This window comes from Odocoileus virginianus, chromosome 5, assembly GCF_023699985.2.
Source record: "Odocoileus virginianus isolate 20LAN1187 ecotype Illinois chromosome 5, Ovbor_1.2, whole genome shotgun sequence".
In the NCBI taxonomy this organism is placed as follows: domain Eukaryota; kingdom Metazoa; phylum Chordata; class Mammalia; order Artiodactyla; family Cervidae; genus Odocoileus; species Odocoileus virginianus.
The window spans coordinates 72,613,987-72,860,595 of NC_069678.1; the positions used below are offsets into that span (position 1 = coordinate 72,613,987).

Genomic DNA, 246,609 nt, shown 5'->3' on the forward strand with positions numbered 1-246,609 from the left:
CACCTAGAGGAACAGTTTTACCACTGAGCAGGTCACAAATCTGGCACAGGCTCTGGGGAACTGCAACTTTGAAGAGACAGACGGGAACTTGACTTTTTAAAGCCAAATACCAAGCACTGTAGGCTTCCCAGGTGGCACTAGTGGTAAAGAACCCACCTGTCGATGCAGGAGACACTGGAGACACAGGTTTGATCCCTGGGTCGAGAAGATCCCCTGGAGAGGAGAATAGCTACCCACTCCAGTATTCTTGCCTGGAGAATTCCATGGACAGCGGAGACTGGCAGGCTACAGTCCACGGGGTCGCAAAGAGTCGGACATGACTGAGCAACTAACACACACCCAAACCAAGCATTGCCTGCCCCGAGTGAGGAAAGCAAAGTCTCTGACCTGCCAGGGTCGTCAGCCAGCATTTACTGCCTGTGAGGGCCCGTCTCAGGAGACTGGCGTCTGCTGTGCACGTAGCATGCCGGGTCTGGGTTACGTGGCTTAACAGGTCTGCCCCAGCGTCAGCGGGCCAGGTGGTCGAGGCAGGGTGTGCCGGCTGGTACCCAGCTCTTCCTCCATTACCACTGCTCCAGGTGACCCCACAAAATACAGCTCCTTATCCCTGTTTTAAAATGAGAAACTGAGGCCCAGAGAGGTTAGGGATTTCCCCTGCCAAGGTCATTCAAGCCCAGCTGAGATTGGAACCTAGATCTGTCTGGTTGCAAAGGATGTAACTGTCACATCAAACCATGGAAATGCCAGCTGGGGCACAACAAGCAGACTGTAGTCAGACTAAGCTCAGAATCCTCAGAACTTGGAGGAAGAGGGGCAGGCCAGGGGAACAAGGCCAGAATGCTGGAGCCGGGGTTCCCTCCCAGGTCCCTGGGGTTACAGAGAAGCTGCGCCAGGGTGGTCCAGGGAGAAGTGTGGGATTGCTCCCAGGCTGCACCAGCCTCCTGCCTCCCCTCAGCACCTCCCCCACCAGGGGGTGATTTTTCAAACCAGACTTTCCAACATCACCCTTCCCTGGGCTGCTAGACACCCGGCCCCCCACAGCCCACCGCCAGCCAGCCCTGCCTCCCTCCTGGAGCGGCAGGAAGCCCGCAGACGTTCTGCATACACCCCCTGGTGGAAACAGCTCATTACGAGATGGGGGAAATGTGCTAGAACATTAGCTTAATAAATCAAGCGCTCCCGGAGCCCTGCAGCCGCCGAGGCTCTGCAAGGCGGGGCCACGGCACCCACCCCCGAGCTGGGTCTGGGGGTAGGGGGCGGGGCCATCGTGAGGCCGTCACCCGGCTGCAGCCTCCCCTGCAGAGCCGAGAAGCCAGTGTGTGCAGCGGGCTTCGGAGCCCAGGCCGCCTGAGGTTTGAATCCCGGGGCTGCCACTTGCTAACCTGCAACCCAGAACCAGGGAGGGCCTCCTGGAGACTCTGTCTTCATCTAAACAATGAGGCAGTGACGAGCCCTATCGATGCAGGGCCTCTCAGAGCAGTGCCCTCCACAACTCACTGCAGCTGCGTGAGATCCAAGAGGCCATTTCATTTTTCAGAATGGTGAGATTCAGAGCCTGTGGCTGGTTTATGTCCAGTCCTGCCAACCCTCTGCCCAAGGTCACTCCCAATCCCCTGACGCCCACCTCTGCGCAGAGCGGGTACTCTGCAGTGAGGAGACTTGCAAGGTAACAGATCCTACAGGGTGGCTGGGCTGAGTGCCCAGCAGGCCAGCCACCTCCCAGCTCCTCCAATCCCAGACAAGGAGACTCCAACCAGTGGTCTAGGGACCACCACGGACCGGAAGCCCCAGGTTTTTCCCTGCAGCCTGTCACCCCTGTGTCCCTGATACATGCCAACGCCTTCTCTGCTGACCCCCACCATCCTGGCTGGCTCCAGCTAACTTCCCTCCCAGTCCTAGCCCAGATGTTAACCCACTTAGGGCCTGCAGAGAATCCCTCCCCTCCCTGGGCCTCAGTTTCCCTCTCTGTGTAAGACTTAGCCTAGAGGATCCTAAGAAGGCTCGTGCTTGCCACCCCGCCTCTCCTCCCCGCTGGTCTAGGCAGGAAAGGGGCTGCAACACCAGAGCTCCTTAGCAGAGAAAACCACTGTCTAGAGAGCTAATCCCTCCTGCTCTCTGGGGGGTGGAGAGAAGGCTAGAGAAAAAAAAAAAAAATTCAATTACTAGATCATCTATTTGTCAACTCCTCCCTCCCCATTGACTTAATTTTCTCCAGCCAGACGTAGAGTCAGAGGAGGGAGAAGTGAGTCTGCAGCCCAACCAGAGAGGGAGAAAGGGGAACTGCAACAGGGAGTGGGAAGAAGCAGCCCCAAATGGACACAGGGATGGACCTGTGCACATCAAGCCAGGAAGCCTCATCTGGGCCAAGAGCAAACAAACACCAAAAATGAGGAATAGATATTCCTCTGTGCCCAGCCCTGCCCAGGGACTCGGAGCAGCATCACTTCCTCCAGGAAACCTTCCCAGATCTCCCAGTATAGGTTAGGAGCCTTCTCTGGGTTCCCACAACCTCTTTGGTTCCCCTATAACACCTTAACTTTCATTCATTTATACAATGAATATCTCTGGAGCATAGTATGTTCCAAGCTAACTGCTGAGGATAGAGCTAAAAACAAAAACTGTAGTCTACCAGGAAAGACTGATAAGAAGTATAAGCCCATTTGGATTATCTACTGCTGTGTAACAAATCATATCAAACCTTCCTGGCTTAAACTAACAGCAATCAATATCTTCCCTCTCGTAATTTCTGTGGACAAGGAATTTGGAAAGGGTACAGCTGGGCCATTCTGGCTCAGGGTCCCCAGTGTGCTATATTTAGACAGCAGCTGGAGATGGAAAAGCAGAGGGCTGAACAGCTGGGGGTGGCCAAGCAACCTCTCATTCAGTCTCAGGACTTCACATGATCTCTCCACATCGAGAGTTTGGGCTTCCTCACAGCATGGCAGCTTTAGGGCAGTCATGGCAGCTGGCTTACACCACAATGAATTCTCCAAGAGAACCAAGCAGAGCTGTTTTGCATTTTTTTAACCTAGGCTTAGTCATAAAAATAGTGTCACTTCTGTCACACTCTTGGTCAAGGCAGTCATCAAGGTCCACCAAGTTTCAAAAAAAGGACACAGAAACCCTTTCTCTTGATTTGGTAGAAGGAGAGTCGAAGTCATATTAAAAGAGGAGCATATGGGAAGGGGTTATGCTAGTGGGGCCACTTTTGAAAAACACAATCTGCTACAAAGCCCAATTTGATTTAAATAAGATCACCTCACACCCTCCATTGGGCTTCCCAGATGGTGCAGTAGTAAAAAATCTGCCTGCCAATGCAGAAGACATGGGTTCGATCCCCAGGTTGGGAAGATCCCCTGGAGTAGGAAATGGCAACCCACTCCTGTATTCTTGCCTGGAGAATTCCATGAACAAGGGAGCCTGGCAGGCTATGGTCCGTGAGGTCACAAAGAGTCAGACACGACTGAGCGACTGAGCTGAGGTGACAACCTCCAACCCCCTGGGAAGTTAACCCCTCCACATCTCACATTTTTGCATGTTCCCCAGAGGCTGACTTACATTTCCATGATCACCTCTGACTCCAAACTCCTGCTTCCGCTGTATTTGCTCAATGTTCAGACTATCTCACTGATCTGTGGGTGCAGACTTTGCTCATAAGCATGAGATTTGGACAGAATCTCAATCCCCTGCCTCCAATCCCACAAAACACTCAGCTAATGGCAAATGAGGATGTGGTGGGCTCTGCTAAGGATTTAAGGAGACAGAGGAACAGTTCCAGTGACTTGAAATTGAATATTAGACATCCCTGCTCATAACGGAGATTTATGCTTGGGCCTCTTCACTCTACAGACCTCACCCTATCTCTTATCTCCTCTCCCCTCTTCACTCCCCCCGACCCCACACGAACCACTGCACTGAGCTGCTTCTGGGATCTTAGTTCCCCAAGCAGGGATTGAACCCAGGTCACAGCAGTGAAAGCCCTGAACCCTAACTAGGCCACCAGGGAACTCCCATCTCCTCTCCCCTCTTTCACTCTTCTCTCTCTTTCCCAACCCTTTCTCACAACTCTACCCTCTTCCCAAAATTTCCCCAGGTAAGCCAAGCAGTTTTCCAAGACTCCTTGCCCTAAACTTGGCCCCCGGCATCCTTTTGGAGGCTCAAAGGGCCTTCCAATTTCAGAGACATCTTCCCTAGAAGGTAGGTGTGGATTCCATGATGTAATGATGAATTTTTCCTCCATTACCCAAGCCAGGACCATTAAGTGGGACAGGGTCTCTAGTAGGGAGGGACTTTGTATGGAGCATCACATGTAATCTTTGGAATAACTCTATTCTGCCTAGTCTGCCTCCCTCACTGCACCATGAGCCTTAGAAATCAGAGCAACACGAGTCGCCTGGGTCCTTGGAGCCCACACAGGATGAGCGCTCAGGAAAGACTTGTGAACTGACAGCAGTTCAAAGGCGATGCCATCAGGGACCAAGGGCAATGGTGTGCCAGAGCTGCCAACCTGCCTTCCCCATCCCCAGAGGTCAGACCTGCTCTGAGGCAGCTGCTGTAGGTTTTCCTCAGTGCTGATGGTGGAGCACTCAACAGGCAGGCAGACCAGGAAACCCAGCAGAAAAATGTGCGAAGGACACAAGCAATTCCCAGAAGGAGAACCCCAGATGGCCAACAAGCGCAAGTGTGTGCAGAGCTGCTTATATTCACTAACAATCCAAGAAACACAAATTAAAGAGTTGGCACCTTACATTCATCATAGTGGCAAAAATTAGAACAATGGGTAATACCAAGTGCTGGCAGGCACGCAGGAGGTAAATGCTCTCACATGCTGCTGGTAGGCGCAAAGCATTTCAGTAATCCTAGAAAGCAGGCTGACGAGAGTTAGTAAAATTAAGTAGGTGTGTGTCCCATAAGGTAGCAGGAGTATCCTGGTGCACCCCTGGATATGACAGGGAAATTCTCACACAAGCACACAAGGGGACCCGTCCATGATGTGTACAAGGGTGCATGTCAAGAAATTATTTGTAAGAGGAAGAAATTCAAGGCAGGAAACTTCCCCGGTGGTCCAGTGGGTAAGAACCTCCCTTCCAAGTCAGGGGACACAGGCTTGATCCCTGGTCGGGAAACTAAGACCTCACATGCTGTGAGGCAACTAAATCTGCGCTTCACAATGAACACTTGTGCATGTGTGCCGTATTGCTTCAGTCGTGTCCGACTCTGTGCAACCCTATGGACCATAGCCTGCCAGGCTCCTACTTCCATGGGGACTCTTCAGGCAAGAATACTGGAGTGAGTTGCCATGCCCCCCTCCAAGGGATCTTCCTGACTCAGGGATTAAACCTGCGTCTCTTATGTCTCCTGCATTAGCCGGTGAGTCCTTTACCACGAGCGCCATCTGGGAAGCCCAGTGAAGACCCAGCATAGCCAAAAAAATAATAATAATAATAAAAAATTTTTTAAACTAACAACTCACTACAAAAAAACAATTCAAGGCAGTGTAGGTGTCCATCACTGGGGGAATAAATGAGCAAAATGGGGTGGATTGCGCTCAGAAATCTATAGCGTAAGAAGAGGAAACAAAGAGGCCTTCAAACGTGTAGTGCTGAGTTTGTGTGGTGGCGCGGGAGCAGGCAGAAATGAAAGATACAGAGTGAGATCTCTAGCACCCAAGACACCTCTACAAACTTTACAAAGATACATGCATATTTAGGGTCATATATGGAATTCACTGGAGTGGGTCCTCATGGAAAGAAGAGACTAGGAAAGGGAACTAAAAATAGGTGGGTGGTAAGAAGGGAAAAGCCTGACACATGTGAGCCAGGCCTGGTATTCAGAGCTGTGTATGTATCATCTCATTTCATCTTTGGAATATTCTATGAGGTAGATACTATAAATAGCACTATTTTTTTCAGATAAGAAAACCAAAGTTTAGATCACCCTGTCCATGGGATTCTCCAGGCAAGAATACTGGAGTGGGTTGCCATGCCCTCCTCCAGAGGATCTTTCTAACCCAGGAATTGAACCCATATCTCTTATGTCCTCCAGCTCTGGCCCCTCCAAATGCAGCCTCACATGAACCAGCAACAAACACCACTCACCCTCTTCCCCCAAGAATGGATTCATTCCTCCAAGAGAAGCTCATCTAGCATTCTCTAGAAGTCAGTGGCTCCCAATGCCTGTACACTGAGTCCAGCTCTATCCAGGTATTTGAAGCTCTCCACAATTGGACTCTGCTCACCTAGGAGTCTCATCCACCATTATTTCCCTACGTGCTTCTGATGCTGGCTCCACATCAGACCAAGCTTCTAGCATTGGGCGTACCGTGGCCTTCCACGCCTACCTTGAGTACCTTCCCTCAGCTCTTTTCAGTCTATTCAGACATAAGGAATATATGCTCTAGTAACTTTCCAGTCTTTTTTATTTTTAAAAATTGATGTATAACTTACATGTACAGAGCTTAACTTCAAAAAATTCACTGAGTTTTGACAAATGCCTTCATCAGTTTGATAGTCATTTCCCCTCCCTGAGTCACAGTTTCCCATCCACAAAATGAGTTAATGTCAACCTTATAGTGCTGTTGTAAGAGGTAAAATAATATAACAAGTGGCCAGCACACTGCCTGGCACACAGCAGGCAAGCAGTTAACTATTCTTCACAAGTAGCCTGTATCCAGTTTTCAAACACAAAAACTTAAATGAGCATCTACTCTGTACCCTGTGTATGTATGGCCTGGAGACTCAGGGGAAACCAAAAACAGAGGCTGCTTGCTTCCTACTGGGGCTTTCCAGGCAGCTCAGTGGTAAAGAATCCAATCCTGCCAATGCAGGAGATGCAGGTTCCATCCCTGGGCTGGGAAGATCCCCTGGAAGAGGAAATGGCAACACACTCCAGTATTCTTGCCTGGAGAATCCCCATGAACAGAGTAGCCTGGCATGCGCAGTCCAGGGGTTGCAAAGAGTTGGACATAACTGAGGACCCACACACACAGCCTCCTGTGGATATATATATATATATATACATATATATATATATATGTATATATATATTTTTTTTTGGCTGCATGCATATAGGATCTTAGTTCCTCAACCAGAGATTGAACCTGCATTGGGAGTATGGAGTTTTAACCACTGGACCACCGCGGAAGTCCCTCTCCTAAGAATTACTAAACTATACTGAAACAGGTGCTGTGACAAAAGAAAGCACAAGGAACAATGGAGTTTGAAAAGGGGAACCCAGGTCAGCTTTGGGGATATAAGGGGGCTTCCCAGAGGGAGTAATGCCTGACAGGCATCTTGAAAAAGTTGGCAGTTAGACTTCCCTGGTGGTAGTGGTTAAGACTCCACATTTCCACTGCATGGACACAGGTTCAATACCTGATCAGGGAACTAGTATCCCAAATGCAGCGCAGTCAAAACAAAACAAAACAAAAAAATATAACAGGTGAATGACAATAGGATTCCAGGCAGAGCAAATGGTATGTGTACTGCTCTGACGGTTGGTGGGAACACAGTGTATCGGGTGAACTGCAGATAACAGTTGGCTGGAGTAATGGGACTATGAGGGTCCTGCTAAGGTGAGTTGGAGAGGCCAGCAAGGGCCTTGAATGGCATGCCAAGGAGAGGGCTTGCCCTCTTATACCACTATGCTTTCTGCAGGGAAGGCTGGTCCTGCTCACCTCAGTATTTCCAAGCCCTGGCAGGACCTGACAGTGACAGCCTGTGCAGGTCTAAGGAGCCAATGAAGATGTTGAGAGCAGGAATTAACAGATGTGTATTTTAGAACGTCCTCACTGGGACTTCTTCATTCTGCTTTGACCCGGTTTATTTATCTACCTTAGTCTGCAAGCTCCTTGCAGTCCAGCCCAGGGCTCAGAAACCTCCCCAGGCTACCTAGAGACTGTATGTGACACTCAGCTCCTTTAGGCCAGCACACAAGGAACACCTGGATCTGACTCACTCTCCAGCCACATCTCTTCCCACTGTCCTCTCCCTTTACATTTCAGCTACACCATCTTCAGTTTCATTAAAGGTCATGCTCTCTCGTGTCTTGTGCTTGCCCATGCTGTTGCCTATTCCTGTCATTTCCTCTCCCTGAACGAACTGTTCTCCCTTTACCTCTGTTTATCTGGCTAATTCCTCCTTCTCCCATGGGACTCAGCACAAGCATCACCTCCTTCAGGGAGCCTTCCCTGATTTTTCCCCAGGCTGGGTGACAGTTCTCTTAAGACTCCATTCTGCCAACCATCATTATACCACTATGCTTTATGCAGGGAAGGCTGGTCCTGCTCACCTCAGTATCTCCAAGCCCTGGCAGGACCTGACAGTGACAGCCTGTGCAAGTCTAAGGAGCAGGACAGGCTCCGGAGGTCATATGTAGTATCGTCTGACTCTTTGTGACCCCAAGGACTCCCCTGTCCACGGGGATTCTCCAGGCAAGAATACTGGAGTAGGTTGCCATGCCCTTCTCCAGGGGATCTTCCCAACCCTGGGATCAAACCCAGGTCTCCCGCATTGCAGGTGGATTCTTTACCATCTGAGCCAGCGGGGAAGCCCACATGCATGTATCACTAGAACACAAAAGATGCATCGGAGAGGAATAAAATGAGACTGTCACGGCTGGAAGGCCTAGACCACGGAGGGTCTCACCAGCCTGCAGTTGATCCACAGGGCAGGGAAAGGAAGGGTGCGGACAGGAGAAGCGGGGAGTATGTGCTTTGTGGTTCAGAAGGCTTGGTCGGGGGGACAATGTGGAGGAAGACTGAGAGGGGCCAGTTTCGAGCCCCCTGGATACCAGCAGGCTGGCAGATTAAGATGGTGGCTGAGAGATGTGGAGAAGGGAGCGACTGGAGAGAGATTTAAGGGGAGAAAGGACCAGACTTGCTGCCTGATTGTTCGTGGGCGGCAAGGGAGAGGGAGGAGTGGAAACGACTCCCTGTGCAGCTCCTCAGATCTCTAGGGAGAGAGGAAGGAGGCCAGCAGCCAGCTCGGACACCAGTCACCTTGGGCACCAATAACCTCCAGGGACTCTGCCCCTGCTGAGCCGAGCTGCTACCTCCGACAGTGCCTCCCCAACCCACACACACACACACACACACACACACACACACACCCTCTGTTTCCCAAGGGGTTGACTGGACGCTCTGCTGGCTCCTTGCCCACCGCTCCCTCCCGCAGTCTGCTCTGCGCCAGCCCGGAGGAGAGGGAAGGGGAGGGGCAGCCGCAGAAGCCCTTCGGGAAGGGAGGAAGGGCAGGCTCAAGAAGCCAGCCCAGCCGACCCCCACCTGAGGAGCAAGGGAGAGCCGGGGAGAGAGGGGTGAGTCAGACAGAAGACAAGGAGTACAGCAGCACTGAACACTGGAGATACAAGATGCCTTCCTGTTCCTCTTGGTTTGCCCACTCCCCATTTTAGAGATGGGAAAACTGAGGCCCAGACATAGCAACAGTTTGGGAGCCTACAACTCAGGTTTCAGCAGACCCACACTCATCTGTTGAGCCCCTCGGCCTGGAGCAGCCACTTCCACGCTGGTCTGGTAGGAATGGGTGTTGAGCACCACAGCCATCCCCCTAAAGAAGGGCTGGCCAGCTAGTTGAGTCTATGGTTCAAATTCCTCTAAGTCCCCATAGTACAGAGGGCTGGACTGAAAGACAGGGAACTTGAGTTCTCACCCCGCTGTAGGACTGATTTTTCCATCTGTAAAATGTCCTATCCTGCCTCTGATAAACCTCTCTACAAGGTTTACAAGAGCGACTAGGGGATGAAGGAAGACTTTGTGAATTCAAAAACGCCACAGGACCCCAGAAGGATTGGGTGCAAAGCCATGTTCCTGAGCCAATCGCTCCCCTCTCTGGGACTCAGTTTTCTCAACTGCACAAAGAGTACCAGATTCATTGATCTTAAAAGGCCCATTCCACCACTGGAAGCCGGTAGGATGCACCCAGTCTGCCAAAGTTTTAGATTCTAGAGCAAACACAAAACCTCACCATCGCATCCTCCCCGCCCCCAGAACGGACCCTTGGAAGCCCTCTTCAGGCCTGTCACCGGTCACCCGAGGAGTTATTGCCACCCCTGCCCAGGTACCACTGGCTCCGTCCTTAAGGCCCCTCGCCGCCCCGGCTGCAAACTTACTGCGGTGGCCCCTAGGGGGCAGTGTTGCCCCGAACTTGGGCCGCCGCAGCTGCTGCCCCCGCCCCAACGGGCGCCGGGAGAATTCTTGAGTTCTGGGAATGTTTGACACCCCCCGGCACACACACCGCCCCCCGCGGCCAGCCCCAGTCCCGGGGGCTCCCGCGCTGCTCACAGCCCGGGTGCGGACTTACTGCTAGCGCCCCCCCCCCCAACCTCTCCCAGCAATATGTATTTCGCAAGGACAAGGCTTTTATTTTTGTTTTTTCGCAGGAGTGGGGAACAGGTATTGGTCTCAGGCTGCTCGCGCGGACTAGGATGTCTCTGTGAGAGATCCGAGGGAGAAATCTGAGGGGAGAGGAGGCTTGTTTTCCCAAGAACCTGTCAGCTGCTTACCCCGTCACTCCCGCATCCCTTTGATAAGGGGTTGGCGGGCATGCACCCCCGCACCTCCTCCTCCACGGGTCCCCCAACCCCGCCAGGAATCGCCCCGGGGTAGAGGGTGTGGGCTGCAGGGTCCGACCTCGCCTTCTCCAGCTCAAGCCCAGGCCCAGGGACCGGGACACAGCCCGAGTTTGAGGGGCTGGGTTTGGGGGGTGACTTCTGCTGATGTCTCCCCACCCTTAGATGTGAGCAGCAAAGTCAGGGTGAAGACGGTAAAGGGGAAACGGAGGGAAAATCCCATTCAAGTTTGGTCCAACGGTTTAATGGAAGTGGGGGGAGTAGGAAGAATTTAAAAGCCCCGAACCCACAAAGCAGACTTTTTTTAAAAAATTATAATTGAAAACATCTCGGAGTAAGGGCCGCCAGGAGCGGGCCAGCTCCCCCCGCCCCATCCCCCTCTCCTGCTCCCCGGAGTCCGATGAAGTCATGATAAGTAGGCTGCAAAAAAAAAAAAAAAGTGGGGGGTGGTTTGGAGGGGCTGGGGGCACAGGGGTCCCAGGCTGGGGCCCCGTGCGGACACAGTTTGGATACTATGGTTACGCGATCCGACCCAAACAGCGAAGGCGGACAACAATAGCGGCCGCCAGAGGAGGAAATTCCTTCCGGGGTGGACGGCGCGGGGGGAGGGGCGCCTGGCTGGAACGCCGAGGCGGCGGCTCGGCCAATCAGCGCGCGGCCGCCGGCGGTTTCAAGGTGCCCCGCGCCGCGCGCCCCCGCCCCCCCGCGCGCTCCGCTTGGGCGCTGGAATTGCTGAGACGTTTCCCTGCACGCGCCCGGGTAACCCTGCGGGGGCTGCTGCTCAAGCCGACCCCCTCCCTAGCCCTTCTCCCCGCCCCCCGCCGGAGCCCACCGCCTCGGGAAGGCTGAGTGTTCTGCTGCCTGAGTTGCTGGCACTTGAAGGAGATGGGGGGGAAAAAAATCCCTTCAAACTACCCCTTTCTGTGGGGTTGGTTACTGCACAAGCCTGTTTTCTATTTTAAAGCATGTCTCAAGAAAAATGAGAGAGGGAGAGAGAGAGAGAGAACAGGGAGAGCGAAGATCCACCCCAACTCAAGAAGCCTGGGAGGCTCTGACCCCTGCCTGCCTGGCCGCAGGGGCTGTTACATAATAAGTTGGGTTATTGATATTGGCGGCCCTGGCTGGGCATCTGGCATGCAGAGATCCAAGGGCAGAGCTGGCATTTAGAAAGCACCCCCCCCCCCCGCGCCCCCGGGGCGCCCCTTTCAGTGACCGTTACCTGCTTTATAAAGGACCAGCGGAACCAGAGGCTCCCTCAGCCGGTGTCTGGGCAATCTACGTGGTGCCCACAGTGTGACCGTGCCCACTGCTACCCCCACCTACCAGGGATTCTGTGCCTAAGTCCCTCTCCTTCAGAATCCCCGGACCGGCTCTTTCCCCGTCGCCAGGCCCTCCACGGTGCCTCCTGCTCTCCTGCCAACTACCCAAAGGCGGCATCCTGGGCACTCGGAGCACCGAGCTGGTCCCGTTCCTTTTTTAAGCGGAACCAGGTTTCTGCTCTCTGGTGTCTCCTGAGCTCGGAGCACCACTCGGACGAGGAGTAGATACCTTCTCTTACTCGTTGCCTACTGAGAGATTTGCTTCTCTGGAAGGCTCTAACATTCAAAAAGTATTAGCCTCTCTCTCCCACTCTTTCTCTCCCTCTCTTCATATATAATGGGGATAGCCCTAATTCTCCAGTTCCTCGTGTGTCTCTATAAATAAATAATGAGATTTTATTAATTATGCACGTATAGTATCTGCAAGCAGATTGCTCTGTCTCTTGATGCTTAATAATATTTTTTTAAAAAAAGGAAAAAACTTCCACACTGAAGCTGGGTATTTGGGTTCCCCCCCCCCCCTTCAAGCAAACAAAAACTTCAAGGGGCCATATGTCCTCCAAGGAGAGGCAAGGAAGGCAGAAATTTGGGGAGTGCAAGAAAGGGAGGGATTAAAGGAGGTCTCTCTGCAGATTTTCAAGGCAGCTGAAGGCAAATTTCCAGTAGCCTTCTTCATGTTTGTGATTGAGCTGCTGGTCTGAAAACATACCAAGGTTCACTTTGGCGTTTGTGTGTTAGGCGGGATGGGCAGCTGTTAATAGTAAACAGGAAACCAGCAAGAAGAGAGCTGGCCGCAGCCCAGTCCCTCTCTCAATTCCTCGCCCCTTCTCAGAGCCCCCAAACCCTTGAGCTCTCGAAACACACTTGGTTTCTGGGACTTGTGCATCAGTTAATTTCTGGGTGCCCAACACAACTCCTGGCACATAGTAAGGGTTCAAAAAACATTTGCACGTTGAACAAATGGAGCATGGAGAACATATCCAGGGTTGGGGAGTGGTTGCACAGTGGCCAGGGGCTAGGTCTTGGAGCACTATGCCTTGAAGGCATAACAGTTGGGGCTTCAGTCCTCAGACAATGGGGGAGGGACTCACCCCTCCAATTTTGTAGTCCAGGAAGTGACAGAGCAGAGCTGAGCATTGAAAAACTAATCTGAGTGAGGGAGACCAGAGAGAGGTGCAGATACAGGAACCATCAGGCAGAGTCGGTAAGGCCAGAAAGAAAAGGATACGGAGATAGCCTCCTACCTTTAGCATGCGGAAATGAGGGAGTGGGAGGGGTCAGAGGTGAGCTTTGATTCAAAACGTTCTGGTTCCTGATCTGAATAGCAAGTCTATGGAAATAGAGATTTAAAGGGTGCAGACATGAAATGTAAGGATTCCTATAGAACAGGCTTCCCTTGTAGCTCAGTTGGTAAGGAATCTGCCTGCAGTGCAGGACACCGGGGTTCAATTCCTGGGTTGGGAAGATCCCCTGGAGAAGGAAATGGCAACCCACTCCAGTATTCTTGCCTGGAGAATCCCATGGACAGAGAAATCTGGAGGGTTATAGTCCATGAGGTCACAAGAGTCGGCTACAACTTAGCGTCTAAACCACCACCACCAGAACAGGCACCTTAGACTGAAATTTTAAAAGCAGACAAAAAGATCCCAGAGGAGGCACATATCATTAATTTTTTGTCCATCAGATTATCCAGGGAATTATCATTTGGGACCCAGAGATCCCAAGAGGATCAGGGGCTAATCGTGGGCGGCGGCAGGGGTGGGGGGGTCCGGTTTCCACAGCAGGACTGGTTGCTAGTACACCACCCCACATCTTTTGCCTCCTTCTCAAGTTATTTGCACAACACCCGCCTCGCAGGAGAGAAAGAAACAATTTTCTCACCCAGCCCAAAGCAGACCAGGCCTTCCAACAAAAGGGTTAATTAAACTGGGTATGTGTTGCGCAAGTCGAAAAATATTTTTTTTTCAAGGGAGAAGTTCTGGATGCCATTTCTTCTGCCTGTGAGAGGTCTATATATCACCAAGGAGTTAAAACATAAAAATAAAATTGTGCTGGCTGAGGTTACCACAAAACTATCAAGCTGGGTCTTGTTGCCGGAGTCCTGGCATCTGCTGTGTAATTTGGGGAGCACTTACTCTCCCAACCATGGGTGGGGGCGGCTGTCTGACTTCTCTCTTTGTATCCTCCTAATTAAAAGGGACCAGGATCCCTTACCACATGTGTTAAAGGACATCTCTTGTGCCAAGGAAAGGCAAGGAGATGAAGATGCTATGGGTACTTGGGATGCAGGGAGAGGGTACCAGGATCCAATAGGAACCCTCCCTGCCGCCCTCACCCCCACCCATACCTGATGTGTCATGACCTGCTCTGTGACCTTGGGCAAAGTCCTCAGTTTTCCCGAAAATCAAAATGAGGGGAGAGGAGGATGGTTGAAGATCAAGGATCCTTCTCACTCTCTGGTTCTAAGAAATGGGTCCAACTGGACCCCGGGCTATCTTCCCTTGTGGTCTGTTGGGATGGAACCTCTGTCCCCCCTCCAGCAGCCAACATGCCTGTTGCCTGCTCCCCAGTTCCAGTTGTGGGGCCAAGGTCCCAAAACACAAACCACCTTTAGACCACAAATGTCCCCAGTTGTAGATATGCCCAAGCTCTGACAGTGCCTCCTACACACAAATGCAGCAAAACCCTAGGCTCAGACACCATCTAGGCTGACAGGCCACCAGGCCCAGCTCACCTGGGATGCATGTAAGCCCTCTACGATATCCCAGGCTAGTGTCTGTCAGCCCCTGCTTGAATGCCTCATGTGACCAGGAACTCACTACCACTTATATACCCTGGCACAGGGTACCCTCACCACTTAACTGCTCCTGTCCACCAAAGTGTCCTGCTAATATTTCAAAGCCAGCACATACCAGGATGGAACTCATAATGTCCTTGACAAACCTGGTCCTCCTCCACTTCCTCCCATGCATCCTGGCTCAGACAACTGGCACCACAAGTGAAAAACTTAGGACTTCTTCCTGCTTTCTCACTCCCTCTCCAGTTAGTCCCCAAGTCCTGACATTCCATCTTCTTACTTCCTCTCCAGCTGGGCCCACCTCCTCATCCCCCTGCCTCATCACTTGCCTGTGCAGTATCATCTGCTTCTAGCTGGTCTCCCTGTCTCCAGTTTAGTCCCATCCAAATGACCCTCCTTGCTGCCTACCAGAGGGCTCTTTTTAAACCCTTAACCTGAATATGACACTCTTCTGCTTATAAATAAACTATGACGCAAGTGTCCCACTGGACCACACTCCAAAATTCCTTACCACAGTATTCAAGGCTTTTCTCAATCTGGTACAGACACAAAGCAGTCCCATCGCCCACCTTCCTGGTAGATTTACTTCACCTTGAAGCCGCACAGAATAGCGTGCTAGTCCCTGAACGTACTTGGTTCTTTCATGCCTGTATCTTTGTCCTTGCAGTCCCTCCACTTAGGATACCCCTCTCAGCACTGAAGAAAGAGGTGAAGAGTACAGGGTCTCTGCCCTAGAGGAACCCACATTCTAGAGCTGTGCTATCCCCTATGGGAACCACTCATCACTCAGGCTGATCAAGCCCATGAAATGTAGCTAATTCAGACTGAGGTGTACAGTAAATGCAAAATACACACCAGATTTCAAAAACCTAGTACAAAAATAATAACGTAAATTAGCTTGTTAATAATTTGTTTCTGTTGATTCCATGTTTATCATAATTTTGGTATCTTGGGTTTAATAAAATATATTAGTAAAAGTAATTCCATCTGTTTCTTTTTACTTCTTACAACCTGGCTACTAAAGAATGTAAAAGTACAGGTGTGCTCTCATTCGTGACTCGCTGGGTATGTCTGTGAGACAACGCAGCCAGGAGCACAGATGCGGAAACCAGTGGTTAGAACGCTGATGCGGGGGAACAGACGATGGGGGGAAACATGGTGCTGGAGGCCAAGGCGAAGGCGGCGCCCCCTCGCCCCCATCTGCAGGTGGTACGTGTAGACTCGCCAGCGTGCCCAGGTCCTCAGACAGCACCTGGGCCAGCTGGCACACAAGGGGAAGTGCTGGCAGAAGGAAGTGCAAACGAGGGTAAGGCGTGCGTGCAGAGTGCTCTCAGCTCCCCCCAGACTCTCTTCTCTGGAAGCCATCCCTGACCACCCATTCCTGGGTCCCAGCGGGGCAAGTCCTCCTGGGGGCTCCTAGAGCCCCTCGTCTTCCTGGTCACAGTACAGAGCAGTTGGCGTGGTCATCACCTTTGATGGTTGTGACCACCAACCCATCCCTTACCCCACCATCCCATCCCACCTCACCCCACCCCACCCCCACCCCTCCTCTGGGCCTGAGGGCTGGGGGCGGTCCCTCACTTCCTCACAGTAGTGTTCCGGGGCTTAGCGGCTTGGCGCAGGGGGGACCTCAGGGAATGTTTGTTGAAAGTTGAATGAATTCCTTCGCTGGACAAACATCCAGTGACCCTGACTGACCTTTCCAACTGCACCCTTCGACAACCCCACACACCCTCAGAGGCGCCTTCCACCAGCCGCCCAACTGTAGCAGCCTGTATTGCCGCCCAGAACAGCTATGGTGCTGCATCTTACTGAGCGCCGGCCACAGTTCGTGCTTATGTAGGTTATCCCATTTCATTTTCTCCATAATCCTGTGAGATGGGTTCCACAGATCCCCATTTCAGTACAGGCGAGGAACTTGAATCTTGGAGACATGAAGTGACTTGTCCAAGGTCAAGGTCACAAGGTAGGTCTGGATGGAGCTGACTTTCACAAATCCGTCCTCTAGTTGCCAGGCCTTTGGCCTAAGACAGGGCTCCTGCAGGGTTTTCCCAGGGACCATCCCGATTGATTGCTGTTCAGGCTCTCCCTTCTCTTGCTTCCTCCTTCTTCTCCCTCTGTATCTCCAGCTGTGAGAGAGTTGAGTTTAATTCAGAGGCTAGCAGTGCCGAGGGCCCCTGCGGCATACCCTGTGCAGGGGAAGTGCCTCTCCCCAAAGGCTGCCCAGGGCTGAACACCCCGCCCGCAGCTGAGGAAGGGAGGGGGGAGGGAAAGAGAAACCCACCGGGGCCTCTGGGGCACAGCCCTGAGGAGCCCCGGTGTTTGGTTTCAATTAGGAGGACAAATTCCAGGAAGCCAGGCCAGTGCTAGGGGGGTGGAGGGTGCGCAGAGCAGGGCTCAGAATGAGGAGGCTTCTGGAATCTGGCCTTGGGAAGAGGCTCCCGTAGGGTGAGGGGCCCGCTGGGGAAGAAGCCTGGCCCCCAGGGCCCAGTTTGGGTCCCAGTTCACCTTTACCAGCTTACTACAGTGTGCTGTCAGGGGGACGGAGAACATGGGTCAGGTGCCCAGCACCCAGTAGGCTCTCATGGCCCCAGGAAGTGGGAACAACAGTGCTTCTATTCCTGCTTAAACTGCTCTACAAATCCCAGCTCTGGGGGTAGGGAAGGGTGCCCGGTGGTTGAGGACACAATCTGTGTGTGGCAAGCTGAGGGCTGGGCCCTGGGGCTCCAAGATCACTGAAGCTGAGAGCTTGTGCACCGTCCGGGAGCGACAGGTACAAATAGCTGCTGTGCCACGTGGCCAATGTCAGAACAGCACCAAGAGCCAGGCTCTGGAGGCTCAGAGGAAAAGGAAAGATCCAAGAGGGAAGGAGCTTCATGTGTCTTGTTGGTGCTGAATTCACGGGTGAAGAACTCTTCTGGGAAATGTCAGGGAAAGGGTCTTAAAAGAGGAGAGTGTTTAAGCAGGGTTTTTAGGAAATGAATCAAAGCTTGGAGACCAAGCAAGGAAAAAAAGGGCATTCCCAGCAGAGGAAACAGCTGATGCAGAGATGAGGCAGCACGGAGCGTGTGGCAGTGTTCGTTGATTCACTCATTCAACAAATATTGATGGCGTGTCTGACGGTCCGGGCACTGTGCTCCACAGATGTGGCTGGACTGGAAGGGGATGAGTGGGAGGAGGAGGCAGGGGCCAGGTTTCTGGGTGGGAGGAGGGGTGGGCTTGTGCATTTTGCAAGAGTCAGGACTCTGCACTGTCAGGTATGGGTAGCGGGTACTGAAGGAGTTGTCTGGAAGAAATCATGGTAACAGAGGACTAAGGTGTGCATGTGGGGGGTCCTATCATGTAAATGAGGAGCCTGAGGCTCCGAGTGATGGTGGCACTTGCTTAGGCACAGCCAGGTACACAGCAGCAGAGCTGGGCCTCTGGGCTCCCCCAGCCCAGCGCTCAGCTCCGGTACCCGGTCTCAGCTCTCCCCGAGTCCAGACCCACCCTGGGTCAAAATCCTGGGTCTTGGGCTCCAGTTGGCTACTTCACTTTCTGAATGACCTTGGATACTTCTCCTCCTCTCTCTGGACCAAAGGGCTTGGATTAAGGCAGAATTTTCCAAGGTGTGGGTCAAGTCCACCCCATGGGATCAGGGAATGAGGCCAGAGAGGGCGCAGACACGGCCACAGACCGTGGAACCTCAGCTCCTCAGCTCGGGAAATTGACTCCTTTTTTATTCTTGCTCCTGGCTAAGTCAAGGAGAAGGAGAAAGTCCCATTTTGAGGTTGAAATGTCTTTAAGGCCTTTCTGATGCTTGCTAATCTCCCTTCATAGCAAAGAGAGAGACCACTTAGCAAGCAAAAATTATCTAAGCAGAATCGCTTTGTTTTCACTGAATTAACTCTTATATCTACCTCTTGTTTTTGGAAAGCCAAAACAGAGTACAAATACAGTTTCTTTTGTTAAAGTTTTGTAAAAGTGAGTTAACTTAAAGAAAAACACTAAACAGATAACGTTAGAGCAAAAATCATGGAGGAAGTACAGATGACCAGGCTTTAAGGACTTCCTGGCTGGAAACCTCTTACTTCACTTCTAATATCAGCCATTTTTCTAGGAAACTAACTTGGAATTTAGGTGCTGCAGCACGCGGGATCCCCAACCAGGAATCAAACCAGAGCGCCCTACAGTGGAAACACAGAATCTTAACCACTGGACCACCAGGGAAGGCCCCTATTTTTAAAAAATGGGGAAAATGAAACTTCCCTGGTAGTCCAATGGTCAAGACTCAGAGCTCTCAATGCAGGGGCCACTGGTTCGCTCCCTGGTCTGGGAACAAAGATCCCACATGTCACATGTGCAGCCAAAAAAAAAAACCAGAAAATAGAAAAATAAGAGAGAAATGCTAGAAATTTCCCTCAGCATTTCACAATGCCCTTAACTCTGTTTACCAAGGAATTTCCCTCAGCACACTTCAATGCCAGCTGCAACACTCTGGCCATGCCCTCCATGAAAGTGGGGATGAGGAAGGAACCCAGGCTGGGGTAGCCAATCCTGAGTCATTGTCAGTTTTCTTCTCCTGATTCTGGGGATGCTCTAAGGAGGAGCCTGTTGTTCTGTGTGCACCATCCACCTGTCTGATTCCTACTCCCCTGCTGGGGAGCCCTTTCTCAGTTCCTGTAGTATCCCCCAATCTGAACCAGGGCCTCTTATGGAATTCCAGTTTTCTTAGCCTCTCAGGCACCTTAAGGCATCATTGCCTGTATGTGTGCCTACTATCCCCATAGATGGGGAGGCAGTGCCTATGTTATCTCCATCTAGTCAAAGCTATGGCTTTTCCAGTAGTCATGTATAGATGTGAGAGTTGGACCATGAAGGCTGAGCGCTGAAGAACTGATGCTTTCAAACTGTGGTGCTGGAGAGGACTCTTGAGAGTCCCTTGGACAGCAAGGAGATCAAACCAGTCAATTCTTAAGGAAATCAACCCTGAATATTCATTGGGCGGACTGATGCTGAAGCTGAAACTCCAATACTTTGGCCACCTGATGCAAAGAGCTAACTCACTGGAAAAGACCCTGATGTTGGGAAAGACCGAGGGCAGGAGGAGAAGGGGACAACAGAGGATGAGATGGTTGGATGGCATCACTGACTCAATGGACATGAATTTGAGCAAACTCTGGGATACAGTGAAGGACAGGGAAGCCTGGTGTGCTGGGGTAACAAAGAGTCAGACATGACTTAGCAACTGAACGACAGCCTAGCATCCAGCACAAGGTCTGTACAGATAGATGCTCAATAAACCTTTGTTGAATTGAAGAGGGTACTTTTCAGTGTGCATGATGCTGACATTAGTTCCAATCTCTCTGGGACTTTTTATGAGATTACTTTTCCTCTGTTGAGTCTCCTGAAGGGAGTTACCTGTGAAGAGTAGTGAGAAACAGGGGGAAGGCCGAGATGTAACATCAGATAGATGTGGGTTCAAATTCTGCTTTGCTGTTCAACTGATTGAGCTGAACCAGAGTACTGTTAAAGGGGACCCTATCCCCACAACAGAGGAAGACAGGGCGAGATGAATAAAGGAGACAATGTGAGAAGAGCTACATCCACACTTGTTGGGGTCAGGGACACACCTGCTTATTAAAACATGGAAGCATTGGAACTGTAGAAAGTACAGAAAGCCCACATGCCTAGAGGAAAGAGGAACTCATACTCCTCAAGGGACTGAAGCAGGGAAACTTCTCTACTTGAGGGTCCTTTTGAGTCGGGCTTTGAAGGATGAACAGGAGCTACCCATAAACACTCAGAGGAAATTGAGATGAAAAGGCGGAAACTCATATAGGGAGAGAACTCTCAGTCTCTACATGGAACTACAGCAAGAAGAATTTTAGTTAAGAAGGAAGGACTTCTCCCCTCCAGAGCGTGGGCACAGTTCTAGTCTAGATTTGACTAAAGGCGTAACACGGCCGAAGAAGGGTCAAGAGCCTTTTTATCATAAGTCAAAGGCCAACTTGTCCATTGGCTTGTGGCAAAACCACCTAATAACTTTGTCACTAAACCTGCTTCCTCTGTGCTAGAAGGCAGTCCCTCCTTGAGTGAGGAGGGGAAGGAACAGGAGGTTCCCCTATGATTACTGGGTCTGTAGCCAAAAGGCTGGGCCTGGGGCCAAGCAGCCCCCTCCCCTCCCTCTCCTGGAGCCTGATCCCCACCCCGCCTGGCTCCTTCATTTCTCCCTGCAGCCTTGACCCAGGGCAGTGATACCAGATTGGAATATCAGCCCCCTCTCCTGGGCTGGGGAGGGACAAATGAAGGCAGGGCCCATTTTCTAGGTCAGAACTCCTTGCCCTTGCCCTTCCTCCCCTAGCCCATGTTTTTCAAAACGAGACCTTGGGGAGAGAGGGGGACTGGAGAGTGTGGATGCTTTTGTGTGTGTGATTGTGTGTGTACGTCTGTGTGGAGAGAGGGAGAGAGGAGGAAAGAGAACAGAGCCTGGGAGCGTGTGAGTGTGTGTGTGAGTGTGTGTGTGGAGAGTGACACAGAGGAAAGGGGGGAGAGAGAACAGAGCCTGAGAGTGTATGAGAGAGAGAGAGAGAGAGAGAGAGAGAGAGTGTGTGTGTGTGTGTGTGTGTGTGCGCGTGCGTGCGCGCAGCCACAGAATGACAGAGAGGGGAAGAGAGAACAGATCCTGGGAGTGTGTGTGCGGCTGTATGACTGCGTGACTGTGTGCAAGAGACTGGGGTGTGTGCGCGCGTGTGTGACTCCAGCAGTAAGCTGTACCTTAAAGGCACAGACCCTGCCTCTGCCCAGCTCCGCTCCACCTCCATCCCTAGCCAGACCCACCCCCCACCACCATCAGCTGAGAACCAGAGCCAGTCAGTCCCCAGAGACTCCTGCCTGGGGGAAGAGAAGCAAGCCAGCCCTCTCAACCTCAGAAGGGGGTGCAAGGAAGGAGAGAGGGGCTTTATCCCTAAGGAAAGGAGGACCCCTCAGAGGACTAGGGGCTGGTGTGGGCAGGAGGCCCTGCTCTGGGCCAAGACTGCCTGGTCCAGGGTCCCAGCTCTTCCCCTACTTAGGGCGGGGTGGGTGGAAGGAGGCCACAACCTCCACACCTCCTTCGCAGGGCGGGGACTCCGAACAGAGCTTCGCAGCAGTCCCAGCTGGAGGCCATGGGGGTATGGGTCGTGGCAGGACACCGTGAGGTCTCTGGTGCAGATACGAAGGCTGGCTCTCGGGTCAGGCTGTCTTCCCGCCAGCTCAGCAGCCGGAGCCTGCCGAAGGGAGAGCAGGGGTGTTCGTTTTCTTCCCGCAGCAACCCGCCCCTCCCCCCACTCGTACACCCGATTTGAGCTCCCAGGCTGGAGGTGATGGGTGGAGCACTGAGAAGCTAAGGCCAGGTTTCTCCTTCTGCCTTGGCCTTCAACTGTGTGACTCTGGACAGGTCGCCTACCCTCTCTGGGCAGCTGCTGCCCGTTCTGTATAATGCAGACACTGGGCTCAGAGACTACCAGCTCTTCTCGCTCTGACATTCCCACATGATGGGCGTCATGAGATGAGAACATGCCTCCAGTGGAAGAGGATGAGAAATTACCCAGCCCTGAATCCTCCCGGCCCTATCCCCAGAGTCACAAAAATGTAGTGTACGCTGACGAATCCAGGAAAAAGTCTTCCTGGTCCATCTCTGCTGTGTCACAGGCGAGGAAACTGAGACTGGGAGATGGAGGATGAACATAATGATTTGCTGGAGCGAGATACAGAGGGACTGAGAGCCGAAGCCAGAACGGGAGCCTGGTCCTCTAGTCAAATGGTTCTTCTAGCTCTTCGTAGTTCTTCTAGCTCTTCGTAGAGCCCGAGTCGCCAAAGGAGCAGCAGGAGCTGAGAGGCCGAGAGGAGGAGGAGATGCTGGGGGCGCGCCCAGCGGCCCCGGCTCCCGCGGGCCCCTTCCGGCCCCTCCCCCAGCCCGCGCACCGTCCCGCCACCTGCTCCCCCGCCCGCCGGGGCGGGGCCGCCGCCCCCCGTCGCCCTGGCAACGCGCGCCCCGGCCGGTCGCCCTGGCCTCCTTGCCTCGGCGCAGCCCATCTGGCCCCAGGCCTTCCCCAGCTGTACCGCCCGCGGCCCGGGCCGCCAGGGGCCCCTCACAGTTCCCCAGGGACGGGAGACCCGGGTTGGAGCACCAGGCTTCGGGCACCTACCCGTCCCAGCACATGGGTTTGCTGCTGGGTTCATCTTCCTGGGTCAGAAGCCACCCTGCCCTCTGGGATCTCACATTCTAGAGAGAACCCGCCCCCAAATGTGCACCCAGTGCGTCAGGAGACAGCCATAGGATTAGAGGACAGCTTTCTGCAGCCAGCCACCCTGGGCTCAAATCCCCAAGTGGTGTGACCTTAGTCAGTTTACTTAGCCTTCACCCCATCTGAAAAATGGAAGTGCTCATAGAACCTGCCTCATAGGGTGGTGCTGAGGGTTAAATGCGTCAATACAGAAAAATACATGGAGTCAGCACTCAATAACGATAAGCTATTATTATTACCGCAGGTAGCAAGCACAGCAAGAAAGAGCCAGAGCCCAGAGTAAGGGCCTAACCCAGGCTGGAGGGCAGCAGGGGCAGCTTCCCAGAGGAGGCCATGCTGGTTGAAATCTTAGGAAGTAGCAGTTAGCCAAAAAGCGAAAGGGAAGAGGGAAGAGCAGCATCTAAGAGAGAGAGGTGAAAAACATAGCAAAGAGTTTGGGGGAGGGGAACATCATGAAGCCCCTCAGTATTGCTGGAGAGTATAGAAGAGCTTGGCGGACTTCCCTGCTGGTCCAGTGGTAAAGAATCCACTGGCCAGTGCAGGGGACGTGGGTTTAACCCTTGGTCTGGGAAGATCCAACATGCCTCAGGGCAACTAAGCCCATGAGTGAAACTAGTGAGCCCAACTGCCCTAGAGCCTATACTCTGCCACAAGAGAAGCCACGGCAATAAGTAACCCCAACTCCGGGCAACTGGAGAGAGTCTGAGCACAGAAGCAAAGACCCAGCACAGCCAAAAATAAATACACAAATTTTAAAACATAAAAGTAAAATTGTTTAAAAAAAAAAGAATTTGGCTTTTAGTCTAAGGGCACTGAGACAGGAACCACTGAAGAGTAAACAGAGGCAGGACATGTCCCTTGTTTTCCTTGACATCATTTTGGCGGCCATACATCCAATGGCTTGGAGGGGTTAGTGGTCTTTTTGAGAAATGGTGAGGTCTGAACAAGGGGAGATGTAAGGTCAATGGAAGGCGGGGACTGATTCATGGCTATTAAGAAGTAGATGTGACAGGGTGGTGACCTGTGCATCAGAAGTGGCTAAAGAGGGCAGAGTTAAGGATGGCAATGGATACTCAGGTGGTTGCTTTGGGTACTGGGAGGGCAGCAGAGTCAGAAGAGGGACAGGTGTGGGGTTGCGGGGGAAAAGGATGGGCTGTGAGTGTGGAGCAAGGGCGAGGGAGGTGCTGTCCAGCTTGGGAACACTTGACTTTGGAGCCTAGAGAGAGGGCTACAGAGATCAGCATGGGAGACATCGGTGCCTGGATGATAACCAATCCTACTGGGGCCTGAGAGAAGCCCCCAAATCTTCTGGGCTAGGGACCCTCACCAGGCCACATCCTCTCACACAGAGAAGAGGACTTTTGTTCCATGATTGAATTCTAAGCTTCGTTTCCCAAGGCCAAGCAGAATCTGTCCAAAAGAAATTCAAGAATTTTGACCGAAATGCTAGAGTGCCATTATCTCTTTCTGAGGTTGTGGGGTTTGGGAGGGACTGAAGAGTCCAAGGAGATAGTACCAGCTCTGTCATATAGCAGCTGTGAGGTCATAGCAAGTCTCATTGCCAGCCTCAGTTTCCTCCTGGCCATCTCCTTTGAAGGGTGACTGTGAGAATTAAACAGGTTTCTGGACACAAAGCTCCCAGCATGGCCATCTTTGTTAAATATGCAAACTCTAGGATCTTTGCCAAGACCCAGGAATATGAGTGTTCACGGTGGGGTGTCTGGGGTTGGTCTGGGAATCTGCAGGTGAAACTGACCCATCATTGAATCAAAGTTACTACCACCAGGGACTTCCCTGACAGTCCACCTCTAATATTTGTGGCCTGGGGCAAGAGCTCAAATGGCAGGCCACCTGCCAGGTTCCTCCTCTCCCCACTTTCTTCCTCCCTACAGCAAGAGTCCCTGTTTGCAGACGTGGGGACTCAGCCCTATGTCCCAAATTCCCAGGTGCACCTCCCCTCCACCCCCCACCAAACAGTTCCCTTGCCCACCCATCGGGTCTAGGATTGCACACACCTGCAGCACAGTCCACTGGGAGGACAGACCTGGGTCCTGGGAGTGGGCTCAGGACCCTTTGGGCAGGGAATTCCAGATTCCATTGCCTGGAGTATGATCTAGAATAAGCTTGGGCTCCAGGTGGGCATGTCCCCTTGGCCTCATGTACACCCTACCTTGTAGGGGGGACTGGGGCTGAAGGTGGGCAGAGGGGACCCATACATAACAGAATTCAGATCAGAGACCCAGGTGCCCAGGTCTGTGGTTCCCCTGCCTCAATTTCTACCAGCCTTTCCCTCCCAAGGGCCTCTGGCCATGCCAGTGGATCCTAATAGCCATATCATGGAGGCTGCAGTCATTTGTCCATCTGCCTGCTCCCTGCCCAGCTGAGGTCATCTCAGACTTTACCTCCAGCCTCTGCTGGCTCTAAGAAGTACGGGGTTCTGAAACCTCCCACAAAGCTACCCCGTGGGTCACCACAGCTCATGCATGATCAGTCCTGAGCTTGTCTTGGGAGGTTCTATTATTGTTCTTTAAAAATGAGGAAACAGAGGCTCAGAGAAGGCAAAGGAGGAACTGATATTACAGAGCATCTACTGAATGCCAAGCATGAGATAGGTGTTTTAAAGACATGACCACCTAATACCTCTGTCAGGATTATCCCCAATTTACAGGTGAGGACACTGTAACTCAGGAAAAGAGAGGTAACCGGCCCCTGGGTCATCCATTTGGTAGGAGGCAGAGTCAGAATTCAGACTCAGCTGGCCAGACCCCCAAGCCCAGACCTCCTTGATGCATAGTAGATGGTGGTGGTTTAGTCACTAAGTCATGTCTGACTCTTGTGACCCCGTGGACTATAGCCCGCCAGGCTCCTCTGTCCATGGGATTTCCCAGGCAAGACTACTGGAGTGGGTTGCCATTTCCTTCTCCAGGCGATCTTCCTGAACCAGGGATCAAACCTGGGTCTCCTGCATTGCAGGCCAGTTCTTTATGGACTGAGCCACCAGGGAAGCCGTGATGCATAGTAGGCCTTCAGTAAATCTTGCCAAAAGGCGCTAAGGTTGAAACCTGGGGCCTGCAGTCTCCTGTGAGGACCACGGAATGTGAGGAATGTCCACCCCCAGGGCTGGGCCCTGGGCAAGGTGACCTTTGGGGAGATAAAGTCGGATTCCAATACTCAGAAGGAGACTAGCAGGGGCAGAGCTGGGGTGGTACTGCCAGGGACTGGGGCCAGCTGCAGCCAGGCACCAGTTCCCGTAGCCAGTCCTTACAACTAGGCCGTATGATGGGGACAGTACCCTGCCCCACCCCACCCCTGTTGTTTCCTCAGTTGGAATCTCCTTTTCCCCACTTTGCAAATGACACCTCAGCCACTGCTCCGCTACATCTCTAACCCTGTCCCCAGCTGTCACCTGAGCACTTCTCCTTGGAGGGCCCTGGAGAATCTCAGCCATAACTGTCCAGAACTAAACTCACCATGCTCCCTGACTGTGTCCTCCCATCCTCCCTGGGAATGCCAGCTCCATGCCCCAACATGGTTGCCGGGGCAAAACTGCCAGATATAGCAAATAAAAATACAGGACTCAGGTATATATACACAATGGAATATTACTCAGCCATAAAAGGAAGGTATTTGAGTCTGTTCTAATGAGGTTGATGAACCTAGAACCTATTATACAAAGTGAAGTGAGTCAGAAAGAGAAAGATAAATACCATATTCTAACACATATATACAGAATCTAGAAAAATGGTACTGAAGAACTTATTTACAGGGCAACAATGGAGAAACAGACATAGAGAATAGACTTATGGACATGAGGAGAGGGGAGGAGAGGGTGAGATGTATGGAAAGAGTAACATGGAAACTTACATTACCATGTGTAAAATAGATAGCTAACAGGAATTTGCTGTGTGGCCCAGGAAACTCAAACAGGGGCTCTGTATCAACCTAGAGGGGTGGGATGGTGAGGGAGATGGGAGGGAGTTTCAAGAGGGAGGGGATATATGTATACCTATGGCTGAATTATGTTGAGGTTTGACAGAAAACAGCAAAATTCTGTAAAGCAATTATCCTTCAATAAAAAATAAATGAAAAACACAGAACTCAGTTAAATTAGCATTTCAGATAAACAATGTATAATCTTTTTTGTGTATGTCCCAAATATTGCATGGGACACACCTATACTAGAAACAAATTACTTGTTTTTTATCTGAAGTTTAAGATTACCAGGCATCTTGTATTTTACCTGGCAACCCTAAGTCCGCGTGTAGTTCACCACTTAAAACTCTTCAGTAGTATCCTGGGGGCAGAGAATGGAGAAAACTCCCATGTTTGAAGCATTTTTCCCTTACTGGTCCTTGAAATCACCTCCTCCAGGAAGCCTTCCAAAGAGCCATAGTCTGTGTTAGGGACTGCTCTGTTCAATCAAAGGCCATCATATTTCCCTTATCAGAACTTTAAGTGCCCTGCTGTCTCCCATCAGTTAAAGATCCATGAGACCAGCATCTGTCCTTATGTTCACTCTGTTTCCAGCCCTTAGCACCACGCACAGGACCTAGAATAACTGCTCTGGAACCCTGGCTAAGCCCCTTGCCTTCTCTGTCTCTCTGTTCAGAAGAGACAGGTTCATCTAAAATGGCCTGTGAGGCTCCTTCCAGCTCTGATGTCGGCCTATTTCAGCCAGATCCTGCACTTTGACCCTGGAGCTCACTGGCAGGGGTGGTGTAGGGGAGAACTCTGAACTCAGCTTGGAAGACCTGAAGACCAGCCCCAGCTCTGCCAGTTTGTGACCTCAGGCAAGTTCCCCACCCTCTCTCAGCCCAACTTTTCTCCTCTGCCAGGCTCTGTACAGGGGAGGGGAGGGATCACGCGGCTTGCTCAAAAGGTGTTGGGAGGTTGAAGTCAGAGAGGTAAGGCCTGCATCAGGGAGCCGAGCTGGCACTTTGGAGGCCCTCAAAGAACACTGGATTCCTCCCTGCTCTTCCCATTCAACTGGAAGACCTAAATGCCCAGGAGGGACTCAGGCAGTGGGGGCTGCAGGAGCTCCAGGGGGAGGAGGGAGGGAGAAGCTGGGCTGGGAGCATTCAGGCAAGACTTTAAATCTGGTCTTCAATTTATTTATTTATTTATTTTTAAAGGGCCTGAGCATCTTCCCTGAAAAACTTAAGAATCAATCCAGCCTTAGCAGAGGGGGACAACCTGAAGTCAATCATCTCCCACTCCTTTGTAGCAGGGTAATTTTTCAGCCTAAGTGGAGGGCAGGGAACATGTGGATGTGGGGCGAACACATTCGAGAGACCTGGGCCCAAGGAGACAGACACCGAGATGGGGAACTTGTGCAGCCTTAGAGCTCCCATAATCTCCTCCAGATTCCCCAGCCCACCCCAAATAAATATGCAGCTTCAGTGACAACAGAATACTCACTGGCTTCAAGACAAGCTCATCCCCCACCCTCATTCCAGTCCCCTTTCCAGAGGCAGCGGGCCCATGAGGTGGGGAATTCCTGGCAGGCCCCGGGGCCACCCAACTCTGTGATCCGTTCTTCCAATGCTTAGACAGGGCCTTCCCAAGGACAGTGGGACGGGGAGGGGGATGCTCCTTTCCCGGACAGTCTGGGGTTCCTGGGGGAGGGGGGTGGTGAGACAGCAGTGAGTAACTCAAGAGCTATGAGCCCCCAGGAAATGAATTCTTGCCTGTGAAAAGGAATCTTAAGACAAGGCTCTCTCAAGCCTCCTTCTCAACCTCCTTCTCCTCCCCCTGCTCCTCCAGGTCCCCTCTCCTGCCTCCTTCCTCCTCTAGCTCCCCTGCCTAGCTCTCCCAGCCTCTGCTGAACTAGCTTCCTGTGGTCCATCAATCAGGTCCGATCTGATCTCAAGACCAAAGAGGCAAGAGGAGGCAGGGAGAGAGGAAGAAAGGGAGGGACGGAGGGAGTTCACCTTCAGTGAGCCCCCGGGTCAGCACAGCTCACCGTTGCTTCCACGGTCTCTAGGGCCCCAGCCACCCCACAGGGCAGAATCTATATTTCAGGGGAGCAAATTCAGCCTTAAAGAGTGTAGACACTGTGACAGACACACAGGCGATACAGAGTCAGCTCTCACCCTAGGGCTCCAAGGTACAATCTGGGGGCTTCATCTGGCCCCAAGGAAGCGATGCTTCCACATTCTGAGGTTACGAGCCTTAGTTCTTCGGGGTCTGAAGCCTGTCAGAGCAGGCAGGAGGGTGAGGCTGCCAGTCCCTGTCCCAGGCCGTCTCAGTGACCTGAGGCAAGTCCCTTCACCTTTCAGATGATCCCTTTGTCCAGTTAAAATCTGTCCTGGAGTGACCTTTGCCCTCAAGGGAAAGGGGACAGGTTCCAGGGCTTGATTTCAAATCCTGGTGCTGCTCTTCCCTAGAGTGACCTGGGACAGTCACTGCCCTCCTTGACTGTCACTTCCCACCCCTGTGAGATGGGGCGATGAGGCCCTCGCAGAGGGGTTGGGGAAGACTGGGAGTGCACCGTGCTCTGCACCTTTGCAGCTGGGGGGTGAGGTTAGAACCCACTGAGAAAGCCTCGTGACCGTGATCCCTGGGACCCAGATCTACCAGGTTCCTGCCTCCCTGCTGTGGGACCAGGCAAGTGGCTTTCCCATAACAGGAGGCCAAGGCACTCTCAGACCCGGCAGGGCAGACTAGACTCATTTGTCTGACCTTTCACCCTCTGGGATCCTAGAGAAGAGACCCCAGTCTACCCAGTGCTGACCTAGACAGGTCCATCCTGCTCTGTTTTTCTCCATGCCGGCCAGGCTCTAGCCCCACCCCTCCCCAGAACAAAAGGGACATTTGACATTCTTTGTCCTGAGCAGACTCATTCTCTGAGTGTTGGACCTACCAGGCCTGGCAGCTAGGACCTGCCACCAACACCCACTGCAGGTTTCCCACCTCCACACCACCCCACCCCCGCGCCCACCCCCACCCCGTCCTGGCCCAGCTCTCCCGAGAGCCTGGAAGAGAGGGAGGGAGGCGTCTTAAAGGAGCAGTCGACTCTCAGAAAATATTCCCCACCCCCACCATCGGAACTGGCAGGAAGGAAACCAGGTGGGGGGAGGGGGACAGGAGAGGTGTCCTCGGAGATTATGGGCATGTGACTTGTTTGGGACTGGAGGGGCGTTAAAGTGGGGCTAAAACTTACTCTTCTCCTGGCCCCCACCTAAGGGCTCTTTTCAGTTTTTTAGTGTCTTTTAAAGGAACTGGCCCCAACCCTGCCTTGATTTGCTGTGTGACCTTGGGTGAGTTCCTTTCCTTCTCTGTGCCTTGGTCTCCCTTGTATATACAAGAGCCTCCTTATATACAACAGGAGGATTTCTCATATGAGAGATTTACTGAGCCAAACCCTGGTGCGGTGCTGGGATACCAGAGATGTCCTGCCCCCAGAATTTAGTCCTAGGTTTCCATCAAGATTCCACAAGGAAAAAGCCACGAAATGTCTCTTAAGGTAAAAGGAATATGTTTCTATGAAAGTAGGACCCCGAAGTGGTGGAGGAAAACTAGCCTCTCTTCCCTCCAATTGATACGCAATGTCCAAAGCTTCCCCCTCTTCACCCATTGATAGGCTTGTGAGACAAACAAACTGAATAGTGGTCTCCTTGTACAGAAAATAAGGCTCCCGGCGCACCGAGGACAGGCCCCGATCCACCCTGGGAGCTGGTGTCTGGAAAGTGACGCCTAAGCACTGAGCCAAATGGGGAAAGATGGGCGATGGGGTCATCCGGTCGAGGGACCCAACAAGCAAGGGGAAAGCACTGACACGTCCTCGTGCTCCGGTTCCTCTGGCTGGAGCTTCGGGTGTGCCGGATGGGAGCAGAGAGGGGAGGGCGAAGGGTCTTGGTTGCCTGGCTGAGGAGTTTGTCCTCCGGCTGCTAAGTAGCTAAGAGGAGATTTTACACCAGGCAGTATTCCTTCGCGACTGCTGTGCTGAAGGGAATGAACGCTGGGGGCCCAGACAGAGACCAAGGGCCAGCTGTACACATAGGTGCGTTCTGACAAAGGGGCCCTCGGAGCCGTGGGGGAGGGGCAACAGAGCAATTCCTCCCGGGAGAGAGGGGAAGTGAGCGGGGAGATGGAGCAGGGGAGAGGAAATGAAAGATTAAGTGCATAAAGGCCATAAAGCTCAGAACCGTCCAGGCTGGATGGATTCCCAGTTTATAGATACATTTATGTTCAAGGATGCCCAGCCAGGCCTGATACGCCTGCAAGAGCAGCCACCCAGGGAGGCCAGGGGACCCTGGGTTAGAGGAGACCCTTCCTGCCACTGCGCTCCTCTCTTGCCCCCTCCCCTTCACCTACCCCCAACTCCTCAGGGCTGGCTGACAGCCCAGCTGGAAGCAATTGTGGGAGTCTCCAGCCTGGAGAGCTGCATCCCACAAAGGGCCCTGGTAAATAGCAGCCCGCACCCCAGACGGCCTGCAGCCCCCTCCCTCTCTGCAGCCCCCTGCCCGGAAATTTAAAACAACTGCTCTACACAGTCTTAAATCCTCCAGGAAGGAGCAGGAAGGGGTTGGCAGGCGGGAAACATGAGGCTAGCCAGGGTCCTGCCTGGAACTCCCTCTTTCCCTTCTCCCACCCTGAATTCCCCTGAAAGACTTCCTCCCACCTGCTCCCCCCACAGTCTTGCCATGGGCTCCCCAGCTCCCCGACTTCCTCTGCTGGTGTTCACTGCAGGGCATCACAGCTGCAGTCTGTTGGAAACATCAAGCGGGCAGTGAGCACCCAGAGCGCAGAACAGTCCTATGCTCGCTTGGCCCAGGGAACTGGGTCTGACACAGAGCAAATGCACAATGTATACATGAGACATGAACAGATGGAGCCACATGTGACCCTGAGCCACTGCTTGGCTCTTTGGGACTCAGTTTCCTCATCTATTAAATGGGCACAATAACTTTTTCACCTAGTCTACTTTGTGCAAGTATTTTATGAGCTGTGAAGCTGATAAGTCACAGTGATACAATTCCTGCCTTCCTGGTCTCAACTTGCTCATCTGTAAAATGAGGGCCTGAGTTAAGGCCTAGCTAAGGTCTGTTCTAGCTTTGATATAATATTCCCAGACTTTAGCCAGTGACAAGGATGTTCCTTAAATATCACCTGGGTGGTAGGGGGACGGCAGAAGGTGAGGTGACAGGGAAAGAACCCTGACTAGGGTTTGCTGCTGCTGTGCTTTCTCAGTCATGTCCAACTCTTTGCGACCCCATGGACTGTAGCCTACCAGGCTCCTCCGTCCATGGGATTCTCCAGGCAAGAATACTGGAGTGGGTTGCCATTTCCTCCTCCAGGGGATCTTCCCATCCCAGGGATCGAACCCACATCTCCTGCATCTCTTCTGCCTAGAGTTTGAAGTGAAGTGAAGTCGCTCAGTTGTGTCCGACTCTTTGCGACCCCATGGACAGTAGCCTAACAGGATCCTCCATCCATGGGATTCTCCAGGCAAGAGCACTGGAGTGGGTTGCCATTTCCTCCTCCAGGGAATCTTCCCAACCCGGGATCGAACCCCGGTCTCCCACATTGTAGGCAGACGCTTTACCACCTGAGCCACCAGGGAAGCCTCGAGTTTAGAAGGCTACTATTTTAGTTCCAGCTTGGCCCCTGACTTGCTGTGTGATCTTCTCTGGGCCTTAGTTTACTTCTCTGTAAAATGGGAGTGGGTGGACCCAGGATGCCTGAAGGGACCTCTTGCATTCAAGTTCTATGATGACAGGATGTTATCCAGATGGCAGGATGTTATCCAGAGGACAAGGAGGAGCCACTGATGGGCTTTCAGTAGGAAAGTGGCATATGCTAAGAGTTGCATTTCAGGACACTGGCAGTGGTATGGCTCGTGGGTAGAAGGGTGAGGAGTCTGTCCAGCTGGAGAGCTGGAAGGGGGCTGCTATCTTGGCAGAGACAGCTGAAGATAGCAGCCTCCACATCTTTCTTCACGCCATGCCTAATCCTGGGCTGCCCTGCCTCTTCCCAATATCTCCTGCTTTTTAAAACTCACCCGTCTTTAAGGCACAGTTCAAAGACCACCCTGTCTATGAGGGCTTCTCAGGTTATTGCTGATGCAGATAATGAGCTCTTCCCCTGTCATCCAATTTCCTAGCTCTGTGTACCTTCATCACTGTACCAGTTTGAATTACGGGTGTGTGTGTGTGTGTGTGTGTGTGCATGCATGTGTGTGTGTACTCTTACCTGGGCTATGAAATCCTGAGGTCAGGGCGGGTGCCCGGCTCCTCCCCATATCATTTCCTATACCCATCACATGGCCTGGCCCAGAGGAGGTGCTCAATACGCGCATGCAGAAGAATGGATGCTGGAGCATCCTACTCCTTGAGTCCACCTACAGTGTAGGAGACTGGGCTCCAGCCTCAGTTTAACTACTAAGAGCCCTGTGACCATGGGGCAGTCACTTCTCCTCTCTGAATAAAAGTCCCTTTTGGCTTCATGGGAAGTCTCTCCATTATTCATTCTCAAGTCAGCACCTCCCTTCACTCAGCATTTTTTCCCTTCCTGTGGCCTGGATCACAGTGAGCTGCTACAAGTATGACACCCGTTGGAACGTGAGCTCACGGAGAACCTCACTCCTGGGTCTTGCACAGTGCTGCCAGCTCAAGGGGCGCTTGACAGATCTGTATAGACGTCCACTCCTTGGTCCTTACAGAGGGCGCATATAGGATCTCCATAAACAGTGACGTAAGATCAAATGTGTACCTTTGCAAGGGGCCAGGAGCCTTCACTGCCTAAGCCCTGCCACAGTCCTGCCTCTGTCCACCTGCCTACCCTCCTGCCCAGCCTCCTGCCCTTCCAGGGCTAGTCTGGCCTCCCCTGAGACGTGTGGGGAAGAGGTGCTGTCAGCAGATGGGTCTTTAGCCAGCACTACTCTGCCCCAGGCAAGCCTTGCTCGAATCTCAGCCAGAGTCCCCCTCCCACTCCCCCGCCCCCATGGGCTGGGACAGACCTCAGCCAGCAGGCCTCCCAGCTTTGATCAATACAGGGCAAGCAGCCAAGGCGGCTGCAGGCTCCATCCTCCCAGGAGGCCCCAGCTCAGCCCGGGTCACGTGGGGGAGGGGGCTGCAGCCTGGCTCAGGGACTCTGGGGGGTGGGGTGGGGCAGGGGAGAGTAGGAAAGTCAGGCATCACTCACAGAGTCATTCATTCCTTCACCCACTCACTTCTCTGCCCACAGATGTTCAATCCACAAATATTTAGTGAGTATCAACTATGCACCAGGCACTGTCATCAGCTCTGGGGACAATGTGAGGACAAGACAGCAGCTTTGGTGGAAATGAGTGGTCTAATGGGGAAGAGGATGAACAAAAATAAGAAGTTTCAAAATGTGATAAAAAAATACCATAGGGTGACAGAGAGATTGGGGCAGCATTCCTCAGGGTGACCAGTGTGTGTGTGTTCAGTCACTAAGTCGTATCTGACTCTGCAACCCTGTGGACTGCAGCAGGCCAGGATGCTCTGTCCTTCACTATTTCCAGAGTTTGCTCAAATTCATGTCCATTGTATCAGTGATGCCATCCAATCATCTCATCCTCTGCTGCCCCCTTCTTCTTTTGCCCCCAATCTTTCCCAGCTATCAGGGTCTTTTCTAATGAGTCGGCTCTTCGCATCAGGTGGCCAAAATATTGGAGCTTCAGCTTCAGCATCAGTCCTTCCAGTGAATATTCAGGGTTGATTTCCTTTAGGATTGACTGGTTTGATCTCCTTGCAGTCCAAGGGACTCTCAAGAGTTTTCTCCAGCACCAGAACTCAAAAGCATCAATTCTTCACTGCTCAGCCTTTATTATGATCCAGCTCTCACATCCAGGGAGGGTGCTTATCTGAGACTGGAATGATGACGAGATCCCACCAGGTGGCTCAGATCGGGAAGCAGATGCTGAGATGGAAATTTGTATGCAGGCAGTTTGTTGGGTTGCTCACAGGCTCACGGGACACCTATGGGCCAGGGAGAGAGGCAGCCTAGATTAGAGGGAGAAGTGGGATTATGCTACAGTCACAGCAGCGGCCTCAGCTCACCCACACTGGTCAAGGAGCAAAGATAGCCTTTAAGAGTTATCCCAGGGCCTCCCTGGTGGTCCAGTGGTTAAGAATTCAACTTGCACAACCCACTCCAGTATTCTTGCCTGGAAGAGTCCGTGGACAGAAGAGCCTGGCGGGCTGCAGTCCATGGGGTTACATAACTGAGCATGCGTGCATGAGGGTGGAGGGAGATGGGTAGGTAGCAATAAACTGGTAGAACTAAAAAAAAAAAGAGTTCAACTTGCAAAGCAAGGGATACCTTGTCCAGGAATATCCCATATACCACAGAGCGACTGAGTCCATGCACCACCACTACTGAGCCCACACTCCCTACAGCCCGTGCTCCACAACAAGAGAAGCCACTGCAATAAGAAGCCCTTGCTTCACAGCACAGAGTAATCCTCACTGGCCACAACTATAGAAAGCCCACGCACAGCAACGAAGACTCAGCACTGCCAAAAATAAAGACATCTTTTTTTCAAAAAAGAGTTGTCCCAGCACCAGGCAGACCTTTGTACCCATACACTGACCAATCATTGGGTAGGTGCCCCCAGGAAGGAGCAAGCCAGCTGCCTTCGGTTAGAGGCATTCCCACGGAGTCTCAACTGCTAGCTACTGCCAGCAACATAGCAGCTGGGAGAATGAGGACCTCAGCCCAGAAGGGGGGCCATGGGGGAACACCTCAGTATCCACAGGCAGGCCAAGATCTGGAGGAAGAACGTTCCAGACAGAGGAAACAGCAGTGCAAATTCCCTGAGGCAGAAGCGAGCTTAGCCTGACTGAGCCACAGAGAGAAGTCCAGCATGGTCAGAGTGTGCCGGGTGAAAAGGGAGTCCCAGGACGGCCGTCAGAGGCAGGCAAAGACCAGTCCAGAAGGGCCTTGTGAACCCTGGGACTTTTTTCTAAGTGTAAAGGATCTCCCCGGGAGGGCTTTAAAAAGAGAGGGATCTGATAATTACCTATCCAGGCTTCTGGGTGGAGAAGGGGAGGGGAGGGAGGTGGGCGGGGAGAGCATTTGGGAGGCTGTGGGAGGGTCCAGGTGAGAGCCCCTGGTGGTTTAACTAGGATGGGCAGGAGCAAGCTGCTCTCCAGTACTGGACAGTGCTGAGAAACGTCCAGAAACCTCGGGGGGTTGGCTGAGGGGTGGAACCCAGAAGTGTCGCTACTGGAACAAGATAAAGCCACTACTCATCCATTAATTTACTTAAAATATGTATTGATTGGGCATCTGCTCTTTGCCAGGGACTGTGCTAGAAGTTGGGATTACAGCAGTGAAAGGTATAGCCATGGTCCTGACCTCATGGAGATTATAGTCTGGTGGGTATTGAGTAGGAGCCAAAAAATGAACTAATTGCCATTGAGATCAGTGTTTTGAAAAAAAAAAAATCTGGATTTCCTCCTATAAGCAATGGGTAGGCATTTTTCTTTAAATTGAGGTATATCTTATGAACAGAAGATTGTCCAATCTAAAATACCCCTCTTAATGAATTATAAGCACCACTCAATCAAAATTCAGAACATTTCCTGTGCCCAGAAGGCTATTTCATGTACCCTCCCAACCAAGTCACTTACAGAGCAACCACTGTTTTGATCTCTATCATCACATGTTCATTTTGTCTGTTTTTGAATTCCATATAAATGTATGTATGTACTTGATTGTGCCTGGTTTCTTTTGCCCAATATTATGTTCAAGGGAGTCATATGTATTGCCACATGTAACAATTGCCTGTTCTTTCTCATGGCTATATAACATTTCACCATGAAGGTGAAAGTGTTAGTCACTCATTCATGTCCAGCTCTTTGCAACTCCATGGACTGTAGCTTGCCAGGCTCCTCTGTCCATGGAATTCTCCAGGCAAGAATATTGGAGTGGGTAGACATTCCCTGGGCTTCCCAGGTGGCTCAGTGGGAAAGAGTCAGCCTGCAATGCAGACACATGTGAGTTTGATTCCCAGATTGGGATGATCCTCTGAAGGAGGGCATGGCAACCCACTCCAGTATTCTTGTCTGGAGAATCCCATGAACAGAGGAGCCTGGTGGGCTACAGTCCATAGGGTCGCAAAGAGTCAGACACGACTGAAGTGACTGAGCATGCATACAGCCGTTTCCTTCTCCAGGGGATCTTCTCAACCCAGGGATCAAATCCAGGTCTTTTGCATTTCAGGCAGATTTTTTACCATCTGAGCCACTAGGGAAGCACAATATTTCACTATATATATATATACACAATATTTTACTTATCTAGTCTACTGTTTTTTTAATTAATCATTTTATTTTACTTTTTTGTCCGTGCCACATGGCTTGTAGGATCTCAGATCCCTGACTAGGGAAGGAATGCATTGCTTCCTGCAATGGAAACATGGAGTCCTAACCACTGGACTGCCAGGGAATTTCCTAGCAGTTCCTAATGTTAATGGACATTTGGGTCATTTCCAATTCTTGGCTATTATAAATAATGCTATGAATGTTTTGGTATATTTTCTTTGGTGGATATACATGTGCTCATTTCTGTTGAATATATATCCAGGAGTGGAATTCCTGAGACAGAATATATATATATCTTTAGCTTTGGAAATATTACCAGTTTTCTTAAGTATTGCATCAGTATATATTCCTATTAACAATGTATGAGAGTTCCAGTTACTCCATATTTTTGCAAACACTTGAAAATGTTGGTCCTTTTCATTTTAGCCATACTAGAAGGTATATAACATCAACAATATCTCATTGTGGTTCATATTTGCATTTCACTGATGACTAATGATGTGGAGCACCTTTTCATATGCTTGTTGATTTGCGAAGAGTCCGTTCAAGTCTCTTGCCTGTTTTTTGCTTTTAATGCATTGTCTAGTTTTGTTTTCTCAATATAAGAGTTCTTTAAATTTTCCAGCTATGAGTCTCTTGTTTGACGTATGTATTGTAATTATCTCTTCCCAGTTTATATTTTCACTCTCTTAGTGATTTCTTTTGATGAATAGAAGTTTTTAATTTAATTTTATTTTTTAAAAGTAGGATTTATTCATCAATAAATGTATAAAAGCAAATAAGCAAAAAGAAATACTTGTTCTTCACATTAATGTAGAACTTTTCCATTTCATTAACATTTATTTTCTACTTTCCAACAATAAAATAACTTAATGGTGTTACTGTTGCACTTTCATTTTGGCTTTGACCTTTATTTAACATTTAATATTTTTTTTAAAAATTGTAGGTTAACTATATCATGTTCTGTTGGACCTGCTTTATTTTTTCATAGTCACATTTTGAGCTTAGTGCTGCTGCTGCTGCTGCTAAGTCACTTCAGTCGTGTCCGACTCTGTCCGACCCCATAGACGGCAGCCCACCAGGCTCCCCCGTCCCTGGGATTCTCCAGGCAAGAACACTGGAGTGGGTTGCCATTTCCTTCTCCAAAAAGTTTTTAATTTTAATGATGTTCATTTCCTTTATCTTTTCAACCTTTTCGTTTATGGTTGATTTTTTTCAGCATATATGTAATATGCTTAAACAATCTTTGCCTACCTCAAGGTCATAAGAGATTCTCTTTTATTTTCTTCTAGAAGTTTTTTTTGGCTGCACTGCACAGCATGTGGGATCTTAGTTCCCCAACCAAGGATTGAACCCATGCCTGCTGCAGTGGAAGCATGGAATCTTAACCACTGGACCACCGGGGAAGTAGCAAGGACCCTGATCCACGTGCATCAACATTTCTGTATGGTGTGAGGTAAGAGTCAAGGTTCATTCAACACCCATTTCCAACCGAGCTCCATTTAAATTTCTAGCACCAGTTTTTTGAAAATACTTCTTTTCTTCTAGTGAATTGCAGTGGCCATTTTCTCATAAATCAAGTGCTCATAAATGTATAAGCCTACTTCTGAGTTCTCTGTTCTGTATAATTGATCTACTTGACTACTCTGTGCCAGTACTATATTGTGTTAATTATTAAAGTTTTATAATGAGTTTTCACATATGATAGTCTAAGTCCTCAAGCTTTATTTTCCAAAATCACACTGTCTTTTTAGGTTCTCTGCATTTTCATATAAACTTTAGAATCAGAGTGTTAACTTTTAAAAAGCTATTAGATTTTTTATTGGAATTGCACTGAGTCTAGAGGTCAATTTTAAAAGAATTAGCACCTTAACAAATAGTGGCCTAACAACTCTCTATTCCTTAAAACTCCATCTGACCATCAGGCCAACTTAGATGCTGCTCCTTCTGAATTTTCATTGTACTTTCTATGGACTTAGGTATGTTGATATTGTGTACAGACTGAGCAGACTGCATAGAAACTGATTAGATGTCTGTATCTTCCTTAAGAGGTGATCTCTTGGGCTACCAAGTCATCCCTATATCCTGATACTTAGTAAAATGCATAGTATATAGTAGGTGTTTAATATAAGTTTGATGAATGAATGAATAAACACCAAGGCACTTTGTACTCAGAATTTGTCACTTTGATATCTGGCAATGCCTTCACTCCTAATTCTGCAACCTGACCAGTTTGTTAAAGTAAGGAATGAAGATGGAGACAGAGCAGGTAGACAGCTCAACCATTCAATGCCACAACTAAAGATAGAACTCAAACTGTATACCCTATTGTCATTGAGTTAGTGAGAGTATCTCCATATAAGAACCTCATATGAAAGTGGGGCACTCCGCTGGCACTTTCCATGGCAGTTCTTAGCAATAAAGCTGCTATCGTAGATATGAGAATTATGCTTATTTGAATGCCTTATAGGAATAGGAACCAAATATTCACTGTCCCCTTGCTTAGTCCTGTCATCATACACACACAAAAAAGTACTAAATCTTCCAATCCATGAACATGGTATATCCCTCCATTTATTTAGGTCTTCTTTTACTTTCTGAAGCACTAATTTAAAGTTTCAGAGTGAAGGTTTTGCACATATTTTATTACATTTATTCATAGGTATTTGATGTTTTTGATGCCGTTATAAATAGTATTATTTTCAAATTTCATTTTCTAATTGTCTGTTGCTTCTATAGAAAAAAATAATTATTTTTGTATATTGCCCTGTATCTCGAAACTTTGCTAAATTAATTCTAATACTTTATAGATTTTTTGTAATTCTTACATCCACAGTGATGTCATCAGAAAATAATGGCAGTTTTACTTCTTTTTCAATTTTTATACTTTTTATTACTTTTTCTTCCCTTATTGTCCCAGCTAGACCATTAGTATAATGATTGAACAGAAACAGTATGATGGTATATTCTCACTTTGTTCTTGGGATAAAGTGTTCAATGTTTCACATTAAATATGATAGTTTTCCTGGTGGCTCAGAGGTAAAGGATCCACCTGCAATGCAGGAGCCACACAGGTTAGATCCCTGAGTCAGGAAGATCCCCTGAAGTAAAAAATGGCAACTCACTCCAGTATTTTTGCCTGGGAAATCCCATGGACAGAGGAGCCTGGTGGGCTACAGTCCACGAGGTCCCAAAGAGTCAGACGTGATTGAACACACACACACATAGGATTTTTGTGGATATCCTTTCTCAGATTAAAGAAATTTCCTTCTATTTTTAATTTACTGAGAACTTTATTATGAACTGATATTAAATTTTATCAATTTATTTGTTTCTCTACTGAAATGATCATGTTTCTCTTTTATTCTCTATGATAAAATTATATTGATCTAATATGGACATGAGTTTGAGTTAACTCTGGGAGTTGGTAATGGACAGGGAGGCCTGGCGTGCTACAATTCATGGGGTAGCAAAGAGTTGGACATGACTGAGTGACTGAACTGAACTGAATATAGGACATTAAACTAAACTTGCAATTCTGGAATAAGTCCCACCTGATCATAACATATACCATCATATAGCATGGATCAGGGTGAGCAAGGCTGGATGTAGTGAAACCATTGAGAAGGGTGGTGCAAAAGTCCTCATGAGAGAGGAAGAGGGCCTGGACTAGTGTGTAGACTGTGATGAATGAAGAAGCTACTCTGAAAGGGTGGAGAGGGCAGGACTTGATGGCAAATGAGATTTGAGGCCTATTGAGAACAAGGGCTTCTGGTCTGGGCATCTAAGTTGGATGGTAGTGGTGCCATCCTCCAGGAAGGTGGCTGTAAGTCTGGGCTGGCAGAGAACAATGAGTTCTCTTTTAGAAGTATTACAAATATCCAGTGGAGTTGTGCAGGAGACAGGTGGCCATGCAGCACTGGAGCTCAAGGGAGGGATCTGGGTGAAGATGTGACATGAATGTTTTCTACTTAGAGGAAGTGGAGGAAGCCTTGAGAACTGAAGACATGGACTGGGGACAAAGTACAGAATGAAGAGAGAGGAGAGGCCTAGGACACACCCCTGAGAAAAGCCAATATTTAAGAGGGTGGTTGAGGATGAGAAACTGGGAAGAAGATGGAGACAAGAGCAGCCAGAAAGGATGAAGGAAATCCAGGAGTTCAGGATATCAAGGGATCATGAAAGACCATGTTCCAAGGATGGAGTAATCAGCTGTTTCAAACAGGAAGTCAAGTGATGAAAGGTTCCTGATTGGACTTAACTCTAGGTGCCTCTGGGGGCCAAGGCAGAAGCAGGGCTGAGATGTCAGAGAGAAGAGCTGGCTTCTCACATGGGAGCAGGATCAGAGGTCCGGTACTCACATTTCATACATCAGAGATGGAGGCACATCACAGCTGTGGCAAAACAAGGACCCGAAACCTGTCACCCTAAATCCCTGACCCAAGAACTTTCAGTATTGCTCCCAACAATAATAGCTAATTACTAAATGCCAGGCACTGTTCTGAGCATTTTACAATTTAACTAATTTAATCTTTAAGATATGAGATAGGTAAATTTATTCCCCATTCTGAAGATGAGGAAACTGGGGCGCAGAGTATGCCCATGCTTTCATGCCAAGCAGAGTACTCTCATGCTTTCAAACCTTAAAAACTACACTTTCCGTCGATCTGAAAATAAGGATCCGATCCTCCAACCTCATGATATTTGAGTCTGTATCTGTGTTCCCCTTGGCCTCCAGAGAGTGATGCCCAGTCATTGCCACTACTCTGCTTTGATCCTTCTATAGATCCCTACTGCCTTCATCCCAACCTCTAGCCTGGTGCTGGTCCTCCGTGGACTGGCCCAGGTATACCTCATCAGCCACCACAGCAACTGACCTCCCTGTGTATATCAGTGAGGCCTGTTTGTTGCTAATAACAGAATCCATTTGAGCATGTGAAAGCAGAAATTGGGTTTGTTGCAGGTGTTAGGAGTTCAGAGAATCATCAGGAGGATGAGAGGAGCAGACTCAATAATAAAATCACTTCTAGGAACAAATTGCAGAACTGGCCATCTCAGAACCTTCTGTCTCTGTCATCACTCTGGCAAATACCAGGTGCTAGGACCTCAGCTTCAAGGAAAACTGCTACTGCTACTGCCACAATACCAATGCCACATCTGTGTCAGGGACTCAACCTAGCACCCTGCGCTACTTTCCAAACCACCTGCACCACTAAAGTGCCATCTCATTGGGGTTCTCTTTCTTCATGCTCTCTTTCTTGAAGCAAAGTCCTGAATGATCAGCAGAGCTAAGTAACATGACTGTTTCCTAGCTGCAAGGGAAGCTGGGAATTGATGCTCTATCTTCTATTTTGGGAAGGTGGAATCCATTAGGGAGAATCACAGAAATATAGAAAGACTGTTCAGAAGAAGATGGACAACGATGAATATGACAAATGTTGTAGATATGTCCTTTAGCCTGGAATGCCCTTTTCTGTACCTGATGAGCTGCGTCTCACTTTTTTTTTTTTTTTGGTTTTTGTCATACATTGAAATGAATTAGCCATGGATTTACATGTATTCCCCATCCCGGTCCCCCCTCCCACCTCCCTCTTCACCCCATCCCTCTGGGTCTTCCCAGTGCACCAGGCCCGAGCACTTGTCTCATGCATCCAACCTGGGCTGGTGATCTGTTTCACCCTAGATATACATGTTTCGATGCTGTTCTCTTGAAACATCCCACCCTCGCCTTCTCCCACAGAGTCCACAAGTCTGTTCTATACATCTGAGTCTCTTTTTCTGTTTTGCATATAGGGTTATCGTTACCATCTTTCTAAAGTCCATATATATGTGTTAGTATACTGTAATGGTCTTTAGCTTTCTGGCTTACTTCGCTCTGTATAATGGGCTCCAGTTTCATCCATCTCATTAGAACTGATTCAAATGAATTCTTTTTAATGGCTGAGTAATATTCCATGGTGTATATGTACCACAGCTTCCTCATCCATTCGTCTGCTGATGGGCATCTAGGTTGCTTCCATGTCCTGGCTATTATAAATAGTGCTGCGATGAACATTGGGGTGCACGTGTCTCTTTCAGATCTGGTTTCCTTGGTGTGTATGCCCAGAAGTGGTATTGCTGGGTCATATGGCAGTTCTATTTCCAGCTTTTTAAGGAATCTCCACACTGTTTTCCATAGTGGCTGTACTAATTTGCATTCCCACCAACAGTGTAAGAGGGTTCCCTTTTCTCCACACCCTCTCCAGCATTTATTGCTTGTAGACTTTTGGATAGCAGCCATCCTGACTGCCGTATAATGGTACCTCATTGTGGTTTTGATTTGCATTTCTCTGATAATGAGTGATGTTGAGCATCTTTTCATGTGTTTTTTTGCCATCCGTATGTCTTCCTTGGAGAAATGTCTGTTTAGCTCTTTGGCCATTTTTTGATTGGGTCATTTATTTTTCTGGAGTTGAGCTGGAGGAGTTGCTTGTATATTTTTGAGATTAATCCTTTGTCTGTTGCTTCGTTTGCTATTATTTTCTCCCAATCTGAGGGCTGTCTTTTCACCTTGCTTATAGTTTCCTTTGTTGTGCAAAAGCTTTTAAGTTTCATTAGGTCCCATTTGTTTATTTTTGCTTTTGTTTCTAAAATTCTGGGATGTGGGTCATAGAGGATCCTGCTGTGATTTATGTCGGAGAGTGTTTTGCCTATGTTCTCCTCTAGGAGTTTTATAGTTTCTGGTCTTACATTTAGATCTTTAATCCATTTTGAGTTTATTTTTGTGTATGGTGTTAGAAAGTGTTCTAGTTTCATTCTTTTACAGGTGGTTGACCAGTTTTCCCAGCACCACTTGTTAAAGAGGTTGTCTTTTTTCCATTGTATATCCTTGCCTCCTTTGTCGAAGGTAAGGTGACCATAGGTTCGTGGATTTATCTCTGGGCTTTCTATTCTGTTCCATTGATCTATATTTCTGTCTTTGTGCCAGTACCATACTGTCTTGATGACTGTGGCTTTGTAGTAGAGTCTGAAGTCAGGCAGGTCGATTCCTCCAGTTCCATTCTTCTTTCTCAAGGTTACTTTGGCTATTCGAGGTTTTTTGTATTTCCATACAAATTGTGAAGTTATTTGTCCTAGTTCTGTGAAAAATATTGTTGGTAGTTTGATAGGGATTGCATTGAATCTATAGATTGCTTTGGGTAGTATAGCCATTTTGACAATATTGATTCTTCCAATCCATGAACACGGTATATTTCTCCATCTGTTTGTGTCCTCTTTGATTTCTTTCATCAGTGTTTTATAGTTTTCTATGTATAGGTCTTTTGTTTCTTTAGATAGATATACTCCTAAGTATTTTATTCTTTTTGTTTCAATGGTGAATGGTATCGTTTCCTTAATTTCTCTTTCTGTTTTCTCATTGTTAGTGTATAGGAATGCAAGAGATTTCTGTGTGTTAATTTTATATCCTGCAACTTTACTATATTCATTGATTAGCTCTAGTAATTTTCTGGTAGTCTTTAGGGTTTTCTATATAGAGGATCATGTCATCTGCAAACAGAGAGAGTTTCACTTCTTTTCCTATCTGGATTCCTTTTACTTCTTTTTCTGCCCTGATTGCTGTGGCCAACACTTCCAAAACTATGTTGAATAGTAGTGGTGAGAGTGGGCACCCTTGTCTTGTTCCTGATTTCAGGGGAAATGCTTTCAATTTTTCACCACTGAGGGTGATGCTTGCTGTGGGTTTGTCATATATAGCTTTTATTATGTTGAGGTATGTTCCTTCTATTCCTGCTTTCTGGAGAGTTTTAATCATAAATGGATGTTGAATTTTGTCAAAGGCTTTTTCTGCATCTATTGAGATAATCATATGGTTTTTATCTTTCAATTTGTTAACGTGGTGTATTACATTGATTGATTTGCGGATATTAAAGAATCCTTGCATTCCTGGGATAAAGCCCACTTGGTCATGGTGTATGATTTTTTTAATATGTTGTTGGATTCTGTTTGCTAGAATTTTGTTAAGGATTTTTGCATCTATGTTCATCGGTGATATTGGCCCATAGTTTTCTTTTTTTGTGGCATCTTTGTCTGGTTTTGGAATTAGGGTGATGGTGGCCTCATAGAATGAGTTTGGAAATTTACCTTCTTCTGCAATTTTCTGGAAGAGTTTGAGTAAGATAGGTGTTAGCTCTTCTCTAAATTTTTGGTAGAATTCAGCTGTGAAGCCATTTGGTCCTGGGCTTTTGTTTGCTGGAAGATTTCTGATTACATGCGTCTCACTTTTAAAATGTTTATTTCACTGTGTCAGGTCTTAGCTGTAGCACATGGGACCTTTGTTGCGTCATACAGACTCTCTAGTTGTAGCACACTGGCTCAGCAGTTACGGTTTGTGGGCTTAGTTCTGTGGCATGCAGGCTCCTGTTCCATGACCAGGGATCAAACCTAAGTTCCCTGCCTTGCAAGGCAGATTCTCAACCACTGGACCACCAGGGACGCCCCAACATCTCATTTTTTAAGGCTTCCTTAAGTGTCACCTCTTTCAGGAAGCCTATTTTGACTGCCCACCCTCATCCCACTGCTGCCTGGGTGTAGTTAGGTGCCACCCTAGTACCCTATAGACCTCATAGCACTGATCACAATAGACCAAGTGCTGTGATTAGCCTCCCCTGCCCCCACTAGATTATGAGCTTCCTGAAAGGCAGGGGCTCCCTCATCAAGCTCTTGCCATAAGCCTGACATCAATGGAAACTTAGTGAGGGTTTTCTGAATAAATAAATAGATAAATGAATGAAGAGAGTGAGTTCTCCTCTACGTAGACTTTAGCAGAAACAGGAGTCTCTCCAGGGAAACTGAGGCCCAGAAGAAGGGATATAGGCAGGCATGGGGTGGTAGATGCAAACAGAAATGAGCAAAGGAGAGAAGAGACTGCTAATCTATTAGGCTAGTTACAACAAATCGTTTACACGGTTGGGTTCCCTGTTGGCGCCATCTTTTGTGAAAGAAATGTTCAGGGAGACACCTGGGACTAGGGATAGAGTTTGGGGATCCATATGGAACCAGCTAGGGTAACTGTGAGTTCCTAAGCCAGGAAGATGGAGCAGAAGGGAAAGAAGGACAAGAGATCTGGCTTTGAATCCCTTTTCTGCTACTGGTTCCCTGAGAGGCTTTGGCAAGTGTTTTTATCTTCCCTGTGCCTCAGTTCCCTCATTTATAAAATGGGGATACGAATGCCTCACTCCTCCCAGGTGTGTGAGGAATACATGAAGTATGTTTGAAGAAGTGGCTGGCACATGGTTGGCACTTAGAAAATGGGTCCTCCTGCTCTGGGCTGGGGCTTCTCCGGTGGTGCTAGTGATAAAGAACACGCCTGCCAATGCATAAGAGATTTGAGTTTGACCCCTGGTCAGGAAGATTCCCTGGAGGAGGGCACGGCAACCCACTCCAGTATTCTTGCCTGGAGAACCCCATGGATGGAGAAGCCTGGCGAGTTGCAGTCCATAGGGTCACAAAGAGCCAGACAGAAGTGAAGAGACTTAGCACGCGTGCAAGTGCTCTGAGCTAGGACCTAGTCTTTCCTTCTCTCCCTCTAATCTTCCCCCAAAGCCCTCTACCCTGCCCAGCCCAGTCCTCCTTCCCCTTGATGTCACACAAATCTTTTTGGTGCTTTATATTTATTTTATAATTCAATTAAATTAATTAATTTACTTTTGGCGGCTTGCAGGGATCTCAGCTCCCCTCCCGGGCCTTGGCAGTGAGAGCGTCGAATCCTAACCACTAGATCACCAGGAACTCCCTTTTGGTGCTTTTTAAAAATGTTTACTGAGGGACTTCTCTGGCGGTCCAGTGGTTAAGACTCCGTACTTTCAATGTAGCAGTCATGCTTTCAATCCTTGGTCAAGAAACTAATCCCACATGCTGCCCAAAATAAATAAAATAAAAATGAAAGGTTTTAATTTAACAGACAGGTTGTTATTCATGATAACACTAATAAATACTTTAATTAAAAAAATAAAACGCTTATTGAATTCACTGAAATACAAAAAGTACCTTAAGAAGCTAACTCCCTAGGGTGAAGGGAAGTCAGTGTGAGTCGCTGGGCAGAAGGTTAGTAACACCCAGGCCTCCCTGGGACAGTCAGGCCAGGCACACGTGAAGCCATGGGCAGGAACGCAGACACCTCACTTTTTACATGGATCTCTGAAAAGGAGAGGGTAACTCACTTCGCAAGCGGACTACCCTTCTAGAAGTGCTAGGATAGAACAGTGGCCACCTAGCTTCCTCTGCCTGTTCAGCTTTCATTCCCCTTCTTTGGCGGCAAAGCCCACTCTTCTTTTAGGAACTCTCGGTTCTGTGAGGCTGACCGCAGGCTGTCTGGCTGGTCAGAGCACTCTTTGGCCTTGAGCACAGGGATGGGGCTTGAGGTGGTCACGTGATCCTTGTCAGGTCAATAAGAGGAAAAACCTGGGGTTCTCGGCAGAGCTACCAGGAGGAAAACACTGCTCATTCACAGGACTAACTGTGCGGGTAGAACGTACGCCTGGACCCAGCAATGACCATCTCTGAGGCTTTTTAGGGAAAGCCTGTCTAACAATGAGGAGAAGGCAATGGCACCCCACTCCAGTACACTTGCCTGGAAAATCCCATGGATGGAGGATCCTGGTAGGCTGAAGTCCATGGGGTCGCTAAGAGTTGGACACAACTGAGCGACTTCACTTTCACTTTTCACTTTCATGCATTGGAGAAGGAAATGGCACCCCACTCCAGTGTTCTTGCCTGGAGAATCCCAGGGACAGGGGAGCCTGGTGGGCTGCCATCTATGGGGTCACAAGGAGTCGGACATGAATGAAGCAACTTGGTAGCAGCCGCAGCAGTCTTAACAATGAAGTTGACACCAAAGAAAGCAAAGCCAAGAGTTAGAAACACATGCTAATAGTGGTGTTTGTGTGCCTGAACCCAGCCAACCTGCTGCCAGAGCCACCCCTGTGCTTTCCAACTACATGAGCAAAGAATTCCGTTTTGCTTAAGCTGCTTTGAGTTAGGTTGCTGTCAGATCTAGATTAAGTCACTAGGTGTGGGAATCTTTTTGTCTCTCAAAAGTCACAGGAAAAAGCAATTAAACTGGTGATAGTGGGGGTCACCACAGAGAGGCCCTTGGTGCCTTTGGGACAGGGCTGAAGAAGATTCGCTTTCCCTGTATCTGCCTTTAATTGTTTTTTTCCCCTGCCACACGTGGGTTCTTATTTCCCTGACCAGGGATTGAACCTGGGCCCCTGGTAGTGGAAGCACAGAATCCTAACCACTGGATCACTAGGGAATCCCCTGTATTTTCTGTTTAAAAAATTCAATTGTTTACACTCAAGCCATAGAGCTTGCTGTTGAAAGAACAACAGGAACAGTTTTCTCACTTACCTAAACACATTTCCTTCCAAGTTATATTATGCCATTTTAGAAATTTGAAAATACCAAAATATTGTAAAGAAGAGTGCAAGCATCTGTAACTGTGCCATGGTTGACATATTAAGATATTTCTTTCTGGCCTTTAATTATTTTTCATATTTTGTTGTTATTCAGTCTTATTTAATCCCCACAGCAACCCCATGAGGTAAGACTCACCGGTGTCCCATTTTGCAGAGGATAAAACTGACCCTTAGAGAGGATAAGGGACTTGCTCACATTCAAAGGTACTAACTAGCAGATACAGAACACACAGACTCACACTTCATACACATATAATTTGGGGAAAAAAAGGTCTCATGCTCTATAAGTAGTTTATATTCTTACGTTTTCCACTTAAAATTATATCATAAACTTTCTCTATGATATTGACTGTTTCTTTAAAACACAATTGTTAATGGCTGTAAAATATTCTCTAATATGGCTGAAGCATCATTACTTTATCTCATCATAACCTCTATTACAACTGTTTGAATGTTTCTTTCTTATTCATTTTGTTGTGATAAACTCTCTAGTATGTGAAAGCTGGGCTTCTCTGGCTATCTGTTTGCATTAACCCCCAGAAGCAGACTTGCTGGGTCAAGAAGAGGAATAGTGCTTTACTCTGCCCTCCAGAAGGCTGCTCCCAGGGACAGTTCCTACAGCGTCTGTGAGTGTACCCCAGCCATCACACACTCAACAGCACCAGTCACTACTTTACACACTTGCCCACCCCATCCCCATTTCCATGACATAACAAGTGTCCACATTCACATTGATCCTTCTTGTGTAGAATGTGAAAGGTCTTGGATACCAACAGGACAGAGGCTTCGAAATTTCCTTCTTCCTTTTGTCTTTATCACCTGCAATGTGGGTACAGATTCTGACTCCAAGCCTCAATCCTAACTTGGAAACGGAAGACTCCCTCTTGGTTAAGAAAATCCAAACATGATTAAACAAATGGAAGTAGTTGGGAGTATACGCGACCATGAAGAGAGCAAGTTGCTAGCAAAGAAGAACACATCTAAATTAAATTCCAGATAGAATCAAGGCTTTAACAGACATGATGAAGTAAGAAATGTGCTAGAGGAAAACACAGATGAATTATTTCATAACCTAGGAATGGACAAAGACTATAAGGCATGACATTAACCTAGAAGAAAGAAAAAAATTAACAAATTTGAGGACATAAAAAACTTGAAATTTCCATATAGCAAAAACTCTGTAAAAAGAGTCAAAAGATAATTATTATGCATTATATATATACTATTATAACTTATTTATAAATAAGAGTCTAACTTTCATTAAAATATAATTTTTAATAAATTAATGACTAACAGATATAAAAGTAAATAAGTGATATGAACAAGATGTTTGCATAAAAACAAAACAGTTAATAAACAGAATAAAAAGATGAGCACCTTACTTATAATTCAATTAATGCAAATTAAAACAATGAGATACCAGATTGTCAAGATTGTCAGTGAGATCCCAATGAGATGTTAGATTGTCAAGATGAAAAAGATGGGTAGAATGCTAACTGGAACATTCATACATGCTTAGTGACTATATAAATGGGCATAATAATTTTGGAGGGTAATCTGTTCCCTTATGCTGTTAAGAATGAGGTGCTCCTCAGCCCAGGTTGGGTGCATGAGACAAGTGCTCGGGCCTGGTGCACTGGGAAGACCCAGAGGGATCGGGTGGAGAGGGAGGTGGGAGGGGGGACCGGGATAGGGAATACATGTAAATCCATGGCTAATTCATTTCAATGTATGACAAAAACCACTGCAATGATGTAAAGTAATTAGCCTCCAACTAATAAAAAAAAAAAAAAAAAAAAAGAATGAGGTGCTCCTATACGTAACATGAAAAGATGTCTAGGATATATTGCTAAGAGAAAATAAGCATGCTACAGAATAGTATATATCACTATAACATGAATTCGTTTGTTAAAAATAGAAGGGATATACAAATAAACTGTGTTTCGGATTATAGAAATATTTGGAAGGATACACAAGAAACTGCTACCTGTTAGCTGTTATGGTTAACTGAGGGGGTTTAGGTGGGAGATAAAGACAATGAGGGCTTTTACTTTTCTCTTTTTCTGTACTATTTAAACTTTTTTCTACATCACACATATATTTTATTTAAAATATGTAAAACATGCATACAGGAATATTATTTCCCAAATTAAATCCTCCATGGCTTCTTTTCTCTTGTAGAGTCAAGTACGACCCTCCTAGCGACTTCCCACTATAGTAACCTTTGACGGCATGCCTTCTGAGCCACGCTGCTTCACACCTCTGGGACTGTGCTGTGCTGATTGCTTGTCTCGAATTCCTGTCCTGCCATCATCTGCCTGGAAACTCCTCCTCATCCTTTAAGGCCCACTCAAGCACTTCCTTCTCTGGGCAGTCTTTCTAGATTTCCCATAATAAAATTCTCATTCCCTGTGATACCTTACACATCCTTTTATTTTAGCTCTTACTATTTCCTATTAAGCTTTATATTTGTCAGTTTTATTAGACATAAAGCTCTTTATTAGACATAGAGCATGGGTAGCCAGTACCTAAGATTAGTTCATGTCTCTAGAATGAGGAAATGAACACACCACTCTATTCCAAGACTCCAAGTCTTTGCTTATATTTCTTTCCCTGCCTTTTCTTCATGATTCCCTAAAAACAATATCCTGTCAGCATCAGTACTATCTCTACTAAAGAAAGTTGGCTCAATGTGTATCGGAAGCACATACACACACAAAGAGAAATTAATATATTTTAATTACAGTGTGATTCCATCTTGTGTCCGTAAACTCATGAAGCCACCCCCCACCCTCCCGCCCATGCCCAGGCCGAACACCTTGGTCTAAACAGGCCCACTCTCAGTTGTAGTCCATTAAGGATCCTCTTTGAGCCTGGGAGCACACCCAGACAGGACTGTTGATGGGTTATAGGAATGTTCTTGCTGTTCTCAGACAGGAGCATGGGTGAGAAAGGCAAGAATAAGTGGCCCCTTCCCATTTCGAGTCCAAGTGCTCTCGTGGATTCAGGGAGGACAATGCCAGGGGCGGGGGTGGGGGGCAGGCACACCCTCAGAAGACACACCTCAGCCCTTCAGCTTTACCAAGGGACATTTCAAGAAACACCACAGGAAAATATTTTCTTATTTGCTCTACAGCGGTGTTTGAGTCTGCGCTCTGTGATGTCACATGCTGCAATAAAAAATTAACATTTTTTATCTTAAGTGACAGAAGCAGACGAATGGGAGGTGGAAAGGAGTCCACTGGAAGGCTCTGATGCGGCGTGCAGGTGGCCCAGCAGGCCTTGGAGGGGTCACCGTGGGTGTGGTGCTGGAGACTCTGGCAGCGGGAGCCAGCAGACTGTCTTCCGAGGTGTGTATCAGACACCTCTGGGCCTTGCTCACATTCTCTGACTCCCTTCTCTGCATGGGTTTTGACCCATTTTGCACTGACAATCCTTCATGTCAAAATGGGACACGCCTCAGCCTCTCTTGTCCTGCTCCAAGCTTCTCTCAGGCTGCCACCTGTGGTGCCTGTGGGAACTTGCTTGGCACGCATTCAGGGGTCACCCAGCAATGCAGTGGTGAACGTCTCTACCCAGTAAGGCCAGGTGCCAATGGATGTGGTCCTCTCCCTTTATTCCCTTGCAGACTGTTCTGAGACTCATGCTCCAATCCTCAGAAAGTCCTTGAGGACTTTAGCACACAATGGGATAACCTTTGGCTTAGATTTCTCTTCCCAGTTTCCCTCTCCTGCTCCCTGGAATCCCTTCCCAAATATACTTCTTGCACAAAAGCCCCGCTCAGGCTCTAAGTTAAAGGGAGCACAGATGATGACAAAAACCACATCTTGGGGGATGGATGACTGATTACTTTGTTTGAGACAGGTCAAGGTTCAGATTCCAAAGAAAGCATTTAATTGTTCAGACTTAGATCGTGGTCCACCCTTTGGGCACAATGATGGCAAGCCCCCAGGACTCTATCCTATGGTGGAGGGATAGTTCCCCACAGCCAATCAAGATAGTTATCAGGGACTTCCTGGTGGCTCAGTGGCTAAGTGCTCTGTGCTCTCAATGCAGGTTCAACCTCTAATCAGGGAACTAGTTCCCGCATGCCACAAGTAAGAGCCCGCATGCTGCAACAAAAGATCTCACATGCCTCAGTGAAGATTCTGAGTGTTGCAACTAAGACCCAGCACAGCCAAATAATTTTTATTTTTTTAAGATGGTTATCAGAAGAAAGGTGAGAGATGACCTTTAGTAAGCTTCCTTACATTACAAGTACCTTGAGGCAGCATGTACATACCATGTCTAGACCAAGCTCTTAACAAAGCTTGGAAACACCCACACAAACTTTCTTCTGGCATTGCCTTCTCAGGACACAGCACCTCCATTCTCCCAGATGTCCAAGCCTGAGTCCTGGGAGGCTGCCTCTTCCCCTCTCTTCTCCACCACAATCAGATCATCACCCAGCTTGGCACCCACCTCTGACTTAATGTGTCCTGACTTTCACCCACTCTCCCTCTCACTGCCATTGCTCAAAGTCTTCCAAATGATCTCCCTACCCTAACACACACACATGCTCTGTCTCTCCTGCAAACTGTTCTTAACTATTAGAGTGATTTTCCTAAGATACAGATTTGAACACATCACTTCAGTGCTGAAAAGTCTTGGCTGTTTCCCCATTGCCCTCAGGATGAAGTCTTGGAAACCTCGGTGGCATAATCTTGTCAAGACCAGGCCCTGATAGCCTCTCTGTCATCAGCCCTTGGCATTCCTCCTTCCTACAGAACATCCCCTGCCGCCACGCCAGTCTCTCTCACCCTGATGCCTAGAATGCTCTTCTGTAATAGTTACCATTCTGCCAGTGGCAAGTAACAGAACACTTTGACTCAAACCAGCTCACACAATCAGGAAATCCCTGCTTTCACTTGGCGTGGAGGTACGATGGGTCCTAGGCGCTATAGAATTAGCAGCTCAAAAACATGGAGTCAGCTCTTTTTGGTCTCTTTTCTCTGCCACCCTTGGGATCAGATTCATTCTAACATAGAATCCTCTCCAGGTTGGAAGAAGATGGTAGTAGACTCATACTTCACTCCTAGACATGACAATATCCACCAGAAGAAAAAGAGACCATGCCACGTACTTCCCTGCTGGTTCAGCGATGAAGAATTTGCCTGCCAGTGCAGGGGATACAGGGTTGATCCCTGGTGTGGGAAGACGCCACATGCCTTGGAACAACTAAGCCCGTGCACCACCACTACTGATCCCACGTGCCTAGAACCCGTGCTCCACAACGAGAGAAGCCATTTCAATGAGGAGCGCGAGCATCACAAGTAGCCCCCACTTGCCACTCCTAGAGAAACCCCGTGCAGAGCAACGAAGACTCAGTGCAACCAGCAAATAAATAAAGAAATAAAAAGAGTGGCTATGCCAAGTGTCTCTTCATTATGCACTTGGTAACTCTTCTTAGAAGCCCCCTAGCAGACCTTCCCTCACCTCACATTGGCCAGGGTCACATACATGCCCATTTCTAAATCAGTCACCAACAATAGAAGAGAGGTTATAATTGATGGAAGGGATGTGGGGGTGGGGGGTCAATCTCCATGACTACGACACCTCCCCTCTTAATTTGTCTGGCCAATTTATTTCAAAACTCAACTGAAGTGTCCTCTCCTCTGGAAAGTCACCAAACAGAAACCCCTTTCCTCTTACATGTCAGTCACTACTACTCTGCTATCCTTACCCACAGACTCTAAGTTCTTTCGTAGCAAGAAGCTAGTCCTTATTTACTCTGTACACCCAGTGCCTAGCTCAGGGCTGGCACAGAAAAAAACTCATTTGTTGAATATTTCTGTAATTTAGAAAAACTTTATTCTTGCTTTGTTGGCCGTGCTACCCAGCTTGTGGGATCTTAGTTCCCTGACCAAGGATTGAACCCGGGCCCACAGCAGTGAAAGAGCCAAGTCCTAAACACTGGACCACTAGGGAACTTCCCCACACTCTGTTATTTAAATCAAAAAGTATTTTACTATATATTCGTTCTACAGCCAAATTTTTCCATTTCGCAACATATTCTGTCATATTATATCATCTTTTATGACAGTTAAATGGTATTTCATAGTATTGACACTCTGTACCACCAATTATTTAACCAACCCCTGTGAGTCATTTAGATTGTTTCCAGTTTTTTGCATTAGAAACAATGTTGCCATAAGCTTCCTTTCTCATAGATCTCCAGCGCTTGTGTTAGTTCCTGTGATAAATTCCTACAAGTGGTGTGTGGTGTTTAAAAAAACAGAGGGCTGCAAATTCTTTGATATTCATCCCATCAACTTCTCCCACGTGAAATCTGGAAGACACTGTGAAGCTTTGACCACTGGAGTACAACAAGAATGATGATATGTGACTTCTGAGACCAGATCATAAAGATTCCTGCAGCTTCTCCCTCGGATTTTCGGAAAGCACCCTCTCAAGATTTCTCCCATTTGAAACACAGCAAAGTCACACAGAGAGGCCACAATAATCCTAGCTGAACCCAACTTTTGAGTCATTCTAGCCTAGGCACCAGATGTGTGAGGGAAGAAACCTCTGGAAGATTCCAGCCCCAGCTGTTGGAATCTTGCTAGTTGAGTCCTCAGACACTGTGCCAAGAGAGGATGGGCATCCTTACCACACCCTGTCCAACATCCACGGAATCCCTGAACGTGATAAAACAGCTGTTGTCGTTCCCATTAAGTATGGCGTTCTTGGTTATGCAACAATGTGTGTGTGTGCTCAGTTGTGTTTTTATTCTTTGCAACCTCGGGAACTGTAGCTCCTCTGTCCATGGACATTTCTCAGACAAGAATACTGGAGTGGGTTACCATTTCCTCCTTCAGGGAATCTTCCCCAACCGGGAATTGAACCTGTTTCCTCTGTCTCCTGCATTGGCAGGTGGATTCTTTACCACTGAGCCACTTGGGAAGCCCTATGCAACAACAGTACCTGTAAAACTGGGGATTCCTCTTATAAAGAGTATATACATTTTAAACCTTTTGAGCCTTTAATAAATATTTAATAAGATTTTACAACTCAATGGAAGAACACTTTTGCTTCCTTTGAGAAACTGCCTCCATGACACAGTGGGGCAGATGTACATCTGAACTGATAGCTTGAGCAAGTTTACCAACATGCTTTTGATTGAGTTCTCTGGAAACTGACTGTCCCTGACTGAGACCCAGTTGTCGCCCAAGGTTTATTGGGAAGTGCTCTTGGAAGACGTACCTGTAAGGAAGGTGGGAAGGCAGGACTGGTCACAGGTATGAGTTGATCTGCAATGCGGCTGTGATTGAGGCTTCAGCTGATTCTAGATAAAGACCTGGAGCTGGGATGGTCCTTCAAAGGTGTCCCAAATTGAAGCAACGTAGCTGGGCACTGCAGCTCCATGTTAGTTGCCCGTGGGAGTGGGGAGAACACTGGAGGAGGATCCCTGCAGTTGTATTCCAAGCAGCTGAAGATGGGTGGATCAGCCTTAAAGAAGAGATGTAGGTGGGGGACTAGAGTGTCCACTACAGTCCATCCCTTGCATGGCCCTGATCCATGTGCTTCTGTGAGGTTTGACCCATGTGGGAATCATCTCTCCAAAATTCCAGCTGGGTTTGTTCCCTGGGAATTTTGCAAGAGAAGGGCCAGTAGGGTGAACTACAGCACCAGTTGTAGAAGTTGATCTCAAGACTGCAACTGAGACTAGTGGTCACTGTCCTGCTACCTGATCTGGATTCCCCTCACCTTCTGCTAACATCTTTTCTGGTCTAGGCAACGTTCCTGGTGGAAACCCAGACCCTCAACCATGAAGGGTCTGAAGCCCACCTTACCACTCAATGCTTGACTTGTTCACATACCATGAAAGCAAGGCATGTAGTACACAGGACACCCCCGTGGGTCACCTGAGCATGACACAGATTCTCCTCTGCTTCTCCCGATGACCAGGGTCAACCACCTCTACCAGGATGGGAATTCCTCTCCTTGCCGGTGATCTTTTAGCTCAAGGAGCTCAAAATAATCAGGCAGCAGCCATATTTTAAGTTTACCGGAATCCTTATTACTGTGTCCCCTTGATGGAAACATCTGGAACTTCTAGCCCCTCAGCAGTGCTAGGAAGCTCTACTTGAAAGGGAAGGAGGGTGTTGCTTTGGGTGAACTAGTTCCTTGCAACCAAAGGCAATTCCCAGGGCAGAATGCTGTTGTGAGCTGTCAGCAGCCCAGATTCCCCATAGCTGAGGGCTGAGTGCACTGGTCCTAGAGAGGACATCCCAGTGAAGCACCATCAGAGTATCCACCACAACATCTGAGATTCATTCTTCTTCCCAGAAAATGGGAATTACAATGGCTTGTTGGTGCAAGCATTGGGAAGGAAATGAGATTATATATGTTAAAAATACCAGATGGTGCTCAGCAAATATAGTTTGTATTCCACAAATGTAGTTTTTATCTCCTTTGCGTCAAGAGCTCCGTAAGTGAGCATGTTTCCCTTTTTGCCTTGGCCAGTGAGGAGCTTATAGCTTCCCCTGGTGCTCAGTCCCGGTAGATGTGTCGCTTATTTTCATTCTCTTTAATTTCCCTGGTCCTGCTTTCTTTTAACTCATTAATGAATCTCACACACAATCCCTCTGCCGCAAGCTTTTGGAACTGGAATCATGTCTGCAAAGTGGCAGAGGATAAGTAAATACCTAGCAGAGAAATTAGCTGCTCTGAAGACAATTCATTTCCCAAGAAGTGACAGAGCCACACCTACAAACCTACCACTCCAGCACCTTGCTCAAACCTAGCCAAGCACTTCACTCCTGGGTCTTTGATTTGTTTTGGCACCTACCAGCCAACCAGCACCTAGGCGTGGGAATCCCTTCATTTAGATGGTGACTCACAGCTCTGACAAGTTGGAAAAATAAAAAAATGGGGGGGGGGGATTAGTGTTATCAGGCACTTCCATCAGCCAGAGACTCTGCTGCTAATCTCTATTCCCACTCTCTTCCCAGAAGGACCCCTCCAGGCACCCGCAGACGGCTCAGTTAGCAGTCCCATCCTGCTCTCGGAATTGAAGTATGTAGGGAACAGAATGGGGCTTCCCAGATAGTGCTAGTGGTAAAGAATCTGCCTGCTAATGCAGGAAACGTGGGTTCAATCCCTGAGTCGGGAAGATGCCCTGGAGGAGGGCACGGCAAACCACTCTAGTATTCTTGCCTGGAGAATCCCATGGACAGAGGAGCCTGGTGAGATACAGTCCATGGGGTTGCAGAATCAGACACAACTGAAGCGGATGAGCACAGCGCAGGGAACAGAATGGGGCACATGTGCCCAAGATGTTGTGACTGAGCTGGGTCCTCCCCTTCAGGCTATCCACTGGGCTTGATTCCAGACCCAAGGCCTTTGGGAGACTTGGTCCTGAAGTTAGTAGGCTCCAGGTGTGCCCAGCCTTGTTTTTTGCCCAGACATCCTTTCACTGTCTCCAGGATAATTCCTGTAAGCCAACACCTCCATCTCTTCCCTCCTGCCCTCCCTCCATAGGAGGCCTCAGAGTGCCAGTGGGGTGCCACACCCACTATTCTTGTTTCCCTGTCACCAATACGATGAGCCACATTCATGAATAACACATCCTTGGAACTCTTGTCAGCAGACACCCTTTTGCTAAAGGACTTCACATGTCCTATTGCTCATGGCTCCTGGCTCTCCACGCTCCTCTCCCACCAGTTATGGTTCTATACCAAGTTTAAGAGCTTGGGGTGTCCTGGATGAGCCTGGGTATTTAGCCTCCCAGAGAAGGGGTCTTGCTTCCACAACTCGCTTGCTCTTGCAATCACATCATTGCCTAGTGATAGTGAGCACCTGAGCTTGTTCAGGGAAGGGTTAGTGCTAGGGCTCAGGTTCCTAATTTTGGGAAACTCTGGAGGGGAGAAAAGTTAAATCAGTGATGATGCCGGGAAATAGGCTGGGGTCAGGATGCCCAGATTCCAGTCCTCACCCTGCCTTCTGCTAGCTGGATAACCTGGTAAATCACCCTTCTCCAAGTCCAGCTTCCTCCCCTGGAAAATGGGTGAAATGATACCCACTTTTAGAATAGCTGTGACAGTCAATAGGCTTGCATTTGGAAAACTAGAATCATCTAAGAGTTCCTGATCACAAGGCAGGCCAGGTACTTGGCCAAGCACTTACAGCTGTTATTTAATCCTCCAAAAACCTAAAGAGTTGGTGTGATGGTCTCTGTTCTAGAGATGAGGAAATCCAGGCTTATGGAGGGTCAATGGTACAGAAGTATGGGGCAGAACCATGCCTCACCCTTAGGCCTCTCTGACCCCAAAGCCAGAGCTCCTAACCACACGAGACTGGCCTTCAGTGCCAGCACAGCACATATTTATCCGTCCTTACGCTATTTTTTCCTGTCATAGCCTGCGTCCCGAAAGAAGTTTAAATGATATTCACTGGGCATGTACTATATGTTAAATACTTTAAGTACTTTATTCTAGATCTCACCCCAAAAGGATGGTATCCTGACCCCCATGCTCCAAATGAGGAAATAGACTCAGAGAGGTCAAGTAGCTTGCCCAAGGCCACACAGAGAATAAGGAGTAGAGCTGAGGTTGAAGCAGGTGTTCCGTGAGACTCCATACAGGGTTCCGAGACCACATCCCACAGGCTCTTGTGTCCGGCTGTCTGCAAGGCTGGTTATCTAGGGGTATACAGCCTCGTTTTCTGAATCTGCCACACATCGCACCCTCATGCTTCTAAAATGCCTCTTCCTAGGGCAAAACGTTCATCTTCCCCTAGACCCCTAAGAGGAAACTTTCAGACAAACCTCTGAAGAGGCCGGTGGTGACTAGGGTCCCACAAGGCAGTGAGGGGCTGCCTTAGAACCCTCCCCCATAGCAGATTACTGGAAGCAGCAGTCTTCTGGCCCTGGGTTGGGGGGCGGGAGATCTACTGTTCGGCAAGGGCGCTGGGCAGGGGAAAGCAGTGACTCAGGAGCCAGCTGAAGGCATTAGAAACAAATCCCTGACTTCCCAGTTTGGGTGTGAGCTGCCCCAGTGCCTGGTCCTGCTTATAATGGTAATTGGGGGAGGGGGGGAATGTGTGTAGGCGGCTGTCTGAGGGTTGAGGCTGAAGGCTTAAAGTTAGACTTCCTAAACCCACATCAACCTAGGAAACATTTACAGGAAAGAATGCCACAGATGGTTTTGTGTGTGTGTGAGAGAGAGAGAGAGAGAAGAGGCAGCAATTACAAGGAAGAACAGTGAGAGAGGGATAGAGAGAATAAGAGAGACTGGGCAAAAGAGATAGACAAAGACAGAAAAGAGAGAGAAGCAGAAGTCAAAAGAAATACAATAGCAGCGGGCTTCCCAGGTGTACTCGTGGTAAAGAACCCTCCAGCCAGTGCAGGAGACAGAAGAGACGTGGGTTCGATTCCTGCGTCAGGAAGATCCCTTGGAGGAGGGCATGGCAACTCACTCCAGTATTCTTTCCTAGAGAATCCCATGGACAGAGGAGCCTGGTGGGCTACAGTCAGGGCTGTAGGGTTACAAAGAGTCAGACATGACTCAAGAGCCTTGACACAGACATGCAAGGCCAAGAGAGGACAAAGAGAGGGGGCAAAGGTATGAAGCAGAGAAGACAGGAAAAAACTCGACAGACATATAAAGAATTCATTTGGCAAATGTTTGCCAAGCACCTACTATGTGCCACATACTGTCTTGGGCACTGTGAATTCAACAATGGATGACACAAAAACGCCTGTCCTCATGGGCCTCTCTAGTGGGAGAACAGAGAAACCCAGAGAGACAGGTTAAAAACCCTGACAAGCTCACAGGAGGACCCAAAGGGGACTGTGTGCAGAGAGACAGAAGAGATACAGAGGCTGGAAGTGCAGAGATGCAGCGAGCCATGGACTGCAGGACAGGGATAGAGCGGAGGAACCTGAAGGTGGAGGCTGGAGTCCAGGGGGACAGACCGCATTCCAGGGCTGGAGAGGGACAGAGCCCGGGGACAGTGCTGAGAAGACTTTTTTCCCGAGCCTGCTCTGTCCCTCATCCCCTCCCTGCTCCAGTGTGCAGGGGGCAAGTCCCCAGCCCTTAGTGACCAGGAAGCTGATCTCCAGTTCCAGCAACATCAGCCTTGGAAACTGCAGGCCGTGCTAGGATCAGGCTTCCAGTCTAACCCTGACCACGTGTGGACTTCAGGTACTGTGCCCCCATTATCTGGACGGATGGGTGAACTGAGGCCCAGGTGAATGAGGCAAGAGGGCTCTGGGCTTCCTGGGTTGAGGGCAGTGCTAAACAAAGGACAGAGCACTGACCTGGGCGCCAGGACCCCATGTTTGAGTTTGGCTCTGCCCACGGTGCCCGCCTCTCCTCCTCACAGAGTGGTGAAGGGTGGGTTGCTACTGTTGTAGAGTCGATGAATCACGTGAGAGTAAGTTTTGGAAAAGACCTGTGTTTGAAAGCAGGGACTTTGACGGTTGCTGATGTCTGTTTCCGTGGAAACGGAGCTCAGAATGGGAGAATGAGCCGGTGAGCTCTGCTCTGAGAGTGCCCCAGATAGCTGGGGGAGAGTGTCGCCACCGTACCCTCCTTCATCTGCGGGCTTCCTAGTCCTTGGCCCCCCAGGGGCTGACCCCATGGGAGGGGTGGCTCCCAGGGACATGGTCTGAGTGCTCACTGGGTACCCCAGCCCAGTGCGATGAATGACTCAGATGAGGAAAGCCTGCACTCTTCACAACATTCACCCTCAGTGTGGACGTATTCTGTCGGAGCACAGATTTTTTGTTCACTCAGTGCACCTGTCAACCAGGTCCTGGGTAGCACAGCGGTGAACAGGACACAGTCCCTGGCTTCCTTTGGGGTCCACAGATGCCTATTATGTTGGGCCCGGAGTTCCCAGGTACTCACAAAGTCAACACAGAAGGCGCCAAAGCTCGCCAGTGCCCGAGTTGGCATCACGTCACCCCCAGAACCCCCTGAGCCAACCGTGGACTCTCACATGTTAGCTGTCCCAAGTGTCATGATGCTGTCTTGCCTGGAATCCCTTTGCCCTTGCTGGGTTGCCTAGCAAACTCCTGCTCAACCTTCAAAGCCTGCTCCAAGCTTATCTCTTTGGCAAAGATCCCCTCTACCTACCCCGCCATAGACAGTGAGTGCCTCAAGGGTGCAGACCCAATCTCCTTGTCTTTTTCCCAGAGAGATTCTCATTGGTATTGGCTGCTACATTCCCACCTTCTTAGGAACTTTGCTGTTACATCATCTTGGACATCTGCTTAGGACTTCCAGCCTCTTCCTCGCTACTCCCTCCTAATGAGCATCTACACAGGTCTAGTCTCTCCTGTCTTCAACCCAAACAAAGCAAAGTTCCTTACCCCAAGGGGCTGGTCTGTCTCTTACTTGCTCACAAACTTCTTTTTATTTTACTTTTTTTAACACCAAAGATATTTTGTATTGGGGTATAGCTGATTAACAGTGTTGTGATAGTTTCAGGTGAACATCGAAGGGACTCAGCCATACATATACATGTATCCATTCTCCCTCACAACCCCTCCTGTCCAGGCTTCAGCTAAACTTCTTTTTTTTAAAAAATTTATCTATTTATTTTTGGCTGTGCTGAGTCTTAGTTGCTGTGTGGGCTTTTCTCTAGTTGTGGAGAATGCAACTCTCAAGTTGCAATGCACAGGCTTCTCATTGCAGTGGCTTCTCTAGCTGTGGAGCACCGGATCTAAGGCACAGGCTTCAGTAGTTGCAGCTCCCCGGCTCTAGAGAACAGGTTCAATAGTTGTGGTGCACAGGCTTAGTTACTGCACAGCATGTGGGATCTTCCTGGATCAGGGATCGATTCCATGTCTCCTGTATTGGCAGGTGGATTCTTTACCTCTCAGCCACCAGGCAAGCCCCTCAGCCAAACTTCTTGAAACAGCAGGCTTCACTGGCTGTCTCTGTATGTCTCCCTCCTCTCACACGTCCATCACCACAACACCTCTGTCCCCATCACTCCCCTAAAACTGCTCCCACAGGCTATCTGAAAGCCTTGTTTGTGCACTCTGCCGCTCGGCCACCATCAGGCATTCAGCATCTTCCTTGTAGCACTGTCTTCCCTGGCACCCGTCCCCAAGTGGCCCCTCTGGACAGGCCTCCTTGGTCTCCTCCTCCAGTTTCTCTTCCATCACACCTGCTGGTGTTCCTCAGAGCTCCATCTCCACCTTCTATCTGAGAGTGTCTGTCCACTCTCATTATGGTTCAAGGAAGACCACCTTCTCCAGACCACCTTCTCTGACCCCCTGCACCAGCTTAGCACCACTGCAATGTGTAAAACACCTTTATACTCCAACATGATACTTGTCACATGTATCATAAGTACCGGTGGAGTTGTCTGCTTCCTCTGTGGGCTGCAAAGTCCTGGGCATCATCACATCCACCCCTGGTGCTCAGGACACTGGGGAGCAACTGGCTGCAGAGAGAGACAGAAGCCAGACTGTGAAGGACCTTGAACTTTTTTGCTGAGGACCTTGGGTTTCATCCTGCATGAGATGAAGAGTTTTAAGAGAACCAGTTTTGAGCACTGAAGCAGGAGCATGCCATGGTCACATCTGTGCCTTAATGCATCCCTCCATCTGGCAAGGGATAGTGGGGGAGAATCTGAAGACAGGGAGATCCATTAGGGGCTGGAATCTAGGACTGGAATGCAGTGATGACGGTGCAGGGAGAGACCATGGGGAATTTACTAGATCTAACTGATCAACCCTGGTGCTGGCTGGAGGTAAGGAAGAAAAGAAACAGAAATCCATGCTCAGGTTTCTGGCCCAGGTAATTGGCTAGGTGCTGGTGTGGTATATAGAAATAGGGACTGAATAGGAATCAGATAGGGAGAAAGGAAGAGTGCAGTTCTGGACACTTGAACTCAGACGTGCTTGAGGAATATCCAGGTGGGAATGCCTTGTAATTACACAGATATGGTGCTGAGAAAAAACTCTGGGTCAGTGGGATAGATTCAAGTCATCACGGAGGTCAGGTATGGTCTACGCCAAGTGCATGGCTGAACTTGCCCAACAAGAAAAAGAAGGTCAAGCACACAGCCTGAGAGATGCTCATTTGTGGTAGACTGTGTAACTGTTCAGCAAATATCCACCCGCTTCCTGTGGGAGGCATAGTCTTCTCTGCCCCAGTGAGGCTGAGGTTGACTGTGTGACTTGTGAGCAGATGCAATGCTTGCATGGCTGGCTTGGCCCCTGGTGCTCTTTTCACCCACTCTAAAAAAAAAAAAAAAAAAAAACATGCCAGAGGAAAAAAAAAAATGAAAAAAAAACACGCCAGACAGCCTCTGCCCCTCAGCCTGGGCCCCGGTAGCGGAGACCCACAGAGCAGGTTCAAACTACACTCAGAAGCAGAACTGTCCAGTTGACTGTGGACATGTGAGTGAGAAAGAAATGGCTTTTATTATAAGCCACTGAAACATCGGGGCTCTTTGTTATGTAACATTGGATCAGCAATAGCCTGATGAAAAAAATTTTAAGAGGAGGCTGGAGAAAAAGAAATCTTCAAAGGATAACAGAAGAGTCAGAGGGGAAGGAAGGAAATCAGATGAGAGCTGGGGTCCTGAAACTGTGATAGGAGCAGGTTTCAGGAGCATTAGCATCGCTGATGCCCTGAGGCCCACACTGTGGGCACCAAGCCCTCATGTCTTCTTCCTCACAGGTTGTGCTTGGGGCACCTAAGCTACCCTTTCTGGCTTGAACCAAATTCTAGATGTTGATGGCTCTCCAGGCTACATCTTCAGGGCAGACTGGTTTCCCGGGCTCCAGACTCATTATCTACCTGTCTCTTGGATATCTCCATCTGAACAGCCAATGGGCTTTTCAAACTTATCACATCCAAGACTGACCTCTTCACACTCCCCACCCACAGACCTGCTCCACCTTGGGGGGCTCCCAGACTGACAGCCCCGTCATCCACACCAGAAGCTGGGGAGTCCTCTTAGCGTCCTTACATCCTTCTGGCTACCGAGCCCTGGAAATTCTCATCCTTCAGCTTCTCCCCACCCAGCCAGCCCTAGTGCCCCTCACTGCAACTGCTGCCAGCCCATCACTGAACTCCACCCTTGGCTCTTCCACAGTAACCCGCTGAGTACTCTTTCTGAAGCACCAATAGGTCATCCCCTGGTTAAAGCTCCTACCAGCAGACAAAGACCAAACTTCTTAGCGTGACACCCAAGGCCCTATAGGGTCCAGCCTCAGTGGAGTGAATTAATTAATGCTGTCCCTTCTGTCGGAAACACGTCCCACACTGGCCCCCCACCGCCTAACTCCTACTTAAACTTGGCCTCCTCCAGACAGCTTTCCCTGACCACCTCCTACTCCATTCCACCCCACCACCACTGGGTTAGTTTAAAAGCTTCCCCCTTTTTCAGTGCCCACCTGAAGTCTCATGATATCCTGCATTGGACCCCTCTTGTGTCCTGCCTCATCAGTCTCATCCTAGTTCCCCCCCCTTTTTTAATTGTGGTAAATATATATAATATTTACTAATTTTAAGCATACAGTTTAGTGGCATTAAGTGTATTCATATTGTAGTGTAACCATCAGCACCAAAACTTTTTCATCTTCCCCAAACAAAACTCTGTACGCATTAGACATTAACTCCCCATCTCTCCTCCTTCAACTCTGGCAACCAGTGTTCTAATTTCCATCTCTATGAATTTGACTATGCCAGGTACCTCATATGAGTGGATTCATACAACATTTTGCATCCTTTTGTGTCTGCTTATTTCACATAGCATAGCATAATGTCTTCAAGGTTCATCCATGTTGCAGACATATCAGATTTTTGCATTCCTTTTTCAAGGCTGAATAATATTCCACTGGTTGGATATACCATATTTTGTTTTTCCATTCATCTGTTGATGGACATCTGAGTTGTTTCCATCTTTTAGCTATTCAGAATAATGCTGCTATGATCATTAGTATACAAATATCTGTTTGAATCCTACTTTCAATTTCTTTGGGTCTATACCTACATATGGAATTGGTGGGTTACATGGTAATTCTATGTGCAACTTTTTGAGGAATCACCATACTGTTTTCCATAGTGGCTGCACAGCTTTACATTCCCACCAATGGTGCCCAAGGGTTCCAATTTCTGTGCATGCTTGCCAATGCTTGCTATTTTCTCTCTTTCTTCCTCATTCCATAGTTGCCACCATGATGGGTGTGAAAGTGGTCAGCCGATTTTCACTCCAGCCATTGCTACAGGCATGGCAACCCACTCCAGTGTTCTAGCCTGGAGAATCCCATGGACAGAGAAGCCTGGCGGGCTTGGTTGCAAAGAGTCAGACACGACTGAAGTGACTTAGCTCGCATGCATTGCTACAGTTAACACCCTACCTGAAGCATTACCCCGCAGTACCTCTCCTTAGCTGTGGGAAAGAGCTCTTGTTTTCTGCTCTGGGGATTCTCTGATACCATGGCAAGGGACACCTGCAGAATGGCTGGGCATTCTGCTCCTGCCAGGAGGACCAGCTAGCAATAACTCCACCTGGCAGCCTCCTCCCTGCTGAAGAGACTTCCCTTCCCAGCCTGGAACATTCTCCCTTTAGGAGTTCACTCTCACACATCCTTTAGAATTCAAACATCACCTCTACAGAGAAGGCCTCCTTGACTACCACACCTTCCCCGATGGGATCATCCTCTCCTTGGCCCAGTTCATCAGAACATGTTTACCTGTGTGTCTACAGAATTAACCCCATCTTTCCTGCTGGGCTGTAAGCTTCACACAGAAGGAGATTATCTATATTCTTAGTAACTACTATGATGCCCAGTCCATGCCAGATGTTCGGAAGCCTCTGCTAAGTGAATTATTTTATTCAACATTTAACACATTTTTATTGAGTACCAGCTCTAAAAGTGAGGATAAAACTCCCATCCACAGTGCTTAAATTCTAATGAGGGAAATAGGTAAGAAAAAAATAAACAAACATATGTCAGTCAGGTGGTAATGGTTGCTATGGAGAAACATAGAACAGGATAAGGGGGGAGCAGGTGCCATTCCATAGAGGTCCATTAGGGAGGGTTCTGGTGATGTCTGATCAGGGACTTGGGACTGAGGGAATAAGGGGAAGCCTTGATTTGGGAGAAAGTGTTCCAGGCAAAGGGAATAGCAGGAGGAAAGATGTGGCAGGTGAATGAAAACAGAGGCATGTCGGCCCAAGGCAGGATGGAGGAGGCAAGGGGGGAACACTCTCCTGGGACTGGACACAGCAGAAAGCTTTAAGGAGCCTTCTCCTTGAGTTCATGGGACTGACCTCCAGGCCAGGCACTCTGGACAGGAGGTGGGGTAGGTGCGGTAGGAACTGAGGAAGGACCAGAGCGTCACCATCCTGGCCCCAGGCTCCCCTGGCATGACCTTGCTTTGTATATTCTTGTACTTCCAAGTGTCTCTGGCTCAAGGCTCAGCACATAGTACTTTCCAGACAGAACTAAACCCATCCAAAAAACTCCCTAAAACCCATTTTGCTACAGGTTGGCTCAGGACAAGTTTATGTCCTTCAGAAAATGTTGTAAAAACACATTTGATTTTTAAACTTAAATCCTTTTCCTTCTTCCTGAGCACCTCCTTGCTGGCTCTGCTAGGCTAATAACATCAGGAGTAATCGTCATTTTCCATTTACAAAATGTTTCCCCAATTACTGTCTCTGAGGAGCCTCCACACAACCATCAGAATAGTGGCTCTCCATTGTCCAAAGGTGTCAGAACTGTGGGCTCTGCCAGTGTTGACTGACATCCCAGCAAGTGACTCCCCAACAGTTCCCTCATTTAACATCCTCATTTCACACACAGACTCAGAGAGGGGACAATCTCCTGCCCAAAGTCTATCTGCAAACCCCTGAGCCAGGTCCCTTGGACCTGGATTTTGCACTGCTCCCATGGAGTCCCCCAAAGCCCTTGGGGAAACTTCTGCTAAAAACTTGGGGTGGATCAGCCTGGGCAGGAGCCTCGCTGGGCAGAGTAGTCCAAGGTATAGAGCAGAGGTGCCTCCTCACATTTCCAGGACCCAGTGAGCAGGAGGGGGATGGGCTGCGTGCTCAGAATCCGTTTAAACGTCCCAGAGTAGGGGGGATTGGAGGAACACCTGGGCAGCCCCAGCCTCTGAGCAGTTGTGGGGAACACATATATGGAGCTGCAAACCTCTGACATCTTTGGCAAGCATAACCACCAGGGTTGAGCCCATGGACCTGGAGTGTCTTTCCTTTAAGTGCCACCTTCTGGAGGCCTGGCCCCCACCAACCTGATCCCAGGGCCCAGGATTTCTGCCCCCTAGCTTCTGGCAGCTGAGTCAGGAGTGGCCATCCTAGCCTAAGCTGGGAATCCACGTCTCCTTCCCCTCTTTCTCCCCACCTGCTCGTTCCTCCACATTCTGGTCACTCAGTTAACTCACTTGTCCCATTCTTTTCACCACTGTGGCTGGGTACTGGAGGTCCTCGGGGGAATGAAAATCACTCCCTGACTGTGAGGAGAGGTACTCACATTCCCGTGGGGCCAAAGCACAGACCACACTCATGCACAGTGGCCAACCAAAGGTCATGGTCAGAGAGAAGCAGAGGGGCGGCCAACCAAAGGTCATGGTTAAGGAGAGGTGGAGGGGCTGCCAGGGGACCTCTGGCCCAAACCAGGAGCTCCCGGAGGGCGTCCGGGGAAGGCTTTCCCAGGCTGAATTTTAGAATATTAGGAGTCCAGATGCTTGGGGGCAGAGCATTTCACACCAGTGTAAGCTCTGTGGAATTTTGCCTAGTTTATTACCCACTGCCTAGAACAGTGCTCAGTACATAGTAGATGCTCAATAAACATGTCCTAAATGAAAAGAAAGAAAGGAAAGAAAGAGGGAAGAAGGGAGGGAGGGAGTAACAGAGAGCGAGGAAGAAAGAACAAGCCCAGGGTGGATGTGTAAAATAGCTCGGTGTATTCTGGGAACTTAAAGTAAAGTACTTCCAAGCAGTTGTAGTTTTGGTGGTGGGGCGGAGCTGGGGGTGTGGGCCTATCTAATCTTACTGTTGGTGGTGTCCATTTCTTATTTCCTTACCTATCCCTGAGTGACTCTGGGGAATGGGACCACTTTTTCCTCTCTTGCTCCCTGTAGCCCCTGGTGTGTGCATGGAGTGTTAACCGTACACAGGTATTGCACCTGGGCTGGTGCTGGAGACACAGATGACTCAGAGTTGGTTCCTCCCCCCCCCCCCCCCGCCACCTCTGACTGGGGAGACAGACAGTAAACAAATGGCTACAACAATGGGCAGAATGAACAGAGAGCGGCTGCTGCTGTTAAGTCACTTCGGTCGTGTCCGACTCTGTGCGACCCCATAGATGGCAGCCCACCATGCTCCCCCGTCCCTGGGATTCTCCAGGCAAGAATACTGGGGTGGGTTGCCATTTCCTTCTCCAATACAGAGAGCTACTGGAGGTTAAGCAAAAAACTAACGAAGCAGAGGGTTAGAGGGATGGGTTTTACTCTGGGAGTGAAAAACAGGGAGGTTTTCATGGAGGAGGCACTGGAGGGGATGTAAGCCTTAAAGAATGATCAAAGAAGAGGGGTGGGGTGGGAGGCACTCCAGGCAGAGAGACCAGGCTAGAGGAGGTGGTGGAAGGTGGTGGTGGTGGGGGGAAGTCCACTGGGAAATACTGGGAGATCCAACAGAGAAAAGTAGCCTGGGGGAATGGATGGAGGACCTAAGTGAAGAGAGCCATTTTCTCCCAAATTTCCAAGTTCTGCCCACCTATCGTGTTAGTCCCTCAGCTGCTCCACAGAGACAGTGCCATTCCTGGGTAGGGTGTTTGCTTCTGATTTGACTGCAGTTCTGGGGTTGCCAAGTGGTCCTGCTTCCTGCGTACCCATCAGTTCCCCTCTCTCCAGCAGGCTGGGAGGCTATGGCAGGCTACCTTTCTCCATCTGCCTGGGCCCTCCCACTATCTCTTTTAGCTTCACCACCAACCTACCAACATTCTCTGTCAAGTTCCAGGAAAGGGCAGACCACAGGGACAGAAAGCCTGGCACAGGTTCCTCAAACGCATGCCACACCTGTTCTGGGAGGAAGCACTCGTCCTTTTTTTCAGGGTGGGGTGTGAGGAAAGAAAACTATAGAAGGGAAATCTTAGCGTCATAGAACATCAGACTCTAAGGAAATGTTAAATATCCCCCTTTCCCATTTGACAGATGAGGAAAAGGATGCACAGATATACCTGTGTTGCAACCCTGACTCTGCCAGAGCACGGCCAACTTGATAGAGACACGGCCAGAGACGGGCAGTATTTTCCTTGAGCCAGGACCTAACCCACACTCATGATACTCATAATTTGTGGGCCTTGCAGACCCAAGATGAGTCAGGCTTCTTGTGAGTCAGTCTGTTGACAAGCCATTCCTGGCCATTCCTAGCCCATCAAAAATAGAAGTTCAGGGGAAGGGTATGAGCAGGCCAATTTAATTAGTGTGGGCTCTAAGGTACCTTAAGTTAGCCCTATTAAATTAAACCGCCTGGGGGAAAAATAACTGTAATTATTTCCTTCTCTCCCCTATCGTTGTATTTCAACTCTCTCCCAACCTCCATGCTTCCCTCATTCACAAAACAACCTTTAAACTAGCAGCTAGCACACAGACAACCAGAGACCAGGCGAGTTTCCCTTTTTCTACCTCCCTTCCCTGCAAGCTCTAGGTCCCAGCAGAGAACAGAGTGCGTCCAGAGGCACTGGTAGGGCCTGGCTGTATTCTAATTTAGGGAAGCTGTTCCACTGAGTAGAACATTATTCCAAAAATGCACCCAGAGTCTCCTTCCTGAACCAATGCCGTCTGTTTGCTGCAGGGGCATTTCTTTTTAAAGCCCCTTCTTCTCTTCGACAAATCAAAATAAGCAAACTTTAATGGTAGTGAATTATCCCTTATTTTGTTGAATCTAGTTCTGAGTTTTCCTACTTGAAACGTGTTTTCCCCAGGACACTGACCTATCCTTTAATTGTTTGGTGCGAGGCATGTTAGGGGGAGGGGCGTTACTTGTTTATTGGAACAGCGCAGTTAAAAAAAAAAAAAAATCAACCTAGGCTAACAGTTTCAAGGCTCCCCTAAAGATGTATCCAAACAGGCAGCCAATCAGCGCTTACACAGCTTTTTCTGCTTGACTCTTTTAAAGAGACAGTGTTTTATCACATTTAAAGAGAACCGCGCTCTAAAAACAGTCTGAAAATGGGGGAGTCTTGCCCTGTTTGGTTGGTTTCTCGTCGTAAGAGTGTCTAATGAGGGACACTCAGTGTGTCCTCGGGTTCTCGGCGTGGGCAAAAAGGAGTTAGCAGCAAATAGCTGGGTCACTCTGCCAGCCCCCCTCAATTTCCCATTGTACACCTGGGTCACTGACAATGGAAGCTTCCCCTCCCCCCACGCCTGGCTCTCGTACCCCACTCCCCAATTTAGCTCCATTTATTTGAAGTTTACAGATTTTTGTGGCGCGCATTCCGCGCAGCGGGGCGCCCAGGTGACACCTCCCCCTCTACCCTGGAATGGCACCATCTCGCCCGGAGAAGCCGAGGGGCTAACTTGCTAGGGCGGGCAGACCTTGGAAATTTGGGAGCAATCACTCTCCCTTCTCTTAGCCCAAGTCCTCAGTCCCTTCCCCCAGGTCCCCCAAAGCAGGCCAAGGGCCATTTTCGCGCGACTCCACTTTGGGGTTTTCCAAAGTATTTTAATGATCTAGTAAAGGAGCAGCCGCGCGCCTCGGCGCCGGCTCGAGCCGCCCAGCTCTCAGCGTGGAGCCCCGGGCTCCGCGCTCCGAAGCCAGACTAGGCGAGAGGGAGGACCGCGGGCGGGGCGGCCAAGGGTGGGGGCGAGTGGGAGTCTGGGGAGGGGGTCGGGGTCGGAGCCCACGGGAAGGGCAGGCGAGGGGGAGGGGAGATCAGGGCTGGGCTGGCGCGGGCTGAGGAGGGGGAGGCGAGGGGCAGATAAGGGAGAGGGACATGGCGGGAGGGAGCCGGCGGTGCTCGGCTCAGGGGTCCGCGTCCCCTCCCCTCCGACAATGCCGCAGCGCCCCCCACCCCCCACCCGCTCCCCAGCGGTCCACGCCGCGGAGACCGCGGGTCGGACCCCCTCTTCGCGGGGGCCGGGAGACTAGAGCTCCCACGTCTCGATTCGCGTCCTCTCCCTACATCTAGAGAAAACAGAGGCTCGCGCCCCCGGACACCCCCAGTGCGCCCGCAGGAGCAGGGACAGCGGCTCCTCGGTGGCGGCCTCAGCGGGGACTGCCGCGGCCGGGCGCTGACAGGGCGTCCCTCCCGGGCCGCCCTGGGCCCGCCCCCGCGCGCAGATTGGCCGAGGCGCCAATCAATCGCGGGACGTTGACGCCCGCCTCGATCCCTCGCCGGGGTAGCCACGTTCGGTTGAGCTCCAAGTAGACCAGCGGCAGCGGCGGCGGCAGCGGTGCCGGAGGCGCAGAGGGCGGTGCAGGCGGAGCCGGGCGGGAGGGCGCGCGAGCGAGCCAGCGGGCAGCCGGGCCGGCGGGCGAGCGGCGGCGGCGGCGGCACCGGCACTCCAGGCCGAGCCGGCGCGGGAGGAGTTCCAGGGCGATGGGGCCGCGGCCGGGGCTGACGCTTTGACAGCTGGAAAGAGCGCGGAGCCAGCGCCTGGGGGGGAGGGAGGGGAGCGCGGCGAGGAGAGCGCGAGCGAGTGTGCGAGCGAGCGCCGGGGAGGGGGCCGGGAGCGAGGGGGCAGCTCGGGAGCAGCCGGAGCGGTAGCGGCGGCGGCGGCGGCGGCGAGGAGGCTCGGCGTCCTCTTCTCTGCAAACCATGTTTGCCAAAGGCAAAGGCTCGGCGGTGCCCTCGGACGGGCAGGCTCGGGAAAAGTAAGCCCTATTTTCCAAGTGGCGGCTGTGCCGCCGCCGGGCTGCGGGCGGGTGGTGGGAGGCAGGTGGGCGGGCGGGGGCTGCTGCGCTCCGGGCCCCGGCACCGCCAGCCTGGCCCCTTCCCGAGGCCGCGGCGGGCGGTGTGGGAGAGCCCATTGTTGGGAGCCGGCGGAGGTTGGGGCTTTGGGGGGCGCCGCCGGGGAGGGGGCACTTGGTGGCCCCGGGGCGTGCCGGGCGCGGGGGCCCGCGGAGAGGGGTGGGCGAGGTCCTGCGAGCCAGCCGGGGCGTCCGCCCCGGCCGGGGAGCTCGCGGCGGTGACCGTACTTTGCCCACCGGGCGCGGGCAGGGGGCGCGTGGCTTCTGCAGCCCCGAAGGCTCCTTTTGTCCGCCCGCGGCTTGAGGAGTGCGTGCCGGGGGCTTTGTTCGGCCGGGAGCGCTCTGCCTTCCCTGCCCTCGGCCTCACCGCCGGCCCCGCGCCCTCTGGGGCGCCGGGCTGGGCAGGGACGGCGGCGCCGGCTTGGCCCTAGCTTGGGGGACAGTTGTTTGGGGGGGAGGTGGTGAGGGCGGCGCTTTGCTGCCCTCTCCAGAGTGCTCGGAGCACCCCGGAGTCCAGGACTGAGTCTCCCCGGACCCTCAAAACTGGGGAGAGGGTGGGTCGGTGGCAAGGAGTAGGTCGGGAAAAGGAGCGAGGCTCTGGGGTCGGGCGGTTTGCGAGTTTGAGAGACCTAGGTGGGTTTGGTCCCGACGCTACTTGGAAGTTCAAGTTCGGGCGCTGCTCTCCAGCCCCCGCGGCTTGAAGTAAACGCGTCTCCTGGTACCCACCCCCTAACTGCTCGCACCCTTGGCCCCAGGCAGGACCGAGCTAGCTGCTCACCTCTGGTCGGGGCCACAATGGGACAGCACGGACAGGGTTGGAAGCCGGCTGGCAAGGTCCAGGAGCGAGCACCCAGTGTGATCTGACGCCTTCCCTCTCCCTCTCTGTGCCCCCTGCCCACTTTCCAGGTTAGCTTTATATGTCTACGAATATTTACTGCACGTAGGAGCACAGAAATCTGCACAGACCTTCTTGTCGGAGGTGAGTGGAACTCCCCCAATCATCCAGTTTCTTGACACCCCCTCCTCCCCATCGTTCTTAAAGCCTTTGTTTTCTGGAGCAGCCACTGTGGCCACCATTTTGAATTTTTATCACCTTTTGGCATTTATTGTTAGTTGGTCTTCACAGCCTTTTGGCTCCGGGAAGCCCCCAGCCCTCCCCTTCCTTCTGCTGCCCTGAGCTGTCTCTGTTCTCTCCATTCTAGATTCGATGGGAAAAAAACATCACGTTGGGAGAACCGCCTGGGTTTTTGCACTCGTGGTGGTGGTAAGTTTGTGTGATAGTTTTGTGTGTGTGTTTGTTTTGTTCTGAGCCCCCCCCGGGGTCCAAGGGAACAAAGACAGGAGATCTGGAGCAGGCTCCCTGTGCTTTAGTCCTCAGCGTTGTAGAGAGCAGGGCTCCTTCGGGCCCTCAGATCAGGAGTGGCAGAGAAGGGAAAAAGGGCAGAAGAGGTCGATGCCTAAAGTTTCCTCTTTTCCCACTGGTGAGAACCTACTAATCACGCCTAGTGTTGCAATAGAAATGCCTTACTTTTACATCTCACTCTGAGGCACAAGCATGGACTTGGAAAAAACCTGGAAGGATTTTTGTCAATTCTGCATGCTGCTTTAATTAGAGGGAGTGGGGGTGGGGCAGGACCAGTGGCGGGGATACCAGGTCTGTTTTACAACTGCCCTGTCCCTTCCTTTTTCTTCTCTGAGCTCAAAACTTTGAGAGCAAGATCCATGGGGACCTTTTCCAGGCACCCTGAGAAAGGGCAAGAGGAGGCTGCCACTTCCTTTAAAGATACTGATTCAGACTGACTGGATGTTCCTGCTGCCAAACCCCCACCCCTCTAAATAGCCCTAAAACCTCCAGGTTTCATTTTGCTGTGACCTGGCAAATGCCTGTCGTTGGTAGTTGGGGGCTGTTTCTGTGATCCTCTCCCAGGCTCCTGGGCCCTGTCTGCCTGGGACCACCACAGATCTGCTCCTGGTTTGCAGCCCCCCAGGAGGGAGGCTTAGGTTCAGCGGGAACAGTTGCTTTGAGTGTAAGACTTGGGTGTTTTGTGGGACCGATTGGTGGAGTCTTTGACATCTTTTTCAAAAGGAAAAGAGAGCAGAGTGGCTTTTGATATTTTGTTGGAGTTCAGTGCCCCATCTTGGGATCTTAGCACATTTACCTGACTGCCAGCTCGGGTTACTGTTTCAAGTGTCTTTGAGATGCAGGGGGATGAAGTGTCTGTTCTAACTTGCTGCAGAGAAGAGGAGTTTTTAATTACTTCTGCCAACCTCGCAACTGCAGAGTTGGAGGCGTTTGGTGTGGTGTAAGGATTCTACCTGTAGGAGTGGGTGGCGGGTCTTCTGTGCTTTTGTTTTCCGAGAGGAGTTGTGTGGTTGGGGCTGGCTGGTCTGGCCACCACGGACTTTGCAGAAACTTAGGCTTATGAGTAAAAATTACTCAGAAGGGGCCAGGGAGTTTGTCCTGTTAGAAATGTAGCATGTAGAGGAAGTTAATCAAATGTTGCAGCCTCAGAGCACAGAAAGGAATGTTCTGCTGTTAGTAGGAGTAGAATGTCCTCCCTCTGCAGTTAGTAAAAGTCCCCGATTATCCTGTTCTGTGCTTAATCACTGTCTCCCACCCCCCCCACACACACAACTTCTCCAACCTTATCTCTGCTCTGGGAGCTAGAGTGTGTCCTGCCGGGCTCCGGCAGTGGGGACTCTGTGATTTGACACCGAGCAGATGACCGCAGCGTTTGGAGTGGGAGGAAGCGGTGGAGCGGATCTGAAGAGGGCCAGGCTGCGTTCCTCGCGCACCTGGATTGAGATGCTTGTTCGCTGACAGATAGCACTGGCTGTTGAGATGGTTTCTTCTGGGCTGGCTGTTTGTGATGACGACAGGAGCGCTGGTCCAGGAGTCAGACCTCCGCTCTGGTGCACACTTTACCCTTCAAGCGGGTTCCCATCCCTGGGCCTCGGGCTCTTGACCTGGAGAGGGTTTCTAAGGCTGCTTGTTGATACCACTGACGACCTCGTGTTTGTATAGGGTTTTATTGGTTGACAAAGGATTTGTCTGTCTGTTTTCACATAATGTAAAGGGTTGGGGTGACCATACAGAAATCACGGAGGGGAGTTAGGCAGGGAAATCTCCCCCTCAACCCTGCTTTTGCTGGACAAGTGGCTGTCTGTGGGGGGGTGGGCTTTATGTCAATGTGGAAAAACAAGATATTTGGTCATCCATAACCTCACCTTTGGGTGATGGATTTATGTTCCTTAATGGGCAGGGGAGGAATGGCTTTTATATAGGAATGCCTTGGGGGAGGGCCTGGATGAGAGTGCGGATGAGCTGGCAGGGGTTTGGGGGTATGGGCTCTGGGTTAAGAACCTGGAGGTTCTTTTTATTGCCAGAGTCACCCAGGTTGCTGTGTGTATGAATCATAGTCGTGACTTTGACAGTTTAATCTTTTAATGAAATGCAGCCATTTTGGATGGAGGTGGGGGTGGTAATAGGAGCACAGATGAGACGGGCATGGATTTTCATACAGATTCCAACCTGTCCTCCCTGGGCATCTGCGGGTGTGTTGCACTAATGGATTTGAGCCTTAGTTGCCCTGTGTATAAAGTGGGAATAAAATCATCCACCTTACAGCTCTTGGGGGTTTCAAGCAGTGTTATGGGCATGCAGCATTCAGCACAGAGTAGGTGCCTGAAGGGTGAGAACTATTGCTCTTACTACAAATGGCAGGCTGTCAGAAGAGGCTGGGTCCATTTTGTTTTGTAGACTGAGTTTGCCCAATGAAGGCTGAAAAGGTGGGACCGAGCCTTGGGGAGACCTGGTGCTGTTAGCACCGTGCATTGTACACTTGCCATTGGGCACACAAGTAATAATTAGTAACCTGATCTTATTTTATTTTTCGACTTGCAGCGTATTTTGGGACCTTTACTGTGCAGCTCCTGAAAGGCGAGACACTTGTGAACATTCAAGTGAAGCAAAAGCCTTTCATGATTACGTGAGTAACAAATTTTTAATCCTGGCAATAATTACAGGGTTGGATAACTTGAACTTCTTTAGTACCAAAAGCAAGTACATAGCCAGTTGGCAGTGGTCTTTGTTTTCTCCTTGCCTTTCTTTCTGTCCTGCCCACCTCCCTGCTGCCCTCACCGCGTACCCTCCTCCAGCAGCTGTCTGACTTGGTAAACGGTATTTCATAATGTTGTAATTATGCAAAAGAGCATAGACACCTATCTGGAGCATTAAATGGCGTTGTGCAGGGCTCAGCCCTGTGGGGTTTCTGTACTGATTGGGCAGTCTGTTGGGGGATGGGAGTGACCAACCCTCTTTGGTGAGGGTTTGTGAAAAAGTTGACCACAATCAAGAAGAATAAAAAGCAGATATGAAACTTTTGTTTTGGAGTAGAAGGTGTGTTTTGAGTGAGGTTTTGGTGAAATAGATTCTTAGGTTACTTTCCACCGAGTGATCTTTCAGATTATATTGTGTGTGTGTGTGTGCGTGCGTGCGCGCACACGCACGCATACATTTGGAGAAGGCAATGGTACCCCACTCCAGTGTTCTTGCCTGGAGAATCCCAGGGATGGGGGAGCCTGATGGGGTCGCACAGAGTTGGACCCGACTGAAGTGACTTAGCAGCAGCAGTGTGTGCACATTGTGTGTTTGTGAGTGGGAACCTTGTGTTGTGTCCACTAAGAGGTATACTTTGAGGTCCTTGGCTGGCGTATAATGCTGTGTTCAAAATGTTCTTATGAAGAAAGTTTGATCACATTGTATAGTGCTTTCTACTCTTATCAATCCCTCTCCCTGGGTAAATTTCTTAAGAGTTATGAAATGCATATAAGAGAGAGATCTACCACCTGTCCATTTCCCACTGAGCCCCCCCCTTAAAAAAAATTGGACTCCAATTGAGGTGGAGTCAGATTATCGACTGTTTCAGGTGAAACAGTTTAGGATCGTCTGGAGGTGGCTAGAATGGAAAGGGAAGGGTCTGAAGATCTTCCCAGCCTCCTTTGCTTCCTGTTGGTCTTGTAGAAGGTTAAGTGTGTGTGTGTGTGTGTGTGTGTGTGTGTGTGTGTAATGTGTGTGCACACATGTGCACTCAAGAGGTGGGTTATTTGATTTTCCACTTGTGCTTGAGGTGGGGAGGAATGGTCCCTTGAGCTCCAGGACAAAGAAGTTGGTTTTTTCAGTGTCATCGGGGACCACCCACTTGGCCAGGCCATGTTCATCCCCTGCGTGCAGTTTGAAACTGGCCTGGGAGGCCAGAACCCGTTAGGTTGAGTTTCACAAGTGGTGAAGTCCCATGCCCTGAGTATCTTTGTGGTGAAAATTTCTCTGTGAAATACGAGGACTTAGAGACTCCATTGGAGGCTCCCTGATTTTGAGAATATTCAATGTGATGAAATTTTGCTGACTCTGAAGTTAATACTCATGGGTGTGGGATGCTAAGGAGATTGACCAGTTCTTATGCCCTCTCCAGGGCTGAGAGAGAGAAGCTGGCAAATGGTACTTATGGCCCGGTGAACCTTTAGTAATAAAAGGTGAGAGGGCTGGCTCACTTGTGATGTGGTTCTTCTGGGAAAATTGGTGGTGGTGATCATAGGGTTTCCTGAGCTGGAGGCTGGAAGATGGGGGCAGAGGCCAAGAGTTACATTAGCCATATAAAAATACTTGGTGAATTTGACCTTTCTACCTAGTAAAAATCGTGTGTGTGTGTGTGTTGTGTGTTTAAACCTGTGGACAACCAGTTCTTCTGTGGCCTGTATTTAACTGCTATGCAGATGGTTTCATCTTAGAGTAGGGGTTGGTGGAGATAGCTATTTCAAGTCACTCTCTTGATGTAGGATGTCTATGCTGTCTTTTAGAGAAGTTAATGATTTTTAACTAAGTTTAGCTCCCTAGTAAATAACATAAGATTCTTTAGCAGTTTGTGGTTTGGTCCACTGTCTTAAAACAGTGTGGTGGCAGTGAAAGTTTGCATGGGTTTTCTTTCAGTAATTTGTTGAGAGAGGGCGGCAGAATTGTGTAAAGATTGCTGAAGTTGGCGTCGACCTTTAGAAAATGCTAGCAAGAGCTAAAGTCACAGGGATTGAGGCCTAGGATTCACAGATCTTGGGATCCTTTCTTCTGGATTGGGATCCACTTGGTGTGATGTGACCTGAGAGTCAGGTCATGTGAGAGGAGGGCTGGAGTGATGAATGGGGGATGGGAACGGACAGACCATCTTTATTGTGAAAGAGTTAAGGGGGATGGACATTGAGTTGCAGAGATGACAGAGAGGCAGTGGGAATGTTAAAAAATATTTAAGAAACTGATGAAAAGGAACCCTCCCTCTTTTCTCTGTGTCCTTCTTCGATCTTCATGTGGTCTCTCCGGTCCCACAGCTGCCATCTTGGCCCTAACTCCTTCCAGCTGGAGTTACTGCTGGAGCCTCTTGCTGGGCTCCCTTGCTCTTAGCTGGAGTGAGTGCCTCTCTTACCCATCACAGCCTGTACACTTTTGAGCTTCTTCGTGGAGGACTTCGGTGGTAGTTTGCTGCATGTGCACTCCGATCACTTCTTTGTCTCAGTGTACAAACCACCTGTCCAAAGCCTTTGTTGATGGTTTTCAATGTGCTGGGCCCCTGTCCTGAGCGCTCTAGGTTCAAGCTGTCATTTCAAGCTGCCAGTGGCCCTGGGAGAGAAGGCATGTTGTTAGCTCCATTTTGCAGATGAAGATACCGAGGCACGGAATGGTTATCATAGCTGTAAGAATTAGCATCCAAACACAAGTCACAACTGACTCCAGAATCTGTGTTCCTGACACTTCTGAGACTTGGCCCCAAAGGACCACGGCAGATGTATTTGCACCTATTCTGGCCAACTTCCCATTCAGGTTTGGTCTTTCTAACCGTAGCTTATTAATTTTTTCCATGCTAGAGCCTATTCATTTACAGTGCTATTCATTTCTGTAGCTCCCATAATACCTTGCACATAGTAGGCATGCATACTAAATGGATGAAAGGATTAAGGAACTGTGGGTAAGAAAAAGTACCCATTTTGGGGTATTTTGGTAATCTGGGGTCAGTGAGTAACCTGGTTTGAAATAGCTGGTAGAATATTGGAAGATGGTTTTTGAATGATGGTTTTTGCTGGGTCATCTTGAACTAAGTGATTTTAATGTGTGTTATCTTAAATCCTTTTTAGAAGATAAAGTGGAGTGTAAAAAAGAGTGTGTGGTAACTGGCTTTCTGTTTTCAACCAAGGAAATTCAAAGATTCTCATGGTTTGTCCATGAAGCTCAGGTACCTGCCTGGGCCTCAGTGGGTAGTGAGTATGTGTGGGGCGTGGGTGAGAAGGCACTCCTGTGGGACTGGGAAGGACCTCATCGTGGAAGATCCTGCTGTCGGCTCTCCTAGGGAAGTGAATCTGTGTTCCAGACAGGTGGTCTCCGCTTCTTGGTGGTGGGTTAGGGTGTGGTGACCTTAAAGGTGCATCTCTCTGGTCCAAGCCAGGCTACAGGGCTGGGAATGAACCAGGTGACTCAGTGGAGAGGAGATTGAAATTTTCTTTGAATTGGTGAGTTTTTATTTGAGTCACAGTCTATTTCCGCCTCTCCACACCTGGCAGCTTCAGTTTGTTTGGCTCATCGTGTATAAGCCAAGAGTACCCTGACACTGACCACACGTAACTCAGAGGGATGCAGATTTAGTCCTTGGAATGGACTTTTCTGAGAAATTGGTTTACCTGAAGCTAGCAGAGCCCTGAGGCCACGGGAGGAGTCTCGCAGGGACCCAGCCTGCGGTTTCCTTGCTATTCCCCTCTGGCTCGAGCAGAGGTTCTCAGATGCTGATGAAGCCCTTGGGTTCTTTTAGACACCAGTGTCTGTCTGGTCCTGGCCCTTCTTGGAGTGGACACTCCCACCCACCTGCTCAGTGTCTGAGTTGAAGGTGCTGGAGAGCAGCGACACTCAGGTTGCTCTACTTTACGTAACTCTTTTTCTTTTCTTTCTTTTTTTTTTAACATAACTCTTTTTCATTGCATGGTTGTAGTTTGGCTTCATAGCTGCCAGGTGATCAGGTCTGACCCCCATTTTACAGATGAAGAAACTGAGGCCTGGAGTTGAGATGGCTTGTCTGAGGGCATATAGCCAGAAGGTGGCAGAGCTGGGACCAGTCCCCAGTTTTTCAGATCCTCTTAGTTTTTGACAACCTTCATTTGATACAGAATTCCTACAAAACAGAGGGAAGGTATTTGCATTTGACCCGAAGCGTGCCTATGTATAGTCACTGAAGAAATAATTCAGGGGAGAATTAAAGCCCCTGTGAGGTGAATTGCAGAGTCACTGGCAGAGATGGGATCCAGGCTCTGGGAAGGGAGTTTGTACGTTGCAGTGGCTATCTTGGCAGGAAAAATCTGAGAAAAGCTATGGTCTTCCCTTCCAGAAAACGCATGTATCCCCACAGAGGAGACTTTGTGCATGACTTCAGCAGGCTCATGGTTGCTGTCCCAAGCCCCACCCATCATCCCCAGTGATGAACGTGGGGTTCAGAGTGGACGTGGAGTCCATGACCTTGGCATGTGTTGAGCCTCAGTTTCCCTTTTCAGAAGACTTTCGGCCCCTTTCAGGTCCGCCTCGGTGGAGCTGGTTCTTCTACCCCTATGCACACCCCAGCAGGACTCAGGTGACCCTCACACCCGGCACCCCCAGCTGTGAGCCTGTCTCTCCAGGCAGGTTGGTGAAAGTCAGAAAGCGCCCCAGAGTCCTGGGTGTGGACGGGAGCTGAGGTATTTGTGGCTCTGTGGCAGGGGTCCAGCATCCTTGGTGGGTTTGAAATAGCAAAGTGATATTTGAGAGGGCTCTCCTTGGATGTGCTGAGCTGAGGTTCCTGCCAGGTGAGGAGTATCCATGCCTGCCAGAACCCTTTGGGAGCAGGGGCGTGAGAGGGTAGCATCATGGGCAGGGGCAGGCTATGAGGAGCTGGGGGCGTGCTCTCCCCCGCGATAAGCCGGCCTAGCTATCTGCCCAGAAGTCCTGGCAAGTTCACGGCCTTGCATTTGGCTCTGACCCTTGGCACCCTTGTGTGGCAGATTATAAAAACAAAGCATACACACAGTTGTTTCTTTTCCCGCTCTGCTTGGAGCTCAGACCGCGTTGTGGCCTTTCTTCGGTCTCCCGCCCTGTTTGTTGCAGCTCCTCTTAACCTCAGAGGCTGCCAGACTCCTCCATCGGTAGCTAATTAAACACTAAATGAGTAACTGGGGTTGCTTTTTGCCAGAACCCGGGCAGTGTGGCCACCTTAATGGGTTTCAAGTGGCAGCAAGACCCCAAATTGCAAATCCTTGCCCTTTATTTCAAGGCGGGAGTTGGGGCGGGGGGAGTGGTGGGGACCCAAACAAAGTTTTTGGCAGTGGTCACTTCATTTGAACTCCAAGACCAGCCGTGCGCTCCAGTCTGTGCATAATGCCATCTTTGTTAGCTAAGCCTTTGCAAACTTGGACCAGGAGTTAACTGAGTGCCAGCCACCGCTCCAAGGGAGCTGGGAGACACCCAGCTCTCCCTGCAGTGTCCCTTAGGCCATTTAGATATTCCAAGGGAAGCGGGTTCTCCAGCAGGGACCTCAGGCCAGAGCTTGAGCTTCCCTTGACCTTCCCACCTCTGTGGATGAGTGTGTGTGTGTGTGTGAGCATGAGCTTAAGCCAGAGCGGCAAAGGGGAGGCGTGTGTGTTTGAGGGCCTGTCAGCCAAGATAACAGAAATGTTACACTAGCTGTAGCCTTTATAATAGTGTCTAGGGTTTAGAGTGTTTAGAAAAATTAATCTTTTTTAGCTTGGTAATAATTCTGACCATGGCACAAGTGCATTAGACGATTCACATAAACTTCTTTAATACATGTTGCTGGAAGCTTACAGCAAATAGACAATAATGATTGTTTTTGATTCGCCAGGGTAATGGCGTTTTCTGTAGCCTTGCTGAGATGAGTTTTAGGAATGTTTTCTGTCCGGTGTTAGGATTCCCCTGAGTCCTCTGGATTTTGAAGGGTTTGGGTTCTGACTGGTGGCTGGGATGGACACGAGTTCTTGTTCCTACTTTGTCATTTCCTGGCAGGGTGGACTTTTGAAGCCTTGGTTTCCCCATCTGTAGAATGGGGAAATGGTCATTCCTGAGTGGGTTTGTTGTGAGGGTTCAGTATGATTGTATGTGTAAAATTGTTGTCTCTCAGTGGCCAGTGCTTGATGAGTTGGTTTCCTTTCTCTTTAAAGCCCTAAAGTGTTCCCCCAGAACCTTTTAATACGGTGGTGATAGCAGCATATTTTTCTGGGAGAGCAAGTTGACTCTAATGAACTGGACACTTAAACAAACCGATGATGCCCTCTGGTGCCTGGGCTCCTCTGGTGTGTCTTGGAGTTCTCCCTCCGATACCAGTGTCTTGTCTCCCCCCAACACCCCTGTCAGGGGCAGAACAGGCTGTCCTGGCATGGGCTGGCACTGATAAATGCTCCCCTGAGGCATCTGTGCCCCTTATCTGTGTTGGGCAGAGCAGTCCTGTTCCACTCCCGTGTGTGGCTGCTGAGTTGCTAGATGGGAAAAGCTTGCAACTTGACATGAACAGAAACCTGAATGCAAATTTGTTTCACACGCCTTGTTAGCTGGAGGGGTCTTTACTTTTCAAGGTCCATTCTCTTGATTGTGAGGTGGATACATGGGTCATCCTTGCTCAGCCCGCCATGAGGGTGGCTGTGAAAAGGCATGGAAAACCATCCAGGAAAGATTAACTGTGGGGGGTAGTGGTGGTGGTGGTTTTGTTGCTAAGTCGTGTCCAACTCTTGCAACCCCATGGACTGTAGTCTGCCAGGCGCCTCTGTCCATGGGATTTCCCAGGCAAGAATAGTGTATTGGGTTGCCATTTCCTTCTCCAGGGGATCTACCCCACCCTGCGATCAAACCTACATCTCCTGCATTGCAGGCAGTCTTTTCTGCTGAGCCACCAGGGAAGCCCAGCTGTGAGGGGCTTGCTTGTAAATGCTTGTAAGGGTGACTAGGCTCGAAAGCCCTGCAGTCTTTGTCCTCTTTGGTATGTACCTTGCTCCGGCCAGCCTCGGGCCTCACTTGACTTTTGGATTGAGTGAGGAGTCCCTACAAAGGGCCTTAGGGAGAAGGCAAGGAAGGCATGTGTCAGCCTTTGTAGGTCCACTGGAAGCTGGTTCTGGGCACGTGGGCTGCCATTTCTGTCAGCTTCCTGGGAGGAGCCTGAGGTCTTGGTCAGCTGGCCTCCAGACCAGGAGCAGAAGACACTTGCCAAGTTTTGAGGTGTTGGTGCAGTCCAATTACGGAGTGCCTGATGGGCTCAGAGTCTAGTGGAAGAGACAGATGCTGCTCAGGATGCGATAAGTGCTTAAAAAGACTTGCCCTTTGGAGAGAGCAGATGCAAAGCATCCGGACTGGTAGTGGGAGTAGAAAAACAGTCCCATTTCTTTCTGGTGGTCGGGAAGGGTACTTCACGTGATGTGTGTAGATGGCAGGGTTGCAGGTGGGAGGACTGGAGGTTCCATCTTACAAGGAGGTATCCTGAGGCCTGGAGAGGAAGGATGCCCCACCTGAAGTCACCAGTAGGGCTCAAACCTGCAAACTGTATCAGATTCCATGACTCTTTGCTCTGCCCCGTGCTGCCTTGCTGCACTTCCAAGGTGTGTGAACCTGGGCACCTTAATTAACCTCCCTGTGCTTCAGCTTCCTCAAGTGTGAAACGGGGTTAATAAAGTTGTACTTACTTCATGAAGTCGTTCTGAGGATTGGATGAGCTTGTGCATGCACACACATTAAACACACTCACACACACACGGTATGTATAGTCCCTGGCACAGCGTAAGTGCCACACAAACATGTACTGTCATTCTTTTTTTAAATTTTGGCCATGCCATGCGGCTTGCGGGATCTCAGTTCCCCCAACCAGGGATTGAGCCTGGGCCGTGGCAGTGAAAGCGTCAAGTCCTAAACAGGCAGCTCCTGGTGCTATCATTCTTATTATCTCACTTTAGGCCTGGTACGAGTTCTGGCTTTCCGATGGCCTCAAGGGAAGCAGCAGCAGGACCGTGCTCGTGTGAGAGGTGTGCTCCTGGCACGCACGAACTACCTGTTGGTTGATTAGCACTCTGGGTCCCTAGGTTGGAATCCACCTTCTTCAAGCAACCACAAGAGATTGGGAGAAGGGGTTCACACATGCAGCCTCCAAACCAGCCCTGCTGCTCGTGTGGATGAACTGCTGACTCGACGCTCCTGGCCAGCACTGGCCTGTGTTGTGTAGTCAGTGTCCCTTTCTTCCTCTTGTAGCTGCTTTCCTTGCTCGACCCATCTGGAACTTCCCCTGCCCCCTCTGGTCCAGGCCTGGTTTTTCTATTTGGTACCTGAGATGGGATCGCCCCCCTGCCAACCAGCCCTGCCGTAGAGCAGATGCCAGCCTGGAATGTGGCTGCCTCCCCCGGCCTGCCAAGAGCACCCCCAGGGGAACTCTCACCTCCCCCTAACCCCCGGAATTCTGTGACTTTTACTCATTTGCTATTTGTTGTCTGGAAATAGAGTGATGGGGTCCTTATTTTCGATGGAAAGCTCCTGAGGCCAGGAGCCCTTACCTCCATCCCCTTTCTGCTGCCCCTGCTCTTGGGGCCTATTGCAATTTTGAGTAAATCCTGAAGGTGGTGAGCTAGGTTCCAGGCCTTGTGAAGAGAGAAGGGTTTGATCCCTTTCCCAGGGATCAAGCATGTTAAATAAATATGCACTTTAATGGAGATGGACAAGTAGTGAATGGTAACTGTGAGTTGTGACCCATTAGTGCCTGGTGAAATCAACTTAGTAGGTCATGAACCAGCAATTACGAGAAAAGACCCTGGAGCTTCCCTGGCAGTCTGGTGGTTAAGACTTCGTGCTTCTGCTGCAGGGGGCAGAGGGGCAACAGGTTCGATCCCTCATTGGGGAACTAAGATCCTGCATACTGCAGCAGTGCAGCAAAACAAGACACTAAAACAAAAAAAATGAAAGTCCGTATCACAAGGAGTAAATGTAAGCATCGTTTCAGGAAGCTTCTCTCTTTCAGCAGTCTGTGGATGCCTGCAAATAAACAGGTGCCCTGTGTTTTCGATGTAAAATTTGCCTTAGTGCGAGTCTCAGTCTAAACTTTGAAAGCCGTTTATCCAGAAAACGCTGAAGTTGAACCTTGGGTGCTGTAGGTTGTGTGACTTTGGCCAAGTGGCAAGTGATGGCTGACCTCGCGTCCTGATGGGTGATAAAGAGGGAGTCATTCCCACCTCCGAGGGTCCCTGGGCGAACTGATTCCCGGCCTTGCTTCCGGAGTGGTGCCTGGTGGTCCCGGGGGACCTCTGCCTTTGGTATTTGCTGCTGCGTTCTGAGTGCCTGGAGCCCATGAGAGGTGACCTCAGATACCTGCGGAGTGCTGAAGAAAGCAGTGATTCCTGCTTGAAGTCTGTCACTTGTTCCCTGCTGGCTGGCAGCTCCTCCTGCCTGTCTGCAGTTGAGGTGGGAGGGGGGCTGCTGGTCCCCGGCCCCCTGTGGAGGGTGTTGTCTGAACATCTGCAGGGCTCAGGCTCTGGTCGCAGCAAGAATCTGGAGAATAGGTCTCAGGGCATCCTTTCTGACCCAGGTTGGCCCAGCCTTCCAAATTCCCCATCCCCTCCCGGTGACAGCTGTTTGCACAGCTCCGAGGCGGGCTTTGTGTCCCCTGTTCTTTGTGTATTTGGGTGAAGCGCCTGACATTTCACTTCTGTTTTACAGTCCTCTGACCTTAAGAAGCACAGCTGCTCCCTGAGGCCCCTGTCTGAGGCTTTCCTCTGATCCTTCTCTCCCAGTCACAAAAGACTGTTTGAGAGAGCAGACTCTGGGGTGGCAGACCTCTCCCCAGCCCAGGATGCTGGCTGCAGCTTTGTGAGTTCTTGGGATGGACAGAGCATGGCTCGGGCCACGCTGGCTGAGGATAGCAGTTGGCTGGTGGGCAATTATCCCTGTGTGCCTGCTGCATGCCTGGCCCTATGCTGGTTGGTGATGGGACTAAAGCAGTGTCATGATAGCACACAGGATCTGGACTTTGATAACCAGGGATCAGGTTCTGATCAGGTTCTTTCAGGTGGCCTTGGCTAAGCCATTTGGCCTTTGTGAGCCTTGGTTTATTTGTGATAAGAAATGATGTGAAATGAGGCTTGTCTTTTTTTCTGCCTCAAGGTTTTTCTTTTTTTTGAAGCCATGTGAAAGTGAAAGTCGCTCAGTTGTGTCCGACTTTGTGGTCCCATGGATTGTACAGTCCATGGAATTCTCTAGGCCAGAATACTGGAGTGGGTAGCCTTTCCCTTCTCCAGAGGATCTTCCCAACCCAGAGATCGAACCCAGGTCTCCCTCATTGCAGGCAGATTCTTTACTAGCTGAGCCACAAGGGAAGCCCAAGAATACTGGAGTGGGTAGCCTATACCTTCTCCAGCAGGTCTTCCCGACCCAGGAATTGAACCAGGTTCTCCTGCATTGCAGGTGGATTCTTTACCAACTGAGCTATCAGGGAAGCCTGGAAGCCAGGTGAGACCATATATTAATAAAAATAGTTTGTAAATTGTGGTCTATTTTAAATGTAAACCATCAAATCATAGAATGTGTATCAAGAAAGAATCTCTCAATTTACAGAGGGGGAACCGAGACCTGGGATAAGGTGGTCGCTCAAAAGCCTGTGGCCGGCTGAGCCCCTGATTCCCGTGGCTGCTGCTGACTTCAGAAAACCTCCACTGGGGAGGTTGGCAGCCGGGTCTGTGCCTGTGCCATTCGGTAGGCGTTCACAGGCTGCCTCTGGAAGATGCTGTGGGCTTGCCTTGGCTTTGGCCGTGGGGCCTGTGCGGAGGGGGCAGACAGCCCAGTGGGCAGGCCTGGTGTGGGGCGTGCGCAGGCGGCCGCTCTTTTCTGCTGTCTTTTAGAAGGCTTCCAGGAGAAAATGTTATCCTCTCTCTGGAGGCTCTTCCTCTTGGCAGCGCCCACTGGTGTTACATGAGGTGGTTCTGGCCACGGCTCTGGGCGCAAGTTTCCCTGCGGGTCTCCAGGCTGCAGAGCCGCTTCAAAAGGGGATTTTACAGCATGACAGGGAATTTCAGCCACCGGGTTATCTCCGAATTGGCCAATTGATGGTTTCAGCAGAGCATTTCAGCGTCGGGGAAGCCAATACAATTTGAGTTAGTCGTGATGGCTGCCACTTTAAATACCGCAGTGTGTGTCCGTCAGCGACTAATGTGCAGCACAGGGCCTCACAGAAAACCTGATCACCCCAACGCTACAGTCGATTCTGACCCCAAGCTACGGAAAATGAACTTAAATCTAGTGGGCTGTCGCCACGTACTTTCTTTGGCATTATTTTGCTGGCAGCATCTTTGTCAGAGGGAACTGGAAGAGGAGAGAGCGGGTGCAGATCACAGTGTTTAGCTGTGCGCCCCCCTCCACATTTCTGGGGAGCAGGAATCTTCCATGGGGAGTGAGCTGTTGGGGCCTGGGGTTCTTGTTGAGGGATGCGCTACTAATATGTAGCGTTGTAGTTTAATAATGATGACTCTCTAATAAAGGAAACTGGTGTTTATTGAGCACTTACTATGTGCCCCCCCCCCTTTAAGTGTTTTTACCTTATTCACGCTGGGTAAGGGACAGGATATTCTTGCCATTTCATGAAGGAGGAACTCTTAACAGCAAGCAATGATTGAGTGTGGTCAGGCACCTTTCTAAGTGCTTTGGGTCTTATCTCATGTTGTCCTCAAGGCAGCCCCCTGGGTTAAGTTCTGTTTTTATTCCTCTTTTGTAGAAGAGGAGACTGAGGCACTTGGATTCAGGAATGCTGAAAGTGAAAGTCTCTCAGTCATGTCTGACTCTTTGTGAGCCCATGGACTATGAAGTCCATGGAATTCTCCAGGCCAGAATATACCCTTCTCTAGGGGATCTTCCTAACAACGGGGATCGAACCCAGGTCTCCCACATTATGCATGGATTCTTTATCAGCTGAGCCACCAGGTTTGTTTGGTTGAAAGAGGACTTAAACTGAAGTGCTCTTCACCACTGTACCACAGTGTCGCCCTGAGAATTAACACCAGGTTTGGCATCTTTGCTGCTTAAGTACTCAGTGACCCATTGCCTAGCTCTGGTGGGTCCAGGTGGCAGGACTAGGTGTTGGTGTTCCCACAGGGGCAGTGCAGCTGAAGCGCTATCTCCGGGTCGCACGGTTCCTCACCAGTACTGTGTATCCCAGCGACAAAGGGGCTGGGCTGGTTTTCAGTGTCACCCAGGAAGGAGACATCTTGCATCAGGCTCACATACCTTAAGAAGAGTTGCCCCGTCTCTTCACTTCTAAGGTCCCCTTTTTATTAATCCCCTACCACCCGCTGTGGACTCTGCTTGAAAATGTCTTATTTACAAATAGATTGCATACGTTGAGTCACCATTGATTTTCCTATGAAGAAACAGGAAAGGCAAGAACTGTAGAGTTACTGATTAGAGCTTCTCATTAGCTCAGAAAGCATTGGGAATGTGGGGGTTGTTTCAGTTGGGGCAGACCTGATGGTGGTGGTGAATTAGAAAAAATTAGCAGCAATACTCTAGAGCCCCTGAAGTTTTCCAGAGACCTGATGAGAGCCATTAGGCTCAGGGATCTCTGACTTAACCTCTTTGCTTCCCCCGCCTACTTAGCAATGTAGATGGCTCCTTTGAGCTGTGTTCTGGCATGGCCAGAGTTGGGCTCTGGTGGAAGAAAGGCCCTCACGTTCTCCCCGAACTCAGGAGGGTCAGAGGTCAGTGTTTGCTCTAGGTCACCTACCAAAGTCCAGGCAAGACTTGCTTGTGTGGGAAAATGCTGGCTGGAGAATGGACACCTCAGGTGTAAGTTCCTGGGTGGAGAGCTCCCATCTCTGGAGGACGCTGCAGGGCCTGCATCCCAACACACCTGACCTCATCCCAACACCTGCAAGTACTGTGTTCCCTGCTCTCCTGAGCTGACATTCCTGGAAGGAGATGGGTCACTGGACAGAAAGCATCTTTCTCAACCAGGCTTCTACACTTACTTGCCATAACCTTTGACTGGCCATTATCTTCTTTCTGGGTCTTGGTTTTCCAATTTGTTGCATGGGGACAGTGTTATTCACTCAGTTGTGTCTGACTCTTTGTGACCCTACGGACTGTAGCCTGCCAGGCTACAGTTTATCCATGGAATTCTCCAGGCAGGAATACTGGAGTGGGTAGCCATTCCCTTCTCCAGGGGATCTTCTCGATTCAGGGATTGAACCCGGGTCTCCCACATTGCAGGCAGATTCTCTATTGTCTGAGCCACTAGGTAAGCCAGGGAAGGATACAAAAGTGATTTCTGAAGCAGCCTTTATTGCACGCTTATTCCAAGCCATTCACTGTTCGTGGGCATGCCATTTAGTCCTATAACTGTACCAGGCAGAGGCTGTTTTTATCTCACTCTTTGGATGAAGAAACTCAAGGCTCCATGAAGTGAAGTCATTAGCCTTGGTTATGACATCGTTAAATAATGAAGCATGATTTGAACCCAGGGCCCCCTTCTTAGCCTTTGAACCACATTATTATTTTAGTAAAATTTTAGGCTGACTTTGACAGTGAGACACCTTGGGAGAGGAAAAAAAAAAGCTCTTTGAAAGAATTGGATCGTTTTCATAGAAACCTGTAAACGTGTGTCTTTAAAAAAAAAAAAAAAGATGTTAGTGACAGTTTGCTTCCTAGTGAGATGAATGCACATAAACCTATTTTGACTGTTAACTTATTTTGTTGCTTAAAAGCCAGTGACATGTAGCATTGAATTTATTTTTCTTCACAGCGTTTAAGTGTTTGCCACTTCTTGAGTGACGTGTGTGAATTCGGGAATTGCCTGTACTTTGGGGATCGAGGCGGCTGCTCGCACTTCAGGACTTTGCCTTAAGAGGGTGACTCCCGGGAGGGTTTGTGCGGGCACAGGATGGAGCTGAGAAATGGCCTGAGAGCTGCGTGTACCTGAGCCTCAGGATGCTGTCGGAGCCAGAGCTTGCTCTGGAGTTGGGGTCATGGTGGAGAGCTTGATCACAGGAGTCTGTGACTGGAAGCCTAAATATTTATTCTGTTCTGTCCCTAATGAAAACAAATTGTCAACAGTTGTTCAGTAACTGACTAAATTAAAATCTGTAATTAGTCAATTAGATTAAAGAGTTGGCACAACCTGATTGTATCATGCTGGTTAGGTTATTAAGAGAAAGGGTGTGATTTTTAATTACTGAATGCTAATTTTGACAGTTTCAAATAGAAACAGACGTGTTTTTTCCCCCCTTTTCCTAATTCTGAATGGTTTGGAAAGTAAAGACATGCAATGTGTAAATTGTATTTTTTTGAAGGAAAATAATCCGAGAAGGCCCTTCTGTGGAGTGGAGGGATTTTAGTTAAGAGGCCACACTGGGTTTGGTTGAAAGGGTTGGTTGGAAACCCTTCCTTTCTTGAAGGAAGGATGGCCCTGGTGTTTGGCAGCTTTGCTTTTGCTGTAAATGAGAAGTTGGATTTCAAGCAATTCAGTCATTGAGTTAAAGTTCTTTCTAGGGTCTCTCCCAGTCTCTCACCTCCAGGGGTTTTCTGACCAAGGTGAGATGCAATCGAAGGCAGGATCCGGTAAGGACACTACTGTGTGTTTGCAGCAGGGTGGGACCACAGAGACACCAGCACTTGTGAATGATGTCAGTTTTTATAAAGTGTTTCCTTATATACTGAGCAACCCCAATGGGAGGAGACAGGACGAATGAAAGTTCTTTCTCTTCTGCTTTAGAGCCGAGGCAAACTGAGAGCTGGGGCTGGAGGTGCCACATGTAGAAGATCCAGCTGAGAATGGGCTGGGGGCTGTGAGGAGAAGAGATGCAGGCAGGAAGGGGACTCTGTTAGGTAGTGGTTGGGAGCAGATTGAGGCTAGAGAGGAGAGGGGCTTCTTCCTGGGGAGGAAGATGGAATTAGAATAGTAGGCCTGATTGTGGGTTTAGAGGTATGGAAAGCCAGCCAGAGAGTTTGGGACCAACTTGGGTAGGCCAGTTTGAAAATGAAGCTAGTCCTTCTTCCCGGTTTGTTTTTCTGGGGGATGCTGTGTCATTGCCTCCCCTGCAGAGGTTGGATATAGGTTGTAAGCAGCTTCAGAACTGAAAGTGAGGTCTGAACTGCTTCCAGCCACAGACCCCAATGGATCTCCCTCATCTGCAGAGAGGCCCTCCTCTCTCCCCTCTCCCCCTCCAGCTCCTGGGAGTTCATGAAATGGTCTGCTCTAGGTGCTATAAGGGGCTAGGCATGTGGGTTGTTTTAATTGGAGAACCTCAAACCACAGAAAAGATCCAGGGGCCACTGCAGGAAGACCACCCATTGTTTGCTTCTGTCTCCCCAAGTTATGGGGGCAGTGAGAGGTTAACCTCAATCACTAGTGTCCCAGCTCCATGTAGCACATTGGGCATCCTCCCTGAATGGGGGAAGGCTGCCGTAGACCCTGTGCCTCCAGAATCACATGGGTGGTATCATTGGTGTTGAAGCATGGGTTCGACTTTGTGCTGGCTGGGTTTTCTATGATCCTTTTTGGAAGCTCCAGTTAAAATGGCCTTTTTCAAGCACCAGTTTTCAAGATTTAATATTAGAGCTGCTGGTGATCTAAAATGAGTCATCTTTTCTTTTTGTTTTTAAAGGAAGCAGTTTTGCTTTTTGTGTCTGGCTCTATGGGAGGGATGCTGGGAATCAGGGTGCAGAGAATTGGGTGAAGTAACCTGGGTTTGAATCCCCCAGTAGAGCCTTTACCACAGTGTAACCTGTGCCCATTGCTTCACCTCTGAGCCTCAGGATCCTCATTGTAAAATGGAGGTTGCACTCAACTTGCAGGACTGCTTTGAGGCAGTGGTGCAAAGCTCCCTAGAAGATGCCCAGTGAATATTTCTGGAATGCTGGAATGAGAAGGTGAAAGGTATCCCTGCTTAGGGAACTGTGCCAGGTATGTTTAGACATAGGAGTAAATGAGAAGAACAGAATAAAAAGCAGGAAGTGTTTATAAGTGGTAGATTGGTGTGTGTTCTGAATTAGGAATTTCTCTTTCAAACTCAGGATCTGCAGCCAAGGTTAAAGAGGTGGTGTGAGTGTGTGTGTGTGTTGTGGCAAACAGAAGAAAGGAAGTAACAGTTCTGGGGGAGAGTTTATTTTAAAAGCTTCCCCAGTGATAGATTTGTAGCTCTGGGTAAATAGAGAAGCTTGTAAAACTTGATTAATTTTCTTCCTGAAGTCTGTTTTTGGTGGGGACTCGGGGTGAGGACAGAGCTTCCAAATGCTTTTAAGTTAGAAGTCTTTGTGTCCTGGGTTCGATCCCTGGGGTTGAGAAGATCCCCTGGAGAAGGGAAAGGCTACCCTACTCCAGTATTCTGGCCTGGAGAATTCCATGGACTGTATAGTCCATGGGGTTGCAGAGAGTCGGACACGACTGAGAGACTTTTCACTTCACTGTGTGTCCCCGGCCCACACACCGTGTTCAGGGCCAGAGCCGAGTTCTCAGCCCCTCTCCCTGCCCCTGATCACCACTCCCGTCGTTCCCTTCCCGGAACAGAATGCCTGTTGCTGCGCTGCGCTCCGGTCTCATCTAGGGACGAGCGAGGACTTTCTGCACTTGCGATGACTTCCTACTTCCTTCCTGGCCTATGCCGCGGTCCAGAGTAGATACGATTTGCTCTTTGCTTTGGATTAGGAAGCCACCCGCGCCCCTCCGCCCCACCGCTACCCCTACCCCTGCCTAGGCCTGCTCTGGAGACATGGACGGGCAGCTGGCATGACCACTGGCCAGTGAGGAGCTAAGGTTTGTCCTAAACTGTAGGTCCATGTGAGCTGTTTGGTAATGAGAGGTTCCTGTTCCCAGGAAACCACTGCAGAAGTGGAAAGGTGGACAGAAAGGGCTGAAGAGATGGTGGACCTTGTATGTTGGGAAAGAAAAAATTGAGGAAGTTTTGGAATGCTTCTATGTTTGGAAATAAAATTTATGACTGTGTGTTTCTGTCATGAGGGTGGAATGTGAACCCTGAGACTTAGATACCAAATGTTGCCAGGCAGCCATTAAGGAAAGGAAGGACCAGGCTTCTTACCTCAGGGCCTTTGCACAGACATTCTCCCTGCTTGGAGCACCTCCCTTTGTTCTCTTTCTCCATGGGGGATCCCTAATCATTGCTCAGGTCTCATTTTTGTTTTTCTATTTATTTATGCCCCCGACTGTCGTTCCTTTCCCAGAATGGAGTGCCTGTTGCTGGGCTGTGCTCCCGTCTCATCTAGGGGTGAACAAGAACTTCCTGCACCTGTGATGACTTCCTACTTCCTTCCTGGCCTACTGGGCTGGCATGTGGGATCTAAGTTCCTTAACTAGAGATCAAACCCATGACTCCTGCAATGGAGGTGGAGGAGTCTTAACCACTGGACCACCAGGAAAGTCCCATGTCTCAGTTTTAGATGTCATCTAATTATAAGAAAAGTCTCCCAATCATCTTTGAGCCCGTGGGATAGGGCCCATAAACTCGGGGGCTTGACACCTAGTTTGGATCTGTGGCCAGAGTGATCAAGGACCCCCACCTCCCAGGGCTCTGTTCTCTGTGAACAGCTCCCTAAAGCCTCAGTGTCCTCAGGACATGTCCACGTGTGGCTGCCCATTTTGAGCCCTGGTTTTGGCGTTTGCTTTTCTTTTCTGAAACAGGTTTCTGATGTTGATGGGGCCTCGGACCTGAAGTGTCCTCAGAGATGTGTGCAAAAATGTCCAGTACTGAATTAGCCCAGCTTCTGTCTACTGCTGAGGCCTCTAGGCTGGATGCCTTGTGACTCTTCTCTTGCCAGTTTTTTATGTTTTGTGAAGGAGATTGAGAAATGGGTGTGCAAGGTTGGGAGTCCTGCACAGTGTCACTCAGCTGGAGTCTTGTTGTTTAGTTGCTAAGTTGTGTCTGACTCTTGCAATCCCATGGACTATAGCCCACCAGGTTCCTATGTCCATGGGATTTCCCCGCCAAGAGCGCAGGAGTGTTGCCATTTCCTTCTCCAGGGGATCTTCCCGAGCCAGGGATTGAACCTGCATCTCCTGCTCGGCAGACGGGATTCTTCACCACTGAGCCACCTGGGAAGCCCAGGGGATGTTAACCTGCGATGATGGGAAGCAGCTGGTTCTGATTCCTCTAACTCTCCCTGCTTATCCGTGCAGGAATATTTTATGATGTGACCCCCTGTAATTGAGGGTTGGTGGCGATTTTATCAGTTTACACAAGTCTACGGTTGACCTTTGCGTTATCTGGGAAGACTTGTGTTTGCTTAGCCGGCGGAGGATAAGCAGGATTCCGGGGGGTGGCTCAGGACTCTGGGCTGTGGGTTTTTGTGCAGCAGCCAGTGGCGTCTAATTGTGAGTGGCTCTTATCTTTGCTTCCCGGGAGATCTGGCCACACCTGGCGGCTGGGTGGGGGGTTTCTTTGGTTCCAAGCTGGCCATTCAGGGTTTTCCTGGGACTTGAAAGGCTCACTCCCTTTAAATCACCACTTTCTGGTCAGGCTGTCCTAATGCTATCAGCTCAGGAGAACACTCCAGAATCCACTGAGGAGTCAGAGCAGATACTTATTTTCCCCCCGATAGTCAGTCTTTTCTTCTTCAAATAGTTGATGCCCCTGAGGTGTGGCTCCTGACAAAAAGACATGGGCAAATGCTTTGTCCTCATAGAGCTTATAGACATTCTTTCCCTTTATCAGGGGCTTGTGTGTTTTAAGATGCTAACTGCACATATTTAAATGGGAGGCACATCCTGCAGGTTCAGATGAGCTTTTCTTCCAAGAAGTTACGTGAATGTATTATTCTAGGCTCTCCTTGGCTCGCCTTGACCAGAAAATAGCTAGATCACACTTGCCTCTGCCTCAGTCCTCTGGCTGTCCTGCTGGCTGGGTCTGTGATTTTTGGACTTAGTCACTCGAAGATAACGGAGTGTTTGCTCCTTTGTCTGTAAAGTGATGGTAAAGGATACATCTGTGGTCCCAGTGTCTGGTGTGCGGCTTCATGGAGCCGAGCCATCCAACACCTTGTCGAGGTATGACTGGGAGTTTGGAGAAAGGGATGATTTGATTGTACCTTGGAGACAAGAGAAGAGTTGGAACAAAAATGTCCTTGTACAGCTGTTATTCTAGTGAAAATTTTTTAGGAATTGGTTACTGGAAGCACACATCCACAAGGACAGAAAAGAGTGAAGGGAACGCTGATTTTTAAGGAAGCTTTCAGCCGACCTGAGTCAAGTTTCCTAGACTTTACTGAAAACACAGTCCCCCTCCTTGAGTTTGGGGGCTGGGCTTTGCAGTGGGGCCCAGGCCACCTCGGAGAGGCTCAGGTGCCCGCCATAGCACCACCCTTTCCGGTGAGTCAGTGAGTTTGTCCTGGAATATCCCGCCCCGGGAGGGCCAGGGTCACGGGCTGGGGGGCCACTCTGGGCCGCTGCTTCTCAGGAAGCCCCATCCAGACATGGCTTCTTTCCTGCTCCCTATTTTCTTTTCAGAAATGTTTTTAACATAGATGTGTCACCGTGGAGTTCTTTTCATGAGGACAAAAGCGGGTTCTGATCCAGAATCCAGTGTGGCCTGATCCTTGGTCTTCATTAGCTGGTGGGGCAGTTGCTGGGGCCTGACCAGGGCTGGTGGGTGGGGTGAGGTGAGGAGGAGCCTTGAGGAGGAGCTGCCCTGATAATGAAGGGAAGAGGTGGGGGGAGGTGTGAGTTCACTGTCCCGGCCACAGACAGGACCACGCCCCTCTGGAACAGCAGCATCTCTGCTCTGGGGGAGGGTCTGCCCCTGACCTGATGCCTGACCTGAGCCCGTGGCCACCACCAGCTTGGCCATCCAGCCCGGCCCAGCCCACACAGGAGGGAGGAGCCTGGAACAGCTCTCCCAGCCTCTCTCCTGTCGGTTGGCCCTGATCCCTTCTGCCTCTTCTGAGTACAGGCTCTCCCCACTCCTCAAACCACCCTTGTCCCCACTCCCCGGGTAGCAGGGTCCCTCCCAAGGGCCCAACAAATGTGTGAGCCCCCAGGACCTGCCGCGCAGTTGGTGCTCGTAAAAGTCTAGATTTTAAAACAGTGGGCATGAAGGACTTGACGGGCTGTCAGGGATGCTCTTGTGGGAGTGCAGGGGCCATACTAGCCTGTGTCGCGCTTGGCACGTTGTAGGTCTTCTGCCCTTTGGGTGAGTGGAGCGGTCGCCCAGAGAAGCAGGACTCTGGCGTGGGCGGCAGCCCCCAGAGGGAAGGAGCTGAGCTTGTTTTGCATAGGAGGGCTGTGGTCTCTGCGAGGGGGCTGCTCCCGTGGCTCCTGCCTTTCTCCTGCTGTCCCTCTGCTTTACCAGGAGACAGCCAGCCTCCTGGCCTTACCCTTAAACTACCCCTTGGTTGGTTTGGCCTCCGTGGGGACGACTTGCTTGCTTTATTAATGTAAAATATGAAGACGTCCTGTCTCTCCCTTACTAAAATCAAAATCAAACCCAAATTGAAGTAAATCAGGAGCTGCAATGAAGACAGCCTAAAGGTTCCCTTGACTGTGGGACTGAGAACCAGACATTCAGGGTCTTTTGGGTCTAACCTTGCCCCCATTTCAGATTTTGCCATCTTTATCGCAGAACTTATCCCAGTGTTTGTCATGCTCCCCTTCACTGTAGATTAATCATTACAACCTCTCGCTGAGATAGGCAGTGGTCTTAAGGGGAAAACCCCAAAGGGCCAGGCCTGTGGGATTTTAGAGAGCATCTGAGGGTGCAGAGGGGACCCTGGGGGAGGGTAGTGTGTTGCTGGTGAAAGCCCCTGAGGACTAGAAAACCCAGCACCTTGCACCTACTGCTTCGCTCCTGTAGAGAGGGTATCATGTCTGTCACTGGCTGACACTTTGAGGGTTTTTCTTTTCTCCAAATAAATAATTCTTTGTCTCTCTTCAGGGTGGCAGATGAGGGCTGGAGAGAGGCAGCCGATCAAAGGCAGCCTCGCTGACTTTGAACAAGTGGGCTGTGGAGGGGTTCTGGACAGGCATGGGGTGAGGGAAGGAGAGGGGACCGAGGAAAACCAGTGCGCCGCGGAGACAGGAGGGGTGACACCTGAAGCCACTACCTCCTAAAACCGGTGATCCTGCGTTTCTTGCCTGGGGATGTGTGAGTGAAATACTGGGCTCGGTGGAGAGTTCCTTCCTCCGAGGAGAAAGCAGGTTCCCTTTTCCTGTCCCTTTGTCTCTGGTCCCCTTTGTCCCAGCCCTCCAGCTCTGTGGCCTCCCCTCCCCCCACGGTTCCTTCCTTTGTCCCCCGCCACTCACCAGCGAAACTCAGCAGCGAAACTTAACTTGAGCCGCCCGAGGCCCCTGCCTCCTCTGCTCCCCAGGAAACAAAAGTAGCTGGTAGGTCCTGGCCTGGCTGTCAGCACGTGGACTCAAAGGAGCCAGACAGGGCCCCAGCCCCCAAAGGTGGTGGCCGGTTAGTTTTGAAGTTCGGCGCTTGCTGTTGGCAGCCCCCTCAGAGGTAGCTGTGTTAATTGGGGGGACCTGCTGCCCTAGTTACAGGGGTCTGGGGCTGCAACTGTAGCTGGGGGACCCTTTTCTCTGGTGAAGCCCCTCTTTCTCCTGCTCTAAGTGGTCCTGGGCCTTCTTACTCATGAGTTCTGTGTGCAGACCTTATCCCTAAAAATAAGGATGTGCCAAGCTCTAAAAGAGCCAAACCCACACTTCTGGGTACCGAAAAACCTACTTTTGTTTCAAGATTGTCTTAATCATCTTTAAGCAATCGTTAGCAGTCACCTGGGGAGTTAAGCAAAGATTGGGGAGAAAAACTGAACGTTGAAGAAATATCTGTTAACTTAGTTTGTTGAGAATACGGGAAAGGATGGACTTGATTCCGTTTTTTCATGATGAAAATGGGAATTCCAGCGCCTGAGTTCTAACCTGATGGCTTCCTGGGTGTGTGGCCCATTGTGCTGGAGAGAGAGAGGGACCTGAGGCCCACAGAGAGGGTTGCAGGAGCCCATGTGCATCTGTGAGGCAGAGCAAAACTGTGGTGGCTTAGAGAGGCTTCATCATTGCTGGAGTGGTTAAAATGTTTAAGTTCCTAATTTAATTACTTGCGTTTAGAAGATAACATGTAAATTTTGAAATATTGTATTTAACTTGCACAACAAAATATTATTCTAGGTTTTCGCATGTATTTTTTGGCATCAGTGTCCTAAACGCTGTCACCAAAGCCACTTTTAATCTTCTGATCCACCTTTCTAACATGTGTCATCCATACTCCATCTCAGTTGTTTGAGATACGGTTTTTCAAACTTATGTATGATTCTGTCTCTAAGAATGTTATCCGAAGCCACAGGGACCCATGATAACGTTAAGACAGTTGAATATGTAAGATTTGTCTCCTAAGTTTCTCTTGCTAGAAATGCTCCAGCAGATAGCAGACCCCGGTTCTGATGCTAGAGCGTGGGGAGGGCACCCTCCCTGAGTGTCCCTGCATGACCCTGATATTTCTCTGAGTCTCAGAGTCCTCATCTGTCGAAATCAGAGGACAACAGTGCCTGAGGGTTGCTTCTCAGGGTTAAGTATGTGAGGAACGCAGGACCATGCCCTGTATACAGCAAGCACTCAGCAAATGCAGCGTTGGAGGTTGGACTGGTTGGAGCACTCTGGCTGTTCTGGTTTGTAGAGTGACTTTGAGGGCTTATCAGATAACGCCTGGGGGCAGCCCTTGTGGGGAAAGACAAGACCCTTGTGTGCTTTGGGATTGGGGGAACTTTCCAAAGGAAATGGAAAGAGGTTGCAATTTCAGCTGTTGAGAACACAGTAATGGGGTGAGGTGAGGCCTGTGAACCCCCCGCCACCGCAGTAGTCACTGTGGTCCATCTGCTGGCATTCCCAGAGTGGAATGTTTTAAAAGTCCTTCGTTTAGGGCCCCTGTACCCAGGAGGTAAGGGAAGTCAGTCTATAGACAGGCCTCAGAAAATATTGAAGTTTTGACTTTTAATGATCTTTATTTCAGAGCTGCCAAAAGCTTAACTGGGGATGTAGCAGGCGCCGGGTTCTGTGCGTGCGCACAGATGTCGTTGTTGTGGTCATTGTTTGCCATCTCAGAGCTTCGGGTGACAGGTGACACACCCCCTGCTTCTTGGTTGGGATGGAAGCTCCTGGGGTGGACTGTGGCCTCGGTGTGTGTGGCGTATGTGCCCAGGTTTACGGGACAGATTTGCATTGCCGTTTGTCAATAAGTCCTGCTTTGAATATCCACCTCTGGTGTGCCGGTGGTGGGGGAGCTGGGATTCCCAATTTAGACGCTGACGATAATCTGAAACTGAAACAATCAGAAGAGTGTGTCTCATGAAGAAGAGAGCAGGGGGGATAACAGCTCGGCCGGAAGTTGTCACCTGGGCTGCAGCTTCACATGCAGATGGCAGGGGTCCAGACTGACCTCATGTGGAGGGCGCCACCTTGAAGCCAGTTTTTTCTTTTCAGATTACTGTACTCCATTTGGGAGAATTAGTGAAACAAAATGGAAATGGGCGATGTGTTCAGTTATTTTGTGAGGCTTTGAGTGGTGGATCCCCTCTGGCACTTGTGAACTCTGTCCCAGGGTCAGGTGTCCCTGGCCCCAAAGTGAGAAAGTCTAATGGAGAAAGAGGTTGGTGGGGGTAAAACCAGGTAAAATTAATTTCAAAAGACTAAAGGTCTTAACAGGAGGGGGTAGAGGGCAGGGGTTGGGGCATGTTTCTTTTCTGAATAGGTAAGGCCTCAAAGCTCCCCCGCTGCATGCATGCACACATGTGCGTGTGTGAGTGTATCAGTCACAGCAGAAACAAACCTAGAGGACCCCCCCACCCTGGCCGTGTGTGTGTGTGTGTGTGTGTGTGTGTGTTTAGAGACCCTGTGTGTGTGTGTGTGTGTGTGTGTGTGTGTGTTTAGAGACCCTGTGTGTGTGTGTGTGTGTGTGTGTGTGTTTAGAGACCCTGTGTGTGTGTGTGTGTGTGTGTGTGTGTGTGTGTGTGTTTAGCGACCCAGAGGGAGGGGGCAGGGCCTAGGAGCGGTGGATGGCTCAGGCTGGGGGAGGGGTCACTATTTGCATAACTGATTGTTGCTCTTGGGGATTGTGGTGGAGGATGGGAGGCTAGCACAAAGGCTCTTTCCTCCCCCTCTCCTTCCTGACCCCTCCTCCTTTCTCCTTTCTTCCCCTTCCCTCCCCCTTCCCATGCCAGGGCCCTGAGTCTGGTCCGCACCACCTGTGCCCCCTCTGATGGCCCAGGGGTGGCCTTGCTCTTGGTGCCCCGTGGATGAGGTTTTACTGCTTGGTCCCCATCTGCAGGCAGGGCCACCGCAGCCGCCTGTCAAGTCAAGATAAAGTCCAAAAGGAAGGGCTGTGCGTCTCTCTGTAAAAGCTGGTACTTTATAAACAACGGTTTCTGCGTGAGCTCTCAGGTTCTTGCCCTCCCCATCTTTTCCTTCTAGAGACTGGAGGTTTCTGGAGGGAGACCATAGCTGGTGTCCCCTCACATAAGGTGGTTTTCCGGGGCCTATTTCCTGTGACCCACAGCTTGACACTTGGCTGGAAAGGAGAAGGGGCTGGTAGCTGGGCTGTCCCATAACAGCCCATAACCAAGCCTCTGGGAATCCCACAGAGAGAAGGTTGAGGCCCGTGTACTGGCGTGGGCTTGAGACTCACTCTTGCAGACCCTAAACAGTAATATCTGGTGGGTCCACCATGTGTCTTTGATAAACCAGTAAATGAATGGGTACATGTGCTGTGACCCCAAACCAAAGTAAATGCCACCTGAAGGTCTGTCATGCACTTCTGGGCTTTTCTGTCTAGTATGTCTGTGTATTGAGTGCCCCCCAGGAGGCCTGTCTCCCTGCCTGAGCCTCAGTTTCCCCATCAGTAAAATGGTGGTAACAGTTCTTGGTCAGGCTGTCGTGAGACTCAAATGAAGTTCCCCAGAGGGTCATGCCCATCATTGGGGAACTTGGGGACAGAGCAGGCCTTGAACAAGTGGAGAACCACCTGTCAGAAGGCTCCTGGGCCATGTGAGATGACCTGAAGGGGTAGGCCTGGTCAGCATCATCTGATCCCCGTTTGTTTTGCCACAGAACAAGATTATCTGTGACCTTAGACTCCTAGGTTGTGCTGAGGAGGTAGGGTACCAAATTGCCATTGACATCTCCCTGCCGGCGGGGAGTCCCTCCCCCACTCCGCCCTGCATACCCAAGGTTGATCTTTGTATTTAAGATCAGGCTACAGTCCTTTCACAGAATGAAGACTGAAAATGTTTTAAAGCAAGTTCATGCCCTGGCCAGTTAGCTCCCTGGCACTCTGAATTGGGTTGGGCGGGGTCAGTATTTGAACCATCAGCTGCAAATCCCTCTGGGTTCCTGAGGGCCTGGAGTTGTGTGCTTGCTATTCCTGGCAGGTCCCCTGCGGGGAGTGTGGGGTTGTTCTGGTAGGCTAGAGGATGGAGGAGAGGGATGCAGAAGCTTGCTTCACATGGTACAGCTTCACTGACTGCTTGGTTTCTCTGAGTCACGGATTCTTCCCCTGTGAAATGTGGGCATCCCTCATACAAGGCGTAAGGGTGCTTGGTGACCAGATCTTACCCTGGAAAATGTTAGGTTTGGGCATGTATAAGGGCTTCCCTGGTGGCTCAGCGGTAAAGAATCTGCCCACTGTACAGGAGATGCTGGTTCGATCCCTGGGTTGGGAAGATTCCCTAGAGAAGATGATGGCTACTTACTCCAGTATTCTTGCAGGGAGAATTCCATGGACAGAGGAGCCTGGTGGGCTATAGTCCATGGAATCGCAAAGAGTTGGACAGGACTTAGTGACTAAACAACAACAATCCTGGAAAGGCTTGGACAGTTCAAGAATTGGGGGGTGGGAGGGACCCGACCAGTGGTGCCTGAAGGAATTGATGACTCTGCCCTTTGTGGCTTGCCGAGGGGGTTAATAACAGGGTCAGTGGAATGAGACAGCTTTCCCAGGGTGTTTGCCCAGAGGGACCATCTTCTTGGAGCCCATGGTTCCTGGTGAGTAGCCATAGGAATGAGAGCTTAGGCGTGCCAGCCACCTGGCTGCTCTGGCCTCAGACTCCAGATGCCACTGGATGCCTGCACACATTCCTGTTCCCCTGTCTCTTAGCTGCTTCCAGAAGGCTGCTCGGACGGCTTGGCACCCCCCAAAGGCAGGCTCACAGCCCCATGCCCATTGGCCTTTTGAGCCCTTCAGGCAGCTTTTCTTGGAAACTTCCTGGGTGCTCTTAGGGGAGGCATCAGTAATAGCCTGTCTTCCCTGTCGAGTCCGCTTACAGTTGGGCTTCCATGGTGGCTCAGTCAGTAACCTGCCTGCAATGCAGGAGACCTGAGTTCGATCCCTGAGTCAGGAAGATCCCCTGGAGAAGGGAATGGCTACCCACTCCAGTATTCTTGCCTGGAGAATTCCATGGACAGAGGAGCCTGGTGGGCTACAGTTCATGGGGTTGTAAGAATTGGATGTAACTGAGCAACTTTCACACACAGGCTTATAGTCTAATAGAAATGACATCTCTAGTAGAGATGAAAATAATTAGTGGTCACTCCAGCTCCAGTTGGAGAAGGAAATGACAACCCATTCTAGTATTCCTGCCTGAAGAATCCCATGGACAGAGGAGCTGCTTTCCCTATCCCCAGCTCCAATGGTCTTCCCTGGAACAGGCTCAGCCCATGGTACTCAGCTTAGACACCTAGATGTGCAGCTTCTGGGTATAAATAGACTGGTGGAGGAGGGGTCTGCTGTGGGTTTTTTTGTTTGTCTTTGCTGCACCAGGTCTTAGTTGTGGCATGTGGACTATAGTTCTCTGACCAGAGATCAAACCCAGGTCTCTTGCATTGGGAGCACAGGGACTTGGCCACTGGACCACCAGGGAAGTCCCTCTTGTTTTTTTAAAAACATTTGCCCAAAACAAAAACCCCAAACACTTACTGGCCCATCTAGACCACCCCAGAGGCCGACTGACTGGATTCCCTTAACCTCCCAGCTCTGTAACCAGAATCAGGGAGGGTAGCATCTGCTTTTTAATAGAAGTGGAAACTGAGGTCCAGGCAGGGAAGAGGCTGCCTTGATTGATGGAAAGGAGCCCCAGAGGCTGTTGAAAATTTCCCTCCAGCCCTCAGCAGCGGGCTGGTAGGTCTCACCTTGCTCCCAAGGCCGTTGCCATTGGCAACCACCTTCCCCTATTGGTTCCAGGGGCCCTTGAGGGGAAGAGAGAAGAAGGTGGAAGCCAGGCTGTCAGTCAGTCAGGTGGCATTTGAGTGTCAGTGTCAGTGGGTTAGTGCTGCTGACACTAGGAGGAGGGCCGGGGCACATCAGAGTCATCCAGTGCACGGGCCCAGATCTTGCTACCAATTGTTCCCAGTACTGGGGAAATTCTATGCAGGGATGCCTCACTTTGTGCAAAAAGATGCCTTCCCACCCCTCCTCCCTCCACCTTAAACACACAGAGGAAATTTGAAGAGAAGCAGACAGAGTAAAGACTAACTAGGCTAATGTAAGTTCTACTTGGTTCAGGCAGCCTTAGCTCTTGTCCCGGCCCAGCTGTTTCCAGCTCTATGGCCTTCCGTTAATTGCTTAGCCCTGCTGAACCTCAGTTTATTCATCTGTAAAACAGGGGTCAGGGCACCCGTGTCCACTGGCAGTGCAGGGGAGCAGTGCTTAGCACCATGCCTGACACCCCTGATTCCTCAGTAAGGGGTTGCTGCTGTAAGAAGAATTGGAACCCTGCGGTGGGTTGGTTACCATTTATTGAGTGTCCTCTAGGTCCTGCCAGAGGCTTGGCACCCAGGGGAGGCAGAGCTGGGTGAGGATCGGATTGGTTGTCATCCAGAAGGGTGGACAGATCAATTGATGATCGAGTGGGCAGGTCACGGTCACTGCTGGGAGGAGGACACAGGCAGAGTCTGATATCCGGAAAGGGGTGTTGCTTGCTGCATCAGGGGCTGGGAGAGCTTCCTGGAAGGGGTGTGTGGAAGTGGAGCCTCAAAGACGAGAGAGAGAGAAAGTGGAGGGGAGGGCATCCCAGGCAGGTGCAGAGTTTCATATTGGGAGATGTGGACAGTGGATGTGGATGGCAATTGGCGTTTCTTGGGCTCTCAGCCTGTGCTGGGCCCTGGTCCGAGTGCTTTGCATGTGTGAAGTGCTTTAATTCCCATACGGTTATGCGAATTAACCTGGGAGTTAATTAATCATACCCTGGGAGGTGGGTATGAACCCGTTTTGTAGTTCCAAAACTGGGCCATAGGGAAGTTAGAAAACTTCTCCAGGCTCACACAGCATGGAAGGCGAGCATTCAGCCTCCGAGACCCAGACTTTGGAGACCACACACACTTGTGGCCGTTTGAGTCGCTGCCTTGCCCGATGGGACCCAGGACTAGTTGTTGGCAGATAGATGCTTATTAACTAATGGGATGGCCCACTAGTTGGGCAGGTTGAGGAGTCCCCCTGCACACCTCAGTTTCTTCATCTGTAAAATGAGAATAACCCATGTCCATGAAATAAGATGAGGTTCTTGGGCAGAGTGTGCTCTATGGGGTGTATTCAGAGAGGGTGTACCCCAGTTCCTTGACCAGGCCGTGGTTGATGGGTAGATGATATTCAGTCTTAAGGCAGTCCCCTCCCCACCCCCTGCCAACTGTCCTTGTTTGAGAGTCCGTGGGACTTGGGCAGGATTAGATAGAATGTGGGCAGAGTGCCCAGCATAGCCCTGGGAGGCGCATAGGCCCCGTACACAGTAGTCATTTTCATGATGCTGTCTTATCTCTCAATATTAGTAATTATTACTGACGGTCCTCTCATCAGTCCAGTGGGGGTGATTTTAGCCACACTTTATAGAAAATGGCTTGGTGGGTGAGAATGCCTCCGAAGTCACAGTGCTTGACAAGGCACTGAGATTCTGAATTGGGTATGTTGCACCCCCGTCCCTGTGCTACATCATGGGAAGGCTCTGGCAAAATAGGCCTTCTTGGGATTTCCCTAGTGGTCCAGTGGTTAAGACTTTATACTCCCAGTGTAAGGGGTGCAGGTTCGATCCCTGGTCGAGGACTGAGATTCCATATGCCCTGTGGTATGGCCAAAAACAACAACAACAACAACCAACCCAAGGCTTTCTCAGAGACGTCCTTCTAAAGCATACCCACTGTGTAAGGTGCAGCATGCTCTTGGCACGTGGTGTGCACACACACTTTCTCTCACTTGGACATTTAGCTCGTGATAGCATCTCTGCTCCACCAGCAGGCACGTACCCTGGGTGTGTGAGCACGCCCTAAACCCAATCCAGACCTTGGGCTACTCAGTCTTTTACGAACACACAGCTCCAGCCCAGAGAATGCAGTGTTACCCGCAGCTCAACCCAGTGCGGTTATAAAAACGCGGTGGGAGAAATGTCCATAGCTTTGGGGTCACCTGGTACCCTACCCCCACTCCCTGGGGTACCCCTGCGGGGGTAGTCTTCTGGCAGACACATCACTGCTGTCCTCCCTCTCAGCCCTGCTGGGAGGAGGTGGTTGGCTCCCTCGATTGGTAAACTGGGCGCTGTGGCCTTGAGTGTTTCGGTCTCTGGGCCATATGTGCCCATGGCCCTGTGCCAAGCAGCACTGGGAAGAACCAGTGAGGACACAGGGATCCCAGTGGCTCTCTGTCCTCTGTGATGTGGGAGCAGGGAACCAGGCCCTGAGCGCGTTCCCCAGTTGAGATTGGAGGCTCATCTCCCTGAGGGTGCCCCCACTTGCAGCCACCACGCTCGTGCTAATTCTTTGTTGATTTAGAAGCCTCTTCAGGATCGTGTAGTGCCTTAGGGCCACTCTTGTGGAGAGGAACTGTAATCCCTTAAATATAATAATCCCCCTCGCTGGACACGTTAAAGAACAGCTTCCTGTACGTGAGCCTGTTGCCACCCTCCAGCAGTCCTGCGGGGGTGAAGGCCCAGGCTCATCATCCTGGCTTGTTCATAAAAAGCAGGTAGGTGGCTTTTGTGACTTTTCCAGAGTCACATGTCCAATACCCGATGAAGCTAAGAGTCCGAATCCAACCTGAAGCCTAGTCCTGGTGTCCAGGACGGACGGCAGATGCTTGGCATACATGTGGGTGCCCCCCACTCATGTCAGGCATCACAAGTGGATCACGGTAACTCTTTCCTCCTGACCCAGGTTCAGAATTTCTTTTCGATACAGCATTTTAGTCATTGTCAGTCAAAACGACATTGGCATGCGAGACGAGTTCCTTGTTATTGGTGTCACACTTCAGACTGGAAGTCGGCCAGTGATGTTGTGTGAGTTTCCTGGCTCTTTGGATTTCCAGATAAGTGAAAGTTGGAGGCACAGCGTCACTGTATTCCAGTTGGAAGCCCTGTACCTGTCTGACGGAGCCAAGTGCCAGCTTCCAGGAGGGCCCTGGCAGATCTCATCAGGTGTGTGGTGTCTGCCTGAAGAAGAGCCGCTTGAATCGGAATGCCTACTGGCCAGGCAGAAGGGGATGAACGGCGGGGACCAGCCAGCTGCCGAAATGTGATCAAACCCGCCTCGTTGGAAGAAGCATGAGCAACCTTCTCTTCCAGATGCTCTGAATTCCACTCCACATGTTGGTTTTTCTTTGGAGGTCCCCAGGATGACCTTTTACACCATGCATGACCCTCCTAGAATGTGCGGATCCTGAGTGACAGAGGGATGAGGAAGTTGGGGGTGTGTGTGGCTGGCAGTACCATCCTTGGGAATCCTGTCTCCGTCAAAATGACATGGTCAAGTACTCAGACTGCTGGGCGAGTCTGAGTTCTAATCCTGTCCTGGGCATCTTCATGTACCAGGTTTGAGCTGAAGGTTGAGTTTGAAGTCCTTGTTCGAGTTGAACCTTGGATTCTGCAGCTGCCCTCATAGAGCTGGACCATGAGCACAGGTGACTTCGGTGCCTCTCCTCCTCAGCCCTTCTTCCATGCTGAGCCACAGAAACCGTGCGCCATGGTCACCTAACGAGTGGCTCTCTTGTTTTGATCGCATAACTCTTCAAACATCAGCCTATTTCTTGCTGTCAGCCACCACGTGGATATTCTTGACCTTGGTTTTCAAGATGCCTTTTCATCCATCCACTTAGTTGCACAGTCTGTCTCATCTCCCCTAGCAGTGTCACCCCTGCTCCCCGCCTTCCTGCCTCTAGGCAGGCTCCCTGGTTCATCCCCAACCCTAAACCCGCAGAGCCTCTTTTTTCAGCAAGTTCAGCTCAAACCCTCGCCTTTACCTGACTCTACTCGGCCCCTCCGTTTTCCCACATGAAATACAGATTTAAAGAAAGTCAGCTGTAATGGTTAGAGGGACCTTACAGGACATAGACTTCAGTGGTTTTTTTTAACTTACTTTTTTTTTTTTTCCTTTTTAGCAGGAGATCCCTTTCTTTAAATGAAGTCTTAGGTGGAAGGCCAAGTAGTATAACAGAAAGACAGAGCCATCTACCAGTTTAAGGGGTGTGGGATGCCAAAGGTCACGCCTGCTGAGCTTCCCACCGTTATGCCTCCCCCCGTGGCCCCCATGGTTACTCTCTGGTTTAGTCCAACTCCCAAATGGAGAGGTTGTGCCCAGGATAAGGAGATGACTTGGCTGAAGATTCTGCAGGAAGTGAGAGGCACGGGGGTCCCCAGGTCCTCCAACCACATCCTGGGTGCTGTCAAGCGATCAGGCTTCCCCAGCTCTTCAGTGAGATGTTTGGACATGTTTCAGTAAATGATCAGAGAAGGCAATGGCAACCCACTCCAGTACTCTTGCCTGGAAAATTCTATGGACGGAGGAGCCTGGTGGGCTGTAGTCCATGGGATCTTGAAGAGTCAGACACGACTGAGCGACTTCTCTTTCACTTTTCACTTTCATGCATTGGAGAAGGAAATGGCAACCCACTCCAGTGTTCTTGCCTGGAGAACCCCAGGGACGGGGGAGCCTGGTGGGCTGCCGCCTATGGGGTCGCACAGAGTCGGACACAACTGACGTGACTTAGCAGCAGCAAAGGATCTGCAGCCGGAGCCTTGTGGGAAAGGCAGGGTTCAGCAGTTTCTCTAATATAGGACTTCTCAAGAGCTTCCAGTGCATTAAGATGCATTGCAGATCTTAGAAGTGGGGTGGCATATATGAGGTGGATAAACAATGTGAAATACAGCGTGTCTGACATTTATTTGACCACGGGACCTCATCTGGTAGAGGAATCCTAAAAATTTAATAAAAGTACAGGCTGGGAGATGACTGGGTTGTCTGTTGGTCCCCAATTTTTTCGAGATATGGACAACTGTGGGTCCAAGTGGCACTCACTTTTTCCTGGGCTGTATCTCCATCCTTTGGAGCCATCTGTCTTTCTTCACTGAGCATCTGTTTTGTTGGGTAAGGGGCTCCTGTGAGCCTCTGCCCTTCTGTGTCATTAGATAGTTTGCATCTTTTTCAGTGATCACAAAGTATTCTGCTTCTTGGATGTGACATAATTTATCAGCCCCTCACTGTGGAACTTAAAGATTGTTTCCAGTTTTCTCATACTGTAAACAAACTCTGATGAACATGTTGTTATTGTTTAGTTGCTAAGTTGTGTCCAACTCTGTGACCCCGTGGCCTGTAGCCTGCCGGGGTCCTCTGCCCATGGGATTTCTCAGGCAAGAATACTGGAGTGGGTTGCCATTTCTTTCTCCAGAGGATCATCCCGACCCAGGGATCGAACCCACATCTGTTGCATTGCAGGCAGATTCTTTACCACTGAGCCACCAGGGAAACTGTGATGAACATCTTCGTGGCTAAATGTTTGTGCACATACATGTGATGATATTCTTAGATGTGAGATGCTTGGGGCGTATGGTCTACACAACACGCTTTAAAAACAAAAGCCAGTCAGAACTGCCAGCACATTGCTTCACAAGCTGGTGTTGCTTCCCAACTTTGTCTCTGGCAGAGCTACTGATGCGTGCCTTTGGAAGGGGCCGACTGTCAAAGCGGCTTAGGCCCTTGGGAAGTCAGAACTGGCCTCATGTCCTTGGCTGAGCTGCCTCTCTGGCCTGTCTGGCCCTGGAGGGCTCCCTGTTCTTTGCGCTCTCACCCTCCTGATGCTCGTCTCCAGGGGAGGGCCCTGTGGGGACCTCCTCCATGTTAATTGATTTAGATTTAGATGCTTCTCCCTGTGTGAGAGCCTGGTAGTGGAGACCCATTTATCTGGATGCTTTTTACATCCCTGAAACCTTGCGTCAGAGGCACAGATTGGACTACAGAGACAATGGGGCATCGGGGACCTCGCCCGCAAGGTTTCTGTCGCCACTTTTATTGCCTGGCTCTTGCCTGACTCCTCAGTGACGACTGGTGTTCTCAGAAGGGGAGTCTCGGGGGTGGGGGTTTATAGGCAGAAGTGGTTGGTAGCATTCTTTTGTTTTTTCCTCTTTCTTTTGCCCAAGTAGATCATTTTGGAGAGGGAGTGCCTCATGGATATAGGTTAGGAATAGACTGGGATTAAGGCTCAACAGTCAGGGGGAAGCAGCGGTACTCCTGTGTGTCCAGCGCCTGATCAGGAGAACTTCAAATGGAGCCTCATGGGAACCTCAGGGTGAATTGAATCAGGCTCCTTTCCCCACAAGGGATCAAGGCTCTGAGAGGTTTAGAAACCTGAACAAGATTTCTCCTCTGTAAGGCATGTGTGTGCGCTGAGTCGCTTAAGTTGTGTTCGACTCTTTGCAACCCAGTGGACTGTAGTCGGCCAGGCTCCTCTGTCCATGGCGATTCTCCAGACAAGAATACTGGAGTGGGCTGCCATGCCCTCCTCCAGGGGATCTTCCTGACCCAGGGACTGAACCCGTGTCTCTTATGTCTCCTGCATTGGCAGGCGAGTTCTTTACCACTAGGCACCACCTGGGAAGCCCTTTGCTGTAAGGAGAGCCATGGTATTGGGACTGGGAGCCAAGTTTGTCTGAATCCAAAGCTGGTTCTTTTTTTTTTTTTTTGGAGTCGGGGGGGGCACACTGCATGGCTTATGGGATCCTAGCTCCCTAATTCCCTGACCAGGGGTCGAACCTGGGCCCTCAGCACTGAAAGTTCAGAGTCCTCAACACCTGGCCTCTAGGAAGTTCCCCAGAGCCGGTTCTTACCTGCTTTCTGTCCAGGAAAACCGAACATCTCTCAAGTTTTCTTAGAATTAAATGTGAGTGGTTTCAAGGTCTTTTGTGGGAGGTAAGTTTAACATGACTCTTGTTATCTTTAATTAAATAAGTAATATCCAAGTACTTCTTGTGTTAATTATTGCTAAATTATAGAGGTCTGTGAAATAAGAAGTAAAGAGAACCCCTACTCCCTTGCCCCTTGCTGTCCTCTTCCTTCTGGTAATCAGGTTTAACCAGTTGGAGGGCGTCCTTCTAGACCTTTTTCTGTGCATTTGCATGCGTTAATATCTATCTTGATGGAGCCCTAAAAACCATTTAGTTCTGACTGAAGGTCCCATTATTTACCTGCTCGATTTCTTTAATTTCAGCAAACCTGAATTAAATAGCAGCCTACTAACTAACTGTAACTTGGGTTAACTCACCCATTCTGGGAGATGAAGCATAAGTTTCATCTGTGTACTTGGGATAACAGTCTGGAGTATCACAGCGTTGTTGGGAGGGTTATGAGATAACCATGTAGTAGTCCAGTGTAAGGTATGAATGAAGGTTCCAGAAAGTTACCTGAGTGTGTACCCCGTGTTGCAGGATATGAGAATGGATATCGTTAGTACTCAGAGTTGTGTGGACAACAACTATCTAAATAGCCATGAATACAAAATAAGCTGTAAATAAGCTATGCCATCAGAGAGGTGTTAGCAACAGTTGGAGCGCCAGGCTCCAGGAAAGAGCAGTTAGCCCACAGAGGGAGTTAGAGAAGGCTTTTTTTTGGAGGAAGTACTCTCCACGGAGCAGGGCAGGGGCATTAGCATTGTTAATTAGCTCTCGCTTTGTCCGAGCAGTGTTCTAAGTGCTCTACATAAACTCACTCACTTAAACCTATACCATAACTATGAGGTCAGAGCTAGAATTAACTTCCTAGATGAGAAAACTGAGGCAGAGAGAGGTTAAGTAACTTGCCCAAGGTTACACAACAGTATATGTCTGAACCAGGATTTGAGCACTGCCGTTCCTTACGCCTAACAGCTGGGTTGCACAGCCCTCCTGATTTCAAGGAGACCCTGGCCGGAGCAGTGTAGGAACAGTGTGAGCGTGGCTGGGGTGGGAGACAGCTGTTGGCAGATCTGGGAAACAGCAGGGTGTGCACGCGAATGGGGGGTGGTGGCTTATGATGTGGTTGGGTGGGGTGATCGCAAGCAGATCAGGGAGCCTCATACCAGAGTCCCTAATACCTCTGATCATTGGGTCTCATCCCACCCTAGCTCTGTCACTTGTGTGGAGGGCGTCTGGCCTCCCTGACATCCTCCATGAGAGTGGCCGCTCCTGATGCCTGGCTTCCTCCCCCAGGCCACTCGGGGAGCTCGTAGGTAAGTTTCGGGCTGTGCAGTTCCTTAGCTGTTGTTTTCACTCCAAGTTCTCAGATAGAATAGTTATGATCGGCATTTTGGTTATTGCTTTTCTGAAAGTACTTTAAGAAGATCTTAACTCCAGACCTGTCTTCCCACTTACCATTGCGCGTGCGCACGCACACACACATGTACAGAAGCATGCATGCATTCGCTTAGGGCACCATGTCGCTGACACGACAGAGTGTGTCCTCACCTCTTGTACCCGTGGCTGCCAGGTGCCTCTCAGTGTGTGTGTGCGATGCCCTTGCCCTTTGATTGCTTCACTGCGCGGCACAATGGAGCCTCTGTTGACATGCCAGCTAATTAATTTTAACTTTGCATTGTTGCTTCATCTACGTGTGCTGTCCAGGTTGTCCAGTGTTTCCTGGGTGCAGATTCGAGGAAAGGTCTGGAAACGGGTGGAGGACGTGGATTCTCACCCTCCCTCTGGGCCCCTCCTCGCTCCTGCTCCTTCTGTGAAGTGTGAGGGGACCCAGGCGGACCCTTTTCCTCTTTGCCTGATTTTCCACAACTGTGTAGGGGGAAAACGCTGGGCACTCCTTTTGGGAGAGGTCTTAATTCCTGGGGTGTTAAAATTGAGCACAGACCTCACTAACATGGTCTCCTCAAGGGCTGAGTTGTGTGAAAACCAGAAAAAACTGAAATTGCAGACAACTGGTTAAAAAAAACAAAGCTGTTGGGGTTTGGTATTGCTAAGTTCACTCTGTAGAGAGGAGTGCCTGGGCAGGATTTGTAATTAGCACGTGTGCTTTGGGTGTGTGGAAGGGGTATTTCTAAAAGTCTTAAAATAGTCTGTCCTTTTGGATATTAATTTGCTTAGTGCATCCCATGTTATCTTCTGCCCCTCCCCATTTTTCACATTTCTGATGTTGAGCTTGGGCCAGGCATTAATATTTGTTTGTGAGATTTGATTTTCTATTTATATTTTCCCCTGCTGCTGGTGTTCCGTTGTGAGAAGCCTCATCCCTTACTTTGTGTTCAGTGGAGTCTGGTTGAAGGACGGGGGGACCTCAGTCTTTCCAGCAGTTGGACCCTGGCAAGTACCTCCGCCTCTTCAGGCCTCAGTTTCCCCATCTTTAAAGTGGGGATGCTGGATTAGCTGTCCTCATGCTTGGAAGCCTGTCTGTTATCACATCCTTTATAATGGAGTGCATTTGACTCTGGAGTAGGGTTCAGCAAACTATTTCTATAAATGGCCAGATAGTAAATATTGTAGGTTTTGTAGGTTGTATGGTCTCTGGCACCACTCCTCAGCTCAGCATTGTAGCACAGAAGTAGGCACAGTCACTGCAGAAGTGAATGGGTTGTGGCTGTGTTCCAATAAAACTTTATTTATAGATACAGGTGGTGGGCCAGGTTTGGCTCATGGATCTTAACTTGCCTCCCACAGCTCTAACACATTCTCTTCTCACACACCAGGCTAGTCTGAAGGAAAGAAGTATTTGAATTAAGGACCAGTTGCCGAGCCTTCCTGAGGGCTTACCTCGCCAGGACCCTGGTCTGTCCCCTGTGTTTCCACCTCTGGTAGCTGGGGAGATTGCCCATCCAGACACCTGTAAAGAGAGGTGTGCCTGCCTCTGTGCAAATCCCCATTTCCTGAAGAACTGTAAGATTTGGTAAATCCCAGGTTAAGTCTGATTAAGGGAACTCTACCACAAAATACTCTGCCTTTCCCTGTGATACACCTTTCCAGTGGGAGAAAAAAAAAATCAAACTTCGCTTTCTGCTCTTGTCAGTGTAGTGGTTTTATTGACATTAAAAAAAAATTCTTGGTGTACAAGATGGTTTCCTGGACAGTTGTATTGTGCTCCTCCCACCCCCTGACACAAAACTTCTTGGTTTTTTAAGAGGCTGTTTCTTTGAGAGCCAGAGAAGACTGGATAGTGGGGGTAAAGTCGTCTAAATAAGGGTTATCCCTCTTCTTGGTAACTGCCCGGTGTAATATCGCATGGCGGATTTGGTAGCAGAACTTCCTCTCATTTCCTTGAGTTGTGCTAAATACTTTTCTTCCAGGTGAAGATTCATTATTTACATTATTGCTGAAGGTTCTGTGTGTCCTCCTTCATGCTGGGGAGAAGGAACACTTATCCCTATTTCCCAGATTGGTAAAACAAAGCAGCAGACAGTTCAGAGGTTTACAGTTGGGGGTTGAAAATCTCATTGTGATAAGTAAGGTGCCTGTACCATTTAACCTGTGAAAACAATTGTGACTCAGCAAACAGTATCTGGGCATTCAGGGGTGCTGTGCTGTTGGGGGCTTCCTAAGACCTGGTGCCTCCCTTCCCAGGAATGCCCTCCAGAGAGTGGTGATCCTGAAGGTGGAGGCTGGGAGGATTATGCCACATCCCTCTTTCTAACCCATGTAAATAAGCAGTCTAAGTAGAACAATAGTATGCTCTGCAAACCCACTTTGACATAATTCCCTCTGTCCCACCACCCCCATCCAATAAGATTAAGACCCCTGGGAAGGGCACTGCTCTTGTAAGTGCAGGCTTTGCTGTTATCTGGGGGAGAGAATGAAGGAAAAAAAATTCACCACTAAAAGCAGAACTAACCCCGGGGGCAGCCTAGCTTGTGGCTGTGATGCTCTGACAAATGTTTGGACAGCTTAAGAAGATAAACTAGAACTTAAATAAATAAAACCAACTACCTGGTCTATGAAAAATTAGATTTGAGGCCCTGTTGTTTCTTGAAGCTTTCAAGGCCGGGAGCTTATGGGGTAGGAAACATACCATTCCTGATGGAATACCTTCTTCCTCGGGTCTTGGGAACACTGTGCTTGTGCAGGGGCCACCTGGAGGAGCAGGGGTGGAGTGGAGCTTCCACTTGTTGGGTCCTCACTCACCAGTGGACTGTCACTGTGGTCTGGAGAGGGGAGGGCTGGTCTGAGCCCAGATGCCCCTCTACCACTCATTAGCTAAGTCACTGTTTCCACAGAGCGACCCCTGGTGACCCCCACTCTTTGCCAGATTGTTTTGGGGGTGTGAAGAGTGTTGATGTAGTTGAGTCTGCACTCCTTGGGCTCCTAATTGAGCACCTACTTGGTGCTGGGATTGTTCAGTCAGTACAGTGCTGGCAGCAGACCCCCATTCTGCTCCGGGGACTTCCTGGTGCAGAGTGAGGAAATGAGTGATGAGTGACAACGGGAGGTTTTTTCCTCGCTAGGATGTTTTTGTGGCTGTATTTGTGGTCTCCTCTGCTTGTCCTTACCATGGAGGTGAAGACCTGGATGTGGATGATTAAATAAGATGCCCAGCTGTGAATGAAAAGATGTGAAATTCTAGTTTGCTTTAAGCCACTCAAGAAACCTTTGCCAGACCTTGAACCCCTTGCTTTCGTGAACTCTTTCAGGTATTTCCCCCATCTCCCTAAGTCTCTACCCAGGAGGACTTCTGGTTGCACCCTCTTTCAGTGTGAAAGGGAGGACTGAACCCATGGGGTGGAGGAGATGGTAACACCTCCCACTCAGGGAGAGTTAAAAATGAGGCCTTTCACCTTTTAACGATAACACACATTGCCTGGCAGCATCACTGCGGCATGGGGGGCCTGAATGCATCCGGTGTGCCCAGAAGGGTCACTTATCTTGATTTTGGCTGTCACTTCTGTTGCTCATAGATGCTATGTTGATATATACCACTGATTAGGGCCTGGCTTGTTTCTCTGGCTGCTGGGCTGTGAGGAGGAGGGTGGGGCGGCCCCTGCTCTGTGAGAATAGGTTCCGTATCTCCTCTCTGAGGCCTTGCTGGGACTAGCTGTCCCAGAGGCTCTTCCAAAATGCCATGCCTCCGGGGAGGGCCCAGGTCTACCAGGGGCAGCCATCAGTCTCTGCTTATGCCTTGCCGGCCACCAGTATGGGTTGACTTGCAGCTTCAGAAGGGCTCTTGTCTTCTTTTTAGGGGTGTTCAGTTTTCCAAATATTTCCCCTTCTCTGCTTTAAATTTCTTTCCTTTCCAGTCTTCTGAGAAGGGAGCAGAAAGCTTGAGATGAACTGTTATGTAGAATGTATGTCTTCATTGTTAGGACAGGACAGGTTACAGATCACCAGTCTTTCAATAATGTTTTTTTGTGGACTGGTCCTGATCATCCTTTGTCCCCAATTGGCTTCTCCAATTGAGGGTAGAATTGTAAGGTTTAGAGCTGGATGTGACATGGGTACCTCTTTTCAGGAGGGTTTGTAGAGCCTGGCTCTCTGCTAACCTTAAGCCTTGCAAGGTGCTTTTATGTACATTATCATCTTGTAATCCAGGCTGAGCCTCTGTAGAGATAGGTAGGTGTGGCCCCTGTTTCACAGAGGAGGAAGTTGAGGTTCAGGGAAGTTCAGTGGCATCCCTAAGATCCTGCATCCTGGACTGAGCTGGGACTTGAAATGTCTGTGGTCAAAAGCCTGTGCCTTTTCTGTGGCACCACACTGCCTCCTAGCTTCCTCCCTTGTGGAAACACCTGGGGGGACCCGGGCAGGCTTTCTCTGATCCAAGCCATCCCTAGGCCAGCTCACCTGGATCACAGGCTTCCAAGCACATTAGACCCGGCTGGGGACCCCCCAAGCCCCTCCAGTGCTGTCATTTTTATGGTTGAGAAGAGATGCCTGGAGAGAAAGTGAGTTGCCAGGATCATGCAGTGGATGTATCCGCTGATTCTTTCAGAGACTTGTTGAGTGCATACCAAGCGCCAGTGTTGTGCCACATCGTTGAGGATAAAGCAGTGAACAAAAAACAAAATTTCCTACCCTTGTGGAGCTCAAGACTGAGGGTCTCATACTCCCACAACTTTTCTCCCTAAGTTTCTAAAGGATAACCCCTTTATCCCACCATGGGCTCAGGGAAGGCAAAGTAGTTTTAGTGTAATATTTTGAGCTGAATGCAAGGAGATGGGTGAATCAGCTGGAGAAAAGAAGTTATGTAATTGATTTCTCAAAAGAAGAAGAGGTACTGGGATTGCTTCTTCAAGTACAGGGCACAGGTTGTGTGCTGGGCCCTCTTCTAGGTCCCGAGAATTCAGCAAGTGAACAAAACTCTGGAGTTGGCATTTATGATGACACCCTTGATTCTCTTGAAAACCTGGTGGTGGCTGGACATCCCGCTTTGCCTGCGTGGTGGTCACTGATGTGTGATCTGAACGTTTCCCCAGGGTAGATGGTGAGTGCCTGCCGTGACCTGCCGCCCCATGTCAGCAGGCCGGGCTGGGGGTGGCTGGTAGGAGAGGACTAGAGGGCAGCCCGTCCTTCTAAGATGATGAATGCTGAGCCACATTTCTTACGTAGGGTCCACTCCCCAAACTTGTTTTCTGATCTGATTCTCTGCTCCACAGAAATGCCGTAAACATTGGAGTTTTTACATAATAGAGCTTTTCTTACTCATCCAGCATGTCCGTCACCACCTGCAGCTTTTGCCACAAAAACACAGTGACCTCTGGGGCCAGGAAGGAGGGTGGGTGGAGTTTGACCAAGGATATCGGGAAACCTTCTGTTTATAAAAAGCCCTCCTGCAGGTTGGTGAGAGGCAGGCAGAACATTTCCATATCCCCTTAGGAGTTCTGTACCCTTTTTTTTTTTAAAGGAAAAGCTGTTTTAAATTATGAGGGACTTGAATGATCTCCTTTGTGTCTTTATCCCATCAGCATTTCATCCGTTGATAACCTCTAAAGTCCCTTTTTTATCAGTTGATAACCTCTAGAGTTCCTTTGGTTTCCTCTGTAGTCCTTGCTTCACCTCCAGCGACGGGGAGCTCACTATCTTACAGGACAGCACATTTCAGTTTTGGACAGTTAGAATGGTTAGAAGTCTGTGTTCTTGGTATTATCACCATCAAATGGAAAGACTTCCTCTTCTTTATGACAGCTTTTTTTTGGGGGGTGGGGTGGGGGTTAATTATAGCAACTCATTCATGTTCTCTGTTCTCATAAAATTCCTCCGCCTCCACCAGTGGGTTTCCATTTAAAATAGCTCCTGTTCTGTTTTGGAAGGCATCTCGCTGGCTTCGCGTTTGCCAGTGTTCTTCTGAAAGTGTAGCTTCCAAAACTGACCTCCAGCCTCCACGCTTTGGCTCGGCACCCTCCAAGCGTCTGGAGTTGGCAGGAGGGAGACATGTGGAGGGGCCGAAGACGCTCTTGAGTCGGGAACTGGCTGTGATCCGCTTTACTCTGTGGTAGGTATTAAGTACGTTCCCAGGCCTGTTTCCTGCTCCCAAATGCCAACATCCCTGCCTCTTAAGTGAGGTTTAGTTTAATCCCCAACCTTACCTAAATGTTACTTCTATTATTATTCCAAGCCGTGGGTAGAATTTCCCCATGTCGTTGAGCACGTGGGTGGGGACACAGCAACGGGATGCCGGCTCTGCCTGGAACCCTGCTCCTGCATCCTTTGTTCCTGGAGTCCTGTCCAACTTGGATGGTATTGCTCATCTTAGGATGTCTTTGGAGATCGGACTGGACAAGCTCCTCAGTTTACCAGCAGGGGAAACTGGACCCAGTGAGGGAAAATCTTCCTGTTCCCCCTTCTTTCACACAGCAGGTTGGCCCTCGTGGCTGGAAGCCAGGCTTGTCTCCTGCCCTGGAGTGAGGCCCCAGCAGGACTCCCTGAAAATTGAGGGGCTTTTGTTTAGCAGCTGTGGAACTGCTTAGGAAGCTTCTGGTTGGTTAGCTGCAGTCTTGGGGTTGCAAGCTGCACCAAAGCCCTAAACCTGCCCTTGGTTTTCTCTCCGTTGGTGCTGGGTGTGCTGCCCTAAGGGGATACACCTGGTGAAAATCCAAGTGTTCAGTGTACCCGTTACATACTAAGGGCCTGTCGTGCACAAGGCAGGCATGGAGAGCTGGCAGAGCATGGCTGTGAGCTGCTGGGTACGAGGTGCTCCTTGACGGCCGACTGGTGTGTGAGTCTTCATTTTCAAATGCACCCTGCCCAGCACATAGTAAGTGCTCAGTAAGGATTTGTTGAATGAACCAAAGGATTTGGATAAACAGGACCAAACAATGGATACGCTTGGTGGCAGCCTGCCCATCTGGTGGGTTAAATGGAAAAACCGGATTCCTTTTTATCTTGCAGATGTTCTTAGAGCTCCTGGCCCCTTCCTGAATGCTATAGAGGGTTATAAAGGTGCAGTTACAGTCCTGCCCTCAAACAAGTTAGAAAGGAGACCCTAAGATAAGGACACTCATGTGCACGGATGGTATAGGAGGTCTGCTGTAAGCATTGGTTGCCCACCCGCCTTGGCTATGAGGGGGTCCTCCTTTGAGGGTTCTCTCCCCAGTCGCTTCTATCAGTGTTGCATTAGTAGCATGGTGCTCAGGTGCTTGTTAAGTGTGCAGCCTGATGTTTCACTCCAGTTGAAGCCGCGCCTTCCTTCTCCCCAGGGGCTGGGCCTGCCCTCACCCTCACCCCATGGCCTTGCCTCAGCGCCTCTTTAACCCAGCTGACCCCTCAGCACTCAGAGGGGTGGGTGACCGGTGAACATGCTAATAAAAGTCATCACCCCTCTGCAGGCGCTGGGCCGTTTGTGGTACGTCTCATTAATTCCTTGGCAAAGAGAACATTAGGACTTTGAATTCCCTGGACTGGCCTTCCTTTCAGGTGTCCCCCTACGCCGGTGACAGGTGGAGGTGACCAGGCTGGCCGGCGGTGGAGGGCTGAGGTGGCCAGGGTTGGGGGTGGGGAGGGAGCAGGGGTGTGCAGGGTTGAATTTTCTCCTTTTACTCTGCTAATAGTGTCAGCACTCTCTCCCTGCCCCCCTCCCCCAGCCTTACAGCAGCACCACATTATACATCCTGCCCTGTGCCCCCCAGCCCCACTCTGAGCGAACTGGAGCTTTCTGTTGAGAGGGGGGCTGTGGCCTGTGTGCAGTCCTGCAGCCTCATTTATCAAGGGCCTGCTGGGGGTGGGGAGGTGCTGGGCACCCTGGTGAGACGCTGGCAGGCTGGCTCCCTGCCACCATGGCCAGGGCTTTCCTTACAGTCCCTGTTACCCGTGAACCTTCCTGGCTCCCTGGCTGCCTCCTGCCTTTCCTCCTGTCCTGCCCTCTTTTGACTCCTCTTTCCTCTAAGTGGGCTCAGTCCCCTTTCCTCTCCTCTCCTCCCTCCCCTCCTTCCCAGGGGTCTTTTCTTGGTCCCCCCCTCCTTCCCCTCCTTCCCAGGGGTCTTTTCTTGGTCCCCCAGGGAGCAGTGCAGACCTCCCACTGGTCTGTCCCTAGGCCGGTTGGTCAGGAGTCTGTTCCCACAGGGAGGCCCATTCACTACCCCCGCCAACACCCCCTGCCCATCACGAAGATGAGATGTGATGTGGGAGGCTTCACCCCTGTTTTTCTGCCTCTGAGTAGGGTTATTAAGTCCCCTTGTCAAATCCGAGAGGCCGAGGAAAGTCGTTTTAAAGAGTTATTCTTGAAAGACCCCAAGAACTCTGAGCACAAAGAGAGCTGAGTGGTTGGGGTGGGAGGAGGAAGACTTCGTGTGAAAAATGGAGAGGGGGCACGGGACAGTTCAGGGGTGGGCCCTGCTGGGATGTACCAACCAGGGCTTTCAAGTGTGGGTCGGCGGATCAGGGTGGGAGAAGCTGGCTCCCCGGAACCCCGGTGTTTGGCCTGGTGTCCCTGTCCATCAGAGCCAGCCCCGTGTCCCAGAGCTGTGTGTGGGATTGGGGGGCTGGGGGTTGGGGCTTGTTTGGCAGCAGGCGCCTATCAGACAACTGGAAAGTGCCAGCGCTTGCCCAGCCATCTGTCCCCGTCCGCCTGGCTCCCGGCCGCCTTCTGCCTACCCCAGAAGGCCTGCAGCGTCTGCAGTGAGGCCGCGGAGCCTGGCCAGGAGGGGCAGGCGGAGGCCCGTCTTGCCTTTGTTTATTCCCATCTCATTTTCGGCTCTTGCACTTCGGACGAGTTGCCAGGTGCATGAAGTTTCTCTGCAGCCTCGTCGCGGTGGTTTTGTGGTGTGGCGGTGGGCAGGAAAGGTGCATGAGTGTGGCGCTTCCTTTCCACCGTTTGTCTGTTCGCTTCACTGGGGACCTTTGTCCCCCACCCTCTCCATTTCTACTCCCACCGCTGTTTTTCTTCCTTTTCTTGCTTTAATTTGTAGAAGTGCCGACAGAGCGGGCCAACTCTCCCACAGTTGGGGTTCATCGGTGCACCACTCTCTCCAAGCTAGTTAAAGGGTTAAAAATTATGGGGAAGTTCAGCCGGCACTTGCGAGATATGGTTGCCGTAGCAACAGGCCTTCTAATCTGGTAGGTGACCTGAGAGACTGGAGAAGATGTAGGGGTTGGTTTGGCATTTCATTATTTCATGAGGCTGCCTCTCCAGCTGGTTTCTCTACTGAGCTTAAAGCTTGCTGTTCCTGCCGCTAGAATTACTGGCACATTCCAAAACAACAGTGTTGATGGCGTGAGCAGTGCGCTAATGGGGGTCTGGCCAGGCAGGGTGGGTGGAGGAGAGGGAGCTGGGTTCCAGGAGCCCTAACATGGGACTGTGTCCCTCGCACAAAGAGGGGGGCGTGGGTAGAAGGGTGTGCGCTCAGGTCTGCTTTCCATACACAATAGCTGCCTTCTTAAAACACCACCCTGTAAACTGAATCCTGTTTTTTAGTGAACTAAGAGGAACAGACTTTTTAGGCGGATTTAAGGAGAACTTCTTCAGTTTGCCAGGAATCCTCCTTAGATTTGAGTAAGGAGTGGAGAGACTATTGCAGTACCTACACTTGATGCCCTCTTCTTTTATTTACCTTCAGCTGGATGTTGTCCAGAAATTTGGTTTAGTTCAGCACATTAGCTGCATGTCTGCTGTGGACTCAGCTCCACGCCTGCAGCAGAAAGGCACAGGACGAATACCTACTTTCATTCATTCACTTGGCAAACGTTGATCGGATGCTGCCTGTACCAGGCCCTGCAGAGAAGGGGAGGCTCAGATCACTCTCCTGGCCTGAGGGCTCCCGGTGTGTGAGGGCCCTTTGCCTACCTCTCCGCTTAGTTTTAGAGGCACCTTGTATGGAGGACAGGAAGGGTTTTTTAAGCTTGGAAAGGCAGAGACATTCACATTCCTCAGCCCACCTTTCTCAGAGGGGTCCTCTCTGTTTGTCCTCCTTTCCTCTTGGCTGTAATTACCTGGAAATCTACGGGCTCAGTAATTGGCACGTGTCGATGGTGTGTTGAGGAGTCAAAACCTTCCTAAACATGATGCCCTATGCAGTGTTGTGTGTTAGCTCATGCCCAGGTTCACAGGGATTGGCAATTGGTGGCTCCCTGGGTGTCTTACTTTTCCAAATTTCTTCCCTCTGGAGAGATTGAGGGTTTCTGGAATTTGTGAGGGAATTTTGTATGGCTCACTCCCTCTCCCTGTCACAGTCGTGGACTTTCCGAAGAGACGTCTGTGGGTTAAAGGCCCAGTGGGTAGTTTGAAGAATCACTGCTTCTACTTCATAGATGCAGAAGCAGAGAACCAGAGAGGCAGGAGTGCCTCTTTCTAGGGCCCTGGGATCCCAGGTGAGGGCTTGCGCCACTGTACCTTGCCTTCAGTGGTCTGTCCACTTACGTGTGCGGCAGGTGCATGGGAAAGGTTGGGCCAGAATGTGGTTCCTGACGGGTGGGAGTTTGGGGAATTAGGAGGTGCATCTTCACTGCAGATGGCAAAGGGACATGCCTCCTTTTCAGACCAGAGTGTCCATGCACAGCAAGACAAGCTGACTGCAGGCTTCAGCTTTCTGGGTTCAGAGGATGGGGTTGGGGGCAGTGGGACAGGAGACTCGCCCCTTACTGGTCAGCTCTTCCTGGTGTTGTGACACATGAGTGTTCTTGGGATGGCACGTGGTCTGCCACCTGCAGCTGAGGGACAGGGTCCAGCCCAGCTCTGGTCCCCTCTGCACCACAGTCTCCCGTCTGTAAAACACAGGAATCAACCTCATCATCCTCAGCCCCTCGGGTCCCCTGGCCCATGTCCATGGATAGAAGAAGCATCTTGGCCAAGTCTTTCTGCTCTGCTGAGCCTCAGACTGGCTTCTCAGTATAGAATGTGGCTTCAGAGTTTTGCCTAGTCGTTGTCTGTAGTTTTGTGTGATTTCATGCATTTTAGCGAGGGTGTGTTGAACGCTACCTCCTTTGTCTTTGAACTGCAGCGTTGGGGAGACAGGGGTTCAGCCACACCTTGGGGGCAGCCTTGGGACCCTACCTGTTTTTGTTGACTTTCATGGAACCTGAGAGAGGGTGGTTGTAATTGGATTGTTACTCTGCATGTAATTCACTTGGATACTCCAAACTCTAATTTTCCTATCAAGAGAGATCCTGACTTAGGGGTGAGTGTGAACATAGTGAGTGCAGAGGGCCTTTACAAGTGAAAGCATCTCAGAACCAGCTAACAGGAAAGGTCTTCAAGGTCAGAGCTGCTGGGGTTGGGCTAACTGTGTGTATGTGTGTGTGTGTTTGTGTGGAGTGTTGAAGTGAGGAGAGGCGGGTTGAGCTGAAGATTTCTGAGACCTTTAGGATGTAAAACAGTAGGGGTGCTCAGTACTTTATGCCAAGCTGATTTTGAGGCCCATAAGATTCTCAGGGAGTCTGGGTATGCTGGGAAAATCAGCCAAATGCCTGTGATTTTGACACCTTTACATTTTGATTGGGACCTACTTCAGAAGTAGTGTTTATGCCAGAGATCTGTGGTTATTCGAACCATTATTACTAGTGATTTCATGACTGGTGTATCTGCAGCCCCTGGCCATGAGATCCCTGTAGAGGTGATGTTAAAGATGGTCGCTGGGGTTAAGAAGATATCTGGTATTTCTCGAATCATGTATGACTTAACATCAAAGCCCCCAGAAACTACTGAGTGGGAGTAATAAACTTCTTTTACTTTTAAAAAAAAAATAGAGGTGACCATCTTTACCACTTTGGCTTAGATTTTGGCCCAAAGTTCTTACTCTCAACAGTAGGCCTGATTTTGATAGAAAGAATGGATCTGCCCCATTCTAATTAGAGAGCTGAGGCCTCATTAGATGCAAGATAGATAAACTGTGTTCATCTCCAGAGTGGGCCGAGGCCCTCAGAGAACTGTGTTTCCCATTGTGGGGGTGTGGAGGGATCCTTTGTGGATTCTTTACAGGTGTGGAAACCCAGGGCTGCATGGGATGGTTGACCACCTGGGGGCACATTCCCTGCAGGGCTGCCAGCAAAACCTGGAGCTCCTGAGGGTCAGCTCATCCCCCTGACCCAAAGTTTCCCCTGCAGTTCTAGGGTTCGCCATTCAAGGAGTACCCCACAGAGCCTGCTTCTGTTTTGTGGGGGTGGATGGATTTTTCTGCTCTGCTGTGGTGCCTCCTGGTTGAGTTTCATGGACCTTGTTGAGATTCTTCTACTATTAGTCATCCTCTGTTTTAGAGTAGGAAAAATCAACAAAGAATTTACCACCATATAGCGATTTCAGAGCAGTTGCACTGTCCACACATTTCTGCTAACAACAATAATAATAATACAGTAGTGAGTACAGTGCTGATCACGGTAGAAGCTCGGATGGTGAAAAAGATGAGTGAGATGCAGCTGCTTCCTGCTACAGATCCTGGCGCAGCAAGACTCATGAGATGGTAGCCACCCACATTTATGTTTGCCTTGTTGTGTTAACGTTGCCATAGTAAGACACGACACTGGTGACTTTATGCTCTGAAGAGTGGGAGGTGAGGGGAAGGGAGGAAGGGGTTTGCAGATGAGATGAAGCCTCATAGGAAGCTGGGGAGACCTGGTAGAACAGTTTTTGACAAAGGTTCCCTTGGTATGTTTTGTGGAAGTTTGACGTCTTTTCACGATGTCAGTTGAAGAAGCCATCTTACTTACCAGCCAAGAAACTTGGATCCATCTGGGTTTTCTGGAGGATGTCACTTCCTAGGGTAACAAGTTAATTCCTCACTAGGGGAAGTAGGGCTTGAATCGGTTTCCTTCAGGCTTCCTAAGGTGTCCTGCTCTAGTTCTGAAGCTTTGCGCTTTGATGAGCAGAGTTATGTCTGTAGGCCTTTGGTCCTTTTATGTACCTTGAGTCCTGTTTGGCCCAAGGCTATGTAGACTGAGGCTACTTGATATGTTTTGTCTTTCCTAATAAGGAAGACTGTTGAATTGTGGAGTTCCTACTGCTTCTTGGCTCACCCAGGAGTTCCTTATGGAGAATAAACTTGATGTTCAGATGGATAGATAGGTCGGGTGGGTGAACAGATGAATGGATGGATGGGTGGCTGGCTAGGTAGAGGAGAGTGCTCATTCAGGCTCGGTTGAGTCAGGAGTCCTTCCAAAATGCCTTGTATTGTTAGAGGACTTTTCTAGAGCTGGGTGTACAGGCAGCAAACAGGTCCGGAATCCCATGATGGTCAAGTGCAATTTCTGATCATTTCTGTAGACTATCTGCTGGAGGCTCCTTCCTACTACTGCCTTGGCCCATTGAGGAACCCTGTCTTGTGTGAATATCCCACATGCCAAAGGAGTATGGAATGATGAAGGAAGACTGTTTTTAAAGCTTAATTTATATTTAAATTATTACAGCATTACTCTTGAGATCTGTGAATTTCAGCATTTGTAGCTTCAACAATTCACAGGTGACAGGAGTAATTTATAACCTCCCTGAGCATAACTCTGATTCTTGGCCCAAGAGAGAGTGGTGGGCTCATGAGTTGCTGAACTGGCAGGAAAGCCTGGTGCTCTGTCTGATGCCCATAGCTCGTGGGTTCTGGTTATCTCATTCATGATCTGATTTCATCCTTATAGTAACCCTGGGAATTGGGCTTAATTGCCGTGGCTTTATGCCTGAGAAAACTGAAGAAATGATGTATGCCATATATGCTCATTTTAAAAAGAAGAAAAAGTCACCCCTTTCCACCATCAAGACTAACTCTGTGCTGACTTTTGGGGTGGGGGGGACTACTTCCTTTCAGGGTATTTTCCTCCTCTTTCACTTACCATTTTTGCATAATCATGTTCTAGTCAGAAAATTCTCGTTACGAAAAGTCACATTTCAGAAGCTGTGTAGGCTCTTTGCAGTCTCTGAGTTGCTTTCCGTGTTGGTTGCAGTTTCTAGAGGGTCCCTGTGTAGGGCTGTCTCCGCACCCCTGGGCTGAGCTATCCCGGGAGCTGGAGTGTTTCTTTCAGCTCAGCGGCCCTTTGTGTCTACAGTGGTAGTTGATTGGAGTGCTAATGAATCAATTAGAAAATTACTTGCTGCTGAGATCCTCAGCCAAAGGAGGGTTGTGCACAGTCTTAGAAAACCATCCGAAGGCCATACGCGTATAAATCTCTCTTGGCTGTGGCCCTCGTAAATCGCACCCCAGCCTTTCTTGGACCTGTTAATCACTTGAGAAAAACGGGAGCACTTCTGCTTTGCAGGACTGCTTGTGCTTGGCACGGTTTTCTAGCTTGTACTTCGGTCCATTCTTCTACAGGCAAGGAAGAGAAGACTAAGAGTTTCTAGGAATAGCGTTTGTATCGTGCTTAAAAAAAAAAGAACCCATTTTGGGGCCGTTCTTGTGTTCTTACCTGGAGTCCCGTACTCCAGCCCCATTGGAGGTACTGTTACTATAACATATATGCCCATTTTTAGGAATGGCAGAACCAGAACTCGGAGAGGCTAAAGCCCCTGATCCTCCAGTCACACACTAGGGAAGGCTGTGGGTCAGCCTGTAAGCTGTCCCTCTGTCACAAAGCCTTTTCACATGGCCGCCCCCTGAGTCCTACGTCTGAGTGGGTCTTAATCGCCCCAGGATAGGAGTGGCAGCTGGGGCACAGCGAGGAGGGATGGAAATGGTAAAGGCCTTCTCGGTGAAGTACCCTGAATTGGGGTTTGGTGAAGTTTAATCTTGGGCAGAAGAGTTGGCGTGACAGCCAGCAGCTTCGGTGGAAGGGCCCCTGCGTGGGTTAGATACTGGGGGGCCAGGCTCCAGATGGCAGCAGATTGTGTTCTGAGGTCCAGGGTGTTCTCCAGGTATGTTTGAACCTGACACGGAAATGGGTAGAGGAGAGAGAAGTTAAAGCAGGTGACAAATCCTCAGTGAACGGAGAGCCATCTCTTGAAAAAGATATCTGCAAAGTAATGCTGATGTGTTTTTCTGGCCCTTCCGCACCTGGTTCCTCATGCACCTTCTTAGCCCTCATTTTCTGAACGCGACGAAGACTGCACTAGTCTTTACCTGGTTTCTCTGAGAGGAGCTGGTTTGCTTCTCCAGAGGCAGATCACTGCTGGGCTCCCCTTTGAACTTGACTTCATTGGGAGGGAACCAGTGGGCACCCGGGCCTTGTGTTCCTGGCTTAGCGGGCAGGACTGCTTGTTTATAATCTCGTATTCTGTCCTTTCATCCCCAGGATGTTTTATGTATCATGGCAGTTTTGATGCATCCACTATTGGTTGCCTTGAATGTCCAGCAGATTTTTCATTCATATCATAAATATCTGAGTGCCTGCCCTGAGCCAGGCACTATTGTAAATGCCATGAGTACGGGGGGAGCAGTGCAGATGATAACCCTGCCTGTCCTCATGGGGCTGACATTCTTGTGAATGATGGGGAAATCCACTGTTGACCTTAAGCTGATTTGGAAAATAGGACCATAATGATTCTGATCTCTCCTTTTTAGTGGCTCTTTTTTAAAATGCCCACTGTTGGCTAAGCGTCTTAGGTTTGCCATCATGTTCCTTCCTTAGACGAGCGTGTTAAGGTAGGTCTTGTCACCCCATTTTTGCAGATGAGGCCTCTGAGAGCACATTGTAGATGCTCAATAAATCTTTGTTGGCCAGCTCAGTGGCATACAGTTTTCAGGGAGTGGACCTAGGTTTCTAGCCCAGCCCAGGTTCTCAACAAGATACAAGGCTGCCTCTCCAGTGCTGCACTTGTCCCTTGAAGCTGGCTTTATTTTGTGGACTTGCTTTGAGTGTGAGTGTCAGAGCCCAAGAAGATTGTGGTATGAGGGCTTGGTGTGGTCTCTGACCAACTATAATAGATCAGTGTTATCCATCATCGCTGCCACTGCCCCTGCTGGAGGCTGCTTTGTTTCTGGTGGCTTTCTGGAAGTGAAGGTGAGATTTAGAGGCCACTTGCTTCCCCAGTGACTGCTGTCAGTCCCCCAGCCTCCCACCATCTGAGCTGTGAGTGTAGTAGTGGAGTGAGGCTGGGATGTGCCCACCCCGATGCCCCAGGACCCCAGGTGACTCTGCCCCTTAAGCTGGTACAGGTGAGGCAGCGTGGGGAACCTCAAGCAGCCTCCATCCACCCAGCCAGCTTCTTGACCATCTGATGTTGACTCAGCCCCCTCAAGTTCCAGGTAGTGAAAATCCAAAACAAACAAAGCGCAGCCTCTGGATGGAAGTGGGTTGGCTTTCTCTTTGCGGAAGCTCAAAGTGCAACAGCTGTGTGGGTAGACCACTCTCCGGGTGTTAACCTGCTTGGCAGGCTGTTGGAGTAAAAAGTTCCAGCAGGCGTCAAGCAAGTTGGGGAGGGAGTGAGAAGTGTGTGGCTGGCCATGGGGGGAGCAGGGGGACGGGCTGCTTGCTTTGCCTCTTGTCTTTGCCCTTGACCTTCAGGCTCTGTTTTGAACTTTCTCCTCTCTCCCTCTTTCTGCTGACTCTTCTTATTTCCACCCACTTTGCACCCCTCCCCACCTCTTCTCTGTATGTTGTAACATCTCATGCATTGTCTCAGACTGTCCTTGGCTGTTAGTTGGTAGGGAAAAGGGACAGAGCCCACCACCCAGTAAAGGTCACCTGTGTCGCTGTGACACAGACGGGGACTGGGGACTCTAACGTGTTCCAGACGGTATTGCTGGGAGGTCAACGGTGGCTGCACAAATGTCAGGGTGGGTCACGGAACCCTGAGTTGGGAGCAGTGCAGAGAAGGAGGAGAAGGGTTCAGGCAGGGTGTAGGTGGAGGTTGGTGAGTTGGAAATAATTCAGGCTGTATCCGTTTCCTAGGCTGCAGTAACAGACTGTCACAAATGGGGTGGCTTTAAACAAATTTATCCTCTCGCAGGTCTGGAGGCTAGAAGCCTGGAATTAAGGTGTCAGCAGGGCCATGTTGCCTCTCAAGTCCCTGGGGGAGAGCCTGTTCCATACCTTTCTCTTATTTTTTGGTGTTGCTGACATGCTTCAGTGTTTCTTGGCTTGCATCTCTCCAGTCTTTGCCTCTCTCATCCCATGGCCTCCCCGTGTCTGTGTGCCTAAATTTCGCTTATTTTATAAGGGTCCCCGTCATTGGATTAGGGTCCATCCTAACCCAGGATGACCTTGTCCTAACTTGACTACACCTGCAAAGGATCTACAGACTTGACAGAGTGGTCGCTGGTTTGACTTACAATTTTTTTACTTTACCATGGTGGGAAAGTGATATGAAATAAGTAAAAAACCATACTTTAGATGTTGAATTTTGAACTCTTCCCCAGACTAGTGACATGAGGTAGATTTTCTCTTATGATGCTGGGGCAGCGGCAGTGACTGCAGCCTGCAGTCAGCCTGATAGTCACAAGGGTGAGCACGGTACACAGACCACCATTCCTTTCTTGGACCACCGTTGTGTTTTTCGCTTTCAATACAGTATTGAATATGTTACACGAATTAGCTTTTCAACCCTTCATTATAAAATAGGCTTTGTGTGCAGTGATTTTGCCCAGCTGTGGGCTGATGTAGGTGTTCTGAGCACGTTTAAGATAGGCGGGGAGGTTAAGCTCTCATGTTCATGAGGCTTGGTATACTAAGTGCATTTTCTTAATATGATCTTTAATTATATTTTCATAACCCCATTGTAAGTCAGGGAAGATCTGTACTTCCAAATAGGGTCACGTTCATAGATAGGGGCTGGGGGTGATGACTTGCACACATTCTTTAGATGGACACAGTTTAACTCACAATACAGGGTGACAAAGCCAGTCCCGAATCCAGAGGGTGTGTTCAAATTCCTATTATAAGGGGCCGTAAAGATCCTAATCGACTGGGTAATTTCAGCCAGTCTAGTAAACTGTATAAGGAATCTGCTCTCTGCCAGGTGCTGGGTTTGGCCCTGCACAGAAGTGAGATGCCTCCTGGCTTTTATGGTGAGAAGATACTTCTGTGGAAACCAAGGTTTTAAAAAGAAAGCTTAAAGGAAACGTTCACTCATGTGCTTCAGGGATGACCTTAGAAGCACTGACAAGCTTTTCCTTCCTGCCCTATTAATTTTGAGGTCAACTTGATCAAGCCAGGACTTACTCTCCCTGTCCTCTGGCAGAAGGAGATGGGGCCAGGTGGCTGGGAACCCCTGGATCTGGAGGCTGTTGCGGTGTTTCTTCCCTGTGGGTGGGACTTAGCAGGTCTTTGAAGTGTGCTTCTTGGCCTTGCCTGTGCAGGCAGCCTTGGGAGCTAGGAACAGTTTCATTGAAAGGGCAAATCCTGGGTGGGGTCAGTAAGGAGGTTTTTTACTGGGGCTCCTGTGTTTCTGCTGTGGATGCACATGGGTCAGCATCTGATGGCTTGGCCCAGCACCTTGTCTTCCCTCACAGAAGTTTCCCGTTCAAGCAGAAGGATCTGACCCTGAGTCTGAGCATTCTTCCCATGACTTTACAGTCTCCCTGGTCTGAGAAGTATTTCCACACAGGGGACAGAAGTGGAGCAGAAAGTATTTGTAGCTATTGTGTTGGTAAAAACCAATGTAATATAATTAGGAAGTCTGGATCACATGTATCCCTAAGATGCAGGGACTGAAAACCACATGCCTGAAAGAAACTTACAGACGTGCGCATTTAAGAGAGCTGTCTGCCGCGGAGGGCTTTAGCGCTAAAGCAGTTCTGTTCTCCTTCTCTCTCCTCCTTGTCCTGCCCCCTCAACCTCAACCAAAAAAAGAGACAAAAATTAATTAGGCATTGCCCTCAATTCTTTCCCTGGTGACTCAGATGGTAAAGAGTCTGTCTGCAATGCCGGACACCTGGGTTTGATCCCTGGGTTGGGAAGATCCTTGAAGAAGGGAATGGCAACCCACTCTAGTATTGTTGCCTGGAGAAGTCCACGGATAGAGGAGCCTGACGGGCTACAGTCCATGGGGTCGCAAAGAGTTGGACTTGACTGAGTGACTAATGTTTACTCTTCCCAATTTTGGGGGCTCTTTACACAACCTGCACTGCTCAGAACATGTAAGGTCAACTAGATCTGCCACCCTTTCTGTCCATCATTACAGGAGGCAGAGCTCTTTCTGCATCCCAGCACAGAGGACCCAAGGAACTGTCTGAAGTGTGCTTTGGTTTCCTCAGAATGATACCTTCCCTGGGATAGCGTGGATCTCCCATTCCCAGAGGGGCTCTCCAGGAACCTGCTTTGGGCAACAGCATAAGTATGATATTACGCCAAGTTGATTGTGTGCTTTACTTAGGTAGCTTTGTAAGTAGATTAGTTCCAGGTCTTATTTCCCAAAAAGTCTATGGATGTGTGTTCTTTGTGAAGGGAATTAGACAGTAAACATAAAACTCTGGCACTTCTCTTCTGCAGAGATTAAAGTTAACGCCCTGAATTGTGTCTTGTTGTCATGGCTTATTTCCTAAACATATCCCTGCCTCCAGGAGGTCAAGTCCAGGAGGGTAATATCTGTTCACTTGGCTGACTCATCCCATCACCTGACCAGAGGTACCTACTCCTGAGGTTCTAGATGGTCCATCTTGAGATCCTCAAGCCTTTGTGGCCTGTGGCTTCTCTTCCAGGCGGCTTGTTTGCACACCTGCCTGCCTGTGGTTCTCTTGACTCTTTCCTGTAGTTGGGAGCTCTTGTAACTGCTCTCGCCAAGAACTACTTTCTTTCCCTTGGGGAGAGGGAAATGGGGTGTAATCCTTACTCCAAATCCTGGAGTCTAGGACGGTACTGCCAGGGGAACTGGGCGTGTGTGGAGCAGACAAGTGTGTCTGGAGCTATGGTTTTTAACGTTTATGGGCCTGTAGAGCCCTGTGAGACTGATAAAATCTGGTGCCCTCACCAGCACTGCACGTTCATATGTGCAAACAGCTGTGCGTGGTAAGCCCAGGGGTTTGCAGACCCTTTGAAGTCCATCCCTGAGCCCCTTCCCTCCACACGCTGATGCGGCTCCATTTACCCTTCTGTAGGACAGCAGCAGCGATGGTGACCTGATCTTAGGCTGTTGTGACCAGGACCGTGGTGGTTCTAGTCCCCCACGTACGGTTGCTGCCCGAGTCCTCACCCTGACCTAGTGAGGGCGGTCCTACCAGCCCCATCTCAGAGGTGAGAAAACTGAGGCTCAGAGAAGTGAAGCTCATGCCCAGGGCCACAGAGTGAGAGTCAGGGTTGGAACCCGGGCTTGGTGACTTTAGAACAAGTGCCAGATGGCGGATTCGTGTCAAGGTACGTAGTAGTAGGTGCTCAATAAATGGTAGTAAGAGTGTTAAAAGCGACTGAGGGTGAGGGCACAAAAGCGACTGAGGGTGAGGGCACGGCCGACTTGTTGGTTGTGGGGGATTCCCCTCCCCCACGGCCCCCACGTATCCTGAGTATCCTCCCGGTGCAGGATCCCCAGCTCCGGGGTTTACGGGTGGGCGGGCGGAGGCAAGCGCAGATCCGCCAATCCTGGGAAACGTGTAAAATCCTGTTCCTGAAAACCGGCCGGGTTCTCCGAGTGTCCCGGCTGGCATGTTTTGCTAGTCACGAAACATGATCCATACGCTGTATTTTAGGACTCTCCATCTGTCGGCATTTGGGGGGGGGTTTCACTTGCGAGAGCTCAAAGCCTGCCACTCAGCTGGGGTCGAGAGTTGGGGGGGGCAGAGATGGGCAAGAAGGATCTGTTGACAGATCTCCTCCACAGAGGGTGCTGTCTAATGGGTTGGGGGGCCAGGAGCCCAAGAAATAGGGTAGGATGCTGATGTATTATTGGTCAGCAGCATCGCAGATCCCTTTTCTCATCACATCACTCCATTTGCAGACAGATCTCCACCTGTTCCTTAAGCAGACTGGGATACAGGGAGGTTAAGTCTCTTGTCCGAGCGTGTAAAGCTGCTAAGAGGCTAAGCTGAGATTTGAACTTAAGGCTTTAGGCTCTGTCTGATGCTCTGTCTGACCTGAGCCTGTGTCCTGGGCTCCCCGACTGGAGATGGTGTGGGGTGGGTGGGAGATGCTGCCTGGGAGTGGGAGGCGGTGAAAGGAGGGAGGGGTGAGCCTTGCTCTCAGGCCCACTTTGCAGGGCACGCCCCAGGCTGGCCCCGGTGCCCCACCCCTCTGGTCTGTTGGTGGGAGAGGAAGAACGCTAAGAGAGCTATTGATCCACCCTCTCCTCTCAGCGAGGGCCATGGCTCATTCAAGCTCTCTTTTTAAAAATGCATTAACCTGACCGTAAGCAGGCCCCAGTTTAAAAATAAATAAAAATCAGACAAGAAGCAAAACAAGTGGGAGTGAGGGCAGGGCTGGGGCAAATCCTTAGAAAAACAAAAAGACTGTTGGAGGGGGGTCCTTCTCCCAGTTGGTGCCGGGTCCAGACCAGGACGCCATGCCTGTTTGGAACCCCGTCCGCACTGTCTTGCTTTGCCGGGCACTGGGCCATCTGCATCTCTCCTGGAGCAGTCTGTGCAGAGGAAAGTTACCCAAATCCAGAGGTTCCCCTTGCGGAGGTTTCCCCAGGAAACCCTTGTGGGGTGGGGGCGGAGGTGGGCTAGAGCATGGTAGCAATCCGCCTTGCCAGCCCCGGCCTGGGCAGTCTGGTTTCTGTTTTTGCTTTTGAGCCACACCAGCTTTCTTTTGGTCTCTCAGAAGTGCCTCTGCATTTGCTGTTCCCTCTGCCTGCTGCCTGGGAGGGGCGTCCGTCCCTTCCTTAACACCTGCCCTCATCTTTCAGATCTCAGCCTAAAGGGTTCTTCCTGACCCTAGTGGGTCAGGGCTCCTGTTGTATACCCCTGAGTCTCCCAGTACTTCTTGTAGCTCTTACCACAAGCGTCATAAAAGGTTAACTCATTTTACAGCATTTAGTAATGAAGCTTGGGGAAGGCAGGGACTGGTCTATCCTGTTTGCTGAATATTCACTGCCCAGCTTGGCACTGTGAAGGGATAGTAAATCCTCATGGGTTGGGTGGATGGTGGATCAGGGTCTATTCTTTTTGGCCCATTGATACGGTTTGGGTGAGAGTGTGGGGGATAGCCGTTGTAATCAGAATTCATTGTGATTTTCTAATGTTCCTTGAGGTGTGGGCCCACTTTGAGGTCAGGATATGGTTTCAGAGAGGAGCCCCCAACCCTCAAAAGGATGGAGACTTCTGCTAATAGAGCAGTAGGTTAGGGTATGGCTGCCAGAGCTGGTGTCCCTCAAAAGTTGCCCATTCCCTTGGTGAGTGGAAAGACATCGAGCCAGAGAACAGAAGGCACCTGGCCAGGATCACACAGCAGAGCCTGTGAAGGCTTTTACTTGGGCCCCAGTTTAATTGTTAAAAGGTGATTAATCAAGCGCCAGGTACCTACTGGGCGGGCATCCTTTCGCTGCCCCATGTGGTGGTGCCAGTTCGTGGAGGAGGAAATGGAGGCTCGTGAACTTTGGTACCTGCTGTAGAACACAGCAGAGGCGGCACGGGAGCTCAGAAAGCTCTCATCCTATAGCCCAGAGTGCCTCCGAGCGAGGGGGCGTTGGTGACAGCCTTGGGTCTGGTGGGGAGCCCCTGCCTTCTCCTAGCCATGGGAGTTTTCACCACTTGTAGGAGCCTCTGTTTCTTCCAGCCATCCGGGCTTGGGGGACCCATGGCTCCCAGAGACCTCCCTCGTCCCCCGCCTGGCTCACCTCCTTTTTCTGCGTCCTCCTTCTCCAGTTCTGTGTCCTCCTCTCTCCTTCCCAATCGCTATTTTCCTGGGGATCCTGGGAAGGTTCTGAGGGTGATGAAGCAGAATTTGCTCCATTCTGGGAGTAACTTTCCATCATCTGTGGCTAAAAATAAAATGTGTCCTTGCTCCTCACCGCCTGTAGGCTTTCTTTTTGGGGTTTCGGTGGGAGCTGCTTTTCCACCTGTCCCCTCTCCCTGTTGACTCTCAGCAGGTGTGGGGATTCCCACAACTGGGGGACATGGGTGGGCTTGATGCCACTCATCTCCCACTGAGAGCACAGCCCTGGGGCCTTTCCAAGGAAGTGCTCTGCTCCTCTGTGGCAGCGAACATCCATGTGGTCGGCCAGCCGCTCTGACAAGTGGGCCGCCCAGGGAGGCCAACTCCCTTTGCAAATATTACCGTAGCTGAAGAGACAAGCCACCTTTAGAGGACTTTCTTTATGCAGCCTGCTTCTTTTTGATATCTGGAATGCACAGCAGCAGGAGAGATAAATTAATTTGTTCAATTAATTTTGTAAATATTGACCGAGCAGAAGTTTTATGCCAGTCACATGTCAGGGAGCTGAGGGCTTCCCAACAAGCAACATGACACAGTCCTTTACTTGAAGGCACTTACCTTCAGAGTAGGGGGAAGAAAGATGTGAGCTTTCAAACAGAACTAGAGCAGGGGGACCACAGAGTCCTGCTCCCCACACCACCCTTCCTTCTAGACTTCACTGACAATGTCTGTCTAAGAGTGGGAAGCTAAGAGCTGAACCCTACACTGTGCCTTTCCCTTTAAGGCACTTGCAATTCCCCTCTCCTCCCAGTAAATATATATATTTTGAGTGCTTGCTGTGCTCTTGGGCTGGGCATCCTGCTAGAACTTTACTTGTTTTTATTTCCCGGGTCTCAGTGTACCTCTGTAATTGTTATTCTTGTCTTTATTCTTCAGTTGGTGAAACTGAGGCCCAGAAAGGTTAATTAACTTGCCTAAGATCCCACAGCTAAAATGTTACAGAGCCCGGATTCAAATGTAAGCAGATTAATTGTAGAGCTCACTCTCTTAACCGCTAGCTGTATAGACTTGTCCACACTGAGAATATGGGTCTGTTAAGCATGAATTACCCTAAAGAGATGCTTTCTCTTTAAAAAATCTTCACTATGCTTTCCATTTGGCCTTTAATACTCCTAGTAACCCTGTGGGATAAAAAAGCCCACTCCCACCCCAATCTCCATTCACCCCCGCCCCTGCCCACCTCCCCGCTTTAATCCAAGGTCTCTGTGGAGGGCACTGTACTACAGAGGCTAGAATCCATGTTGTCTTAATCCAGAGCCTCTTGGGGAGAAAGGGAACCTGAACGCACTCTGCAAACTGTAGAGTGCCTCTGAATCGAAGGGCGCAGGAGAAAAAGGGCCTGCATAGAACACCGACTTGTAGCGCCGAGCTCGTGCATCATGCCTGAGGATTTCTTGCACGGTTGTCACAGTCTGGTTTCAGGTACCTGTGAAAAATTATGGTAATTAAAATGTAATTTGGAATCCCCTGTTGGTTCTCAGCAGCTGGCCCAGATGCAGGAGGCTGGGGCTGTCCACGCTGGAACAGGCTGAGGCTTGTTAGGGGTGTCGCTTCGTTCTGCCCTTTGTGTTGCTGGGTAGAAGGGTGGGGGCACGAGATACAGGATCTATTTTTACATCATTCACGTCATGTTCAGCATTACTGGATGTTTGTGGTTGGGTCCCTGTTTAGCCTCAGCCGGGAAGCGAGAACTCCCTTGGCTGCCTGGGTCTGTATGGAAACTCAAGCTCATGCCCCTTGGGTATATATATATGTGTGTGTGTGTGTGTGTGTGTGTGTCTCTGTCTGTCTGTCTGTCTGTAAAGGCGGGGTATCCAGTGGATGTGCCGTCTCCCAGGGTAGTTCAGATTTGTTTTTTTAAGGCTTAGGTTTTCTGGGACTCCTCAGTCTCATTCCTGGGGTGGAGGGGGCAGTGTAGATGAGAGGCCGTGGAGTCATCCATCCCCTTATTAATTCAACAGTTGGTTTTCCAGTTTGAGATATATGCTAGGTCTTTTTCAGGTACTTGCAAAGTGAAGTCGAATAAAGTATTATCCCTCAAGGGTTTTATAGTCTAGTTGGGGAAACGGAAAGTAAACATTTGCTTTAGCATATGCAAGCCAGGCTTCTGTGCCAGGCTCTGTTGGAGGTATTGGGGATCCAGTACTATCATAGTAAGGGGCTTAGGGACACAGAAGAGGGGCACCTGGATCACACACGTGGCCAGACGAGGCTTCCTGGAGGAGGTAGTGAGTTGCAGGAGTGGACCTAGTGAAATGGGGGACAAGAGGTTTCAAGTATATACTTTAGGTTTATTTGCTGTTGAGCTTTTTTTTTCTTTTTTAAAAGATTTTTTTATTTTTATTTTTTTACTGTGTTGCATCTCTGTTGCTGCATACAGGCTTTCTCTAGTTGCAGTAAACAGGGGCTACTCTTTGTTGCAGTGGGTGAGCTTCTCGTTGCAGTAGCTTCTCTTGTTGCGAAGCACAGCCTCTAGGCATGGGAGTGTCAGTAATTGTGGTTCTTGCTCTCTAGAGCACAGGCTCAGTAGTTGCGGCACATGGGCTTAGTTGCTCCACAGCATGTGGGATCTTCCCTGACCAGGGATCAAACCCATGTCCCCTGCATTGCCAGGTGAACTCTTAACCACTGGACCACCAGGGACACCCCTGCTGTTGAGCTTTACTTGTATAGTTATCCCTGTGTATCTGTGAGGATAGGTTGTAGGACTCCCCTGTGGATACCAGCATCCACACATGCTCAGGTTCCTTATATAAAAGGGCCTAGTGCAGTTGGCCTTTCCATATCCGCAGATTCAGCCAACCTGCATACTGCAAGGATGAAGAACCTGTGGCTCTGGAGGGATAAGTATATACATATGTGACATTATGGCTGGTGATAGACATTATACCTTACTCAGTTGAGGTTCTGGGATTTTGTTTTTATACCCAAAGGCTCACTATTTTTGAAAAGTTTGAGAAAAAGCACTGTGTGTCAGCTAAGCCTTTGTTACTCCAGAGGTTGGAGACTAGTGGCCAGCCTCGGCCACGCAGAGCCTGCCTTTGAAGCCTCTGCCTCCTCTGGCCTCTTGGCACTTCCTGCCCTCTTCCTCTTAAGGCAGGCCAGAGTGAGGTATTGCACAGCAGGGTCAAGGCACCCAGGTCCCAAACCCTGGGTCGTGGCCTGGCTGGCGCACAGGGCCTTGAGTGTGCGTGCCAAGGATGGGCATGGGTCCTACCTGCAAATCCTGCTGATGGGTGTGTGGCCCTGGGGGAGGAGGGTGGCTGGCAGAGCCACTGTTTAGACCAGCTGTGGGCTCTGTTGCGAAGCTGAAGTGCAGAGAAGCAGAGCTCTCACCTGAGGCTGCTTCAGAGCAGGGCTCACACCTGGCGTTGGCAGAATACGTCCTGATTCAGTGTGCTTTCCTCTTTCGTTCTTTGTACACGTTCATTCATCCAGCATAGGTTCTTCCCGTCTAGCATCTCTCCTCTGCCACGCCCAGGGCGGGGTGTTGAGGAAGCCAGTGAATTGGGTACAGCCCTGCCCCTAGGGTAGCTCCCAGTTCTGGGTGGTCCTCGCCCAGGTGGCCACGGGCCTAACCTGACACGTGCCTTCTGGGACCTTCTGCAAATAGCCCTTATGTCTGGAGCATCCCCACCATCCTTGTGAGCCATACATGCTGACACTGCAGCACGCCAGGCCCTGTCCTTGGCGCAGGATTATTTGCAGTTAGTATTCCAAATGTCAAGTTCCCCTTGACTTGAGCTGAGCAGACGAAACAAAATGGCAGGCAGATTAGAAGGGACTTGAGAAGCCTTTCAGGATTTGAAAACCTTTCTTTGTTGATTTTGAAAAGCTGCTGCACCCGGCTGCTCTTCAGATGCAGGGGCATCTGTTAGGTGCCCGCTGGCTTCCTGGGCCTGGGAGCGCCTAGCCAGTGCTGCTCTTTTGTGCAGGTAGTTGGGAGCTTGGGCAGTCCACCAAGCTTGCTCAGGAATTGAATCCAGTCCCTTCTCCTGGGGCTGCCCAGGTAGTGCTAGTGGTAAAGAACCTGCCTGCCAGTGCAGGAGACACGGGTTTGACCTCTGGGTTGGGAAGATCCCCTGAAGGAGGGCACGGCAAACCACTCCAGTATTCTTGCCTGGAGAATCCCCATGGACAGAGGAGCCTGGTGGGCTATAGTCCATGGGATCGCAAAGAGTCGGACACAACTGAAACGACTTAGAAGCATGTACCCTTCTCCTTGGAGCAGAGGGGAGGTATGTGGGGGCTGAGGAGCTGAAGTCTCTGGGGTTTCAGGAGGGGTTGAGTGGGCCACCCAAGGTAGGGGAAGGCCATGTCAATCAGTATCTGTTTAATCTCAACTCATGTTTACCTTGCCTGCTGCTCAGACTGGTAGGTAAAAGGAAAGTAGATGGCCTACCATATTATAGCCCCTCTGATTGAATGGCGAGAGGTTTAAAAAGCTAGTGCTCACACAGAGGTGTGGAAGTACTTGGCTAGAGCTGGGAGTGTCATTGCCTTCTTTCTACCACGTGTGGTAGCTAAAGCTCAGAGAGGTTAGGTGGTCTGTGCAGAGCCACACAGGAAGTGGTGAAGCTGGAATTTGAGTAGTTTCTGTGGCTCCAGTGCCCATGCTTGTCCCATGACATCACATTGGCTGCTGCTTGGAGTCCTCCCTTCTGGTGAGACTCACTTTGCCTGCCCTTCCCCCAACTGCTTCCTTTTCCTGCCTGCATTCTCCAGGAATCCCTCTGTGGGTGCTGCCTCATCCAGCCTGGGAGAAGGAGTAAGAGCTGAGAGTCTGAGACAGAACCCAGCCCCCATTTGCTTCTCTGCCACTTTCCAGGGGACAGAGTGCGTGTCTTACTGGATCTTACAGCAGACTTGTTTCCTGGAGCAGGCAGAGGTGAGACTAATGCCTGGCTGGACTGCTCAGGGTCCCAGTTTGTGAGTTGTTGTGTCTGGGATCAGGGGAAATAGACTTTTAAATGGCATGAAGCTCTGCAGTCTGCATGGGCAAAAACTCGAGTAGGCAAGTTTTAAGGCTGGCTTGAACCCCAAATTTTTTGAACCCCCATTTTAAATTGGCCTCTGTCTCCTGCAGCCACTGCAGGGTGATTGCATAAAGGTTCTTCACCTGGGCCCAGAGTCTGAAAGGTGATTTTTGCCTTTTGTCTCCTTTCTCTTTGTACACTTATGGGCAAGTGCCTTTTATTCCCAGGGAACGTTGCTTTCTCAGTCCCCATCCTGGAAATATTGCTGGAATGTAATAAATCTGATTGTGTTTATGTTGAAGAAATGAAACACATTACTGTGTAGGGAGGAATGCAGGAGAGGCCTTGCAAGGGGGCTGTGTTTATGACAACAGTTTGCACATGTGGCTTTATTTTTGAAATCATGATCTCCCCCCCGCCCACTTCCTTGATGGAGCTCTGGTAATAAATGCTGTCTCTTGCATCCGGGTGTTAGACAAACAGAGGGCAGAACTGGCCAAAGCCCTCTCAGCTGTGGCCGTCACATTCTTAGTTCTGAGAGCCTGGCTTCTCTGGACTCAGACATTTCTCAGGGTTTGCAGTTCTTCTGGGGACAGCACCTCTGTGCTGGTTGAGTCAGAACTGATTAGTGAATCCTCCTGCTCCCATTCCAGGTTGGAAACAACAGGATGAAACTTAATAGGCATCAATGTAAAGTCCCATGTGTGGGTTCAAAAAAAAAAGCCCCAGCTTCACAGGCACAGGATGAGGAAGCTTTGTTTGAAACAGCGAGCGAGAAACTGACCCTCGAATGTACCCGACAGTCGGTTCTGTGTGCCAGTGGTTGGCCATCAGTGAAAGAAAGTGATGCAGGCTCGCTGAACGAGGATTGTGTCCATAAGGAGAGAAGGATGATGTTGTTCTTGTTAATAATTCATAATAACAGCTAGGTGCTTTACATGCATTATCATTCTGTCTTTAAGCTTATCCTTTGAGGTAAGTCAGAGGATCTTTGTTTTCGAAGAGGAAACCCAGGTGTGAGAGGTTAAGTTACTTGCCCAGCGTTTTCACTGCAAGAGGGTGGCAGAACCAACTGGAACCCAGAGCTTGTGCTATTTGGAGTGAAGCGAGGGTCAGTCAGTAGAGGGTGGAGATTTTCAGTGAGGAAACGTTGAAGGAAATGATGGCATTTATCTTGAAAGCAGTTTTAATAATGTCTGACTTTTATATGATCCTCACTGCCTGCCAGGCATCATTCTAAGCTGTCCTGCATCTCAACTTCATTATTATCTCTGCTTAATGGATGAGGAAACTGAGACACGAGAAGTTAAGTGAGTTGCCCAAGACGATTCAGCTTCTCAGTGGCTGGGAATCAAACCCCAGTAGCATGGCTTAGTGTTCTTACTTTTAGCCCATGCAGCCTTGGGGAGACGGGGGCGGGGGGTGGTGGTAGAGGGGAGAGCTGACTGTGCTCTGGGGCAGCCTGTCTGCAGGACGCCGGCTGCTGTGTGTCTGCGAGTGGGTGTGTACATGGGAGAGGGTCAGCTCTCCTAAATCTGGACACCAGGTGCCTGTGGGGGAGCCCTTTGAGGGGAGGCAGTGAGCTCCCTGCTGCCGGGTGACCGCTCACCCGCCAGCACTGCCTGCAGAGGCGAGGATGTAGGAGGCCACCTGTGTGGGGCATGAGAGGACCCCGCCCCCGTGAACCACCCGTGTAGCTGGCCGGCTCCCAGCCTTTTGTTGAGGACAAGCCCAGCTTTCCGGGCACATCCCCCACCCCAGGCAGCGGTATGTCCCCGTGGACCGCTGGAGGGGAAGTGACCGAGTGTCCGCCAGGTCCAGCCTGCCCTGTTTAGGAAGCCCTGGCTGTCAAGCCCACAGAACTGCTGACGGAGGCACCAGGAACAATGCTGCGTGGGAGGAGGCGTGTGCATGCGTTTGCTTGCCTCCTGGCCTGAGTGCCAGCAGCACTACACTTTTATTTTTCTCCTCGGGTCGCCTGCGGGCACCCAGCCTCGCTTTCTGATCCTTTTGACTCCCACTGGGGCCCCTCATCCAGCTGCAGCTTTGGCTGCAGGCAGGGGAGTCAGTCAACTGGCTCTGGTTCCTCCTGATGCCAGGGCGAGTTGGGGGCATCCTTGTGACTTACATGGCCCCCAGAGCACTTACCGTGGAGCCCCAGGAGCCTGGCACCTCCTTGTCTCAGGTCAGGAAATGGAGGCACAGAGACGTGATACAGGGCCTACTTGGAGGCCACGTAACCAGCGAGTACGGCTGAAGCTGTCATCAGGTCCCGGTGACTTGAAACAGTGATCATCTTGTCCAGCCCTTTGATTTTACTGAAGAGGAAATAAGGCCCAGATTTGCAGCTTGACCTGGCCAAGGCATCTCCAGTCCTCACTGGCAGAGCAAGACCTAGAACCCAGGTCTCCTGGCACCAGATACTGTGTCCTCCGCCGCCTCTGCAGCCCCCTCCTCCACTTGGTTTTTCCTGGCATCTCATTTCTGCTGCCGCCTCTCCTGCAGGGCTGGTGCAGTGACTGTAACTGTCATACAGGCTTCCTTTCCCCCTGCTGCTCCCACCAGCCTCCTCGACCACCTGTGTCTGAGTATCCCAGTTGTCACTTCCTTTGCCTCTCAGGACTGGTAGCCACGGCTGGCTTAAAGGAATTTAGATGAGTGGAAGGAGCGTAGCCTTAACCAGGCAGCTTTGGGATCCAATCCCAGCCCTTCTGCTTGTGAGCTGTGTGACCTTCGGCAAGTTGCTTAACCTTTCTGAGCCCTGGTTTCTCATCTGGTAGATAAGATGACTTGGAGAAGATAACTTCCAGTGGCCTTCCAGTCCTGTAGGTCTTTGACTAGTGGTTTTCGTGATAGTGAGTGTGACCCACATGGATGTGTAGTTAGAAGCTCTGGGGAGGGGCAGGTGACATGGACCAGCGGGATAAGGCCTGTGATGACAGGTGCAGGGCTTGTATCTGCTGAAGTTTTGGCTTTGCTGAAGGAGGGCTGTTGCCCTTGGCTTTAGGTGCTGATGGGTGATTGAGGCAAGGACCCTGCCAATTTTCATCCCTTTTCTACCACTTCTTTCTCTGCACACGGCTGTGGGTGTGGACACTGTTTGTCCTTGGTGGTGACCACTCGGGGTAGAGGTTGCCAGAGCAGCTGATTGGCTTGGCCTTGGGTCAGCCAGGCACAGGAAGATGTCAAATCCTACAGCCTTTCACCTGGATGGGATTCCACTGGATTTTTGTCATGGGAGGAACTTGGGCCCTGTTATTAGGCCAGAGAGCTATCTCCTCCACGTTGGCTCACAGGTGTGAGGTGCAGGGGAGGCATGTCAAGAGTAAAACCAGAAGCCTTTGGCTTTTTGTCACTGTGTTCAGTCTTGCAATTGTGTTGGCTGTGTACATGGTTTTCATTCTTTGGTTTTTGCCTTGGCTGTGAAGTTGTACTATTTTCTGAAGTAATCCTGTTTCATGTAACCTGAACCCAAGTATCTGGCCATGAAGGGCAAGCTTTTTTTCTCCTCTTCCTTAACAAAGGATATCCTAGACTGCAGCATCTGGAAATGATTTGGCATCTGGTTTAAGTTTGTGTGCGTGCCTGCACACACTTCTGTAACATAACATGCCCCTACCCAGATGAGATGCCTTTGTCTGTCCATATACCTGTGTTTCTTTCTGTATAGAGGACTTTACATATGGAGGTTGTTATATCGGGACATATGCTTATGGGTATATACTTGTATAAGCCTTTATTTCCAGTTAGAAGGAGGAAGTTTTCAAGGGCTTGATGTATAGAAAAAGCACTTGCATTGATGGATGTATTTTTCTTTGCAAAGTTTAACAAACCATTTAACAGTGCATTCAGTGACTGTAATGAGCTGTTTCCTCATTATTCCCAGGCTCTGCCTTAACAGGCATCCCAAGACCCCTGTCCCCCCCGTAGCTTGGCAGCCCCCTACCCAGAGCTGGGTGCTCTAGAGCAGGGATCTTCAACCACCGGACTGCAGACCAGTACCTCCTGTTGGGTCAACAGCAGCATTCGTTTAGAAATAAAGTTCACAATAAATGTAATGCACTTGAATCATCACAGAGCCATCCTCCCTGTATCCAGTCTGTGGAAAAATTGTCTTCCGTGAAACCAGTCCCTGGTGTCAAAAGACTGGGGACCGCTGCTCTCGAGATGGCTTGGTTTGAGTTGCCCTTTGTTGGCCATCTTTTAATGGTGTCTCTTCTCTGCCTGGTGTTGGTGTGAATGGGAGCCTGTCCTGAGGGATTTCTGGGCCCATCGTGTCCTTCAGATTTGGGCTCTGGGAAGGAATGTTTTGACTACACAGGGTTGGCACTCTTGGTTGTATTGAGATTGGGCTGCATTAGCATGTAGAGTTCGTGTCCTCACCTTGAGGGTGCTAGGCAGAGAGCCCTGATACCTCTGTCCAGCCTGGTGAAGGATAGCCAGTGGAGGTGAGTGAGATGACTGATGATGGTGGGATGGTAGGAAAAGAGGACACCACACATCCCCTCCCATGAACTAGGGTTTGCCCTTGCTCCCTGTTGCCCAAGGGACTGCTGGTAGGCTGATTTATAGTAATATCTTAGATTCAATGCCAGGAAGATTTTGGTAACCACATGGATGAATAAAACAGGAATGGGCCTTGGAGTAGCATCACATGGAGCTGAGCGAGGCTGGGCAGATGACTCCCTGGGGGTATTATTAACTGCTCTGAACTGCAAGTTAAGGTGGGGATGTAAGGTAAGTGGGGGATAGGTAACCCTCCCTCGCGGTCACCTCTAATCCTCACTCACCTGGCACCAGTGCCCCACTGGGGTAGCCTCCCTCCATGGTGGCAGCAGTTATATTGATTTTTATTTTTTTCTGTTGACAGTGGAGTTTGGCTCAGGTCTTCCTCTGGCTCGGGTCTGATGAGGGCTCTTGAGAGCACTTTCTCAGTGGTCTTTTCAGGCCTGCCCTCTCTGCTCTGGGGACTGCCTGAGAGGGGGATGATTCCGGCCCTCTTCCTCCTCTGGCTCAAGGCTCTGGGGGTGGCGGCTGGGGTGTTAGGGACCAAATGATGATACTTAAGCCAGGATACTTTTATAACCAGACCGTGCCCTGCATCAGTATGTCAGGGAAGCAGGTGTCAACCTGGATAGTTTGGAATGTACAGCCCTTAAGTGTATGTCGAAGCTTTTCCCCCCAGTTTATAGGACATTTGGCCAAAATCCACCTGAAAAGCAATCCACGGTTTCTCTCCCCTGCTCACCCCAGCCTGAGTGGCCTAATGGAGACTGCGAGGTGAGGAGGACAGTCCACCAGGGCCATCCTCCCCCAAGTCCCAGGGAGAGGGGCTGCTGTTGTGTGGAGTGTCTGCTCCAGATTCTGAGAAGCTGGGGGCGCTCTGCTTGGGCTTGTGCCTTGGAACAGTCGACAGGGGGCTGGGTGCCTGCCCTGGGTCGGGAAAATGTCCATTTCTGGTTAACTCGCAGAGCCTGTGGTTTCCTTGAGGCTTTGTTCAGCCTCCCCTGTAGCGTGGGGCCTGGGCTGAGCCTCGGGGCCCCCAGGGAGGTGGAGGCCCTTGACAATGAACCACGTGTGGTTGTAGGCCCCAGCTTGGCTGGCTGGCCCGCCACCTCTGAAACATAACTCAGTATTGATTGTACAGGAAGCCCAGCCTCAGTCACATGCAGTGATCCTCGCTCCTTGAAGGGAGAAAGAAAACGGATTTGTCCCTGGTACAACATGCCTTGAAAAATGCATCTTGATTTAAGATTCATCTTTTTGCAGCATATTTTAAAATGTCAGAGAGATAAATATGCAGCCTTCCTAATGTGTCTGCCTTGAACAGCCTTTAAAAAAAGTCTGTCATTCATCCTCAGGGTCACAGGTGTGTTCAACCCCCCACCCCTACCCCCCGCCTTTGTTGGTGTGTTGTGTCTGTCTCTCTTCCACAGACAGAGTTTTGTTGGGGACTCAAAACCCCTCTCTTACAGAAGTCCAGCAGATACATTCATTTCGCTAGGTTTGAGGCTGGTAAAGACGTACAGAGTTTCCAAACAGTTTTTTGGAACTTTCTGTTGGACTTGGGAAACGGGCACTGGCTTCTAGCTGCTTCTATCAGGGGACACTTTTTACTTCTCGCCAAAGGAGCAAAAGAGGGAAAACACACGCTCCGGCCACAGCCCTCTGAGATGGGCATGCACGAGCTCCTGTTGGGTGTAGGACTGGGGAAGCTGGGCCTGGGGTGAGGGGAGCCCTGTTCTTGGGGGGGGTGCCTTGGGCCAGCACTTCACTTCCATGATTGGGGTAAGGCCCCTTTCTAAGCTCAGTTCAGGTTTGGAAGGGGGCCGGAACACAGGTGAGGGAGAAGTCCTGAAGGGTTAAATGGTCTGTGGGGTTTGCATCCTGTTGTCATTGTGTGGGGCTTTTATCAAATACCCGGGCAACCCAGCTGGTGGAAGAGATTGGAAGAACCCTAGGGTTTTTCAAGATGTGACTGAGGATGTCAAGACATTGTTATGCTGGTTGAGAAACTTAGAGACCTCAGTGGCCAGGGAGAGAGCTGCCAGGGGAGCTGGTTAGATGGATAGTTGTGCAGGGTTAGGTGTGGAAGGAACCTGGAGGCGTCCCTTTCTCTACCCTAGCTTCTGCCATTATGTAGATGAGGAAATGGAGTCCCTGAGAGGGAAGGTGACTTGGCCAAGGTCACACAGAAGATCAGCAGCCATGCCAGAGCTAGAGTCCACCCCAGGACCCTGGTCTGACACCTTTCCTCGCCTAGATCTGCTGTCTCAGGTGGGCTGTGCTGGTGACTCAGAGGTCCTGACCGAGCCCAGTGAACAGAGCTCTGCCAGACACTGGGCTTGTGCGGGGCCACCTGCCCTGTTCTGGGTCAGTGGGTTAGAGCTCTGGGGACCGTCCCTTTGGCATTGGGGACCTTGGCTGTGCTCATTGTTCCTCTGCTAGGTCCCCAGTGTGTTGCTGTCAGGATGCAGAGAGAGGATGGGAGGGCGGGAGGCATCTCCCCGCATGGAATCTGCCTGGGTCTGAGGTCTGGGACGTGCCTGTGGAGCAGAAGGGGCAGACTCCGGGGTGAAAGCCCCCATTCTCCCTCTCAGCCCCTCTAGTAGCTCTTCCTCTTCCCCTAAAAACCATTTTGAGGATCATAACATTCATCATGAGCTTTATTATGGGAGACTCTTCTTCATGTTTAAAAATAAATGCTGGCATCCAGAACTATATTTGGTATATGGAAGTCTTTTGCATATAAATGTGCTTAAAGGACAACTGCTTTATTGAAGAAGCAGAGTGAGCCCCAGCTAAAGGGACAAGATGGGGTGGGTGCCGAAGGGACCCTGGGGTCTGCCTTGCTCAGGACAGTTGGGTAGTAGCCTTCAGTCCTGTTGAATTGGCCGTCCTTTCCCCGGAGACAATTGTAAAACAGGATAACTGGTACTTAAAAATTCATAGAAAATGTTCTTATCACAACGTCATAATTGTTATGACTCAGAAAAGTAGAATTGCCATTCCACTGTGCCTGTCTGCCCTCACTTTTGTTGCCTACCGAGTCCCCAGCAGCAGCTGCAGAATCATAAAGAGAGAGGAGAGAGGGAGAGAGAAAGGAAGAGAGAGAGAAATCCAGGGCAATGCTTTATTTATGTTAACGGCTACATTTGACTTGAAAATTCTGTCCCCAGAGCCTTGAGGTCAGCACATTACAGAGTGATTGATGGCTGTCAGGGGCGGGCAGGGCGGCAGATTGTGGAGGGGAAGTGGACAGATGATGTCGTAGCTTTCGAGGGCTTAGCAGAACCCGGGCCTTGAAAGGAACTCGGTGGAAAACAAAGCAGATGGAGAAGTCCACTGTGGTCCCTGCCTTTCTCTTTATTCTCTTTCCTTCTCCTTCCCCTTTTCTGTTGAACGTTAGGAAGTGGGGATGGGGGGCCCTCCACTCCCATCAGCATGCCCCAGCAGTATGACTTTTGGATGGGACGCTGGGTAAGATCCTAGAGAGGCTGGACTCCAGAGGGTGCCCCCATCGCAGGTGTCCGCTTAGAAACCATCATGTCCCCCATTGGTAAAAGCCCCGTAGTCAGCCCCATCTTCTCCTCGGGCCCTGTCTCCTGAATCTGAAAACCAAACGAGGACCAACTCTTGGGGCAAACCATTCCCACCGTCCGATCTGGGGTACTTCGGATTACGTTTCCAGAGGACTTCCCAGCTAACCCTTGTGTATTTTCGCCTGTGGGAACAAATGGTATCGGACTCCCAGGCCTGTTTACAGATGGGGAGACACGGAAGTGATGGAGGAGCTTTGAATTTTAAACATTAGCTAATGAAATTGCAGACGGGGGCACTCGGTGGAACGGCCTGGGTATTCCCATGAAACGCTTCGCCGTCAGCTGTGAGGGAGAAGCCGGCCAGGCTCACTCATGTGCTCCACAAACATTTATGGAGCCCCATCCCTGTGCCAAGAGCTGCATGAAGTCAGAGGTCTCGGAGTCCTGCTCCTGGGTGTCTCAGCCCCGTTAAGTAGAGAATTCGACCTCTGTGATGCCAACTGCGGGAGCACGGATGGAGCCGGATGGCGGGGACTTGCTGCAGGGAGCTGGGCTCGGCTGACACCTCACTAAGGAGGAGGGCAGAGAGCCTGACCTGGCTAAAAAAGGGAAGGCGCTGGGGAGGGGGAGGGCATTCCGGGCAGATCCTGGGGTGGGGGAGGGTGCTGGGAGGCCACAGCTGGGCCTGGAGCTCTGTGTCTCCCGCTCCAGAGGCCCGAGCAGGATGGCGGGAGGCTGGAGTTCGTCATTTCCCCTGCCTCTGCCTCCCCCTCTCATGGCTGCTCCTGTGCAGTTGTGTCAGAGACAGGACTGGCTGTTCATTCATCCGCTAATTGTTTTGATAAGAGACTCTAATTATCCACTGCGATCATCAGATTACCCTGAGCTCCAGGAGGGAGATTTGAGTTTGAGCTGCTGTGGCAGGCAGCAGCAGCACTCTCTCCGCCGAAAGGGACTCAGCGGTAGCACCTGGCCCACTGTACCCGGTTCCCAGTCGGTGCTCACAAAGCCTTCTCGTGAAGGGGCCACAGGGGCCCCACCCGAAAGCGCAGCCCCTGATGTCAAGCAGGACTTTCCCTTGGATTATCTTTGCCACTGTGTTAAGTCCACAGATAAGAGGTTTGGTTCTGGGAATTTCAAAGCAAGGTGAGGAGTGTGGAGAAAACCAGAGAAGCAGCAGTAAATGTCTCTAATGAATTGACATCGGCAGTCAAGACAAATTCAAATACCTTTTTGGACCGTTTGATTAAGTTCTACTTACATGTGATTTTGGTGTAAAGAGAGCAATAGGCAAAAAACAACCAGGACGGCAGATTATAAATTAATCCAATCATCCAATCCTCCTGCAAAGGTAATGGGGAATGATGGCATCGTAATTGATCTGATATGGACTTTTACAGCTTTGGGAGCCTCACAGTAAGGGAGCTTCAAGTCTCTCGGGAGGAGTGACTGTGACCAGCCCGTGGAAAGATTTGATATGTTGTGTGTGACCTTGCCCCGAAAGGGCTTGTCGGAGGAGAGGACCCACCCTCAGCTCCTGTGTTTAGGCAGTGTCTATAGATCTGATGGAGCAGGAAAGCCTGATGATACTTGATCTAGAAAAACATGTTTCCATCCTGCCTTCTCTCCACGGGATCAGAAACTCTCCAGAAAAAGGGCAGGCTGGGCTATGGGGTCTGGCTGGGATTTGGAGGCGTGGGCAGGGTGCCATTGCCCGCATAACATCAGGTCCTGGTCGAGACACTGGCTGCCACATGTACTGATGTCTGAGGCGCTGTCTTCCCGCTGATTCAGTGGAGACTCCGTAGTGATCTCTCAGTTCCCTTTGGCTCTGCACCCTTTATTCCTTTCTTTTTTACTTAATTTTTTAATTGAAATATAATTACTTTACAATGTTGAGTTAGTTTCTGCTGTACAATAGCATGAATCAGCTCTAAGTATATGTATATCCCCTCCCTCTGGTGCCTCCTTCCTGTCCCACCCTCCCTCCCTGAAGCTCCCACCAAAGCAGAAAGCCGGGAGAACCTCAGCCCAGTTCTGCTTGGCTCCCCAGTGCCGCCTGTTCCTCCGTACTTTGCTCCCTCTCTGAGGAGTGGGGCCGACTTCCCGCCTGGCGTGCTCCTTTGTCTTCACATTTGGGGCTCAGCTAGCTGGGAAGTTTGGCAACATGTCAGGCCATATATCTTGAAAACCGCCCTCCAGAAACGACCTCGTTTAGCAGATTTACTGACGTATCGGGCCTGCCTGTTCTCAGGGGCCGCCATCCTAAATCACAGCAGGTCCACTGGACTTGGACGCCTCAACACAGAACTTTTCAAAAAATTTCAGGCAGGATATATCACTGCCCCATTAACTCCCTACCATTAATCTACTCCTCCTAAAAACCTGGAGTTTTCCCAAAAGGACTGGAACGTGGTGAAAAACGGACCCATTTGGTAAATTCTGTAAATCAGGCCGGGTTTCTCCTCTCCAAGCTCCCCAGAGGGCCTGCCTCCATTGCCATGGTGATAGGATGCCTGCGTGCCACGTGGGCAGGTGTGGTCTCTCGGGGTTTCCGGGGAGCGTCCTGGGGATGGACAGTACTCTGCAGGGGTGGCTGCCTACCCTGACCCGTGGGATCCCTGGGTGAAGTGTTCTCTAGATGAGGGTTGGGGCCCGCATCAGGAGCAGTTACAGACACTGCAGCAGAAAGCTAGCAGGGGAATAGAGGCTCAGCTGGGCTCCAGTCTTGCTGAGGTGATGGGACCCTGCCAAGGACTGTCTGGGGACACACACTCCTTCCTTGATTCTTCCCTGATTGCTGAAGAGGGTCTTTGTTGTGATGGGGCTTATCCATAGCGCCCAGAAACTAGTGAGTTCCACCTACATTTTTTTTTTAAGCCTATATGTGTGCTATTCTTTTTCAGGTTCTTTTCCCATTTAGATTATCATAGAATACTGAGCAGAGTTCCCTGTGCTATACAGGGAGTATGGCTTGTTGGGCCAGCCATACTTCTGGTTCCCATGACTAGAGACTTCTTCCTTTTGGAAGAAGATGATATCCATGAACTGGGACATTGGAGCCCACAGACCTGTGTTTGAACTCCAGTTCTCTTGGTCAGTAACCTCATGAATTCAGGGGCATTTGAAAAAGGAAAGATATGTGCTTTGGAAGAGAGGTGCCCTGGGTTGAGCAAAAGGAAGACAAGAAGGAACAGCAATGGTCCCCAAGTCCCCAGTCTCCGTCCTCCACTCTGTATGGGGATGAAGGTCATTCTGCAGGCATGCTTGAGGATGAAATGAGTTAATTCTTACAAAATGTGTTAGGATAGTCCCTGGTACAACACTAACTTTCTGTAAATGATGCTCCATAAATCTGATGGGGACACATAGCGTACCTAATGCACCCCACTTGCTTATTCTGCTGGGATGGGCCCATGCCAACCTGAAGGAGGAGCTCCTCTTTTTCACTAAATCCTCACTGCCCTCCCCCTAGCCTTTGCAGCCTCACTGGTAGAAGAAGCAGAGCTGGAAACTCTGTGTAGGTCAGGACCTTCCCCTGCTCCTTCCCGAGTCCATCCTTTCCCCCTCAAGAACAGGTGAGAATTCTGTTAATTCAGTGCACGTCTCCACGGTCCCTGGAATCCTGGCTTCTGGAATCCAAGATGAGCTTTCCCCGCCGCCTGCAAGCACCTACCGCCTCTGCAGGCCTTTACCCTGCCCTCTGCTTGCCTGAAGGCAGAAAGCATGGCTCTAAGGCCAGGAGCAGTCCTCTCCTGCCTGTTGGGACAGGGTCTGGAAAGCAGGCCGAGACAGGAGACTGGAGCACCCCCTTCTGCAGGGAAGAGAGGGAGCCTGGTTCCAGCAGCACACCTTGGCATCCCGCCCTGCTGGAGGAACTGGTTTCCAGGGCCTGACTCCCAGCCCCACCTGCTGGAGGGGTTCTGGGGGCTGGGCCCGAGGATCTGGTCTGTGTTTCTTGGAGTAGTTTACGTTTTCCTCTGCCTTTGGCGAAAGTACCTATTATCTGTGCATCTCCTGGCCTTTTACAAAGCTAATTAAGCCCTAGAGGCAGAGTTTTGGGGCCTAGATTTCTTTCCCAACTAAAGAGTTGTTTTTAGGTGCTCTGGGAGCTTAATTGACTTGCTCAACGGGTGCCAATTGGTTCTGGGGGCTGAGGTGGGAGAGGATGAAGGACCCTGAACCTCTTGCCTCTTGCAGCCACCCTCCCACCTCCTGGATGTCCTAATAATTCAAAGATCCTTGCCATCTCTTTGTTCTAGAAGCCTGGAGTCTCCTCATGAGTTTCTTGAAATTCATAGGTGAGGGTTCAGCAAACAGACTGTGTGGAGTGTAAGTCCTTATTTATCAGTATTGTCCCAGAAGGCAGAGATGTTCTATGTTTTTATTCCTAGCACCCCAGTAACAAATCTGGTATAGTTCTGGAGGAAAGCAGTGATTGTATGGGGTGCCTGCCCTTAGACAGGTGCTGTGTTGGACTTTCAAAGCCACCAGGTAATGCCAGTTGACCTGGAAGTGTAAGTGGGTTGTTGGAACTGGGCAGAGTTGATTGGGATGCAGAGGTTGGGGACGGAGTATGGTTGCTGACTTCTTCCTTGCAGCCTGTCTACTTGAAAAGATAGTCACAATGAAAAAGTTGAGAGTTATGTTTTATTCAGTGGAAATTTCTAGGACTTAAGCTTGGGAGGCAGCATCTCAAGTAATCCTGAGAGAACTGCTTGGAGGACGTGCGGGGAGGAGGGAGATTATATAGAAGTTTGCAACAGAGGGCAGGTAGTCTGAACATCAAAAGTATTTTTGTGAATTAAAACCAAATATCTCAAGTTGAAGAATTTAGTGCTTTTCTATATGTGGGAAGATTCAAGAGTCTGCGCTCGCTGAAATCATTCCTTTCATGTGCATCTCAGCTATCTGGGGCGAGTATCCTGAAGAACACATCCTGAGTTCTTTGAGGCTCTCTGTAGGGAGTGGCTGCAACCTGATGGCTGCACAGGTATTCTCCTTCCTGAGTGCCCTGGAGGGCTGCAATCGCTGATGACTGTGCCATCCTTGGCTATTGATATGGCAGGAAATACTCCATTTCTCAAGTTTTAGCTTCTTCCTTCTGTCCTTCCTAGGAGGAAAGGCCTTCGTCTTCTGCATCTGTTTAGTGGACACCTAACTTGACTTGGCCTGGCTGTTATTGTTTGGTATTAGGTCAATGTCATCTTACATTATGTGCCAGATACATTATTAGGTGGTAGTGATAAGACCAAACTACTTTGTGGGCCCTTGAGGGCCCCGCCTCCTGGCCCAGGGAGTGAGGGGCAGTGGCTTAGTGTAGACCTGGGTCAGAGTGGGCTGTCCCCTGTCTACGCTGGTGGGTTCTGGCCACGGCTGCTCATGTATATCCACCTCAACCCACTGATGCATTTCACTTGCCTCGTGCCACATGAAACCTCAAGTCCACAAGTTTCTTTAGTCCTTGTCAGTTCTGTTAACCACCTGTTACTGTCAGAACTGTGTGTTAACTCTCTCTTGCCTGGTCAACCTGCCCTGACAGCCAGGGGCAGGGGTAGAGCAGAGACATGTGACCAGACTAGAGCCTTCCTGTGCAGTGATCTTAAAAACCGCCCCTTGGGAAGGCTTCAGCGAGGACCACACCTATGGATCTGTGCCCTCTCTCTTCCCCACCTGCAGCCTTGGATGTCGGGTAGACCTGCTAAGTTTTCAGTCCCAGGGCTCTGGAAGGGGCACAGTAGAGCAGTTGGCATTCCATTTTTCCAGCTTCTTTCCCAACCAGCTTTCTGTTTTTATGTCTTAAGCCATCAAGCAATGCATAAAACTTGATGGTTTTACTCTCTTCCTTGCTTACCTAACTCCCTCACTGTAGAGATCAAAGGACTCGGATTCTCCCCTTCTCCCAGTCCTCCACTGTGAGGGCCAGTCTTTCTGTTTTGTACCCTGATGGACTCAAGCTCCCTTTAATTTATCCTGCCCTGACTGATTAGAACAGCGCATGGTAGACACTCAAGGATATTTGAATGAATGAAGGCATCTTGTCTGCTGTCCTTATAGGAGCTCATTGTGTGCAAGCACATCATCTTGCTGAGTGATACACATCCTTCATTTGATGTGCAAAGCACCCCTCAAGGGTAGACATCAGTGCCCCCACTTTTCACAGGAGGAAGAGTCTGGGGCCCAGGCAGGTGAAGACCCTCACAGGCCCCTAGCTGTCGGGCTACCTTGCAGCATCTGTGGGATACTTAGGTAATGTGGTGAGAGCTTTCAGGATGGGAGCCCTGGGACAGAAGCCAGGGATGGACACCATCCAGTCACTTGACCTCAGGCAAGAGATGGCCCGACTTGAGTCCTCGGTTTCCTCATCTGGAAACAGGGTATGTGTGTTGGGCGGGGGCACTGGGATGAATAGAAACTGCCAGGTGCTGCCGGAGTTTGGTCTGAAATGCTCATAGGGCCCTGCTGCACCCATGTCTGTATATCTCAAGGAGTCTCTTTCTTCTCTGCTTCAGGATGAAGCAGACTGTCTTTTGCCTACAGCCTCCCTCATCCCTCAGGCATGACCAGAAGGGCGCCTCCTGGTCATGCCACATTCCCTTGTACCACAGTGCCTCTGGACATGCAGTCCCCTCTGCCCAGAATGCGGGTGCTCCTTTTGCTTGCTTGGAGGTCAGGTGTCCCTTGCCAACTGGGCTCCCAGTTCTTTTCCCAGCACATCTTCCCTGCTGCCCACCCCACCCCCCCCCCCCCCCCCCCCCCCCCCGCAAGGTAGAATAAACTGCTTCTCCTTCCGGCCTTCCCTCCCTCCCCCACCACCTCCCTTCCTTTCCCAGATTCACTGGTTGAATGCCTCCTACATGCCAGGCATCGGACAAGTCACTGGAGTTCCCGAGACAGCCTCTGGAGCTTACCTCTATGGATCGAAGATGTTTATCAGCTTGCCTGCCCCGCCCAGTCTCTGCCCCAGGTTCCTAGCACCTGGATGATGCTCAGGATCCTGACTGACTACCCAGCAGCTTGGGTATTAACTTTAAAACCTGTTTGGTGTTGTCTTTGACTTCTTTGAAGTTGGGCCTCTCCCCTCCTTGGTGGTTTTTTTTTTTGCAGTGTCAGCATTTCTTATCTCAGAAATTGTCTTTTCTTCCACATAACTTTTTTTTGGTGCTTTCCACCCCCTCCAGAAGTCACAGATATTTGTGTTGAATCCCCTTTTCCCCCCGGACTGGAAGCCCCTGGAGGGAGCTTGAAGTCCTATTCTCTCCCACCTGCCTGGAGTAAGTCAGGCTCCTGTATGGAAGTGGGTGGCAGGAGGCAGGGGTCGTTGTTTTTCAGAGGTCTGGAAACTGACGGAGCCCCTCTTCTATGAAAGCCTGAAAAATAGTGAGGTCTCTCCGGACTGTGAGTTTGAGACCAGTCTCCCCAGCACTAATCTTTGTGGTTGGCTCTTTCCTTGGACGTCCCAGACCACCTGCCTTCTTCAAAGAGAAGGGCCAACAAAAGAACAATAAAAATACCGGAAACACCATGTCTTAGCTGTCCCCGCTTTCTTCAGGACCCTGTTTTACAGCCTAATAAATTGATGCAGAACCTGCTTTGGGCCATTTTTCCTGGAGGTGGTCATTGTCCCTTTGGAAAGCTGGCGCCTGCCTGGAGGATTGATCATTAACAAACTCAGGCATGGTCTGGGTAGTAAAGGCAAGTAACCCAGGGAGTGGGCTTGCACTGGGAGGGGGGATGTTAAGGGCCTTTCCAGTAGTTGGACTAAGGGTGGGTTCTGTAGCAGGAAGCTGAGCTATGAGGCAGTGACCTCCTTCCAGGAGAATTCCTGTTATGGAGGAGTCCTCAAGAGTTCCCTTTCCCTGGTTTTTGTCTCCCTTCCTTTCCAGCAAAAGCACGTCTGAGAACCTCCGTGGTGTCTGGTGTAGCCTGGCTCGGAGCTGCACAGGGGTTTACAGTCCCATTCCTGGGATTTAATGGTGACGATTAAACAGTTGCCACGCATGGGGATGTGGGCCTTGGTTCTGATTTACTCCCGTGACCTGGACTCAAGTCCTACTCATTACTTGAAAGCTGTGTGAGATTTAAGTTGGCTCATCTCTGAGCCTGTTTTCCCTTCCAGAGGTTGGCGATGAGGAGGTAGTCTCTGCTCCTGCTTGTTATAAGGATTCGAAAGAGTGCATATAGAAACACTTGATACTTACTTGGTGCTTATAGTGGTTGGTCCCCAGCTGTTTTCCATTGAGCATGATCTGCAGCAGCCAGTGTGGCATTGAAAACCTAGAATACTAAATATTTGGCCACAGAATTGCAGTGTTTGCGAGCCTCGGTTTGCTCATCTATAAAATGGAAATACTCACTCATCAGGTTGCTGAGTGTAGAAAATGGAATCACAGGAGGGAGGTGCTGGGTATATCCTGGGACAGGATATACTTATTTCCCATCACTCCCTCAATAAGTTTTAAGGAGATATTAACTGGTGTAGATCAGGTTAGTGCACGTAGTATAATAGTCCAGAAATTTTTTACAGTGGGAGAGCAAAGGAGAGGGGAAGATTCCACACTTGGGCTTGGGGATCTGGAGAGGTTTCTGGGAGGTGGTGTCACCTGCTTCATCAGAAGACCTGGTGGGTAGGGGAAGGCTGGAGACGTGGTCCTTCCCCAGCATCCTGTTCCTTTAAGCCCAGGCTTCCAGCTTCTCCACCAGGAGGTGAGACTCTGCAGAGAGCTGCTTGGAAAGCTTCATCATCCCCCTCCCCCAAACTCTGGGGGTGTGAAGATGAACTGGTGTAACTATAGCTTGGTGTTTTGGTGTCTGTGAGAAAAGCAGAATTGGCTCAAGCTGCTTTCTCAGTTAAGGGGATTTAAGAAGGAAAAAAAAAAATTTAATCCAACCCTGGTGATCAATCTGACACCTTCCCTTTGAGCCCCAGATGGCTGATTGGGGTGGAAAGTTGGCCACTGCTGCCGTTGGAGAATGGAATGGTGTCTCTGTCTCTCTCTACTGAAAATGATGGCTTTCTGTACATGCATGCACACTATTTATAAAGCCTGCCTGCCTGGTTTGGTTTTTTGGAGGATATTTCAATATTCCCAGAAGGTTCCTGTTGGTTAAATGTCATCATTCTTGGAGGTGTCATGTTAACAGGGCTGGAAACCAGGTCTGTCTGCCGTGGTTCCGTCTTCCCTACCTCTTCTCCCCTTGCTGAAATCCCTGGCCTGGAGACGAGGTAGACATCTCGGAGCAGGTTGGAGACCCAGGTTTTTGTCTCCGCTTGCTTTAAGTCTGGTGCCCTTTGTCTTCTAAAGACAACTTTAGGGGAAGTTTGGAAAGTGAAAGGAAAACATTCACTCTACCATTATCTTATCACAACTTCTAGACTTGGACAAAATGCTGTCCGGGTCTGAGCATGTGTTTGTGGTCTGCCGCTTTTTCTTTTGATAAGCGTGTTTCCACTTACTCCTAATTATCCTCTAATGGCTGGCTTTATTTAACTATTCCTCTATTACTGGATATTCCTTCCTGTCCTCCCCCTCCACACCCTGCCATCGTATATAATACTGCAGCGAACATCTTTGCATTTCATTTTGGATGGTTTCCTTGGAATAAATTCCCAGAAGTGAAATTACTAGGTCAGAAAGTATGAACCTCTCCTTTCAAGATCCTTGTGTCCCTTTGCCAAATAATTTTCCAAAGGATCATCTTGATGTGTACTGATGCGTGAATAGATAAATGGCTATTCTAACTGCATTTTTACTTGGACTGGGGATTATAAAACAAGTTTTTAAAGGAAGGTCTTTCTTTGCCCTAGATGAAAAATGTTATAACCTGGACTTTCCTACTTTTTGTAGTAACTACCAAGTCTGTACTGCGATGTGCTCGCTCGCCAAGGGGAGCGTGGTGAGTCCTTTCTGTCCCCTGAGTGCCAGGGACTCTCAGCCGCCCAGGAGAGAGGAGAGACAGAGGCTGGAGGGAACAAAGATAGAGTGACCTTGTGTTGCTGCCTGAATTGCCTGTGCTCTTGGGGATGGAGGAAGACCAGGAGAGCTGTGACCCTGAGAGCCTTCCTCTGTACAGGATGGCTCTGGGAGTGCCTTCCTTGGTTCATCTTTCTGTTCAACAGTGTGTATGGGGCCTCCTGGGCACCAGACTCAGTGGGGATAGGGAGATGGATGAGAGCCAGCAGTCTCTCCAGGCAGACAGAATCACACAGGGAGTTTCTATATGATGTGACAGATGGCTGGAGACGGTGCCATGGATGATCAGGGCCGGAGTGACAAGCTCTGCCGTTCTTTTGTTCTTTGGATTTTCGGCTCCCTTCTCCCTTCCCTGTGCGATGGGGGCTTCCCTTACCAAGCAGGAAGGCTGGTCAAATCAACAAGTATCCCTGCCTTGTCCAGTGCTTGTTCTGAGCCGGCTTGCGACTGCATGGAATTTCCATGCCGGGATGGGATGTTGGGAGCCAGCACCCCAGTCCCTACTGGGATACAGCCAGTGACTGGGTACTCACTACCTAATGAGGCGCCCACTCCAGAAACTTTATCTCCAGAGCCTTTGGAGGGCCTTTTTAGGAAGGATCTAAAGAAAAATCTAAGGTTATAGAATATTTGTCCAGGGGAGCAGGATTAGAGGTTTCAGGCCCCAAGTCCCATCGATTTAGCAATCTGCTTAACAAATTTTTTAGTATTTTGAGGACCTCAGCTCTTGGTCACACTGTGACAAATATAGAAGGGTTCTTACACCCTTCTCCTTGTGGGTCTGCGAAGTGGAAAGTCCTTTATTCACTGCTTCTCTGCGGAGTTTGTGCTACATGGTATGTCCTCTGAAAAGCTTTTTTGGGTGTGTCACACACTTTGGGTTGGTGTGGTTTTTCATGGTGTGGTCACCCACTTCCACCCCCACCAGAGAACCAAGTGATCCTGTCGCCCCTTGGAGAATGGGTCTAGGGTTACATGTTGGGCTGTGTGTTCTTTCCCTTCTATTTGAGAGCTCCTGGGGAAGAGCCCTCAAGTAGGGGAAACTTGGGTGCTGGCCCTAACTCTGCTCCTAATTAACTGGCTGGCAAGGCCCCTCCCAGCCCCCATATTCCATCTTGGCCCCTCTGGTACCTTCCAGACCTGGAAAGTGAAAATCCCAGAGTTCATGCTTGCCTGCTGCCCTGAGGTTTGGGGAAACTTAGTTATCTTGACCCTAAGGAGCATCCACTTAAGACCTCTGCACAGAGGCAATGGGCAGCCTGCAGCCATGGGGAAAGGGGGCAGTCTGGGCTTTCACACTTTGGCACAGGACCCTAGGGGACTTGACTGTGGACGTCAGAAACCGGCACACAGCAGGCTTTGGTGTGGTCATCTCCCCCACCCCCAACCTCTTCCTGGCTGGGGAGCAGGGAAGCCCTGAGTCAGGAGAGAACTATACAACCTGCAGACCATGCGGGCAGGAGGGAGGGTCACAGGACCCTGCTCCCAGCTGCCTTCCATTGTCTGATCGGCAGTGACTGCAGCTCCCAGCCCCAGGTCCTCTTTTTGAGAATAAACATATCAACAGGATTGATGACCCGATGGGCCCCTGGGCAGCTGGCTCTGGCCTGCATCTGGAGCCGATTTCTCTGCTGTCACATACCCATTGTCTTGGATTGTTCACTTCCACAAATCAGAGGTTGGCTTCACTGCCCTAACCCTACCACGACCCCCAGATGCTTGTTTGTCGGTCGAATGAACACTTCCTGCTCAATGAAGTGCAAAAAAAAAAAAGAGCCTGAAGCACACGTGGGCAGCCCTCAGTCCCCTCTCTGTTCTGTTGTAGACAGGATGTCCCCATCCCAGCCCCTCCCTGGCCTCCGCCCGGCCTGGGCCTGCCTTTCCAAAGTGGATTCAGAGGGGAGGAGATGTTTCCAGGAAGCTGGACTGTCACCCCCTCTCCTCCCAACGGAAGGGACACCCAGGGGCTTCAGCTGTACACTGTCCCCAAGTGGGACCAGCAGGTCGTGAGCCCTGGCACCCCAGGCATGGGGGTTGGTCTGGTCTGAACGCTGGGCTCAGGATCTGTGACGTCAAGATGGGACAGCCTTAGGGGCACAGGGCCGGTCGTCTCTTGCTTTGATCTCTTGCTTGCTTGGGGCGGGGACTGTGAAGGAGTGAATGGAAAAGGTTCTCAGGTTCTCCATGAAATCCTGCCTGTTCTCCCGGGCGCACCGTGAGCTTCACCCTCCTTGGGAAAGGAAGCCCCCTCTGACCACTTGCCCCAAACACTCTCCCTTTCCTTTGAAATACTGCAGAGTTCAGAGCTGGCAGTGTGTGCTGAAGCCCTTTTTCCTGTGGGCTGCCGCTTTGTTGCACAAGAATGAGGAAGGCCGATTGGCCAGTGAGAACTGGAGAGAAGCAGTTGGGTTTGGGCTAAGACAGATGTGTCCCAGAGCCTCCACCAGCTGCGGGGAGGCCTAGCTGCTGTAGGTGTGAGGCTGCAGAACCTGGGCTGTGGGAGAATGACACCAGGACTCTTTGTGCTGTCTTATTGCTTTTTCATAGTGACAGTAACTTGGCTTGTTCTCTAGCTGCAGACCTATGTATGCACCAGACATGGAAGTAGGGGTGGAGGTGGCGGGTAGAAGGGTTCAAGGTAGTTGGGCTGCTTTCCATAGCCCGCTGATTTGTAGCTCCCTCCCTGAGCAGTTGTGGTGATGGTGGGCGTGACATGGTGGTCATGTCTTACCCTTGTGGCTATGTGTCTGGCTCATGTGTTACTGATGAGGGTTCTTCAGGGTAGCCTCAATTTGGGGCTCGTGTTGTTACGGTCCTTATAGTTTTCCAAGCCCTTGGCCTCTCCTGTCCATGAGCCCCACAACAGCCCCACAGATTAGGCAGGGTGCTTATCTTCCTTCCCTTGGCCCCAACGCCCACCAGGGCCTGGGAATCCAGCTTTGCCCTCCAGGTTCTCCACACCACCTCGCTGCTTTCTGGCTTTTGTTCATAAGCAGAGCGCGTTTCCAGCTCAGCCCTTCTCACCCCTTTGCGTGAGTATTTCCAGCCTCAGAGGACCTTGGTGCTCACTCAGAGCTGTTGGTGGGTTTCTGCCTTGAGCCTGGGCTGCCCAGGGCCAAGCTGTCCCTCTGCTGCCCCCTTCTGGGGTGGCCCGTTCTCTCCTTGTGCCTGTCCCCTCCTGGCTTTCCCAGCAGAGTCTCGGCTTTGGTGGGAGCAGGGGAGAAGCCTGTCACTAGTGGTTGTTGGGGGAAATAGACCCTAGCCTGTGTGACTGGGGAGACCTGTGAAGCTGCTTGAGGCCCTGGCGAGATGAGGGTGGGGACCTGGCTCCTTCTAGCTGCCATCAGCCCTCAGTGCAGAGACCCAGACTCACAGGCAGACAGGCTCACTTTGCCCTCCTATCACACGTTATAGGCATTTCAGTTGTCTGACGGACCAGCCAGTGAAAATACCATAAGGGGAGGAATGCTCCTCTTCCCAGGAGTGGAACAGGCAGGACCCGACACCCGGCCTTCCTGCCGACTCCATCAGGGATGCTGCCCACCCCAACCCCGCTTTTCCACTTAGCTCTTGTTCTCCCTGAGGTCTAGACTAGTACTTTGTAGATGGCATCAGGGAACCACTTACCCCAATTAAAACAGCCAGAGCGGGGTGGGAGGAAATGGGCTAGGGTGTACTGGGACTGTGTTAGCTAATGCAAGGAGTGCTTTTTAAAAGGCAGGTAGAAAACTTTTTTCTCTGTAGATTAATTAAAGCCCCTTCTTCAAGTGAACCTCTGGAAGCTGTGTCAGTGGGCCCTGTTTTCCTGTGGATACCCAACTCTGCAAACTAACCCCCCTCCACCAGAAAAAACCTCCATACTCTCAATGCCTTTAGAAATTTCTGTGAAAGGTGACCAAGTGTTTTTTAAAAGAGCTCCCCCTCTGTGATAAATGCCAGGTAGTGACTGAGCCTGCAGCCCCCCGGGGAGCGTGAAGAAAGCCGGGCTGAACATTGAAGAACGGGCGGAGAGAGGGTAGGAGGCTGGCGGCACCTCCCCGAAGTCCCCGCGGCCTGCTGGCAGCAGCAGGCACAGAGCTGGGCATCTCGTCAGAGCCGGGCAGATGGCGTTCACCTGCTTGGGACGCGCTCCCTCGTGCTGGGGGCCTTGGAGTTGCCGGGATAATAACAGACAGCTGCCAGCTCCGGGCCGAGGTCTGCGGGCATTCAAAGGCTTGGAAGTGTGCGGGGAGAAGAAGCCGCCCTCCACCCTCGCTCGCTCGCTCAGGGCCTCCCCTCCCACCTCAGCTCGCCTTTTGTTTTGAGATTTGTGGCCCCCTCCCTCCCGCACCAACATCCGAGCAACAAGAGCGTTTTAATAGAGGACAGTTCTGTTTTGGAAGCGACAAGAAAGCGCCTCGTCGAGTGTGACCTGGCCTCTCCTTTGTCCGGCCTACCCTGCTTTGTGTGTGCCTGCAATGGGTTTTGTTCCAAGGGGCAAAGGAGTTGGACATGGATTTGGTGTGTTCCTGGGGTTTTCTTTCTTTTTCCTTTTCTTGGCAGGGGCTAAAGCTTTGGGTTATTTCTGAGCACAGGGCATTTGGGGATCTGGGGATTTTCAGGACCACTCCAGGGTCTTTGAGTGACCGTGTGGTGTCAGAAACAGTGAGCAGCAGAGAAGGCAACTTTTCGTCCGCCTGGCGTTTTCTCAGCCCATTGTGTACATGTGGAAGGGACAGATAATTTCTCAGAGTGCGATGGGCCTTGCATCCTAGTAGGAATGTTTCCCAAGGTATCAATGAAACTCAAGACTGACTGTTTTGAGAACCAGCTTCCTTTCCTTTCTCTATCTGTGTAGAAAAAGGGTGCTGGTGCTTCCCTGGTTATCTGGTTACCACATCGTGGCTAAAGTCTGTGCAGGCCAGTGTTGACTCCCTCTGGCCTGTCTCAGCAGCAACATCCGCTCTCATTAGGCTACTTGCAAAAAAGTGTGTCTTGTTTGGAGGTAGCGCAGTTTGATGGGGTCTGGTAGAAATTTTATAACCTCCCTCCATACAGAAATCGGGCCTCACTTGTTCAGGCCCAGCTTGGGAGGCAGGTTTGCCCAGCAAAGTAGGGTGTCAATAAAATGAGGAAGTCTTATTTGATGATCCTACACTGCTGGAAGTTGGCATGCTTCATGGGCTTAGGTGCACTGTGTATGCCTCGTACAGCCCGTCAAAGGGCGGTATAACTTTGTTACAGTGGTAATCAGACTAGCTTTTTATCTCTTATCCCTAATTATTCCAAACCAGTGGGATTTTTCTATACAGTCACCAGCAGAGATTGCCTTTTCCTTAGGTATACATCTTTTGGCTGTGCCACACAGCTTGTGGGATCTTTGTTTCTCCACTAGGGATTGAACCTGGGCCCCGTGAGTGAAAGCTTGAAGTCCAAACCACTGCCAGGGAATTCCCTTTCTTTGGTATTCTTAATTTTCAGAACAGTCCTAACAGTGACCTCCTGCCCTTCTGATCAGTGGCCTGTCCTGCTCTTCTGTTGTTTTAACTACTGATGAGCAGCTCTGGGGAGGGAGGAGAGGTGCTTTAAAATATTGCTTAGCTTATTCTGTAAACACTAGAGATTCAGAGATAAATGAAGGCAGGGTCTCTGTCCTCAAGGAGCCCACCAAGGAGACAAACAGCACTGAACACAGTACAGTGGGGTGGGTCCAGGCAGGGTCCCAGCCAGGCTGCATCAGGCATGGAGGATGGGGAAGACTGATTGGTTCTGCAGGGCTGAGGAGATGCAGGGTGAGTATAAAAATTGGTCGAAGAGGTGATGACTTAGGAGTGGAGAGTGGGCATTTGCTGGACAGCCAGGAGGGTGGGGAAGCGATTATCCTCAAAGGAGGCAGTGTGCCCTCAGGTTCTAGGGCTGATAGAGCAGGAGAAGATGTGATGGGGGTGTAGGGTACCCCGAGTTAGCAGGGCCAGTGTGGCCTCTTGAAGCCTGATTTCTCTCATTCTTGGGGCTGTGGGGACAGGGAGCAGCTGGAATCCTATCTGAGTCTTCATTGTTTTACCTTTAGAATCCTCAGGTTGAGTGTCAAGGTCAGTAACAGTGGTGGGCCCCAGTGGAAGAGCCTGTGGGTGTCAGGTAGACACCAGCTCTGCCAGCTACCACTGTGTGACCCTCGGTAAGCTAAGCCTCAGTTTCCCGCACTGTGAAATGGATCGTCTAAAGTATTTACGTCTTGGGGTTGGTGTGAGCAGTGACCATAGTAAGTGCTCGGCACATGGAAGCACCCAATAACAGTGCCCTGTGGTTATCATCTATGTAACGATACTCCCAGTAACAGTTCCTAAGCAATGTCAGGGGGCTGGCCTCACTCTACCGTGCCCCCATCTTTCCCATTCATCTCAGGGATCACCGGGTTAGGGGTGAACCTGGTCGGTGAGGCCTCACTGTGGCCATGGCACTTTCCCTCTGTTACACAGCCTGGTTTCAAATAACCTGATGTTTGCCGATAATGAGCTTGGTGTCTTGGCCTGAAACTCTATGCCTGTTTGGACCTGTAGCTTTCCCCAGGTCCTCCAGTGGATTTGTCTGTGACACATGGCCAGCACCAGGCTAGAGCTTATCACACACTCAGGTGTGCTTTATCATGTTCCTCCCATTCTTTCCCTGAGCACTGCCTCCTTGGGGAGGCTCCTTGGGTTCTGTGCCGGCAAGACTTGGTCCAGCCCTGGGAGGGCTTCCCATCCAGAAGAAGGAATAAGAAAGGAACCCAGGAGCTGCCAGCCTGGATAGTAGGGGGAGTCTGGGAAGGGCTCCTGAGGAACATGGCATTTCCATGGGACCCTGAGGTTAGGGAGTTTGCACACATGAGAAAGATGGAAGGGTATCTTAGTGGAAGATGAGATATAAATAGATGAAAGAGAGGAAACAGCTAGCAGGCGAGAGTGACTGGCCTTGGGACAAAACTGGGAGAGAAGGGGCTTCCCGGACAGTTCATAGGTTAAGATTTCAGTGCAGGAGGCACAGGTTCGATCCCTGGTTAGGGAACTAAGATCAAGGTCTCACATGCTGCATGGTACAGGCGGAAAAAAAAAAATGGATAAAGCTGGGAGAGAAAAGTCTGCTAGATGGAAAACCAGATAGTAATGACCCTCTTTGAGCCTTGAAACCAGGTGAGAGTTTCCTTCTGCCTGTGGCTCATCTTTTATAAAAACATCCAAACTTGAGTCCTCTCGCTGCTTCTCTGTGGCTCCCAATTGCCCGGCCTGCAAAGGAAACCAGTGGCTTCCAGCTTGAAGTTTTTTAAATGTGTCTAGGAACATTCCATGGGCCCGTGACTGCTCACCAAAGTAACTTTCTGCTCTCCTAACTGGATCTAATTTGCCGTTCCTCGGCCGTGACATCTGATAATAGGAAATTTACTATTTATTGAATGCTTATCGTGTGCTGCCTGCCATGTTAGGCAGGTGCTGTGACCCCATTGACTAAGGAAGGGAGGCATTGGGGAACCAGTGACATTGGGAAGGGAAGGGCTTGGGTCTACACTGGGTAATTCACATCTCCTGAATCTCTTGATTCCTTGTAAGGACCCTGGGGAGTAAGGTAGCAGTTTCCTTCTTACCTAGTTAACAGCCTGACGTCTCTCAGCGTGCAGATGTAATCAGAACTGGGATTTGTTACCTCTAGCCGTGCGCCCTGTGCCACACCTCCCCCTAGACGTGCTTGGCCCAGACTTTCTCCTGTCTCTTGTGGTGCATGTACTGGCCCGCGAGTGCTCCCCTGAGAGTGGCACCAGGTCCTGGGCATGCTTGCCCCTGAATGGGGGGGGGTGGTATGGGTTTTTCTGTATCACCTTCTCTGCAGTTGCTGTAGTGGATCAAGGCTTATCTCAGCAGAGGACAGCTCAGCCTTCAGTCCAGGCCCAGGGCTTGTTCCCATGCGTGAGGACCAGTCTGTTCTCTGAGAGCATCCCCAAAGCTCAGCCTTCAGCCTTGCACCAACAGTATTCTCTATTAGTAGAACATCCTGGGGCCTGGCTCCAGCGACCCTTCTGGGACTCTACTCTTCTGCCTCTGCCTCTGCCTGCCTGCTATTCATGTGGCCTCTGCACACCCTGACCTTCCGTGCGGAATGATCTGGCTTTCTGGAGTGCGCCCTGCCTCCCCCCCACCTGCTGAACCCTTTTCCAACCCTGCTCCCTAGGCCCTCATTCAGCCCCTTTCCTCGGAAAGGCCTCTTAAGCTCCCCTGTGTGAGAGTAGCTAGCCCTGGGCCCACATGTCTGGTGCCCGTTTGGAATGTGTGTTTCCTGCTCCTCAGAGGAAACCTACTCTAGAACTCTCTAATTCCTCTAACTCAGGAAATCGAGGCACTGCTGCTGTTTTCTGGAAGGCAGGTGGGTGGGTGACTGGTTCAAAGCCCCTGAAGTCACATGGAGTCATTGTTCCTGGCTCCCAGCTCCACACAGCAGTTTTACTGCCTGTTCTTCTTACCAGAAGCTGCAGGTCAGAGCCCTGCCCACTTTCCATGCCTTCTGTCACCTGGCTCCTGCACGCATGACCACGCCCTCACCTGGTTATATTCAGATCTCAGCCTTGCCCCCGAATGGCTCAGGGCTGCCCCCTCCCTCCCCCGGCTGCCGTTTCCAGGCTTCCCCTTGCCTGAGATGCCATCTTCTTTCTCCTTTGCTCTTGTCTACATCATCATTCATGGAGCAAACATCTTGGACGCAGTGCTGTCCAATAGGAATACAATGGGAGCCACACATGTCACCTTAAATGTTCTGGTAGACACATGAAAAAGGTATAAAGAAACGGGTAAAATTAATTTTAAGAATATGCTTTATTTAGTCATACAAATGTATGTCCGAAATACTGTCATTTTAAGACATAATCAGTATAAAAATCATACAGTTATTTTACATGCTTTTTTCTCATACCAAGTCTGTGAGATCTAGGCCGTATTTTACGCATCTCAGTTTGAACTACCCATGTTTCAAGTACTCAGCACTGCTTGTGGCTGGGGCTTCCATGTTAGACCTGTGGGTGTGGGGAGTTACGAGCATGAGGTCTGTAGAGGGGTGGGCTTGTTTTATGTTGTCTCTTGACTGTGCCATTTTATTAGCATTGTGGCCTTGAGGAGAGTGATGACCCTCTCTGAGCTTGTTATCTGCAAAAGTGTGCATCCTCACCTCATGGGGTTATTGGAAGAACTGAATGAATGACTCATGCAAGGACTCAGCACAGCACCCAGCATGTAGCATTGGTCATTGTTTATATTGAAACAGTGACTCCCAGGGACTGGCTTGGTGCCAGGACCTACCCCCTGGGCCCTGGACTGACCTTCAAGGTAGTCCACATTATAGGCCCTGCCTACACAAGGGCCGTGAGGGGCAGGGAGATGGGCCCGCTCAGGACAGGAGCTCTGGCAGGAGCACAGAGGAGGGAGTGGTAATCAGGAGAGGCTTCCTGGTGGAGGCCCCCCACTCACCCCCCCCCCCCCCCCCCCCAGCTCGCCTTGGGTACCCTGGCCTCCAGGGCCCTCTGTGACAACACCGGCGCCCCGTGACTCCCGCTTGCTGACGCTTTGTCCTGTGTAATTAGTGCGGTGCGCCTCCCCCTTGTCTCTAATTGTGTTGTACGGCATGTACTTTATTATATCAGGGTATAATACCGTGAGGCTGGCAGTTATCTTGTTCACTAATTGTTTCGTGCGTCTGTCTCGTCTGCCCCGCCAGATTACCCGCTCCTTCTGAGCAGCCAGTGCTGTCTCCGTAGCTTTTTGCTTCCCCAGCCAGGGAGGGCTGGGCATCAGGGCCCAGGTTCAAGTCCTGGATCCCCCACACTGATTTGGTCTGGCTGCAGACAAGTCACTTTCCTTCCTCTTATGAGCAGGCAGGGGTGACACAGAGACATTTAAGCCCCGTTCTGCCCTAACATCCTCTGATTTAGTGGATTTCCCTCCATAGGTTGAGCTTCAGTGAAGCCAAGGTGGTGCACGGTCCTTCTTGGCCTAACAAGTAAATACAGAGCATCCATGAAGTGCCAGCTGTTGAGAAGATCCTGATGAATGAGACGATTTCTACCCTCAGGGTGCTTAGAGTTTAGAAAAGGGAACAGATTTAAAGGAGTAAAACTGTCAATATTGTATTTAATCAGACTTGTGATCTGCATTCATTTAGGGGATCTGAATACATTGTGTGCAGCCTTGCCTTGTACTAAGCACTGGAGAAGTGCCCTCACGCTTACCAGGTGGAGGGGAACACAGACACACTCACAGGACGATGTCGCCCTGCACGTGGGGAGGGTTGGGGGCCCTCCAGGGGGGTGTTTTACACCTCCTGCCCAGAGTCCTCTCAGAATCCAGAGAGCAGAGTACAAAGTTGGAACCCCCCTTCCCTCCCGCGCCGCGTGGTAAGGCTGGGGTGTTTGTGCTGCTGCCTGGCATATATGATTTGGGGGAGGACACTAAACACAAACCAGATGAAGGCGCTGCCCGCGGGTGCCTGGGAGCAGGGGGCGGCCCGGGAGCATGTGGCTGGGTCACCCTTTATAATTACAACACTGCGGCAGAGGCCCCGGAACCTGGGGTGGCAGCGGGCGGGGGATGCCGGCTTCCCATCTGCTCAGCCTCCTTCGGCTCTGAATGGATTAGTTCTGTTTGGGTTGGAGCTTACCGTTGTGTGTGTTTTTCATCCCCCTCCCGTTTGTTCTCTCTCCCTGGCCTGAGCGCCCGCTCAGAGCAGCAAGGGTCCCAGCGCGGGGAGGGAGAATTGTGAAGTGGCCATTATTCAAGCAAGAAAGGGAATAATTGGGAGTTTGCGTTCTTCTGGGCTTCTATGGAAACTCGGCTGGGGCTGGGGGTGGGTGGGGGTGAGGCCTCAGGAGGGCGAGAAGGTGGGTGTCACTGTCAGCTGGGGTATAGCATGGTGTGTGTATGCGTGACCCCACCTGGTGTGGTGTGCCCCATAGCTGAGTTGGTGCTGGGAAACCACAGTTGATCTGGTGGTGGTGGCGGTTCTCACAGATGGGGCGTCTGAGCGGCTCCGATTCATACCAGAGGATTCTGGTGAGGCTTCTGTCGCAAGCCACTGTTGGCAGGGAATGGGTATTACGGGCTGTGTGATGTGGGAAAGGACTCCGTGTGGGCCTGCCGCTGACCTCACCAAGGGCCCTCTGTCTGAGCCTGTTTTCCCAGTCTACCAAGTGGGGGTGGTGATTGCTATCACGCAGACTTGCTGAGGGGGGAGAAGGTACGTGCGTAGTAGAGCTGGTGCCACCCGGCGGACATGGGAAGTGTGCCGTAGAGCCTAGGAGGACCCAGGTCTTCATGACACTCTGGGGACACTGGGGACGTGGGGTGTTGGGCATACCTGTGGACCCTGCTGGATTTCTTGTTGGGCTCAGGGAGCTTTTGCAGGTAAAGCAGGCTTGTGCACAGCCAGCACTGGTTTTATACTTCCTCTTTGAAATAGAAGGTCCGTCCCTCCCATCGGTGGTCCCTCAGTCTCCACTGGGAGCCCTGCTGTGGAATGGATGTTTGGGGAGAGAGGGGCTGGGGGAGGCAGGGGAAGCGACCGCAGTCTTGGCCTTTCAGAGTCCACATTCTAGCTTAGAATCAAAATTTCACACATGTGGAACAATTAGAGGAAAATAACAGATGGTGTCTGATCAGATGTCACCGCCCCAGACGGCCCCACCCCCCAGCAGAAATAATCCTCCTTTCTCTGGGATCCCGGAGCCAGGCGCAGGCCTGTGCGGTACCCTGCGTTGCATTGGTGTGTAATTGGTCGTTAGTGCCATTAGTTGTGCGATAGCGCATGTCTGCTGAGTGCCCCACGTGCGGAGGCCTGTCCTTAGTCCTTCCTCCTGTGTTGGTCCAGCGAGTACTCAGGAGGCTGGAGCCAGCCGCCTCCCCTCAGGGCCTGCAGGCTGGCCTGTGCATCCCCTGCTGCTGGGCTGCAGAACCCTCGAGCAGCTCTTCTGGGCTGCCTCTGGATCTCTCTGGCACCTGCTTTCTTGGAGGCTTGGTCCTGGTGGCCGTCTCCTAAGTTGGGCCTTGCGGTAGGAGCTTTTGGCTGACCTAGAGGATGAAGGTGGAGCCTAGCCAGCTCCAGGTCCAGTGCTGCTAACCAGTGGTGTGATGTCGACATCCCCCTTTCCTTCCTGAGCCTCCCTTTTCTTGACTTTAAAAAGCTGGGATTGGAGTAAGCAGGGTCTCCGGCGTTGGTTCTGAAACTTCAAGTTTCTTTTGGAAGTTGTGTTGGCCTGAAAATGCCTTTGGTGTGCTGGGCCTGGAGGTGCCTCATAGACCATTTGCCTTCTGGAATCTGATGGTCTAGTGAGAAAAACAGACGTAAGCAGATGGTCATGGTGCTGCAAAGGGTCCCGTCACTGGATGTCCCAAGAGAAGGCCCTCCTGGCTCGACCCAGAGGGCTTCCTGCATGCGGTGGCTTTTTTGTTTGGGTACCCAAGAGAAAAAAAGAGGCAGAAGATGGTGACTGAAAGGGAAGAGTGTGACGAGAGTGTTGCAGGGTAGGGGCTCCCTGGCGGTCCAGTGGTTAGGTCTCCATATTTCCAGTGCAGGGGGCACAGGTTTGAACTTGGTCAAAGAAGTAAGATCCCACGTGCTGCATGACACCACTTCCCCACCCCCACCCCCACCCCACCCCCCCCAAAAAAGGTAGAGAACATTCCAGGGAAAGGGAAGAGCCTGTATAAACACTTGGAAGCTTGAAAGACTTGCCATGTTCAGGAAGGAGTGTCTGTGGGGGTGGAGCTGAGACTGAAGGGCCCAGCTGGACAGCGTGCAGCCTGGAGCAAAGTCCTCTTGGGTTGTGAGCCTGCCCATTAGGTCTGCTTGGGGACAGGAGGAAGGACAAGAGGACGACTAGGGTAGATCCACGAACAAGGAGGCTGGCGCACTGGTCCAGGCTTGAGGAGCGAGTCCAGTGGAATGATGGGGAAGACATGGTTCTGGGGTGTTATATGGAAGCTGAGAATCAGCCTGGCCTATTGAGACCTGGCACAATTGGGAGGATTGCCCAGACCCCCTTGACTGTCACACATTTTCCTAATAATTTGATGCCCTTGTACCCAAGAGGGTGGGCTTAGGGATGATTTGCCTCAGCCTGGATTTGCTGAGGACACTGGGGGGAAAAACCCCACCCCTATCCAAATTATCCAAAGAGTGAAAGCATGGTGGCATGTGGAGCACCCTGGCCTGGTCCTGGGCGTGTCTGTCTCTTTCTGTGAGCTTTCATTTCCCTTTGGTGAAGATGGCAGGGGCGGAGGAGGCATCGGACTGGTGCCTGCGATATGCTAGCCCGCCCCCATGACTGCCGCCTTTGTTTCAGGGGTTGGAGGATCACAGAGGGCAGGGTGGCTCATTCTTGGCAAGTGGAGTGGAAAATGCCAGTGTTTTAAAGCGAGTCCCAGAGGGGTGGGGATGGGTGTGTGTGTACTCGACTGGGTGTGCCCCCGAGCATCTCCCTTGGACAGGGCATCTGTGCTTGCCCAGCCTGGAAACTGCATGGAGTCCCTTCCCTTCTAAGATCTCATCTCATCTTCCCTATTAAACATTAATGATAACTGATCACTAACCCTCAGGAGGACCGAACCCCCGATACTCACTGGGCAGATATTGCCTGTGTGTGTGGTCTCCATGCATGTCCTTGACCCAGCGTGGCACCTCCAACAGAGCAAAGCGTGTGTGTGTGTGTGTGTGTGTGTGTGTGTGCGCGCGCGCGCGCGTGCGTGTGCGTGTGTTGTGTGTGTGTGTGTGTGTGCGCGCGCGTGCGTGTGCGTGTGCGTGTGTTTTGTTGTTGCTACTTTGGAGCCACTGCAGAATTTCTCATCACTGCCAAGTTACTTCCTCGGGATATATTTAGATAGCGCGAGATGAGTGAGAAGTGGGCGACGTGTATTTGCACAGGGATGTTTGCACACGTTGACCGTGGTGTTTTTGGAGCCGATGTCCAAGAGCTGGCTCCTTGCTCAGCCCTTGTCACACACTTGTCGGGGAAGGGCTGTGAGTGGCTCCTGTCACTCACAGGAGTGAGTGGGATGGGGCGGGTGGGGAAAGCATGGGTGGCAGGACAAGTCTTCCGCAGCCCTCTGCCTTCTCCCTCCCATTGAGAATGAAGTCAAGGTTGGGGGCTTCAGGAACAGTTCGAGGAGGCAGCTGGGAAGCCCCCACTCTGCCCACAAGGGCTGCCGTCTCCTGCTGTGGGGTGGACACTGTTACTGCACCCTGATGAGGTGAATATAATTACTTGGTTGTTTGTCTTTACTGGAAGTCATGGAGACTGCGTTGGCTCCCCAGGGTGGGGTAGGCAGGTCTGGCCCTGCACCCCTGCTTGAAGCACTTTCTCCCGCTTCCTTCCTCCTGCCCCCCTTTGCAGTGTGCCCCTCTCCTCTGAGTTTGAGTGTGTGCCATCCCTGTGGCAGCGTGGCGTGGTGGGGCCCAGAGGGGTCTGACTGCAGCCAGGGGGCCTCGGGTCCAGAGCGGTCCTCTCTGGCCTCCCCAGACCTAATCAGCTTACAGTGGGGCAGGGCAGTGCTCTTCTGTTATTAAATTCAGAGCCGTGGTCTGCATGATGGAGGCAGCTTTAATGAGATTAGAAAGCTTAACCAAGAGGCCAATTAAATCTGGGCCCGTACCTGTTTGGGCGGCTGTCTAAGCCCCGACCTGCATCCGGAGGCTTTCTACAGGCCTCCTGGGAGCCTGGCTGGGGAGGGTGAGGGGTAAAAGACGCCTGCCCATCCAACCACCCCTGGACCTGGGGCTGCTCAGGGCAGAGGCAGAACCCAAGAAGTGTTTTCTGGGACATCGATCCTGGAGTTCCCCAAAACTGGATCCATACAGGCTTCCTGCAGCCTAGGGAGGGTGGTGACTGGGTGGCTGGCAGAGCCCCCAGGTGATTCTGATGTGCAGGGAGGTTTGGGAACCAAGAATTGAATCCGCCCCTGTTTTTTTTTTTTTTTTTTATAGACGAGGGAAAGGGACTCATGGGGGCAGCCTGCCAGGGCCTGACACCTAGCCCTGTGCCTTTATCACTGTAGTGTCCTCCTTGGGTTGCCAGGGAACAGGGGATGCAGTTGTTCTTCTGTTCACACCCAGTTTTCTGTTTGTTTCTTCAAACTCCTGTGTCAGGTAGGCCAGGCAAGGAATGGTGACTTCCCATTTCACAGATGGGCAAGTTAAGGTTGAAGAGACCTGCCTCATACTGGTACCATCACTGGAAGGCCTGTTTGTAAGGTTAAAGTCTTATCCTTTCCATGACTGGAGTCTTCCTTTTGGTTCCCACTGGAGGGGATGCAGTGTGTTGGTGTGTGGTGACTGGACCCAGCCAGGAAGAACTGCGACCTTGTAAAGACACTTAACCATCGTGGTCTTCATTGGCAAGGTAGGTCAGATACGAAACAAAGGAGCAAGCTATTGAGAGGGCTAAGTGAGATCAGCTTCCTTTCCATGTCTGCATGATGTGTGGTGGGTTATTTCTGTTCCTGGAATGCGCAACCAGCAAGCTTTGGGGGACAGTGATGGGAGCACTGAGAGGCTCTACAGGTGAGCAGTGCCCACCTAGTCCACACAGGGCATGGGACTTCCTTGGTGGATAAAAAGTGGAGAGAAGGGTTTAGAAGGAGTGTCCATTCAACAAAATAATTATTGAACACCTGATGGATGTAGGCTGAGTACTATTTCTGGGGGAAGCAGAAACCTTACTTTCATAAACTCTGTGAAGCAAGGCAAATTATTGCCATTTTCTAGATAAAACTGCCAAGGCACGATGTGTTGGAAGACTCAGGTCTCAGACCTTTCCTGCCCTCCACCTAGGATTGTGAGGCTGCGGCTAGGTCTGTTAGCAGAGAAGCTGGGGCCCCTTCCTGTTCTAAGGTTCTAGGTTCAGGTTTTCTGGAGGCCTGTGGATTACCTGAAGCTGATTAAAAAACTCCTGTCTGCAGTGGAGAAAACCAGGCCACAGCCTCAAATGCAATTAGACAAAAATAAAAGAAAACCAGACTGCTTTCGACCAGATTTGCAGCGGAGTGGGGAGTTTGGTCATCATCCTTCAAGGATGGTCCTGTGATGTCTATGTGGCTTACACGTTTCGAGCTAGGAATAGAACTAAGATTCAAATTGAGGTCTTTTCCAAGGTTTCCATGTTTCTCTTCTCCAGTGATTGCTTGAGAAGAGGAACATGGAGACTTTGGGAAGATAAGGCCCTCTTTGTCCCTTTTGACATTTGGATTTGTGAGAGTATGTTCTGTTCTTTAAAGTTACATTTTTATAAAGGAGGAAAATAAAGAAGACATTTCTCAGAAGAGCCAGGCCTAGCTTTGTCCAAAAGCATTCTCACAGCCCCCAGTCATTCAGTGGTTACTGATTATTGGACATAGTTACTGTTTGGATTCTACTTTCTGGAACCAGTAGTCCTGCAGGGAGATAGCTTTGTCCATATGATAAGGCCAGGTAGAAAGTGTTGTAGGGGTTACAGAGTTTTACATTGACTTGAAAGAGGAAAAAAGTCATCCTGCCCAGCGCCCAGGGCAACCTGAGGGATGGATGGGTAGATGGATTAGAATGGCAGAAGCCAGCAGGGAGGTGGGCATTCTGGGTGGAGGGATGGCATGTGCAGAGGCTGGGGACCAGCATGTGCTTCTCAAGGTTGAAGCTTGGTGTCCATGAAAAGAGGGAGGTGAGAATGGGAGGAGGAGAGAGGCTGAGATGAGATCCGAGCCCTTCCGTTATCTCCTTGTTCGCATTAACTTATGCCAGCTCCAGTAAGGTGTTGTCTTATATGGTCGGGGCATGGGGCGGGGGAGCATCTCAAGATGGAAGTGAACTGCCTGCCTCTGAATTAGCCAGGGAGCTGGAAGGCCGAAGCTCCTCCCCTTGGTCCAGTGCTCTGTCCGCTTTACCATGGCAGCCCTTGGTTTACCATTGGTGTTGAACCTTCCATCTCAGCCCTTGTTGAGAGGGTTGCAGGCAGAAGCAAGTATCTTCTAAAATTGAGTCCTAGCTCATGAACCTACTCAGGGCCTCTCATGCTTATTCTGTGCTGGGAAGCAGGGACATAAGAGGGGGGCATAGGTGGATGACTAGGAGTTCTGTAGGTAGATAAAGGGATGTAGGTAGATAAAGGGAAGGTGGCAGGGGAGCTTGTTGAGCAGAGAGGGTAAAAGTAGCATGAACAGTGTCCTGGGTGGGGCTGAGTCTTGCTTGGTGAAGTGCTGGAGCTGTTCTCAGGACATGGTAGACAGAACAGGGGTGTGGCCAGAGGTTCCTGTAGGCTCAGAGAGCCTGGTCATGGCCCACCCTCCCCCTTTTCTCGGCATCTTATCTTTCTCTTCTCTCTGCCTCTCTCAAGTTCTTTCACATCAAATGAGAAGTTGATTCAAGAGGAGGATGCAGTCTGACCGAGTGAGCGCAAGGCTTGCTCTGTACCATGTCTCTTGATTCCAAGAACCATGTCTTTTTTTAAAATCTATGATTTGATGTCTCTTGATTCCAAGAACCATGTCTTTTTTTAAAATCTATGATTTGGAGGGTTCAGCTGCAAAGGGCAGTTGTCAGATTGGCAGTGGATTCCTCCATCTATGGGGCACATTTTCTGGGGCACAGGAAGGCATTTAGGGGGAGACCTCTGCCTTAATGTCTTCCTCAGCTTCTGCCCAGGCTCAGGAGCACACCCCCCCCCCCCACCCCCCCACCCCCCACCTCTGCCTGTCCTCAAGCCCTGGAGGTAGTAGCCAGGTTCTCTGGCCTCTCTGAGAAGCGTATGGAAAAAGTTGCTCCTTGGGCCAGCGGAGCAGACATCTACCTGCAAGGAGACTGAGAACCAGAGCATTCAACCTGTCTTGAAAGTGAACAGCAGGCTCTGCTTTGGAAGTGGAAGGGCGGCTCGACCACCAGGGCTGGGAGAGGCAGCTAGGTCTTAGCAACTCATAAAGATGCCTCAACTCATACCTTATCCTTTCACTGCACCCAGCCCACTGGCCCCAGGCTAGACTTCCGTCCAGTGGGAATGAGACACAGTGGCAGTTTAACTCTAGAGGACACCCCACTCCCTTGCATTTTTTTTTTTTGTCTTTTTTGGAACTAAAGATGCTTTGCCTGGATGTTAGCTTAAGCTGTCTCCACAGCTGTCTTGGGAGGGGAGGTGTAACCATGATCTCATTTTACTGACCTGACCGTTGACACCAGAAGAGGCCACCCAAGTCATCTGCCAGGAGGGCGGAGCCGCATCAGTGCCCAGGTTTTCTGAACAGCCAAAGCTTGAATTTCACAGGCAGAGGAAACAGCCTGTTCTGAGATGTGTGTGGGCATGGAGGGCTGTGCGTGCATGTGTGTGTGGCGGAGGTGCCGTGTTTGGAGCGGAGAGGGTAGTTGTGTGAGTTAGCTAGTCCTGCAGTTTGACCTTGTAGACATGGTGACTCTTCTTGATAAGCAGAATTTCTGCAAGAACTTTATTAATCCAAAAAGTATTTACTGAGCCAGCACCTTCTCTATGCTGTGCACACCATTCCTGCCCCCATCCCTGTGAAGGCAGCTGGCTAATTTAATAAGAAATTAACAGTCAGATGTGACAAGTGCTGTGATGAGGAACACATGGAGGATGAAGAGGTTTTGCCCAGGAGGAGAGAGTGAAGGAGAATGTTCCAGAGAGATGGACCAGCCTCCACAGAGGGATAATTGGGCATGTTCATCAAGTAAATTTGGGTGAAAGAAAGGCCTTGTAAGCCAGAGAGTACTAAACATATGTAATAACAATAGATTATTCCTTTTCTGATGGATTTAAAGAATCTGATTTGTTGCACCCTGATGAAGGTTTTTAGAAAAGATCTTCCTTTGTGCTTTCAATACTATATGGATTGATGGGGAGAGTAGGGGTGGACCACTGAGAAATCCCGTGTATGGGTCAGAGGTCTCAGTAGATAAGGTCCTCTGATCCCTTGGAAGCCTTTGACCAGTCAGGTCATCTCTAGTTCTTCCAGGCTGGGCTCCTGGCCCTGTCCCACTAGCAGGTTTCTCACTAGGATCCTAAAAGCCTAGTGTGTCCTTGTGTGCTCTGGAGTGCTCTGGAGCCATTGTGGCGGGATGCTAACAAGAAAGCCCTGCCTGTGTGCCTGGCAGACCCCCAGCAGGCATCTGTGGGCCTCTTTGTGGTGACCTCCAAAGGGCAACCCTGCCTCGCCCTTCAATGGCTCTGGCTAGACCTCAACAGGCTGTGGAACGAGCTTGCAGACTGGGCTGTGTCAACGACTGAAGCAGCCGGGGTCTTAGTCCATGCCTGACCTACATCTTCAGCCCCGCCGCATCACTCTTGGAGCAAACTGAATAGCCCGCCTCCCTGAGAGGGCCTCCTGCATGCCCGCCAGAGTGGGCCCTGTTCTAGAATGCTGCCAGGCAGCAAGGGATGAGGTGTGTCTTTGAGGGGCTGATTGCTGTGATCACAGAATTTAAGTCAACCAGACTGGCTGAGTTTGGTTCCTTGGGGACACTGGGTACCAGAGCTGTTACCGTTCCTGCCTCAGAGACAAAGACAGACAGTGTGCGCACACAGACTTGCCCGGAATCTGTGACCTCGTGAATCCTCTTGTCGAGGGTGTTAACGTTTCTGTAAAATGACTGTCCTGGTCCCCTCATCTCAACACCGCTCTCTGAGTCTGCTCAGCACCCCAGGGCCTGGGAGCAGGGTGAGAGCTGGGAACTTTTCTACAGTCCCATCCAGTGTGGCAGACCTTTGCTGTGCACCTTCTGGGTGCCCGATCTAGTTCTGGGAAGGCTTCCTGCAACTGCTGCATTTAGGCTAGAGGGACAGGTGGGCAGCAGGGGAAGCCTCAGGGAGGGTTCGCTCCCAGCAGCTGGAGTCTTCCCAGGAGGAAGGAGCCCTAGTTGGCAGCATCATCTCAGGGGGTCAAGGCAGTGGGTGGGGGCAGAAGAGGCTGAATTCTGCCCACGCTGGACCCTGTTGTTTTGTAAATGAGGCACCCCCGCAGGGAGGGGATCGTCCTGCTCTCAGTCTCCTAGCTAGTTTTTTGGAAGTTGTCATTGAGGCTGAGCTGCAGTGCCCCTTTGTGTTACCTAAAGAATTTGGTCAAAGGGAAGGAACGTGGACTTGGAAGTCAGCTAGACGTGGGTTCACGTCCCAGGGTGCTGCTTCCTGGCCTGTGGAACCCCGGGCAGATCAGCTCTCTGAGCTTCAGTTTTCTGTAACATAGAGATGCTAATGCCACCCGCCCCCCTGGGGCTTTTTGAGGGGATCAGAGGTAAGTAAGAAAGGGCCAGGCATTAGGAGGCACCTGTTTGGTCAGCTGTTGCTGTCCTGTCATCCCTGTGGGCAGTGCGGGGGGAGGGGGAGATGTGGCCAGAGTGTGCCATCTCCCCAGCCGGAGCTCTCTGCCTGCTGTCATGCCCCTTCCCTGTGTCCTGGAGGGCCCAGCCGTGGGCCCAGCTACTGGTGACCTCACCTGGCAGATGCCCAGGAGCCTTCAAGACGAGCTTCTCCACCTTCGGTCTGCCTCTTGGGCAGCATGACACATGCGCTGGAGGCAGGCTGACACCTGGGCTTCAGGCAGGAGAGCCAGCAACGCAGCCCCCCATCTGACAGCTGGGCGTGGAGGGCTGTGCGAGTGGACAACAGTGGATTCTAAGTACCTGGCGGCTCATGGCGTTGTTTGGTTCAATTTCCTTTGCTTTGTGACCTACATCATTCCTTATTTGCTAAACCCTCTGAGCAGGCAGCAGTAATAAATCAATTAATGACTCCGATGAATCGTTTAATGGCTGACAAAATAACAGTAAGGCCAACAGCTTGCATCTCTCCAGCGGTACCGAAGGACCCTGGTCGACCAGGGTGGGGGCCGAAACAGAGACTGTTAGCTAAATGAGCGCAATTAATACGCGCTTTAAAGGCTTAGGCGGCATCTGTTCGTACCGCCCGTGCGCCTGCATTCCCGGCTCCTTCGTTTGCAGCCTCTCCCCGTCCGAGTGTAAACTTCCCCACTTGGATGTCAGGGGACCCAGATGAGATTTTTCAGGCTGTGCACCTTATCCTGTCATGACGGGGGCTGAGCTGAGGGAAGGTGACTCTGCCCCCCTGAATCTGGTGCCGGTGAGCAAAGTATGCACCCTCTTTCTTGAAAGGTGTTCTGGGGGCCACCCTTTAATGATTTCTCTTAAACCTAAAAAAACGGAAGTTTCTAAAGTGGGTGGGTTTTTTGTTCTGTGCACACCTCAGTCCTGGCAGGATTAAGTTGTCGTTGGAACTGAGCGTGTGTGCAGGCCCATGCCAGGGAATTTTCCACTTTGCAGAAGCAACTGCCAGTGTTCTTGTTAAGGAACTGTCACTGGCCTACTATGACATGTTTGCAGTTGTAAGAGGCTCCTTTAAGACAGTGGGAGTGTGTGTGTGTGTGTGTGTGTTTTGCTAATGGTGTAAACCAGGGTCTGAAGCTCATCTCTCTTTAAGAAGAAAATCAGCGTTGTACAAACAGCGTGCTGTTGATCCACTCCACACTGTTCATTTGCAGGGGGGACCTCTCGCCTTTAATCTCCCTTGTCTCACGTGTACACGCTTAGGACCCGTGCCCTCTGCTGCGCGGCTCAGCTGGGGAGATGTTTGCACACGGGGGCGGGCACCCTGGCTGGCACCTACAGTATAACCAACTATTAATTTCATGGGCTCCGCCTCTTACACAGAGGATGCCCTTTGATCCCGTTCCCAGGAGAAGCGAGTGCTTCCTGGGTTGGTGGGCAGGGCCTGGTGGGGTGGTGGCCGTGACCTTCTCGGCAGAGAAGCTTGTGCCTCTTCCTCTTGAAAATGGTCTGACTGGGGTGCCTTTCTTTCATTTTTTTTTTTTTTTAAAACGAAAGAGGCCGCTCCTCAGAAGACTGGGTTCTGTCTCACCAAGGATGCTGTCTTCTGCTGGCCCCCACCCTTCCCACGCCCTGGCCTGCCCTGTGTTCATAGAATCATAGAAAGCACGCGTGTGTGTCTTCCACCTGGTGCTGTGTTGCTGGCTCAGGCGTTTGAGCCCCTTATCTGAGGAGTCATATTTGGGTTCCCCATAGCCCTGTTGAGGGTAGAGGCCTCCCCATAATAGACGATGATGAGGGGCTCAGGAAGGTAAAGTGAGGTGCCCTTGTACCCCAGCTGCTGGAGAGCAGAGGGGCTGGGCAGAGAGCCCGGACCTCTTTACCCTCCGGCAGCATCTTTAAACGTCAGTTTCGAAGCTTAGACTGGAGAAGCTGGAACACAGCCAGAGGGTCTGGGCTTGGCTTCCAGTTCTGCCTGTTCTGAGCTGAGTGACCTTGCACGAGTCCCTGAGCCTGTTTTCTCATCTATTGTACCTGCCCAGTTGTCCAGGAGTATGGGGAGAGAAGCGAGATGAGCTGCGCCTAGGTTAGCTGGTGAGCTGGGTGGGCCGCCTCCTCTCCTTTCTTGGGGAGGGGATGTGGGTAAGCCCCATGCCCACCCTGTCAGCGAGATGGAGTGGCTGGGGAGGGTGGAGGCCTGACGGGATTTATGCTCTGAAGGAGAAGCTGTCAGAAGGCCTGGTTCCAGGGGAAGGCTAAGATGACAGCAGTAATCTCTCACCTTCCTATCACCTCCTGCATCTCTGAGGCTTGCTGTCCTTTAAGGCCCTGGCTTGAGTGCCACCTCTTCCATAAAGCCTCCCTGATCCCCCTAATCCCCGCCTCACGGCGCCCGCCTGGAACACCTTCCCGCTTCCCTTAGTTCTCCTGTGGAGACTTCATTTCATCTCCTGGACCTCACGGGCAGAGCCTAGCCTCTGTCGTCTCCAATCCCAGCAGGCGCAGCATAGCACATCCGTGGCGGCCCAGGAGCCAGCGTTTGCTGAACACATGGCCATGTAGAAAGCACTTCTAACCTTTTTAAGCTCCCCACCTACCTTGTTTCTCCTTCTCTTCCCAGGGTAATTTACCAGTTAGATTCAACAGACTCTTCAGTGAGACCTTACATTCCCACACACAGGCACACACAAGCATGCACCCTCCCTTAGCAGAGGCCAACTCAGTGAAATACTTGCTGGAAGGAGCAGTTAGAAGGCCAGTCTACTTTGGGAAGAGAAAAACATGTGGATGATCTCAGATGTAGAGAATGCCTTGTGCTTACCTTAGGTTACTGTGATCTGTTGTTTCTTTTCATAAGCAACAAAAAGCACCCAGAACTCTGCTTTGCAGGGACTGGTGGCAGGGCAGAGAGGGGTGCATTATTTAGGTTTCTTGGACCGAAATCAGAGGTGGAGGGACAGAGAGACTGAAGTTAGAACACTTAGGATAATGCACTTCTCTGGGCCTGATTTCTTACTGGTAAACAGCAGTGACACCTTCGCAGGGATGTTGAGAAGTAAACTGTACCCCCTTCCCTCTCCCCAGGGCTCTGGGATCAGGATGAAAAGGCATTTGCTACTCTCTGCCTGCTCTCTCTGCATTCCTGCATCCATCCTCACTTTTCAGGAGATGGAAATGAGATGGGGATGTTAGGGAAGACGCTCTGGTGTCAAGACAGCCCTCACCTGGGCCTGATGGCCTGTCTGTGCAAGCTGGGGCTTTTCTCACCCTTTCTCTGTGTGTGTGGCCGAGAGCTTGGTGTGATGCCCTCTTGGTTCACTGTAGCAGCAGGACCTCAGCCACCTCCCTTGGAACTGAGCAGCAGCCTAGGGGGCAAGAAGGCTCCCCCGAGTCACACAGCAGGTGGTTTATAGCCAGACCTGGAACCCTGATCCCAGGACCCTCCATCCGGGGCTCTTCTGTCTCCTAACAACCCCCAGGAAATGCCAGGTGGTGCTGGGTAACATAGCTCCCCTCTTTTCAGAGCAGAGGCTGAGGCAGTCCCCATGGCTCTGTTGTGGCCAAGCAGAGATGAAACCCACACCCTCTGATCCTGAGTGCGCTCACACCCTGTCCCCGCTGGGCCACCCCAAGGTGACGTGACCCACTGCTCCCAGAGGCTCTTCACTCTGATGCTCGGATCTGGAGAAGCTTTCGGTGGCTTGGAGCACCTTCCCCTGGACCCAGAGCCATCCCTCAGCGGCGACGGGCGAGCACGTTCTTTCCTCCCCATGCGTAACGGCCCCCTGGCCGTTTGGAGGCAGGGAGCCTGTGTTGCTCACTCCCCAGTGTCATCCAGACCTATTTTTAACGCCAGCCAGTTCTGTCTCTTCACGTAGCAATAGCTCTGCGTGTTTTTCCAAGCTGCAGAATTAGAACCTCTGTTCTCCAAACTCTTCTGTGGTTTGCACATAAAACCGAGAGGCCTCTGCCTATACCTTCTGCTTTTGCCACCCCGCTTCTCTCTGTCTTGGCCTTTCTGTCTGTGTGATGAGATTCTTTCCATTCCCTTAGCTACATCTTCAGTCTGTTGATGCTGCTAAAATTCCCTCTAGGAAACTTGGGGGAAAAAAGCAGCGACATTACATTGCCAACAAAAGTCCGTCTAGTACAGGCTATGGTTTTTTCAGTAGTCATGTATGGATGTGAGGAGTTGGACTATAAAGAAAGCTGAGTGCCAAAAAATTGATGCTTTTGAACTGTGGTGTTGGAGAAGACTCTTGAGAGTCCCTTGGATTGCAAGGAGATCCAACCAGTCCATCCTAAAGGAAATCAGTCCTGAATATTCATTGGAAGGACTGAAGCTGAAACTCCAGTACTTTGACCACCTGATGCGAAGAACTGACTCATTGGAAAAGACCCTGATGCTGGAAAGATTGAAGGCGGGAGGAGAAGGGGACGATAGAGGATGAGATGGTTGGATGGCATCACTGACTCAGTGGACAGGGCGGCCTGGTGTGCTGCAGTCCATGGGATTGCAAAGAGTTGGACACGACTGAGCGACTGAACTGAACTGAACTGAGGAAGCTTGGCCCAGCGGGTCCCAGGTCACTCCTATATTTTGCAGTGAATGTTGTATTTTGAATTGTGAATTCTGTATTTTGCACAGAATGCTGAACCCCCTGACCTGATGACACCTGTGTAAACATATCTCCCCCTCCGGAATATGACCTTCTCTCACAGGCCTTCATTTCTCAGAGCTGCACTGCCCCAGGTGTCCTCCGCTGCCCAGCTGTGAGCACACTGCCATGCACCACATGCCCCTGGTGTCCTGGGTGCCTGGCCACGTGGCCTGTGTTGAGTTTCAGCCAAGAAAGGCTGTACTTGGTGGTTTCACATGTGGGCCCCGTGCTGCTACACGCCTGAGTATTGGGGTGGGGCACGGAGGGAGGGGATTTGCAGAACAAAGTTCCATTTTGCAGCCTTGTAAATCAGTCAGGAGGGGTTGGCTGACCTGGCAGCAGTCCCGCCGTCCGCTCTGAGCGTGTTTTTATTCCGTTTTCCAGGAGCTTCCTGTGCATAGAACTTTTTTTATAGAGAGTAAAAATGGGTGGGGGGATTCCAGGTTAGTTTGTGGGTGAGGCTAACTGGGGCTGTCAGGGTAAGGCTAGAAGGTCCTGTCTTGTAGGGAACATACCGCCCCCACCCCCACCCCCACCCCCATCAGGCTCTGCTGCTTGAAGGAAGCATGAATGTCACCTACCACAAGATACTACAAGATGTGAAGTGGGAGGCTCCTGGGAGCTTGTCTCTTGTTCCCTCTCTACTGACCCTGTTCCTTGAGTTGCATGGGGCTCCTTGCTACGGATTGAGGAAAGGGCCCACATCCAGAACTTGCCAAGTCTGTTCATTTGTGGAGCCTTGGGTACCCTGGTGGTGTTGGGTGAGTTTGTCAGGCGTGCACTGGGATGCCTGGCACAGGGTGAGAGGTGTCAGGTAGGATTCTCAACTGTCCTGAGCTGCTTGCTCTTTTGCTGAGATCTCTTCCGTGTTGCCTTGAACGGCAAGCCCAGGTTTCCTCTCTTGGCTTTCAAGGCTCCTCACTGTCGCTCAGATCCCAAGGCTGCAGGTTTGAACCCTGCTTCTCTACCAGGGTAAGGGTTGGGGGGAGAATGTGCTTACTCTGGGTCAGGGGTGGTGTCCAGGTCTCTCCTGACTGTTGACAACGGGGTTTGGTGGAGTGGCATCCGGAGCACACAAACAGAGCTGAGGGGCTGCAGCGAACCCCTAAGCCCCGGTGGCTGTGTAGCTATCCTGGGGTCATAAAGAAACCCTACTCTTGAGGGTAAACGTTGTAGGATGAGCCCTCCTTGGAAGGCTCCCTGGCTGTGAACAAAAATAAAATACTTCGCAGGGAGGGAAAGTTTTACAGCTTCAGGCAGATGTCTGAAGGCATCTCAGGCTTTCCAAGTGGACTAGATCCCGGAGGCTTGGAGGAGGCAGCTGGCTGCAGTGGGCCACACCACTCACTGCAAGGCCTGTTTTCTATTTGGAAAAGAATTTTTAGTTAGTTAAAAAAAAGAAGCATGAGTTGCCAAACTGCGTGCCCAGTTTGATTCTGCCTTTTTTAGTCCATATGCATGTATGCATATATGGATAAAGGTTGGCGAGGGGGGCTGTTGGGCGTTGCGGTTGGTGCAGGGGAGAGCCCAGGTGTCTTGAGCTAGCTGTTATCTCCCGGCTTTGATAATCAATAGGTTTGTAGGTGGTGGTAAAGTTTTAACCTCTGAGAGTTCTTTTTTTGATCTAACTCTTTTTTAAAAATGCTCATTTAGTCTTAGGTGGGTCTTCATTGTCGTGCACAGGCTTTCTCTAGTTGCAGCGAGCTAGGACTACTGTCTAGTTGCTTCTCATTGTGATGGCTTCTCTTGTTGAGGAGCACAGACTCTAGAGCTTGGACTTTGATGGTTGTGGCACAGGCTTTGTTGCCCTGTGGCTTGTGGGATCTTCCCAGACCAGGGATGGAACCTGTGTTCCCAGCACTGGCAGGCAGATTCTTAACCACTGTACCACCACTGCACTGGAAGTCCTAAGAGTTCTTTCTGTGATGAATGGGGAAGAGTTAAAATTTAGGGTCTTCCTTCCTAAAATTTAGGAGCTGCTCTTTCTAGTCCCTGCCCCGCTAGGTGTACAGACTGTGTTGGGAGAGCACTTTGGAAGAAGAGCTCCAGAGGTCGTCTTCTCTAACTCCATCATTTGACATCTGGTGCAACAGAGGCCCAGGGCGAGCAGGGACTTACCCGAGCCCAGGCAGGAGGTCTCCGGCTCCTGACTCCTTCCTCCCCTACACCGGTGGAAGAGTTCCTGGGCACGTACTACAGCTCCAACGTGCTGTCGGCCTCTGTGAATGTCAGGGGGTTTTGGTTTGGGTTTTGTGTTTTTAGAGAAAACTCACATGAGGCACTTTGCTGAGTGCTTTAATGGAGTTCTAACTCCAAGTTGGAAACCACAGGGAGAGGCCGATTCCTAGCAGTCCGGAAAGGCCTGGCTCCAGATGGCCAGGTTTAAGCAGGTCTTTGAACAATAAAAGTTGTAATTGTTTATTGAACACCTGCTGTATGCCTCACATTGTGCTGGGTCTTAGAGATAGGTAAAGGTGCTGTTGAGGTGTGGGGGTGAGGGCATCATCACGTTGATAGATGTGGGGTGAGGTCCCTTGGATTGGGTTTCATGTGCAAGAATGATTTCTTAACCCTCTTGTCTCTCTGTGACACTGGTTGCTGCTTTCATTTTCTTTTTTGTCCTTTTCTGCCCTTTTGAAAGTTTTCTATTATAAGTTCATGTTTGCCTCAAAATCAAAGAATGGCAGTAACTGTCATACTTCAAGACAGAGTTAAACACTGCAGAGCTACTTAATTTTGCAGCTGAAAGAGCCTATAAAGGATAAGTTATCACCCCAGCTTCCTGACACCTGAGCCACCACTAACATGGCCTTCCTTCCACTGGAGGGTAGCAAATGTCCATTTCCACCCAGATGTCAAAGAATTATACCATCCCCCTACTAGAACTGTGGATTTTCCATCCCTAATATTCAAAGGACCGTGGATTTCTGATCTTGTAGGAAAAAGAGATTTTGGTGTCAGGGGAGGCTTGTAAGTCATGCACCTGGTTCAAGTATTCCTTTAAAGTGTGTTTTTTTTTTTTTTAAATGATAATATATCTATATGTTATATCCTTAATATATAAAGAGCTCATGTATATCACTAAGGAAAGACATCAAATACCTAAATAGCAAACGGCATGAATGTTTTGTCATTTGTTTTACTAAATGGCCAGTGTAAACCATTTTAAAAGGTTAGTGATCCAAAAGATTAAGTTAAAATACCAAAGAGATCAAAGAGATATCATTTTGTAACTAAGTTAGCAAACACTGATATAATGCCCTGTTAATTAAATTAGTTGAATAATGATATTAGTCTCATTAAAAAATCATGTTTTCTTTGACCATTTAATGAGAGAAGTGCTTACGATATTATTTAACAAAAAACAGTGGCTAATTTTCTTTTTACTCTGCTGTGTCCTATAATAGGAAAGTGTTTTATATTAAATGAATAATGCTAATTTAAAGAACCAAGTTGCTGAAGCTTTCCAGATCTTTCTTTAAAAGCCATTCATTGTTTCTGAGCTGAAGGCTGAGGAAGAGTAGATCTGGACTCTCTGAGGGGATAAGTGGGAAAAGGCCACTTTCAGTCTGCTCTCCACACAGACACTTGTTTTCTCATCTGTAATGTAAGGGTGCTTGTGTCTGCCTTGGAAGGCCGCCTGGGGGTTCAGGGAGAGATGGTGTGACAGTACCTGGCTTGTTCTGCGCATCAGGCCAGACAGCCCCTGCCATCCACCCAGCCCAGGGCTGGGCCATCGGCTCCGTCTTTCTCACACTGTCATCAGGAGCACCATCTTTTCCATCTTCACCCTGAGAACAAGTCAGTGTCACATTTATTGAATAAAACATTTAATCAGGGCAAGAGAGGGTTTTGGTTATCCCAAATGTATCACTTGCCCTTGACTGCCTTTCTGATCAGCATCATTGGCCCACCCTCCTTGCTTGACTGGTGGACTTGAACAGAAATATGAGTAATTTGAGAAAGGTCACCTCCTAAGAGGGTACCTCTGTTTTGGAAAGGTGTCAGTTTTCCTCCAAATTTTATTTATATGTATACAGGAATTTTTTTATTTTGACAGGAAGATGACTTGTATAAATGATAGAAGTTTGGTGGGATAAGTAGATAAAAATAAATAAGAAAGCTTCCACTAAAGAATTGAAGAAGATAATAAAATACATTGTAAAACTCTGATCATTAGAATGGACAGAATTAGGACAGAATTTTTTAAAAGCTCAGAAACCATCCCATGCCTTTGTAAGAATTTTTGTCTCTGATTTCAAATGACTGGAAAACTTGTACCAAGCCAGTTGATCATTTGAGGAGTAAAATCTATGTTCTTTACCAAAATAAGTTGCTGAATGATTAAAGAGTTAAGTGTAAAACCGGTCTGTGAAAGAACTTGAAGAAAGTATAGGAGGATGTTTACCTCACCCCATTTAAAATTAAAAAAAAAATTTTTTTTCTGTTGCTGCTGCGGAATAATTGTTGGCTGTAAATCATGAAAAGTTGCATTTTCGCAGAACAACCAACCACAAACAAACAGTGCAGCTAATGGATAACCTGGCGTATTCCCCCAGGCAGCCCTCATCCTAGATAATACCAGGGGCGGGGAGCTCAACCAGGGCTGGCTTCTCCTCCAACCTAAGGAGGTAGGAAAGGCAGAACCTGATATTTGGGGGGTATTTTAACACATTACAGGATAGTTGGCAGACTCTCTTTACAGAGAAGTTTGCTTTTCTGTACACCGAATCATTTTGGAATGTTGGGCCAGAGAAGCCAGCTGCATCCCACGCTATTCCCTTTTACCTGGGGTCTGTTGAAACAGCCACTGTGGGCCTCCCGAGTCCTCCTTATTTCCAGATGACCAGCTTCCCTGGGTTACAAAACGCAGACCATCCCGTTGCTTAATCTTCCCCAACGCTTAGGAGCAGGTAGGAATGCGGTGATTTGAACCTAGTGCAGAAAGAAAGCTGAGTGGTTTGCCACGGTCACCCCTTGCTAGTACAGGCAAACAGTGTTTGAACCCCGGTGTATTGGTTTCCAGGGCTGTCTGTTTTCTTGCTGCATGTGGTGTGTTTGGGGGATTCATACAGTCCCTCATCCCCTTCCCTGGGAGTTAGGAGTTCTGGGTCCTGTTTTGTGGCTGAGAAGTGACTTCTCGGAAGTGGTGACGGCAGGCTGCAATCGTAACAGATGAGTGTTCTGTTTCTTGATCCTGAGGGGCTCACTGTCATCCCAGAGGACCGTCAGAGCCCCCGGGGGGACAGTTGGCCATTGTGTTTCAGAGGCTCAGTCCTGCTGGGGTTTGGGGACCTTGGAGGTTGGGTCTGGGCTTCCTGCCGGAGCAGCCCCTGGGAGGTGTGGAGTGTGGCGGGGAGCAGAGCGTGGGCCCAGGTGGGCGGTCAGGCCCGGAGGCTTCTCTCTCAGCTTCACCTGCCCGTGCGAGCACGGGGCCAGGCACAGACACGCCGGCCATGTGAACAGGTGGGACACAGATTGTCTGGAAGGAGGCCAGGCTGGGGAGAGCAACGTCTGTTCACCCCTGGGACGCATTTGTTGAGGCAGATGTACCAGGTGAATGCCGGAAGAGCAGCATTTGAGAGAAAGAGTAATGACAGTGCAGCCCACCTCCTCTGTGGCACCCAGGACCCCGACGGGGCCGGTGACATGCCTGCCCGCCTCTCCCATCTCCTGGGCCTCTCCCAGCTGGTCTGTCTGTAGATTCACTAAGCTGTGGATGTTCATTGATCTTCTGCTCTGTACAGCATGCCGTCGCCTTGGCGAGGTCACCCCCATTCATGAGGCACCTTGCCTGCCCTGCGGAGGCTTCTTCAGAACTAAAGTGACCGAGTGGGGAGGCGGGGCTCCCTGACAGCTCTGCTGCTTGGAGGGGTGTGTGCGCCAGTGGTGGGCATTGTCCTGGTGGTGGTGGTGTTGGTTTAGTGGCTCAGTCATGTCTGTCTGCAACCCCATGGACCGTAGCCACCAGGCTCCTCTGTCCGTGGGGTTTGGTGATGAGGAAACCTAGTCTCAGAGAGCTCATCTCTTACCCACTGAGTGACAATCCTAGAAAGGTGGTGGTGTTTTGGGTGGATGGGGGGAGTCTTTGGAGGACGTGGGTGGAGAGCATGGAGGGGGCTGGGAGTGAGAACTCCCTGTCTATCTACGTGGGTGCAGCCTCTTACTTTCCACCCTCCTGTCTCCGCAGAGTGCAGCAGCCGCCCCGAGCCCCGTGCTTGGCAACATTCCCCCCAACGATGGCATGCCGGGAGGCCCCATCCCTCCGGGTTTCTTTCAGGTACGTGCTGGGCTCTCGGCCCTGTGCTCCTTCCACTCCAGGCCAGGCCCCTGGGCAGGCGGGAGGGAGGGAGAGAGAGAGAAGTCAGTAACAGCGCAGTTTGCCATGGTCTAAATACAGTTGCTTCATGCTGGTTCAAACCCTTCCCTTCCCATCCCTCTCGCCACCCCTTCCAAAAAGCGAGGAGGGGAGCAAAGAAAGCTGGAGAGCAGACACCTCCTGCACGCGCTGTGTCACTTCTGCCGGAGTTTGTTTTCTTCACACCAGCTTCGCGCTCACGACACAGCCCGCCCCTGGTCGGGAGGCGGTGGGGTTGCTTCCAAGGCCCATGCAGAGCTGTCTTTTAACAAAAGGCTTTTTTTTCTTTTTCTTTTTTTTTAAACAAAACAAGTAAACTGTTCTTTGTTTCTGTTTTGTTGCTGCTGTCATTGTCATTGTTTACTTTGCCTGTCCAAACTACAAACCTTAGGCGTAATCTAAAAAAACCAAAAAAACCCACCATCCTGGCAGGTCTGGGAATCCTTTCCCTCTGGTTAACCGCTTGATTTTTTCCGAGTGTGATCACAGAAGGCGTCCCACAAGCATCTGTGCCCATGCTCTGCCCGCCAAAGGCAGGAGCCACGCTCATGTGGGTTGAGAGCCAGGTCTTCTCCAAAAGACACCTTGTTGAGCTCTCGGGTGTGGGGTGTGGGGAGACAGCTTTCTGATTTGCTGGGGGAGTACACCCGCCACACCCTCTGCGCCTCCTCTTGCGTCACTTATTCCCTGTGGTGACTCGTTTGATTGAAGCCCTACTGAGACTGGAAAAGGCCATTGGAGAGGGATTGGCCTGTGGGGGCTGGAAGCTCTTGAGGGTGACATGCTTTCAAACCTCTCTGCAGTCGGGTTTGAGAATCTGCCTGAGGTTTGCACACCTTTTGAAAGGTTGGTTGTTGTGTAGTCAGCACTTCCTGTCCTACTCTTTGTGACCCCGGGGGCTATAGCTCACCAGGCTTCCCAGTCCTTCCCTATCTCCTGGAGTTTGCTCAAACTCATGTTCATTGAGTCAGTGATGTCATCTTCCAGATAAGAATCTAGAAAGAGCTGTTATATAGAAAAGAAGGTGGAGATTTCTCTGTGAAGCCCAAGAATTCAAAACTGGGGCCAGGGAGACCCAGTCTGAGGAGACGGTGGCTTGGTGACAGCCAGAATTTTACACTGCCTGCATCCAACAGTGGGACACTGGTCGCAGGAGGCTCCCTGGCACTGGAGGAATCTGAGCAAAAATGGGGCAGGTGCCTCTTGGGGGTATTAAGAGGTTTTCCTTCCTGGGTGGGAGATGACCTGGAAGACATGTCTGCTTTGCAAGGTTTCATGTTATGGCTGATGTTCGCTCTCAGGAGAGGAGAGTTAGGACATGCTGCTTACCAGCCAAGAAGGGAAATCAGTGAAATGTGGCTGTTCTTCAACAGAAAACAGCAGGTTGCCCACCAAGGTGGCTGTGAGAAAAGTGATAAGGATTTAGGGATGGAAGCTCAGAGTATTGGATGGCCAGTCATGTGTCTATCTGCATTCCTAGCAAGGCCCAAACTGGGGCCTTGTCTCCTGGATGGAAGTGGGTGTATAGGCTCCAGATTAGGCCAGACCAAGCATTGCCTGGGGTGAGGCTTAGCATGAGGTCACAGGCTCTGGGAAGAGGGGCCAGACTTACAAGAGAGAGTGAGATGTTCAAAGCCTTGGAAACGCGTGGACCCAGGGAAGACAGGAGCCTGAAGGGCTGCTCCCTGACAGGGTCATCCGTTCCAAGGGGCAGCCATCTTCCCAGCCACTGCAGACGGTGTTCTGCAGCCAGGCGTTGGTCTTTGCCGCGGTGTTCTTTCCAGTTGGAACTTCTTTCCCAGGCTCACATCCTCCCCAGATACACCGTGGCTGCCCTTCCTACACTGCAGAAGTGGCTTTCCCATCTGGTGGACAGGTACACCCAGGTACATGCTCCGTCTGCGTGCATCCCTGTTGAGGTTGCTTGCTGGCATCCTGGTGCCCAGCATAGGCCATGGTGGCAAGAAGAAGGGGACAGCAGCTGGCTGGATTTTTTAAAATAGGCCACTGACTTCTTTTTTGGCCTGAGTCTGAGGCAAGGAGAGGTCTGTTTGATATGTGGGCAGCTCCCAGCTTCCTGCTTTGATACAATGGCCCATGGTTAAGGCCTAATTCCAGACATATTTCTTATGCCCTCCCCTGTGACATTTCAGGGGTGTGTGGTCAGAAAGCCCAGACTTACTCCTGTCCTTATTTAGCCACTGCCGGGTACCATCCAACAGAGGTAGCTTTGGACGCCCCCCCTCAACCCTTGACTTGAGGTCTTCTCTGATCCTTAATCGGGGTGAACCATCAAGAGCTTGCTGGATCATTGAGCAGGGGGCTGTGTGCCCTGACCTCTCTGCTGCTTGGCTGACTTTGGCTATACCCCCAACCTCACCCCAAGGGGCATCCTTTCTCCATCAGTCAGTTGAAGGCTGATTAAGTCCTTCCTGGTCAGGATGCTGAACCACTTGGGCTGGGTCACTGCTGTGGGGAAAAGGTGTCTCTCTGTAAGCAGGTAGTGGCTGCCCATTTCCAGAACAGGCCAACTCACAGCAGGAGTATTAGCTATTGATTGCCGGCTCTGCCCCTCGCTCATCTTGCAGGCGGTCACTGTGATATTAGAAGGGAAATAGAGATGGTATCGAAGGTTTTATCTGCTGCCAACAATTGAACTTCTTCCCTTACTTGACCACAGCCTGGCAGACAGCTCAGTGGCAGGAGGGTCTTTGCACTGAGGAACCAGCCTGGTCTGACTGATATCTTTGGCCAAAACCTGTCCCAGGGCAGCCAGCCCGATTTTTTGGTCAGAATTCCAACCCTAGTTGGTGCTCAGTTTAGTTGGGGCCTCCAGGGTGGGTGCGAGGGAACAGCTTTCCACCCCTACCCTTGGCCCCTTAGAAAGCAACACAGGGAACTTTGTTTCTTGGGCCTTTGACTGCTAGGCTGCGAGGCCACGCTTGGGGTCAGAAGGTTTAGCCATCATTACATCAGGTCCCATGCGTTTGCTCTCCCTTACTCCGTGTTGGGGTTTCTGAGATGGACAGTGCCTGTGGTCCTGGGCATGAGATGTGTTTGGTAGCAAGCTGAGGGCTGATGGGGAGATGTTTGAGACCTGACCTGACCATGCCTCACTGTTCCACTACTGGGGAATATTGTGGGGTTCTCCAGGTAAGGATATTCTCAGGGTGTTCGTTATAAAAAAGACCTCCTTCATCTTGGCATCCCCAGCACCTCGCGTGCACTGAGAACCCAGGAAATGTTTGAAATGAGTTTGTGTCACTCTTATTTCCAGGAGTGGAGCCCAACCAGCCCCCAGCTCTAGATGCAGCAATCTGACCAGACTAGGGGGTGGTCCAGGGATAATGGTATGGAATGAGGAGGACACAAAAGACTGGAGTCTGAGGACACCTAGGCCAGCACCTGCTTGTCCAGGTACTTGCTGAGTGACCTCGGCCAAGTTGCTTTCCGTCTCTGGACCGCAGTTTCCTCAGCAGAAGATGAAGCAGGGGGTGGACCAGATGGTCTCTGAGGGCCCTTCTTACTGAATTTTCTGCTTTGACTCCAGAAGGATTTTACATAATCAAGCAGTGGCCTCCCCCCGCCCCCTCCACGCAGCTTAAGTCAATTGGGCTGCACATCTGGTAAACTCAGCTTGGCTTTGGCCAGGCCCACTGGTTTGGGTGGGTCCCCAGCTCCTTGGCTCTAAGGTGGTTTGAAGGGAGGCACCGTCCAATGAGGATTTCTAGGTCCAGAGCTGGGGAATTGCAGGAGGGCAGAGGGGGGTCATGGAGAAGGGAGCATTGGGTACAGACTGTTTTTGTTCTTGTTTTGTTTTAAATTCCAATAATTGTTTTCAGTTATGTAGTGTTTTTGGCCATGCAGCTTACTTTCATTTTAATCACCGCATTTCTGCAGAGGAGGCGTGGCTGGTTGGGAAAGTGAGCCTCAGAAAGGTGAATGACCTGCCCAGAGTTAACTGAGGGCTGTAATCAGAACCTGAACTCAGCTTCCTGGTTCCTGATCCTCGAGTTCTTCCATAGCAGTCAGGGTCCTAATGTGGATACAAATCTGATTATCTAGGAGAAGAAGAAAGAATAGAGAACAAGAGACAAGGGGAGAAATAATGGAAGGAGAAAGAGAAACTCTAGCCATCTTCTGTCAGTAATAGCCAGGGTCTCCATTCAAATGCCAGCGGAGGCCACAGGCCTAAAGAACGTGCCTTCTCTGAAAAAGACAGCCCTGGCGGACCCAGCTCCCTTTACCAGAATCTCAGCCTGACCTGCTCCGAACATCCCCAGATACTTCCACTGCAGTGGGGGACATGTAGGGACTGAGATGTCCCCTGTTCCAGTGAGGCCTCATTTGTTCAGGCCGAGCCCACCCACCTTAGAAGGAGGTTAAGGTCTGTTCCAGAGAACCTTCCCCATCAGTTACAGGAGGAGAGAGGAGAAGCAGCAGTTGATGTGTATAGCCCAGGAACCAGAGACATGATCTAGAAATAAGAGGGAGAGAGGTACATACAACCTTGGTCCTTTCCTGTCGAGAGTATCAGATAAACGTCTCTGCTTATCTGCCGTGGGGGTAGCTGGGGTTTCTCTGGGAGACAGTCTCTGACTTAAAGTACCTGAAGCTCTGCCATGTAGAAGATACTCAGCTCTGCCTCTCTGAGGTCAGCCCGTAGATCTCAGATCCTCTTGAGAAAAGAGGGAGGCCACTTGACGTCTCTGCAGGGAAGGCATTGCTACCACAGTGAGGTAGTGAGTTCCTTGACATTGGTAGTAACCAAGTAGAGACTAGATGCCCAGCAGAGAGCCTGGGAGGCTGTGAACCTTGGGGTGGGGCGATGTGTTTCCAGGAAAGATCTGAGTCCAGCAGATGGGAATATGCCGGTGGAAGCAGCTCGAGCGGTTCCCTAGTTTTCAGGCTTCTTTTCCAGCGGGGAGCAGGCAGCACAGAATGAGCTGACTCTCCTCCTGCTGGAAAGCTGCTGCCACAGGAAGGACCACTCCGGCGAGTCTGGGACTAGGGGAGACTTGGGGAAAAATTAAACCACCTGTTTTTATGGTTTTCAAAATCCACTGCTAGGGAGGAAGACTTGGTGGGTGGGGGCCCGGATCCCCATTAGACAGCTGGTGAAACTGAGGCTAGGACCACAGGAGCCCTGGCCTGGGCTCATTGATCACCCCTTAACTCATCGACCAGACATGGTCCCTCAGGGCACAGCTACCTCCCAGTCACTTAGCCATGAGCAGTGCAGACCAAAGAGGCAGCCAGGGACCCTGGCCTCAGCGGGCTCAGATGGCCTGGCTGGTGCACGAGGCAGGACTGATTACATGGAAGGGCCAGTGTGCCTGGGCATGATGTGAAAGGGCAGGCTTGGGATGACAGGAGGCCTGGATGGACACATGAACTTAAAGACAAAGGGGAGACGCAGAAGGCTCCTAAGAAGGGGGAGTGAGGTGGTCTGAGGAAGATCCCCAGTGGCCTGGAAGGGGTGGCCAGGTGGGGTTGGAGCCCAGGCTGTGGTCATCTCACGAGGTGGCCAGGCCTGAGCTGGAGTGGTGACTAAATGCTGTGGCTGGTGCCCCCTCCTCTCGACGGGGTGGCCCCTCGCTGGGTGTTGGAGCGGGGGGGTTGGGGAGCAGAGCAGGAGGAGGTGGGTGAGGGATGAGGGCCGGCCTCTCGCCGAGTCTCCCAGGCCCCCTGCCCTGTGCCACCTCCCTCCGTCCACAGGGGAGGTGCCCGCACGTGGTCCCACGGCTGTCCAGACTGGCCCTTCCTGGCCTCCCCAGCTGTGCTCGCAGGCCCTCAAGTGAAACTGGGTGAACCCTCCTCATGGCTGCTGGTGGAAAGTTCTCCAGATTAGAGAAGGTTCCCCCTCTGTGATCGTGTGTGCCGGTTAGGGAGGCCTGAGAGCTGACAGCGCTCCCACATTCTGGATGAGCAGACTGAGGCTCAGATTGGCCGGAGTGTTGCTCAGAGAAGAGAGGCTCTGGCCGGTGCAGGGGGATTCAGAGCTTGTTGAACCCTCCGTCTGCTGGCGGATTCCTCCTCTCCCTGGGCCTGCTCTCCAACCCCAGCCCTTCGTCCTGTCTGCTCCCTGGTGAGCAGAGGGGGTCGGTGCGGGAGGACAGAGGTGGGAGTGCCAGGCCCTCCAGGGGACAGAAGCACCCCTCCTCCCCGTCCCTTGCTCCGCTGTCTGCTTCCAGACTGACAGAAGGCAGGGTCACCCCTGCCGAGAAGGATTAGAGAGGAGGCGGGGCGCCCCAAACGCTGGGCCCTGGGCCATGCTGGGAGGTGGGGAGCCGCTGCTGTTCCCACCCCCCACTCCCACCTGTTCCAAGCCTTGGCTGCAACAGCAGCAGCATCCCTTGGTTCCTGAAATGAAGCCAGGGGCGCCCTTTAAGCCTGAAGATCCCTGCCCTGACAGTTGGACACCCTGGTTTGAGTCCAGCCCTACTGCCAAAATGGGGAGCCATCCTCCCCTCTCTGGGCCTTAGTTTGCTCATCACTCCAGTGAGGGGTGCACAGGAGGGCACTCTAAAGCGCTGTGGACTGGCCTGTTCCTCCCTTCCCCACTGTTAACCCACACGCACACTCCCCTCACATTCACCTGGCTGGTGCAGAAAGGCTAGGACAGGAGAAGGAGTGGGGGAAACCTTCTTTTCAGGCCGATACCACCTTCTCAAAGGTCAGGCTGCTCTCTCACCCTGCCCGGCAGCCAGCCTGGTGCCTAATGTCTGCCCCGGGGCAGATGACTGGCCCGGGGCTCCTAGCAACAGGGACTCCTGATGTGCCAGGCAGCCTTACCCCCATCACCCTCTCCCTTGAAAAAAAAAAAGTTGCGTCCTTGACCATCCTGTGTGCCTGCATGCACCCGTGGGCATGTGTGTGCTTGCACACTCGAGCCGCCCCCCTCTCCCCAGATGTGAACTCCACGCGGTCACACCGTCAACTCTCTCTGATGAAATGGAAAGTTGAACATAAATCAGTGTCTGCTGCCCTGTTAGCTATGCATCAGCAGTCAGCGCCTGGGTGGTTTGCTCGGTAACAAAGCACCCGGCAGCTCCGCGGGCCTCGACCGCCCCCTGTCGTGGAGCCGGCCCCACACCCCAGAGCCCTCGGGCTGCGGCCAGCCCTGCGGCATGCCCCAGCTGCCGGAACCCTCCTGGCTTCAATCCCTCTGCAGGGAGAGGCAGGCGAGTGGCTCCAGAAGGACCCTGGGATGGAGGAGGCCAGGCTGTGCTCAGCTACTGCTCCTTCCACCCTAGGAGACCCCAGTGGCCATGACCGCCTCCCCCTGACCTCTTGAGCTCTGAACCGACTCGCTGAATCTCTGACTTTTACCGATCTGATGCTCAAGGATTGGTGTCAGCGCATTCTCACCTCTGGTTTATTAAGACCTTGGGCTGGTTTGTCCTTTTCCTCTTTGGACCTGGGTTTCTCTTAAAACTGAGTTTCTCCCCCTGTGCTGGGGAGCTGCTCTGCCATGAGTCCTCTCACAGCACTAGGATCACATCTGTCCCCCAGATGATGTCCTCACTTCTCGTGGGCCGGGGGCAGGATAGACCCTCCTCCGCTCATGCCCCGTTCTCTACAGATCATGCTGAGGTTTTTTTCCTTTAAAGAAAAAAAAAAAAAAAAGGTCAGATTCCACAGCCTAGTAGCAGAAGAGGTTTGAGGAAGGGAATTCCAGTGGAATCCTGTAATAACATGCCTTGGCATCACATGGGTTGAGATAGACCCCCTGAGTAAGAGCATGCTGCCCTGAAAGGAAGCTGCCCTTTGAGGAGTCGGGGCTGGGGCTCTGTGGGCAGACTGGGTGGTCAGAGGGCTTTCTAGCATCTTGCTGAGGTTCTGAGAGCTGGGGAACACTGCAGAACACAACACAGTGTTGGCTGTGAGTTCATGTTTTGTTTCTGCCTAGATTAACTCTCCAGCTGACCTTTCCCTGACAAGCTCCTTCCTTCAAATGAGGGCCTTGGAATCAATGAAGTCCCTAGCCCAGGCCCACCCCTGAGTTCCAGAAAGCCCCATCTCTTGCTGAGACCAAAAGGGTGGAGTTAGACTTGGTAAGAGCATGGGTGGGGAGGCCACAGCCTTCATGAGGTGTCAGCTCTGTGCTGGGTACTGGTCTCCCCAGGGTTCTCCCCACCTGGGAGAGAGATGCTGCGTCAGCTCTGTGCACAGTGTGGGGGAAGGGGAGCAGAGGGCACCCAGGTGTGGGAGAGGCCTCCAAAGAAGATTGGCACAGCATGCAGTGGCTGTGAGCAGGAGCAGGACAGCCCCCTGCCGCTCCTGGTGACATGTTCTGGGGAAGTTGTCCAAACTCTCTAGGCACTGGTCTCCTTGGCTGTGAGGAGCAGTCATTTAGCAAATTGTAATGCCTCCTTTGTGGAGCTCTGGGGAGGATTGACTATACATATACATGTATGATGCGGGTTCAGTCCCTGGGTCGGGAAGATCCCCTGGAGGAGGCCATGGCAACCCACTCCAGTATTCTTGCCTGGAGAATCCCATGGACAGAGGAGCCTGGGGGGCTACAGTCCATGGGGTTGCAAGGAGTTGGACCTTATTGAAGCGACTTTAGCATATGTGTACGTGCATGCATGCGTGTGCACACACACACACTGTTGTTCAGTGATGGTTGATCACTGCCATGGAAATATGACCCATCCAGGATCCAGGATGAGCAATGGTCAGGAGCCCCAGTGACTGGGCCCCTGAAGCTCCCATGAGCCTTTAGCTCACCTGTTCCCAGTGTGTCCCATCCCTCCCACACCCTCTCTAAACATGCTTCCTGGTGGCCCTGGGTCATGCAGCCTGGGTTGGCACATCGGTTGCTTTGGGAAAGTCCATTCAACTGTCTGAACCTCAGCTGCTTCACCTGACAGTTGGGGGTGAAGATACCCTCTACCTCTTGAGGTGGTGGTGGGGACACCATGAAATAATGCCTGTGAAGCCCTGCCAGGCACCTGGCATAGGTAGACACCCTGGATCCTGTTTTACAGACACAAGCAGGAGTGTTCTGGGCTGTTCTTTAAGCTAGAGGCCAGGGTGGAGGTAGGTCTTCCAGCTCAACCAAGAGCAAGGGCCCCCAGGAGTTTTCTCCTTTTTCCAGAAGTTTGTCCCAGGGGCTTAGCATAGCTGTGGTAGCAGTGATGTGTGAGAGATATTCAGAGTATTCTCGCGGTGGATTGCCTTTTTAGGGTTTAACCCATTAGTTAGACTGGTGTTTATGGCACCTGCTAAGCACCAAGTCTTATTTGGGTCTTTAACGTGTTAGCTCACTTGATCCAACCCACCTGGCTGCCCCCTTGGGCCCTGGCGTGGTGACGCCTTGTTCTCTTGTCCGCTGCCGGGAGCTGGCAGGGGAGTAGGTTGTATGTCCAGTTCCTGCCAGGCTCAGCAAGGTGAGCTCGCTGTTGTGAGTTAGCATCTGCTTTCTCGCTCAGGTGTCTGGGTCTTCACCTATATAGTCGTCCCTCAGTGTCCATGGGGTTCCAGGACCCCTTGGACCCCAGGGTCTGCCGGTGATGCTCAAGTCCCTTACATAAAACGGCTGAGTACAGTCTGCCTCCCTGCCCGCGAGTTCTGCCTCCCTGGGTACGGAGGGCTGACTGTACTCCTGAGTTCCGTCACTAGTGAGTCACCCGGGTATCGTTGGAGTTTCTGTTTCTCCACCTGTAAAATAGGAACAGCTCCACCTGCTTCACCAGCTCTGAGCGTGGGAATGTGTTCAGAAAGAAAGGCGGTGGAGGTGTCCGTACCAGGGCTCTTTCCCAGGGGCTGGCGCCCGGCCGTCTGACCCTTCGGCGCACGTCTGGGAGGGACAGCTCTCTGCCTGGCCCTGCTGGGCTCCCAGGGCGGGCAGGTGGCCAGTCCCTGGTTCCAGGTGTTCCTGGGCCACGGGGTGGACACCAGCCCGGGCTCCCTGCGGGTCACTGGAGGGGCTCCTTCTCTCCATCAAGTCGTCATCTTGCCAGTGGTACCCCTTCATTAGATACAATGCACTACAATCCAGGCTGTTGGCAAGACACTCAGAGCTCTTTGTGGTCGAGCCCCGTTGATGGACCAGCTGTTGATCTCTGGGACAAGGGCCAGAGCTTGTGCTCTCAGACCCAGCCCTGCCCCTCGAGCTTGTCTGCATGGCCTCTTCTACAGACTGCAGAATTCTCCCCTCCCCTTCTTGAAGGCTCTTCAGTTTCGGGTCACTTTTATTCAGGAAGACTTTGACAGAGTCTTGTCCTGTTCTTGCCTCCAGGTCAAAAAAGATTCACCCAAAGTGTGGATCTGATTAAGTGCCTCTTCCTCAGATTAATTATAGTGTCTGACTCCACGAGACTTAACTGAGTTTATGGAAAGGGTCTAAGATTTTGGAGACTTGCAGTCTCTTCTAGAGCAATGCCTTTACCATTCTGCACCTCAGTCTGCTCATCATAAAAATACAACATTAGAAGGCATGGACATGGGAGGGGCAGTGGTAAACTGAAGAACCCCAGGCCTTGTCCTCTAGGGGCATCAGGGGCAGAAGAAGTAAGTGATGGAGCCCTTCAAGGGCCAGACGGCTTGTGTGGAGTTGGCTGAAGAGGTGCCCACATCAGATGGGGTTGGTGAGAGCCATTTGTCACGTTCAGACTGGTTACATGTTAATGGGCAAGGAGTCAGCTCCCTAGGAGTGGGGTAATAGGAAGGCTTAGTCAGGAAAGAGGGGCTTCCTGAAGTAGCCCACAAGGCTGGAGGATCTGAGCACAGCTCTGTGTGGGCAGCCACCCTGTGATGAGGCTGGTCCCCCGCCCTGGATTAAGTACTGGAGTCTCGGGACCTGCAGCTCTCTTCGGGAAGGTCGCGGCCCATTTTACAGGCAAAATTAGGGAGTCGCAAAGGGGACTGCAGACCATACCCCTGGCCCACGAATCTGGGGCACTTCCAGCAGCACCCACCACACAGCTGCCCTTCATGGGGCCACTGAGATGTGCCAGGTTTCATAGCCCACTATCTGTGTGACCATGGGCCAACTTCCTTCAGCCCATCTTTCCCCTGGTTTTTGGCCCTTTCCCCCATCCCATCCTATTGCTTCTTCTAGGAAGGAAGACAAGAACTTGGTTCATTCCCTAAGCTCAGGGAGACAGAGGCAGAAGCCACCCAGTTATCCAGGAAACCATAGAACTAGTGGGGAAACCTTCGCTAATTCTGCTATTCTCTTTTCTGCCCAGTGGACAGCTGGGGTTGAATTCTGGCATCTGGATTTATAGCTCCCACAGCCTTGTGTCTCCCTGTCCTGGTCGATATGATGAATCTGTACTTTTTGGATCGTCTGTCGGGGTGTAAAGGGGTAGGGCAGAAAGGCTGTGTGCATGCATGTACCCAGAGAGCTTAAAGTAGAGCAAGAATTCTCTGGGTGGACTAGGCACTGCCTTTTTAATATGCACCTCGCCTTCACTGTGCTGCCGTGATTAACAGCAGAGCCTGAGCGTTGGCGAGAGGTGGTGTGGAGGCTGGCAGGCAGGAGCGGGATGCGTCTTTGCAGCCCTATCTGTTTTCAGAGCAAAAGGCAGTCTTTGGGGTTGGGGGTGGGGAGGTTTGGTTCTCTAGGCGAGGTGGGCATCCCCCCTGTGTTCTGTGGGATTGGCATGGTTCTGGATCCTGGGTGTGTCTCCGCCTCTCCCACTTACCAAAAAGCCACTCTCTACCCAGTAGACACTGGAGAGAAGAGGGTGTGCTCTCTGGATGCCCGCCAGAAACCTACATGTCCAGGACTGGGTCTTGGAAACCCTCACCAACATTAATGGGAGCTGGCTGCTCGGGGCTAGAGAGTGGCTTAGTGGGGGAGCAGGTACATTCCATGTGTAGTCAGCAGGAGATGGGGATTAGCACCCCAGACAGCTGCAAACTCACTGTTTTCCAGAGGCCATAGGTCTTCACTTCTGACTTGAAGGAGGATATAGAAGCATCTCTGGTAAGGACTGGAACATATGTCTGCTTCCCAAGACATAGGTCTGATTGCTACCCCCTTGCACAAGCTCCCAAAGATTAATGACCCCACTCCTTAGCCCCACTTCCAGCCCCAGGGTCACCATCTTGTGCATGAGGCCCTCCAGCACCAGGCCCTCTCCTGCCCCTGCCACAAAGGTGCCCACCTCAGGCCAGAAGCCCCGTCCATTTCTGCCCTGCCAGGGGACTCCAGTCTAACCTTTCGCCTCCTGCCTGTGCAGTGTGAGTGCTCTGTGATCGCTGTTCCTCGCTCCCTGGCGCACCTGGTACCTGCCTCTGTTTGAATGCTGCCGTGGTCCCAGTTGTGCCTTGGTCTCTCCACACCGCCAGGATCACTTTGGGGGAAGGCCATGGTTCCTGCTTATTTTCATGTCTCCAGTGCTTAGCACACACTTGGCCCAGCATGCTGGGACCCACTGTCTGGGTACACTGCCAAGGTGAACATGGGTTTTGCCCATAAGTTCTGCATATTGATACTTTTTCCTGAGTCCCTGGAGTGAGTGCTCAGTTCTGTGGACACAGCGCATGCAAAGAATCTTTAGCAGTGAGGCCTCAAGGGTTCAGCGGCAGAGGCTGGAGGCCGAGTCACCTCTCCTAGCCCCTCTGCCACCCAGCCACAGCATTCGAGGTAGAGCCCTTTCCTGAGATGACCCTAGAGAACTCCTTAGAATTCACTGCATTGGAGAAGGTCACATAGCACAAACCTGCTGAAAGAACTCAAGGTTGGAATCAAGTCTCCAGAATGTTTTGTGCTGGCAAGCCAGGGAGGAGTGTGCTCCCCAGCATTGTGGCAAGAATGAACATAGGGAAGATAGTTAGCAAGGAGATACTCTGGAACCAACCAGCTGGACATGAATGCTGTTTATTGTATTATAATAATGAAGGATCATTTTGTTTAAGACCAATGGCCCAGAAAGCCAGGGCTCAAAGATGGATCACATGGCATGTTGGTGGGGGAACCAGAACTCAGGTTTGCTGACCCTGGGTCTGGGCACAACCTCTTGTCTTCAGTGGGATAAATCCTGGCTCTGATAATACTGTAACATCACTGGACTTCAGTTTTATCCTTTGTAAAATGGGGTTGATTTTGGCTTCATTTAACTTACTAGAGAGATGTAAGGTTCAAGTCAGAAGGGTATTGTTAGATACTATTACTGTTTTGCTTTTCCTTGAGAATTTAAAAATATCCCAATTTGGAATTTCCCTGGTAGGCCAGTGGCTAAGATTCCACGCTCCCAGTGCAGGGGTCCTAGGTTCAGTCACTGGTCAAGGAACTGAATCCCACATGCCACAACTAAGTTAGACCCTGCATAGCCAAATAATTTTTTTTCCCCTAAAAATTGTAGTGCTGAGTTAAATTAAAAAAAAAGAAAGACCCAGTTTTTTCCCTCTTAAATCTTGAAAACCGTTACTAAGCTCAAGGATCAGCAACGTTTTTCTGTGAAGGGCCAGATAAATATTTCAGGCTTTGTGGACCATCTGGTCTCTGTGCTGACTGCTCAGGTATGTTCAGATATAACATGAAAGCAGATTCAAATGGTACACAGATGAACATAGCTGTATTCTGATAAAACTTTATTTACAAAGCAGATGACAGGCCAGACTTGGCCCCAAGCCATAGCTTGCTGACTTTTCTGGCAACTCAGCATAGTGGACGTGCACTTGGGGTCCTCATGTGGCAGCTGACCTCCAGCCTCCACTCCAGGTGTGGGGCAGGGCGCCAAGCCTGGACCTGGGAGCAGTGAGCCCACGTCCCTGGGGCTCAGCTTTCCCGTCTATGTTCAGGGCTGGGGCCGACAGGGAGCAGCATGGGGTTGGGGCGGGGCGGGGTGGGGGATTTTGCATTAGGTCTTGGATGCCGCTGCCTGTACTTTCATTTACTGTGTTTCCTCCCTTTGTTTTGAAAACCGTCTCCTGCTGATTCTGCGTCTCTGTCTCCGTGGGACCTCTGGAGTAAAACATGCTCTGAGCGCCTCCTGCGGGTGTCTGGGCGGCCTGTCTCAGGAAGCCAGATTCACAAGTGTGTGGACCTCTCACCCTGGCCACCTGCCTAGCACCACCTGCCTAGCGCCGTCCTGGCTCCTCTGAGAGGCACAGGGAGGAGGAGAAGGGAGGGGAGCTGGGGCCTTTGCTCAGCTGGAGTCAATGTGTCTGTCACTGATCCTTGCACTGGGTGGACCCCGGTGGCTGTGAGGATTCCTGACGTTATGCAGAGGTGACCTGAGGGGGACACATTGTGTACTGTCTGCTCCTTTCACTGATGACTTCCCCACCACGTCAAGAAGACAGGCCACCACCGCTCACTACCTGCTTTGCCTGGTGCCCATGGAGGGTCATGATTGCTGTGGGCTTGTCTCCTAGGTGGCCGACAGCTCCCAGGGCCGAGCCGCCACCTGGTTGTGGCTCCGTGATTGAGTATGGTGCAGTTCAGCCCCCCTGTACCCTCGAGTTGGTAATTTCAGCTCCACCTCTGACCTTTTCTGCCCATGTCCACACACATGAAGACGTCTCTTCCCCAGAGGGTAGAGAGAGAACCAGGATAGGACGGCAACTGTCCAAAGCCACTGCCAAGTTCATTCCTGTGGGTTGAAATGAAGAAATAACTTTTTCTGTGATGAGCTGCATGTCAGAGGGAGGGGGCAGTTCAGAGGCCTCCCTCTGTCACCTCGCCAGGTGGTCAGCCTCCTGCTGCAGGGAGGCTGTGGGTGGAGGTAGACCGTGGTGACGGATGTGGATGTCGGTGGCACATGGGCGCACCTTGGCCCTCTCCCCAGAATGGGCTTACGGCATTTTCCATCAGCATTCGTGTCCAAGGAGCAAATTGGATTGTCTGTTGCACGCCTGTTGCCATGTGTATAATTAATGTGATTTTATATTCACTCAATTACGGTGACACGCCCAATAGGCGGATTACACAGGCCACCAATAATGCGGGTTGTCTCTCTCCCCCTGCCAGTCGATGAAACCCATCCCTGCAGGCTTGCCACTTCAGTGGCCGGTGTCCCCCCCACCCCCAGGAGTTGGGGAGGGTGACGGGGATGTGGGCACGTTTTTTAGCAACCTAAAATTTCAGGTCCCCTTTCCCTGAAGGCCCTCTGACTAAAGGCAGATCTAGCCAAGGTGGTAATGATGAAGCATTCAGTGTGTGAGAGCACTCACAGCATTTCTGCAAGGCGTGTCACCTGGACTCCTTGTGCCCTTGTAGGCCTGGCTGGGGATGCCAGGCAGAACTGCAGTCTGGGTGCCTTGCGCTTTCATGGCCGAGCTCTCCCCGCTGGCCCATCTCTGTACCCAGAAAACCTGGGACTCAGTCTCAGTTCTGTTTCTCTGAGAGTCCATGATTTCTATCTAGGCAGGTTGAAGGCAGCTTCAGGGAGTGTGGGGTGGCATTTGGTGAAGGAGCTGTGAGTTTTGGAAATACTAAACTTAGCACATAGCTTTTATTACCTCTCTCCTTAAAAATTGATACATATTATTTTTTTTAAAAGCGATTTTTTAAAGTTTTATTTTTTACTATGCTGGGTCTTTGTTACTGTATGAAGCTTTCTCTAGTTAGGATAAGCAGCGGCTTCTCTCTAGTTGTGATGCTTGGTTTCATTGCAGTGGCTTCTCTCGTTGTGGAGCCTGGGTTCTAGGTGCGTGGGCTTCGGTAGTTGTGACCTGCAGCCTTAGTTGCCCCATGGCATTTAGGATCTTAGTTCCTGGGTCCGGGATCAAACCCATATCCTCTGCATTGGCAGGCGAGTTCTTAACCACTGGACCACCAGAGAAGTCCCTGTCTGGTTTTTTAATTTTAAGATGCCATCCTCCCTTATTCTCAGGAGTCTTTAGCAGAGAGGACCAACTTGGTTACCCGGTTGTTACTAATGTTTCCTCCTAGTTCCTTGAACACCAAGTGTTAGATGTGTTCACCCCGGGGCTGGCTGACTGTGGCTGTGGGGTCCGCCTGCTGACTGAGCCTCAGCATTCTGCTCGGGCCGGCCCTGGACGTCCACGTGAGGACTGTGTAACTGCCCCGGAGGAGCCCACGTGACATCCAGAGATAAGGCGGGACGTCCATAGAGGATGTGCCATGTTTGGAGTGTGCCTGGCTGGGTACAGTAGGTCATGCTTCACAAAGGAGGATGTGTGGCCTTTCAGCAGGCTCAGGAGGGTGATCCTGCAGAGTATGCGTCTAGTTCTTGCCTTCCATGTAGATGGGCTGTGAGTGGCTGTGTAGCGTGAGGCGTGGAGACTGTGGAAGTTTGGGGACCTAGGCCAGGCACTGTCAGCTTGTCACATACCTCCTCTCTGAAGTATCTGTAGAATGTCCCATGTTTCATATAAGGCAACTGGACCCACAGTGTGTCCTGAAGGAGTTGGGCTGGATGCCAGGAAGTGTTCCCCACCCCCATTGTGCACAAACACATCTCTCAAGAATGGCTTCGGGGAGGTGCAGGGACTTGATCAAAACATGACAATAGGTGGGCACTGCTGACAGTTCTGAGGTGCTTTGCTTTTCTTTTTTCAAAAAGTTACTTACTTATTTGGCCGCACCTTGAGGCATGCAGAACTGCTTCAATTAGGGATCGAACCTGTGCTTTCTGCAGTGGAAGAGCAGAGTCTTAACCACTGGTCCACCAGGGAAGCCCCCTGAGGTGCTTTTCTGCAGAGACCTCTGATCCGTTGTGGTCTGCTCCCCACATCGATGACGGCAAAGGCTCTTTGACTAAACCGTCCGCATCGAGAGTTTGAGTGGAATGGCCTGGCATTTGCCTCCGTCACACCCATAGCAGAGCCTCCCGAGACCCTGCTAAGAGGCTGTCGGAGCTGCTGGATGTTACGCAACCCAACACAGGGTGGCAGGTGAAGTGGCAGGAAAAAGCATAAGAAGAATGGGGCTTACCTGTCATTGGTCAGAGATCTCAGGAACATCTGAGAGGAACGGCAAGTCCATTAACAGGGTCTGGGGCAGACGGAGGCCCAGACAGGAAGTGTGCCTGTCTCCTTCCTTTTCCCAGATCAGTGTCAAGTCTCCTCGTCGTCACCCCATGGGGGCGGTGTGATACCATTTGAGAGTTCTGACCCACCAGGGGACGTTGTTCTCATCCCTGCTCCCTGTTGGCCTCCACCTGTGTCCGCCCTGGGCCTCAGTTTAGCTGTCCCCTTCTCTTGGGGCCCGTGGTAGTTTTAAACCAACACTCCAGACTGTTTGTCACTGTGTCCTCGTCCTTCTCCCTAGCTAGCCTCGGAGCCTCCTGGGGCAAGACGAGACGAGTCCAGTGCATTTCTGTGACCTTTCCTTACCCCAGACACGTGGGAGGTCAGCACCCAGGATGTGTATGTGGGTGAGTGGCTGGATGTACCCACAAGTCCTTCAACCTCTAGGAGACTGCTCAAGGGCTTGTAGGAATAGGATAGTGGGCCAGCTAGGCTCCCCAGACTCTAGAATCAGCCTGGACCCACCACTTAATGGTTTATAGTCCTAGGCAAGTGGCTTTGGCTTGCTGAGCCTGTTCCTCCTTCCTATGAGGAGTTGAATGACATGAACTGATTCAGTGAAGGCCACTTCTTCTGTGTGGCAGGTGTGGCTTCGTTATTCTTACTATAGTTACTCCCATTTCATTGTGGAGAGAAGTGCAGTCAGCGGCAGAGAGTCAGGGTTTGAATGAACCCAGTTCTTTTCAAACCCTGATTCTTTGTCTGCAATGGATGGGGGCATATCATGAAGAGATCTCTTGACTGGAGTGAGGTGATGTGGCCCAGCCACCAGTTTCATCTCTGTGGCCTTGAGCAAGTCCTACCTCTGTCCTGCGCCTCTCCTCTCCCCCATAAATAAAGAGCATTGGAAGAATTGATCTGTCAGAGCCAACGAGCAGGTGACTGCTGGGCAGATGAGGTTCTCCCCAAGTTTCTGGTGGGATGACCCCCAGCCTGGTCCAGCCTGATATTCTGTGCACCTCAGATGTCTGCCCCTATCCACCTCCTCGGCCAGTTGACTAGGCAGCACCTGGATGAAAAGCCTCCAACGTCCATGAGGGAGATGGCCTAAATGGACCTGGATGCAGAGGCTCATCCTGGCCAAGCAGGCTACCAGATATACCTATTTTGGGTTCTTCTAAAGTTTTCAAGTGGAAACAAGGAAGGCCCCATTGGGGAGGGAAGTGGACCTGTGTGGGAACAACACTCACTGTTATCAACTTTAAGGTTCCTGCCCTCTCTCACCTTCTGCCTCCATCCTCTCTACCTGCCTGCCAGATCTGTGCAGGGTTTGGGGAAAAGAAACGCCAATATCCCAACAAAGGTCGGAATCTTAAAACAGGGTCTTTTGTTGTTGTTCTGCCTCCTACATAGCCTTTTGCTTGAGTGGGTAGCAAGTTGAAAAGACCAAAGGTCTGTCTTCTTTAAACCGACCTGTCAGTCTTTGGTTGAGAATGCAGACAAGAAAGAGAAGAACACTCTCTGTGGTTTAATAAAGCACAGGGCAGCGGATGCCATACAGTCTCGTGAAGATGGGCAACACAACACGTCTGTTGTCATCTTTACATAAGCAGACATTTCCCCAACGTGGAGTTCCATTCTGTGCTCCTGAGAACAAGCTAAGTGTACAGTGCTATTGCAGCCAGTCTCAGGGACAGAACCTGGACACGCATATAGAAACGGGGAGCTTTCAGGCTGAGTGGAGGTAGCAGAGATGCAGAGCATGAAGATTTGGGAGGATGCTGGTTACCCACTGGGGAAGGTGGGCATCTGGCTCTGTGAAAGAGAAGCTTCCTGGCCTGTAATGCTCCTGGTTGTGCTGGGGACCATGCTGGGAGGTACAGAAACAGAGCCTGGGCAGCCTGATCGGATCTAGGAAGGTGAATGCTGAGCTGTATCTTTGCCTGTCTCCAGACTGTGGTGGGCTTGTCTCTTCAGATGACCAGCTGGCCTGGGCTAGAGTTCCCATGTCCTCAGTATTCCAAACCCTGGCTCTAAGTCAGAGGAGAGACTTCAGAGCTGCTGCCTCCTCTCTGGGCTTATCAGCCGGCTCCCCATGGCTGCCTGCAGATCAGGGAAGTTGCTGGGGCCTCACTGACCGGCCACAGTCCCTTACTGCTTGTCACTTGTCTTGAGGCAGCTACATTGAGGCCAAGTTGTCCCGTGTCCACTCGCCAGAGCCCAGGCAGCCAGAGTCCCAGAGGAAGCTTCTGGGGAAGAGGTGCAGGGGACAGCTTTGCCCTCTGGACCTCCCAGGGCCCAGGCGGCTGGAATGCAGGGCTGAGAGGTGGCTTAGAAAAGACTCGAGTTTGAGTGTTGGCCCTCAGCAAGGACTGCCATTGACCGAGGCCCCTGTGGGTATCTGGGGGGCTTTACTTACTTTTTCTGTGATCACTCAGCAAACCAGGCTCTCTTTACCTCCCCTGGGTGCCAGGGTGCATAGGTGTGAGCCCTGCCCGAGCCATGCTGCTGGCCCTGAGAATCGTGATGTTACTGGGGAGGGCGACGGAGGCTCGGGAGGGAGGAGGCGCTCCTCCTGCCAAGAGCTGAGGACCTGACAGAAGGCCTTTTGCTCCCTCTTGGCGACTGGACCTCACCCTTGAACCCTCCTCCTTCGTGCTTCTCATTTTCCTTTTTTTGGGGGGGAGGAGTGGCTCCAAATTATCTTATTTTGTTTACATTGCACCCAAGTCTCATGGTACAAAAGACTTGCAGGTGCAAATATGTCCCGCCTTCATTAACTTCCCCTCCCTTTTTAATTTATGTGATTTCAATTTTCCTTCCCTGTACTGTTAATTAGGGGACCCTCTAATCAGTGCCATTATCACAGTGGTATTCATGTTTAGGAAAGCCGCTAAACAAATGCTTGCAAAATTGCTAAATGGCTAATTAATGTCTGTTAATTAAGAAAATTGCTCATGGTAACAAACCATGCCGTTGCTGGCAGCCGCTAGAAAGACACACACTTGTTGAAATTAGTAGTGTGGCAGGTAGGGGAACATCTGCTCCGTGGAGCTTTCCGGAAGTAAGCAGCCCCACACTCAGGCGAGAAGCTCCAGGCCTGTCCTGGGCACGGCCCCCTCGCCCCTCTCTGCACACCTTTCTCTGTCTCCATGCCTACTGGTCCTGGCCCACCCCATCTCCCAACACCTCTCACCCCCCCACCGCCCCCAACCGGCTCCACTCTCTGGTCTGTGCTTGCTGAGCCAGCAACAGGCTGAGCAGCCTGGCTTCCAGGGAGGAGACTGAGGAAGAAAACCATGCCCAAAGAGTCATTTTCCTTCTCTTTTTAAATGAAGCCACACTCATCCTCTCTGCATATTTTGAATTTTTCTCAGCTTCCAAGGGTAGTGACATAGCCCCGAGAGAGTGAATTGGGTTGTGTTTCTCACCAGCAGGCTTCCCTGGTAGCTCAGACGGTAAAGAATCTGCCTGCAGTGCAGGAGACCTGGGCTCAATCCCTGGGTTGGAAGGATCCCCTGGAGAAGGGAATGCCTCCCACTCCAGTATTCTTGTCTGGAGAATCCCCACGGACAGAGGAGCCTGGTGGGCTACAGTCCATGGGGTCACAAAGAGACACGACTGAAGTGACTTTTACATTCTCCTTACCAGCACCAGCGTCTTGCTCTGAATATCCCAAGTGGGCAACAGGGTGCTTCCCTGACCAGATTTTCATGCTTTTTGACTGTGACCCACAGAGAAAATACATTTGACACAGTGACCCAGTACATACACACACATGCACATATTTATAAATAAAGATTAGTGAAGAGTGTTTCCTTAAAACACACAAAGCTGTCTGATATTTTCTATCGTATTTTTTATTCTGTTCCAGGTTTTTAAAAACAATGGTTGCAACCCACTAGATTGATTTCACCACCCACTAATGGGCTGCGCCCCATGCTTTGGTCAGCTCTATGGTTTAAGTGAATTCTTCTGCCCATCTCTCCTGTGGGGAGCCAAGGCCAGCATATAGCCCAGCGCTTCAGAGGTCAGCCGGGACGAGGGTGGCTTACCGCCAGCTGCAGTGGCTAGCCCCAGCATCTCCTCCGTTCACCCAGCCCTGACCCTGCTCCCCCACACACCCTCTCAGGCCTGGGCTGCGGAGGCCAGGGTGAGCCTTGCCCCCATCAGGCTTCTCCCCCATCTTTGCCGTCTTCCGGTTGTGTGGCTGTGGCAAAGTCTCCTTATCCCTTGATACTCATTGTCATCACTGATAGAAATAGGAATGAGAAACCCACTTCCCAGGGCCAATTTCAGGTGAAGGTGTGTTAATGAAGTGCTCTGAGCAGTCACTCGGTGATGGTCTCTTCCTCTTGTTCCCCATGTATTCAATCTATGACACCACCTCACTCTTCTGTCTGTTTCCATTCATCCATCAGAGCCCCCTCCCCTCAGTAGACTGGTTGCGTCATCCTTGCCTGGCCCTGGCCCAGGAAGGGGCACGTGGGCACCCTGCAGGGTAGGTCAGTTTCTGTGTGTCCCTGGGCCTTCCCTGGTGGCTCAGTCGTAAAGAATCTGCCTGCAATGCTGGAGATGCAGTTTCGATCCCTGGGTTGGGAAGATCCTCTGGAGGAGGACATGGCAACCCACTCCAGTATTCTTTCCTGGAGAATCCCCGTGGACAGAGGAGCCTGGCGGGCTACCGTCTGTGGGACTGCAAAGAGTCAGACATGACTGAGCGACTAAGTGCACACACACTGCGCGCCCTGACTCTGTCACGACCAACGTATTTAACATGGCAAACTCCGCTCTGACGGCAGACCATGCCGGCCCACTCCTGTGTGCTTCCACAAAGGAGCTTGATTTTTATGTCATGCCTGGAAACCCCGCCTTGAATGCGTTTATCGGCTTCTCTCCCTCCCGCCCGCCCTTTTACACCGTTGAGCCGGCGACCCCAGCAGCAGCTCGCACCTCCCCGCCGCCCGCTGCCCGCACGCCGCCCGCCCTCCGTTTTTGGTTTGAGTTTTGTTGTTTGGAGCTTCTCCCGCGCTTCTCCGTGTGCTGTGATCTGTAACCTGCTCTACTGTCTGGCCTCACAGGGTCCTCCCGGGTCACAGCCCTCGCCGCACGCACAGCCTCCACCTCACAATCCCAGCAGCATGATGGGACCCCACAGTCAGGTAACGCACTGTGGCCCGCCCGCCCGCCGGCCGGGGGGCGCGGGGCACCAGCAGGACAGAGCCCGCCGGGGAAAGACAAAAATCAAAACGCGCTCTCGCCCTTGCCTTTGAGGATTTCCTGGCCAAGGAGATTCCCCCTCCTCCCAAAAGTATATCTATTTCCCCCGCCCCCACCCCCAAAAGATCGTCTTCATTCCTTGGACATCACACCCTGCTTGGATATGAAACCCAAAGGAAAGGAGAACTGTTTCTGTGACCTTGTCAGCGGCCTCTGCGTTTTTTTTTTTTGTTTGTTTGTTTTTTCCGCTCTCACTTTTGGTTTGGTTTTTGAGTTTGGTTTAGCCATTGTTTGTCACCGAAGCTGCATCCCTCGCCTTCTCCGTGTGCACTCTTCGCTGCTGAGAAAGCTTTTCTGCCCATCTCCCTGCATCGAGTTAGGGCGCCTGCTGTCCCCTCCCCCTTCTCCCTGCTCCCCTTCCTTTCGCCCCCTTTGTCAGTGTCGTGTGAGTGTGTGTGAGTGCGCGTCCAGCTTTGTCTACACACTGGAGGATTTCCTGTACAAGCCCCTTTGGGATTCTCCCACTGGCCCTCACCTGCAGCAGAGGTCTCCCCTCACCTGCGCGGATGTAATTGCTCCTCCGTGTTCCGTGCCCAGCCCCAGCTGCTGCCCCGGCACCCAGAGTACAGCTCTCAGCAGATGCACGGTGTGCCTCTGTCGCTCTCTCCGCCCAAAGGAAGTTTTGCTCGGAGGGACAAGGCCACCGGGAGGAAGACAGTTTAAAAGATCACTAGTTGTAACAAAACTGGACTTTGTGGAGTGGCGCGCGTTTGTGTCTGTCACCGTGCGGTACTGCGGGCTGTCACTGAACTAACGCCCTGTAATTGCAGCCTTTTATGTCACCGCGATATGCAGGCGGCCCCCGGCCCCCGATCAGAATGGGAAACCAGGTACTGTACCTTTTCATGTTCTCTCCCCTCTCTTAGCCACCCTTGACCCCAGCTGAACTTGGACTCAGAATCTGCAAGAAGGGTTGGGAGGTGGAGGGACAGTTTTACCTAACATGGGAGGCAGCTTATAAGCAGGTCCCCGGAGAGGTCTGTGTTTTCTATTTGGTGCTCCATGCAGCCCCTCCCAGCATCGTACCTGCCTCTCCTGGTGGGCTGTGGGCAGCGGGGTGTGAGTGCAGGGTTTCTGCTTTTCTAAAGAAGGTGGTAATTCCTCAGCTCCTCCCCGCCAGGCCTTTCTTGGAAAAGGGTCTTCCTCCTTAATGAAGTTAATTGACAGTGTGCATTTTTTACCCTGGAAGCTTTTGAGAATTACCAAGGCTGGTAAATATAATCCTGTGATTAAGGGGAGAAATGGCCCGTAGGAATGCTTCGATCAGGAGCCTGGATGCAGCGAGCAGGACATTTGTCAGTTTTTAAGCAATGTCTGCCTGCTTCCCAGTTGCTTCCCAACTCAAAAGAAGAAAGGATTTGTTCGTGTACTTAGAACAGTGATCTACTTATGGGGAGGGCTTTTCAGCCTTGGGTTGTATGCCTTATGCTGCCCCATTAGGGTTGGCATTTCTAGGTGGTCTGGAGAAATTGGTCCCCAGCTGCCTTCCATGGTTCAGCCCATCCAGGGGCAGGAGGAAAGCTGCTGAAATGAAGATGGGTATCTTCTTTTGAGGGTAGACAGGCTTTGAAGAAACTTTAAAGAAACATTAGGGAAATTTCATTTCGTGCCCCAGTATTTCTGATACATAATTCTTAGAGTGACCTGGCAGAAGCCCATCAGGAAGTCTGACGCCAATGCCAGGACCTCCAGCCCTTGAGGCCTTTGAAGCTGGGAAGTCAGTCACCAGCTAGATTGACGTTACCTGGATGGACTCCTTTCGTTCTCAAGAAAGCCCCCTTAGTGAGATACACGAGGACTTTGGAGAGATGCTTATAGCCAGGGGACTCCAGTTTTAAAGTTAAATAGCCTGCCAGTTTCCACTTATTTTTTTTCCTCCAAAAATATTTTCTTTCCTATTTTCTCTGACATGAAGGAGAAAAACTCAGACAAGAATTAGAGGCCAAGCTTTTTGAGCAAAGAGGGACCCCAGGATATATCACAGATGAGGAAACAGAGGGTCAGAGTGGACCAGTCACTTCCTTATGTGTCCCAGTGATCTGGGCTCATGTTGGTCTCCAGCTGCCCTGGTTCACTTAGTTTTCATAGTTGTAAACGTGTTGCCCCTGCCTTTGTTTTTAATGGGTCATTAAGTGGACCATCTCTGGTCTCACATGCCAGGGCCCCAGCAGCAGCTCCCCCCCCTGCCCATCCAAGGCTCTCCTTAGCCCGAACTGTGCCCTCCTGCCCCCAGGAGAGAACAGATGCTTCCTTATCATAATTGTGGTCCTTCTTCCAGCAATTAAGGGATGCGAGAGGAAACATGTTTGTTTCTGTTTATCAATTAAGCATGAGCAAGTGCCCGAGAGAGCAAATGGAGAATAAATCCATCATCTGTACCTCGCATTACAAATCAATCAGGCTAATCTCCCCACCACCCTCCATTGGAAATCTATCCAGATATCCAGTTTCCTGTGGACTCAAGAATTTTTGTCCTCCAGGCGGGGATGTGTCCCTTTCCCAGGAATCGCCCCTGGGCGTCTCTTGGAGCATGCCTCAGTTGGGGCTGCTAGTTCCATGGGAGCCTCTATGCCACCTGAGTTAGCTCAGCCTTCCTCGGGGCAGGAGGAGGAAGAAGCAGCTCAGGCTTGCATGACCTCCTGGGTTAGGGTGATCAAAGGGCCCTTAGGGAAACAGGAGCTAAGGGTCATTGACTTTCATCTGGGTTCAGTCCCTGGGTCAGGAAGATCCACTGGAGAAGGAAATGGCAACTCAACCCACTCCAGTATCCTTGCCTGGGAAATCCCATGGATGGAGGAGCCTGGCAGGCCACAGTGCATGGGGTTGCGAAGACGACTGAGTGACCAGCTCTTCCTACTTAAAAGTCTTGCAAGGCCATCCTCCACCTGCCTCCCTGGCTAGGGGTTTGGCGCCTTGTACAGAGAGCGTTGCTGTGTTTCAAGCAAGGATAGCTGAGTGGGTGGCGAACAGTGGGTTTCAGCAGAGTTTAGGAGAAGAGGGATAGAATCGGTGGTTGTCAGGCAGCCTTCACATCACATCCCAGCGGAGCCCTCACCCCACTCAGCCCGCTAACTTGGGCATGCAGCTGAGTGACGAGCAGATGCTGCTGGACTTCGTCTGGCTCCTGGGCAGACACTTGTTGCACCCACCGCACCATGCTGGAGGCGAGGTACCAGCCTACTTCCAGGAGCCCGTGGAACAGCCCCAGAGCATCTCTCTGTCCAGCAGGCCCAAGGGTGTGTGCACGGCAGGCGCTTGCAGTCCCATGTGTGATGAGCCATTATTCTTTCTCACACCTGGGGGCTTTGGCTGTTACAGTGCAGACCCTTTTACCTTGGTCACTACACACCTTACTGCGCTGGGAGAGGAGGCCCAGTGCTCATCACAGGGTCACTCCAGTGAGAGGTGACTCCGGGTCCCGTCTGGGCCTCCAGGCAGCCCTGCTCTGCTCCTGAGTCTTGGAAAGAAGAGCTTCCAGCCTGAGCTGATAGTCAGCACTGGGCTACCTGGACAGGAAGTGGTTTTCTGATCCCCATGGCCACTCCACCAGAGTTAGATGGGGGCTTCCCAAGAGCTGCTGGCACCTTAGCACCCCAGGAGCCCCCAAACCAGACAGCTTCAGTGGCAGGCCTTCCTGCATCATCTTAGAGTCCTGTAACCAGGCTTCAGAAATATCCCAAACCCCCAAGTGGGCAGACACTAGCCAGCCCAGTGATTCAAAGCTTGGGAACTCAGAGGAGGAAGCAGAGCTGGGGGAAAGCAAGAGGTCAGAACAGCTAACACTCAGGGCCAGAGAGAGAGAGACCGTCCAAAGCCCTGGGCAGATGGAATGGCAGGTATGGAATGCCACTTCCGAATAGCAAGTACCCCCAGGCTGACGTGGTGCTCCTGTACGCCTCCCTCTCCCCAGACACGCGCGCACACACACCCTGTTTATTCTGAAGGTAAACTATGAGAGGTTTTCCCTTTGTTTCCCACCACCTCCTTCCAAAACTGGTTGGGAATTCCCTGCTGGGCCGACAACTCCCCACCAATCCCGCAGCGCAGTTGGGGCTGGGGGACCCTAGGTCGTCCAGGGTCCCTGACACAGGTGTCCCGCTTTCACAAAGGCTTTCCCCCCAACCTGAGGCCTGTAATTAGTTCTCAGGCACGGGGGTTCCTCCCCACCCCCCGCATCCCTCCCAGTTCTGCTTTTCTCTTGTTTTGTAGTGCAGTAAAAGAACTTCAGTCTCAAATAAAGATCTTTGATGGGGTTTTCATAGTGAGTGTGCTAAGTGTTAACTCAGGAACCCCCTGACCCTCCTCGTCTCTAGAGTGGTCACACCAACATCCACCACGTGCACCAGGCTTTGGGGGAGACGGGTTCTCATTCAGCATCCTGCTCACCCTCTCGCAGAGGAGGCCTCCTGCACCCCTGGGGTTGGAAAGTGGCCTTTGATGTGCTGGAAGGAGTCCGGAGATCTGGGCGTTCTTTCTGGCCCTGCCCACAGGGCCATCAGACCTCTGGACCTCAGCTCTCCGGGCGAAATCTCAAAGGCCACCTTGTTCATCCCCTATTCCCAATTTAGTGTTTGACCTAAACTGCAGAGACTAAAGTTTGGGTGGTAGAAGGGAGGGGCAGTGCTGCCTCTGAGGGGTGCATGGTGGGCCGTGAGGCTGGAGAGCAACTCGGCTCCGGCAGGTATGCAGACCCGCGAAGACTGTCACAGATGGAGCCCCGTGCTCACCCATGCATGCTGCAGTTTTCCATAGCTCCAGCTGGAGCTGCCTGCCCCCCGGGGGACCCTCCAGCCATCGGGCAGCAGGAATGGTCTCGGAGACCTTGAGTGGCCCTAATGGTTGGGTGGGTGCTCCCCCCTGTGCCCCACCGTGGGGAGCAGCGCTCAGCTGCGTCTTATATCTCTTTCAGCCTCCGGGAGGAGTTCCTGGGACACAGCCACTGCTGCCCAATTCCATGGATCCCACGCGACAACAAGGTAGAGGGGGCAGGGTGGGCCCCTGGCGGATGGGGGGCGTTGGGAGAGGCTCCTCCTCCCCTACTGTCTGCCTCTCCTTCCTGCCACTCACGCTCACTCCACCTCTGTCACACAGGTCACCCCAACATGGGAGGATCAATGCAGAGAATGAACCCTCCTCGAGGAATGGGGCCCATGGGGCCCGGCCCACAGGTAACCAGCCGCCAGTCTGCCCGTCCATCTCCCTAGCCGTCTGTATGCACCCGCCTTCTCTCCTCTGGCCTAGTCTGTCTGTCTTTCCACATCCCGTAGCTCATAAGGTGAGGGGAGAGGGCATGACTAGCGCCCCAGCGGCCCCTTCTGCCTGTAGATGGGCAGCCCCCCAGCAGAGTTGAGGGAACCCCCCCCTCCCGCCCCCGCCATGGAGCTGGGGAGGAGGGTCACCTCGGAGCCTTCCATGGGAAGGACTTGAGGAATTTGCAAGGCAGGGGTCTGTGTGCCCAGGGAGCACTGTGGGTCCCCAGAGCTTCCTCCCACTCTGGGCGGGTGGACCTGAGCTGGCTCAGTGGTCGCCCAAGGCAGGATATTACATTATTCTGTCTGCAGCTCACCATTTGTCTGACTTTGCATGAATCACTTTGACCTTGGTAGGCCCGACAGGCCCCAGTGTCCCCACCTGTCCTGTGTGGGAGGTGTGAGTCTGTTGCCGTGGTTCTCAGTGGTATACCTCTCAGCTGAGAGGAGGCCAGGCCGGCCAGGGCCCCAAAGTGAAACCTCTGGAAGAAATTATCTCTAGTGCTCTTCCTGTCCCTTCACAACAATTCAGTGGTCGCTCCTGTGACCCAGCTCTGTACCCTCAGGTCCCCGGGTCCCATAGAACCGTCAGGCAGTAGTCTGACAGGCCCTTCCTGTTCTAGAACCTTCTCACCGTTGCCCTCACTCTTCTGAGTATTTAAGTGTGGCTCTGGGTCCTGCAGAAGCTGTGACAGAGAATTTGCTCTGTTCTGCCCTCGGGAATTCTCTGGAGTCTGCCCCTTGAAAGCCAGAATCTGAGAAAGGAGACGGGTGTTTCAGAGTGAGAGCAGGAGAGCCTGTTCTGGGGTGTTCATTCCCCTCTCTTCTGCCCTGCCTACAGGCCCGCTTGTCTGTCTCCCTTCTGTTTGTGGCTATTTGGGTTTTCTGGGCCCCCGCACAGGTTTCTGGTTCCCTGGCAGTGGGGTTGCGCCCCCCACTCATGCATGCCTTCCTCCCTTTTGTAGGAAGAGGTGCCTGCCACACCCCACAGTCCTCCACTCTGCCCGGAATTGTATTTACAGCACACCCAGCCGCTGCTTTCTTCCTGGTGATGGTTGTAACATCTGTGGTGTTGAAAGATTTTTAGGGAGGTCCTTGTCTTTCGATGGCCCCATAATCCTGAAAGGAAGCAAGCCCACACCGGTTGCAGCTCTGGTTTTCTTGTTTTCTTTTATTTCCTCAAATCCCCCGAAGCTTGTGTTTTCACCAGCTCCTTTTAAGCCACCGGAGTGGCCCCTTCCTGCCAGGAGGCTGGCTGGAGCTGACCTCCACAGGAACCTGTGGGAGGGCGGCAGGGTCTGAAAGCCCAGTGTTCCTTGTCCTGAGTCAGAAACTTTCAGATTCCTCAGCGGCGCATACTAGATCCTCTTGGTGTGCAAATCGGCAGTGGCCTTGGACTTCCAGGATGTCCTGGGGGACATCTTGGGGATGCAAGGGGACAGTGTACTCCACCCCTTGCCCCGCTGATTCTTGGAGACTCAGCAGCTGCATCTGTAAAGCGGGATGGAGACCAGGGCTGCCTTGTAGGGAGGAGGATAGGAGGAGGCATGAGTTCTTGGTGTGAGGCTAGGCAGAGTGTAGCCTCTTAGGAACTTGCTCGTGTTTTCCAACTAGGGGGCTTAAAACCAGTGTTGAGGACTCAGTCTGCTTGGGCTGAGTGATCCCTTTGTGTTTCTTTTTTATTTTTTCTGGCAAAGGCCATTAACACTTGTTAAACCTGTAGTAATATTGAGATTTCAGAAGCTGGGAATGGATGCTATCAGACGGCCCGAGACCAGAGTGTTCCGGAAGTCTAGGACTTCCTCCTGGCTCAGTGGGAGTCTCGGCGTGTCCGTGTCCCTGACCAGGAGTCTGGCACACTCTTGTGGCATGTTTAAAGAGATGGGGCTCCTGCAGCCTGAGGTCTTGCTCAGAGGGGCCCTCCTGGCCTCACCGGGGCAGGATATAGGGATGGAACTCTCATGGGCTCAGAGACTGGTGCCCAGAGGGGTGGGAGAAGCAAGCTCAGGGGTGAGGCCAGCTGGCCGTCCTCACCCCACCAACCTCAGAGGTTCCGAAAACATCTCTCCTGTTCTTTTTTTCCCCCCTGGTTTTATGGAGATATAGTTGACACACAGCACTGGATAAATTCAAGGGGTACAGCATAGTGACTTGACTTACATCACAAAATGATTACCAAAATGATAAGTTTAGTGAGCATCCATCATCTCATAAAGATAGAGAGTTAAAGAGACTGAAAAATTTTTTTTCTTGTGATGAGAGCTTTTAGGATTTACTCTCTTAACAACACTTGTGTATAACATACAGCAGTGTTAGTTACATTTTTTGATGTTGTACATTACATACCTAGTACTTATTTATTTATCTTGGGAGTTTGTGCCTGTTGACTTTCTTCATCCAGTTCTCCCTCCCCGCAGCCTGCCTCCTCTGGAAACCACAAGTTTGATCTCTCCTTCTATGAGTTTGTTTTTGAAGTGTAATTGACCTACAACACTATGTTAGTTCCTTTATACAACTTAGTGATTCAGTGTTTCTGGACATTTCAACACTGATCACAGTAGGTGTAGTTCCTGTGATGTGTCACCATGCAAAGATATTACATAGCTATGGGCTGTATTCCTCACACTGGACATTTCATTCCCATGACTCAGTTTATTTTGCAACTGGATGTTTCTGCCTCTTAATCTCCTTCTTCCCCACTTTCCTCCCCTCTGGTAACCACCCGTTTGTTTGTTCTCTGTATCTACAACTGTTTCCTGTTTTGTTATTTTTATTCATTTGTCTTGGTTTTTAGAGTCTACATATGAGTGAAACCATAAGTGTTTTTCGTTAGCAGACTTACTTCATTTAACCTATTGCAATCAGTGTCCATCCATATCATCACAGATGGCAAGGTTTCATCCTTTTTTGTGCCTGAGTGCTATTTCTATGTGCGTGTGTGTGTACCACATCTTTATTCATTCATCCATTGTTGGATACTTATGTTGCTTCCATATCTTGGTTATTGTTTTTAAAAACATGCTGCCATGAACATAGGGGTGCATATATCTTTCTTGTTTTAATTTTTGTTTGTGACTGAGCTGGGTCTTCGCTGCTGTGCAGGCTTTCCCTAGTTGTGGCGGGCGGGGGCTCCTCTCCAGCTGTGGTGCTTGGGCATCTCATTGCGGTGAATTCTCTTGTGGAGCACAGGTTCTGGGGTGTGCAGGCTTCAGCAGTGGCAGCATGTGGGCTCAGTACTGGTGCCTCACTGGCTCTGGAGCTCAGGTGCCCAGGCTTCGTTGCTCTGCAGCATGTGGGATCTTCCCAGACCAGGGGTCAAACCTGTGTCCCCTGCACTGACAGGTGGATTCTTAACTGTTGGACCACAAGGGAAGTCCATGTATATCTTTTCTGATTAGTGTTTTTGTTTCCTCCTTTTCCCATATCAGGCTTCCATGATAGCTCCATTGATAAAGAATCCGCCTGCAATGCAGGAGATCCTGGCTCAATTCCTGGGTTGGGAAGACTCCCTGGAGAAAGAAGATAGGCTACCCACTATGTTATTCTTGCACTTCCCTTGTGGCTTAGCTGGTAAAGAGTCCACCTACAAGGTGGGAGATCTGGGTTCGATCCCTGGGTTGGGAAGGTCCCCTGGAGAAGGGAAATGCTACCCACTCCAGTATTCTGGCCTGGAGAATTCCATGGAAATATATATATATAGTCCATGGAGTTGCAAGGAGTTGGACACGACTGAGTGACTTTCACTTTCACTTTTCCCATATCTCTTGTACCCCACTGGGTAGAGTACAGTATTAAATTCCAGAACCAAACCTTCCTCAGAGCAACCAAGATGTCATCACTGGGGGCAGAAAGGCCTGGCCCTGAGTGAGCCTGGACCTGGGCAAGATTGGGGTATAAAATGGATTGCAGGTTCTGGGGTCAGCCAAGGAGTGGGTATCACAAAGCCTAGAAGTTTTGGACCCCAGGGTGCAGTTGGGCAGAGGACAGGACCCATCCCCCAAGCCCTGTCTCTCTGTCCTCTGAGGTGCTCCTCTGGTCACTCCAGGGGGTAGACGGAGAGGGATGAGCTCAGAGCTTAGTGCTGGAAAACATGGTCCCGGCCACGGCTCGGACTCTTGGGGCCTCTGGTTCCTCATCTGCAAAGTGGGCGGTCGGGTGAGGACCTCAAGGGTCTCATCGTGGTGCTGTGAGACACAGATCACAGCACGAGGCTCCACGAGGTGCCCCATGGATCCCATTGCTTCCCTGGAACCGAGGTTCAGAGAGGGAGCCCTGTCTTGCCATGCCTGGGCTAAGAAAGGCGACCAAGCCCCTTTAGGCAGTTTTTAGTAAGCCCCGCTGCATACACTTGCTGAGACCAGACACAAAGGTGGGAAACCTTCAGCCTGTTGCTCCAAGTGGGGAATAAGATTGCTAATAGTGGGACAGCTCTAGAACTTTCTGAACAAAGAGTAGGTACAGTGTGGGCTTGGGGCTACAAAACCGAATGGAGTGACGTGGTACTTTTTGAGGTTGTGCTGCATTTTAGCCTAAATGTCACAAAGGAACCAGCAAACTAGGCATCAGCCTGCCCTTTGCCCTCAGTGTCTTGGGCAGATTTTACTCTGGTTTCCTGAAACAGCCAGTGCCGAAAAGAAGGCAGTGTTTCCATTTAATTGTGTTTTCTCTTTAAAGATTTATTCCTATGCCTGTGTCTGGCGAGAACTTCTGGCTGAATTTTTCAAAAGTGAATCCTGTTAGGATGAGGCTGAAACTGCCGGAGCTCTGCAGGTTCCCGTGGCAATGATGTATGGCACCCAGACCCCACGAGGCCGCTTTGAATGCTTCTGGTATTCCTGGTGAGGTGGGGTCAGCACAGCCTGGAATCAGATTGCCATCCTGGCATTTGAGAACGTTCAGATAAGGGATAACCCACCGTCTAGAGACAGACCTTTTCCACAGGAAAAGCTGCATCTCCCCTCTGATCTAGAACAGTCCAAACTCAGTGCCTCTGAGCAGAGACCCCAGAAAGAGACAGAAGGATTGTAAACCACGCTAGAGCACCCTCAACTGGTGAGGAAAAAGTGGAGTCCCTTGAGGCACTTTCTGCCTTGGAGGCCTCCCAGTGGGGCTGGCCAGGCTCTGTGTAGAGGGGGTGGAGGGCAGGTCCAAAAGCCCAGGAAATGGCCTGACAGCCTGGAGTCCACCTTGACAGGTCTGTCCTGGAGACTGTTCTCTCAGGCACCAGGCAGCACCAAGAAAGAGCTTCTGTGCTGAGGAGTTGCAGGAAACAGTAGAAACCCCAGCGCCTGCCAGCTGCAGGTACCTTCCAGCGTGGCTGTGCCCCCGGGCAAAGAGCGCAGAACTCAGACCAAAAGGCCGGGTCCTGACCCTTTATAGAGTTCCTGACAGTGGGTCCTACCCCTCTGCCCAGGGTCTGGGGTGACCTAGTTGTTCAGAAGCAGGGTGGAAAGATAGGCAGGCGGACAGACAGACATACCTGTGGATGTGGCCGTCCCCATGGCTGCACCCCAGACTCCTCCAGGTCTCCGGCGGCCCCATCCCTGCAGAGCGGTGCTGAGGGCAGAGGAAGAGGAATGTCCAGTGGCGACCACACCTCCGAACCCAGTGCTGAGGGCAGGCGGGCACTGGGAGAAGAGAGACTCTTTCTACTGAGTCTGAAGCTATGCTTCTAAGCCCGCCCATCCTCTGTGAAAAGGCCGGTGTCTCTGATTTGGACACTTTACTGCAAAACCTGTCTTTTAGCCCTGACTTACTGTATGGCCTTGGGTGGTGAGCCTTTGGCTTCCTTGGGCCTCTAGCTTGTCATCTCTGAAGTGGGACATGTGAGTGTCCCTTGGGGTCTAGGCCTCTGTAGGAAGTAGGAACTGGCGGCCTGCTCCCTCCTGGGCAGTGGTCGTGCTGGCTGCTGAGGGGTCGGCTGAGAACAGCAGCTGGTGCACCCGGAGCCTCCCTTTAGGGGCCGTGTGTCCAGACGTCTTTCAGGAGCGAGCACCCCACCAATCCTTTCCTCACCCCACTCTGCTGCTGCGCCCTGGGCCAGCCTTCTGCTCTCAGCCCTCAGTGCAGCCACTCTCCCGGGCACGAGCGGGAGCAGGACACAGCTGCACCCTGGTGGAGGTCTCTGTCTGGGAGGCCTTGCGGATTGGCCGGGCTGGACACAGTGATGAGTGGGCTACCTGGGGAGGCCATGAGCTTCCTGTTGTGGAACAGCGGGAGCCAGGCTGAGTTCTGGACAGGGGGTTCAGTGGTTGTACGTGGGCTAAGAAAGGACCCTGGAAGACCTGATGCTCAGGGCAGCATTCAGGGCTCTGGTGTTTTCTCTGCCAACGTCCCACATAAGCACACACCTCTGAGGGCTGACGGAGCTCTTTAGAGCCATCATTTCATTTGATCCTCTCATGACCCTGTGAGGCTGGGCTCTGTGTCCCCATTTTATGGATGAGGCGGCACAGCAGAGGGGTTGCACACTGAAGCCATGATGATCGCCGCACAGGGAGCCATCACCCTGCTTCTGCGCCCGAGTGTCACAGTCTTTAAAGTGGGGATAGTAATGAGGTGGTTGTCGGTTAAATGTAGGTGATACAAAGCCCGTAGCACAGCCTGGCTTGGAGGAAGCCTTATTGTTATTTGGGTGAGCCGGGACAAGCGCTTCCATGTTCTACTGTCAGATCCGAGGCTCTGGTCACCACCCGTGGCATCATCTGTGGGGATGGACTGGCCCTGCCACTCGCAGATCCTGCCACGGTGTGCTCCAGGGCAGGCACATGTTTTCTGGCCCAGGGACTCAGCTCTGAGCAGGTGCAGGGGGTGCCAGGCCCTACACGTGCCGGCTGCCTAAGAAGCCCTCCCCTGCTCCCCCCACCCGTCTGCTCTGGGTCTTGCTCTGTGCCAGCCAGGCTGGTGCTGCCGCTGTCACTGTGCACACCCTGCCTGGACACTTGCAAGCCCCTCTCCGACCAAGCCAAGGAGGTGGCCCCAAGATGGTCCCTGGCTGAAGACCCCCCTGCCAGCCTGAAGGCGGCTCTGTTTGTCAGCTCTGGCTCTTGAGCCCCTTGTTGTGTCCCCCTCCCTCACAGATGTGTGATGTAGAGAGCAGACCCTGAGACCCCAGATCCAGGATTAAACCCCAGTAGGGGCATTAGCTGGCTGTGACCTTGAGCAAATCTTTTTTCTCTCCAGACCCTCAGTCTTCTCTTCTATAAAATGGGAATAATGCAAGCCTCACGGTGTTGTTACAAGGTTCAAACCAGAGGTTGTATGTTACGTGCTCAGTAAAAAAAAAAAAATAGCTAATCCTAGCTGTTCCTTTGCCATCAAAATTCCACCCAGCCTGATACTTTCAGCTTCTTCTATGAAGGCAGAGCTCAGGCTGCAGTCAGCCTCATTGTAATTTCCGTTCCTTCACTTCTTCATTCCTTCATTGATGATTCAGTGCCCAGTCTGCGCCAGCTGATGTGTGGAGTGATGAGGGATAGGAAGATCATTAAGATAGGGTTCCCACCTTCCAGAGGGGCTCACAGTCCACCGGGAGAGGTGCACACGTGACCACGATCATAAGCCAGTGTGCTGCCGGCTGCGCAGGGAGCGAGGTTACAAGGCACCATAGGAGTGACTAGGATGGAGCAGTTAATCCCACAGGATGAGCAGGGAGGGCCTCACAGAGGAGGTGCTGTTTGAGCTGGTATTGGAGGATGTGTCAGAACCTGCCAGGTAGAGAAGGGAAGCAAGACATTTATTCCTGCAAAGAAAATAGCTCTGGAAGAGGGGAGTTGGGGAGAGTGGTGTCAGGAGATGAGCCAGGTGACAGGCCTGAGTGCCTGGTCCAGACTCCCTTTGACCCACCCCACTGCCATGATGGTTGTGCCGAGGTGAGCTGGGACCAAGTTCTGTGCAGACTTTTTTCTTAAATGGAACAGTGATTCCCTTGAGCAGAGACCATTTTCTTCTTGCTCTTCCAGTCCTGTGCCTGTTGAGGGCCCCACACGCTGAGAGTTGAATCAGGTGACTGCGTCGGGGGGACACCCGAGACCCGGGGCAGGTTGGGGTCTGTCCACACCAAGGCTTGGGAACAGCCAGGACAGGCCTTTCAGATGCGTGCCTCCCCTCCACATGCAGCCCGCCGCCTGCTGGCAGATCGTTCTCCCTGAGTTTCTAAGGTGGCTGGGGGTCACCAGCCGGTTCTCTTGCTGAGTGTGTTCCCCTTTCCTGCCTGAGACCTGAGGGCAGGTGCTAACCAACATCATGAGCACCTTTCTGGACGCCCATATGCTCTCAGGAGACCCATCCTGAAGCCCCTGAAGATGTGCCTAAAGCTGTGACTGTCCCCTGTGCTGGGTTGTCATTGTGGTCCTGTCAGTTGGCTCCCACCCCCCCCCTTTTTTTTTTAATGAATGTATTGCTTTTTCATCAAGTCCTTTTCACAGACTAACCCTCTCCCTCATGTTCTGTTTGTTTTTCCCTCTCCTCTCTCTGGTGCCCCTTCTCCTTCTCCAAGACTGACCCTTGGTTATCGTTGCAGAATTACGGCAGCGGCATGAGACCACCACCCAACTCCCTCGGCCCCGCCATGCCCGGGATTAACATGTAAGGCCACACCCCTGCTGGCAGCCCAGAGCCTGTGGGTGTGCCCACCCTCTGTTCCCCCTGAGAAACTCATGATGGCCGGAATCACTGACACCTCTCTGGACCTCAGTCCCCTCATCAGTAGAGTGAGGAGGTTGAGCGTGCCGGTGACAGGACCTCATAGACGCCCATACAGGGCTTGTCCCTGCCAGGCGCAGGTCTGAGCTTGCTTCGTGGGTTAACTCCCCTCATCTGCACGGTAACACTGCGAAGTCCTAGCGTTATGCTGTGTTATCAGACGGGATAAAGTAACCCACCCAGGGTCACACAGCTATAAGTGGCAGGGCCAGGTTTGGAGCCCTGTACCACCCATTGAGTGCTTCAGTGGTATAGCACTTTTTGTGGTAGCAGATCCCTGTGTGTATCTGTGTCCTTCTTAGGAAAGTGCACTTGCGGAGGAAATACTGTTCTTCACAAATTTTGCATATAATGTATTGGGGTCTGTAGATTTCTACCCATGAAAGTACATGTTTTTACCCCAGTCCTAGGACTGTATGAAGGACTTCCTGTTAGTGATTTTGGCCCTCTTGTTCTGCCCCTGCTGGCACTACCCATGTTGGCATTTATAGCATCTTTTTCATTGTCTTTATCTCTCTCTCCTCTCAGGGGCCCGGGAGCTGGCAGACCCTGGCCCAATCCTAACAGTGCTAACTCAGTGAGTACCCAGGTTGGGGGTGGGGTGTGCTGTTTGCTAAGGGTGGGTGGGGTTCCACGGTGCAGGGTGGTTCCCGTCCCCAGGTTGGAGGTGTCACGGGGAGTGGGATGCAGCAAGATTCCACCTGATGCTTCCAAAGGGAAACCTATCTGTAAGGGGAGATTTGGGAGTACCACGCTAGACCCATCAGAGGCTCTGTACAAGCTGGGGTGTGAGCTGGGAGCTGGGCTCAGAGCCCTGTCCATGAAGGGACTCCTGCCGGCCTCCTCTTCCTTGGCAGGGCAGGCCCTCAGCACTCAGAGGAGGGAACTGGGAGGGGGCTAGGTGCAGACAGTCCAGGGCAGGAGGCCACGGGGTGGGGTGAAGCTCTCACTTCCCTGTCCTTGAACTAGAGGGTCTCCTGTGCCCAAGGTTCCCTGCCAAGGCTCTGGGACCAATTCAGTATAGGAACGGGACTCTGCTCACATCCTTGGCCCTCCTAGAGACACCGGTGGCTCAGTGTGTTTCCTGTCAAGAGTGGGATTGTGTCCCCGAGAGTACTTGGAAGGCAGAGCACATGTTGCCCGTCGGAGGAGGTGTCTCTGACCCATGGTTCACCCCTTTCTTGTTTCTAGATTCCATACTCCTCCTCATCACCCGGTACCTACGTGGTGAGTGTGTGCAGGTTTGGGGCATTGCATGTCTAGTCCTCTGTGACTGCAGGGTCGGGGGGATCCCTTGTCTCTTTGTTTTCAAGACATGTTGTGAGCACAGATTCCAAACTGTGCTAGAATTTACTGTCAATATGCAGGTATTTGTACCTACTGGTGTCCCAGAAGTCCCCTCACAAGACCCAGAGTTGGGACTTCCATCCAGGGAACTGACCAGTAGACGAGTCAGCTTCCACCGCAGGCATGGTTTCACTGGGCTCCATGCATCTGAGTGCACACGCACGCCCGCAGTTGCCTTCTGGTACACAAAAGGGAAGGAAGGAGTCCAGTTCCCCCAGGCCTTTAACAGCTGGGTTCTGTATGGACAGTGGCGGCTGAGTGAGAGCTAAATGTGGGGCTGGGCCCTGGGTGAGCATGGGCTGCTGATGTGGCTGGAGCTCGGGGTCTCTCCCCACATGTGTCATCACCGTGGGTTTCCGACATCAGTTTTTAATCTTGTCTCCAGGGACCCCCTGGTGGTGGCGGCCCCCCAGGAACACCCATCATGCCTAGTCCTGCAGGTAAGAAAGAAGGCTGGGGGACGGGTGCCACTGGAGGAGTAGGAAGTCCTGGAGGGGCCTGGTACAGAGCCAGCGCTGGCTGGCCACTCTTCCTGAGCAGTGTACCCCTCACCTGGCATCTTGACATCAGGGATTTATTTAGTGGGCAGAAGACCCTGGTGCCACCAGCCCACCCTGCAGCTTCAGCTGGGGCACTCTTCACTCCAGTTGAAGGACAGGGCAGGGCAAGGAGATTCAAGAATGAGGGGTCTCGCTACTCTTGACTCCCCCTGGTCAGAGAGAATCCTGTCCTGGTTGTCGCTTCTCTAGATGACTGGAAAGGGGCTTTGGGGTTCTGGCCTCCTGGGCCCAGGACTCTGCAGAGTGATGCCTCTTGAGTGTCCAGAGCTCTTGGTTTCTGGTCCTCTATATCAGAGATCCCTTTTTGCCCTTTTCTTCAATAGAAGAGGGCACGTGTACTCACACACATATAGCATCACAATTGTATTTCTTTCCCAGCTAAGAATAGCGTACCACCAACTAGAAGGAATTCAGCATGCCATCTTTACCCACCCCCAAAATAAAAAGTGAGAGGTAGTTGGATTTCTGCCCAAGAAGTATGGTGCCTGCTCCTGATATAAATATGTTAGCTGATTTCCTCGGGAGACTTTTCTGGCTAATTGGGGAGACAGAGGGGTCCCTCCCACCCCCTCCTCTGCTCCCCATGGCAGGAAAGCTGCTCGGCAGCAGGGGCGGGGCTGGCGGCGGCCGTGAGGCTCCCACTCCGGCTCCCTCTTTCTGCTGCTGCATTTTTATGAGCTGCATGACCTACATTCAGACTGGGTCACATTAAACCACTCCATATGTTACTGCGTCTCCAGCCCCATCTCTGCCTCTCCCTCCTGCCCCATCAGCTTGGCAGAGTGGCCCCTGGGTCATCTGTGGTGTCGTTCTTTCCCAGTGTGATTAAAACTGCCAGCCTGGGGTCGGGGAGAGCACAGGTGGTGGTCGGGCTGCACCTGCGTTGTCCCAGGCAGCATCTGGGGAGCATGTTTGGTTTGGGGCGGAGGCGGGTGAGGGGGGCGGAGATGATTTTGCTGTGTCCACACTGCTGTCCAGAACCCTGAAATCCTTCCTTTCAGGGTTGAGTGGTTTTCACAGTTGAATTTTCTGTGATTAAAAACTTTGTGAATCTTCATTAAATACAAATTAGCCAGAAAATGCTGGTACTTAGAGGAAATTTTAGGTGATAAAATACAAAAGAATGAGTTCAAGTGCCATGAGTTTGTTTTAATTAAGCAATGAATTAATCACCCCGACTTGCGGGTTTCCACTGTTCTACAGATTCAACAAATTCCAGTGACAACATCTACACAATGATTAATCCGGTGCCGCCTGGAGGCAGCCGGTCCAACGTAAGTCTGCTTTCTAATAATTTACATATCAGATACCATAACAAATCATAATTAACTTCATCAGCTGAGGGGAAAGCAAGTTTAATTGATTTCAGCCATTTGTTACCAAAGATGAATAAAATAAACCATCAGAAAAGTGATTAACTCTTGGGCAGCTTGGTTCCCATTTCATAGCTGGCAGGGGGTGGCAGAGAAGGGGGTGGAGTGATCCCCACCCCTCTGGTCAGAGCAGGGTGCCCAGCCTCACTGTGGGGACCCCCCTGGCGCCCAGCCTCACTGTGGGGATGCCTGCTGGCGCCCAGCCTCACTGTGGGGACCCCTGCTGGTGCCCAGCCTCACTGTGGGGACCTCCCCCTGGCGCTCAGCCTCACTGTGGGGATGCCTGCTGGCGTCCAGCCTCACTGTGGGGACCCCCACTGGCCTGAACGGGGTGTTGGTGAGGAAGAACACAGGCTGCAGGGGGCTTGGAGGGTGGTCTGGGCCAGTCCCTGCTCAGCTGACTGGCTGTACACCTGGGCGATGATGCCTCACCCTCTCTGGTTTGTTTCCTTGGCTGTGGAGCTTGCGGAGGAGGTCTCCAGGTACCTGCCTGCCCTGTGCCTCTGGGAGCCCTCTGACTCCCACATCCTATAACCTCTCTGCCTCTCCTCGCTCCCTTCCCTCCTCTAGAAACCACTCCCTCCCTTCCTGGCCCCTCAATGTTCCCACCCTGCTGGTGGTATAGCTCGGATACCTCCTTTCCTGGTCCCTGCTCACCACTCCCTCTTGTGTTCCCGTACTGGACCATGCAGCTGTGGCCTGTCTGCCTCTCCTGACTGGGAGCTCCCTAAGGACAGGGCTGGTCTGGCAGCTCTTCCTGGCTAGGCAGGAAAGGCAAATCCCACTGGGCTTGCCCTGAGGGAGCTCAGGGTGTGGAAAGGAGGCTGTCATGTGACCACATCAGTAGTTTAGGGACAGTGGAGCCAGAGCGTGAGCTTGCAGTTCCAAGGTTGGCTCTGGCCTTTAGGATGCTCGGTCTGGTTCTGCTGGTTCGGTTCCTGGTGTAACTCCAGAGTCACCCCATGTGCTAACAGCCCTGACTCTGGGCTACTCAATGCTGGACACTGCGTGTGTTGCAGCCTCTGGGTGGAGGTCGTAGGCCTGCCACCTGGGGGTGCCAAGACAAACCAACCTGGATCCCATGACTGAGAACTGGGGACCCTGCTCCTCACCTGCCAGTCCACCGCCTTCTCTCCCTGTCTCTCCGAGGCAGCCAGTACCTCCCATACCCCTGCCTCTCCCTAGGGTGGCCAACTATTTGGGTTTTAGCACCAAAAGCCCTGTGTCCTAAGAGATGACTTCCCAGGGCACAAAAGTCTTTCCAAGTTTTAGCAATGGATGCAGAAAGTTGGGCAGAAATGTACAAGACCCATTTAGCTGCCCTAAAGACAGGACCGAGCACATGAAAATGGCCTAGACTCCCCTCCTGCCATGGTTGCTGTTGCCATATTTTACCAACCACAGATGCCAGTGGTCGTGGTCTGTGACTCTCAATGATGGATCATCCATGTTGCATCTCTCCAAAGGGTACCACTCAAGCGCACAGCATCCAGGCCCTGGCAGAATCCGCCTTTGACTCTGCCTGCAGTTTAACTATGAGGCTTTGTGTCAAGATAGTGCAGATGTCATTTTTCACACTGTGAGCATCATGGTCATGTTTTCTAAGAGCTCAAATAGTGAAAATGAGAACGATGAGACCACAGCCCCAGCGTGACCCTGACATGTCCAAAAAAGAGAAGCCTGAATGAATTTTAATGACAGATGTGAGGACACACAGACCTGCATCAGGGAGGCAAATAACCAAAATGGAACGTACTGGCAGGTGTGTAGAAGAGAAGAGGTATGGGTGGAGGAGGGGTGGGAGAGTGCATGGCCATCTGGGACGTGACATGCACATCCCGCTAAATCAATCGCAAGTTTTGTGTGCCATCCAAAGGAACACCAGCCCTCAGTGTAATGTAGAGAGGCGGCAGCCACACTTGGCGGGGCCGTGGCCCTGAAATGATCACCGTCACCATGTTGGTCCTTTGATGGCTCCATGAACTGAGAAGATTACATTTCCTGATTCAGAGGCTGCAACTGAAGGGGTGAACAGAAGGGGAGTTTAGATGACAACAAGTGTGTTGGTCCTTCATGCTGTGTAGCTGATTCTGTTGTATCATCCCAACAGTCGGGGAGCTTTCTTCCTCAGATCAAGTGGTTCATCAGACCGTCTCAACAAAACTGTGTCCCTAGCTTTTAGGCACTTTGACTTGAAAGCTGGAGCTTCACCTTGTCATCTTGATGTCATCGAAGAAGATGTTAATGAAGTGTGGAAGAGAAAGAAAATATTACTGTTCTCTTGTCCAACTACAAACCACACTTTGCTCGTTTATCTGCATATTTGGCAGACAGTGCAGTTAATTTGGCAAGTTTCATTTAGTCCATGAACTTCTTACCTGCTAATTTCCCCACCCGCCTTGTCCCTAATAGTGCTGCCAAGGGGGCTGATTTGCTTGCCTGTGATAATCCAGCTTTCATAATGAAAGGTTTTGGTCACTTGTTGATTTGCTCAAAACATGCAGAAACAGATTTTTGAGTTTATAAAAAAAGAGAAGGCCTCGGACACGTGCCCACAGATGCCTGGCGTTATTGCTGGCTGTAGAGATGTGAAAACGTCAGCCTGCTCTGATGCTCTTCTCTTAGAAACACTGTGAGATGAGAATGTGGAACGGAATTATAATAAAGTAGAAACATAGCTGCTGCTTCTCCAGAACTGTTTGATGATCTTCAAGAGGCCACCAGGAGCCCAGGTGAGGCTGAGTGGACTGCACTTGAGCTGTTTAGTGTTGTAGAGGGGCTGTGACAAAGCCTTGTACAGCCAGAGTAATGGCTCACCGTTTGGAAGCGAGACTGCTTGAGAACTCATAAAGTGTTATAGGCAAGGGCAGCCAAGTTAGCTAAGACTTTCTCAACATTTTTATTAAAACTGTGACTTACTTAGAATCCAGCTTATATCTCACAAGTTCAAATTACCTTTGTGCTTTAAAACCATTTTCCCTGAGAAAGAGGTTTAATCGATGACATCCAGTGTGCTCGGAATGTTTAGAAATGACGGACGTCATAGGCAGGCACAGCCCATCTGATGAGCTCCTAGGTGAAAAGGGCCTGACAAGTGGCCGACCTTCCGAAACCCACGTGTAGATACAAAGTGGACGGACATCTTCAGAGAACTGGAAGCAGATTCCTACAGATCCAAAACCTGTGTGGTTAAGTAAAATCCTAAGCACTGCATGCGCGGATGTTCTTGTGGAGCGGAGAGTTTGGTGTTGCTATGTTGGACTGACACCAGTGCTTGATGAGAGCAGAGTGGCAAGTCAGTGCTTTTTCTGTTTGACTCTTCAGTTTTGCCCTCCATAAAAGAAGGGTGTCCAAAGCCTGCAGGCGATTCAGAGAAGCATTAGTGGAAAAGCAAGCACCATTTGCCTTGTTGGGCGCCTGAAAGTGAGATGAGTCCCTAGCAGCTCTCTTGAAGTCCCCTGGGGAAAAATCTGCCGCAGCTCTTGCTCTGGCCACATCTTCTCAACATTTAAATATCCAGTTTAAAGAGTTAAAGTAATTTACTATGTCAGAAGACAAATTCTATAAAAGTGTTATATCTTTCCCATGTCATTTGTTTAACTAGCCATCCTACTGTTTGCCACTGTTCACTAGTTCAGCTGTTCTGTAATAGAATTTGAGTAACAGAAAAGTAAATAATACAGAATAAACAACTGGATATCCACATTCAGATGAATGAAGCTGGACTACTTCCTTATACACAAACAGAAAAATTAGCTCAGACTAGACCCTAGGCCTAAATGTCAGAGCTAAAACTATCAAACAATTAGAAGAAGATATAGGAATAAATCTTTTGTGACCTGGGTTAGGAAAGCCTTCTTAGCTACTCTGAAAGCACAAGTGACAAAAAGTAGCTGCACTGGACTTCATCAAAATTTAAAATTCATGCTTCAGAGGACACAGTCAGGAAAGTAAAAAGACAGCCCACAGAAAATATTTGCAAGTCATACGTCTGATAAGGGTCTTGAATTGTAAACGTGTAAAGAATTCTTAGAACTCAGTAATGAAAAATGAACCCAACTTTAAAATGGGCCAGGCATCTCAATAGACGTTTCTCCAAACTTGTACAGAGAACCAATAAGCACATGAAAAGATGATCAGTGTCATTAGTTAATAAAAGAAAACTTCAGTGGGTTATCACTTCACACCCACTAGGATGGCTAGAATCAGAAAGACAAATAATGAGCGGTGTTGGTGAGGATGGGAGGAAATCTGAACCCTCACATGGGAACATAAACTGGTGCAGATGCTGTGGAAGAGACTGGCAGTTCTTCAATAGGTTAAGCAGTTACTGTGACCCTGCAGTTCCACTCATTGACATCTACCCCAGAGAAATGAAAACATGTCCACACAATTGTACACAGATGTTCACAGGAGCATTAGTCATAATAGCCCAAAAGTGGAGACAACCACAATGTCTGTTGACTGATGAAAATGTAGTACATACATAAAATGTAATGTTATTTGAACATAAGAAGGAATGAAGTACATGATGCATGCTTATAACATGGATAAACCTTGGAAACATTTCACTAAGGGAAAGAAGCCAGCCACAAAGGTCATATACAATTTATATGAAATAACTAGAATTGCTAAATCTATGGATTTAGCCTGGAGTCTCCTGTGGATGGAGGAGCCTGGTGGGCTGCTGTCCATGGGGTCGCACAGAGTCAGACACATTGTGACTTGGCATGCATTGGAGAAGGAAATAACCCACTCCAGTATTCTTGCCTGGAGAATCCCAGTGACAGAGGAGCCTGGTGGGCTGCCGTCTATGGGGTCGCACAGAGTTGGACACAACTGAAGCGACAGCAGCAGCAGCTAAATCTGTGACACAGAGAATAAATTAATGGTTAATGTAGGCCTGGGGGTTCAAGGGGGAATGGGGAGTGATGGCTCATGCGTACAGAGTTCCCTTTGGGGATGATGAAAATGCTCTAAAATCAGTTGTGGTGATGGTACAACTTGCTAAGTACACTGACAACCACTGAATTGTGTACTTATTAAATGAGTCAGTTGTATGTGGTTAAAAATAGCATGAAAGTACACAAATATAAGATACCTGTTTTTGAAATACGTTTATGCAAGTGTAATACATGTGCATAATTGTTGACTGTATTATCAAATTTGGGGATTTAAAAAAATATTTACGTATTTTATTTATTTGGCTGCATCAGGTCTTTAGCTGTGGTAGTCAGGATCTTTCGTTGCAGCACACAGTCTCCGGTTGTGGCCAGGGCTCAGTATTTGTGGCATGCGGGCTTAGTTGCTCCATGGCGTGTGGGAGACTGGACCTCCAGGGAAGTCCCCTGGATATATTTGGTCTGGTAGGACTGTGTTTGGGTAGGTCACCCTCATCCTCCTATCACTTGGGTTAATAAGCATGAAATGGATTGCCAGATGGCAAAATGTGCCCCCTGGCCCGCCAACAACCCTGGGAAGCCACTGGGGAGGCGAGGATGCTGTCTTCAGAGGGTATGTGAGTGGGTGTCAGGGTGAGGAAGCAACTGGTACCCCAGCAGTCTCCTCACAGCAGTCTTTGCATCAGCTGGTCCTGCTGCCATCTGCTAAGAGGGCTTTTTACTTCTGCTCAGGCAGGACCCTTTCAGAAATGAAGCCATGGCACATTTCTCCCTGCCCAGATCCTGACCCTCAATTATTTTTTCTCTCTGCCACCTCCTCTCTGCAGCCTATCGTGATTTCTCTGCCTTTTCCCCAATGCCTCCCTCTGAAGCTGCAGCTGTGCTTGTCTAGGTCTCAGTATCCTGTGAGGTAGCTGGGTGTCCATGGCTGCACTCTTCCTCCAGGCTGAGGCCCAGGTGTGACTCAGCGCCCAGCACAGGCCACATGCCAAACAGGCCTCTGCTCGGCTACTCCCATCCCCTGTCCACCCTTGCCTCTGGTTGGTACCCCAGGCCTTGGCTCTCCAGACTGGGCTCAGCCATCCCTTGGTGGCCATGCCTTGTGACCTCTGGCCTTTGCTTGCGTCTTTTCTGAGATGGGGGTGATATTTCCAGACAGGCCTGAGGAAGGGAGTGGAGCAGATGAAACGTCGTCTGCATGATGAATGCAGATGAATCCATCTGCATCTCTAGTTCTGCTCACTAGTGAGCACCCCCACAGAGTCCCAAAGAGAGAACGCCTGCCACCAACGCCCCAGCTCTCCGCACATTTCAGAGGAGGAGGCTCATGTGATGGCTCCAGGGCCAGGCTGCCCGAGGTCCAGCCACGGCTCCTCCATCTCCTACCTGGGAGATTTAGGGCCAGAGCATGGTCCACTGTGTGCTTCAGTTTACTCATCTGTAAAATGGGGAGGAAAGGCATTAATAGTTTTATTCCCAGGCCTGGCTCAGTGGGTCACTCTGTCTCTGTGAGCCCCACATACTGCCTTGGGGATGGAAAGAGCCCCAGGTGGGATCCAGGAGGCCTGGTTTGAGAGTTGCCTCTGGTGCCTTGGGCCAGCCGCTCCCTCTCTCCTGGTTGGCTTCCTCCCGTGGTGCGTAGGCCTCTGCCCTGCACGGTCCAAGGGCTTAGGGGAGGTGCCACCTCCGGCCTCCTGGTGTTCAGTGCCCGAGTGTGCCTGAGAGCAGCTCCCCAGAGTGGAAGCTCTCGGGGGCCGCACTTCTGTGTTGCTGGGTATGGAGCCCCGCGAGGGTCGTGGCGGGCCCGCTCAGGTGCCACGCTCTGTGCTTCTCCCACAGTTCCCAATGGGTCCAGGCTCGGACGGCCCGATGGGGGGCATGGGCGGCATGGAGCCACACCACATGAACGGCTCGTTAGGTAAGTCAGCACCCTGCCTGACTTCCTGGGAAGCCTTCTCTGCCTTGGCTCCGGGCTCCACTGAGCCCAGTCCCCACAGGAAGATCTGAAGAGGAAGATGTTGCCTGGGTAGAAGGTCCTCTTTGGCAAAATATTTGGGGTTTGGGTGGAAGCATTTGGAGGCCCCTGCACAGAAGAGCGGATGAGACCCTGAACTGGACTTTCTTTTCTCCTTCCAGGGTCAGGTGACATAGATGGACTTCCAAAAGTGAGTGTGTGTTCCCTGACAGCACCCTCCAGAAAGCCTTTCCCCCCATCCCGGGAAGGGGTGGCAGGTTGCTGGCAGCCCGGGGCTCACCATGTCTGCTCTCTCTGCAGAATTCTCCTAACAACATAAGTGGCATTAGCAATCCTCCAGGCACCCCTCGGGACGATGGCGAGCTAGGAGGGAACTTCCTCCACTCCTTCCAGAATGACAATGTAAGTGTGCCCACCACCACCCTTATTTCACCCCCTGGGTCCTCACTGTATCCTCTGAGCCCTGGGACTACTGATTGACGTTTCAGAGTCTCCTGGCCAAGACCTGTCTGCTGGGCCAGTGTCCTGGCAGCTGTGTCATGAGTCTTTCACCTTGGTTATTTTTCCACACAAGATGGAGAGCCCTCACAATGCCCCCGCCCACCCCCACCAGCCCATGGTGTGGTGCTGACCCCTCGTCTCCCGAATGCGACCTTCCCCAGGCGTGCACACGCAGGCACGGTGCCTCCAGCGCTGATGAAGCTCACGTGGCTGGACGAGCGCTGGGCCCTGGCCCCCAGAGTCCTTGTCTCCGTCTGTGTCCTCCCGTCCTGGAGGGCAGGTGTGCGTGCAACCAGGGCCTTCCTGGGGTCTCAGTGCCGAGGCGCTGGCTGGCTGTTTTTTCATATTAGGCTTCTTGTTTAGTCTCATCTGAAGAACCAATGTCAGGCTTCTGTAGCTTTTGAGGACCCAGGCCGGCTCCCACCCCAGTCCTCGGCAGTCCGTGGCCCTATGAGGGGAGGGCAGGGGCTACTGCTGGCTTCAATAGGAAAGGGGTGATTTGGAGAGGGAAGGCGGGGGCAGGACAGGCAAGTGAGGGATCACAGGCTGGCACGGGGAGGGGATGGTTTCTGAGCCCTGCCTGCTGGCCCCTTGCCTACCCAGAGCCATTGTGGGTGTCTCAGCCCAGCCCCGAGACAGGCCCTGTCCGGCTCTCTGCAGTGAGACCTCCACAAGGCTGCCACACCCGGCCCTCACGACCCCCCTTCTCTGCTTCTCCCTTCAGTATTCTCCAAGCATGACGATGAGTGTGTGACTCCCCCCCTCCTCTTCTCCGAGACGCTGAGAGAGCCGGCATTGCAGGCGGGAAGATGCCAGAAATTATGCAAGAAGAAGTGAGGTGTCATTACCCAGGAGCTGGGGGAGGGGCGTCTCCTGCTCCCCCCCAACCCCCACCCTGTCCTCTACCCCCTCCACCTTTTCCAGTTTTAGTTTCATGCAATAAAAAGGCCGAACTTTTTATTCCATAAAACATGAAGGACAAAACTCAAAATAAAATATATTTCAAGTCAATGACCAGAAAAATCCCACCCTTGCCCTTTCCCGAAGGACCTTTGATGTCCATGACACTTTTCTGTTTTTTTTGTTTGTTTGTTTGTTTGGGGTTCTGCTGTTGTTGGGATTTTTTGTTTTGTTTTGTTTTCAGGGGGGTTTTTTTGGGGGAAAAATTTTTAAAAATGGAAGCTTCTAGCAAATCCCCCCAACCCCACCCCAATCAACCTCTTTGCTTTCTTCTTTAAAAAAAAAAAAAAAAAAGGACAAAAAAAAAAAATAAAACCAAGCCCCGTTGTCTGTACCCAAGCCCTTCCACCAGGAAAGCTAGTCTAGGTGTGAGATCTCACCTGTCTTTGTAGCCATCTAAAAATAATAATAATAATTATAATAAACTGGGCAGTTTACAATCGGTGGTTTCTTTCAAACGGCCTGTTTTGGAAAGAAAAAAGGAGTCACCCTTTTCCACTTGGGGTTTTTGGTTTGTGCTGACGAGCGAGGGAGGGGCGGGAACCTGTTTTGTTTTCGCTTGGTCTCTCCCAGCGAGGTGGCGACAGCAGCCACACAGCTTGGACCCCAGACCCCCTCCCCCCCGTGGTGTGGCCGGAGGGGCCAGACCACCAACCGCTTTCAGGATCCCGCCCCAGCGGAGCCGCGCCGTGACCCGGTTGGCATGCACTGTGTTCCCAGGACTGCTTCCTCCCTCTTCTGGACCTCTCCTCACCCACCTCCCGCCCCCTCCTCAGCCCCCGCCCCAGTCTTCCCAGTGAGAATCCTGCCAGCGGGGTGGTGGCTTGGAGCGGAGTGGGGGAGGCCGCCCCCGACAGGATGGCTATGACCTGGGACGTGGAAACCGTGACCTCTGCGTTCTCCTCCCTCGCATCGTCCACATTGCGTGTGCGGGCAGCATAGGGCTGGAGTTGGGTTTTCTTTTTTTTTTTTTTCTCTTGATTCTTCCTTCTTTTTCAAAGATGGGATATTGACCAGAATTGCTCTGTATATGCTTGGAACTGGATGGAAAGACTCTGGAATAGCTGTGGGGGGCGGGGGTGGGGGGACACGACAACCAAACATGTGCTGTTTCCGGACCTGTTTTTATTTTCAAAAACCGACAAATGCCACAGTGGAGCCTGTCCCCCTCCCAGGAGGAGTGACTCGTGGCCTCCCTCACCTCACCACCCTGCATTGAAACCTCTGTGTCTTGCCCTGAGACACCTGAATTCTTTGTACATTTACACCCCTCTCCCCCCTCCCTTGTAGCTGGTCTTTGTTTTCTTCCCTCTTTTGATCCATGTATATCATATTATGTGAGATATCATCTGCCTGAAAAAAGACCTTGTGCGGATTATTGGGAACATTGTAGCTGTTTCTGTGTTTTTTCTTACCTTGTAGTCTGGTTCTGAATTAAGAGAGGAAAAAAAAAAAAGTAATTATGATACATTGTAGTTTGTGTACGATATATGTTGATAACGTTTTATTAAAGGGACATCTTTTTTCCGCAGCCCTTCCTGACATGTTTGGGGGAACGTGGGTTGGAGTTTATTATACTGATTATAAAATGCCAGGCGACTGGCTGGGCAGAAATTCTGCTCCTGGTGCACAAGATCTTGTTCTGTGTTCCAGGCGTTGGCCTTCTTTTCCTGGGTGTGTTAATTCTGCATTTTCTATGGAGAGTTGGGGATGATGGGTTGGGAGGGAAGGCATGGTCTCATTTCAAATATTTGGGGGCATTCTAAAAGGCAGTTTCAGTTTCTCGTCTTGCAAATGAATTTTGGTTTGCCAGGATGTATTTTTCTGGAAAAGTAAGAAAAGGTTCCCAGTGCACAGTAGAGAGTCGGTGTCGGCTAGGATGGCCACATGGGCTGCAACCACGCCTGCTTTCTCCTTTCTGGTGAAATTTGTTTTGCAGATCCTAGGGTGCTGGGCCACGGGAGGTTATTTTATTTTTTCACCTCCAAGGCAGCAGGGAGCCCTTGAAAGATTTGAAGAGTGGCACAGTTCAACTTGAATTTTAGAAAACGATGCAGATTGCATCTTGGAAGATAGTTGGGTGGGGCTAGACAGATGGGAAATCCAGTGCCAGCTGCCGTCTAGGCAAGAGCTACTGCAGGCCGAACAGGTCAGCAGCAGTGGGCGCTGATTTGAACATTTAGAAGTAGAACTTTCTGCATCCTTGGAGCTTCGGGGCCTGCAGCAGGAGTGGGCAGGAAACGCACGGAATGTCTGAGCAAAATGTGACCTTAGCCCCACTTTTTATTGTAAGGACCAGCTTCAGATCCTGCCTTTGCCACTGTTCACTGTGTGGCCCTGGGCCAGTTGGGTCATAATGTCCTCAGTTGCCTCATCTATAAAATAGGGATAACAGTTTACCCATCGTGTGGTCGTTGTGAGGATAAGTGAACATTTGTAAAGTGTCTAGAATTGTGCCTTTTAAGTAGTAAGAGTAGTAGTGTTAGCTGTTGGCAGTACTGCTCCTCATCTGGGGAGTCTAAATGGGTGTGATGAGTAGCTGGGAGGCCCTAGAAAATCCCATTGTCCTTCCTGCCTCATCTGAGAACACGGCTTCCAAGGCTCTTCCTCATCACTGTTGGACAGATGAGACCTGGGTGGTTACTAACCTGCATCCACAGTTCTGAAGAGGCGTTTATGCACCAACTTGAACACCTGCCATGCCCCAGCCCAGTGCTGGGCAGAGAAGGTGGAGATGACAGTGAGGATGTGCTCAGTACCCTTGCTGCCCCTGCGCTTGAGGGCTCAGGCACAGTGGGGAGCAGTGACCTGAGGGAGGGTGTGCAGGTCACAGCGGCCCTTGCCTAGAGGAAGGAAGGACCCCCCAGCCTGTAATGAGAGCCTGCTGCACCCACATCCGCGGGAGGTGAGAACACTGGGCACCCTACCATCACCTTTATTGTTTCACCTCCAGGGCAGCAGGGAGCCCTTGAAAGATTTGAAGAGTGGCACAGTTCGACTTGAATTTTAGAAACGGTGCTAAAATCTGAATTTTAGGATCGGAAGGTGAAAACGGGAGGTGACACCTCCCCCCACCCCCCACCGAGCACCTCCAGAGTTGCTTTTGCCACACTCAAGGCTCTGGCAAGGGCTGGTTTGGGGTCAGCTTTGCAGCAGGAGAGGACAGGCTGATTGCCAGGTTTTTCACCACTCTGCCCTGTCCAGACCTGAGTGAGAGCAGGGCCAGGCAAAGCCAGCTTCTGCAGCCAGCATGAGGTTCCCAAGATGAGAGTCAGGAGGGGGCAGGGGGTCACTCCTGTCCTTTCACAGCAGTGGACTTTAGCCCATCACTGAAGCTTAGGCGGGAGTGGACAATCCAGGTCAGAGGCCGCAGCCTGGCAGCTTCTTTCCTGGTAGTCGTTACTGCCCACAAGGGGCTGGCTAGCCTGGGGCTCCAAGGCCAGGATCTGCCTGAGTCAGGAAAAGCTGACCCGGCCAGAGACCCATGCTCTGTCCCTCCTGGGTAGGCACCCCTCCCTGGAGCCAGAAAAGGAGAGCCTGGAGGCAAACCAGCTGTCAGCAGGGCCTGCTTGTGGGTGGGGGTGGGTGATGGAGGATGCGTTCAGCAACTGCCAAGGCACAGTCACAGCAGGCCTCCAGCTCGGGCTCAGCTGAGGCTATTCAGCCTGGTGCCCTGGGTGACCCTGAGGAATCCCCCACTCCCCACCTCTGCTGTCTCTTGAGGAGTCCAGATACTCCAGACTCCAGAGTCCCTCCCAGGCTTCTTTGAGGGCTCTGCCCTGAACTAAATGGAGCTGGGGCTCCCCTGGGCTCATTGGGTAGGGGTGCCAGAAACAAAAAGACCAGACCAAGCGAGGGGGTGCTAAAAGGTCCATTCTACCCGGTGCTGGCACTTGCCTCTCCATTCCCAGCTGCCTCTGGAGCTCCAGTCCTTGGTATGTTACCTGGGCACTCAGCTACCACCTTGGTTCCCTGCCTCCATCTCAGCCCTTCCAGTACCACAGAGATCTGACTCACTTCTGAGCATTCTTCAACTCTTTGATCTGTCCATTCATGTCTTTATTGAGCACCTGTTACACGCCAGAGGCTGTCCTAACACTAGGGAAACAGAGGTGCACAAAACAGATGTGGGAGGGCTGGCGATGCCCATCACTGAGGTGAGGCGGGCTGTGGGAAGAGCAGGTGGTGGTGATGCTCCATGAGATGCTTGTTCAGTCTCCAAGTGAAGATGTCAAGCAGGCAGGTCTGGGCCAGAGACGTTACTTAGGGAGTGGTTGGCATTCAAATGTCCTTGAAAGCCACAAGACTGAGACTGTCTGGAGAGTGAATGGAGAAGGGCCCCAGGTCTGGGCCCTGGGAAATAGAACCAGTGAAGGAGGCAGAGAAATGAGAGTGAGGTGCCCTGGAGACCAAGGGACCTGCATGCTGCCCAGGCCCCACTGCACACACCTTGCCTCATTCAGGCCCTGTGGGCCTCCTGCTCATCCCCGACCCTCGGCACTTCACGCTCTGGTGATGTGGAGTTCCTCGGGGACCTCTGCCCACTGACTGCTGACCATTTTGTTCCTGCTGTTCCCTCATGGTATGCTTTTCCTACTTGCTCTTTAGTGAAAGTCACTCAGTTGTGTCCACACTTCTTTGCAACCCCATGGATTATACAGTCCATGGAATTCTCCAGGGAAGAATAGTGGAGTGGATAGCCGTTCCCTTCTCCAGCGGATCTTCCTGACCCAGGAATCAAACTGGGGTCTCCTGCATTGCAGGCAGATTCTTAACCAGTTGAGCTATCAGGGAAGTCCAATTCAAACTGACTTTTCATCAAGGTAGAGGCTTTCTCTGGGCCTCCATGGCGGCTATGCTGTAATGGATCGTGTGCTTCCGTCATCAGATTCGGAGCTTCTTGAAGCCTGGAATCTGGCCTGAGTGTGTGGTCCCCAGTCACCCATCACAAGGCCTGGCACCCAGTAGGTGCTCAGTGAGTATTCATGAAGTGGGTGTTTGTTGAGTACAGCACCCCTACACCCCCCCCCCCCCCCACTACTGCATGCCATCACCCTTGGGTAGGTGCTCAGATGCAGGCAAAGAGGTGGCCTTTATGGCTTTAGCAGACCCAGAGAAGGCTGGCTGTTCTGTCACTGCCCACCCACCAACTGGGGGCTCCTGGAGAAACCACCGTGTCTTTCTGTATCTCTGGCTCTCGGCACAAGCCTGGCACACAGTAGGCCCTTATAAAGGGGGTTGAATTGTTGGACCCCCTAGAGATCTGTAGTGGGGAACCTCAGCGCTCAGTCCCTGATCCCATCAGCTCAACTGAGGATGAGACGTCTGTTTTGTGGGGTAAGTAACAAAGCTAAGTAGGACCATGCTGCTCTTGACAGGCTAGACCCCTGCCCCTGGGCAACAAGCCCACACCCTGGCTAGTTTTGGGGGATGAGCCAATATGGCTAGGGTGTCTGGGATGGAAGAGACTGAGGCTCTCAGGTGGCAAGAAACAGAGCAAGGGGAGGCGGGCCTCACCGCGCCCTGCTGTCCTCGGCCCAGCGGAAGCACTGGGTCCCCGGGCCCTGCTCTGTCATACAGCCTGGAGCAGGCGGCCGAGGTAAGCTGTGGATTGAGAAATTGGTTCAGTGGCAGGCAGACACTGCACTATTTGGCTTTGAGGCCTGTAATTCTTGGCTTCAAATCTCTACAGGCTGAGCGAATGGATAGGATGTGGGCCCCCAGAGGGCAGAGCTGGGGCCCTGGAGTTAAAGCTACTGGAAGACATTCCTCCTGAGGTGTGAACACCTAGCAGAAAGAGATGTCAAAGAATGGAGGAGGCTGCATTGAGAGGTAGTAAGTTCCCCATCGCTGGATCTGTGTAAGCCAGCTGGGGGAAGGACAGATGGTACATGTGTTGGATGAGAGTGTGTTGGTTCCTGGACTCTCAGGTTGAGGGCAGAGCTGAAGATGAACCCCTTCTCAGGAGCTGAACTTGGGTTAGAACTAGCTCACTCTGACCTCTAAGTCACCTCTAAGAGACATCTCCATAGACTCTGCAACTCTGTGACTCAACTTCCATCTGCCAAAGACCACACCAGACTCAGTTCTGTGAACTCTGCAGAGAAGGGCAGGCTGGCGGCTGCAGGCTGGGTGGAGTTCTAGTGATGGAGCCAGTGTTCCAGCAGGGCCTCCCTAGCCTGCTGGCTATTTCACAAACACACCAATCCCACACCCATCTCAGAGCCATCACACACACTTTCTCAGGCACCTTCCTGACCTGCCCCCACAGTTGGTTCACTCTCATGTCACCTTCTCAAAGAGGCCACACCCTGTGCGGTAAATGACAATACACCCCGTCCCCAGCTGCTGGTGGCTCACAGTGTCCTTTCCTGGATGCTGCCCTGGGCCCCAGGGAACAGCCTCACCCAAAGTTTCACCTCCCAGGCTGTGGCTGGTGGCAAATGGCTAATGTGGGACCTCAAGGCCCCATACCTGGCCGCAATTTGGGATCTGAAAGGCCACCCAGCAGCGATCTCTACAGGACCGCGGGGGCCTCATCTATTCCGCCCAGTCGTGCCCTCCTCCCTTGCTCACAGGTCTCTGAGAGTGTGCCCCAAGAAGCCTCCTGCCACAACCTTCCATCTCCAAGTCTGTTCCGGGAACGCTTTCCTTCAGATCCTCTGACATACCTTTCTTTCTTTGTCATCTCTACATTGGAATGTAAACTTCATGATAGTAGAGACTTTGTTTTGCTCACTGCTCTCTAACTGGGGCCTTGCTGCATACCTTGCTGACACCTATCAGATGCTCCAGGACACCCTGTGGCTGACAGCTTATCACCTGGAGTTGAGGAGTGGGGATGGGGATTCTCTGCAGGTTCCCAGACATCTCTGGGAGACAGGTCCCTAGAATAGGGTGGGCTTCCAGCAGCCAAGCAGGTAGGCCCCACAAGTCGTGACTTGTGGATTTGTCACAGGGAAGACAGTATGACACACTCAGGTCACATACACACTTTAAGGGACTTTGTCCTGCCGCAAAAGAGGAAGCAGGGAGATGCTGTCTAAAGCCTGAGGTGACCTTGACCTGCTCTTTCAAAGCCTTGGGCCTACTGCTAAGGACAGTCCAGCGAGTCACAGAGCCTCTGGTGAGGACCCGCCCTAGGTCCAGCCTGAGCCAGCCTTGGGAGAGGACGAGACAGCCTAAAGGGCTGCCCGAAGTAATCTCACCTTTTCATGGGACTTCTGAAAACCTCCAGACCCCTCTACTTGATGTATCCTGGTCAAATGTGGCCTGTTAATCCCCAAGGAGGCAAAGCCTGAAAGGGAAGAAGGTGCTTTATTCCCACTTTGCAGATGAGGAAACTCAGGATCTGAGAGGAAGCTGGAATATAGGAGACTCTTGGAAATGGCGTTCCCCAGTCCACTGAAGCCTGCTGCAAGTGAACCAAGGAGCTTTCTCATGGATCCGCAAGACACAAATACACGACAAAATAAGTACATTCACATGTGCTCACAATGCCATCGACAAAATTTTGGTTCCAAACATCTGTTGCTTAAAAGTCCAAGTCCCTATAGTGTGATTTTTATACCAATAATGGGATACCCCATCCACCTTCCTCCTGCTTCCTTCTCCCAGACTGGCTCTAGGTGAGTCGTCTGTTCTCAGGCCTGAGGCCGAACAGGGCCTGAAGATCACCCTGTAGTCCTCCATCCCAGTGTTGAACGAGGAAGGGAAGGTAAGAGATGGGGAGGCTGAGGCAGGTGGGCATTTGGGATTTGGGGAAGTGGGCACATCTTTGTGGAGGGGGCAGGTGTCATCACATACGAACTTTCCAGCTCTTCACACTGCACCACATGGTGTCTGAGCCTCACCTGCATGGGGAGGATAGAAATGCCAGTCCTGCCCACCTTACCTCGCAGACTGGCTTTGAGGGGCCTGAAGGGAGACAGCAGTGGGCACTAGGCTCTGCAGCTTAGCTCCAAGGTCTGAGGTGACAGACCAAGGCTAGCCACTGGGGTTGTCCTCACCCCAGAGGCTGGGATGAGTGCCCAGGCCTCCCTGCAACCCTGGCCCCTTTCCAGGGCTGTCCTCAAGCTACAAGGTCACCTGCTGACAGCCTGCTTGCTCGCAGACTTTGTCCCACACGCTCAAGACCCAGGCAGGCTTGGCCCTCTCGCTTATCATTCTACCAGCCACTGGGGGGTGGGTGGTGGTGGATCTGCCCCCTCAGCCTGGCTTCAGACCACCACCATGACTCACCCAAGAATGATTGAAATGGCCTCCAGCTGGACTCTGCACAGTCACCCTGCCAACCTGTCCTCCATCTGCCCATAGAATGTTCTTATGGAAAAAAAAAAAATCCCTTTGACTCAGCAATTCTGCTTCGGAATTTATCCAATGGCTGCGCAGGCAGAAGTACTCTAAGATACGTGAACAAGGATGCTCACTGCAGCATTATTTGTAATGGCTAACAACTAGAAATACCTCGAATGTCCATCGATAGACATTAATGCCACTGCTCAGAAGAACTAGGTAGCTCACATGTGCTGATGTGGCAAGATCTGCAATCCCAAGGTATTAGGTGAAGAAAGAAAGGTGTAGAACAGTCTATAGATAGGATGACACTAAGTAATGTACCTATATGCATCCCTATTATACATATGCTATACATACTAAGGTGCCACATTAAATGACTCCAAGCTGTGGTCACCCCCAGGGAAGAACCGGGGCTGCCTTGGATGGGTGACAACTTGTACCTGGGGAAACCTGAAGTGCCAGCATCCCAGGGCCTTGAGAACTGGCCCCTCCAGCCTCACCCCCACCCGCACTGTCCCCACCTCCAACCACTCTCTGCTGTTTCGGCACACATGCTGCCTTCCCAAGTAATCCCTTCATGTGCATACACCACCAGCCCAATCTGTCCTTCTCCTGGTAAACCCTCCTGCTGCCCCCGTCCCCACCCAGCCGAGCCTAAAAGGTACCTTGTAAAGTGTAAGAAGCACACCCTGGGAGTCAGACACACACAGGGCTGGAAACAACACTGTCATGTGTGGAGCTGACAGGGGCTCCTGGACTTCCTCCTGCAGCAGGAAGTGTGTCCTGGCCGCCCGCTCTCAGCAAAGCCACTTAGGAGTCACACTCAGCCCCAACAAAGCCACCTCATGAGGTCCCTCCTGTGTCAGGAGCAGTGTGTCCGCTGACTGGTGACTCACCACTGGTGTTCATGGAAAGGCTCAGCACCTCGGCAGCATGCGGGTGCCCATGGAGCTCGAATCAGCCGAGGCCTCAGGTACAAACCCAGTGAGCCCAGTCCCTCCTCCACTTGATGCCGCTACTCTCTCCCCATGGGGGCCGATCCCCAAGGCTCTCCCAGGCTTTCCCCAGGAAATCTCCACTTCAGAGTTTCCTAAGGGACCGGACCTAAAATTTCAGCTGTGTGACCTTCAGTGATTCCTTACACTACCTGCACCTCCTCAATTATGGGGCCCAGAAGAGAGCCCAGCACACAGCAGGCACTCTCAACACTTTTCTTGGAT

General features: G+C 51.0%; 1 protein-coding gene and 2 long non-coding RNA genes across 4 annotated transcripts; 2 read left to right on the plus strand and 1 right to left on the minus strand.

The window, feature by feature from the left end:
- Window positions 1-16,313: 16,313 nt before the first annotated feature.
- Window positions 16,314-22,604, minus strand: LOC139035071 (uncharacterized). The gene is made up of 3 exons (XR_011487585.1): window positions 22,321-22,604; window positions 21,789-21,947; window positions 16,314-16,829 (listed from the first exon to the last, which is right to left on the minus strand). It is a non-coding gene; the product is annotated as an uncharacterized lncRNA (long non-coding RNA).
- Window positions 22,605-38,561: 15,957 nt separating this feature from the next.
- On the plus strand, window positions 38,562-54,088 carry LOC139035072 (uncharacterized). Its single transcript, XR_011487586.1, has 3 exons — window positions 38,562-38,717; window positions 51,921-52,067; window positions 53,756-54,088. It is a non-coding gene; the product is annotated as an uncharacterized lncRNA (long non-coding RNA).
- A 17,989-nt stretch (window positions 54,089-72,077) lies between these two features.
- On the plus strand, window positions 72,078-238,622 carry SSBP3 (single stranded DNA binding protein 3). 2 transcript variants are annotated; one of them, XM_020871346.2, is made up of 18 exons: window positions 72,078-72,570; window positions 73,573-73,645; window positions 73,869-73,930; window positions 76,571-76,655; window positions 189,176-189,265; window positions 211,324-211,404; window positions 212,293-212,352; window positions 216,432-216,498; window positions 216,614-216,690; window positions 225,293-225,357; window positions 226,003-226,051; window positions 226,666-226,701; window positions 227,207-227,261; window positions 228,585-228,655; window positions 235,495-235,573; window positions 235,792-235,820; window positions 235,931-236,032; window positions 236,856-238,622. In XM_020871346.2, the coding sequence occupies exons 1-18, from the start codon at window positions 72,515-72,517 to the stop codon at window positions 236,883-236,885; spliced, it is 1,167 nt and encodes a 388-aa protein (XP_020727005.1). In that variant the 5' UTR covers window positions 72,078-72,514; the 3' UTR covers window positions 236,886-238,622. The 2 variants fall into 2 exon arrangements, with proteins under 2 accessions (XP_020727005.1, XP_020727006.1); XM_020871347.2 differs by lacking the exon at window positions 211,324-211,404 and having other exon boundaries at window positions 72,380-72,570.
- Window positions 238,623-246,609: the final 7,987 nt, after the last annotated feature.

Bases quoted from the DNA above. Each gene is read 5' to 3' on its own strand.
- SSBP3 (XM_020871346.2), top strand. From the start codon at position 72,515: ATGTTTGCCAAAGGCAAAGGCTCGGCGGTGCCCTCGGACGGGCAGGCT. The intron at 216,499-216,613 runs GTAGAGGGGGCA...TCTGTCACACAG, and splicing joins GGATCCCACGCGACAACAAG to GTCACCCCAACATGGGAGGA. The intron at 227,262-228,584 runs GTAAGAAAGAAG...ACTGTTCTACAG, and splicing joins CATCATGCCTAGTCCTGCAG to ATTCAACAAATTCCAGTGAC.